The sequence below is a fragment of the Siniperca chuatsi genome, linkage group LG20 (assembly GCF_020085105.1).
Source record: "Siniperca chuatsi isolate FFG_IHB_CAS linkage group LG20, ASM2008510v1, whole genome shotgun sequence".
Classification (NCBI taxonomy): Eukaryota; Metazoa; Chordata; class Actinopteri; order Centrarchiformes; family Sinipercidae; genus Siniperca; species Siniperca chuatsi.
In genome coordinates, this window is record NC_058061.1 from 20,623,572 (window position 1) to 20,896,708 (window position 273,137).

General features: G+C 41.9%; 10 protein-coding genes and 2 long non-coding RNA genes across 28 annotated transcripts; 8 read left to right on the forward strand and 4 right to left on the reverse strand.

Annotated features, from left to right (window-relative positions):
* Positions 1 to 3,493: 3,493 nt before the first annotated feature.
* Positions 3,494 to 4,859, forward strand: LOC122867629 (golgin subfamily A member 6-like protein 22; the record flags this gene model as incomplete). Its single annotated transcript, XM_044178649.1, has 1 exon — positions 3,494 to 4,859. A coding segment is annotated over exon 1 (873 nt), but the record flags the coding sequence as incomplete, so codon positions are not given.
* A 1,534-nt stretch (positions 4,860 to 6,393) lies between these two features.
* Positions 6,394 to 9,901, reverse strand: LOC122868023. The gene is made up of 2 exons (XR_006376034.1): positions 7,852 to 9,901; positions 6,394 to 6,664 (listed from the first exon to the last, which is right to left on the reverse strand). It is a non-coding gene; the product is annotated as an uncharacterized LOC122868023 (long non-coding RNA).
* A 2,205-nt stretch (positions 9,902 to 12,106) lies between these two features.
* On the forward strand, positions 12,107 to 17,116 carry LOC122868022. 2 transcript variants are annotated; one of them, XM_044179549.1, is made up of 8 exons: positions 12,107 to 12,175; positions 12,339 to 12,659; positions 12,814 to 13,113; positions 13,924 to 14,038; positions 14,277 to 14,374; positions 14,509 to 14,552; positions 15,825 to 15,881; positions 16,110 to 17,116. In XM_044179549.1, the coding sequence occupies exons 1-8, from the start codon at positions 12,130 to 12,132 to the stop codon at positions 16,158 to 16,160; spliced, it is 1,032 nt and encodes a 343-aa protein (XP_044035484.1). In that variant the 5' UTR covers positions 12,107 to 12,129; the 3' UTR covers positions 16,161 to 17,116. The 2 variants fall into 2 exon arrangements, with proteins under 2 accessions (XP_044035484.1, XP_044035482.1); XM_044179547.1 differs by lacking the exon at positions 16,110 to 17,116 and having other exon boundaries at positions 15,825 to 16,056.
* Positions 17,117 to 57,536: 40,420 nt separating this feature from the next.
* wu:fj29h11 (protein NO VEIN) lies at positions 57,537 to 103,137 on the forward strand. 3 transcript variants are annotated; one of them, XM_044178491.1, is made up of 48 exons: positions 57,537 to 57,853; positions 58,716 to 58,807; positions 62,436 to 64,015; positions 65,482 to 65,680; positions 65,781 to 66,148; positions 67,281 to 67,406; positions 67,491 to 67,688; positions 68,707 to 68,847; positions 70,215 to 70,475; positions 71,847 to 72,027; positions 72,144 to 72,310; positions 72,490 to 72,633; positions 72,797 to 72,975; positions 73,405 to 73,577; positions 73,832 to 74,056; positions 74,221 to 74,330; positions 75,086 to 75,301; positions 76,150 to 76,270; positions 76,383 to 76,605; positions 76,698 to 76,845; positions 77,331 to 77,508; positions 77,641 to 77,818; positions 78,778 to 78,904; positions 79,038 to 79,157; positions 79,626 to 79,776; positions 79,877 to 79,989; positions 81,010 to 81,160; positions 81,342 to 81,590; positions 82,041 to 82,253; positions 85,149 to 85,330; positions 85,486 to 85,669; positions 87,597 to 87,739; positions 89,285 to 89,466; positions 91,163 to 91,422; positions 91,562 to 91,799; positions 91,889 to 92,069; positions 93,588 to 93,714; positions 93,928 to 94,014; positions 94,682 to 94,867; positions 95,038 to 95,321; positions 96,562 to 96,710; positions 97,677 to 97,761; positions 98,799 to 98,913; positions 100,882 to 101,013; positions 101,105 to 101,365; positions 101,860 to 102,001; positions 102,156 to 102,303; positions 102,379 to 103,137. In XM_044178491.1, the coding sequence occupies exons 2-48, from the start codon at positions 58,801 to 58,803 to the stop codon at positions 102,790 to 102,792; spliced, it is 9,747 nt and encodes a 3,248-aa protein (XP_044034426.1). In that variant the 5' UTR covers positions 57,537 to 57,853; positions 58,716 to 58,800; the 3' UTR covers positions 102,793 to 103,137. The 3 variants fall into 3 exon arrangements, with proteins under 3 accessions (XP_044034426.1, XP_044034428.1, XP_044034429.1); XM_044178493.1 differs by lacking the exon at positions 57,537 to 57,853 and having other exon boundaries at positions 58,624 to 58,807; XM_044178494.1 differs by lacking the exons at positions 57,537 to 57,853; positions 58,716 to 58,807 and adding an exon at positions 60,913 to 61,047.
* A 2,650-nt stretch (positions 103,138 to 105,787) lies between these two features.
* On the forward strand, positions 105,788 to 122,286 carry bsk146 (brain specific kinase 146). Of its 2 annotated transcripts, none has more exons than XM_044179884.1 (5): positions 105,788 to 106,061; positions 115,186 to 115,451; positions 115,562 to 115,764; positions 116,953 to 117,144; positions 117,224 to 122,286. In XM_044179884.1, the coding sequence occupies exons 2-5, from the start codon at positions 115,280 to 115,282 to the stop codon at positions 117,974 to 117,976; spliced, it is 1,320 nt and encodes a 439-aa protein (XP_044035819.1). In that variant the 5' UTR covers positions 105,788 to 106,061; positions 115,186 to 115,279; the 3' UTR covers positions 117,977 to 122,286. The 2 variants fall into 2 exon arrangements, with proteins under 2 accessions (XP_044035819.1, XP_044035820.1); XM_044179885.1 differs by lacking the exon at positions 105,788 to 106,061 and adding an exon at positions 112,384 to 113,544.
* Positions 122,287 to 123,473: 1,187 nt separating this feature from the next.
* On the reverse strand, positions 123,474 to 133,884 carry si:dkey-94l16.4 (transcription factor 20). Of its 7 annotated transcripts, none has more exons than XM_044179878.1 (7): positions 133,273 to 133,381; positions 132,957 to 133,058; positions 129,254 to 131,847; positions 127,344 to 127,437; positions 126,871 to 126,923; positions 126,608 to 126,679; positions 123,474 to 126,109 (listed from the first exon to the last, which is right to left on the reverse strand). In XM_044179878.1, exons 3-6 carry the CDS (start codon positions 131,840 to 131,842, stop codon positions 126,632 to 126,634), a joined length of 2,784 nt encoding a protein of 927 aa, XP_044035813.1. In that variant the 5' UTR covers positions 131,843 to 131,847; positions 132,957 to 133,058; positions 133,273 to 133,381; the 3' UTR covers positions 123,474 to 126,109; positions 126,608 to 126,631. The 7 variants fall into 7 exon arrangements, with proteins under 7 accessions (XP_044035813.1, XP_044035814.1, XP_044035815.1 ...); XM_044179879.1 differs by having other exon boundaries at positions 133,278 to 133,369; XM_044179880.1 differs by lacking the exons at positions 132,957 to 133,058; positions 133,273 to 133,381 and adding an exon at positions 133,747 to 133,884.
* Positions 133,444 to 135,349, forward strand: LOC122868165. Its single transcript, XR_006376049.1, has 2 exons — positions 133,444 to 133,545; positions 133,759 to 135,349. It is a non-coding gene; the product is annotated as an uncharacterized LOC122868165 (long non-coding RNA).
* LOC122868161 (myosin phosphatase Rho interacting protein) lies at positions 135,054 to 181,454 on the reverse strand. 4 transcript variants are annotated; one of them, XM_044179874.1, is made up of 25 exons: positions 181,326 to 181,454; positions 175,749 to 175,826; positions 175,391 to 175,456; positions 166,094 to 166,245; positions 165,922 to 166,006; positions 165,644 to 165,815; positions 164,988 to 165,432; positions 158,511 to 158,637; positions 157,453 to 157,557; positions 155,378 to 155,434; positions 154,313 to 154,381; positions 154,113 to 154,202; positions 153,195 to 153,304; positions 151,943 to 152,510; positions 150,366 to 150,503; positions 145,365 to 147,956; positions 141,741 to 141,888; positions 141,372 to 141,489; positions 139,672 to 139,831; positions 139,307 to 139,420; positions 139,005 to 139,091; positions 138,724 to 138,886; positions 137,455 to 137,540; positions 136,993 to 137,067; positions 135,907 to 136,043 (listed from the first exon to the last, which is right to left on the reverse strand). In XM_044179874.1, exons 1-24 carry the CDS (start codon positions 181,446 to 181,448, stop codon positions 137,035 to 137,037), a joined length of 5,886 nt encoding a protein of 1,961 aa, XP_044035809.1. In that variant the 5' UTR covers positions 181,449 to 181,454; the 3' UTR covers positions 135,907 to 136,043; positions 136,993 to 137,034. The 4 variants fall into 4 exon arrangements, with proteins under 4 accessions (XP_044035810.1, XP_044035808.1, XP_044035811.1 ...); XM_044179875.1 differs by lacking the exon at positions 136,993 to 137,067 and having other exon boundaries at positions 135,054 to 136,043; positions 147,897 to 147,956; XM_044179873.1 differs by lacking the exon at positions 136,993 to 137,067 and having other exon boundaries at positions 135,054 to 136,043.
* A 1,046-nt stretch (positions 181,455 to 182,500) lies between these two features.
* Positions 182,501 to 191,734, forward strand: dhrs7cb (dehydrogenase/reductase (SDR family) member 7Cb). Its single transcript, XM_044179886.1, has 7 exons — positions 182,501 to 183,505; positions 185,352 to 185,508; positions 186,222 to 186,334; positions 188,256 to 188,466; positions 188,603 to 188,695; positions 190,208 to 190,369; positions 190,586 to 191,734. The coding sequence occupies exons 2-7, from the start codon at positions 185,355 to 185,357 to the stop codon at positions 190,792 to 190,794; spliced, it is 942 nt and encodes a 313-aa protein (XP_044035821.1). The 5' UTR covers positions 182,501 to 183,505; positions 185,352 to 185,354; the 3' UTR covers positions 190,795 to 191,734.
* A 26,316-nt stretch (positions 191,735 to 218,050) lies between these two features.
* On the forward strand, positions 218,051 to 221,546 carry LOC122867790 (uncharacterized protein DDB_G0290685-like). Of its 4 annotated transcripts, XM_044179009.1 has the most exons (9): positions 218,051 to 218,138; positions 218,354 to 218,419; positions 218,491 to 218,577; positions 219,039 to 219,315; positions 219,408 to 220,331; positions 220,438 to 220,582; positions 220,674 to 220,724; positions 220,849 to 221,067; positions 221,109 to 221,546. In XM_044179009.1, exons 1-9 carry the CDS (start codon positions 218,084 to 218,086, stop codon positions 221,403 to 221,405), a joined length of 2,121 nt encoding a protein of 706 aa, XP_044034944.1. In that variant the 5' UTR covers positions 218,051 to 218,083; the 3' UTR covers positions 221,406 to 221,546. The 4 variants fall into 4 exon arrangements, with proteins under 4 accessions (XP_044034944.1, XP_044034947.1, XP_044034945.1 ...); XM_044179012.1 differs by lacking the exon at positions 220,674 to 220,724 and having other exon boundaries at positions 219,039 to 219,413; positions 219,836 to 220,331; positions 220,438 to 220,572; positions 220,788 to 221,067; XM_044179010.1 differs by lacking the exon at positions 220,674 to 220,724 and having other exon boundaries at positions 219,039 to 219,261; positions 219,489 to 220,331; positions 220,438 to 220,572; positions 220,788 to 221,067.
* Positions 221,547 to 228,580: 7,034 nt separating this feature from the next.
* Positions 228,581 to 243,364, forward strand: hs3st3l (heparan sulfate (glucosamine) 3-O-sulfotransferase 3-like). Its single transcript, XM_044179013.1, has 3 exons — positions 228,581 to 229,420; positions 240,948 to 241,177; positions 241,888 to 243,364. The coding sequence occupies exons 1-3, from the start codon at positions 228,936 to 228,938 to the stop codon at positions 242,274 to 242,276; spliced, it is 1,104 nt and encodes a 367-aa protein (XP_044034948.1). The 5' UTR covers positions 228,581 to 228,935; the 3' UTR covers positions 242,277 to 243,364.
* A 3,865-nt stretch (positions 243,365 to 247,229) lies between these two features.
* On the reverse strand, positions 247,230 to 265,230 carry gsg1l2b (gsg1-like 2b). The gene is made up of 5 exons (XM_044179529.1): positions 264,748 to 265,230; positions 263,667 to 263,714; positions 260,183 to 260,335; positions 249,354 to 249,465; positions 247,230 to 248,157 (listed from the first exon to the last, which is right to left on the reverse strand). The coding sequence occupies exons 1-5, from the start codon at positions 265,046 to 265,048 to the stop codon at positions 247,857 to 247,859; spliced, it is 915 nt and encodes a 304-aa protein (XP_044035464.1). The 5' UTR covers positions 265,049 to 265,230; the 3' UTR covers positions 247,230 to 247,856.
* Between the last annotated feature and the right edge of the window lie 7,907 nt (positions 265,231 to 273,137).

The window sequence follows — 273,137 nt, forward strand, 5'->3', positions numbered from 1 at the left end:
GCTCCAGATGACATTTTAGACCTTGTAATCCCTTATGAACCTTCATGTAGTTTGAGATCTTCGGACAGGGGTCTTCTGTCTGTTCCTGAGTCCAGGATGAAAATTAAGGGGGACTTTGCCATCAGGCCCCCGAGGCTCTGGAACAACTTGCCTGAAGAAATGAGGTTGTTTGTCAGTGTCTTCTTTTAAGTCTCTTCTCCAAACACATTTTTATCAGAAAGCTTATCCTGATTTTACCTGAACTGGCTGTTTATTTGATTGTTATTTATGTATTTTATGTATTTCCTTGCCACTGTCGCCAAGTGCTTGCTCATGGTGGGGTTTGTTGGGTCTCTGTAAATAATATTATAAAGAGTATGGTCTAGACCTGCTCTATAGGAAAAGTGCAATGAGATAACTTTTGTTATGAACTGGCGCTTTATAAATAAAATTTAATCGAAATGAATTTTATATTATTTTATATTTTATTTTTTTCAGTGTGGAAGAGGTTGATTTGAACCTTGAAGCTACTTAAGGGGACACAAACGGGGAGAACTTATACATCTTACACGTTTGGTGACAGTTGCAGCAAAATAATATCTGTGTAATGGTCTCACAAGCAAGACTGCAACATTTCCTACTTGTTACATTTCTGTGGTCATCATTAACAATAAGTCCTGTATGGACAGACACTCTATAGTAAAATAGAACTGAAAGTATCACCTTTTTTTCTTTTAGTCATACACTGAAAAGCACTGAGCTGCGGTTCTTTTGCATCAAGCTAAAGCCACACAAAACTAGCCAGGGTCCAGACTGCCCACAGCCATCTACAATCATCTTTCCACCCTCTACTCTCCTTCACACCCTCTTTCCATCCTCCCTCCATTTCCCCCCTCCACCATCTCCCTCCTTTGGTGACAGTTTGGTGACAATTGCAGCAAAATAATATCTGTGTAATGGTCTCACAAGCAAGACCGCAATATTTCCTACTTGTTACATTTCAGTCGTCAGTAACAATATGTCCTTTTTGGACACTCTATAGTAAAATAGAACTGAAAGTATCACTTTTTTTTTTTTAGTCACACACTGAAAAGCACTGAGCTGTGGTTCTTTTGCATCAAGCTAAAGCCACACAAAACTAACCAGGGTCCAGACTCTGAATCGCTGCCCACATCTGATTGGTTAGTGATTCAAATATAATCAGTAACCAGTGTATCAAATGATCACGAAATGGCAATTCAGTGTATCAGACTAACACAAAACTGTTTCTGAACTAGAAGAGACCAGGACATGGTCTGTGTGCACTGGATCTGTTTGGTTTTTCATTCTTTCAAAATCATTGTAAAAGTCCTGCATGCATAAAAAAGTCCTGAGGAGTCAGCTCCCTCAACTTCAGGCCTCAGCTCCTTCACAAACAGGAGCAGGGAAGAGAACTACAGAGAGTCAGCGCCTTCACAAGCTGGAGATACTGAGTCAAACATGTCCAGGGTGGTCTGACGACAGCGGCTTTGATTTGCCCCGTATGCTGCAGGAAACAGCAGGATTGGAAAACCTGGAAAACGTCTGCGTTTGGTAGGCGATGCCCCAAGCAGCCTTCGCATTTGTTGGAAAACTCACCTGTATTAACATCATAAGTCATTTACCAAGTGAAAATATCAAACATTCTCTGGTTGCAGCTGCTCTAGTGTCAGGCTGTCCTGCTCTTCTCTTCAGCACTTCACTGTAAATGAAACACTGTTGGGTTTTTGGAGTGTTTTGGACCCTGCTTGATTTTTGTGCCACTCTTTACACTGCTGTTCATTCACCTGCAAACCTCTGCAATTACACCACTGCAGCTGGCGCGCGCCTCTCGAGATGTGAAATATCCGTAGTCGCGCAGACTCCCGAGTGGATACTTATCAGTGATTGGCTTCTCGTCACCAGCTGATTACAACTGTTGTTCACACAGAGCTGCATTCTTTGGTCCAGTCAGTCTTAAACGTTGATGTTTCTTTATTTGACTGTTTGAAGGTCTACTGCGGGAAACATCAAGATGTCTGCTGGTTAAACTGTGGCATCAGAGTCTCAGTTCTGTCACAGAAACTACTCATAGTGAAAAACAAAAAAGCTAATATTAAAGGATTGTGTCTCTGCTGTTGTTTTTCTTTTTCTTACTTCTACGTGGGATAAACATGTCCTGAGTTTTGGCACTGATGTTCCCATCATGCATTGAGTGAAGCAAGCAGGAAGTATGTTGCCATGGAGCAGGTGGGTTTTTAGGCCCTATATTTATTTACATTGTGTTTAATCAGCACCATGAGAAGTCATGATGCATTAGCTACTGCAGTTAAGTTTGCTCCGTAACCATGAAAACAGACAACTACCAGTTGGATTAGTGTTAATACTGAAGAAAACATGTGAACATGATGATTACGAGGCGAGACGTTAGAGTCACAGTTAGAGCGACTTTAGCTTCAGTCATGTGACATATGGCCGAGTGAAACAGAACATGTGGACGGGGTTTAGTCACGAGACGGATTTAAATCAGAGCCTTCACCTGTGATTGGACATGTGGACTGTTTCAGATATGAGATAATGTCTTGAAAAGTAGGAACACACGATGCATATAAAGAATTTATGATTTACGATCATTTGACTGTTAACTAAACAGACATTTCTGCAATGAGGTTTGTTACCATTCAGACTTAAAGAAAATGAAGATGAGCAAATGTTCACACTGTGTATCTGTAAAGTATTTAAAGCACATTTATTTTGCTTCAAGAGTAGCAGAGAGGTTTTCCCCGTTCTGTATTCCCATTTCAGTTTTTTCTGTCAATGATCTCCTCAATGTTACTGAACACAGAAACACGGGACTCTCCTGGATAATGTAACGATCATACAGGTTTATGTTCTGACAACCGGTTTGAATTATTTCAGCTTTGTTTCTTGGAGGTTTTTTCCGTCAGTTTGGCGGACGGGTCAAAATACCCATGAGCCTCGGCCACCGTTGCTCTGGAGAGGAAGGTGTGAATCAGAGCTGTAGTGAATTCAAAACGCTTCGTTGTTGAATTCGTAAACAAACACATCGCTCAGCTGCTGAATTCATCCAAAACTGATCCAGAATCCAAAAGTGAATTCATTTAAGCTGTAGATAATAAATCAGTTTCCTTTTTAGCTTTAACCCACAATTAGCAGAATGTTTCTTGCCAATGAGCACTTTGGGAGTTGTAGTTGACTTCTCTCCTTCAGTTTTTATGTCCACAGGCTTCTTGTAGCTTTGACTTTTTATCAAAGAACCATTTTTTCCACCATATTTTCTAACACAGTTGTTCGTACGTCACCTGACATTGTCTATGGGGAAAATTAATTAATTTCTGGAACTAGGGGCACTGGCTAGCTACAGAAATTTTTTAAAAAAAGCTGTCAGAATGCTTCTGTTCTATGTGGGCATGGCCTCTTTTCGACCTCAGAGGCAACAGAACGGAACCAACTGTGATGCTGATTCTTGGATGCAGTATTAGAACTCTGCTGTCTGCCTGAACACCAGTAAGTTTAGCTCAGAACCCCAACAGAGTAACATTTCCTCACATCAACTACACTCAAGTGTCGTTTGCCAGTCTACAGAGACAATCTTCCACAGATTACTACAGTCTGCTAAAGACAACTACAGTCTGCTAAAGACATCTACAGTCTGCTAAAGACATCTACAGTCTGCTAAAGATAACTACAGTCTACTAAAGACATCTACAGTCTGCTAAAGACAACTACAATCTACTAAAGACATCTACAGTCTGCTAAAGACAACTACAGTCTGCTAAAGACAACTACAGTCTACTAAAGACATCTACAGTCTGCTAAAGACAACTACAATCTACTAAAGACATCTACAGTCTGCTAAAGACAACTACAGTCTACTAAAGACAACTACAGTCTGCTAAAGACAACTACAGTCTGCTAAAGACAACTACAGTCTACTAAAGACATCTACAGTCTGCTAAAGACAACTACAGTCTGCTACGGACAGAGCCATGGATAGAAGAAACGAGAACATCTCTATGCATGAGTCACAGATCTCTTCCCTCAAGCAAAGTCTCCAACTCCGGGAGGAGCAGGTGGATGTCACCCAGCACCAGAGCAAGTACGACAAGATAGCTGCAAGACTGGAGGATTTTAGAAACAAAAGAAAAAAACTCTCAGAGCAAAACGATCAGACGTTCAAGGCGACGTCAGAGAGCCAGAATAGCGTCCAGCAGCAGCTCCACCAGAGGGACAATGAAATCCTGGATCTGAGGAAGGAGAAGGAGGGTCTCTCTCAGAAGCTCACGGAGGCCAGAAAAAAGCTGTGGACTCAAAGAGCTGCACTTGTCCTGAGCGAGAGAGCTTGGCAGACAAAGTACGAGGAGAAGTTCAGGATGGAGCTGGCCGAGAAACAACAGACCTGGGAAGCCAGAGTACAACAGGTGGAGGAAGAGAATAAAGAACTGACCGAGAGAGAACAGATCTGGAAGACCATAGTAAAACAGATGGAGGAAGAGAATAAAGAACTGGCTGAGAAACAACAGAACTGGGAAGCCAGAGTAAAACAGGTGGAGGAAGAGAATAAAGAAATGACCGAGAGAGAACAAATCTGGAAGACCATAGTAAAACAGATGGAGGAAGAGAATAAAGAACTGGCTGAGAAACAACAGAGCTGGGAAGCCAGAGTACAACAGGTGGAGGAAGAGCATAAAGAACTGGAGGAGGAGGAGGACATCAAACAGAAAGAAAAGGCAGAGATGAAAAAGAAAGCAAAGGAGGAGGAGAAGCAGAAGAAGGAGATGAAAAAGAAAGCAAAGGAAGAAAAGGTGGAGATGAAAAGGAAAGAAAAGGAGGAGAAGAAGCAGAAAAAGGAGATGAAAAAGAAAGAAAAGGTGGAGATGAAAAAGAAAGAAAAGGAGGAGGAGAAGCAGAAGAAGGAGATGAAAAAGAAAGAAAAGGAAGAAAAGGTGGAGATGAAAAAGAAAGAAAAGGAGGAGAAGAAGCAGAAGGAGATGAAAAAGAAAGCAAAGGAAGAGAAGACGGAAAAGAAAAAGAAGAAGGGGTTTTTGAGCTGGATGCACAAGAAGAAGTGTGACAGCGACAATGAGGTGGAGGAGGCTGCTGGATGTTCGGCTCAGACTGGACAACAGTAGCTCCCTCTTCCTCCCCCCTTCACCTCCCCACCCTCTCTCCTCTGTCTCCCTCATGCCGACCCTCCCTCCATCTCCCTCACCCCCTCCCTCTTTCCACCCTCTACTCTCCTTCACACCCTCTTTCCATCCTCCCTCCATTTCCCCCCTCCACCATCTCCCTCACTCCCTCTGCCTTTACCCCCTCCACCCTCCTCTGTCTCCCTCACCCTCACCCCCATCTCCCACTACCCTCCACCCTCCCATCTTCTAAAGTTGAGGACAGCACAGTGGCTCAGTGATTAGCACTGCAGCCTCACAGATCATATTCAATCATATTCTGCATGTGTCTGCCTCTTTGAATAAAGATATACACTATAAATACAACATTATGACATTGTGGTTGGTATACAGTATAAGTACTGGTGTCTGTCATCAAATATTGCTTTTTTAAGTTATGATTTAAACAACACTATTTGTACAGGATCAACGTTACGTAATAAAAGATGTCGTTCCAAATGGTATTTTAGCCACTGGTAAATTACAGTTTAGGAGCATTTCTTACATTTTATATACGTAATGGCCAATATAATAAAAGTTAATAAACTTTAAGTAGGTCAGTTGTGTATAGCAGCACATCTTGCACATAGCCTGCATAAATTACCTGAATGACAATAACCAATACTTTGAGATGAATTACAGGGTCAGAAACTTGACTTCATGTGACCCCCTCGCGGCCCGGCCCCGTCGCGGTGTTGACGTGATGACGGTGAACTTGTTACGGTACAAATGAAAAGAGTCAGTAATTAAAAAGTTGCATGTTAATTGCTTAATCTATACACAAACATGGCTGTGTCAGTCATGTTGACATCATTCAAATTATTTTGCTCAGACATTCCTCCAGCAGGGGTTTGTCAAGTGTCAAAGGTCAAACTCTGGATTTGTTCTGTTCACTGTAGTTTTTATCAAACATACAAGAGGAAATAGTGCATTTGTTGGGAACTATTTTCAGTTGCGGATTAATCCACAATTTTGGTGCTCTAGTGAGTATTTGGGACAGCAGGACGGTGTATGTGGGAATAAGTCAAAATAAACTACAGTGTGTGTGTTCATTGTAATGAAGGAACATGTCACCCAGTGCGGTGTGGCTCATTGATATGTTTTAATAGTTTCTGGACAACAATGGAGCTGTATGGCACAGAGGAAGAAGATATACTGTATCTGTTGTGGGTAGTCAAGCCCAGGAACCAGGAGTAGGACCCAAATGCAGATGCACAGGCAGAGCTAGTGTAGTTTTAACCATTTAATGATAAACAAAAGGCTTACATGGAAATCAGGCAGGCAGTGGTCAAAATCGGGAAGGCAGTCCAAGAAAGGCAAACAAGTCCGACAAGGTGCAGGCAAAGTCCACCCAGGGTGGGTGGAGGGAGTCCGCAGGAGGGATTCAGGGGCCAAGCGGAAGACCTCAGGTGGATGGCCTGAGGGCTGGACAGAAGAGCAGAGCAGGTCTGGAGGGCGTCCAGGAGGCAGGGCCGAAGGGCAGAGCAGGTCCAGAAGTTCTTAAAAGATTCCAAATTGTTACCCCCTTATTCCATAACTTCACATCTTGTTCCCGAGTACCTACATATATGTAATGGTACTACAGCTGGAACACCGTTAGTACAAAAGATTACATCGTAACTCCAGAGTAATTTTATTTGTAACACTTCAACACTGCACAAGTCTGAAAAGGCAGCAGCACAAGGTCAAATTCACAGAGAAAAATATAAAATGCACGGCTTCTTTGCTAACAGTGCCTGAATAAAATGTATCACTGAATTGTTCATCTTTTGTACAGATGATTCAACCAGGAACGTTTCATGTCTGTCCAAGTCGTACAAGAGCTCCAACTGTCAGTCATCCCACATTGTCTATGGGAAAAATAAATTGGACTTTCACTTCCAGAACCACGGCCACCTAAAATAGCTCCTCCCACTTTGCAACTCTATGAGGTCACAATTTTTGTTTGTTAATATTTGCATCTTTACAAACTGTCCTTTACTACATTATCTTTGTTTGATGCTCAGTTCTAGTGTATTTCTTTACAGAATATTACAATTTACATTTTTCACTCTCTCTTGCTGCATTGTCTGTCTGTAAGAAGCTCTGTCGAAAATTGACATTTTATCCAGTTTTAAGCCAAATTTTTTACACTTCACGTTTAGACGTTTTATCCATATGTTGTAACTGAGCAAAGGATCTTAGACATCAGACGCTCGTATCCTCAGTTTTAAGTTTCTCAGTCGGGCTAACTTGGGATAACCTGCTGCAAGTGGATCTGCTGCTAGCATAAAGCTAACATGGGTTGTTTTTAGCTTGGGAGCTAGCTAGCAAATGGGGTCAGTAGATATTATCACTGCTGTTTCTCGCCATCACCACTAACACCACCAACCGGGAGCAAACCATGGCTATAGTACCTGTTTGCCGGAGGCTGATTCAACGCAGCAGGACCAGTCTTTTGGGCCTGTGCCGGTAAGTTTCATCCCAGTAGGACCTCCAGTGTGTTAATGCTTCAAGTCTACTTTCCGCTGTGGGCTCCCGTTGTGGAGCCCTCGCGGGTAAGTCTTGTCCTGTGTCGCTGCCTGCTTTAGTTTACTACACCAAAGACAGTAGCTTTTACCCCTGTCACGACTCCTTTTACTGGCCATAGCTGTTTCTCTTTCCCCAGTGACCACCACGAGAGCCCATAAATCATGCCACCACTCACCTCACCATCTGGATGCGACAGCTGTCTCCGCCTGACCCAGAAAATCTCTGAGCTGGAAGGGAGAATATCCATCCTGTACCAGATGCAAGATGGATCCTCGACTCCTTGATTACCATGGGCTGCGCTGTCACCTTCACCACAACCGCCGGAGAACTGGACTCGACTGTGCCATGTCTGGATGTCGCCATTGTCCAGGCTGCAGACCACTGGACCTAGCTGGGATCTAAGCCCAAAGCCCTGGTTAGCTCCACTCGTAGCCAGAAGGAGCTAACCAACAAATTTTCCATCCTTGACAAGCAGGACTTTACCCCACTTTTACACCCTGACACACACCCTGTCATGGTACAGTTGTAACCCTCCTAGTGTCTCTGCCTGTTTGTCCCTTGTTGGTTCCCCTCCTGTGTTTGTCTGTGTGTGTATGTGTGCTAGGGGGGTGCAGCCTCCGGTGAACCTCCAATCAGAACCTGACACACCTGCTACTCATCTGCTGCTACCCACCTGTTTCCCATCCACCAATCAAGACCATGCAGTATATCTACCCAGCTCTTCGCCAGACTTCGCCAGATCGTCCGTTAACTCAAGTGGTACTACTACCTTGGCCACATACCACCAGGCTACATTATTTAAGCTGTGCCTTTTAAATATGAGATCACTTACCAACAAAACTTTTATCCTAAATGATTTTATCACTTCCAGAGATCTTGATTTTATGTTTTTAACTGAGACATGGTTGAAGCCAAATGATTATTGCCAGCTTGCTGAACTATGTCCTCCAGATATGGAAGTTTTAGCGTGCCTAGACCCAGTGGCCGCTATAAATGTATTCAGCTATCTATCAATAATTTTATACTTCTTGACACGTGAATTCAAAACTTTACTTGAGAACCTAGACTTCACCCAGCATGTCACAGAGTCATGTGTCAGAGTCTAGTGATGTCAGAAGCATTACACATTGCTAATGTTTCTGTTATCGACTTCACATTCTCTGATCTATCTACTGAGATTGTAGCCTGAGTTGAGCGTGTATTTCGGAAAATACTGCACATAGTAGATAATGCCTTGTAAAATGTACATGTAAACCCATTAAGGCCAGGGGCTCTTCCACTTTGTAGAGAACTAATTGCCTGTTCAGTATCGCATTCTGAATAAGGGCTTTCCAGGGTAGCACGATAATCCTGGTTAAAAGTTGGAATATTCAAATTTTCCATAAAGGAGTCTATGTCAGAGGGAAAGTAGCATAAAATAGAAGTAAGTGAAATATATGTACCTCAAAATTGTACTTAAGTAAAGTACTTAGGTGAATGTACTTTGTTACTTTCCACCACTGGGTACAAAACAGCAGTGTGTGGGTGTTTATTTGTCTTGTTGTAAACTACAGTGATACCAAGAAAATTGAGCTTTTCCATTTTTACAAAACTCTGTAACTGTGCCTTTTCAGTTGCAGGACTATACTGTACCACTCCAGATAGATATCTGTTATTTGCATTAGATAAAATGCATCGTGATTTGTAATGTCATCCTTGCGTATTTTTATTTTCAGAATAGAGTAACAGATAGAAAACATAACTGAGCATGCCTGTGATCACAAATATATTGTTTGGTTTAGTGAATTATCCAAGTGTGATTCTGCTGATCTTTTTTTTTTTATCAATTATTTATAGAAAAAATGTTTCATGTTGACCATTTCAACGAACATGGTAATAATGTTAATAACTTATATTGTTCTGTTGTAAATTATGTATGTTACTTTCCACCACTGGGTACAAAACAGCAGTGTGTTTATTTGTCTTGTTGTAAACTACAGTGATACCAAGAAAATTGAGCTTTTCCATTTTTACAAAACTCTGTAACTGTGCCTTTTCAGTTGCAGGACTATACTGTACCACTCCAGATGGATGTCTGTTCTTTACATTAGATAAAATGCATCGTGATTTGTAATGTCATCCTTGCGTATTTTTATTTTGAGAATAGAGTAACAGATAGAAAACATAACTGAGCATGCCTGTGATCACAAATATATTGTTTGGTTTAGTGAATTTTCCAACTGTGATTCTGCTGATCATTATTTTTTTAATCAATTATTTATAGAAAAATGTTTCATGTTGACCGTTTCAACAAAAGTGGTAATAATGTTAATAACTTATATTGTTCTGTTGTAAATTATGTATGCATGAAAATGCATGACGCAAAAATGGAAATGGTGAGAAAATGAATAGCTTTCATTCTGAAACCATACATTTTTACTTGTCTGACACTTGGTTTGCTCCTTCATCACAGGCTGAACGGGAAGTAACATACAGTGCTGTAAAGCACGTGAGAAAACTCTTGACAAGGTAACCATTGTGTCCCTTTGCAGAGCAGTGTTGTCTGCAGAACAACGCTGTGCCATTACAGATGGCTACCTAATATTTCTGTTAGATCAAAATCACCCTCATATGCAATATTATCTTAACCATTATGTAGGATTTGATTTAGCATGACTGTGATCAAAATGTATTATAATAGTAGGTTTCAGGTTAAATTTGAATCTTTGTTCTTTCTTTCTTTAATTTTTGCTTCTGTTTTCTTATTGAAACTAAAGAGGAAGATGTTACATACAGTCTTTTGGCTTAAATAAATGTCTTTCTCCTGCATGTCTTCTTTTGTTTCCTTGTCTGTTGTTGGTTTCCATTTTTGAACAGATAGTGTCACGATGTGCAGTCTGCTGTTACACCGTCACCCCACAGTAGCTCTCTGACTAGCTATACAACATCTGAAAGAAACGGTGACCTGTTTGTGTGACAAGTACAACAAGCTGACAAGCTAGCAGTGTATAGTGCAGTTCTACGAGCAACATCAAGATAAAAGTAAAAAGGGCGAGACAATACTTGTTGGGATTTGCATCCTCATCTCCTCAAGCTGATGTATGTCTCCTCTGTGGGTTACTGAACACAGTTTTCCATTAAAGAATCGCTCATACTGGGAGGCTGTTTCAGATTATTTTATTTCACTTTGTGACAACACAAGCCCACAACATTTACACACCAGAAAAACATGTAACATGTCCAAGTGAAGAGAAAATAACCTCTACACACATCAGACAGTCTGTTATAACTCTGGATTCTGCCTGTTTATGAGAGATTAATACTAATCAACATGTATGCTGCTGTGTGTTCATGTCGTGCCGCTCTGCACCATCCAGACAATAACATGATTTCCTGAAGAAGCTGTTGTTGAGCTGTTGATGTCGTACTTCACTGTGATTGGCTCTGAGCAATGAGACCAGTGATGTGATTGGCTGAGAGTGTATTTATTAATCCCCACACCCACTAATCTATATGCCACGTCACCCATCTTTTTTTGCCCACATGTTTTGCACTTGTTGCACGTTGGCCTTGCACTATCAAAATAGGGCCCATTATGTGACTCCTGGAGGGGGCCCGACCTCCAGCCTGGGAACCACTGGACTAAATCACCTAACTGTATCATCTTTTTTTGCACTTTGACATGCCCACACGTTTTGCACTTGTTGCACGTTGCCCTTGCACTATTAAAATAGGGCCCATTATTTACACATTGTTGCATCTGTATTTATAAAGATTTAAGTAACATATAATGACATATTAGTCACAAGAGCCATTTTTCTGCAGAATAGGTACTGTTACTTTTGATGCTTTGGTGCTGAGCAGTAGGAACAGTAGATATTTAGAGCTATTTCAATGAAAACTGCTGCCTGCTGTGGCTGAAAATGACGCTGTGAGAGTGAACCAAAACAATGAAGTTGTGGGCCGGACAGCTAAACAGTGAGCTGAAACTCACTATAAAGCTCCATAAAGCCGAGGGGAGCAGCTGATTCTCTGATAATTCTCAGTAGGTTCATCACTTTGAGCGATAACTTTCGCATTGTCACATTGTTTTCACATTGTCATTTGAGACATTGTTATTATAAAAATATCGATTATAGTGCCTTTAAGAAAAATAGAAATTGTTTCTGGCTAATCCAATGGCCGCTGTCATGTTGAACAAATCACACTATGTACTGGGACTGCTGTCTTTTGTTTTATTATTTAATTTAGTTTCCACTGGACCTTGCACACAGTTTAAAATGAACTACATCCTGAAAGTATGCTCTAGTTGTATTCGCTCTGTCATCCAACTAGTGTAATGCAACTGCCGTACAGCTGGAGGAAGAGATGTGATGACCACTGCAATTGCGTATTTAGTAAAATGAGGAAGTAGAAAATCATTCTCACAGTGAGTTGTTCTGGTTGTTTTGTCTTACTCTGCTCACTCATCAACATGGATGTTCATCTCTGCGTTCTTCTCATCTTCACTGGACTCACAGGTCAGTCACAGGGGTCATTTTATAATTGTGTCTCCTTATGTGTGTGCTGCTTATGTCAGAAGATGATGTGACTATAAATAATTCTTTAAATATTAATTGGTGGAGTAATAACCTAATATCAGCTAATGTTTGCAGTAAAATGGTTTAATGGTTCTTGTTGCAGGAATTCACAGCATAACTACAGTCAGTGAAGTGTCAGTGAAGGCTGGGCGCTCCATCTCTATCCCATGTCTCTATCAGTCATATTACACACCCCATGTGAAATACTTGTGTGAAGGATATAATTGGTTGAGCTGCTCCTACGCAGTTAAAACAAATCAACCAAGCCGTCCAGGAAAGTTTTCAATCTCCGATGACAAACAGCAAAGAATCTTCACTGTGACAATTAATGATCTGACGGTTTCTAACAAACATTTCTGGTGTGCTGTGGAGATAAAGGACGGGCCAGATGACAGGAAGTTTTTTCAGCTGTCAGTCACCAGAGGTAAGAACCGTTAAAGCACCGTAAGTACATTTCAAATCCTTTGTGTCCTTTGTGAAGTTTTAACAATGTGAAGGAAAAACACTGAGGGGGGTCTTAAGTTTTCAGAATCCTCAGAATGTACCAATGTAATAAATGCTATTTGTTCTCCCTCAAGATGGCTTTGGACTCTTTGTGGATCATCAGGAGGTTACAGGATTTAATGGGGATGATGCAACCATCCATTGTCACTATACTATCTCTGGAGAAATGCAGTGGTGCAGGCTGGGAGGGCCGTGTGTGAAGAGGCCGTCTGGATCAATAGATGGAACAAGAGTGACCATCAACAAAAATGTCTCCAATGTTTTTACTGTGACTATGAGTGGACTGAGGGCAGAGAGCGGAGGCTGGTATTTATGTGCCAAAGGAAACCTACAGATGCCAGTGCATGTAACTGTTAAAGAGAGACCCAGCACTAGTAAGTACCATACTACTAACCACTAGTAAGTAAGTACAAATAAAATATTATAAAATTTTAAGTTATAATAATCTGCCACGTGCAGCCATTATAAAGGTTTGTATTTAATATAGAAGTGATATTAGTACCGTAAAACTTCAATTAAAAGCAGAGCCCCAATTAGATCCATTTTACTGGTCGGGTGTGGCTACACGTTTTGACAAATAAACGCAGGTCTCAGTTAGACGCCGGGACTGGTTTTTATAGAAGTTCTTTGGATCTATTAAACCTCTTAAAGCCCACCAGGTCGCCGCTTAAGCTAGTTCTAAGGTGCTTATATCGCGCATGCAAATATAAATGTTTAAATTTTTGTCAATATGGACATGCCAGACATCGTTAAATCAGTTACATTATTCAAATTTCAATCGTTCAGTTCATTTTACGGAAACCATGAGCACCAAAGTCATTCATTCAGATTTACCAGCATGGTAAACAAGAGAGACGAAAAAAAGTGGCGACTCCCTACCTTTGAATCAGTCATAAAGACTGACTATGTGTCCATTCCTCAATCATTTATATTCCTTTAGTCTAGTAAGTAGGGGTCCACCGATCAAAAGAATCAACGCGTTTTTTCCTAAAAATGTATTGTTTAATTGTTAACTTTGTTAAAATAGTTATATGAAGTCCATTGCTTTTGGAATTAAAGGCCTGTCCCAAAACAAGGCAGGTTGAGTTCAGTGACTGAAGCAAATGAAAGACCGGGCTATTAATTGAAGTTTTACGGTAATTACTGTGATATGTTTCTTATAATCATTGTGTTGTTTCCCATAGCAACACGTACAACAACAAGATGTTTAACCACCTTTTCATCCACTCCTGAACCTGTGGATCCCACTTCTGTCTTTGCATCTGAGGCATCTACCACAGTTCAGGCTGGCTACCACAGGTCAGTAGGCTTTGCATTCACATACAGTATTTAGAGTACGATGGCTAATTTATGGGCAAATGAAACAGTCCTTGAAAGGGAATCTCTATACATGTTTTCTTTACTGACATTATGTGACTTATGACTTATATGATAACTAAGGTTAATTGGCAATCACATTGTAGGATTTAGGATTAAACAAGAGCATTCGGTTTATCTTCGTACATTTGCATTGGTGTGCTTACAACTGTTGTTGCAGTGCTTCCATTTACCAGCTGAGTTTCATGATGCCTTTGAGTTTGTTGATCTTCATTGTGATGGTGGCCTCATTCATCTGGTTTATGTTGAAAAGACACAGTAAGTCTATTCTGAGCTTTCATGAATCCATTTCATCAATATGTTGAATATTTTAAATTGAAATGTAGACCCATGCAGCATTGTCATTGCACAATGAGAGTCAGTAACAGGAGTTTTTACTGTTTCACTTTTAGAGCAGACCAAAGCACAATCATCAGCTGCAACAGAGGTAACAGAGGTAAGACATGCTGATTCATACACAGAAGGCGATAATGATCCTCAGTGTAGAGGCAGAGCTGCTATCATGGTCATTTGTGTTTACACTGCAGTACTGGGCAATCATCAGGAGACACACGCACATCCATAAATTATTTGCAGGAGCTAGGTAACAATTATCTGCACAGAATGATGAAAAAATATCAGCACACTGCTGACTTATTCCCAATTCTTTTTTCTTACATGTAAATGACAACGTTTTGACCTGAGGAAGAACACGGAGTATTCAGTTCCTTTACTTAGTACAGTAAAAGTAACAATACCACCAAGTAAAAAATGTTTAGGTAAGGGTACAAAAGTATTATCATCAAAATGAACTTTAAGCATTCACAGTTATATTATTATGCATGATATTAGTTAATTATTATTACAGATGCATGCATATCTGCTGTGTAAGCAGCATCTTAATGTTGTAGCTGGTCGAGGTGGCGCTTACTTTAACTACTTGTCTTTTACTGTTGGGGAGGTTACTGCTATAACAATACATCATTTCATAAGATGTTTTGTATGCAAAATCTTGATCTGCAAAGTAACTACTAACTGAAGCTGTCAAATAAATGCAGTAAAAAGCACAATATTTGCCTGTGGAATATAGTGAAGTAGAGGAAGAAAGTAGCATAAAATAGAAGTAAGTGAAATATATGTACCTCAAAATTGTACTTAAGTAAAGTACTTAAATGTAAATGTAAATGTACTTTGTTACTTTCCACCACTGGGTACAAAACAGCAGTGTGTTTATTTGTCTTGTTGTAAACTACAGTGATACCAAGAAAATTGAGCTTTTCCATTTTTACAAAACTCTGTAACTGTGCCTTTTCAGCTGCAGGACTATACTGTACCACTCCAGATGGATGTCTGTTCTTTACATTAGATAAAATGCATCGTGATTTGTATTGTCATCCTTGCGTATTTTTATTTTGAGAATAGAGTAACAGATAGAAAACATAACTGAGCATGCCTGTGATCACAAATATATTGTTTGGTTTAGTGAATTTTCCAACTGTGATTCTGCTGATCATTATTTTTTTTAATCAATTATTTATAGAAAAAATGTTTCATGTTGACCGTTTCAACAAAAGTGGTAATAATGTTAATAACTTATATTGTTCTGTTGTAAATTATGTATGCATGAAAATGCATGACGCAAAATGGAAATGGTGAGAAAATGAATAGCTTTCATTCTGAAACCATACATTTTTACTCGTCTGACACTTGGTTTGCTCCTTCATCACAGGCTGAACGGGAAGTAACATACAGTGCTGTAAAGCACGTGAGAAAAACTCTTGACAAGGTAACCATTGTGTCCCTTTGCAGAGCAGTGTTGTCTGCAGAACAACGCTGTGCCATTACAGATGGCTACCTAATATTTCTGTTAGATCAAAATCACCCTCATATGCAATATTATCTTAACCATTATGTAGGATTTGATTTAGCATGACTGTGATCAAAAATGTGTATTATAATAGTAGGTTTCAGGTTCGAATTTGAATCTTTGTTTTTTGCTTCTGTTTTCTTACAGGTTGAGACTAAAGAGGAAGATGTTACATACAGCACATTGGCTCACCAATAAATTTATGTAAATGTTTTGTCTTTCTCCTGCATGTCTATCTTTTGTTTCCTTGTCTGTTGTTGGTTTCCATTTTTGAACAGATAGTGTCACGATGTGCAGTCTGCTGTTACACCGTCACCCCACAGTAGCTCTCTGACTAGCTATACAACATCTGAAAGAAACGGTGACCTGTTTGTGTGACAAGTACAAGCTAGCAGTGTATAGTGCAGTTCTACGAGCAACATCAAGATAAAAGTAAAAAGGGCGAGACAATACTTGTTGGGATTTGCATCCTCATCTCCTCAAGCTGATGTATGTCTCCTCTGTGGGTTACTGAACACAGTTTTCAATGGGACCAGTGATGTGATTGGCTGAGAGTGTATTTATGAATCCCCACACCCTCTAATCTATATGCCACGTCACCCATCTTTTTTTGCCCACACGTTTTGCACTTGTTGCACGTTGCCCTTGCACTATCAAAATAGGGCCCATTATGTGACTCCTGGAGGGGGCCCGACCTCCAGCCTGGGAACCACTGGACTAACTGTATATAAAGTGGGCAAAACTAGCTCCACCTCAACCCGCTACAACAGTAAAATGCTATTTACACATTGTTGCATCTGTATTTATAAAGATTTAAGTAACGTATAATTTTTCTGCAGAATAGGTACTGTTACTTTTGATGCTTTGATGCTGAGCAGTAGATATTTAGAGCTATTTCAATGAAAACTGCTGCCTGCTGTGGTGGGATGTTGATAGATGTAACGTTCTGTGGTTTCCATAAAGCAACACACTGTAGAAAATAAATTTGGTAAATTTAGAGACCAAGCCCAGTCTGACAATGTTAATACACTGTTATATTGCTAATTCTGTCTCTTTGTTCTTCCATTGTCATTGCCATGTTCCTTCTGTTCACCCGTGTGCCATTGTACTTTCTGCTGTTCTCGTTTGGTTGTGCAATAAATGTTTTAATGGCACAGAGTGTTCATTTTGAAATATTGCACCTTCCCTCTCCGTTTTGATCCCCCTCTGCATATTGCAAAAGAAACACTGACCAGTCTGTTTGTGTTTGACAAGGGCATTTTAAACTCTTTATCTGTTTTCATTAAAACAGCAATCTCTTCATTACACAGTCTTTTCATTCATAGCTACTATGAAAAATATTGATTAGTGGAGTTTTCACCTCCAAATAAAATCTGTAAGTACAAACATTTTTTATGAATGACGCCTATTATCCAGGGCATCTGCAATGCAAGTATCATGAGCTAATATTTAACACTTTTAAAATGTAGTGCAGACAAATCTCCTTTAGCAGTGATGAGGACTGCAGTGGATAGAGAATTGTCGTATGTTAGTGTAGTATGTGGACCCAAATGCAGACAACCAGGAAGCGGTATGAGGATGGCTACAGTGTTTATTGAGGTGAAGTGGCTTACAGACAGGTACAGGCTGACAGACCGGTAGGCAGACAGGCAACAAACAGGTAATAGGCAACAAACAGGTAATAGGCAAATAGGCAGATAAAGGTCCAGGTACAGGAAAAATGGGTTACCAGCTGCAGTGGTGGAAACAAGGAAGTGAGTCCAATGAGGCTAAACAAATCCAACAGGGAACTTGCAAAGTTCAAAGTCCAGAATCCAGACATGGTCCAAGGGAGACAAAGAATCCATACCAACAACTCACAAGAACAAAATGCCGGGAACTGGGCACAGGAACAAGGTACAAAGAAAAATGCACCTAACAGTGACACGGTGACACGGTGACACGGTCTCTCACACTCTCACTCTCACTCTCACTCTCTCACACACACTCTCACACACACTCTCACACACGCACACACACACACACACACAAAAGGAACAACAATGATCTGACAATGAACAAAGGAAAATACCTGGACTAAATACCCTAGGGGAGGTGAGACAACGAGACACAGGTACAAACAATCAAGGAGGGACCAACAATCAAAACTGGAGGGAAAGCAAACAAAAACAGGAAGCAAAACCCCAAGACACACAAAAAGAGGAACACACTACAACAGGAAATGACAAAACCTCAAACTATAACAAGAATTTGAGAGTTGAGAGAAATTACTGGAAATAAGAGAGAAACATAAAACAGAATATAACCTAGCATGTTGTTAGCTGGTTCTTGTAATGTAGTATATTGTTAGCTGATGTTAGCTGGTGATGTTATACACTGAAGTGCATGCTTTGTTGCTTGCTAGGGTGAGGAAGCTGAAAAGACTTGTTTGGTTTGTTTGGGTGGTTAGGGGCCGATCAGACAGAGATGCGTCGCAAGAAATGCGTCGCCAGCAAAACCATTGTTTTTCTATGGTACGACGCATCTGGCTCGCTGCGTTTTTCTTGCGGTTTTTTAGACACACATAAAACTTTAAATATTCTCAACTTTTCAGCACAAGGCGCGGAGTCGCACCGCTTGTCAATGTCACCCTTGGCCCAGGCAGCCAGTCAAATCAAGCAAGAGGCGAGCTTTAGTACTTTCTTCCTTTTTTGATGCCAGTAGATGTGATAGGAACGGTGGGACAACGGCTAATGATGAGAGGTTGATATTAGCAGTATTTAATTACAATGAACTATATAATTCAAGTCACCCCATTATTCAAATACAAATGGTGAACATATGCATGGAGTTTCTTAAGTAGCAAATCTCTCTGAGTATAATCTAGTTAGCTGGTGGACTGTGAGAAAGCTACGGAGCGATGCGTCTCTGTCTGATCGGCTACCTGGCTAAATTTGTGCATTTGTTGAGCTTGCTAGCTTAAGAGAGGCAAGAGGCATCAATAAAGTATTTCTGATTGGCTGAAAGATGAGCGGGGACATCACCACTGTTGAAATTATTAAATAAAAAGTGACGTGAAATAAAAGTATGGGAGCAAATAAGAGACACAAGAGAAGTATTTGAATTTGAACAGCCACATAATATTGAAATTAAAACACAACTGAATTTTGAACTTTAAATCTTTTAATCTGATATTATTTGTTCTGAATTCACCTCTGAAATTTAAATGTGAAATTTCTTGATTTGCAATTCCAAAAGCTGATCCAAAATTCAAGTTTCAGAATTTCTAAAAAATAGATTTAGGTTGCTCAGATTTGATTGGTCAAATTCAGATCCAAAAATTCAAGTCGAAAACAGCAACATCCGGGCTGCCCAGGACAGGATAGGCAATCGAGCCTGAATGCAATCGAACCAACTTCCAGCCTATCAGAGCACGGTCTGTCAGTCATGTGATCCAAGAAAGCGGCGCAAAAGTTGTAGCAAAGATGACTACCAGGGAGAATGACGGGGCTCTGGTACATCTTCCGGTTTGTGCTGTTTATTTACTATCAAACTCAGGGTTTGACAGAAGCACTGGCCCGGGGGTGGCTTAGGAGTAGGTTTGGAACACTGAGCTCTGGTTTTGGAACCCCAGGGTGTCATATACTATGATATATAGAGGAAAACGCGTCTAGCATTGACTTTGGCTATATGCTGGAGTGGTGGTCCCGGGTAATTAAGGTTCAGACATAACTTTACTTTTCGTGTCCATGGACAGTTGCGGACTTGTACCGGTTTTGACAAAACAAAACTATGCAGGTTCATGGTAGGGTAGCCAACGAGTGACACTGAATTAATATATAGCGTTAGCTAGTCAGATTGACTGTGATGTTATTGTGGTAAGGAAAACTGAGTGATGTAGCCTTTGCCTTGTTGCCAGTAGGCTCCAAAGTTAGCATTAACATAACGTTACTGTAGGCTGGTGAACAATCCCACCTAATGCTTTTCAGAGTAGGAAACATCACGCCAGAATAAGAAGTGATTCACCTTAGCAAATTGGGTGTCATAGTAATGAATGAGCAAAAAGTTGGGGATTTAAAAAAAATCATTATTTGTGGGTAGTAATATCGTTATGAATTTTCAGTGGTTCAAACCATCACTTAAAGGTGGGGTATGCGATTCTAATCCAATACATGTCTTTTTGTCAAATTCAATGAATATCTCCTGACGGTCCGCTAGCTGTCTGTATACACAGCCGGGCTCTGTAAATGGGAAATAAACAAAGTGACACAACACTATTCCAGCCATTCCAGCCATGATTTGTGTGTCAGGTAACGTTAAATGACTTGCCCGTGGACATTCAGTTTACTTTCTAGTTTGCCAAGATATGCTGTTGTTGTGATGTTAGCTATAGTAGCAGGAGAGTTGTGAGTATCGCTGTCTGGAGCTGCTGTGCTGGCTCTGGGAAACAACTCGTCCTCTCTGGCTGTTAGCTTCGCAGCAGCAACTGTAGGGACAGTTTGCTAACCCACAACCTAGCTAACGTTAGTTACATTACTTGCTGTGTCATTGTTCACTCTATATCATGGTATTTGTCATGGCATTGGATTTCTCCAGAATCGCATACCTCACCTTTAACAGAAAAATAACTATAAGATAAAACTTTAACATTATTTATTCTGAGGGAAATTGCTGTGCAGCAGTTGCAATACAAAGTTGGAAGAGTGCAAATATACAAAAGACTAAGATAATATAACAGTCGGTGCAAAATATAAAAAAACTAGATAACAGTAAGGTCCAATCTAAATATATACAATATGTACAATGCTAAAAGCAGCTTACCAGTATGGATCATAGATTGTATATAAAGATGGACGACGCTTCTCTATTTCCTCCCACTGTACAAAATATCCCCGATATGGGCGCTGTCATCTTGCGCTCGTGACGTCAGTTGGAGCTAGAGTCTGCGCAGTACACATGGGGGTTGGGGCCGCGGTATCGAGGTCCCGCCCATACACCTGGCCGACTCAATCGCGAGCAGAGCTCAGCTGTCAATCATGACATGAAACCTCCTTTTCATAGCATCAAATAACTAATTAAAACCAAACTTATCAGAAAAACCAACACTTGAAAATACATCAGCGTGATGAGAACTAGCTAAAATGACAAAAACCATTTTTCGGAAAAATCTATTTGACGTGTACTTTGACTTTTTAGTTTGGCCCATGTCCCATCCGCTAACATGGAGGGGGCAGGGTTTATGACCTATACTGCAGCCAGCCACCGGGGGGCGATCAAGATGTTTTGGCTTCCCTATTGGGGAGCTGTCATGTCGTCCATCTTTACATACAGCCAGTGGTATGGATGATAAATATGGTAGGGTTGCATAAAAATATGTTTGTACAGTGTCCAATCTGAGGTAGTTAGTTTAAGAGTTTTAACCGTGCGTGGTTAATACAGAATATTCATGATTATGTCCATGATATTTCCTTTACCCATTGTTGACCCGTTTTGTCCCGTGACTCAGTTGTGAGGAGCTGAGTTGTAATGATAAAACTCCAATGTGATACTCCAATATGATAATAGCCCTTGCATTAGGGAAAAAAATTATTCATTCAGTTTTAGGTCCAGGGGCTTTAATGCTTGGGCCAGTGAATTTGATAGGTTGATAGAAAATCTTGCTGAATGTCAAGCCCTGAAACCGCATTTAAATTCTTGGGGGAATAATAGGAGTTGATGTGCAATTATGTTGCAGCTGATTTGCTCTTGTCACGCTGGGGGCCCATGTAGAGACGTTAGAAAGGGCTAGTCAAAATAATGCAACTATTGTGTTGTATAAACTAGCTAGCTACAAATTAATGTTAACAGCAAGGAAAGTCTGGTTGTTCAGATGAACAGGTTGTTTAGGTCAGTGGTTCTCAACCTTTTTAGTCTCGTGACCCCTTAAAATGAAGTGATGCCCACGTGCGACCACCGTTACAGGTATGCATATGCAGTTCAACCAGATAATGCTTTTCAGGAAATGTTTTATTTGATTCATTTTCAAAGAGCTTCCCCTCGGGGATCAATAAAGTATTTCTGATTCTGATTAATCAGAGGAGGCCTAGAGGCTGAAAAATATTCAGTATTTCATACTGCAAAAACAGCAACAATTAGAGGAGGTTTGTTTTTTAAGTAAAATTAACCAAATGAATGTATTCATCTAGCCATTAATATTATAATTTAAGGTTAACTGGTTAACTATAAACGTATATATGTATATATATGTAACTCCTTTCCAACTAACCAATGAAGTATTCAGTGGCATGCCTAAAGCAATGTGCCAGAAGTGTGGAGGAACATTCCACTGCAGCTCCCGATGGAACACATCAAGTCCTGCAACATCATTGATGTTGACAATGATGATAACCTGGCTAATGTGGAGGATGACAGTGAGCATGGTTAGAGACAATGTAAGAATGAAATGAAATTCCTGATTAGGGCAAATGGTTTGTTGGAAAACACAAAGTAATAATTAACGCAGTGGTTCTTGCTAAATTCACCACCAGTTCAGGTACATGCTGCTTTGTGTGGGGAAAGGTACAGTATATACTGTAATTAATTTTTATTGTATGTACTTACCGGCAGATGTAAAACATTAAAGCAGTTATACAAATAGGATAGAGGCATATAAAATTGTGAATGTGGGCAGTGAAGGAAATGAGGTGTTGCATAGGAGTACGGACATTGAAGAGCAAGCGGCAACGCCTGCCAGGGTTAGCAGGGCAAGAATGTTATGGAGGGTAAACCGTGGTGGTGCAATGCAGTAAAGATTCGCATGCCACATGGCATAGCCTACATTTTATCCGATCATGCAAAACATTATTACACAGTGCTACTTTGGTAAATAGCATAGCAGTTATCTATTACAACAGATTTTAACATACTTTACTTTTATAAATGTGTATCCTTGCTAAGGGATACAGTCAACTACTCTTTCCAAAAGTTGCAGATTAAAAGTCAGTCAGTGCTCAGCAGTCTTGTTCCTCTTGCATAATTTAGAGCTATGCAATGCCATTGATATTTAACACTGAAGACAAATTTGATTGATCGTAATGGATTTTCACTCAGCACTGAGGTACCAGAGTGGTTCTCTCATTGACTCACATTCTTAATTTAATGCATGAATTGTTAATGTTAGTTTGTGTATGCCTTAGCAAGGCTCATTTGAATCTACATGCAAAATGTATTTTTCAGAGCTTGCTGTCTTTACAGGCAAGCCTTACATGAAAGCGTGGTCTTAGAAATTGGTTACATTTTCATTTGATCTCTTACTAGAGTGGCTCACCATACAAGAACCTACCAAGGCCATGTCTCAGTTTCATGGATTCTATTCTCAGCATTCAGGAAAAGAAAGATCCCTTACTTCTCAGCATGGATATTAGAATAAGCCCTGCTGAACAGGATGCTGCACTCTTCTGTTTTTATAAGAAACAGAATGTGGACTGGGTATGACCCCTGAATTGCAAACTTAAAGGTAACTTCAATTACATGTCACACGAATCAAGGACTACTTGAAGTATTGCTTTTACTATATCAAACCCTGCATTGTGTTACAGGTGATGCAGCCATTGGAGAGGGTATAAGTCGCTTTTTCTTGCACTGACAAGCTGAAGTCTGGGTTTTGCATCAACTTTGGTATGTAGACTGCAGCTATGTGTAAGATGACTTGTCAGTAGCAAGTGTTATTTTATTAAATTCTTGTGGTTAAAAGAATAATCTTTTAACCACAAGAATTTAATAAAATAAATACTGTAATTTTGTTATGTTTTTTATGTTTGTTTGCTTGACCCTGAAAGGTTATAGCAAATACTGTATATATAAAAAAAAATTAAATCCCATTTATAATCCACTGTGTTTGCACTGAATGGTTGTGTTTAATTTAGTATTTTACATTTTGTTTGTCTAAAATTATACATTTCTTATACAGCAAACGCTGATTTTACACTGATCTTTGATGGAGAGCCAGGCCATTTAGTGCCCTCAGCCTCTCACTTTCTTGTGGAAAGTGAAATGTTCATGTTCATCATGGCAGGAAGAATGGTGGGGCACTCCTTCATTCATGAAGGACAATGCCTGTCAGGGCTTAGCCCTGCTGTTGTTCATGTCCTGCTTGGAGGAAGTCCTGAAACTGCAATTGTAACACTAGAGGACTGTCCAGACCTGGACATCCAGGAAACAATCAGGCTTCTACACCCGTTCTGTAATGTCCGTCTTCACACATCTTTTCTTTCTATTTCCTCTTTTACTTCCCTCTGTGTCTTTAAGCTGGAAGGGGACTCCGACTCTCTGATAAAAGAATAAAAGAAGTGTGGAGGAATTGGCCTACACCTGGGACTTCCCTTGCCTAGCTGGAAATAACCGAAGATGGCTTTTTGAGAAGATGTTGGTCCATGCTGTGCGCGAAATTTAAGGAAATGGTGACATGTTTGCAGAACTTAATCTCTTCCTCAGAACTTGCTTTGGGATAAAGAATGACATAATGTGTTCCACCTTCTGTCCATTATTGTCATTAAGACAAATGAAGCAGTTCAGACGTGGTCTTAAAGAGACACTAATGTGGGCATAGCTGACCCAACGACCTGACACAGCGGCCCTGCTTCTTCCTGAAGTGCGAGCAGTGGATGTTGTTGTGAGCAGTTTCATGTAGGGACCATGGTAGAAAGAAAATAGTTCCTACATGAAACTGCTCACAACAACCGCTTTGAGCACCACAAGCGCCAATCTAGTGCCACATAGTCATTATATTCGAGAGAAGGCAGACATCTCTACGGCCGATATCTCCAACGCTCAGAAACTCACACCAAAACAATCGAGATTGATAAACAGCACTACAGGTAAGAGGGAAAATATGCATTTTTCATTTTCAGGTGAACTGTCCCTTTAAGACATATTCTTTCACACCAGAGTCCGGTTACCATATCCCCTAGTACAATGTCATTATTTTGATGTTATAGGTAATTGTAAACATTTTTCATATTAGAAAATGATGATTTAGTTAATGTGCCAGTAGAAGACTGCTAAGTATTTGTGAAGGGAAACTTTGATACTTTTCAACGTTATTTGTACGCTTTTCACATACTGTACCTCATAATGACCCTGAATTTGTCTTAGTGCTCTGGGGGTTTGTAACCAGTTTTCCAAAGTGACATTTGGTGACTTTGATGTATCCGGTGGTCAATGAATAACCACAATAGAGCACAAAAGTCAGACCAAATGTATGATGTAAGAAGCCATGATAAAGTGGCAAAATGATTAGTCTTTCCCATGATGTTTTATTGCTGTCAATGTAGGTCATTCTTCAATGCATCACCTGACCTCCTGATGATGACGATGATTGTTCAGTTGACACGAAATGCTGCGTATCAGATTATCTTCGTCACTTCATTGAAAACGATATGTTTACAGAGTTAGAAATCATGCCAGCATACTATTAAAGTAAATTAGTCACCTGAAGTTTGTATTTGTAAGTGGCAAGTTACTTTTTAAACAGGTAGTTATAGAAATTGTTCAATTTATTATTATTATTATTTATTATTTAAAAGAGCATCTTTGCCCACCTGTATGTGTAGGACAGGTGCATCAGACTGGAGTATATAGCAAATCCAAAGAGTAGAGTCACTTACAAACTTTATTCAAATAACCTTTCCGGTCATAGGTCAGATATGACCTGGCATCTTACATTTCTGATCTTACCAACCTGTGAGCCGGACTCTGCTCTTTGATTTTGCTTTCTACTCCACTCCAACACACCTGTCCAACACATAGATGTGCAAAGATACTTTTTTTTTAATATGCAAAACAAAAAAAAGCTATATACAATTATTTGTTACATTACAGATAACAAATATGATGCATTAGTTTACTACTATAAATGCTAAAAATATTCTGAGTTGCTTTTATTAATTGTAGCAACCCTTCATTTAATAATTTTTTGCTTAATCCCCAGCATCACCTGGTGAATTGACCAATCTGGTCAAATTCTGGACCAGGTGGGAGATTCTGCCAACAAATAATCTGTCCAATGAAGTGGTCAAGGGCAGCTTCTCCACTGCCTCCACCTGTTAAGAGACCCTGCGAATCCCTGGGTAATACAAGGACTATGCATCTTTTGAAAATTACAGCCTGGCTTGTATTGGCACTTTCCAAACAGGATTTGTTCTTGTGTAATGTGTTGGTAGAAAGCAGAGGTTCTCACTGATTCCACTGTTAAAACTTATTCTGCTTTGAAAATACTAAATCACAGTTCATATTTTGTGGTCTGGCCTTGACTAGTCTTAGCACTTTGTATCATCTGTTCATTTAGATTTTTCACCTGCTGTTTTGTCACTTTTATCTCCTGTTTAATATAAAAGGTAATATATGACTTGAGAGGTGTGAAGAATCTTTCTTTTAAACACAAGCTGAAAAAATACAATGTGCCATTATATTCACACCGGGGAGTACTATTATTTTATTATGTGTAGCCTAATACAGCAAATGCTAAACGTTAATTAAAGCTCCTTAATTGGATTTACTAAACATTGCTGATTCAGCTTTCAACCACTATTGTTCTTCTCGCTCTTTATTATTCTGACTTCTAATTCTTCTTCCGTACGTTTTTCTGGTCAACTTCTACTTCTGCCTACTACAGAAACCATTCAAATATCAAAATGTTCAGCTCTTTGACATTGGTGCCTTTATTCAGCTTTTCAAAGTGTGAATGGAAGTGAAACAAATGACATTAGTTATTACATTTGTTATCTAAAAGAGATCACATAGAATAGCCTAAATGTGTGTGATTTGGATAAAGAGATAGTTCAGCGATACAGTACGTTAGTTTTGGGTAATGTTACTGTTTTTCCCACTACCCAGAGTCAGAAACTAATACATGCCTTAGGACAGACATTTTTATGTATTTGGTGTAGTCTGAAGTTATGAAATTGTTGAATGTCTATGGTATCATATAACATAATCATGATCCAAGAATTGTGCAAAATTAAGCAATAAAAATAAAATAAGTGGGGGTGAGGGGACGCCTTTTTCTTTTTCTGAGGGGTGGCCCATAGTGTCAGACTTTGAAAACCTCTGATCTCTACTATTTGTAAGTGATGCTCACTTTTACAGAAAGAAATAACTTTTATTCAGTCAATTTTGTCAAAGTTTGCGACTAATTTTACGTAACTTTTTTTTAGCCAAGATGGTCACATTTAGCTTAGCACGAAGTGCACTATTACTGTGATATAGTAAACAAGGGTTTTGTAAAATAAATACACTTACCCGTCTTCAAACTGATGCCTATTATTTTAGGTATTCCTCTTCATTGTCAGAATCAAACCCTTCAGGCTCTGAAACTCCTCCTTCATCCTCGTCGCTGCTCTCCAAACTCGCTGCTACTTCACTAACTATGTACTTCTTCGCCATTTTCTCCCCTCGTCTTCTGCTTCTTCTTCTTTAATATGTGTTCTTTCACAGACTTTCTCTTTCCTCTCCATGTCAACTCATTGAAAACTGTAGTGTTTTTCTGCAGTGTAAGATGAAGGGCAGGTCCACAGTGATTTCCTGAGTGTCCATTGGTTTGTTTCAGCCAATGCAGATGGACACACGAACCCACCAGCCACCAGAAATTCAGCCCAGGACTTATCAACTGAGACCGGCCCGGGGGGCAGCAGTTGGTGGGGCGATAACGGTTGATTAAATATGTACAGTATAGTTCCAATTTTGGGGGTAATATAATTACGTATGTTATGTTTTTATTTTAGGACATCGTATATATTTTAGGATATCTTTTCATTTGTTGTCAGTAGGTGAAAATTAGAGAAAGATAATAAAATAAGTGTTATTTACCTTAAAACATCACACAAAATGTGATAAACAATTTAACGTGCATCTTACCGCTCCAGTCTACTCCTCAAAAATGCTGTTGGCCACTTGAGGATGCTGATGCCCAAACAGTATGTCAATTTCCTGCTACCTTTTTTGTCTAATTTTTTCGGCCCTTCCTTTACTTTTTCACATTTTCTTGTCCATCCTTCTTGCTGGCCATCTCACTGCTGCTAGCTACTTTTGCAGAATGTGCACCAGAGACTTAACTTCCAGTTTAGCCCGCCACTAACTTGAATGGGGATAAAACATGGATGTATAATAAGAACTGGATACAGCACCGCTGCTTAGCTTTGCTTCCAATTTTTTCCAGTGGCAGCATTTTCCCCATAGGCCACCATTATAAAAGAGATGTCTGTAAAACTGTTGACAGGACACCTCAAACAAGGTCAGTTATGACTCTTTCTGTTATGAATTTTTGATCGATTTTGGTCGATATTCAGTGGGCTGCATACCCTGGAAGTAAACCCGGAAGATAGAAAATGATTTTGGTGTATGCGTCAGGCGAGCAATTCTCATTGGAATGAATAGGTGCCATTTTGGGGTCTGGTATCCAGTTATAAATAGCACATCCATGGGATAAAATAATTCAATCATGCGGCTCTTCTGAAATTTCCAAATGCTATAAGACCGAATGGATCATATTCTGATTCTTATTTTGCGGGAGTTGTGATGCTCAAAACTATTTATCCACCGTTTTACAGCTCCAACAGTAGCAATGGAGCAGGCTTTGGCAGAGCCTATGACGTAAGCACAAGTTGAACTAACTCGGTTGTGATTGGCCAGTGAGCCCAGTCCGGAAACAAGCACGCAGCACGCTCGGCTCTCACGAATGACAGGAACAAAGTGGGCCGATGATATATTCTTAAGAGACAGACGGAGCCTGGACAGCAGGTAAAAAGGGGATTTTTTGGAAGGCCCACCGATGCGGCGGCCGACCGGGATTTGTCCCGATATGCCAGATGGCCAGCACATCACTGATAATGCCACTGTTGTTTTTTATGAAAAAAACACAACATTAATTATTTTCTATATACTAAATGCCAGGGGGGAAATTTTGTTTTGAATTATGACAGTCTTGGATATGGCAATGATTAGCCTCTCTGAACCGCTAATGTTAGCTCAGCTACAACACAGAAACTTTTACAAAGGGCCATGACTGTGCTTCTGACTGTCAAAGCTCCAGTGTGTTTCCAGCACGGACACGGAGAGTCTGACAGCAGCTGCTCATGGCTGGTTAGCTGTCTTTCAAAAAATTCAGAACAAAAATACTAGTATGTGTGAGTCTCTGTGTGTGAGAGAGAGAGAGAGTGAGGAGGGGGGGTGTGCATGTACAGAATAATGGATTTACTAAGCGTAAAGAGGAGGCATCTTTAGAAAACAGGAATATGTGTGGGTTAATAAGTGTCAAACTACAGTCCTCTCCATGTGAATGACTGTTTACACTCTAGACACACACCCTGGAATCTCCCTCTACCTCTCCAGTTTCTTCCCAGGCCAATGTTTCCAGTGCCAGCCCGTTTCTTGGCGAGGAGCATGGAATATGGCCCCCTAATCGAACTGTGTGATGATACTTTTATTAGCACTCCCAGGACCTCGGGCCAGGGTGGAGTTCTAGCTGTGGTTTTCAGGAACTGCCTTTCAAGTTGGATGGTGAGCGTGGGGTTTTCTCCCTGTTTGAACTACAGATGACCAAAGTTGATTGTTCAAATTTTACTTCATTTTAATTTACTGACCCCCTGGTTCTAATAGCGCTTTCATGTCTGAATTTATCCTCGGACTGAGTTTTTACGGTTGGTGATTTTAATATTCACGTCGATGTTTTTTGCAGCTTTGCTGCTGATTTTCTTAATGTCACTGAATCCTTTAATTTTATTCAACATGTGTCTGGTCCCACACATATTAGGGGTCATACCTTGAATAACGGTGTTGTATTTTGATCAGGCTATGTACTTTGACAAACGCATCAATTCATTGACCCGTACATGTTTCATATGAAATATTGCAAAACTCAGGGCTGTTGTATCACAACCTGACCTAGAGATGATCACTCAAGCTATTATATCATTCCAGCTACACTAGTGTAATTCCCTTTTTACCTGCCTCAGCAAGTCATCCCTGGACCATCTACAAATGGTCCAGAACGCTGCTGCAAGGCTGTTGACCAGGTCCAGCCGATCGACTCACATCACACCCAACATGCTACTAATATACATGCTAATAAGCAACTAGTTAATGGTGAATATGTGTACCCTAAAATACCCATGTACTTTTTTTTAGTTACTGTACACAGAATCTAGGATCTCTTCTGGACACTCAAAATTTAAGAAAAAAAAAAATTGCTACAATTCACACCTTTGTCTGTAAAGTAACATAGTGTCTCAGTAAGAGTGGGAGACCAGACAATTTGCCCATTCTTGGATTTCCATTCATCAGGATCGTTTCTCCATGGATGAATCAGACTCCAGTGCAATTGGCAAACTCAACTTCATCATCCCTGTCCTCAGATTCAATGGCTTTATCAGAATCCTGCTCGCTAACACAGGACTACAGAAGTTATAGATTGGAATATAATAATTACATTTATACATTTCTAATAACTTAAAGCAGGAATACGCTGCAACAATACAATTGTGTAGGATACTGAAAATGAGCAAATCAGGTCTATATATTAATGCTGCAGACATAAGTACATTTTGACAAGACTCCTGTGCCAGGTACTCTAGTCACTGTCAATATCCTGGCAGCAGCAACAGTTTAAGTGAATTGATGCAACTGGTATCTGGTTTAAACTACAGCACGTTAAAAGTCATGAATATGAAACAATATAGGGATTTGAAAGAAACTAAGCATAGCTGTCATTTAACCTATACACTAATATCTGGAAAAATAAGGAAACCAAAAAGATCAGTTTGAGATTTATTTAAAAATCAGAGACAGAAAAATGGGTACATGCAGAAACATCTTAAATGCAAAATTAACTCTCGCATGGTTCCTCAAACCTAGTCCCATATTTCAGTTGCCTCTTGATGTGACCGCGTGAGACAATCATGTGATCACAGTGGAGTTTGTGATAGGTTCTGGGGTTCTTGCTGCTCCGGCGGCCGTCACGTTGTCGTCTCTTGTTATCACTACTGCTCTTAGTGCTCTTGCATTTCTTGCTGCAGCAGTCAGTCACGTTGTCGCTGGCCGTCACGTTGTCGCTGGCCGCTGCAGTCACGTTGTCGGCTGCTGCTGCAGTCACGTTGTCGCTGGCCGCTGCAGTCACGTTGTCGGCTGCACGCTGCTGTCGTCACGCTGTCGGCGCTGGTCACGCTCAGGCCGTCCGCGCTGTCGGCTGCTGCTGCAGTCACGTTGTCGCTGCTGCAGTCACGCGTTGTCGCTGGCGCTGTGTCGGCTGCTGCTGCAGTCACGCTGTCGCTGGCCGTCACGCTGTCGGGCCGCTGCTGCAGTCACGCGTTGTCGCTGGCCGTCACGCTGTCGGGCTGCTGCTGCAGTCACGCTGTCGCTGGCCGTCCACGCTTGTCGGCTGCTGCTGCAGTCACGCTTGTCGCTGGCCGTCACGTTGTCGGCTGCTGCTGCAGTCACGCTTGTCGCTGGCCGTCACGCTGGGCTGCTGCTGCAGTCACGCGTCGCTGGCGTCACGCTGTCGGCTGCTGCTGCAGTCACGCTTGTCGCGTGAAGCTTATGACAGATCAGGCTGTAGCTCCAAGTCATTGTCGTTAATGCACGAAAAGTTAGAGCTCAAAGGTCAGCATTACGGCATTGCTCACATCTGACCTTCAAGCTTCATTTGTCGCGACACTTAGTATGCTCGTATGCGTCGGACCACTGAAAGCTTGCTCTGCAGTGTAGACAATGCTGCATCGATAGCAATTATGCAGCACTATTGCTCTTCATCAGCTGCAGTTGCTCGAGCTGTCATGAGCTGCAGCATCTCTGATTCGGCTCAGCATTATGCTGCTACTTACAGTTCGCCATGTGCTGAGCTCTGTCATCGCAGTGTGAATGTGCTTGACGTCACAGTCGCTTAGCTAGTCATGTAACTTCGCTGCGCACCAAGGTCAGCCATCTGTCGTCAGGTCAATAAGCCTCTGCTAGCACTGGTGATCACTGCTGCAGTCTCACTTGCTGATACTAGCTGATCTCAAGCACACTGTAATAGCAATGTAGTCAGTACAATTCGTCAAGCTAGCTAGTCGAATGTTATAGTACTGAATTCACGCTCATTCTAGTACTACATCAAGTGTTGCATGCGTTAGTACTCTGCCTTGTGTTCATATGTGACGTTGTGGCCTCAATCCTGCAGTCAGTATTTGCATGATTAGCTCTGCTTGAATTGCAGTCTGTGCACAGTATAGCTACTGCAAACTAGCTGAATGTGCTGCAGTTCTGATAGCCAGTGGTTCGACAGTGTAGCAGACTGATAACTGGCAGTCGTGCATCATGAGTGACTGGAAGCTTCGTACTAGTCGTGCTAGACTGTCACTGAGTCAGCGCAGTTCAGTCCTGCGCAGTACGTTACTGTAAGTTGCATGCACATGACATGTTAGAATGTCAGCTAGTAACTGTCAAAGGATCCACGACGACTGCAGTAGATGTAACAGACTCAGTATACATGAAGATCAGGGTCAGATGCTAAGTGGAATGACGGCAGTCACATAGACTGACGTAGCATAGTACCAAAGTGGATTTAGAGGTAGATAGGTTGATAAGTATGTACGGTATAATAATACAATGTAATAATATAAGTAACATGTACTGTCAAGTTAAGTGTAGCTTATTAAGATGATTATGGGACGGTGGATATTGCACAGCAGTAATAGAAGTATGAATAAATATCAATAAATAGGGAATTTTAAACTGAAAAGAGTATATTGCATAGGAGTATTAAACAGAGAATACTGCACAATATTTCAAGTATTGCAGTGATGTTAATGGTCCAATGTCCAGTTTAGTGACTTAGGGTCATACAGACTGACACTCAGAGGGAGGAGTTAAAGAGTTTGAGGAGTTTGATGGCCACAGGCAGGAATGACTTCCTGTGGCGCTCTGTGGTGCTTTTTGGGGGGATGAGTCTTTCACTGAAGGTACTCCTTTGTTTGACCAGCGCGTCATGGAGTGGGTGGGAGACACTGTCCAAGATGGCATGTAGTTTGGCCAGCATCCTCCTCTCTGACACCACCGCCAGAGAGTCCAGCTCCACCCCCACAATGTCACTGGCCTTACGGATCAGTTTGTTGAGTCTGTTAGCGTCCGCTACCCTCAGCCTGCTGCCCCAGCATGCAACAGCATACAGGATAGCACTGGCCACCACAGACTCATAAAACATCCTCGGCATTGTCCGGCAGATGTTGAAGGACGTCAGCCTCCTCAGGAAATAGAGGCCGCTCTGGCCCTTCCTGTAAAGTGCTTGAGTGTTCTTAGTCCAGTCCAATTTATTGTCCATGTGTACTCCCAGGTACTTGTCATCCATTACAATGTCCACACTGACCCCTGGATGGAAACCGAGTCAATGGTGCCATGGCCCTTCAGAGATCTACCACCAGCTCCTTAGACTTTGTCGCATTGAGCTGCAGATGGTTCTGCTCACAACATGAGACAAAGTTCCCCACCACAGCTCTGTACTCAGTCTCATCACCACCGCTGATACATCCCACCACAGCAGAGTCATCAGAAAACTTCTGAAGGTGGCAGGACTCTGTGTGGTAGCTGAAGTCTGTGGTGTAGATGGTGAAGAGGAAGGGAGAGAGGACAGTCCCCTGAGGGGCCCAAGTGTTGCTGACCGTGCAGTCCGACACACAGTGCTGCAGATGCACGTGCTGTGGTCTGCCAGTCAGGTAGTCAACAATCCAGGACACAAGGGGGGCCTCCACCTGCTTCGCTGCCAGCTTCTCACCCAGCAGGGCTGGCCGGATGGTGTTGAAAGCACCGGAGAAGTAAAGAAATATGATCGTCACCGTGCTTGGGCCGTTAGCCTGAGAGCCAGTTGAGGGGGGAGTAGGACTCTCCCGGGAAGATGGACGAGGGAGGAGCAGAGGATTCAGAGGAGTCTGAGGGCCGACGGTAGCTGAGTTAGAGGGGGGATGAGCAGGAGCCGGTGTGTCGAATCTGTTAAAGAACAGATTAAGTTTGTTGGCCCTGTCCAGGCTGCCTTCAACTCCTCTGCTGCCAGTCGGTCTGAAGTCTCCCTGATCTTCACCTTCAGGTCAGCCTGGATTGCCCTCACCTCCTCCCTATTACCATCAGTAAAGGCCCTCCTCTTGGCATTCATTAAATACAAGCTCCTGAGAAAGCTCCATTAAAAAATGTCACTACTCCTCTTCAGACAGCTATGGAAGCAATAAAGGCTGTAACTGGGAAGATGGCAACAACTAAAAATGGAAAAAAAGGAAAGGAACAGTCAGGGGGTCACTAAAGTCGTCAGAATGTATCCTCAGGGAACATTGAAAATATGTGTAGCAAATGCAATAGCAATCCATGTAATAGTTGTTGGTATATTTCAGTGTGGACCAAAGTGGTGAACAGACAGAACAACATGGCCTATGATAGATAAATAGAATGTATTATAGATATTATTGCCCTGCAGACCCACACAGGTGTTTGCTGTTATTGTGGTTGATTAGATCTGCTCAGGTTGAAGGAGGACCAAGTTATATGCTGGGATTTATGTGAACAGTACTACTCGCCCCTGTGCCCTGCAGACTTCACTAGCCTTAAAGAGAATAAAAGTTGTGCCTTGATGCATCAATAGTGCTTACCTGATGGCAGCAGGAAGAATAAATAGCGGCCTGGATGAGTGCTTTTCTTCTGTACCATGTATCATTTTTATAGCTCATCCAGGTAGGGCTGATTGCTCCCTATTATTTTTGGAGGCCTGCTTAAAGGAATAGTTCACCATTTTGGTGAACTACACCTTTGCTTTCTGGCAGTTAGATGATTGATTTTCACATCTCCTTTATGTGAAAGGACTGTGTCACGCAATTACGGCATTGTCTCTTTCCATTTGTAATTTATGCTTATTTCCCGTGTCACTTTAGGACCCCCATAGTTAGGCAGTGTTGCAATAAAGTGAGGGGTCACGACGTTTCTGACAAAGCAGGAATACGCTGCAACAATACAATTGTGTAGGATACTGAAAATGAGCAAATCAGGTCTACATATTAATGCTGTAGACATAAGTACATTTTGACAAGACTCCTGTGCCAGGTACTCTAGTCACTGTCAATATCCTGGCAGCAGCAACAGTTTAAGTGAATTGATGCAACTGGTATCTGGTTTAAACTACAGCACGTTAAAAGTCATGAATATGAAACAATATAGGGATTTGAAAGAAACTAAGCATAGCTGTCATTTAACCTATACACTAATATCTGGAAAAATAAGGAAACCAAAAAGATCAGTTTGAGTTTTATTTAAAATCAGAGACAGATAAAAATGGGTACATGCAGAAACATCTTAAATGCAAAATTAACTCTCGCATGGTTCCTCAAACCTAGTCCCATATTTTAGTTGCCTCATGATGTGACCGCGTGAGACAATCATGTGATCACAGTGGAGTTTGTGATCGGTTCTGGGGTTCTTGCTGCTCCGGCGGCCGTCACGTTGTCGTCTCTTGTTATCACTACTGCTCTTAGTGCTCTTGCATTTCTTGCTGCAGCAGTCAAGTTGTCGGCGGCTGCTGCAGCTGCAGTCACGTTGTCGCTGGCCGTCACGTTGTCGGCTGCGGCAGTCACGTTGTCGGCTGCGGCTGCAGCAGTCACGTTGTCGCTGGCCGTCACGTTGTCGGCGGCTGCGGCTGCAGCAGTCACGCGTTGTCGCTGGCCGTCCACGCGTTGTCGGCGGCTGCTGCTGCAGCAGTCACGCGTTGTCGCTGGCCGTCACGCTGTCGGGCGGCTGCTGCTGCAGCAGTCACGTTGTCGCTGGCCGTCACGCTTGTCGGCGGCTGCTGCTGCTGCAGTCACGTTGTCGCTGGCCGTCCACGTTGTCGGCGGCTGCTGCTGCTGCAGTCACGCGTTGTCGCTGGCCGTCACGTTGTCGGCGGCTGCTGCTGCTGCTGCAGTCACGCGTTGTCGCTGGCCGTCACGTTGTCGGCGGCTGCTGCTGCTGCAGTCACGTTGTCGCTGGCCAGTCCGCGTTGTCGGCGGCTGCTGCTGCTGCAGTCACGTCACGTGTCGCTGGCCGTCCGTTGTCGGCGGCTGCTGCTGCTGCTGCAGTCACGCGTTGTCGCTGGCCGTCCACGTTGTCGGGCGGCTGCTGCTGCTGCAGTCACGTTGTCGCTGGCCGTCCACGTTGTCGGGCGGCTGCTGCTGCTGCTGCAGTCACGTTGTCGCTGGCCGTCCACGTTGTCGGCGGCTGCTGCTGCTGCTGCAGTCACGTTGTCGCTGGCCGTCACGTTGTCGGCGGCTGCTGCTGCTGCTGCTGCAGTCGCGTTGTCGCTGGCCGTCACGCTTGTCGGCGGCTGCTGCTGCTGCTGCAGTCACGTTGTCGCTGGCCGTCACGTTGTCGGCGGCTGCTGCTGCTGCTGCAGTCACGCGTTGTCGCTGGCCGTCCACGCTTGTCGGCGGCTGCTGCTGCTGCTGCAGTCACGTTGTCGCTGGCCGTCACGCGTTGTCGGCGGCTGCTGCTGCTGCTGCAGTCACGTTGTCGCTGGCCGTCACGCGTTGTCGGCGGCTGCTGCTGCTGCTGCAGTCACGTTGTCGCTGGCCGTCCACGTTGTCGGCGGCTGCTGCTGCTGCTGCAGTCACGTTGTCGCTGGCGTCACGCTTGTCGGCGGCTGCTGCTGCTGCTGCAGTCACGTTGTCGCTGGCCGTCACGCTTGTCGGCGGCTGCTGCTGCTGCTGCAGTCACGTTGTCGCTGGCCGTCACGTTGTCGGGCGCTGCTGCTGCTGCTGCAGTCACGTTGTCGCTGGCCGTCACGTTGTCGGCGGCTGCTGCTGCTGCTGCAGTCACGTTGTCGCTGGCCGTCACGTTGTCGGCGGCTGCTGCTGCTGCTGCAGTCACGTTGTCGCTGGCCGTCACGTTGTCGGCGGCTGCTGCTGCTGCTGCAGTCACGTTGTCGCTGGCCGTCACGTTGTCGGCGGCTGCTGCTGCTGCTGCAGTCACGTTGTCGCTGGCCGTCACGTTGTCGGCGGCTGCTGCTGCTGCTGCAGTCACGTTGTCGCTGGCCAGTCCACGTTGTCGGCGGCTGCTGCTGCTGCTGCAGTCACGTTGTCGCTGGCCGTCACGTTGTCGGCGGCTGCTGCTGCTGCTGCAGTCACGCGTTGTCGCTGGCCGTCACGCGTTGTCGGCGGCTGCTGCTGCTGCTGCAGTCACGTTGTCGCTGGCCGTCCACGTTGTCGGCGGCTGCTGCTGCTGCTGCAGTCACGTTGTCGCTGGCCGTCCACGCTGTCGGCGGCTGCTGCTGCTGCTGCAGTCACGCTTGTCGCTGGCCGTCACGCTGTCGGCGGCTGCTGCTGCTGCTGCAGTCACGTTGTCGCTGGCCGTCCACGCGTTGTCGGCGGCTGCTGCTGCTGCTGCAGTCACGTTGTCGCTGGCCGTCACGCGTTGTCGGCGGCTGCTGCTGCTGCTGCAGTCACGTTGTCGCTGGCCGTCACGTTGTCGGCGGCTGCTGCTGCTGCTGCAGTCACGTTGTCGCTGGCCGTCCACGTTGTCGGCGGCTGCTGCTGCTGCTGCAGTCACGTTGTCGCTGGCCGTCCACGTTGTCGGCGGCTGCTGCTGCTGCTGCAGTCACGCGTTGTCGCTGGCCGTCACGCGTTGTCGGCGGCTGCTGCTGCTGCTGCAGTCACGTTGTCGCTGGCCGTCCACGTTGTCGGGCGGCTGCTGCTGCTGCTGCAGTCACGTTGTCGCTGGCGTCCACGCTGTCGGGCGGCTGCTGCTGCTGCTGCAGTCACGTTGTCGCTGGCCGTCCACGTTGTCGGCGGCTGCTGCTGCTGCTGCAGTCACGCTTGTCGCTGGCCGTCCACGCTTGTCGGGCGGCTGCTGCTGCTGCTGCAGTCACGCGTTGTCGCTGGCCGTCCACGTTGTCGGCGGCTGCTGCTGCTGCTGCAGTCACGTTGTCGCTGGCCGTCACGTTGTCGGCGGCTGCTGCTGCTGCTGCAGTCACGTTGTCGCTGGCCGTCCACGTTGTCGGCGGCTGCTGCTGCTGCTGCAGTCACGTTGTCGCTGGCCGTCCGCGTTGTCGGCGGCTGCTGCTGCTGCTGCAGTCACGTTGTCGCTGGCCGTCCACGTTGTCGGCGGCTGCTGCTGCTGCTGCAGTCACGCGTTGTCGCTGGCCGTCACGTTGTCGGCGGCTGCTGCTGCTGCTGCAGTCACGTTGTCGCTGGCCGTCACGTTGTCGGGCGGCTGCTGCTGCTGCTGCAGTCACGCGTTGTCGCTGGCCGTCCACGTTGTCGGCGGCTGCTGCTGCTGCTGCAGTCACGTTGTCGCTGGCCGTCCACGTTGTCGGCGGCTGCTGCTGCTGCTGCAGTCACGTTGTCGCTGGCCGTCCACGCTGTCGGGCGGCTGCTGCTGCTGCTGCTGCAGTCACGTTGTCGCTGGCCGTCACGCTGTCGGGCGGCTGCTGCTGCTGCTGCAGTCACGTTGTCGCTGGCCGTCCGCGTTGTCGGCGGCTGCTGCTGCTGCTGCTCAGTCACGTTGTCGCTGGCCGTCCACGCTGTCGGCGGCTGCTGCTGCTGCTGCAGTCACGCTTGTCGCTGGCCGTCCACGCTGTCGGCGGCTGCTGCTGCTGCTGCAGTCACGTTGTCGCTGGCCGTCACGTTGTCGGCGGCTGCTGCTGCTGCTGCAGTCACGCGTTGTCGCTGGCCGTCCACGTTGTCGGCGGCTGCTGCTGCTGCTGCAGTCACGCTTGTCGCTGGCCGTCACGTTGTCGGCGGCTGCTGCTGCTGCTGCAGTCACGTTGTCGCTGGCCGTCCACGCTGTCGGCGGCTGCTGCTGCTGCTGCAGTCACGTTGTCGCTGGCCGTCACGTTGTCGGCGGCTGCTGCTGCTGCTGCAGTCACGTTGTCGCTGGCCGTCACGTTGTCGGGCGGCTGCTGCTGCTGCTGCAGTCACGTTGTCGCTGGCCGTCACGTTGTCGGCTGCTGCTGCTGCTGCTGCTGCAGTCACGTTGTCGCTGGCTGCTGCTGCTGCAGTCGCGTTGTCGCTGGCGTCGGCGGCTGCTGCTGCTGCTGCAGTCACGTTGTCGCTGGCCGTCACGCTGTCGTCGGCGGCTGCTGCTGCTGCTGCAGTCACGTTGTCGCTGGCCGTCACGCGTTGTCGGCGGCTGCTGCTGCTGCTGCAGTCACGTTGTCGCTGGCCGTCCACGCTTGTCGGCGGCTGCTGCTGCTGCTGCAGTCACGTTGTCGCTGGCCGTCCACGTTGTCGGCGGCTGCTGCTGCTGCTGCAGTCACGTTGTCGCTGGCGTCCACGCGTGTGTCGGCGGCTGCTGCTGCTGCTGCAGTCACGTTGTCGCTGGCCGTCACGCTTGTCGGCGGCTGCTGCTGCTGCTGCAGTCACGTTGTCGCTGGCCGTCACGTTGTCGGCGGCTGCTGCTGCTGCTGCAGTCACGTTGTCGCTGGCCGTCACGCGTTGTCGGCGGCTGCTGCTGCTGCTGCAGTCACGTTGTCGCTGGCCGTCCACGTTGTCGGCGGCTGCTGCTGCTGCTGCAGTCACGTTGTCGCTGGCCGTCCACGCTTGTCGGCGGCTGCTGCTGCTGCTGCAGTCACGTTGTCGCTGGCCGTCCACGCTGTCGGCGGCTGCTGCTGCTGCTGCAGTCACGTTCGCGGTCGCTGGCACCGCGTTGTCGGCGGCTGCTGCTGCTGCTGCAGTCACGCGTCGCTGGCGGCGTCACGTTGTCGGCGGCTGCTGCTGCTGCTGCAGTCACGTTGTCGCTGGCCGTCACGTTGTCGGCGGCTGCTGCTGCTGCTGCAGTCACGTTGTCGCTGGCCGTCACGTTGTCGGCGGCTGCTGCTGCTGCAGTCACGTTGTCGCTGGCCGTCACGTTGTCGGCGGCTGCTGCTGCTGCTGCTGCAGTCACGCGTTGTCGCTGGCCGCCACGCGTTGTCGGCGGCTGCTGCTGCTGCAGTCACGTTGTCGCTGGCCGTCACGCTTGTCGGCGGCTGCTGCTGCTGCAGTCACGTTGTCGCTGGCCGTCACGTTGTCGGCGGCTGCTGCTGCTGCAGTCACGTTGTCGCTGGCCGTCACGCGTTGTCGCTGCTGCTGCTGCTGCAGTCACGTTGTCGCTGGCCGTCACGTTGTCGGCGGCTGCTGCAGTCACGCGTTGTCGCTGGCTGCTCACGTTGTCGGCGCTGCTGCAGTCGCTTGTCGCGCTGCTGCTGCGTCACGTCACGCGCTGCTGCGTCACGCTGTCGGCGGCTGCTGCAGTCACGTTGTCGCTGGCCGTCACGTTGTCGGCGGCTGCTGCAGTCACGTTGTCGCTGGCCGTCACGTTGTCGGCGGCTGCTGCAGTCACGTTGTCGCTGGCCGTCACGTTGTCGGCGGCTGCTGCAGTCACGTTGTCGCTGGCCGTCACGTTGTCGGCTGCTGCTGCAGTCACGTTGTCGCTGGCCGTCACGTTGTCGGCTGCTGCTGCAGTCACGTTGTCGCTGGCCGTCACGTTGTCGGCTGCTGCTGCAGTCACGTTGTCGCTGGCCGTCACGTTGTCGGCTGCTGCTGCAGTCACGCGTTGTCGCTGGCCGTCCACGTTGTCGGCTGCTGCTGCAGTCACGTTGTCGCTGGCCGTCACGTTGTCGGCTGCTGCTGCAGTCACGTTGTCGCTGGCCGTCACGTTGTCGGCTGCTGCTGCAGTCACGTTGTCGCTGTGTAGATTGTCATCCTCAGTTTTGATGTCTGTTGGTCTGTTCAGGGGTCGTTGTACAAGTTTCTGGTGGCCAATTGATGCCTTAGCTTCCACTTCATTGCTTTCCAGTTGTACTGAAACGCAAGACATTTCATTAACAATTTAGAACCAAAAGAAATTTAGTCGTTCTCAATTTCGCTAGACTCGACACACTGCTGGGAGAGTTGACTGTCGAGAGACTTTGTTTCTAAAGCTTAAACATTTAACAGACTACAGAATTGCGCTAAAACACCAGTCCAGTGTAGTTTTATATGACCAGACAGAACAAATATTGAGGTCTTTCTGCATCCACAATGTCATGGTATGTTGGTATACTATTTTGTAATTGTTTGCATGATTTTTAAGTAGACAAAGTTGTATACTTGACATTGTACGGTCAAGGTCGTTTTAATTAGACTTGTTTGGATTCCCAGTATCAGGTGATTAAAAGCCAGATAAAGCCATTAAACTGAACACTTAATTAACCACATTGTGAGGTTAAGAACAAAAGGTTCACACAAACTTGCATTTTGCCAGTAGGGTTTCACAGAACTTGCTCACCTTCTTTAGCATCTTGCTGCAACATGGACTCCATTGACTGGAAAAGGACAAGGGCCTTCTTTATGGAGATCTCATTGGGAGACAAATCTGCCGTACAGAAGAAATTAAGTTAGTGTCAGAAAGGAGCTCTGAAAAGATTCTATCACAAATGTTGTTACCTCTTATTCTCCTCTGCAGCCCATTATCACGTCTTTCATTTGTGCCACCAACTGGCAAACAAGAGCCTATGGACATTACACTTGCTGTTAATGAAATGTTTGTGCGGTTTGATGGTACAACACAACACCAAGTTGTTACAGTTAAATGACATTTCAGGAATTAAGGAACTTTCAAAAGTTATGGCAAGTAAATATACTCTAGTAGCCAAAAGACCTTACTCTTACATTTGTTATACTACACTACCATTTTCTTAAACATATGCTTCAAACAGAAGGAATATTAAAAACCTTTGGCGAGCCAAACAGTCAGCACATAAATAAGCACGACCCAAACAGCTCCCATTGCTTCAGTCACCAAGTGAAAATAGAGTCTGTGCCACATGGGAGGTTTTAAAAAGCCCATCATGCAGCATACAGCTGTTGCTGATCAGCTCTAATTGTCTCTCACTTCAGAGGAATCAGTGCTAGTTGAGATTCAGCCCTTCATATGACAAGCATGTAAAACAATTTCTCAGCATCTAAAACTCTGAGAATGTTGTATGTATTTATTTCATATAAAATATAATACTCTATAATACAGCTAATATAAATTAAGTACAAGTGGATATAAGTATAAAAGCTAAAATAAGTGCAAGTACCAAAGTGGATTTAGAGGTAGATAGGTTGATAAGTATGTACGGTATAATAATACAATGTAATAATATAAGTAACATGTACTGTCAAGTTAAGTGTAGCTTATTAAGATGATTATGGGACGGTGGATATTGCACAGCAGTAATAGAAGTATGAATAAATATCAATAAATAGGGAATTTTAAACTGAAAAGAGTATATTGCATAGGAGTATTAAACAGAGAATACTGCACAATATTTCAAGTATTGCAGTGATGTTAATGGTCCAATGTCCAGTTTAGTGACTTAGGGTCATACAGACTGACACTCAGAGGGAGGAGTTAAAGAGTTTGAGGAGTTTGATGGCCACAGGCAGGAATGACTTCCTGTGGCGCTCTGTGGTGCTTTTTGGGGATGAGTCTTTCACTGAAGGTACTCCTTTGTTTGACCAGCGCGTCATGGAGTGGGTGGGAGACACTGTCCAAGATGGCATGTAGTTTGGCCAGCATCCTCCTCTCTGACACCACCGCCAGAGAGTCCAGCTCCACCCCACAATGTCACTGGCCTTACGGATCAGTTTGTTGAGTCTGTTAGCGTCCGCTACCCTCAGCCTGCTGCCCCAGCATGCAACAGCATACAGGATAGCACTGGCCACCACAGACTCATAAAACATCCTCGGCATTGTCCGGCAGATGTTGAAGGACGTCAGCCTCCTCAGGAAATAGAGGCCGCTCTGGCCCTTCCTGTAAAGTGCTTGAGTGTTCTTAGTCCAGTCCAATTTATTGTCCATGTGTACTCCCAGGTACTTGTCATCCATTACAATGTCCACACTGACCCCCTGGATGGAAACCGGAGTCAATGGTGCCATGGCCCTTCGTAGATCTACCACCAGCTCCTTAGACTTTGTCGCATTGAGCTGCAGATGGTTCTGCTCACAACATGAGACAAAGTTCCCCACCACAGCTCTGTACTCAGTCTCATCACCACCGCTGATACATCCCACCACAGCAGAGTCATCAGAAAACTTCTGAAGGTGGCAGGACTCTGTGTGGTAGCTGAAGTCTGTGGTGTAGATGGTGAAGAGGAAGGGAGAGAGGACAGTCCCCTGAGGGGCCCAAGTGTTGCTGACCGTGCAGTCCGACACACAGTGCTGCAGATGCACGTGCTGTGGTCTGCCAGTCAGGTAGTCAACAATCCAGGACACAAGGGGGGCCTCCACCTGCTTCGCTGCCAGCTTCTCACCCAGCAGGGCTGGCCGGATGGTGTTGAAAGCACCGGAGAAGTAAAGAAATATGATCGTCACCGTGCTTGGGCCGTTAGCCTGAGAGCCAGTTGAGGGGGAGTAGGACTCTCCCGGGAAGATGGACGAGGAGGAGCAGAGGATTCAGAGGAGTCTGAGGGCCGACGGTAGCTGAGTTAGAGGGGGATGAGCAGGAGCCGGTGTGTCGAATCTGTTAAAGAACAGATTAAGTTTGTTGGCCCTGTCCAGGCTGCCTTCAACTCCTCTGCTGCCAGTCGGTCTGAAGTCTCCCTGATCTTCACCTTCAGGTCAGCCTGGATTGCCCTCACCTCCTCCCTATTACCATCAGTAAAGGCCCTCCTCTTGGCATTCATTAAATACAAGCTCCTGAGAAAGCTCCATTAAAAAAATGTCACTACTCCTCTTCAGACAGCTATGGAAGCAATAAAGGCTGTAACTGGGAAGATGGCAACAACTAAAAATGGAAAAAAAAGAAAGGAACAGTCAGAAGGTCACTAAGATCAGAATGTATCCTCTTGGGAACATTGAAAATATGTGTAGCAAATGCAATAGCAATCCATGTAATAGTTGTTGGTATATTTCAGTGTGGACCAAAGTGGTGAACAGACAGAACAACATGGCCTATGATAGATAAATAGAATAAATTATCATAGATATTATAGCCCTGCAGACCCACACAGGTGTTTGCTGTTATTGTGGTTGATTATATCTGCTCGGGTTGAAGGAGGACCAACTTATATGCTGGGATTTATGTGAACAGTACTACTCGCCCCTGTGCCCTGCAGACTTTTCACTAGCCTTAAAGAGAATAAAAGTTGTGCCTTGATGCTTCGATAGTGCTTACCTGATGGCAGCAGCAAGAATAAATAATGGCCTGGATGAGTGCTTTTCTCCTGTACCTTCTATCTCTATGAGAGATATCTCATCCAGGTGGGGCTGATTGCTCCCTATTATTTTTGGAGGCCTGCTTAAAGGAATAGTTCACCATTTTGGTGAACTACACCTTTGCTTTCTGGCAGTTAGATGATTGATTTTCACATCTCCTTTATGTGAAAGGACTGTGTCACGCAATTACGGCATTGTCTCTTTCCATTTGTAATTTATGCTTATTTCCCGTGTCACTTTAGGACCCCCATAGTTAGGCAGTGTTGCAATAAAGTGAGGGGTCACGACGTTTCTGACAAAGCAGGAATACGCTGCAACAATACAATTGTGTAGGATACTGAAAATGAGCAAATCAGGTCTATATATTAATGCTGCAGACATAAGTACATTTTGACAAGACTCCTGTGCCAGGTACTCTAGTCACTGTCAATATCCTGGCAGCAGCAACAGTTTAAGTGAATTGATGCAACTGGTATCTGGTTTAAACTACAGCACGTTAAAAGTCATGAATATGAAACAATATAGGGATTTGAAAGAAACTAAGCATAGCTGTCATTTAACCTATACACTAATATCTGGAAAAATAAGGAAACCAAAAGATCAGTTTGAGTTTTATTTAAAATCAGAGACAGATAAAAATGGGTACATGCAGAAACATCTTAAATGCAAAATTAACTCTCGCATGGTTCCTCAAACCTAGTCCCATATTTTAGTTGCCTCATGATGTGACCGCGTGAGACAATCATGTGATCACAGTGGAGTTTGTGATCGGTTCTGGGGTTCTTGCTGCTCCGGCGGCCGTCACGTTGTCGTCTCTTGTTATCACTACTGCTCTTAGTGCTCTTGCATTTCTTGCTGCAGCAGTCACGTTGTCGGCGGCTGCTGCAGCTGCAGTCACGTTGTCGGCTGCGGCCGTCACGTTGTCGGCTGCGGCCGTCACGCGTTGTCGGCTGCGCGTCCGTCCGCGTTGTCGGCTGCGGCGTCCACGTTGTCGGCTGCGGCCGTCACGTTGTCGGCTGCGGCCGTCCACGTTGTCGGCTGCGGCCGTCACGTTGTCGGCTGCGGCCGTCACGTTGTCGGCTGCGGCCGTCACGTTGTCGGCTGCGGCCGTCACGTTGTCGGCTGCGGCCGTCACGTTGTCGGCTGCGGCCGTCACGTTGTCGGCTGCGGCCGTCACGCGTTGTCGGCTGCGGCGGCGTCCGCGTTGTCGGCTGCGGCCGTCACGCTGTCGGCTGCGGCCGTCCACGTTGTCGGCTGCGGCCGTCCACGTTGTCGGCTGCGCGCGCCGTCCGCGTTGTCGGCTGCGGCGTCCGCGTTGTCGGCTGCGGCGTCGTCACGCTGTCGGCTGCGGCCGTCACGTTGTCGGCTGCGCGGCGTCACGTTGTCGGCTGCGGCCGTCACGTTGTCGGCTGCGGCTGCAGCAGTCACGTTGTCGCTGGCCGTCACGTTGTCGGCTGCTGCTGCAGTCACGTTGTCGCTGGCCGTCACGTTGTCTGCTGCTGCTGCTGCAGTCACGTTGTCGGCTGCTGCTGCTGCAGTCACGTTGTCGCTGGCCGTCACGTTGTCGGCTGCTGCTGCAGTCACGTCGTCGCTGGCCGTCACGCTGCTGCTGCTGCTGCAGTCACGCGTTGTCGCTGGCCGTCCGCGTTGCTGCTGCAGTCACGCGTTGCAGTCTGCTGCTGCTGCAGTCACGTTGTCGGCTGCTGCTGCTGCAGTCACGCGTTGTCGCTGGCCGTCCACGTTGTCGGCTGCTGCTGCAGTCACGCCGTCGTCGCTGGCCGTCCACGTTGTCTGCTGCTGCTGCTGCAGTCACGTTGTCGGCTGCTGCTGCTGCAGTCACGCGTTGTCGCTGGCGTCCGCGTTGTCGGCTGCTGCTGCAGTCACGTCGTCGCTGGCCGTCACGTTGTCTGCTGCTGCTGCTGCAGTCACGTTGTCGGCTGCTGCTGCTGCAGTCACGTTGTCGCTGGCCGTCACGTTGTCGGCTGCTGCTGCAGTCACGTCGTCGGCGGCTGCTGCTGCTGCAGTCACGTTGTCGCTGGCCGTCACGTTGTCGGCTGCGGCAGTCACGTTGTCGGCTGCGGCTGCAGCAGTCACGTTGTCGGCTGCGGCAGTCACGTTGTCGGCTGCTGCTGCTGCTGCAGTCACGTTGTCGGCTGCGGCAGTCACGTTGTCGGCTGCTGCTGCTGCTGCAGTCACGTTGTCGGCTGCGCGCAGTCACGTTGTCGGCTGCTGCTGCTGCTGCAGTCACGCTTGTCGCTGGCAGTCACGTTGTCGGCGGCTGCTGCAGTCACGTTGTCGCTGGCAGTCACGTTGTCGGCTGCTGCTGCAGTCACGTTGTCGCTGGCAGTCACGTTGTCGGCTGCTGCTGCAGTCACGTTGTCGCTGGCAGTCACGTTGTCGGCTGCTGCTGCTGCTGCAGTCACGTTGTCGCTGGCCGTCACGTTGTCGGCGGCTGCTGCTGCTGCAGTCACGTTGTCGCTGGCCGTCACGTTGTCGGCTGCTGCTGCTGCTGCAGTCACGTTGTCGCTGGCAGTCACGTTGTCGCTGGCCGTCACGTTGTCGCTGGCCGTCACGTTGTCGCTGGCCGTCACGTTGTCGCTGGCCGTCACGTTGTCGCTGGCCGTCACGTTGTCGCTGGCCGTCACGTTGTCGCTGGCCGTCACGTTGTCGGCTGCTGCTGCAGTCACGTTGTCGCTGTGTAGATTGTCATCCTCAGTTTTGATGTCTGTTGGTCTGTTCAGGGGTCGTTGTACAAGTTTCTGGTGGCCAATTGATGCCTTAGCTTCCACTTCATTGCTTTCCAGTTGTACTGAAACGCAAGACATTTCATTAACAATTTAGAACCAAAAGAAATTTAGTCGTTCTCAATTTCGCTAGACTCGACACACTGCTGGGAGAGTTGACTGTCGAGAGACTTTGTTTCTAAAGCTTAAACATTTAACAGACTACAGAATTGCGCTAAAACACCAGTCCAGTGTAGTTTTATATGACCAGACAGAACAAATATTGAGGTCTTTCTGCATCCACAATGTCATGGTATGTTGGTATATTATTTTGTAATTGTTTGCATGATTTTTAAGTCGACAAAGTTGTATACTTGACATTGTACGGTCAAGGTCGTTTTAATTAGACTTGTTTGGATTCCCAGTATCAGGTGATTAAAAGCCAGATAAAGCCATTAAACTGAACACTTAATTAACCACATTGTGAGGTTAAGCACAAAAGGTTCACACAAACTTGCATTTTGCCAGTAGGGTTTCACAGAACTTGCTCACCTTCTTTAGCATCTTGCTGCAACATGGACTCCATTGACTGGAAAAGGACAAGGGCCTTCTTTATGGAGATCTCATTGGGAGACAAATCTGCCGTACAGAAGAAATTAAGTTAGTGTCAGAAAGGAGCTCTGAAAAGATTCTATCACAAATGTTGTTACCTCTTATTCTCCTCTGCAGCCCATTATCACGTCTTTCATTTGTGCCACCAACTGGCAAACAAGAGCCTATGGACATTACACTTGCTGTTAATGAAATGTTTGTGCGGTTTGATGGTACAACACAACACCAAGTTGTTACAGTTAAATGACATTTCAGGAATTAAGGAACTTTCAAAAGTTATGGCAAGTAAATATACTCTAGTAGCCAAAAGACCTTACTCTTACATTTGTTATACTACACTACCATTTTCTTAAACATATGCTTCAAACAGAAGGAATATTAAAAACCTTTGGCGAGCCAAACAGTCAGCACATAAATAAGCACGACCCAAACAGCTCCCATTGCTTCAGTCACCAAGTGAAAATAGAGTCTGTGCCACATGGGAGGTTTTAAAAAGCCCATCATGCAGCATACAGCTGTTGCTGATCAGCTCTAATTGTCTCTCACTTCAGAGGAATCAGTGCTAGTTGAGATTCAGCCCTTCATGTGACAAGCATGTAAAACAATTTCTCAGCATCTAAAACTCTGAGAATGTTGTATGTATTTATTTCATATAAAATATAATACTCTATAATACAGCTAATATAAATTAAGTACAAGTGGATGTAAGTATAAAAGCTAAAATAAGTGCAAGTACCAAAGTGGATTTAGAGGTAGATAGGTTGATAAGTATGCACGGTATAATAATACAATGTAATAATATAAGTAACATGTACTGTCAAGTTAAGTGTAGCTTATTCAGATGATTATGGGACGGTGGATATGTCTTATTTTGAAAAATACAACATCTTTAAACATGAACATGGGCATGGGTCCATTCTATGGTCAGATCATACTGTTATGATTAGTCAAGCTGGGAAACAAGGAATGCCAGGGAACAGGACCCAAACGCAGACTAGCAGGTAGAGCTGGTGCCGATCAGTAATTTTACTAAGAAAAAAAGGCTTACACTGAATTGGTGGGCAAAAGCCACTCTCAACAGGTAAACAGTCCAAAATCTACAGACAGGCAAAGTGCAAGGGAAACAAAGACTCCAGAACACACAGATACAAGAAACAAGGGTGCTTGACAAAGATACAATGACGATCTGCCACAGAACACAGACTAAATACACTCAGGTAGGGGAGACAATGAGACAAAGGTGGAACCAACTGGCACAGGTGAAAACAATGACAGCAATCAAGGACAGGAAGCAAAAGTACCAGACACAAGAGGGAGGGAGAATATTACAAAATAAAATAGGAAATAACAGGACAAAAACCCAAAACCTTGACAGGTTCAACTGGAGAAATACTCTGATTTCAGCACTTATCTTTGTCACAATGCAATATTCTTATAATGTCCACATTTTTTAAATAACAGTATGAACCTGAAACCCAAACATCCACAGTTCTACTTTGTCTGGTCACAACACGAAATTATTAAAATGTCCTGAGTACAGTCACACACACATCAGTCATCTCTCATCACTTTATCTCCCCCGCCTTCCTCACTCCTGAATTAAACCAGACCTTCTTCAGTTTAATAGTACCAAAAACAGGCTCCAAACTGCCTCTTTTTTTAAACATGTCTGTGAAGAGCATCCTGTTCACTGGAACATAACTGCAGCAACATTAGAATAAAACGAGAGGCAGACAGCCGGCAGGTTTCATACCTCCACATCTCCTCTTCCTCTCTATCTCCTCCTGCCCACCCAGTCCAACACATCTCAGCATGGCGGACACTATTCTGGATGGCTTGTTACAATTTTGAATATTTGAATTACATAATAAAGTTTGGGGAAAATAAGCAACGATATTGTCAGTCCTGCCAGTGCTGCATGTTGGGAGTAAAGTGGTGGAAAGGACTTTTGAGTTATTTGTATTTAAATTATGTGCTACTTTATACTATACTACTATTTCAATACATTTCAGAAAGAAATTTTGTACTTTTAACTGCACTGTATTTATTTTTCATACAAAACAAACAAGCATCTAAAATATGATACATGGTTCAGAAGTTATTTTAGTGTGTAATTGAGCCCTTAAAGTCATTTAAGAAGAAATCTGTCAGTGCTATAAGAATATTCCAGCTTATTTTCACCTTGTTTCAACAATTTTCTAAAATCAAGTTTAATTTTTCATGATTCTTGTGGAGCAACCTGCCCCTTATTCACATGTCTAGAATTTTTAAACGCATTGATTTAAATAATTTTAATAAGATTATTGTTTCTGCATTTCTGCCCAATGGTTCAAATCCAGAGTTTGACCTTTGACACGTGACAAACCCCTGCCCCTTGTCTGAGCAAAATAATATGAAAAATGTCAACATGACTGACACAGCCATGTTTGTGTACAGATTAAGCAATTAACATGCAACTTTTTAATTACTGACTCCTTTTACATATACTGTGACAAGTTCACCGTCATCACGTCAACTCTGCAACGCTGCCAGGCCGCGAGGGGCGGGGCTAAAATACCATTTAGAACGACATCTTTTATTACGTAACATTGATCCTGTACAAATAGTGTTGTTTAAATCATAAATTAAAAAAGCAATATTTGATGACAGACACCAGTACTTACTGTATACCAACCATAATGTCATACAATTGTATTTATAGTGTATATCTTTATTCAAAGAGGCAGACACATGCAGAATATGATTGAATATGATCTGTGAGGCTGCAGTGCTAATCACTGAGCCACTGTGCTGCCCTCAACTTTAGAAGATGGGAGGGTGGAGGGTAGTGGGAGATGGGGGTGAGGGTGAGGGAGACAGAGGAGGGTGGAGGGGGTAAAGGCAGAGGGAGTGAGGGAGATGGTGGAGGGGGGAAATGGAGGGAGGATGGAAAGAGGGTGTGAAGGAGAGTAGAGGGTGGAAAGAGGGAGGGGGTGAGGGAGATGGAGGGAGGGTCAGCATGAGGGAGACAGAGGAGAGAGGGTGGGGAGGTGAAGGGGGGAGGAAGAGGGAGCTACTGTTGTCCAGTCTGAGCCGAACATCCAGCAGCCTCCTCCACCTCATTGTCGCTGTCACACTTCTTCTTGTGCATCCAGCTCAAAAACCCCTTCTTCTTTTTCTTTTCCGTCTTCTCTTCCTTTGCTTTCTTTTTTATCTCCTTCTGCTTCTTCTCCTCCTTTTCTTTCTTTTTCATCTCCACCTTTTCTTCCTTTTCTTTCTTTTTCATCTCCTTCTTCTGCTTCTTCTCCTCCTTTTCTTTCTTTTCTTTTCTCATTGCAGAAATGTCTGTTTAGTTAACAGTCAAATGATCGTAAATCATAAATTCTTTATATGCATCGTGTGTTCCTACTTTTCAAGACATTATCTCATATCTGAAACAGTCCACATGTCCAATCACAGGTGAAGGATCTGATTTAAATCCGTCTCGTGACTAAACCCCGTCCACATGTTCTGTTTCACTCGGCCATATGTCACATGACTGAAGCTAAAGTCGCTCTAACTGTGACTCTAACGTCTCGCCTCGTAATCATCATGTTCACATGTTTTCTTCAGTATTAACACTAATCCAACTGGTAGTTGTCTGTTTTCATGGTTACGGAGCAAACTTAACTGCAGTAGCTAATGCATCATGACTTCTCATGGTGCTGATTAAACACAATGTAAATAAATATAGGGCCTAAAAACCCACCTGCTCCATGGCAACATACTTCCTGCTTGCTTCACCCAATGCATGATGGGAACATCAGTGACAAAACTCAGGACATGTTTATCCCACGTAGAAGTAAGAAAAAGAAAAACAACAGCAGAGACACAATCCTTTAATATTAGCTTTTTTGTTTTTCACTATGAGTAGTTTTTGTGACAGAACTGAGACTCTGATGCCACAGTTTAACCAGCAGACATCTTGATGTTTCCCGCAGTAGACCTTCAAACAGTCAGATAAAGAAACATCAAGGTTTAAGACTGACTGGACCAAAGAATGCAGCTCTGTGTGAACAACAGTTGTAATCAGCTGGTGACGCGAAGCCAATCACTGATAAGTATCCACTCGGGAGTCTGCGCGACTACGGATGTTTCACATCTCGAGAGGCGCGCGCCAGCTGCAGTGGTGTAATTGCAGAGGTTTGCAGGTGAATGAACAGCAGTGTAAAGAGTGGCACAAAAATCAAGCAGGGTCCAAAACACTCCAAAAACCCAACAGTGTTTCATTTACAGTGAAGTGCTGAAGAGAAGAGCAGGACAGCCTGACACTAGAGCAGCTGCAACCAGAGAATGTTTGATATTTTCACTTGGTAAATGACTTATCGATATCTAGAGCTCAGATGAATCGTCCATTAGTAGATCAACAGAAGATCAGTCAGCAGCTACTATGATTTGATCTCTGGTTGTAGCTTCCCCAGCGTGACGATTTTCTGCTTTTCTATGTTTCATATCTTTATAAACTCAATATCTTTGAGTTTTAAACTGTTGGCCGGACAAAACAAGACATCTGAAGACGTCACTTCGGGCTTCAGGAAACTTTTTTCTGCATTTTCTGAACTTAATTAATAAGTAATTAATTAAGCAAAAGGTATTGAAATCCCAAAATTTACCACAAGCAACACCAGTCCAGAAGTTGTATTTCAAACACTATACTGATTATCTGGTTATCACTTGATATAGAAAGTCTATCTTCTTGATAAGAATGATATCACGTATCTGACACAGTCAACATGTATAATATATCATATTATCAATGATTTGGAGAAATAATAAATAATAATAATAAAACTTTATTTATAGAGCACTTATCAAAACAAAGTACAAAGTGCTTCACAACAAGAGAAATAAAATACCACAGTGAATGACAAAATAACGTACACTCAGTTACCAGTTTATTAGGTACACCTAGCTAAAACTAATGCAGTCTAATACAACAGCCCTGTCACCTTGGGCTCCAGGAAACTCCTTTTTTTACATCATTGAAAATAATCATTAAATATGTAGTTGATTATCATCTCAGCTCTATAGTAGGAAGGCGTTACTCAAACTCTTCCAGGTTTTTGTACAACAGCCTGTCAGCCTCTACAGCCTCTACCTTATTCAGCACAAACAGCTGCATTTTATTAGATTTTATTGCCCTTTTTTATTTCTAGAAATCAGATTTCTTTTCTGCTGCAGTGACTCTGTGTCCTCTCAAGCATCAGTAGATTTAATAGTGTCCTGTGCTGCGTCTCTCACCTGCTCACACTGTCACCTCCCGAGTGACGCAGAGAGTTTAGGTGCAACCTGCGCATCATTTCAACCCGTTTGACACGAGAGGTTGTGCCATAGACCTGCCGTCAACCCCGGGTCGATGAAATGTTTGCAGGGCAGATGTAACATTAGTCAGACTGGCTATGGTGGCTATTTACGGTGCTGTGTTGCACTACGTTATCAATAAAGATAGAAAAAAATAGACATTTCTGGCAGTACTTGTTGTTTTGATTTGATTTGGTGTGATGGTGTGACAGTCTGACAGTGGCCTACCACTTTCAAGCAGCACCTGCTGTTAGGAAACGGTGTGTGCCGGTGGAACACGAGCCTAAAACGATTCGATGCTGCGACAGCTCCGGGAACATTTTAAGTCAAGCTCAGACTTTCATATGGAAGAGCAGGTTTGTTTGCACCTGCACGTGCTGACGTGCATTTTTTTTTGCATTATTCTAATTTTTGCCAAATAATAGTTTTTCCAATAATTTTGATGCAAAATGTGGAAGATACGATGCCCTCAAACCAAAATAATAGTGTTTTCAAATTAAGATACAAGATACAAGATGCAATATTTATTGATCATTTTACAACACAGGGTTGTATAACGAGATTTTGATTGTAGTTCCCTTCATGCTACTCAAAAACAAATGTTACATACAGTAGATTAGTGAACTGTCTGAGGTCTGTTTGTCTCGGGTCTGCAATATCCAATTACAGAGTGTGGTACTCAAGCCCAGAGTGCTAAGTTTTCCAATCAGTTTCATGGGGGAGATTGTGATGAATGCTAAGTGTGTGAAGACTGAGTGGAGGGCAGTGGAGATGGCATCCTCTGTGGATCTGTTGGTTCTGAAAGCAAACTGGTGAGGGTCCAGGCTGACTGGGATGTTGTTCTTTATGTGCTGGAGAACCAGTTTCTCAAAGCACTTCATCAGAATCGGGGTGAGAGCCACAGGGCGGGAATTATTTAGACCAGACACTGCAGACTTTTTAGGTACAGGGACGATGGTGGCTGTCTTGAAGCAGGTGGGAACAATCTCCTGTGACAGCGATATGTTAAAAATTGGGTACGCTCCTGTTAATACACTACTGTTAATGGGTCAAAGACGAGACGCGTCCATTTTTGTGTCCACAACAAATTAATTTGACAGAAAATTCTACACATAAATGATATATTAAAAATTGAATAATTCTACTGTAGCTACATTATTGCTTTTCAATAACGTTTGGGAAGATAAAATATCAAAATAGGGGTGAAATAATGCTCAAAACTGCTAAACTGTCATTCAGCGTTAAGGGTCCGCACTTCAATTTCACATTTACATCTAGCTTTGCTTTCATTTACTCAGAATTCAGGAATGTTTATTAACAAAGGTTTTGATACTGCATGATCATCTCTGTCTTTAATGAAACAGGCTAATACTAATAATAATGCAATAATGACAATTATAATATACACTTTATAGGCCAATTTGACAAAAAGTCATTCAGAATAACAACATGGATCATTCCGTGAAACAGAAATATGAAAAATATACTTGACACAAACCTATTGAAATGATGTGAATCAGTAAGTGATCAAACTAATTTTAATGCCATTTAAAATAAGATTCACTTCCTTACAAAACCTTTTTGCTGACAGATGGGTAAAACCTAGTGTTTGGAATGATATTGGCAAAGTACAGTATAAAGAATTACAATTACAATTAATTATTTTTGGGGGGTCAAAATGTGACTTTTAGTATGTTATCTAACTGATGTAGCTGTTAATATGTCTCGCGTTATTGCTTTAGATATGAACTGTTTGTCTAATAGCCATTATTTTAGATTTGGTTTCCTTTCATTAGCAGGCTATAGCTACAATAATGTGAAACCACTTAGCCTATTGTCTGTTATTATTATGTATTTCACTCACATTGTAAACCTTGTGCAAACCGCTCTGGCAAAACGTGGCCATGAATCATGTCAATACAACAAATTTGAATTTGAAAACAAAATTGAGACAGAGATGCGCTCAAGGAGGGATTTTAGTAATAAATATCACGACTTTTGTGTCTACATGTTGATGTGAAACTATGATCTTCCCTCTATAACACGACACTGTCCTTCAGCTATAATGATAAAACACACAAGACCAAAGTTGAACCAACACAGATTTGTTGCATCACATGTTCAATATTGTTTACATTTGGTGTTTTTATTGTTATCATTAATAATTCTAATAATGATAATAATTCACTTAGATGGATAGTTGTCAGCTCTGATTTAAATGCACATCAAAACACAACTTTTAATGCCTTAGGGCAGAACCTGTAGAAATGGATTGTTACCATTAGCTCATTCACAACTGTTATTAGAACAGATAGCCGAAGTGCTTTATTATCCGTCAGTGCATATCCGTCATACTGCAACATGTTTGTGCATTTCATTTGCAGCCTCTAATTTTCCAGATACAGTGCACATGTAAATGACTCATATACAGCCTATTTTATAAAATATGGAAATTGTCCAACTATCAATGATCTCGGGACATTTTTACTTACTGCACATCTCCCAATCCCACTCTCTCTGTGTGCTTCCCGTGTGCTGAATATTGTCCTGAATTGTTTTCTGAATTTTTCTGTATGTTTTCCATTAGATTCTTGAAAGAGTGTTTAGTCAGTGTTAAATTTTAGGGGACGGTGTTATTTATATTTCTATGCCAGTCTCAGTCATGGGTGTATTACGGTCTGCTGTATCAGCAAGTCGCCAGCAGGTGTCAGTGTGGCTGTGTGGACAGCATGAGTGCATGGAGAGAGTCAGGGAAGTGTTGCATGATCTGAGAATCCGTTTAGGAAAGGACACAGGGATGCCACTGTCAGCCGAAAACATGATTGTTACATTTTGCAGGTGAACTGGTGGTTTTAGTTATATCTACTCTGTTGGTTACTTACTTTTGTGCTAACATTTGCTAATTAGCACTAAACACAAAGTACAGCTGAGGCTGAAAGGAATGGCATTAGTTTTTCAGTCATGAACCAAAGTGATGGACAAATGGAAGATTAGACCAGATGATGGCGCTAGAGGAAAAGTCAGGGGAACCCCAAAGTCAGTAGGATTGTTTCTCTGGGATCTATGAATGTGTGCACTGAATTTTATGGCAATCCATCCAATAGTTTTTTGAGATATTTCACTAAAAACCAAAACTGACAAACTCAAGAGGAAATGTCAGAGGGATTCATCCTCTGGGAACCATGAATGTCTGTACCAAATTTAGCCATCCATTAGATGTTAAGAGATTTCAGTGGATTAGTGAAACCTTTGGCCTATTGGTGGCACTAGATGAAAAGTCAGAGGATCAGCACAAATCATTAGGATGTATTTTCTGGTCACGGTGGATACCAGTACCAAATTCATGGCAATCCATCCATTTGCTATTGATATATTTTACTACTATGACTGACTTTAAAAACCAGGGAACAGCAGCAGAAGTGGAGTACTTTGATGATGTTTACAAAGACAAAATGAAAGATGACAAATGTAAATTTGCATGGGATAAACATATTTTTCCATGTGTGATGTTTGTGGAAGCTGGAGAAATGGAAATATACTAAAAGACACCAGGCTCTGCCAGTTAACTTACAATAAAAATCTTTTCCTGAAGAGCTGCAACGGTGCGATCGTTTGTGTGAAGGCCATACTGATCTTATGACCTATATTACTAAGTTTTATCCAATCATTATATCATCACATCCTTGATTAGTGAATTACCACTTTCCTGAACACTGATCAATCAATAAATCTTTCTCTTAAGAGTTTCTGATTCCCAAGCTGCGGTTTGCCTAGCATTCTTTCCTTCTGAGTTGACTTTGACACTTTAATTGGTCTACTTTGTAACACACCAAGGTGGACTGTGTCCAGCTGAGACTTTTGAAATTCACTTCAACAGTTGAAATTTCAATTAGACGACATTATATGTAAAATCATTAAGAAAGCCGAATTTTAAATAATTTTTATTCATATTTGAAATACTGTATATATATTAATGTATCATGGTAATTTGATTAACAGGATGAATCTCAGATTTTTCTATTTTGTTTTGCTTTTTGATTGTTCTTTTTTGTGTGCTACACTTTTTTTTCACTCTAACTTTAAAAGTCTCACAACTTGAACATCCAGGCTTCAAAATTAAAACAATATTCCGTTGCACTTTACTTGGATAGTCCGCCTACATATTTATAGAGTATTTGTAACATTTCAAAAGCTTATTAGTTGAGATTCAAAGATTCAACTGTTACAACAAATAAAGGTTTGGTTAGATTTAGGCAAAGAAAACATCGGTCAGGGTATGTACCTACAGAAAGTAACCTGTAACTGTTATTCACGAGGCAGTTACAATCGTGGTAAATATTGATGTCACTTTTTAACACAACGCTGCATTCATTCTACCGGTGAGAAAACCCGTCTGACATTCATCTTCAGTTAAATCTCTCTGAAAACTGTAAACTCGATAGTTTAGTTGTCTATTTGTGTGCAATTAATCTGCTGTTTCACACTGAAAATAAAAAATTGTTAAGGAGTGATGCGGATTGACTGAAATACACCCCTTATTAAGTAGATGACATATTTCTACATTACACTATTGGTGATAAACATTCACGAAAAAATAGGGGACAAATCTCAAGAAGCGAATACCAACAGCTGGGATGAACAAGCCTTTGAGGCCGAAGTGGGTGATATTTACAATTTTTGTACATGAACATTTTTATTGAGTAGAACGTTCGTATGTACTATCTTTGTCGTATAACCTGAATGCAGCATAACGTTAGCTAGGTAGCCGTCTAGCAGTGCCACACAATATGACCATCTAATGAGTTTCGCTTAATTTCGTACCATATGACACTTAATTGCAACAATGTTAAGTATCCGAAATACCAATACTGTGACACTGGGCATTTTAACGCTCGTTATTGATTGATTAATTTGATTAATTATACTTTGGTATTGTTTGCTAACGTTAGCCAGCGTAGCAGGTCCGCTAGCTAAAGTAAACGGCCCCATTGGTTCTATATTGCCATGGTTATTTCCTTCAGCATAGAGACTGAACATGTTGAATGAAAGCAAAGGCACACGCCCGAATTGTCTGGCACAGTAACAGGTATCTGGAGAGTCAGTCAGCCATACTTGCTATTGAGTTTAAGTATCGCTAGCACGTAACTTAGGTCAGTTGGTGTAACCTTTACAGTAACGTTACTTTGTCGGGAGCAGGTATCTCTGGTTGCACCTGCCTTCCTGCCAGACAAGTTAACGTTAGCGACATTACAGTAACTTAGCGTCTGACTGGAGTCTTGAAGCTGTTAACTAACGTTAGGTGTTTTGAAAATGTATCAGGCTTGTTGAAATGCTCCTTTGGCTGCCAAAATTCTTTGTGCCACCTTTTTTGTACCAAAAGGCACATTGTTCTAACTTTTCCCTTCGTTTTACACTATTTTAGCATCATGTTATAAGCGGGGAATTCCAATTACGCTTTAATTTTAGTTATTAATAGAAAAGACGTAGTGAAATTGAGATATGTTTTCTACATTTATATTAGAGTAAACAATCTTGAATGGCTGTCTGTACATGCTGTATTCTGTCCGCTACGTACAGTTTGTTTTACATGTAGTATAGTTAAAAGCAGAGCCACATACAGTCTGTGACAATTCAACAGTATGCAAGGGAGACAGCAGGCATACAGTACATGCCGAGCAAAATCATCACCAAACGCTCACACTGTAGGTGGGAGCCTCTGTGTGTGTCAGCTATGCTGGGTCAGTAGTCAGATGTCATGAGCCTGAGTTGTAGGACAAAACTCACTTAGGTTCAGCAGGTTAGGGAACCCTGTGACCTAATGTTTTGACTGTATTAGTAGTTTTGACTCTGCACAGATGAATTACCTATGTGGCCTGTCACTCTTCTGCTGTTAGCTATGTCTTCATCACTGTTCTCTCTTGCATTTTTGTCTTCATCTTCATTCGCAGTGCTTTCCCCATGCTGTACGCTACAGCCCTAACTGTGAGGAGAGAGAAGATATGATGTACTGACCACATAGTCACAAACTGACCAATGCAAGGTATGTTGTCGGTGGCGTGCTTTTACCAGTAGTCCTTTTTAAGGTGGATTTTTCCTTACAGTAAATGCACACAGCTGTTTTCATTACATTCACTGACTTCTTGCAAACCTTGCCTAGACTGTGGGCCAGAGTTACATGTAGTACAAGAAAGCACTGTGCCTTTAATTTATTTAAAATTTGCATTTAACATTTGATTTACTATGACAGCAGCTAAACAATGCAATCAGCAACACCACTGCCATCTAGTTGAATTTTTCGAGTGAAGAGGTGCAATTCTGTTGTCTAAGATTGATGCTATGCTATGCTAATGTAGAGATAATAACTGAGAACTAGTCATTAAAGGTGCGTTATGCGATTCTAATCCAATACACGTCTTTTTGTCAAATTCAGCTGTGTTGCTGACTTTTGTGTGTGCGCTGAGAAAAACTCTTGAGTTTGTACACAGCCCTGGCTCTGTAAATGGGAAATAAACAAAGTGGCTCGGACCGAGCCACACACCACTATTCCAGCAATTCCAGCCATGATTTGTGTGTCAGGTAACGTTAAATGACTTGCCCGTGGACATTCAGCTTACTTTCTAGTTTGCCAAGATATGCTGTTGTTGTGATGTTAGCTATAGTAGCAGGAGAGTTGTGAGTATCGCTGTCTGGAGCTGCTGTGCTGGCTCTGGGAAACAACTCGTCCTCTCTGGCTGTTAGCTTCGCAGCAGCAACTGTAGGGACAGTTTGCTAACCCACAACCTAGCTAACGTTAGTTACATTACTTGCTGTGTCGTTGTTTGCTCTATATCATGGTATTTGTCATGGCATTGGATTTCTCCAGAATCTCATACCTCACCTTTAAAGAGGAACTCCACTAATTTTACACATCAAAGTCTATTTGGTCTTGCAGAGTACTACTGCAGATGTGAAAAAAGTTGTATGAAGCTCCAGAGGGAGCTGTGCAAAATCTGATAAATTATCTGTTTTTCATGTGAGACTGAATATAATAGCACTGATTTTGCCATCTACCATGTTTTACTGTCACTGGTAGACAGAAGGAAATTAAACAGAATAGAATGTGCAAAGATATAGCGCTTAAATTCCTCAGTGGCAGCCAGTCATTCTGGTTAGGTGGGAAACAGGAACAATACCATTACCAAAAGAGGTGGGGTGGTAGATGTGCTAACAAGTGACTTTGTGTTGACATAAATATCCACACAGTTATCCAGGAATTCACAGTGCCAATGTTTCATTCTTATCCTGTGTTTCGTTTCCTTAGGTACACATTTATTTTCACAACTGACACACTGATGGTAACAGTGTATTTGGTCACATGGTTTATTACACAGCAGTTGAGGTGAATCAGCTGGGGCAAGGCAGGAATGTGAAACTCAAAGCCATGATTTCTTTCCCCTCCCTTCCTCAGTCACATCACCCCACATGCAACTCCAGTTTTATTTTCCCTCCTGTTTTGTCATTGACGTGCTCTTACAGAGCAGTTTTGCTTACTTTCGTTACCATATCATCTGGTAAATACTGTATCATTGACTTTGTGTCTCAGCAGATATTCTTTGAATATAAAAGCAGACCTTTAAAGGTCCAGCATGTAGGAGAAGCTACGGTGGGCATGAAACTCGCGAAAAACGCAAAAGGCCCAATCTAGAGCCAGTGATTGGTTTGTCCTTTCTGGGTTACTGTAGAAACATAGTGGTGCAACATGGCAGCCTCTGTGGAAGGGGACCTGCTCCCTCTGTAATTAAAAACGGCTTATTCTAAGGTAATGAAAACAAAACTATTCTTATTTTCAGGTGATTATACACTAATGAAAATAGAATTATAAATATTATACAGTATATATGCCAATAGCTCCTCCTAAATGTTACATACTGGACCTTTAAATTAATTAATGCCTCAGACAAATTGGTTTACTGTAGGTCATAAAAGTATGCTGCTCTACTGCTATACTAGCTGCTTTTGTTTGCTCCTCCTCTTTGTGTTGCTTTTCTTGTGTGGTGGAGCATAACCATTTCCAGGAATATGCGAGTATGGCTGTTGGTCACAATCAGCCATAGATTTGACTAAGCTTGCAAGTTACTTTCAGTTTCATTTCTCTCTGACTTTGCCCAGAATGAAACCCAGTAAGAAAGGAGGAGGGAGGGAGGGCAGTTTATAAGCTGAAGCAGGAAGGTTGCTGGTTTATACACAGTTGTTCTACTTCTGAGAGAGATGAACCACAGATCTTGTCATTTGAAAGAATAGGTAAGATAGACCCAATCTCGGCTCTCTGCTTATTCATCAACAACTTTGTATTGTTGACTCTAGTTTATCCACGTGCCTCTATGCACAGTATGTTGGGAATGTTATGTGCAGGCTAATTAGCAGCTTGCTGTTTTGATGTTTTGGTACAGCAACTACAGTTAGGATTATTTCTGTAATGTTCATGTCATGGTTTTAACAAAATGAAGAAATACGGATTTTTTGACAAGCTGGGGTAGCATCATAGATGGGTTGATAAGTGTAAACCATTTCAACTTTGTGTTGTGTCGTGCTGTCAGCTGTGTATAGTCATAAACAAACAATAATGGTACATTGGGTGTGCCTCTGTTGGAAGAGAAAATAATCCACGTTGTTTATTATTGTGCTTGACTTATCACTATACTGTGTTGGCTAGTTGGTTTTAAAGAGTGACAGTTTAATCTGGTAAAGGTGAAGGATTTGGTAATTTGAGCCTTCTGATGCAAAATTGCAATTTTAGTATTTGACAATATTGACAAGAATATTTACTAGGGCTGGGTATTGAATTATAATACTTCCTGACCAAAGTGTGTTTGTAACATTGAGTATGACAAAGTATAGAAATGTTCAAATCAAGTCACATGCTTGGACAGGTTGTCTTATTCTTTCACCACATATTGCAACCAAATCCAAATCAGGAAATAAGGAGACTTTGCTAGTTATAGACAATATTTTATTTAGACAAAGTTATTGTTCAACTGCTTTTTTTAGGACAACATTCTTGAATTCTTTGTTCTTTTTAAACATTGATGCATTGAGACGTTTGGCATATTTTTGTTAATAATGATAAATTAATTATTATTATTTTTGTTTAAGAAAAAAAACAGGTTTATATTCCTTAAACCTGAAATTACAGATTGTTTGGCCAGCGCAGTAACCTGTAAACACAACACTATGCAAACAGTGCCTTATTTACACATCTAGCAGACATGACGCAACATTAGGATTCATTTAGAGTTGTGTTTTCAGCCACCTTATGAATGTAAGTCCAATATTCACTCTCCTTTTAGCTCTGTTTTGGTCTCCACCAACTTAACAAGCAACCCCTTTCATATAGTCATTTGATCCATTGTTAATACAAATATATTGATTATAGAAGCTTTCAACTAAGGTTTCACCATTTCAAACAATACTTAGCCCTAATATTGACAATTGTATATACATATCTGCCTCTTTTTCTTCCCTCTATAATGTTAAGGATCATTCTCTGTTGGATATCTGTTTGTGTGTGTTTTAAAGCACATTACATAAACAACTTGCATTGTATGTAGCTTATTAGTGAGAGCCCAGACTACTGGTAAACTACTTTGCAGTGTTTATCTGTTAATGGTGGTCTCTTTTTCCCCTGATAGCATTACTCAAGATGGAGGAGGCTCTGGAGAATATAGTGGCCATGGTGAGGCAGCACCCAGCTGGGATCCCCCTTAAAAAGCTGGCTATATTCTACAGCCAGACATACCACAAGAACCTGACTTTATCCTCCATTGGCTTCGACTCAATGGCTAGCCTGGTAGCCTTTCTGGATGGGGATCTGGTTGTGGAGGGGGAAATGGTATTTCACAAAGCCCACCGCCGTCAAGCGAGGCGGGCTGGAGCTGGGGTATCTACAAAAGCTACAGAGGACAGCGGGAATATGGAGGAGGTTCTGGAGAATATAGTGGCCATGGTGAGGCAGCACCCAGCTGGGATCCCCCTAAAAAAGCTGGCTGTATTCTACAGCCAGACATACCACAAGAACCTGACTTTATCCTCCATTGGCTTCGACTCAATGGCTAGCCTGGTAGCCTTTCTGGATGGGGATCTGGTTGTGGAGGGGGAAATAGTATTTCACAAAACCCACCGCCATCAAGCTAGGCGGGCTGGAGCTGGGGTATCTACAAAAGCTACAGAGGACAGCGGGAATATGGAGGAGGTTCTGGAGAATATAGTGGCCATGGTGAGGCAGCACCCAGCTGGGATCCCCCTTAAAAAGCTGGCTATATTCTACAGCCAGACATACCACAAGAACCTGACTTTATCCTCCATTGGCTTCGACTCAATGGCTAGCCTGGTAGCCTCTCTGGATGGGGATCTGGTTGTGGAGGGGGAAATAGTATTTCACAAAACCCACCGCCATCAAGTGAGGCGGGCTGGAGCTGGGGTATCTACAAAAGCTACAGAGGACAGCGGGACTATGGAGGAGGTTCTGGAGAATATAGTGGCCATGGTGAGGCAGCACCCAGCTGGGATCCCCCTTAAAAAGCTGGCTATATTCTACAGCCAGACATACCACAAGAACCTGACTTTATCCTCCATTGGCTTCGACTCAATGGCTAGCCTGGTAGCCTCTCTGGATGGGGATCTGGTTGTGGAGGGGGAAATTGTGTTTTACAAGGACCATGGATGTGAAAGTAGAGCTGGAGCTGCAGCTGGGGCATCAGCAGAAGTTACAGAAGACAAGAGGATTGAGAAAGTTCTGGAGAATATTGTGGCCATGATGAAAGAATATCCAGATGGGATTCCACTGAAGATGGTGGCTACAGTCTACAGCCAGAAATACTGCCACAACCTGACCTTGGCCTCTTTGGGCTTCAAAACTATTTCCTGCCTGGTGTCATCTCTGAAAAGAGATCTAGTTGTGAGAGGGGAAGTGGTGTTTCATAAGATCCACCAGCCTGTGGCTGGGACATCAGAGGACAGCAGGCCTGCAACACCACAGAGAACCGAATCACTTGTTGGGAAGAGTAGCACTACTAGTGTTACCATGCCACAGGTTGATATTAGCTCTCGTTTTGAGCCTCCCACTCAGGCAGGAATTAACCTTTTAGGTCCTCCTTTGATTTCCACTGACTCTTTATTCTCCACCTACGGTCTTCCTGTTAACCCACTCTTTACTGCGTCCAAGCCAGCTGAGAAATTGACCCAACAGCAGCTGTACCAGAGGGTCGTAGAGGTCAGTTACATAGACAGATTTTGTATTTTTCAGTTAGGCTGTGTTTACTCTGTTAGCATTTGTTTCTAATGTACACCTGAGTACATTTTACAGTGAAGCAACAATTCTAATTTAACTTATTGCTAGTTGTGACCCAGACAGTGCATCTTATATCCAAACATGATGCTAATTACCTTGACACAAACCTAGAAATTATCCAATGCACCATGATAGAAGGAAAGTAGACTTAACAAGTAAACATTTCACATAGGTTAGACATGGGGTTTTGAGTCTGCAATGCTAATGTGGCTGGCACTAGCATGTTTGCATGGCACCACACAACCCACAACCAAAATTCAAAACAGGATTTTTAGCTTGCTGTTGCTCTCAAATTTATTGAAAGGTCTTTTAATACATAGACAAACATCAGAAAGCACCTAAATATAAAAATATTTCTTAAACCTTATTTGTTTGTCATTGAAGCTGGCGTTTACACAACTGTGTGTATTGAGCCTAAACTTCCCTAGCCTTTCTGTCGTACTCAGCCCCAAGCCCATTGGTTTCTATAGACGTACATCTTTAAAAACAGATCCCAAATATATAGTTTCATTTATTTAAAAAAAAAAGGCTCAGTAATTGTGTATTTGTTGGGCAGCAGGACAGACTATATGGGATGGAATCAAAATAAACTCATGGGATTTGTTGGCAGTGATAAAAATTCAAAATAACACCAGCTTTATCCTTTAACTAATGCTTCACTATAAGCCCAGTACATGCAAAGAGGGCATGTAATCTAATTGGTCTGTCAGATACCAACCCAGCAATGCAGGCAACTGCCCTGAAAGAGTGGGAGGAATGGGGGTTAATAGGTGCCCAGCAGCACATTTTTTGCCCTCAGCCCCTCCTGGCAGGTTAATTTGGCTATGGTGTAATGTAAGCAGGGGAGTGAATAGTTCAGTCACCTAAGGCCTTAATTAAGACACCTAAGAACAGATTATTCACTGGTTTTCTGATGCAGAGAGAAGTACTGTTGGTGCTCAGCTCACTACTCTGAAATATTGTGAAACCTTTTGAAACAAAAGCTTTATATGTCTCAAGTCAGAACAGTTCAGTGTTTCAAAATTGCCATCCATGTCAGACACGGGGCATGGTGTTGATACTTAAAAAAGCGTGGTCAGTTTGCATTTGTAATCCATTTTGACTGATAGAAAATCAAGGTACAAGGTATTTTGCGTCTTAGTCAACTGATCTCAATAAAAAAGCTTATAGTCATTACTGATGTAAACAAACCTTCAAAAGCATAAAACAATATTAAGCTAATAACTTGGTTACGGTTGTAGTTTGCATTTGGATGTTGGATTGTGCCTTTAATCTACTAATCTAATCTAAAAACCTTTGGCCTTTACAGCACACAAAGTTATACCACTGTCTGCCTTTGTACTGTATGTAAGCCACCTGGTCAGTAAAAGTTTATTGATGTGTTCCAGGTGATGAAGAATTACAAGCTCAGTGCTCCATCAATGGACCAACTCCAAACCTGCTATTTTCAGCAGTTTGGTGAACAGCTGCCTCTGACACAGTACATGTCTCTGTATGACAGCTGGGAAGCATCTGGACCTAAAAAGATGCCCACTCAATCTGAACCAACAGCAGATCCCAAGACGGTTGTATTGCAGACAACTGCAGGTACACAAACATGACAGCATTCAGTTTCATGCATAAACAACAAATATAGTCACTTATCCATACTTATAAAACAAATATGTGTTGCCATATCCTTCCACAGCCGTGCAGGATCTTACAAGAGAGCCTGAAAAAGAGCAGCAGCAACAGGCCATTGTGTCCAACTTCCTCTCTAGCTCTGACTTTCCAGTGCTGGGGGCAGATGTACTTGTGACCAAAGAGAAGAAGAGCAAAATTAGAGATGCAACCAATAGAGAGGACAGCACCCCCGTGTTTAGAGAAGCTTATCATGCCCAGCTGAGAGTGGTCCATGGAGCTAATATGCGGGCAGTAGAGGCTATGGAGGAGGACGTGGAGGAGCTCAAAGGGAGGAGGAGGAACAGAGTCCTGGATCCTGATTTAGTCAACAGTCTGATGGAAGATGTGATACGAGACATCGCTGCAGAGGGAGAACTGGTCACCGAAGAGCAGGTGAGGAGGAAGAGGACACATTTTGAATCTTAAAGGAGTAGTTCAACTTTATTGATTGATATCACTCTGTATGGTAAATATGAAGCTAGAGCCAGCATACAGTTGCTTAGCTTAGCATAAAGTCTAGAAGCAAGGGTAAACAACTAGCCTTGCTCTGTCCAAATGTAAAAATGTAACAAATTCACATTTTATATCTCGTTTGTTTAATCCATACAATAACTTGAGTGTAAAAACAACAAGCTTTGGTTTAACAGGGAGTTATGTGCTGGAACTATTTCTTGGCCGGGTGCAGTGGATCCTGGTGTCTCTGCTGGTTGCCTGGCAACTTCACGGTGATGACAAGAAAGGAAGTCACTCCACGTGGTCAAGGAATAGTTCCACCATGTAACTCCCCATTAAACTACAACTGTACCATCACCAACTGTCAGTTTGTGGAATTGCGTGAAACTGTCAGCAGGAATATACATTGTGTGCTCGTGTGCACATGTTTGTCCTTTTGCCCAGGAACATGATATAAACACTACAGGGACCCGGTCATAAAAATGTTGCTCCATAGTGCTGCAAGTGATAAAAAAACTCATGGTACGCACATGGTACCTTTTAAGTCCATTTTAACAATTATATATGCTTGGAGCTGTTCTGGGGATCTAACATATGCCCTTTCAGCTACTGAAAGGTCTTACACTAGGCATCCTATTTACCTATTTGCTGCTGAAGTTGCTTAAACAAAAGAAATCATCCTAAAACACTACAATCCCCATTCGAGACCCAACTGTCATAAAGGCTATCCATCCCACGGGAGGCATAGATATCAATGTACTGACCAACACTAGCCTCAGTAGACCATGATGCAGTGTAGCAACAGGACATGTTGAACTTTCAGCAAGTGACCTGGTCATTATGAGAAATGTTGGAAATCAATAACTACAAAGTAGTGGTGGAAGGTAAACAAAATAAGTAAATTACAATAACGAAAAAACAACTCCTTTCACAAATGTATGGTTCCTTTTAGCCCAAGAGCATCCAAGGGTAGATTTTACCCAAAATGTGTTACATTTGTGAATCCGTTCAACTAACTAATGTACTGTATTTAATTTCCTCATTGACCCCCTCAATGCCTTCCCCCACCCAGGTGATATCCAGGGTGTGCGGGCTGTTGCAGATTCCCTCTTTGGAAGCAGGAAGGATAAAGCCCTGGATGATTCCGGCTCTCAAAGACCTTCGGTACATCATGAGAGAGATCAACATGTTCATAGAGGTTGGCAAACATACATTTGCTAATACTTGATTTAATCTGGATGTTTGGTTGCTATTGAAGTATTTTTTTTTCTCTTTCTGTCAGTCTACTGAAGCAGTGACAACCATCTGTACCCTGTATGAGCTGGGCCAGTCACTGGCTGGCCTGAAGAGCAAGAAGCACTATGAAGAGCTGAACCTGGGGCCCCTCTGCAAACTTCCCCTCATCCACCGCATGTTCAAGATTGACAATAATACTAAGGATGATGATATCTACCAGATCGGGACAGTAGACATCTTAAAGGTATGACTCACAAATAACTGGGATTTGGTTGATGAAACTAAACATTCACCAACAAACTAATTGTGCATTAATATTTTGTTAATTTTTGTAGATTGAGCTTTGCATTTAAGCTTTATAGCTTTATATCACATAATTGGAGTCAGTTTTTTTGTTTGGACTGTTAACTGTAAACCAGAAATGTTTATTTTGATTACACGTTCTGTGTTGAACAATGTGTTTCTTCTAAAAGGCATTGAGCCTCACGGTTCACGGGTATGTTTACAGGTGATGGAATATTTAGGGATCTTTATATTCTTTAATGATTTTTTTTTTAACATGTCATTAAAGCCACTAGAAACCAGATGTACTGCACTGCACCTGTAATGTCCAGTGGAAAGCATCTGAAGTTAAACAAAATGCACCACATATTTCTCAGTTTCTGGAGAAAGTCCAGGTGCCAGCTTAGTAGGGGTGTTTCTATTAGATGCAAATTAAATCAGGAAGGCCATATAAAATAATGAAAAAGACCTCAAGGCGCCACACAACAATAAATCCATGTAACTGAGGTTGCTATGGCAATATGTGAACCATGGCATGCAGCTTGAAAATATTAGAGGAATCCCACAGCCACAGACATTCAGACAGTTTGTGCTGAATGCTGATCATTATCAATACACCTAAGAAAATGTCTTATATGTTCATGCACCAAATCAGTTAGACTTAACAACGCAGACAATAGCAAAACAAAGTCCAGGAAAGAGCAGTGTTCCATATTTTGAGCTTCCCCTCTCTGTCATGAGACAATTCACGTCTGTTCAAAACAGAGATCAAATTTAAGTTAAGAAACAACAGGGATACAACATCAGGGTTACTGATGATGTTTCTGTTACCTGATGACAAGACCATCCGCACAGTTTGTACCTGTTTACCTACCAAGTCATGTTTGAGTTTCCTGTAGCTTTAGGTTTGCTGGTTCTGTCTAACTTTTCCACTTTTAATTCTTTTGCCTGAATGTGTCTACTCTGTTTCCATTGTTTAGCAACTCCGCGTTTTTAGGAGGAAGCAGAGCAAGCCAAAAGTAGACCTGGCTGAGTTTATGAAGTATCTGGCTGACCACTACAACTGTGACTCTCCTTACGAGCTGGGTATCAGGATACACAGCATTGGGCTGCCCATAGCGGTAAGAGACATGACCTACTGCAACATTCCAAGGTTGTTTACTGATGAGCTATCATCAGCAGAGGGCATGCATTGTTTTCTACACTTATTTTTATTTTCACTCTGTCTGATGGAGTAAATCCCTGCAACAGCACTACTTTTATTTACAAAAAAATTCAACAGTAAGGGATGCAGAATTTTTTTGTTTGGGTTGTGGTCTCCAACAGGGGCGACTAGGTCATAGATGGTTGACAGCGGTCCGAATCTGTTTGCCTGCATAACTGGCCAGTAATGCCAAGTCTTGCAAATGAGCCCATTGCTGATAATATTTACATCCTATATCAATATCTACATTTTAAAGTGTTACCTAGTCAGATCTCAGTGTCCTTTTATGGTCCAAAGTGTGATGCTTTATGGGCAAAACAGATTAATAAAAAGATTATTACACAATTTGACATCAAGATTTATGCACAGCTTTGTTTCACTATTCTAAATCCACAGTTTCAACTTAGTATTGGCTTATCTTGTCTGTCAATTATTAGAAACTATATAGAGACAAAAGTCTGAAATACTTTTTACAGCTTATAGAGTATGCAATGTTTTTTACACCACATTAGAGTTTTATTGAATGAACAAAATAACTGATGATTTTGCTATTCATAGAGCCTTAATATTAGTTAGACTGAAAATAGACAGCTTATCCTGAGGATGGCAATAGAAGAAATTCATTGGGTCTTTCAAATCAATCAACAGCATGAATGTGCACAGTAAATTTCATGACATTGTTTCCATTAGGTTTTTTTATGTGAGGCTTTTATATACATTTTACTATTCAATGATCTTGAAAACTTATGAAAACTTAAATTTTAGAATTGGCGACCTTCAAATCCATCCCACATTTTCGAATACTTTTACTGCACCACATCTTCCCAACCTTCAAAATAGCAACTCGACTCCAAAAGCCACATTCACTCACCCTGCCACCATGGTGTGCACCCGTAAGGAACCTTCTCTCAGCTGATCCATGTGTGGGCAGAGGTAACAGTTATACTCCTTCTAGTTCTAGTATAAATAGCTAGTGCATACTGCTAGTTCACCACCATGTACATCATGGTTGAACACATCATAGGTAGTCATCACATCCATGAGTACTGGCACACAGTTTGTTGTTGGATGTACTTTGGTAGAAAATAATGTTGAATGTAACTATTAACTGAAAAGGGCTGCGAATCAAATGCCATTGATTTCCTTTGCAGTGGGCCGATGAGAGAGGTGTTGAAACCTCAGCAAATCGCAGTAACCTATCTGGTGGACATATAGTGGTACAGTTAAGATGAAAAATAAGTTAACTTCTATATAATTCTCAACTTGTTTAATACTCCTTCTCAGACCTTAATGAAGGTGAGTCGTTGTGAGTACGCCCTCCTGGAGGTAGCCAGGGAGGTCATCCAGAAAGAGCTGGAGGAGGAGACCTACGAGCGTCTGAGGAAGATAAAGAAGAGCGTGTTGGATCCAGTGCAAGGAGCAGGTTCCTTCTCCTCCACAGGCAGCATGGACCTCAGGAAAAAGTACGCTTCCATGCTGGGAGCCGAGGTAGTGCTGGCAGTCTTCTCAAACGCAGAGGGGGTGTTCAGTCCCAAGATGGCTAAGGTGGGTGCTAGACACTGACAAATGTATTCTATTAATGAATCCGATGCTTCCTCAGATGCATCGAAGAGCTTGCTCAGTCGCAGTGTGGGAATTTTGTGTCCTCTTTTTTGGGAGCTCAATGGTTATGACACCCTGGTCTTGTGTCTTTGCTGCTTTAGACTGCTGGGTGATAGTTCCACTAAGCCTCCCACCATGAGCCATTGGGGGGATAACAAGGAGTTACAGAGCTGGTCTCCAATTCTGAACTCATTAACAAAATGTCACCCTTCATAATCTCCTAATCCCCAATGAAGGCATAAGAAAAAAGTTACTTTTAGCTGTTGAATACTGGCTAGACATTAGATTTGTGGCTTAGCTCATCTTGACAGCCGCCTACTTGTACATGTTCTGGGATTATCTTTATCCTGGAGAATTTCTCCTACTTATCTGCAGTCTGTCGCATAGTAGGCATTTTTCATCATCATTAAAATAATATTCATTATAAAACATCCAGGTCAACATGCCATCATGAACACCTCCATTCATTTATCCCCCCATCTGTCTTCCAACATCATCATATCCTGAGATGGAAAGCTGGAAGCACACCATTGTCTCTGCATCATTGTATGCTGTAGCATTACGATTTCCTTTAATTAGCCAAAAGGGATTTGCCAAAACCATAAAGAACAGCCCCAGACCAAAAGTACACACAAATATGGGAGAAGGGTGTTAAGTTTTGTGTAAAAGTTTGCATTTTATTTTGAAAAAAATGCAGAGGCCACCACGCCCGCCACCACGCCCACCACCACAGCGACAAGATCAGTTCCCAGCTCCTCCTTCCTAGACCAACAGAAGGAGTTAGTAGCAACAAAGACAGCACTGTGCGACAGAAAAAGGGCAAATACTTAACAGGTTTCAGGTTTCATACTTGCCAAATTTATCAGAACAGTTAAGCTTTTAGTAAAGTCTTTAGTTTGTTTTCTAGGGTTGATTTGTGTCAGTAAGCAAGGCAGAAACAAACTGGCATATTTGTTTTACACATTTTCTCCACACCTTTTGTCGCAGTGTCAGCTGAATCAGCGGTTAGTATTTATCAGAATGAATTGTTTTGTTAATGTAACAACATGATAAACAGTTGATAGTGGGTGGCATGCCATGCATGCATGAATGCTGGCCAATAGACTTGAATTTGAATTGCGTAGATTAAACTGTGCTGTAAAGTAGTAGATTATTTCATTAAGTCTGTGTTTGCTGTTTACACATTACCAGCAGCTGATGTGCCAGAGAAACACCTTGTGCTCATTTTATGTCAGTAGTCAGTAGTCATTGGTGATGTCATGTTCATGATTACCATGACTCTAATACTTACCAGTGTTTTAATTTCCAATCCAGCACGTCCAGACCTTCCTGCTGCAGGTGTCAGGTAATCGGCTGGCAACAGCTCTGTTTCAGCTGGCCATCTGTGGAGGCTCCCTGGCTGTCCCACAGGACCTGGTGCCCAAAGACAAGGCATCCAAAACCACTGAACAAAATACAAAAGAGGACAAACCCACCACATCCCTCCCCAGTGAAGGTAGTGTTTCTGCCACATAATAGTAATAGTAATAATAGTCTGATAATGTCTACTAATGATGTATCTGGTCCTTGTTAGTTTATGATTCACAGACATTTCTGCTCTGTGTCTCTCAGCCAAAGTGAAGCAGTACCTTAAAGACAGCCTGTCCTCTCAGAACTCAAGCATCACTTTGGCCCACATGGCCTCTTTGGAGAAGAAGTTGACCAAACACTTCCAGGTCAAAGATTTCCTGTCTTTAGAGCAAGGCAACTTTCTGGAGTTCCTGGTTAAACACACTCAGGTACAAGTTGTTTTTTCATCCGTAAACCTTTTATTTTACTGTAAACTCTGAGTGTGTATGAGTGTGAAATATAGATCTATGGTGATTTACCACTCTTGAAAACTTCTCCTCATCTTGCCACAGTGATAAGATAAAAGTAGAATACTGTTTTGAAGCTATTTGTCTCTGGTTGTGTGCAGCTGCTGCAGGACACACTGGGGTCAACTTTGATTCTGGGCAGTGGCAGCATGGAACTTGCCAGCAGTGGTTTTAGACCCACCAGACAAGACGTGTTTGAGTTCATCAACCAGTGTGGCGACATAACCTCCACTGATCCAGATGAAGTGAGTCATTTAAAGGCACACACAAATTTGTCACACAAACATATACACTTTTAAGCACTAAAACAAAACTCTTCTTCTCTCAGTATTAAGATTCTTTCTCTGTCAAATAAATGTTCTACAAGGTGACAGGAACATTAACACCCACCTTCCTGTTTTTTTCCAGCTCTCCCACATTGAGTTGGCACTGAGGTCCCACTACAGGGTCCGGGACAGTCGTGATCTGGGCTACGGCACTCTGCACATGCTGGCTGGTCTGGTCCAACGCCAGAGAGGGCTGGCTGGAGGAGGACAGAGCCAGGTCTACTACGAGTCAGCCCTGTATGCCAAACACAGCAAATCAAGGTATTATCTGTTACATATTGTAAGCCCAAACTAAGATAACACTGATGATGTCATAGTGATGTCATCAGGGTATTTTTTTCAAACTTTGGAAAGCTCCCTCCAGAGCCACAGAAGACATTATACAGCTGTTTTCACATGCTGTACAGTACATGTCTTACATTCATGTGTGAAATCGATGGAATGCTGCTTTAACGGAGCCAACCGGAGCCAAACATAACTTGAAACGTGATGTCATTTTGGGCATCATGTGTAAGTAGTTATTGAAGAGACATAAACATTTTCTAGCATGTAACTGAACACGTGCAAAGTTTTGATTCATATTGGGGAAACAAGAACGAGCTAAAACTAACCCGCCATCATTTTCCGGTCTCTATTTCATCTCTGTCTTCATCTCTGTCCTCTTGTCTCCCACATCCCTCCCATGAACAGTGCTGACAGTGGGTGTGAGGCAGTGGGGTGCCTAGGTGAGATGTCCAAGGCCCAGGCCCTGGCCAGCTTGCTCTCCTGCCCACTGCTGGAGGATTTAAGTGAGTGGAGTCAATGGGAGCTGATCTTTAAACCCGTTCATGGCTCCCTCAAAGATTTCATCGAAAGAAATGCAGGTAGGAGTCAGCCACAGAGAGTTTGTGTATGGCTAGATCATTTGTAGATAGATATACTACACTTCTTCCTGTGCAGTGAAATTCAGTGTTTCATGCCCATTTGATGAACTTTTTCTTTTTTATGTCTTTGTGGGGAAATGCGGTCGTTTCAGCAACAAATGGTCGGGTAGAGCTTTGGGATATGTACTTAATATTGCCATATAATGATATGTAAAACTAATATTACAAACTCTTTTTATTTACTTACAACACAGCTAATACAGGCCTGGCAGCGTTGGAGGTGATGCCAGGTTTGCTGCTCAGGATCACCACACACACAGGAGACAAGCATTTCTCTAGTGCTGCCATGACCCTCGACCCCGTCGGCACAGCTGGCCACCTTGTGTCCATGGTGGTAGCTGATGGGGTCGTTAATGCTCCCACAGCCCTCCTGGCCAATCACATGCAGAGCTCCCTGGCAGAAGCTGTGGCTAAAGAAGGTAGTGATGCATCAAGGCTGGGACATTTAAGTTCACTTTTAATTCCTTAATGCCTTTCTAATTCGCTTCATAGCAAGGAAATATTAACAACTGGAATAAAGCGTTGTATTTCAAATGCAGCATGATTGTGTCAACATTTCTAAAATAAGGTTTATGTTCTTTAGATTTGTCCCAGGCTGAAGAGGATGTGTCATGTTACAGCAGAGTGGCCAAATTCCTCTTGGCGTGTTTGACACGAATCCCCACCAGAACCTGCCAGGCTCTTTTGCAGCAGGTCAGTCTCACTCCATTGCCCATGTAGATCACAGGATAAAATCAGAGAAGTTATGTTGAAGCTTTGTTTGGATTTTAGAGTAAAGATGGTGAAAGCAAATAGTCCAAGTGGATATTGTTTATTTCATTCCATGGCTCCTTAAGAAGACTCAACAGGAAATAGAAAGTCAAGCTCTGATATTCCAGAACCACCCTCGTCTACTTGACATCTAATCAGTGCATTTAATAATCTGTGCAGTTAGGCTTAACACAAGACCAGTAGGCGTATAGCATCATTAGTTGTCATGCACAGTGATTCAAAAAACAGACATTGTAAGTATGGAGAGTACAGATGTTGATGCTGCAGCAATCCCCAGCAGACAGACGGAGCACAGCTTTTAACAAACAAACACAAAAACTGTAACAACATTTCATTGTCTCCTTGACCAAAGGAGTGGGCAGCTTTAGCCTGTGATTTAATCTGCTCACCTAAATTGCTGAGGAGGTGTTTGTTATCAGTCTTACAGTTGTCATGCCAACCACAGGCTTTTCCAGCAAACCAATCTGATCAGACAGATACAGCAGCTTCCTGGCTTAAAAACTCTCTTCTTTACATTAGACACCGGATTAAAGCTATCATTGTTACTCCTTTTCACTTGTTTGTTTTTGCAGCAATTATTACAACATTTGCATAACAAAATGTCAAATGGCGTGATTACCAAATAAAGTGCACTTCTGGTGTAACTGATGGTGTTCTTGCGTGAATGTGACCTCCAGGTGTTTTTGGAGCCTTTCTCCCGTGTCTTGGGCCAGGCCAAGTCTAAACAGGTCCTGATCGCTGTGGCCCAGTCTGACCCGAGGGACATGAACTGCCTGCATCGGCTGGGCATCCTCCTGGGCATCATAGACTGGGTCAAAGACTACCAGAAAAAGCTGAACCCACCACAGAGCCAAATCTGCAACATGCACACAGCACCTGTCGAACAGGTCAAGGTCAGAACACAAGTCAGGAAAAATAGAAAAACAGCACTCAGATCAGAACATAAAGTGTTGACTATATCTTTCTTGGGATCTGCAATCTTTTTTTACATTTTGAGCAGCAGCATCTGTGAAATAAACAGAGAAAGAACTGGTCCCAGTGTAAGTGACATGTGAACTCTGGGTAGTGTAATGCCAAAACACTACTGCCATGACCATACAGCACTTACCACCACCAAAAGCCATTAGGTCACATTTTCAAGTTGTAGCTACAGGTTGTGAACATCAATTAGGCTGCCTCTCAAAACTGTTTCTGTCCTCTCAGCCCACAGATTTCAACTGAATCTTATGAGTTATTGTTATTTATAACTTTAGTTTCCTAACCTAAATAGATTCAATAAGAGATTTGAATGGATTTAGATTTGATAAGCAGATACTGAAATCTGATCCAGTAAGCAGATTTCATACTGGATTCAGATTGGACAAAATGCTATCAAATCCCAACCCGAATTGCAGCGCCTCAAAGAATTAGCAGCAGATGCATTAATGAAGCACTATGCATTCCTGTCCTTTGTTAGGTGCCAATGCAATCAGCTTGCTCCTGCATCTTGCGCACACTGTATGTTTAATGTTAAAAAAGAGATGCATTAATGTTTTTTTTGTTTTGTTTTTTTATTACTGTGCCCCTAGATTTTTTAACTTAGGGGCTAAAAAATAAATGTAAGCTTTGAGCCCTGAAACATACAGTACATATATGGGTAGCCATGTTATATAACTGTAAATTCACTGTCATGTTCCTCTGTCTTGTCTATATTCTGGTGAAGGCAAGCTTCTAATTGTCTTCTTTTTTTTCTTGACTTCAGTCTAATTTGATAGGTTCTGCAAGCAGCAGTCTGTCAGCTCTAAATATGAGTGAAGATGAGTATCTTGAGGATAACAGCATTGACAACACCTCCTCAAATCTGAACCAGAGCCTACAACAAGGTGATTGAAAGTAGTACTCCACGACAGGAATGTGAATTTTCATTTCATACTGAATAAAGGACTGTACCAGTTTCCCTTTCTTATTTTTTAATTGCTAAATGTTTTCTTTTAGTCAATGGCGAGCAAGACGTAGAGGTTGAGGAGGGAGAGGATGAAGAAGAGCTGTATGAGTTGGCCTCGCTGCCTAATGGAGAGACATCAGAAGTCAGCAGTGAAGCTGAGGGAGGCCAGGACGAGGAACGGACAGAAATGTCTGATTCTAATGAAAAGGATGCTGCTAGCCGCCAATCAGAGACCACAGTAGATCTCCAGAGAGTCATAATTGAGGACATCAGGTTTGTTCTCATTTACAATTACCTACACTATGTCCTAACAAAGTACAGCTGATATAAACTTTCTTTTTCTGTCTCTTCTTTTTTTCTGACAGGAAGAGTGAGTTTGGGATTGGTGTGGAATTGACCACTGAAGGCCAGAAGCTGATGCAGGTCCATCAGGACAGACTGGGCCGCAGCTTGGACCGCCTCTCCACCGAACTCTACAGCAAAGACACGCACTTTGTCCTGGAACTCATTCAGGTGGTTTTTAGAATGTTTACACCCTTAAAGATGCAGCTAAATCTTGATTATTTTCAGTTATAAAAGAATAAATAAAACCATGCAGGTTTATCACAAATACTCAGCTATTATGAAACGTAGTTCAAATGGAATCATGGTTTTACAATGCGTGAAAAGGGTTGGGCTGAAAGTTTCCTTGTGACATTATGACTTTGGACATCTACCTCACTGCTTTTCTTTTTTGTTCATTTATTGTAAGTACATAAATATTGCACTACTCCAAACAAAAAAATGTCTAGCAAGAATGTTTTTGAGCTAAAAAGAGCTGAAGAACTATATATTATACTTACTACTGATTAAAGAATAAAGTTTTCTGAATGTTTTGGTTATGATCAGGCATGATTATTAATCTGTAAAAGTAGAAAGCCCCTAAGGATTTTGACTTGAAGATGGCTCGTTTTGAATTACTATGACTTATTTTTTTCCTCTTTGCTTCCATGTTTCAGAATGCCGATGACAATAGTTACCCATCAGAGGCTGGTGTCGTTCCAGCGCTGGCCTTTTGGGTGGAGAAAGACTGCATCACCGTTCTCAACAATGAGTCCGGCTTCCAGGAGAGCAACATCAGGGCTATCTGTGATGTGGGTCGCAGCACCAAGGGCAAACACAAATATGGATACATAGGTAAGTTCTATGTACATGATACCTTGAAGAAATTCTAAGTCACCTGAGGATATACTGATTGTGTGATGTTAGTAAATGTGACCTTGTCTTAACGTGGTCTGTTAATGATTCTGATTGCTTCACTCATCACAGGACAAAAGGGCATCGGCTTCAAGTCAGTGTTTAAAGTCACAGACTGTCCTGAGATTCACTCCAATGGCTTCCACTTGCGCTTTGACAAGACCTGCGGCCCCATGGGATACATCCTCCCCCACTGGGCTGAAGATGAGAGGCTTCTGGACACACAGCTGAAGGACATAAATCAGCACAGGTTGGATGATTGAGAAACAGTAGGCCTTTCTCACAGCAGACATTTTGATTTGTCAGAGTAGGAAAAGCAGAGTTGTTATTAATAACATTAACAATGGCTCTGTTCTGTTCAAGTGTCCCAGTAAGCCATGACAGTGAGACAGTGAGCCAACATGACATGTCAAAATATCTTCTGTAAAACAGGCCTATTTATAACACATTTACATCATATTTTAACATTCATATACTTAAAGATGCAATCCATAATCCAAACCTATGTGTAATCTGTAACTTAAACTGTTTAATTATGTTAGTAAATATACCTCCAATAAACAGTACATGGCCAAAGTTGATGTGTAAATGGGTAAACTGTTGCCTGTTTGCACATCCAGCGGAGAAGAAGCAACATTAGCAGCAAGTTTTAGCTCTGTTTTGGTCTCCACCTACTTCTGTGATCCCTGCTAAATGCTCCACTATGTTCACCAGCTAGTCGCTAACTTTGTCTGTCTGTCACTTGGTGCTGAGCCGGTAGTGTATAGTTGGTTTGTCAGAGCTATTTGGCTGGAAACTGATTGTTGAGAGCAGTGAGACTGAACCAAAGAAGTAAAGTTGTAGGACATAAAACCAAAACAATGAGCTGAAAGATGCTAAAACACTTCATAGAGCTGCAGAGTTGGTTGATAATTCTCTGAGGGTTTGTAACTAAGAGGGACCCCTTTCACATAACAAGTAGTTGACATTATGATAAGTGCAGCTGTAAAATGATTTTTATAAGTATATTACTACCTGAGGTGCATGCTGCCAATATTTAGACTACTAACTTTGTTAATAATTTGTGGCCTAGTAAATTTTTAACCACCTCTGGAGATGGTCTGGGTGAGCAGAAGAAAAACTGAGGAATTTATTTATTTTTAAAGTTGCATGTTTGATATTCGAACCAGCAGTTTCCTAACTATATAACTGCATTTCTTCTCTTATCAGCTGGACCACTAAGATCTGCCTTCCTCTGCGCTCCGAGAGCCATCAGACCAGAAACCTGTTTCATGACGTGCACCCGTCCCTGCTGCTCTTTCTGCACCGCCTGCGCTCCATCATCATCTACAATCAGGTAGCTCTCGCATTTATGCTTTCGCTCACTTTCATGTATGCAAACACACATAGTTGACGACATTCTTTCAGGCCTAAAACAAGTCATGAAGAATCACCTGTTTTCTATACTTCACTACTTTCTCTCCCTGCAGAGTGAGAAGCGTCTTGTGACAATGACTCGTAAAGACCTGAGTCACAATGTGTTAGAGGTGGAGCACACAGGGGGCATTGAGCGCTGGCTAGTGGTCAAAACTACGGTGCAGCTCAAGAAGGTAATGCCCCACTAACATTCAAATCTCATTCTTGCTTCCTTGTCAGACACACATATCATATCTAGATCTGTGGTTGCACTATATAACTTTTCCTCGTTCTGCTCTGTAAAAGTTGCCGTCTTGCCAGAGAACTCACTCATTACGCAGGCTTTTGGTTCCCACATCAAGCAGGAATATATGCCAAAAAAAAATCCAGACACACATACAAGCAAACACCCCCAAACAGATTTTAATGATCTGTCAGTCTGAAACAAAGCTATAATCCCTGCTACTCTTCTACTTCAGTTTCTTCCATTTCCCAGAGGCAGCTACCGGTTACCTGCAGTTAGGTTATGTAAGAGAAGAAATGAGTGAGAGAAAATATGTTCAGACATTCTGTGCTCCAGTTTCTGAACAGTCAGGCACTAAGATCCATTTCTGCAAGAAGTCAGCTTGTTTGTGAGCTATTTTGATCTGTTTCTCCTTCAGATCAAAGAGGATATTGAGTCCACCGAGCTTGCCCTGGCTTTCCAGCTTGACAGCAACATCACAGAAAGTAACATTGTATGCCAGCCACAGAAACAACCAGTGTTTGCTTACCTGCCCCTGCGCAGTTTCGGCTTCCGTTTCATCATCCAAGGTGAGAATGGAGTTTAAAATTATAGAGAGCTGTCCATTCATGGACACACAGTTCGTCTAATGAAGAAGAAATCCGACACTCACTTGATACTCTTCTCCAGGTGACTTTGACATCCCTTCCTCTCGTGAAGATGTTGACAGAGACAGCTCATGGAACCAGTGGCTTCGATCTGAGATACCACAACTCTTCCTCGAGGCCATGGATGTCTTCACTGTAAGACATTACTGTATCTGCAGGGCCATCGGAAAAATGAGATGATATGTTACTTTAATGATCCCTGCAAGGAAACCTGATCATTTACAAATACAAATAGAATTGCAACTGACTAGGACAAGATGAGGGGACATTGAAATAGAGTATATTAATGAAAGTATAAACAAAACATTGTAAACATTGTAGAGGAGTGAAACTACCTCTACTGAAACAGGTCACATGGTAAATTTAACATAATGTACAACTGTTTTTATTTACATAGTAATTCCAGTGGCTTCCACTTTTTTCGAGCCATGTTAAGTTACCATTAATGGAACTCAACACATCTTTAGATATTATTAGTCTTCAAGGCCTTTAATGTGAAGCATCTGGACAGGAAGTGCTGGGTTTCATTGACAGTAGCTTAACAGCAATAGAAAAGCCACAAAATGGAAACAACTGGAAATAATTAGTGAATGAAAACAGTATTTCTGTTAGAAGACTCAGAACAGCATATTGGTAAGCATGACATGACTCTGTTGTACTGATGGACTTAATGTTGTCAAATGTACAAAACTGAATTATCAAGGCTTCAGGTAAACATGGTGAAAGTGTTTTCATCAGCAGAAAATTAAATGGGATTGATTAATCAATTAATCGTTGGATCTCTAAAATATGAAAAAAATTGTGAAAAGATGCCAATCCCAACTTTGTAGAGCCCAAAGTGACATCTTCAAATAACCCCAAGTTATTCCGTTTATTATTATACATGACAAAGAGAAGCAGCAACTCCTGCCATTTTAGAATCTGGAACCTGAGAATGTGTAACATTTTGTCCACAAGTTTTGCTTGAAAAAACTGTCAATCAACTAATTGTTTCAGTTTAACCTGATTATCTTTGCAGCTGAGGTAAATAAAGGCTTTGGCCACTATTTGAGAATGTTTGGTATATGAAGAAAAAGAAATAACAACTAATAGCACTCATTAGTCCTTGGCTATTGGCTTCCCACAAACCAGTGTCCTGTTTTCTCCTTATTCCAGGATCACCCAGAGTTCCGAGGGCTGAAGGGCCTCTGCCAGTTCCTGCAGTTTATCCCCCTGCCTGACGAGGTGTTGGACTTCTTCAAGCCTGTTGCCGGGCAGATTATTCAGCTGCTCAAGGGCAAGGCCTTCCTTCCTACACTCAGCTCAGGTATTACTCACACATGCAGGCTGTGCAATTTAACAATTTAAAACCTTCAAATCAGACAAAAAACAACATAAACAAAAATATTTCTTGTATGCCAATGATGTGAGCTCAGCAGTGGAATACTAGAAATTGAAAACATTTTATCTAACCCTGTAAATGTTCCTCTCCATGCCTTCTCTCCCAGATGGTAAGGTTGTGTACAAGCTGCCGTCCCAAGTGGCCGTCTGTCAGGACACTGTGATCCGCAACGTGATTGGTGGAGACGAGCTAGAAAGGCATCTGTCTCTGTCATATCTTCATCCGGGTTTGAGCCATGCCCCACCCACCTCCCTGCTTACTCACCTAGGAGTCCGATACCTGCGGGGATCTGATGTTACCACGGTAACCACAGCCATGGCCAAAGAGCTGATGAGAGTGGAAGGCATCCATTCAGGTGTGTGTGGAAGGGAGAAAGAGGGAGAAATTTGATGGAAAGTCAGTCCATATCACTTCAAATTATGGCAGAGCACAATGGATTACTGCTGATAGAATGCAACATGTACAATATGCAATGTATCATCATTACATGTATACTGATACCACAAGAGGCTGTGAATTACAGTGATTTTAAAGCAGGTCAGATGCATTAGTAGATAGCAGTGTTCATTGCAAATGCACACCAGCTTTTATGTAGTAAAAGCTTTTAAATGTCTATAGACATTTTCCTGTGGGCACAATAACTCAGAGACAATTAATGATAGAAGCTTTGAATATTCATTCCTATATATTTATGATAGCGTCACATGCTCTAAGATATGGTGAGATTTTGGAGCCCTTTGCTGCGAAACATCACTTCTAAAAACCTATGTTATTACACCCATGTAATATGTGAATACATGTACAGATGGCGGCCTGCATCAGCTGGCCAGGCTGCTGGTTTGCAACTTCCGAGCTCTGGAGTATGGCTACGGAGAGGCAGACTCCATCTTGCAAACCCTCAGAGATCTACCCATAATCCCCCTGGCTGACGGACGTGTGGTGGCACTAAGCAGGGAGAGAGTGTTCTTTCCAATGGAGGAACCCAAGACCAAAAAAAAGAAAGCTCAACCTCAGACAGGTAATTTCACTTAAGTGTATACTCTACTACAATTATAGCATACTATAGTTATTTATTGCATTTATTAAATGTTATTATAGTTAGTGGTAGCAGTAATATCTTGGATATCATACATGTCAGATGCTAATTTGGCATGCACCCCTTTCCATTGCTAAGACAATGGAAGTCTGGATCTGTGACATGTGCTTGGTGATTAATTTGCGAACAGAGTTCTTGTTTGAGTGTGTCCATCTGAAAAGTCCAAAAGATTTTTCCTCACAAAAATATACAGATATTTTCTGCATTTTATTAAGATGCTGTATGATTTAAAATGGACATAATGCAAAATCCAGAAGACGAACAAATACGCGCACGCTGCTGTCTTGTTCCCAATTCTTCTTTTATTCTACATGACAGCATTTCAGCTACATGGTCTACCTCAGATAAAGGTGAGGGTGTGAGTACACTTGTATAGATTTTTTGTGTGTCTGTAAGTGAGTACATATTTAGAGTAAAACTACGGTGTATTATCACTTTGGGTTTATGTTTGTAGGTTCTCTCATCAAATGAATTGCTGAGATCTCAGAACACTGGGACATTGCTAAAAATAGGTCCAATATACAGAATACAGGGGCATGTAGAGTTAAAGAAGAATTTGGAACAAGACAGCAGTGTGTGTGAGTGTGTGTGTGTATTTTTGTCTTTTTGTGCAGATAATTATTACCTAGCACTTGCAAAGAATTTATGGATGTGCATGTGCCTCTTGATTGCACAGTGCTAAATCAATAGTGACAACCACAATAAAAAAAAGGATAGAGGAAGAAAAGCAGTCAGAATATAGGGCAGTACAGTTTCACAGGTTTACCGTCTCCAAAAATGTGATAAGCTGATGGGGAAAAACAAAAATAGATAAATAGGTATCGCATTGGTGATGGTGAGAGGAGCACATGTAACACTTTCCATCTGCGCTCAGAAAGCTCAGCAGTGAAATACAGAAACTGAAAATGATGGTGTGAATTCATGAGATTAATAAAAATAGAACATTGAGTTATTTGGTACATTTGGACCAAGATACTCAGATAAACATGGTAATTCAGACTGTAAAACAGATAAAAACTTTCTTTTCGATGTCTGTAAAGTTATAGAAACAGCCTGTGTTGTTTGTCAAAGACTCTGAACCCTCTAAAAGAACCTGCGTCAACAGCTGTGTCGGCTCTCTTAGAAGTCAGCACTTTCACAGACATTGAGGCCAGCAGTAGATGTATGACACAACTTCACCTCTCTCTAAGAATAAGCAGACATACGGCCACTCGCATCAGAACATGCACACACAAAAGCGGAGGCACGCCACCCGTGTTGTGCGTCATCACATTCAAAAACAGTACCCAAAGCAGAGGTTTAGAATGGCAAGCATGAATAATTGATTTTCACACTCTGATGTAAGCATCCTGCCACTGCAGTTAGCTGGCTTCAAAAATCATGTAGTCTAAGTGGTTTGGTGTCTTTGTAAGCAACTCAGAGTGCTTATGGTCTTAAAATTGATTCTGCTTTACCTTCTTCTGTGTCACTGGGTTTCTTATTGGCTTTTTCCATGTGTGCATGTGCATGATAAAGACTTCAGACAGAGAAAGTATTGCTATGACAGCAGAGCAGTGGGATGAAAGGGCAGATGATTGTATGTAGGGATGTGTCCTCATCTTCAAAAAGATCAAATAAACAAATCAAAAGTCTAGTAAAACTGAAACTAAAACCACAAAGCAGCAGTAGTAATAGTACTTGTACAGTTAAAATAAATAAGTAATACTTCTAAAATAAGGTGGGGGTTTCTCATGTGCATGTAAATGTTTGAGTGGATCTCAACTCATTTTACAAATAAAGTTAAGCTCACTCGCAATGGGAGTCCTACTCAGCCTGTGAAAATTGAATAATGTCTTCTGTGGATGTGGAGGAATTCTGTACAGTATAAGACAGTACCCCTGCTGATGTCATCAGGGTCATTTTGGCTAGGGCTTGGAGACTGCAATTCTAGCAGAAAGCTTTCGTTACAAACTGTGGGCATGGAGTTTGAAAGGCATGGGCGTTTACCAGGCAGGGAGGATATAACAAAAAGATTATTATTTGTTGCATCATGGGAAATGTAGGATTCAGCTGTTGACCTATACTGGGGACCAGAAGTCAGGATATCTTGGCTTCTGCTGGCAGCTATGCGTGATTGAGAACAGTAGGGTAGCATGTAAAATTAAGCCCTTAATATGAAAAAATGACACTCATTAGTATATAGTGACAATGGAAACAGAAGAAAAACAAAGAATGATGTGAAAGTTGACAGGAAATAATATTAGTGGGATTGAAGTCTTGACTCAAGCTAGTTTTCAGGTCAGTGAGTGTAGTTTGAGCAAGCCTTGTGCAGCACAAACCTCAGGCTCTGCTTAAAGGTGAAGTCAAGTGGCCAGCGATGTGTGTGATAGCTTCAGAGAGACAGCTGAGTTAAACACAGTGTTCTTCTGAAATATTGAGCAGTACAGAGGTCAGTGGGGAAACGTTCAGATGCCAGTCTCAGAGAGCAGAGAAGTAGGTCACTGGAGGTTTTCAGTTACCCATATTTAGGTATATTTTATAAGTTAAAATTCCCAAGAAATAGCTAAGAGGATATTCTGACTCATGACAAATTGTATATTTCCCAAATCCAGGTCAAAATGAGACTAGACATCAGTACTAAAAAATGTCTTCCACAGAACAGTTTGCTACAACAGCAGTCTTGTGCTTCTCTTAACATCTGTTGGAAAATAATCTCTTAAAAGGATTATGAAATGAACTGGAAAAACTGAAACACTATTTAAGTGTGAAGTGTTGATTCATTTCCATGTAGTTTGTGGTGTTAATCCAGCTTTTCTCTGATTAACTGTCTTTTCATAGGACCTCTGTCTGCATTGTACAAGGATGTAAACTTAGTTCACCCCTCTCTGTTGAGCTGTGTGGAGCCTCTGGAAAGTCAGCAGGTTCGGGAGCTGCTGAGAAGACTCGGAGTTCATGAACTGGAGCCTCAAGAGCTACTGGAGCAGCACATCTACCCTACAATACAGAACAACAAATGGAAGGTGGAACCATACTGTATATACTGGATCAACTGTCACAAAAATGATTTGATGCTAATTTTACCTAGCTTTCATGCTTAAAAGAGTATTTCCCATCCTATTTGGCTTAAATGTCTCTCTCTTTTTCCTTCTGTGACCCCATCCTTCATCACCACCAGTCGAAGTCTGAGGCAGTGGTGGTGAGCTATTTGGTTTTCATCAAGCTACATTCCTCCTCGAGCCAGGAGTACTCAGACACTGCAGTACCCGTCCTCACCAGCAGGGGTCTGCTGTGCCCGGCCAATGAAAGGGTGCACTTCTCTGAAGAGTACGGGAACATTAACCTGCCAAAGAAACTACCTGGTACGGAGAAACCCGCAGTTCTTAATACCGACACACACACATACTGTGTCTGTAAAAATGTTGATGCAACTGAACACGAATCTTATACTTCTCCAGGTATTGTTCAGTGTCCATGTTGGCCCTAGAAAGCCAGCTAAAATATTCAAAACTATCAAGACTTGTTTCTTACTGTCTCCAGCTGCCCTTTTCTTCTGGAGACATTTTGGACATCAGCTGTGTTCCATGTATGGGTTTTAGTGTGTGTGTGTGTGTGTGTGTGTGTGTGTGTATTTTCTTTTGTGAGGAAAGCAGTTTGTGATTATGTGAAGGTTTGCTTCCATTGTTAAGGTTAAAGAGTAGTGTGTGTGTTATGTAAGTGGTAGTGGAGTGGACAACGTGTCATGGGAAATGGATCAGAACACTTGACCTGCACTTTGAAAAAGAGAGGGAGCTTGAATTCACAAACTAATGTTCTCTTTACTATATTTCTGCTCTTCTGCCTATGTAAACACATCAGTTGGAGCATTTTTAAACATAAATATTTTACATCATTGAGGATACCTTGCCATTGTGCTCTAATAGTATATTTGGCAACTAGGGACTCCCTGATAATGTTCATGTTCCCATTTGACGTTAACTATCTTCCAATAAATCTCATTCAATACTTAACTTTTTCAGCATAATACAATGTATTGCACAGTTCAAGAACATTAAGAAAATAAGACCAATCCTATTTTGGAAAGTTGTGTTTTAAGTTGTTTTATAACCCTAAAATAAACAAACATGTCATGAATAGCCCTTACAAAAACTCCACCTTTACTACTGATTAGGCTTCATACAACATTATAATACGCGCTTTATGCTCCACTTTAAAGTTGCTGCCTTTATCATATTTAGTGTGTTAAAAGTAGCTGCTGCAAAGCTCTGGCATTGTAGACATGGTTTACTTTCATTTTCCATCTTGTGTAAACTAACAGCAGCCATTTTAGGTGCTTATTGATGCTGTTGTTTATGACATACAGTATATGACAGCTGATCAGGGGTAACATTGATTGATCGTTTAGTTTATAAATGGTCTGCAAACACAGAAAAATGTCCATCTGCATCTCCAAAAGCCAAAAGTGACGTCTTCAAATGTCAATCCAACAATCCAAATCCCAACTATATTCAGTTTATTGTAAAAAAAAAAAAAAAAAAAAAAAAAAAAAAAAAAAAAAGAATTTTTGACATTTTTGCTTAAAATATATAAATCAATTATCAAAATAGTTGCAGAAAATTCCATCGGCTAATCAATTATTCGACTAATCTTTTCAGCTCAAAGTCAGTTACTGTGCAATACGCCTTGATCAGCTCTGTTACCAATCTTTTAGATAGCCTTGGGAGATCCCTTACATAAACAAATGAGGCCATGGTGAAAACAAGTGGCAGCCTATCACACATCAGGGTATTGTTATACCATATTTCCCATAAAGCTAGCTGATTCCCACATCCAAGAAGATTATGCTACAATGCTTTTTTCCCTTGTTTTGTATTCTATTGGGCTTTACTCAGGAAGATGTTTTGCTAGTGATTTTTCCCCCTCAGGTCTTGGCTGTTTTCCCCATCCACCATTGCCAGAAATTCTGAAAGCTTTAGTTCTGTTTGTATTGGATAAACAGTGTAGCAGTATACCTTTTGGGCATAAAGCAGTGCAGCAGATTCCCTGTGAGATTTTACTAATTACACTGATGTTTCACCTGATTGAATGATTAACTGATATCAAAAGGTAAACATATCACTTCAGTCCTTTCTATCTTTGATTTTCTCATCTCCTTTACCTGTTTACTGTTCCACTGTTCACCAGATTCATGTGTTATACTGTGTGTAATACTTATACAGTATTTCTTTATTATTCTTCCTCCTGTAATCGCTTATTCTGCTGCCTGTCTATTTTTTTTTTCTCCACTAGGCTGTGATTGGGTCTTGGTGAGTCCTTGCTATGTGCAGACAGACGGCGATGTAGCAGGATGGAGAGAGTTGTTCAGCAGACTGGGAGTCAGAGACGGTCTCATCATCCGCAAAGAGAGACAGACACTCACTGCTAAAGAACTGGTGAGGAGGCCATCCCTGAACTGTTGCCTCAGCTATTTAGGAATCACACTCCACTCATGCTGCAAAAATGTATATTGGCACAAAAAGACCAGACAGCCCCACCTGTGAGCCCAGATGATAAAGGGCTATAGATGTGTTGTGTAAGGACACAATATTTACTGGTTGCATGGACACCAGAGGCAGAACAGAATCTTCCTGAAACACGCTGCATTACAAACCAACTGTGACTCATCATGATGAATAAGGTAGAGATTAAAGGATGAAGATATTAACCATTATGAGTCACACTAGGACTAGGGGAATCAGTAGCTGCTTTGAGGATGATCAGAAAAAGCAGGTGACTGATGGGATGTGTCATTGATAGAGCTGAGGCGTGCAGGTCAGACATTCCTGATGCCTGTTTTAGCCAGGGCTACAGCGAGCTAGGATAGTATGTGGATTTGTTATGATACCATCAGTCATTGTGTGACTTATGCTGCCGTCATGTAATATGGGAAAGATGGTACTAAATTATTCCTGCCTAAAAATACTGTACACATCACAGTTAATTCCCATCTGTACTTGGGAATCAACAGTAAAACTTCATATTCATTGTAAATGAGCATAAGATAATAGACTTTTTTCACATTAGTCACTTTGTCATCAAATCTTTTAATACAATGGCAGGACTTAGCTTCCAGTTGGCTTTCTTATTTACAACATTGCAGTGTTTTGTTTGATGTTTAAACATGAATATTAATGTGTGAAGAAGCTGATCAGGAGGGAGAAAACTCAAGGCAAGATTTATTTATAGTGCATTATGAAACACACAAAAGACAATGAAAACAGTAAAAGGGGGCGTCTTCGGTTTATTAATTTGTCGTGTGCTGATGATTCGTGGTACTCCGATAACAGCCTTTGTTTATCATCTGTGATGTGAAAATATCAGATTTCCACAGTCAGAGAAATAAAAAGTGTGAGTCCTGGTCATAGTTCAGTTATATAATCCTAGTGCCCCACGGCAGAGTCACTACACTGGACACTGGCAGTAGAGGAGATTGTACCAGCATCTGGTTCAGGAGTAGTTTAGCTGACTTCTCTAACATTCATCACCGCAGCCGAGAGATTCAAAGCAGCAAACAGAAACGAGACGCGCTGCCCTGCATCGCGCTGACCTGCATCGCGCTGACCTGCATCGTGCTCACCTGCATCGCTTTGACAAATCTTTTGGTTCTGGGTAGGACTGTAGCAGCAATGTTCTGGACAATTTGATAGATGGCGTACATATGCCAGAGAGGGGAAACCAGTCCGGTTTGGGAAAAGTCTGCAAGAAAGCAAGAAATGTGTGTAAAAAACTTCAATTGTGGCATCTTGGTGGCTTCAGATGAATTTGAACACTTGAATAAAGTTGTCTCTATTAACTGTCAAGTCGTTCACACAGTTATCCCCCTATAATGTTACTGCAGCTTAAAGGCTTAATGACATGTCCTACCCAGTTCAGTAACAGCATTAGTTTTGTTTAATCCTTACTCTTTTCTATCTTTCTCCCCCCTACTCCTCCTCCAGGCCTCCAGTCCCTGGTCAGTGGAAAGTTCAATGTGGCACCAAAATCCAGGGGTGGACTGTGTGATTGATGACTACCCCTGTGAGGAGTTTCATGCCCTGGCCACAGCCCAGCTGCCTGGCTCCCACCTCCTGCAGCAGAGAATGGCCTTGCTGGAACTGCTGGCGACCAACTGGGATACTGGGTAACACACGCACATGGACACACACTTGCTTACATATTTTTCCTCCTATGTCATGTTCTGTTAGTGAAGATTGTCCCATTTGAGAAGCAGGTGCATTCACTGGGTGTCTGTTGAGTTGAGGAAACCTAATGGCCAGAGATAATGGCTTCAGGGTTAGTCAGGGTCAAGTAGTAATTCCCATTATTTCTACTGTGTCCATTAAGTGATTACTGGGGTGAAGTGGGGACATTGTTTCACAGTAAAATGTTATTTTCTCCCTGAGAGAAAAGCGGTGACACATCAGCCTTTTGTGTGGGTTTGAGGTCACCATCAATCTGGGGATAGATTCATCTGGATTAAGTTGCTCTTAGCTCTGCCCCATCTCATGAGTTACTGTTATAGATGTGTGTGAGTAGAGGACAGCACTTCAGGTAAGGAGGTCACCCGAGCTCACAAATTCATATTGGTGAACAGTGCACACTGCCAGTGCAAGTGCAGTAAAGGAGATAAAGGTTGAATTAGGTCGTGTGTGACCCTTCCTACCAGCCACTCTTTTATATCACAGTTAAATAAATGATTAACACATCACACCGTCGTTTTTGCATCCTTTAATTTTTATACTTCACATGACTGCCGGCCATTTCGCAAAGCATGCCATCAAGTTTTATATTGCAGCTATTCACATTATGCTTTCCACAGTGTTCACCTTTGCTTTTTATTTGACTTCTTGGTCTGAATTTTGGACTGCGTAATTTATGAATGCAATCTGATCAGCTGCAGACTTTCAAGTGTTCTACAGTATGGGGTTGCCCCCCCACCAGCTCTCTAATGCACCACACCAGTGCATTAGAGAGCTCAACATGCCGTGATAACATAAGAGAAAAATAGAAAAATATCCATAATTTTCATGTGATGGATTGCCTATCTCAAGCAGAATTTTCATACTATACTAAAAGGAATGGAAACTGCTTGGAAGTAATCAATGTAGTATGATCTGAAATTTAGTTGGCAGTAATGATATGACTTAACCTGTGTTGCGCATGTCTGGAAAGCAATGTAGCGCAAAAAAATGTGTTTTCTGCTGCTGAACTTATATAATATTTTTGAAGCCACTGAGGGAAACAGAAAGGTGAAATCGTGTTAAAAGAGACTGCTCTATTGCCTTTCAGTGCTTTACAGAGAGCTTCTGTATAGTAACTTTATAAAGCATCTTTACATCTGCAAAATGTTGCAATATTCTTTACTGTTGTCACTAAAGTGTTTTCCTGTCTCAAGCATTATCACCGTTCCTGTCACTCTTTCTCTCACAGAGACATAGCTCTGTAGGTACATGTAGAGCCTGACTGTCATCTATTACACTGATCAATGTGACACGAGTTGATTTTTCTTCAGCGCGTAGATAACAATTTTTCAGTGCATTTAACTCTGATTATTAAGCACGTGCAGTGCTACTGAGTGCTGTATATTCGAAAGAGGAATTAGGTCACACAAGTCTGCCAAGTGGTATCAGGATCACTGAGCTACAACTGAAGAGGCTGTCATCCATGCATTGTAATCATAGGATCTTTATATGATCATATATTAAATGTATCTTTTCAAAGAAACATTGTCATTGTTTGCTGGCATCTATTCTGTTACTTCCACTGTCGAGAGGGTTTTCAAGTTTGTTTTAATCTGTTCCAAACATTGTTTATAATCAACTTTCCCATTCTTCCAGACACCGCTACTGTCAGTACCTCACAGCTCGGGTGATTGACAGTGATGGACGAGAAATCAAAAGCACCAAGTCCTCCTTCTATCTCTTCTTGTGCCGTCTTGAATGGGTGCCAGCGTATCGTCCACTGGAAGGAGAACAGCGAGAGAGAAAGTACCTCCCTCCAAACTCAGTCTACCTGACCTCACCTGAGGTCACCAGCCTGCTGGGGACTCATGTGTGTTATGTGGACATCGACCCCAGCGAGTTTAGCAGAGCTCTAGGTAAGAATGTGTCTACTATGGTGTAGATCTCTGTTGTACATAGCTGTAGTTATTGGTTATCCTATAATTGCTACCAGATTATTTTGAGCCAGTTGCATATAAGACAATCTGTCTGTCACTGTCTTTTCTCCTCTTTTAGGAATGAGACAAAGTGTCTCAGTGGAGGCTCTGATTAACTACCTGAAGGAGTGGTGTGTCAAACCAGAAGCAGATAACCAGGAGCAAAGACTACCTGAGGATGAGTTGGAGGGGGCGAATTTCACTTCCACAGTTCAGCACATCCACAACGTCTACACCTACCTGCATATGAACTGTCCCCAGAGCAGCCTGAAGGAGCTGTTCGAACATAACCCTGCTGTATTCATAGAGTATAACAGGTACGTCGTTAGCTGTATCGGCACACTTTTTCAGGTTAATGTCTAAATTTAGTCACCTGAGGCCACAATTCAAACTTTCCCCCCCCCAGGCGAAATGATTGGTGTTCAGGGCGTTTCTACCACCTGAAGGAGGTGTGCTGGAGCGACCCAACGGCGATGTTCCAGCGCTACAAACAGCTGACTCACGGACCAGACAGCCCTGTCCAGGACCCCAAAGTCCTGGTTCCCTTCTACAACCCGCTGGAGGGCATGAAAGTCTTCTTCACCAGAGTACGCTGCTCTGTTACTGTTTTCCTGAAAAGATCCCATGTCTCAGTTTTGGTCACTTTTAGTGACAGCTCACTTAGTTTCCCTACATGTATAAAATGTTTCTTCAGGCATGAGTTTCTTAGACTCATTAAGCTGTTTGATTGACTGTTCATTAACGTCCCCCTTAGTTACTGTTGCTATGCCTGTCAAACTTTTTATTCTCGCACGGCACATATGCAGTTTATGATAATGGCGGCAGATTTACCATTGAATGAGTAATTTACTATGGGTCCTTGATTTCAGACAGAGGTAGACACAAGCAGCTTTTCATCTCTTTTTCATCTGTTGCTGCTAGTTAGCTAATTAAGCTAGCGTTAGTGTCATGAGTTGGTTGAAAACGCTATCTCTGCCTGACTTTTTATTTCCAGCTGACTCATATTAAAATCAGAAAGTCATAAAAGGGGTCTTAAACATACATACATTCATAGCTACATAGATGATATGATGCTAAAAGACTGTGGCTAAAGCTACATGTCCCAGGCAAAAAGTCAGCATCCTCACCAGTGATGATCCATGTAGAAGACATGGAAATAACGGAGCAGCATTGTTCTTGTATCACAGTGTAAAGCTAGTTAGCCCTAGCATTATAAGTGTGATAATGGAAAATGTAAGATCAGACTATTATATTCTTTATTATATATTTCGTTCAAACAACCATAAGCTTAGCTTATAATTGTTCATAATTTCAAACAGCTTGTTTTCACTTTTACAGTTACAAGAGAAAAGGCTTTTGAAATAAGGACTTACTGATATGTTTGGTGAATGTAACTAACTCTACAAGTTTTGCTGGGTTGCTGGAGTGTAGACTTCCCCAAATCCAAGAAAGAGCAGGACAGAGCCATGGACGTTAAACTCTGATATAGTAGCATCCCGTACCAGCTTCTACATAGTGGATGTGCTAGTCATGGACAAGGCTTTTTTCTAACATAACCTATAAACCCACAAACTAGTGTAGTTAGTTATTAATGTGCTCCTTGGCCTTGGATGTAACGCCCTGTTACTACTGTAGGTAGTGAGCTAGTTAGCTGGACATTTGCAGCTTATGTTAGATAGATAAACACATTGTTTAACCCATTTATTACACTTTTACTCTTGTGTTTTTGTTTTTTGAACAAAAAATACACCACCCTCCAAACTCTTTAAATATGGACTATCTCTCCAACTAGAGCCCCTTGCACAACAACAAATCAAAAGCTTGACAGGCCTGCTGTGTCTAATTACAGTTGCAAAGCTACGATTGGACAAACGATGTTCGGGGGAGGGGTTTAGTGAATGGTCACTTACATCTTTGAATGTATTGTTGAGGACATAGTATCTTGCGATACGATATGAGGATCGCAGGTTTTAGGTGTTAAATTATTGCTATGAAGGCGCTTTGCTGTGTCTATTGTTTTGATAAACTGACCAATTTTTCGACCAAACTCCACCATTATTAATGTACACTATGCATGCGTCTATGAATATATATCTTATGTACAGCTGCTGAATGTCGAGCGCAGTCCCAGTATGAAGCAGTATGTCGGTTTGCTGGAACTGATCTGTTCATCGTCTTCCATACCAACTGCTGAAGTGCTACAGGATGTGTCAGTGCTCTATGCCAGACTTGGTAAGGACAATTAGAGGCAAGTCTTTTGTTTCATAGAGTTTCTAGCATTGAGTTACTCACACATTTCCTTACTCTTTATGTGCCATCTGTCTGCAGCTCATTATCTCTCAGCTCAACAACTGTTATGTTTCCCTCTCGACTAGCTTGACTTGTTGCATCCTCCTTCTGTTCCCTGACTGTAGATATAATATAATATCTTTCTATCTTCAACAGCTCAGAAGTGTACAATTCCAGTATCTGGTGACCAGGAAAACATCACTCAGCCCAAACTCAATCTCAGTTACTGCTCCACCTTGAAGGGTGAGTAATGCATACACATTCATGTTGCAAACACAACCCACCCTTCATTACCTCTTCAATCTGTGTGTCTGTTAGACTTCCTATTGGCCTGACTATTTACTGCAAAGTATTTGCCACAAACGAGCATCATCCACCACCTGTTAGTGTGGCACAGGTTTTGAAAGGAGCTGGGAGGAATTTGTTGCTACAGTCTGGAATGACTTTACACTGGAGACTGAAATCAGTCCGATATCTTAACTGTACTGTCTGCAGTGCAGGTGGAGGTGTGGCAGCAGCAGAGTGAACCACAGTACTAATCAGGGAAACACCATCTGAAGGTGTGGTGTGTGAGTTGTCACAGATAGTAGTCCTCAACTTTAGTTTTTTTTAGTGATTTCTAATGGATGTCCAGCCTCTTCCAGTGGGGAAAAAAGGAAAAGGACCCTTTTTTAATGTAGGTTTAACAACAAGATCCTCCTCTCAGAAAATTAGTGAGATGTACATCATTGTAATAGTGCTAGGTAATGCCCTCTGCCTTAAAAGTGGCATAAAATGTGCCTGGGAATATGAATTCCACATCAAACATAGATTGTTTAATCCAGAGGTTTTCAAACTGACGCACCTCCCCAGGGGGGCGCGGAAGAGTTAAAGGAACTGACCCTGGCTGTGCTTTTTACCTTGTGTTCAGGTATGGTGTCTGATAAGAGGGTCTTCCCTACCAAGGATAACACCTGGGTGAGTCTGGCACACAAACCCATGATTGCTGACCACAAAGAGCTGGAAAAGGTCTTTAAACCTCACAAGCAGATCTGTCTGCTCAACCTGCCACCAGCAGAGAAGAAGACTGCTGCCAGGAGCAAGACTGGGAACTCTGGTATGCTGCTGCTACATTTTATTTTCTACATATAGTTGACAACTTCTACATATAGTTGTCAATGTTAGATTAGTACTTGATTTCTTTTGACCATACTATGCCCAAACCTACACAAATATAACCCAGGTTAAAATGGAGAATCTGACTATTGTTGTATATTTGCCTGCCAGGTCAGACAGTGCCGGGAGAACGAGCTAACAGCGTACCTACCTTCAACGAGAAGGACCGATCTTTGTTTCTGGAGATCTGCGGGATCCGTCAGCTGTCCATGTGTGTCAAGACTGAGCCTCAGACTGAGAACCTGAGACCCTGTCCGCCCATGCAGGCCATGGTGCGCTCTGTGATACCCTACATCCAGAGGTTCCTCTACCACCACGACGAGCTGGCTGAAGTCTATTCAGAGCTGATTGACAACAACATTGGAGAGAAAATCAAGCGACTTTACTTCGGACAGGTCAGAAGATCACACCTAGTTGGTTTAGAGCAGTTTAAAACCTGGAGGTAGTTCCTTATTTGGTTGTTTTACTAAACACATGCCAGTGAAGACGAGCTCAGTTGGTGCAGCTCAGTGGTGGAGTTGTCTGAGATCACCAAGCTCAGGAAAGAAATGATAATGTGGCCGTCCTGATTTCCACTCAATGTTCTTATCACTGCTGTAACTGTCTCTCCACAAGAAGTCAGGATTGGTTTGTTTGACTCTGGTTCACAGAAAAGTCTTACACATACACACTCTTGGCCTCTTGGCACCGAAAGTGAGGAGCAAAGCACAAACATAATTAGGGCTGCCACGAGTAGTTGGCGTAACCGATGACGTCGATGCTGAAAATGTATGTTAAATATTTAATATATTATATTATATATATATATATAATATTATATTTTTAACCGACACATGATTTTTCACTTTCTTTCAGCACGGCGGTGTGGGCGTGTTTGTTTGTGCTTTAGAGCATAACCGCTGTCCAACAGTCAGAAAATAACGTTTTATTTCTCTGATTCACCGGCTGTCTCCTACTGGCGCTCCCTCTCCTTATTCATTCGCTATGTCGCTCAACCACAGCTGTCTATCTCTCAAACAAATGAAGACAAACCAAAGGAAGCTTCATGGTATCGCTATTTTTCAGCATAGACTTCAAGCCAAACACGGACGTCGAAGCTGGGTACCCAAAATATACTAAGCGAGGACACAACTGGGAGAGTTTCATAGTTTGGTTTACTGACTGTGGAGGCGTTTGACCGGTCTGATAGCCGAATTGGCCACTGCAGCGTGACATCGGGTTGCGTTTCTGAAACCATAGTGTTGTCTATTGAGCTTTTTAATATCTTTTGTCCTTGTAGCTGTTTAATATAAAGCCATAATGTTGTCTGCCTGCTACCTTAGAAATTTCATTGAATAAGTGTTTGAGAAAATGTTTAGGTAAGAATCTGTGCTTATGTTACATTGACTGACGGTGTCGGTGTGTGTGTTTATGTTTATCATGTTGGAGTTGCCAGTTTAAACCTACAGTTTTGCACTAATATGTAAACCTTTGTTTACATGTACAATGACATACATTTTTTCAAAATAAAATGAACTCAAGTTAGATTAAGTTTGATTAATCAATAGAAAAATAGTCTTTAGTGGCAGCCCTAAACATAATGTCATCTGGAACCTACTATATGTACAATTTAAGTTGCTGTCTGATTGTTTACAGGTGGGTAAGCTGTACATTCGCTACCAGCTGGATGTTGCTGACAGTGACGATGTTGTGGTGGAGGTGCAGGACGTTATCTGTCTGCTGAAGGACGAGAAGGAGCTTTACATCCAGAAAGATCACCTCTCAGCTAAGCTGGACATCTGCAGGTTTGTGTGTGATGGATAGAGTCCCAACATGCAGAACACATGCCTTTTTCCCACAATGCTTTAACACATTCACACTGGAGAACTCCATTGGAGCAGTTGGGTGTTAACAGCAGTGCTCAAAAGCACTATTTATTTTTCCACTTGGGATTCAAACTGGCAACTGCATGGACCCAAGTCCTTTTCTCTGAACTCAGCAGCTCCAGTTAACTTGTTGTAATTCCAAAGTAAGTCATTTGTGTTAAGACCAACAGCAGGTTGTGAAACCACTTATTTTTTACCAAATTTTCAGTTCTTATCTGTTACATTGGTTACATTTTTAGTACTAGAATCAAAATATTACAGTTAATGAGGATCATGCACAGCAGGAATTATAACAACTATACACTAATACCAAGGCTTATTATGGTTTGCTATCTGGGTGCTTTTTTGGTTGAGACAGAAGCGTGTTTGTATAGTGGCTAGTATAGTATTCTGTACTGAAAGTTGTCATTGAATGTCTGGTCTGATTCATAATCTTGTTTTCTATTCTTTAATTAGATAGTTCCTAATTTAAATCAAAGTTTCGAAACATTTATTCTTTTTAGTATCCGTAGCAAAACTCTGGTATCCCGATTGCAAATTTTAATAGGGATGCAATAGGGATGTCGATACTGATTAGATTTTTTTTCATCAATGTCATTATAAAAGTCAGTTTTTTTGCAAGTTATGTTCATTTAGTCATGGCGGGCCGCCGACTTAGTTTCAAACTGGCTAAAATTTGAAACTGGCTAGTTTCACATTTTAAATGATACCCAATCCTATAACTGATATGGTCCTATCAATAAGAAATCAAACATTATAAAGCATGAACAAAGGAATTGTGATCAAATGCATTTAATACTCAATCCTATATATATAATGTGTGCCTTTGTTTGAATCTGCATGCACACAAGCAATACCTTGTAATCCTGTGTGTGTGTGTTTCAGGGAGCTGGTGAAACTGTTCTGCGCAGAGAGCAGCCACAGGAAAGAGCTGATGGCTTTTGTGAGTGGCCTGATAACCTCACTCAATGTAAGTGATATATGATCCCTTCGAACACTGATCACTAATCCACGTCCAGTGAAAAGGGTCTTTGCTCGCTCACGGTCTTTCACCCTGTCATTCTCTGTCTTTCCTATCTCACATACACACTTACCGCCACCGCCACAGAGCTGACCATAGCGAGAACTAATAGGCTATTTCCCTGGAGGGAGTCATGTTTACATTACATGGCAACTTGCTCTCATCTCTGTAGAGCAGTGCAGCAGTAGGGACTCTGTAAAGTCAGAGTTAAAAGGTAAACGAGGCTCACATCAGGCCTCAGCTTTGATCCCTCTCTGAATATCCTATCTTGTGTGGTTTTCTTTGTGCAGCAGAACTGGGCTGCATTATAAAATCGATATTGAAATCTGGATAAGACACAGCTGACTGTTTGATTTAAGTTCTATGTCTGGATTTGCCAAAGTACATAAAATGGAATTTTTGAGTGTTTGATTGAAGGTTTTAATGATGTGATTCTGAAGCGAAACACCCATTTAATACCGTGAAGTCAGACAGATGCAGATATGAGAGGCTTAGGGGAAAATGCGTACAGATCTGCCTCTTGACTTATTATATCCACTTATTACTTTAGCTTTTATATTATTCCAGGGAAGTGATCAAACAGTCACTGGCAGTGTTAATTAGGTCATCAACATTTTAACGAGATGAGACGTCTCTGAAGCAACAAGGTTGGGAACGTCTGCCCCTTCCTCTGTTGGCAAGAGAATCTGAAAGGAGAAACCCAAAATCTACTCAGCTCTGATCATCAGGCATTCAGTAGTTCTTTATGGAAATCCTGAATGGATCAGTGCTGCATGTTAATCCTCAGTTTCTTTATGTAGTACTTAAATTCACCATGAAAGAGCAAGCTGTGTTTTATATACTGAATAATGAAATTCCTCTATTCTTGGGGAGTATTATCACAATGTTTAATATAAAATAAATGTAATATCCTGCATCAAGATTAGATCTCGACTTTGCTGCATGTTGTCACCACAGTCATTGATTGAGTCTGTCTGTGTCTGCAGGACCCAGGATCTCTGAAGAGATTCTTGCTCAAGGAGGACATCAGAGAGCTGCCCAGCGAGGAGGAGCTGTGGGAGGTCCCAGAGCCTCCCAAACCAGACATTAACCTGGAGAGAAGTACGGAGGGCACGTACACAGTCACAGTTAAAGCAAGACGAGGCAACTTTTGACAAAAAATAGAATAATCTTTGCTATTACAAATAACAACATATTGTTAGCATTAAAACACGCCTTTGCTTAATCCAACACACTCAAGGGTTTTGCTGCTGCAGCCAGTAGCTAATGGTGGATGATGTTAGCTAATGCTAGCAAACTTTGGATAGATATTGTTGTGTAACTGACATTACTGAATCAGTACACTGACTTTGTGACTCTTCTCTACTTGTGCCACTGTTGCACTGTATTTTAGCATGTCACAATTGCAGTGGTTTTAAGACAAAAGTAAAAGCAGAAGCGAACAGTGTGCCTCACAAGGAAAAGTGTTTGTTTTCTTCTTGTGGTCTCATTCTGCTCGCTCTCTGTCAGCTCGTCTAATGATGATGTCTTTAAAGGAACTGACTCAAGAGAATCTAGGAAAATTAAGGAAAATGTGCCTGTAATTTACTGATTATCCTGTAATTTCCACTTGTGGCCACAGTAGCCGCTGTTTTGCAATAATTATATAGTGTTATTATATAGACTTCCCTGTCCGTTTGTTCTTCCTGAAGACATACATTTTTAATAGCCAGTCTCAAATATTTAATTTTATTTCTAAAAAAAGGCTCAATGATTTCCTAAAACACCCGGGCACTCTAGTTTTTGCCCAACGTTACTCAAATAAGAAGAAATAGTGCATCTGTTGGGAACTATTTTTAGTCGTGGATTAATACATGGGTGCGCAATAAAATATTTCCATCTGCAGGATGGCGTATGGGTCACTGAGTCAAAATAAACTGCAGTGTGTGTTCATGGTAATGTTCATGTCACCCAGTACAACAGTGTTACAGGCTCACTGATCTGTTTTTAATAGTTTCTGCACAACAAGGCAGCTCTATGGCACAGAGGAAGAAGATACATCAGACTTTGGATACACAATAATTGTACAAGACATTTGCAAATTACTACAGTGCCCAGCTGTTTTAGGAAAGTATTTAGCATTTTAAAACAAATGAAACTATTTATTTGTGAGTTTTTAAAGATTAATATCTTCATTAGGAACCAATGGTCTTGGGGCGGAGTGCCACAGACAGGGTAGGGAAGTCAGAAACTGCCGAGAGATGGACGAAGGCGTTATTGGTTTGGTCTTTTCATGCAATTTGTTGACAATAAGAAAAACATAGAATGCCGCCAGCCTTTTAACGCACTAGTTTTAGTCTCAAAGTGAAATCGCTTTGTGGAAAAAACGGGAGAGCAAAAATATCCATCAATGTTCTTAGTTAACTATCAGGCGACTATTGTTTTGGTGGAGTCGCATCATCCTCATTAAGATTAAGATGTCCACACCGTTGTTAAAGTGTACAGAATATTAGGAAAATACACTGGGAAATACGTCTGCAGCCCAGGGTTAATGTGTGAGAGAATCACAGTTGGATGCAGAACATCAGCATGTAGCTCAGCGCTAACTGCAGCATGAGAGGAATTCTAACACTGCTGCTTTTTCTCAGTCTGAGTTAGTGACATCTTACATCTGCAGTTTCTCCAACTCTCTCTGTGGCACTTGCCCCGTTTTCCATTATCATTTCATAATATTCGAAGTCACACCCACACACACGCGCACACACACAGATAGATGACTGGTGTGTTTCTCACATATGCTAATTCGGGTTTGTTCACTGTTGTGTGTGGCGACATAAAAGAGCAGCTGTTGCCAGGGCTCAAAGAGCAAGAGGAGCAGATCCCTCACTGCAGAAAAGAGCACGCACACACACACATACACACGCATACATCTACAGGGATTAATATGATCAAAAGAATTTTTCATCACAAATCTGTTTTTACGGCATAACAGCACTGAAACAGGCTTATATATGAGTGGTGTTTTACAGCTTTTATCCAACCTTTTCTTCTTCTCCTTTGGTTTTAACTCTTGAAAATGTTGTGCTTCAGTGCTATCAAGGAATTACTCCTCCATCAGCTCCCCAGAGGAGCCATCTCGGCCTGCACAAGAGGATGGGGAACAGACGCTGGTCTGCTGGCCTCCCCGAGCATCTATACTGAATACCGGAGCCAGTCGCACAGGTACATTGAGAAGGAGATGGTTTCAGCATGGTAATTTCTTCGCAATAGGAAACTACATTTCTCAATTCCCACAATTTCTATGTGCCAACAGGTCATGCAGATGGCAGTGTGGTCGAAGCCATCATGAAGATGTGGCCGCCTCCTGCTGGGCCTAAAGACAGAGAACCAGAGAAGGACCTCGCCCCCAGAGGAGGCAGCCATGTCATCCCCCAGAGTCCCAGCAGCAGCTACGAGGGAAACCAGCCACTCCGGAGCAGCAGATCTACAGACCAGCCTGGCCTTCAGAGAGTCCCCACACATCCAAGCCAACCTAACCCTGCTGCTCTGTCCTCCAACACACCACAACCTCCAGGTTACACATTGAAGAAACTTCTGTCTCCTACTGCAGTTCATACTGGTTTAGAGTTTAAAGCAACCCAAAGAGAATTGTTACCTAACTCTGCAGTTCTCCTCAGCCATACGGAGCTTTTTAGCCTCTTTTAGCTCATTGTTTTTGAAAACACAAATGCATTGTAACCACCAGTCCCACACTATGTTGAACATTCAGGAGCTATGAAATTAATGTTAACAACAGTAATAATTTTGGTGGATATTATTAGCTTAATTTTATCTTTATCTAGTCTAGTCTGAGCATGTTGTTTTCATAATAGGTTTTTTTTTGCTTATTTAAAGCCACTACATGTAGAATTTGGATATTTGGACTGTGAGTAAGAGACAGTGGCACAAACAAAAATGTTGAACGATGCCATAATCACACTAAAATTGTGCACACAATGGCTTCCTTCCTCATATACAGAACATCCTGTGTTAAAAATCCCTCCATTTGGTCTTGTCTGTCACTGACAGAGCGCAGCCAACAGAGTGAGACCACTGAGTCTGACAGAGCTGAGAATGGAGAAGAAAGCCTCGCAGCTCCCAGACCAACACAGAGTCGACCATCTGCACAGCCTGCTGAGACAGCCAGCGACCAACCCGCCCCAAACAGCCTGTAGGATTCTTCTCCTCATGCCCAAAAATCTGAACAATTAATGTAGAAAACTAATGTTGATTTTTACTGTGACTCAATACACAGTGCCTATTCCCCCTACCTTCTTTTTCTCCATTTCCTCTCTAAACTGATCCTTCCTTTGTCTCTCTATCAGTGTCGTCCCTGAGGCCGTGGTACTTTCCAGTATGTTTCAGGGGACTGCAGAGACTCAGCGTCCTCCTCTCAACCTGGACTTCCCTCTCTGGAGGCCTCCTCAGGCCACACTGGAGGACATGGAGCTCACCTGCCAGAGACCCACCACCGTCAGTACATTCACTACATGTGATGGTTTCTCAGAGTGTTAGCAAGATTATCTAAATTGTGCTATGCTTGCCTAGGTGGTGTTATCCGACGACACGATGGACGTGGCAGTGATCGGCGAGTGGGGGGAGCAGCTGGTCAACTCTTTCCTGTGCCACTGGAGAGACAGCGGCGACCCCGGGCGACCCGCACACGTCCTGTGGTGCAATCAGAGCGGAGAGAGCGGCCAGCCCTACGACTTTAAGCTCACTTTTGGACGTGCAGGAGGGCCGGGGGTGGTGTACGTGGAAGTGAAGTCAACTATTAAGAAAGAGAAGTCATTCATCCACCTTTCTGCCAATGAGCTGGACTTTGCACTGAAAGAGAAGGAGCGCTATCACATATTCAGAGTGTACAGTGCAGGAGATGCCCAGAACGTTCGCCTGTGTCGCATTCAGAACCTGGCGCAGCATCTCCACACCAAAGACTTGGCACTTTATCTGTTTGTATAAGTACTTTGTAAGTTTGTGGAGAAATTTGCACTATATCAACTCACACCCCAATGACATATGCCTTTGTAAGTTTATCCTAACTGCACTGATTTTAGTTCTTTTAATTGTTCTTATGATACCTAGTGAGTTGTTTTGCCTGCTAATGAGAAAAACTGCACATTCCTTTTTCATTTGTCTGTCTAAAATATTTGTATTACCAACAAACTACACATAGCTGTGTGTTTTCTAGTATATGTATAATTTTAAAATGGTCAGTGGACATATTGAATGTTTTTAACCTTTTTTTATTCCCCCTACCTCACCTTTACTCTAGCATTCCTTTGGAATAAAATCCTTTTTCTCTCAGCTGAATGACTAAATGAGTCTGACTCATGGTACTGTATGCGAACACACACCCAGCCTGTTTTTATTCCTTAAATAAGCTTACAGATGGTTCTAGTACATCATTGGTAATAAGTTATTCTGTCAACTTAACCTCACTGACTGATGAAGTGACTATAGCTGAGGGTTAAGTTAAATCAAGTGGAAGCGGAGCTGACTGGACAGGTCCCTCACAGGCTCCCATCATTCCTGGTAATTACACTGTCACAGTGAACAGGCTGTACTTTGATAGTGCAGGCACACAGAACATCTATATGATGCTCACAGGGCTCTTGTTGATATAATTATTACTCTTCAAAGAAGAGGCCAGCTGAAATTCTGCCTAGTTCAAGCCTGAACCACAGACACACACACACACACGCACCCCTTAGTTTGTAACAGGAGAAAAAGGCAGATTCTGTGGAGGGGTATCAATGCAGAGAAAGCAACCAAGCATCATCATTTTCTTTTCATCACATTGCGTTACAAAAACTACTCCTATGTTTGTGGAACACCACCCAAAGGGACCCCTGGTGGTCCCTGAATCTCACTTATTTGAGCTTCAGTCTGTGTACTTGCTGTAGGATGGTAATCCTTACAAAACAGGACACTTATTACCCATGTGTTGGTGGAAAGATCAGAAACAGCCTCCGGGGACATCACCTCCCTATTTTCATCCTGTGATGCAACCTCAAAAAAGAATCAATCATGGATAATCACTCTGAGAAAAAAACACTAAATGAGCCAATTGCAGCGTAATGATGATCAGAACTAAAGTTATTTAGAGTAAAGCTCATGAAAACCAACTATAGGGGCCTCCCTGGTAGCTCACCTGGTAGGCTGAGACCTTACTGCAGCGGCTTGGGTTTGAATCCAGCCCACGGCCCTTTGCTGCATGTCACCCCACACACACACACACACACACACACACATTTCCTGTCTGTCGCTGTCTAATGAAGAAATAACCTTTAAGAAAAACAACTATAGGCTATTTGTTTAAAATGCAGTACAGTAAGGCATTCCATAGGATTAGTAAAATACATGTCCTAATAGAGAAAATGAACAAACATCAAAGTAAGATAAGGTTACTGTTAACTTACTGCAGTGTTGTGGACCACAGAGTTGAATATTGTACCAATGTTTTGTTAAAGATACAGATCCTGATATTGAGCCACAATCATGAGACACGACAGAGATGACTACCAGGTGATGTTCGTTTTTCCACAAAAACCACATTTATATTAGAAGTGGGACTCTTTCACTGCCTAAGATGCCTCATGAGGCCATCATGTGTGGCTTGTAAACTCCAACTTCAAAGCTCTTAAGTCATAAATAAGAGCTCAGAAGTGATTTTAGATTTTAAAAGAACAACAAAATCAAACCTGTGACACAATAGTTCTTTGGTGACAGTTGTTTGCACATTGAAAGGTATGCACCTGATTTATTTGCATTATTAACAAAGTTGTATGAATTTTTATCTAAACTTTATTTCACCAGGTAAGTCCCATTGAGGTTGAAAACCTCTTTTGCAAGGGAGACGTGGCCAAGACAGCAGCATAAAAGGTTTCAGACAAAACATTACAAAATCAGATAACACAAAAATAGATAGCAATAAAAGTAGGCTTGACAGACACAATTAAGAACAGAGTCATTTACCATAGAGTTTGCAACCGTCTTCAGTTGTGCTAGAGAAATCAGATTCACCTATTTAAATTCCTTTTGCAGACTATACAAAGTCACTGGAGGAGAACACATGAAGGCTTTCTTCATATCTGTCTGCACATCAGGGACAGCAGACACACTGCACATCTTGTGATCAGAGATAATTGTGAGATGAGATTTGCAGAGATATGATGGTATTTTGCCCAGAAGTACTTTGAGTTGAGTCAGCTGAGATTCCAAAATATTAACCGTGGACTGTAGATTTTAAAGTGCATCTGTTGGAGAGGATCTACAGCTATACAAAACTGTATCATCTGCATATCAGTGACTATTAGTTTCATTCGCATTAACACCTACCTAACTTAATTATTTTCAGAGAGAGTAAAAGTGGGCCAAGCAGCGACCAAGGCATGACAATTCAACAGGTTTTGTAATTGTTTTGAAATTAAGGCCACAGAGCATTTCATGTTATAATAATAAATCATCTTTTCTACGGTTTTCCCGATGGTATTCAATTATTTACTGTCAGGATGAATTTCCCACTTTTCCATTGGTGTCAAATGGGTACAAGGAGAGGGAGTTGCCATTCTTTAGCTTAAAGTTAGTCTTAATATGATTTTGTAGTTTTGAGCATCATGAAACAAAAATCAAAATATCAAAGTTCGCTTTTAAATGATCTGGTGATCTTCAGTCATTGTTGTCACTTAAATCTAGTCACAGTAACTGAATGATGCGCAGTTGTGGTTGAAAATGGCAGGAAAGGAAGACCTATATAGCCTACCAGTTTAGCATTTAATGAACTGACAGCCCTGCACCTGTAAGAAATGTGTCCGACTGCCCCTGAAGGCAGCATAGTCTGTACGGAGACAGCGAGCAGCGGCGGCTCCCGGCGGAGCAGCGCTGCGATTGGCCAGAGTGGAGAGGAGGGGGAGGGCTTTTCTTCCCCCTCCTCGCCTCACTACTGGCGCTCCTTCCTCTGCTGCCTCCCCTCCCCTCCCCTCTCCTCCGATCCTGGAGGACAGAGCGATGCGGAGACAATAGGACGCAGAGCCGGAGGAGGCTACAGGATGCTCGGCGCCACATCTACCGTCACACGGTTGCACGGAGGCTTCTCAGCGGACACCGAGATCAGGCATTTCTCCCGGCTCACCTGGCCTTAGTATGCGCTCGGATCATCCCGTGTGTTTACCAGCAGCCAGGGCTGACAGGGCGGACTCCACAGCCCCCACAGGGGAACCTATTGAAGGGTGAGTAGCGGAGTAACCCGGATTGACGTTTCATCTATCCTCACCTGCACCCTGACCAACCCGCACCCACCTGACTCAATAGATTATACAGCAATTACTATAATATCAGGGATGCATTAGGCTACACTGTGTTTTATTGTATTCATGATCGATTAGGCCTGTTCTGAGGAGCAGCATACACAGAAATGAATGCTGTGATTGGTCATTAATGGTGTGTGTGTGTGTGTGTGTGTGTGTGTTGTTGTTGTGTTATCCCATTTATCTCCAACAAACAACAAACAAGCTACTTGTTAGAATTTTAGACCTAATGTTTACAATATTTCGGTATAGTGGAATTGGGGTTAGTGCACGGTGGCAGAGCGGCTACAGCTCCTGCCTCCCAATAAGGAGATCGTGGGTTCGATTCCCGGACCGGACCAACATCACACAATCTCTCTGGGTGGAGTCTGCATGTCCTCCCCGTGGGTTCTCTCCGGGTTCTCCGGCTTCCTCCCACCGTCCAAAGACATGCATGTGTAGGTTAATTGATAACTCTAAATTGCCCGTATTGAATGAATGTGTGAGTGAATGGTTGTCTGTCCTTGTCTGTGTCTGTGTTCGCCCTGCGACGAGTTGGCCACTGTCCAGGGTGTGCCCTGCCTAAGGCCCGAAGTCACTGGGATAGGCTCCAGTCACCCGCGACCCCCTAACGGGGACCAAGCGGTAGAAAATGGATGGATGGATGGAATTGGGGTTATTGATAACAACACAACCTCCTCTGCACCCCTCCTCACCCACCACCCCCATTATGCATCCTGTTTATTGGGGGCAGCCAGGTATCTGCAGCAGCTTGTGTGTGTGTGTGTGTGTGTGTGTGTGTGCGCGCGTTTGCCTGTCACTCAGCTCTGAGCCCTGTTACACTAAGTGACGGTGCTTTTCTTCAGAGTCAGTGCAGTCTGAAGACACACTGCAGGTGGGATCCAACATGACGTAGCCCCACAGAATGCTTGAAGCTGAGGATTTCTGGAGAATAATAAGAGACCATAATGTTTACATCCTGACTGCCTCTGTCCACATGCTGGTTTCAGTGCTTGCTGGGTCACAGTGCAGTGATTTTTATGCCTTCCTCATAAGAATTAAGGGTTGTAACAAACTGTTTGCACCCATTATGTTGCACTATTGTCAGCCAGAAAACTTACTACTAATTAAAGTCTCTATTATTTTGCAGAAGTAATGTAGGAGTGGACCACCTTGTAATTAATTCCTCTTTTAGAGTAATCTGCTATTGCTAAATGTATTCTGAGCCACTGTGGGAGGTTGTGTGGTTGCATGCATGTGTGTGTGTGTGTGTGTGTGTGTGTGTGTGTGTGTGTGTGTGTGTGTGTGTGTGTGTGTGTGTGTGTGTGTTAAGCCGTAGACACCGCTGATCAAAGTGGGTTTAAGCTTCTTGATGGTACATAAAAGCAGACACATCATACACACACACACACACACACACACACACATGCAAGATACACTCCAGCATGATGAGCCACAGATCACAATGTAGGTCACATAGACGCTCCGGTGCTCAACACTCCTCGCCAACGGGCGTCTCGCTGGCAGCGGGGGTAACTTTGGCTGGGCTTGTCCTCGTCATATCAAAATACAGCTTCGGACAGAAAATGTGAGATGTGCTGTTGTCGCTTATATACAGGGAAACCATAATGTTTGTTGTAAGTGCAGCCTCATTGGTTAAAATCTGCTGTCTGAGTACCATCCTTGCTGTTGAGCAGGGCTGGGTGATATGGAAGGATGTTTTACAGTATACATGACAATATGGCAGATGTATGCAAAATCACATATAAATAGTCAAACTGATGTTTAAAGAAATGCACTATGTTTCACTTTTATGCAGTACATGACACCAAACTCTTAATACGTGTTAAAAAAAAAAACTTCAATAAATCATTCATTATGTTTTTAATTATTAGGCCTTCAGCTTGCTCTGCGTCATTAATTCAGACAACTGATATTTGTAGAATGCCAACATGATATGGTTATATTATCATGATACAAAATAAATAATAGATCATATTGAATTATCGACCAGCTCTACTGTTAAAGAGTTTGACATTTTGAGAAATACCTTTGTTCGCTTTCTTGCTGAGGGCTAGATGAGAAGATCAATACCACTCTCGTATCTGTATGCTCAATATGAAGCTAGAGCCAGGAGGCGATTAGCTTAGCTTAGCGTAAAGACTGGAAACAGGGGGAAACAGTTAGCCTGGCTCTGTCCAAAGTGAAAAAGTCCACCTACAAACACGTCTAAAGCTCACTAATTAACACAATGCATCTTGTTTATCTGTATACCAACTGAAATGTAAAAACGACAGTCTGCAGCTTTGTGGCGAGATATGTGGAACTATTTCATGGCCGCACTCAATGACTTCTTGGAGTCTCTGCAGCTGGTTGCCTGGCAACCTCGTGGTAGACAAGACAAGACTTCAAGAAGTAAAATTTAAAGGTGCTGCTAGGTGGATTTTGTTACCTTCGAACAGAGCCAGGCTAGCTGTTTCCCCCTGCTTCCAGTCTTTCTGCTATGCTAAGCTAACCGTCTGCTCTCTACCTTTACCTTCATATTTACTGTACAGACATGAGTGGTAGCAACCTTCTCATCTAACTCTCGGCATGAATGTGGATAAACTCATTTCCCAAAATGTTGAACTATTCCTTTAAGGTGCTTATTGTTACTCTGGTGAAAATCATCATGTTGTAGATATAGACAGGCTGTAACACTAGCTTTCTTCATTCATCTGCAGATTTTATAAGTACTGTTTAATCTGTAATTCTACTGTAAATAATATTATAGTTTACAGGGGCTCCAGTGATTTAGTACCACACTTCCGTAAAGTTGTGGGACTGAAAATTGTTGACCACACTGCGAGTCTTGTAGTCACATATTCAGATTAGTTTTACGGTGTTTGGAGAGGTTCATTTACAAATGAAACCAGATACAAACAAACCAGATACCTTTTGAATTAGCTAGATTGATTCTGTCAGTGTTAATATTGGATATTATTTACATGTAACTGCCAGCAATGGAGGCTTTGCAGCCATTTTGCCATTGGTTTATTGACACTTCTGTAGTTCTTCTCACCAAGTATTGGCGCTGTTAGAAATTCCCAATGTCTCCAACTTGGAATTACAACTAGGAGACTGATGTGAACGTTTCCTTCCAACTTGGTTGCTAAAACGATATGACGTCACCCATACTAATCAAAGTAGACATTACATAACTGTTTTCATGTATAAACACCAGTGGAGTGCCCCTTTAAAGCCAGAACGTGGGATTGTTGACTTTCGTCTTGTTAATGAGAAGGGTTTGAATGTGGTTTTAGGCTGTAAAGGATTTCTCATTACAAAAAGGTCAGAGGTCAGTCACAGAAGGAGGAGGACTGAATAATTATTTTTCTGACTTTTAGACTAAGCTGTAAATGTGGTCAAAAATGTGCGACACTGGGGATTTGAGCTACTATTATGTAGGTGCTGTTGGCTAGTGGAGCAGGGATATTGGCCACCGCACTCTTTATCTTCCTCCACACACACACACACACACACACACACACACACACACACACACACACACACACACACACACACACACACACACACACACTTGCTGGTACTTTGCTACTCAACGGCCCTTGTCATTGTGTGCCACTCTCCCTCTCTTTCCTCTCTCATTATTTTCTCTCCCATACACCAGCAGTCAGTCACTTCTGATCATGCCAGCAGAAGACAAATCCTATGTGGCCACAAAACTGAATGGCTTAATGTTTGTGTTGCTGATGCTCCTCGCATGGAAAAAGGGAATGTGTATGTTTGCGGCTCGCGTATCAGCAAAACTGAAAGGTCATTGGAATGGAAAAAGGATGAAGGTGGCGTTGCTCTAATTGTTGGAGGGCAGTATGGCTGCATCAGCGGGGGTGGACGTGACTGTGATCGTCGCCTTGGCTGGCTGAATGTGCTCGGCTGGTATGCTCTGCCCGCTGGTTGCATAAGCAGTCTGGGATTTAGTCAGCTGCGGCCCCTGGTTGCTGCTCTGTTTCCACAGAGTGTTGAACCTGGTGGCACAGAGTGTCAGTGTTGGGAGAGGAGGCAGGATGAGGAGGGGAGGGCTGGATTTGTGGTCACTTGAAAGGAACATGGTGTTTTTTGTGTCTGTTTCCAGTGTGCTGCATTTGAAAGCCTGTGGAGGAGGAGAGTTGGCTTAAAGTCACAAGCAAATCATTGCTACATACATTTTTAGACAGTATAATTACTAGGGGTTGCAACTAACAATCATTATTTAATCTACAGTATCGATTTGTTTAGCCTATAAAATGTCTAAAACTAGTGGAAAATGGCCATCACAATTTACCATAGCACAAGTTAACATCTTCAAATCTGCTTGTGTCTAAAACAAAAAAATATTCCGTTTACAGTCATATAAACCAGACTAAAGCAGCAAATCTTCACATTTAAGAGGCTGGAACCAGCATGTGCTTGGTGTTTTGTTTGATGAATAATTTGAACAATTAATTGATTAAATTCAATCAAAACTGTTGGTGATTAATTTTTCTGTCCATCAACTGATTGATTAATCAACTAATCGCTTCAGCATTAATGATTACAAATGAGGCTGTCACAAAGGCCTCTACAGTGCTCTTTAGCTTTTGATATGGAGGGTAATCTGCTGCATTGCTTTAAAGCTTCATTGTTGAATTTTGTTGGCCACCTGGGGGCAGAGGAACTCCAAACCAAGCTGAAAGTACAACACTGACATATTATCACCTTTTGAAGTTGCTATGGCGAACGTGTAAGCAGAATTGCCTATTACACAATGGAACAATATTAGCGTTCATTTGGAGTTGTGTTTCTGGCCACCTGATACTGTAAATGTAAGTCCAACATTCTCTCTCCTTTTGGCTCTGTTTTGGTCTCCACCAACTCCTGAAGCAAATGTGTGGCCCTTTAGCTACTAGCTGTTCAACTTAGCTAGTTGCTAACTTTGGCTGTCTGCTGTTTGGTGCGAGTCATGTAGTGTACAGTGGGTTTATCACAGCTTTTAGGCTGAAAACAGCTGCCTGCTACATCTGGAAACGTGGTTAATGAGAGTGGAATTTGGAGGCCGGAAAACCAAAACAGTGAGCTAAAAGACACTAAAATGCTCCGTAGAGCTTCATACTGAGTGATAAATCTCTGTGGGTCGGTTTCTACAAATGGCACCTTTCGTAATACACATAGTCATTTGACTAAATGCATTGTTTTCGGATAATGTGTATCTCATTTTTTCAATCCAATCAGATTTTAGCCCTGCCAGGTTGCTGTCTAATCATTGGCTCTGCAGTTGTTTCTACCAAGGATGTGAAATGCTTGTGCATTGAGTTACATCTGTTGTTAACACTGAGCCTATGTGACGCAGCACACGCAGGCACGCACACACACACACACACACACACACACACACACACACACACACACACACACACAGTGGGATAGCAGACTCCCCAAGAAGAGCCGACCTGATGACTCATTCAGCTATGAGTCTAATGCTGCTTCTATATAAATACAGATGCAGCTCTCTTGGTGGTAAACACAAACACACACACACACACACACACACAGGCTGATACACACATAGATGTTCACCTGAGCTGCCAACACAGAGCTGAGATCAGAAAGATAAGGAGGGAGGGTGTGTGACGTCTGCTGAGAGTGTCTGTTCTAGACACACACACACACACACACACAGCGTCAGGTCTGAATGCTCAGAAGTTAATGACACAGAATCTCCTTTACAGAACTCATCACAGACAAAAATTTGTTAGTGTCTTTCCTTTGTGCATCTGGTCCAAATATGAAGCTAACATTGTTTGTCACACTGATGAAACAGAGCGCCTCAGAGAGAGTCCTGTTTGTTGTGGTGTTACTGCAGCTGAATGCAGACGGTTGTATCACACTTTGCATTCAGTGCACTCTTTGCTATCTCTGGCACGTGTGTACATTTAAAACACCAAATGAAATCAGGCAATGTAGAGGGCTGAGCAGCGTGTAGGTGGGCTAATCTGGTTATGCTTACGCCGGTTATGAGCTTAATATAGTTTAGATCATCAGACTTAAGGTGGAATTCAATTCAGTGTACTTTAATTCACCAGTGTAATCCACTCAGTATCGATACTGCTTCCCAGGGAATCCTGGGTACATATATTAAAAACGACAGTTGCAGCACATCAAACAGTAGTATAGTCTGAGTGACTGCATCTGGCCTTTTTTTTTTAAATAAAAAAACCCAAAACCTTCTGCTTGAGTGTGTGTGGGGTCCTGCTGTATTTCTGGTGATTTATATTTTAGCATTTTGATTTCACCTAATGTTAGCACTACTACAACTTCATTTGGATATGTATGATATATATTATCACCCCATATCGTGCTTTAATTATACAGTATAATCCCAAGTAGACATTTTTACTTCACTACGTGATATTTAGTGACCACGGGAAGGTACAGCGGCTACGTGTGAAGGCTCCGTCGCTATAGCGGTCACTACCGCTGTAACCCCTTAAGTATAAGTTTGGTTTTGCAATGACAGTCCACAGATGTAGTATGACCTTGTGTGTGTGTGTGTGTGTGCACCTAAACATGCCAACTGAAGACATGAGACTGCTTTACAGCACAAAACAGAAAGAGAGCGCTGTTCTGTGTTTTTTTGTCATGTGCACACAGTAACATTGGGTCCAACTAAACACAACAGTGAGGACTCATTATACAACTAAAAAAATGTAAAAAATAAATGAGCACGTAAATAATAAAATATTGTAAACACTGTAAAATACTGCACGTAAACGTAAATGCATATGACATTGCAATGCTCACAGAGAAATTTTAAGCAAATATTTGCTTAGCAACAGTAAAAATGCACTTTGTTGGCTTGTGGTCCAAAAGACAAAAGCAGCAATAACAGCAGCACTGACTGATCACAGTTCCCTCAACAAAAAATGCCCCATGTCGCACCTTTAAGTGAATTATTTCGAAACATGAAGTCAAACAAAATATTCAGGATTATTATTTTAACTGTATTCCTCTGCAGAACACACACACACACACACACACACACACACACAGACACACATGGTGCTGCATGTGTCCTGCAGTGCTACAGTAAGCACTTCTGACCCTGGACAGAAACAAATGGCCTTCTCTGCTTACAGCTCCCTGCCCTCCCGCCTGTGCATGTGCATGTGCATGTGTGTGTGTGTGTGGTGTGTGTGTGTGTGTGTTTATCGCATGTGTCTGAGAGCTTTTATTTAAGGGAGAGAGAGTGAGAGCGCTACAGTACATCCTCTCTGCGCTGCCATTTATCACCCAAACTGACTCATCCCTCCTCACCTGTTGAGTGTCAACTGCTCGTCCTGTCCCGCTTCACACAAGAAGGATTACACTCCCACAGAGGAACACAGAGGCCTGCGGAGGGGATGACAAGGTACTTTAGTGTGCATTTTGTCACATAGCTGGTGACTTAACATGTGATGAAGCAGGTTATGACTCATATCAGAATGTTATTTTCTGCATCCCAAAACTAGACGGCGGAAAGAGATTGAACTCTAAGGGATTTGGGGAGAATATGAGATAAATGTCATTTGTGTATAGACTGACAGGGATATGTGCTGAGGATAAAGAAGGCGCTGTAAATATGACAGAAGCGTTGCTGGTTTGCCTGTGAGCGACGACAGGAAGGCAGATTCACGAGTGTCTGCTCAGGGATGGAGGGAGGATGCTTTCCAGCACTTCAGGTTATGTAATAAGTGTGTGAGTCTGTGTGTATTTGTGTGTGTGTGTGTGTGTGTGTGTGGGTGTGTGTGTGTGTACACGTGCAAACTCCTATATTTCTTCCTCATGTGTCTGGAGCTATAGAGTGAGGCTCAAGACTTGGCAGGTCTCGCTGCTCAGGAAGAAAAACAGAAATAAAGCAATCACTAAGAATAATCACACTGCAGCAGGGAATGGATTTGCTCAAAAGGACTGTTGTTGGCTCTGTGTGTGTGTGTGTGTGTGTGTGTGTGTGTGTGTGTGTGTGTGTGTGTGTGTGTGTGTGTGTGTGTGTGACTCAGCTAACAGCTCAGCTCTGGCATCCCCCTTGGCGAGTTGCATTTAGAATTACTTAAGCCTTCACTGCAGATAATTAGCATTTTCAGTAGCTATCACACTGCAGATCAGAGCAGCAGACTGTGAGCTGCAACTTCGACAGCTTGTTGTCCATGGCTGACCTTGAAAACCAACAGAATTATCACAAACACACTCTCCTGTTAACATCCCATAACAGTACGCGTGTAAGTTCGGCGTCCATGTGTCCATACCTTCACAGACGACTCGTTTTATTATAAAATGAAAAAAGGGGGATACTAATGGAGCTGCCTGCCCTCCACACTCTGGACAATGTGACCAACAAGGACAAATGAGGCATTGTCATCTTGTCAAACACACCTCATATCTGTTTTTCCCCCATTATTCATTATTTATTATGTATTTATTATCATATTTCACACGTGAAATGTCGGAAAACCACATGTGCCTCAATGTGAATTTGTCACGGTAAATATGTGTCATATGTGATATTACATGTGACATTGTTTTCACGTGGGAGTCTTACCTTTTACGTGTGAAATGTTGGAAAACCACAAGGAAGTTTCACATGTAAAACGGTTTTCCACATAATAGATGTACCTTTTCTTTTTATGTATTTATTTATTAGCATTTCACATTTTATTGCCCAGGTCGCCGTTTGTAACCTTTGTGATGAATAATGCAACAACTGCTAATAATAATGATAATAATGATGATCATTTATATTTATATTGTGTAATTATAATGTGATTTTTATTAAACATTTATTGTTTCTATGGTATTTATTATTGTAGGTGTATTACATACAAATTACATGAAGGTATACATAAATCTGTAATAATAATAATTATAAAATAAATAATTTTCGGGAGAAAACTGCAGTGTCGCCGGTGCTAGATTGTACCACAATTTCAATATTTTATAATAATAATAAAAGAAGAATAAAAATTATTATTATACACCAATTTAAAAATGTGTGTCCTCTCTTGTTTCTGTACAGTGACACCAGGTTTTAGCTGCTGCTGCACTTGTCCTGCCTGAGCGTCCGTTCCCCAGTTTGTTCCCCGAGTCCGCCCCCTGAAGCGGTCCCCAGCATGAGTTCCTCTCCGCTGGTGTCTCGAGCCAACATGGACATCCTGGACGAGCTGCAGCTGATCGCAGCCCAGAATCTGGAGAGGCTGGAGGTCAACAAGTACTACGAGGTGATCAGGGAGCTGGGCAAGGGCACCTACGGCAAGGTGGACCTGGTCATCCACAAGATCAGAGGTGAGGGGGACACGTACACACACATACACGAACATACATACAAAAGGCAATAACCTGCTGCAAAAACACCGATGTCTATGGTTTATTTTTCTTCCAATTCACCCCAAAAGGTACAAAAATGGCACTGAAGTTCCTGAAGAAGAAGACAACCAAGCTGAAGTCGTTCCTGCGGGAGTACAGCATCTCGCTCTACCTGTCCCCCTGCCCTTTTATCATCAACATGTTCGGCATCGCCTTCGAGACAGACGAGTACTACGTGTTCGCACAGGAGTACGCTCTGGCAGGGGACCTCTTCGATATCATTCCTCCACAGGTGCGCCATCTCTTCATTGTTCTGGTTATTGCTTCTTTGCATCATTGCTTTTGGGTCACGGACTTAATCATCTCGACAAGTTCTCGAGAAGTCACAACACAGTTTGTGTAAGTTAGATCAGTGAGGAAGTCAGCCAGTGGATCAGCCAGTTTCCAGGATTCTCTTAAACCAGTTGATATTGTGTTGACACTCCTGGAGTGATCTGACTCATATCTGGAACGATTTGGACTCCAAACACAAGGAATGATGTCACTTCATTGACTTCATTGAGTGCATCACTTAATTGAAAGCCACTAATGTGGAATTTCCCACTTTGGTGCCCCAAGTGGTTCAAACAAGGACAGATTTCCACCAGGATTGGATTTTCTACAAACAAAACTTTTCCATTAGAACATTTGATGCTCCAATCACAGTCGACACATAGGGGCTTTAACAAAAGATTTGATTTTAAAGAAATGAATGCAGTTTTTTTAGAATACTGCCATGATCTCTTTTTTCAAGAGACCCTTGTATAAGGAAACATATACAGTACAAAAGCACAAGAAGATCAAGCACAATTCAGCATAATCCTGCATCTTGAAATCTTGAAATGGAATGAGAGATATTTAACGGGAGATATTTAATTTAGTGTATTTTTTTGGACGTTATTACGTTTGTAAGTAGCATATTATTAAATGCTATGCTAAATTAAATGCTAAAGTTAGAGACACTTGCATCGAGGAATTGACCATTTAAAGCTTATGGTTATACAGTTAGGCTTGGCAGAAAAGCCCCTGCTCTTTGAGGGCGTTTGATTGGACATTACGAGTCAGCTGGTGGCCAAGCAGCCGATGAATGAGCCGCTGATGGTGTTGACTTGCATGAATGAATCAGCTACTGCAAGTGCCTGAACCAACACTGTGCTCCTCGGATTGAACACGTGGAGCATCTGAGGTTAAAAAGTCCTGTGAGCTTTTAGAGTTTTCTTCTTTCCAAACATTTGCTGGTGCAAGTTTCGTGGAGTGTTACTGCCAACTGTGTATTGTGTTGGACATTTGCATAAATATGCGTCCTGTAGCATTAGATACAAACATGTAACACATTTAACACACAACATTTGTTACTTTGCAACAAAAACAGCGATGCGTGTTTTATTGGTGCATATGTCTTGTGTGTTGCACTCTGATCTCCCTCTGTCCGTTCCTTAAGGTTGGTCTTCCTGAGGCAGTGGCAAAGCGCTGTGTGCACCAAGTAGCCATCGCTCTGGACTACCTGCATTGTAAGAAGCTGGTCCACAGGGACATCAAGCCTGAAAACATCCTCATTTTTGACCGAGAGTGCCGCAAGGTGAAGCTGTCTGACTTTGGCATGACCCGCCGAGCTGGCTCACCTGTGAAAAGAGTGAGTAACATTTCTGTCTATGACCTCCAATTCTCTCTTGTTTCGACCATGGTGCTGACCTGTTGGGTTACCCCTCCAGGTGAGTGGCACCATCCCCTACACGGCCCCCGAGCTCTGCGACGTGTCCCGCCACGAGGGTTTCTGCGTGGACTACAGCACTGACGTCTGGGCCTTCGGTGTGCTGCTCTTCTGCATGCTGACCGGCAACTTCCCGTGGGAGAAGGCGCTACCCTCCGACTCCTTCTACCAGGAGTTCATCCGCTGGCAGAGGAGGAGGACGAACACGGTGCCGTCCCAGTGGAGGCGCTTCACTGAGCAGGCCCTGCGCATGTTCCGCCGGTTGCTCTCCGTGGAACAAGACCGCCGCTGCTCCGTCAAAGAGGTCTTCGGGTACTTCAGCCACTCCTGGATGCTGGACGGCGAGAACAACAACAACAATGGCAACGGCAACGGCAACGGCGGAGGTGGCGGAGAAAGGGTTGGCGGCGGAGGAGGTGGAGGAGGGGTGCGGGGAGAGGTGGAAGGCACTATCTCGTCATCTTCGTCCGGGGAGGAAGACGAGGAGCTCCTTGTGGAGAGGATGAAGCAGCAGACTTTATCTCCTCTCTCCCCGCTGTCACCCCTCTCTCCCATGTCTCCGGTGGCGGTGGAGAGGGGGAGCGGCGGTGGGGCTAAGGGCGGGATGATGGAACCAGGCGGCGGCCACCATTTCGTGTCCGTCTCCACCAACAGCTCCGTGTCGTCCACCAACAGTTACGATCGAATGCCGCGAGAAAACAGTTCGCCGGGTGGCCGCATGCTGGTGGCTACACCCATTGAAATCTGCGTCTGAGCGCGTCAGGACGCTAATGTTGTCACAAACTCACCGGCACACACTTTTATACCTCTCATCCAACCACATGGATGTGCATGCATGGAAAAAGAAACAAACGGACAGTGAGGACCAACACGTATCCTGTTTTAAACATCTTGGGAAAGGAAGAGCACACACATGGAAGACTTAGAAAGTATTTGTAGAATGCATACATTCCTCATGAGGTAGGGTTTTTGGTCAAATTGGAGTCAAAAGACTCCAAGAGAAGCCCCATTTACAATTTGATTTCAATGATGTGTGCAACCCAGAGGAAAAATAAAAAAATTGCATTAGAGATTCTGTCACTAAAACCATCCAAAAAGAAGACCAAAATGTATTTCTTAAAGCAATACTTCCAGCAAAAAAAAAAAAAGCAAATAGAGACACAAAAGTGGCAGAGTGCTGTGTGATCTCTTCAGGATGTGACATCTCTGAATGAAGCCAAGGGACAAAGGATTTGTATTTTTGAAGAAGACTAAAACAGAGTTCCAAGGAAATACCTTGTAAGATAAAAACGAGCGAGCGGTGGTTTTAAATGTTTCATGTGTAACAAAAAAGTGAACATGTGAGTGTGTTTGTTGTGTGTATCACTGTGCGTTTCCGTATGTATGAATCCAAAAGAAGTGGATTTATTTTGCTTTGAGAATTGTATTATTTATTTGAATCTAAAAAGACTCCACACTCTATTTTTTCTATTGGTTTTTTTTTTTTGTAAAGCAGCTTTCTTTGTTTTTCGTTTCGACTTCACATTGTAATCTGGTGTTTTCTGGCATAGCTGTGCCAAATCCACATCTCTGTGCAACACATTTGGTTGGCTGCTGCACATGTTATGTATGAGGTTTGACCACCACGGAATATTTTACCGTCCATGACGTCAGACTAGACTGAGAAGAAGGCTTATGATGTCTCTGTTCTTCACAAACATATCTACTTCACTGTTGAAAGACTATTTTCTACTCACTCTCAAAATTCAGTTTCTATAGATTCTGTTTTCTTTGAAACTTTTTCCGAAAATTCCGTTTGTATTGCTGATGTTTTCTTCAAAACGTTTTAGCGAAATGTCTTGTCTGAAAAGAAGAGAAAAGTGATCGCTTAGCATTTTCAATTCAAACTGAAGAAGAAAAAAAAATCACACGTTGAAGAGTCACCTTTTATAAATTGCATGACGAGTAAAACTCAAACTTACCTTTACGAAAAATTTGAACCGGCTTTACAAAAAAAAAAGCAGAAAAAAAAGGATAAAAAGACGTAAAATGTTGTGATGTGGAATTTTTGCCGTAGCACAATTTCTTGCATTATGTCCCAGAGTGAATATTGCCGTCATGATCTCCTGAGACATCCTAGGGCTAAAAAATCCGAACAATAATTAGTTTCTATTCAGTGTGTTGTATTTGTATTGCTATTAATGACATGTACATCTTACCACCTTCAGGAACACACACACAAAAAAAAAGCAAAGCATGAGGACAGAGAGCGAGAGGCTTGACTCACAGGTAGGGAATTCAATTATGTAATTTTAGAAGAGATTTTTGCTTCTAAATCGCCAATTTTAGTGCAGTAGTGTGGCGTAGATGTGTTTCCTCTACCAAGTTAAAATTAACAGCAAAAAAAGTAATCTGTTCCTTTTCTTTGACTCATCATAAATATTACCTAAATAATTTGAAGAAGAAAAAAAAGTATTGGATCACGCACAGGAATGGGCGTTTTGTGTGTTGCTTTCCAGACATAAACCTGCATGAACTTGTATGTGCTAAAGCTCTGTTGTGAAAACCTGCTCCGTGTTTCTCCTGTCACAAGCTGTAGTACTCTGTAGATTTAGTATAGCTGCAAACAACACGTTTCTTTATCTTGTGAGGGCCAGTAGCCTCAGCTTGGATCTGCCTGAGGATCGGCTCAACTCGGTTCAGCCCTTACTGTAAACCGTTTGGATCATGTTCATCAAAAGCTGCTCCCGGATCAGCGAGCGAGTATGCAAATTACTACATCTTGTGACAATCTCTGACCTCATCGGCAGCCTTCTGACTCAGAACAAAGGACGGTCCTGATACAGACACTGTGGCCGTGCTGTTTGCTGTAGCTGCTTGCTCTCCAAGCAGCACTGGCTCTGCAGCGTTTACTGTGTAAGCTCCAGCACATGAGATTCAACTGGTGAGGCCTCTCACATGGCCGTATGAAGAAGAGATAACACAGACCTGTTCATTACCTCCTCGTGTCATTCTTTCTCTGCAGTATACCACCCTTCTGCTTCTCCTTAGCACTTCCCAGATGTATCTACAGTGTATCAAACGTCCATCCTAACAAACCATTTAGTCTCATTACAAGTCAAGTTAGAAATGTTGTAAATCTGGCAGTGGCGGAGCAAAGGGGTGGCCAGCGATGGGCTCTAGGGCTGTCACTTTTTGAAAAAAAAAATAAATAAATAAATAAAGGAATGTGAACTAAAGTAATTTATTCAAATTATCTGGAACACAACCCACATTGCCTTAATTAAAAAATCCGCTGCAGAATTGACCTTTTGTTCATTTGCCGTGCCTCCACTGCTTTAGTGAGCATCAAGTTTGGCTTCAGATTTGTTGTTGTGGTAATGCTAACGCAGGCATTTGAGTTTTGAAAAGGCGGCAAACAGCTTTACCTTATCTACCATTTTTCCATCTGTGGTGTCAAATCCACAATGCTTCCACACATTACCTCTCACATGATCTGGTATCATGATTATCTGTTGAGCACAGCTTGCTAGTTTTCCTCCATTTTGCATTAGCGATGACAACAACAACAATTGGGTTGTTTACTGCTGGAGCAACATTGAATATTTAATTTTTTACTGTATTCAAATGGTTGTAAAAAGTAAAAAGTGACAGGCCTAGTGGCCAGAATAGAGACTAAAACCTGGCCACCACACACAGCATCACTTTTACGCTCTTTCTTTTCTTTTGCTGAACCTTTCCTGTAAATAGCTAAGTTAGACAGCAAACGTTTTCATACATTGTGCAGGAGTGATATTAAAGGTGCCCTGCGGAATTTTCATGTAAACAAACATGATGTTATGTTGGCGCACTGCTACATTTCTTGCCGTGTTACTGCCACCAATTGTCAGCAGAATAGCATAAAACCGACATATGCGTACGCATGTGCGTCCTTGTACGCACTAATGGTGACCCACTTGTAAAAACATTGCTCATAGCGCTAGTGGTCAAAAACTCCACAGGGTCCCTTTAACTTTACAGAGTGTTGTCTTTCAGAGTTTAAGTGGAGACGTAAGAATTTTGCACCTGCACTGTATCAATGTAGTGTACGTACGTGTGTTCTGAAATTCTCTCTTACTTTTACACTTCCAGTTTTTGGCTCGTTTCTTTGAAACATCATCATTATTTCAGCCCACAAGACCATTAGGAGCTAATTTTAGACAACATAGCCAAATGTTGGTCGTGAGCAAACACCCTCTAACATCCACTAAACTGTTTATAACAGCCCATTTGTCTGTGATCTCTAATGGCGTACTGTAAGCTTGGTGCTCATTTAGCAGTGTCGCCTCAATGACTGAATCAAAAAGAGAGTGATCCAAAATAGGGACTACTTGACCCGTGGTACTGTGCCATGCAGAAGAAACTGACAAAGGCACAGCTTTCTGTGCCAAAGTGAATAGTTGTTTCAGCCACCTATATGAAAACTTGTTTGGCTCTGCCACTAAAATCTGGGTGAGATAATTCCACTTGTTGCAATGCAGATTCATTCGTTTCAGAGATTTCTGAGACACAAGACGTTAAAAACAAGGCAAGAAATTGATAATTGAAACGAAAGAAACAAGTTGATTTTCAGTTTAATCTTGGCATAATTTCATCCTAGTGAATTTTTGCATTGTGATGCAACAATAAGACAACAGAATGTTAGAATGGATATTTTGGTATAGTGGGAGTGTTAGGATGAAACACACGTTACTCCTGTTACTTTCAGGTCCAGTATCCGCTGCAGCTGAGGACACCTGACCTGGGAGGAAGGATGAGTCACACCAAACTTAGACATTAAGGGATACGTAACCTTCCCTTTTCTTCCTCGCCACGCCTGAATCAGTCGCTGCTGCCTCCTCACCTCATCCATAACGTAATGTGTTGTAATGGAGTTCCAGTGTCTTTCTGTCCAGTGACATATTTCAAAGCATCATGATTTTGGTGGAGTTTTAGTGAGTAGATGACCACAGCACTACGACTCGTATCCGGTTCTGTCTTTGCAATACAACTGTCTTCCTGTAAGCTGAGATTTAGTCAATAAAATGAGAATTCTTGTTGGAGTGATCTTTGGTATCGGGACTTTTTTTGTTTTCTTTCTCCGCAGGAGTCCCCCACGCTGCATTAGGACAAAGCAGGACATACAGGTGAAGTTGCTTAATAGTGTAGTTTGTATGTACAGTACAGTGTGTAGGCTTCGGAAGATCATTCATTTGTAGTGGAATGTTTACACCAGAGCCTTATAGAATTTGGATAGTTCATTTTATTTTAAAAAACATGAAAGATCTTAATCTTAATTCATCAAACTTTGAAATTGTGAATATTAAATAAATAAGACATTAAATATCAATACTTTGTGCAAAACATATTAATGAATCAAAACATTATGAAATATAAATATATGTAACATTGTTATTAAGTCAACTCATTATCATGAAATGCTGTTTTTTCATTTCATGCCGTTATAGAATTTTGTCTTTTTATTTCATAACAATTTTTAATTTGTTGTCACCAAGCCCTGCCCTTTCACTCCTCAGCCAATCACATGGCCCCAGCCCATCTTAGCAAGTCCAACACCTGCTACCAAATGTTGTTCATCAGCTAGTCGCTAACTTTGCCGTTTGGTGCTGGGCAAGTAGAGGACGGTGAGTTTATTAGTCCTTTTTTTAGCTGCTGCTGCTGGAAACGAGGTTGATGACATTGGTGAGACTGAACCAGAAAGAAAGTGCTCTGTAGAGCTGAGAGGGACTGCAATGCTGGCTGATAATAGGGCAGAAGGTGTAAATAATAAATTGAAGCTAAATTCCATTTAGCTGCTTCAGTTTTAGGGTCCTGTCACAATGTCATGAGACACCTGAATAGAATGGAGCCATCATTAATGTTATTAGTAGCCTAACACATGAGCTTTTCCTACTATGACAAGTCAAAATGTCTGCTGTGAAACAGGACTTTTCTCTTTGAGGAGTGCCATTTGATCCAATGTTAATTCAAAAATATTAACTAGTGCAGTGTTAAATTAAATTACAATAGAATTATTACAAAAATAACAATGAAATATTTCACAATTAATTGGTTCATGTATTTAAACATTACTATATATATTTAATTTTTTTCACAATGTCTTATTTAATATTGGTTGTTTGAGCTTTATATTATAAGCCACTATAAAATCTAAATATTTTCATCGTATGAAAATTTTTGCCACCAGTCACTCTGTTCTCAAACACACAAATCTCATATAGAAAACCACAACGTTGAACAAAATATTTATTTTTGACAATTACATGACCTCTGATGCTCCAAGAGGCGACCAAGACGGCACAAAAGGTTGCCAAAAAATAAAGACCATTAAGAAAGTGACACGAGTTGGCAGTCCTAGTCCCATGTTAAACCTAAAAACACCACAGCACTGAGACACGTGGAGGAGGCGTTGGAATGTGATGAGTAGTGTGTACCAGGACAGGCTTTGCATCTGAGGACATAACCACATCCTGCTACATGTATCATTGCTCCAGTCACTGTGGGGTCAAAACGATGAGCCCCAAAAAAAAAAAAAAGGAAAAATCCCAAAATAAAATTCAAATCATTAGAATATCTGAGATTCAGCCCTGAGATTAACACACGGACAAAATATATTTTTTCCAAACATTTTAAAAAGAATAAAAACATATTCCAAAAGCTGTATTTGGTACAATGCAAACAACTGCCTGTAATTGAAAATAAATTGCAATGATAATTTCAGGCTTGCTGACACACACTCTTTAAAAATCAATTCCACTGCAACAAAATATAAAATACACAAAACATGAGGATGGCACAAATGAAATCGACGTGGTGTTCCAGGATAAGGAGATTTGGGTGTGTGTGAGAGTGTGTGTCGTGTCCTGCTGCTGGTGAGACAAGCAGACGAAGCCTTCGGCTGCCTCTGTGTGGACATCCGTAAACATCGAGCCGTGGCTTAATGGACCTCACACACACACACACACAGGTCTCAGACGGCACAACGCTGCCCCTAAAGGTGCTATGCAAAAGTACATAGACGTTACACCAACACTGATCACATATAGACTTTTCTCTAAAACAAACAGGCAGGCTGACAGGCCAAAGCCCTGACCTCATCACCTGATTCAACAAGTACTAATACACTGGGAACTAATCTCAGTACATGGTTTACACAAGTCCCAGACAGTCAGTGCGTACCTGCGTGGTCAGAGGGTTCATTAGGAAATTGGCCTTGCCCCTGCTATTGATAACAAAGTCTGCAGCAGAAAAGTGCACGCAAGCTGCCTTCAGTCATCAGGATGTCCAAAGGAAGGTGATGTACATCCACTGATTTGTCGTTGCACCACAAGCTAGTGAAAAACTGTATACAGCTCTTGTATGTCAGATAAGGCTTTTTCAGAAGGGTTCTGGTGGGAATTCACCATTTAGGCCCAAGTCAAGAAATACAATCGCAGTAGACTATCAGGAATCTTAATACTAGCATTGCCATTCCTATTCAAATTAAGATTGATGTAAACCAAAGATTCTCAATGTCAGCATAGAAATCTGCAATCATACGTCCTTCTTAAACTTTAGTGACACTGGTGAAGCCGGCTAGTCCTTTAAGTCCCAAAGAGGGTTTGTTGAGGTACACTCAAAGCAATGTGAATTTTGTGCTGCAAAATTCAGAAAATGAAACTGAACAGAAAGAAATGATTTCAGCTCCGACAGCAGAAACCCCAGTAAACAGCAGATGACTTGCATTGAAAGGAATCCCTTTACTTCTAGGGGGAAAACTACGCCTGGTTTAATTCATTGTCCCCAAACAGGGCTTTCAACAAATTGTATTGCAATTCCGTTAAGATACTAACTGATTTAAGGGCCGCGCAGACGAACACAACATGGGAACATTTAAATTCTGCCAGCCTGAAGTGGGAGGCCAAAGTGCTTTAAGCCAAATAAAAATCACATGGTCTCATCCTGATGGTTGGATGTCTCTTTTTAAATTCACAGGATGGCCTGTGAACCTCAAAGAGTCACGAGGGAGCCTGAAGCAAACGATAGTGGGGGCAGGAACAGAGGACCAGACATGTTCAGTGCCCCTCCAAAAGTGCTTCCTGCAAAACCCCTCACATGGGGAGAATACATTCAAACACACTGTTCAGTCCCCTCAATAACAACAACCGGGTCCGACATTCAGTGCAAGTGTCGTTTGGCTGTATTTGAGACTTTTTGCACCGCTCTTTGTAAAACAAAATGTAATGCCATGTGTCATGATCCAAAAAAAGTTTAATATGGAACCCTGCTGTCAGCGTCCAATCGGGTACCTTGTTCTGAGAGGGTCATATCTCGACCGTCCAAGCCTTTTCTGTCCCATCTTTTAATAAAACCAGTATCTCCTTGACTGGCTTGATAATTCAACATTGAACTGCTTCAGCAATAACTTAAAAAACACACAATCAAACCTCTTTGACAACCGCTGAAGAAGCCAATAAGAAAACTCCAGGAATAAATAAACCAAATATAATCAAATACTTTACAAAATCTTTAAAAAATTAAATATCTTTGATTGTTATTCGTATTTAATCCAGGAAAAAAAAATCCATATAAATAACTACAAAGTGATAACACAAATGACAAATTCAGCATGTTACTTTATGTGAAGTTGAGAGTTTCCTCAGTCTGCAGGCGTTGGTGTCTGATGAGCGCCGTCAGACTGGACTGACGGAGGCGTCGGTGACCGGGCTCCTCCAGTCACAGTGTCAGGGGTTAACAGTGCAGTTGAAGAGCAGAGGGTGAAGTTAAGGTTTACGGGTGCTAGCTGTCAGTCAGAAGAACCCTGGTCCAGTCTCCATGGTTACCAGCAGAAGGGGAACAAGAGCCCCTGCGGGATGTTGCAGGTGAACGTCTGGATGGAATAAACCAAAAAAAAAAAAAAAAAAAAAAAAAAAAATATTTCAAAGTGATGAATTCATCAGAGCACGTTTCTGGAGAAAAAGCGCTGCCTCACCTGCAATACCTGCTGATTTAAAAAATAAACAGACTATGCCTCATATACAAATATATATCTTTAATTTCATTCTGGGTGCTGTCAGAAACGATTCACTTTTAGCTACATGTGAAACACTGCCCCCATCTTCTTATGTTTGGTTTGCTCCTAAAGTTTCCATCCACGTACCCCTAAACGCCAGCAACCTGCTCAAGTTCAACGCAGCTTAATTTGGACGACATGTTGGAGTCGCCCCATTAGTCCAAATATGGGCTGAGTATCCAAAAACCTCCCATACTTCCCATAAGGCAACTCATTAGCATCTGTCATTAGACCCCCACACCCCCCAAAGACAAACTTGACACAACTTCCTCCACAGCCGCAGAGGACATGAAAGCAGAGCAGGTATTTACTAACCTCATGAGGTTTCTGCTAACTCTGTCACCTGTCATCCCATCGGTTCCCTGGAGGGGCTTTGAATGTCTTGTTCTGGGGAGGGAGGAGGAATCACAAACGTTAATATTTAGATAATAATACAGTCACACAGTTTCCCATGACATTGTTTAAACAGCTAGGTCTTTGAAAACAGCAGAAACACACCTAATCCTCTAGATTGCCTAAGACAACTTGAACATTTTCACTAGTCGGGGACATTTTAAAGTGCAGTTATTTCTGCTCACCTTGTGCTTTTTACACTTCATGGAGAAATTTTCTTCAATGAGTACACAGTCTGCTAGAGCGAGAAGAGAAGAGGAGTTCAAGATGCCACACTGATTCATTCAAAAAGGTTCAACCGCCCACACGGGCGAGTTCAGGCTAAGCGGAAGTGATGACAGCCAACTGCACTTCACAAATAAGCTGTTTACAGACCAATACACACTCACACACAGCACCAGCCCTGAGTGTATTCAACATAATATTTCAACAGGTACAATGTTAAGCAAAGACGTCAGAATCTAAACCTGGATAAACACAACTAACGGCATGGCTGGATACCACTAGAAATAAATTGGGTGAACAGACCCTTTAAGATTAAAGAGTTCAAAATAGCAACGCACATTGTATCTGTAACACACACACACACACAAGGATAAGGAGGTGTACTTTGTCCCCTTGTGATGTGTGGAGATGGAGGGGAGAGAGCGGCCCTTACCTGACTCTAGAGCACACCTGTAGTGGTACTTGTTGGGACAGCCTTTGAAAAAGCAGCCCAGTGTAGCACCTGGCTCACGGCACGCCGAACACATCTAAACACACAGCAGGTAAGGTCTTATGAAGACATATCGTGTACAAGTCTGAACTTCATGCTTAGATGCGAGATACAGTATCTACAATATGAAATACACTAGAGCACAGCACACTAGAGAAGCTCCTTCAGGATCTTTCTGTGAATTTAAAACCTAAAAGGCTGTATTTACTAGCAATCAGGCGCTTCTAAATTAAATTCATGATGTTTAAAGAATCCGAGGACCCGTACACAGCTTGTTAACATATTATCAGTTCAAAAAGGTTGCATAGAAATGCCCTGAGTTCATCCTTATGAAGAAAACTGAGCATGGTACAAACATGTTAGTATATAATCAACTGGGCTCAGAGCATTCTGCCTTAAAATGCCTTTTTCACTGCAGATATTTTGACTTGTCATAGCAGGTAAAGCCCAGGTGTTACTAATAACATTAACGACGGCTCTGTTCTAGTCAGGCGTCCCAGTAAGCTTTGACAGTGTGGCAGTGAGCCACGACACCTCACAAATTATTAATCATACGTTTGTGCAAAGAAACACCCACAGATCTTCCCTTCAGAAGCTGCAGAAAATATTTCTGATTATCAACAGTGGAGGAGTCTACGATGTCAAATGGGAAAAGAACTGAACTTTGGTCACATGTGTGTGGGCAAACTCAGGGTATTGTGGCATCTAAGCGGTGACCAAAGTAAAGGAAAACATGACTAAGTGTACTGCAGCCCTGCTAGCAGCGCCTACAGCCTGACGTATTCGTTATTAATCACACATATTATCCCCTTGGGAGCATGAATATGACAAATGTCCTGGCCTGATCTGCTCGATAATGAGATATTTTGTGTGGACAGCTGACATTTTAGTTTGACGGTGTTGCAAAATAGAAAGGATTTGCCATGGATTGCACTATACCCTTGCGTAGACTTGAGGGGTGAAGTAATCAGTCGATTAAATGATTAGCTGACGGGCAGAAAGTTCATCTGGAACTATTCTAATTATCAATTGTCAATAACTGAGTGATTCCAGCCTCTCAAATGTGAATATTGACTGATCTTCTATGATTGTAAACTGAATTTCTTTGGGTTTGTCTCCAACAGAACAATCTCTAAAAAAGAAATGGGCTTTTTTTTTTGACAAAAAAAAGAAAAGAAAAAAGAATTAGAATAAGATTGCTCAGCTGGCATCAAATGAGCTCAGAATGGAACTTTGATCACATGATAGAAGGTGGTTGTATATACACATTCAAAACCCACAAGTTCCATATTTAGGTCACAAGATTAGGACATTCGCTGAGGAAGACCGAGATGTTGCTATAGGAAAAGAAGCTAGTAGTGGACATTGAGCTAAGATTTGTTGAGATGTTAAACTACTGTTTCCAAAGTGAATGATGAAGTTCACCCTCCAAAAACAAGGACTTCGATCTGAAAATGTCTGCAGAAATTGCTGAATTGGTGGAACAGGCAGAGACCTCAGCTTTTAAAGAGCAGCTCTCTTTGAAATGCACCAGCCAAACCTTCAAGCGATGCTAAATCTTTTTCATTTTGTACAAATCACAATGTGTCAGTGTTGCTTGCCTGTGCCAATAATTTCTAATATTTTCTATCTGACATAATTGTCAATTACTCATGCTTACTCATGCTTTGATATCACATCCGAAATCTATTAGTATCCTAGAGGCCTAGAAAACAAGTAAGTAAACAGGCAGGCGTTTAATGCATTATCGTCCTTAATGTTTTGTTCATCTCCAGCTCCATCATATCAGCCACATCTCATGTGGCATTGTGCAAACAACATATTCACATTACAGGCTTAAAGTGCAGCTTTACCGTCTCCTGGGCCACCTTGACAGCCTCCTCCAGTCCGTAGACTTTGCCCTTCACAAGGAACATGCCCGCAGACCAGATGCCACAGTCTTCATGGAGCCAGTATTCACAGGGCTCCAGGGGCAGCACAGGGGGGCTGTACCAGTCCTCCACAGCAGCAGAGCCGGCGTCTGACCGAGGCCGCTTAGCTGCAGGGCTGCCAGTACTGTCAGCGGTCCACCGGTGGCTCTCCGGGAGGACCTTCTCCTTCAGCTGAGCTCCTGGCCTGGGGGGCCGTGTTGTGGCTGGAATGGCACACTTCCTCCCCCTGCCCCTGATGCTGCAGGACGAAGAGTCTGAATCGCTGTAGTCGTCCTCGTCCTCTTTGAGGCCCGACATGCTGGCTGGTGTTTTGGTGCTTGGCTGGTACCCTTCGGGGTAATAAGGGCCGTGGAGGTCCCCCAAGTCCATGGCGTTGGCCGACTGCCCACACAGGCAGCAGACGAGAGAGCGCTGGTGCTGGCTGTGCGTGGATGCACGGCCCAGCTGCAGACAGGAAGTGCTGGGTACAACTGCAGAAATAAAGCCGCCGGGGTGAGCCTGCTGCTGCTGGCCCTTCTTGTGTTGGGTCCTTACCTCCTCGGGGTAGTTGATTACAGTACACAGTGACGGCGATGACTGCTGCCGCTCCACGCGGATGAACGGAGAGAAACTGTCTAACCTCAAGTCCCTTTTCTCCTCCTTGTAGTTGATGTACCTCAACTTGAGCTCCGGCTCCTTGGGCGAGAACATGGAGGAAGACTGGCTCTGCGTGTGTTTCTTTCGCCTACTCTTCGGAGTGCGAGCCCCCTTCGTCTTGGCAGTGGGAGATGTTTTGCTAGCTGTAGCCTTGCCTTTGGCTTTGCCTTGGCTTTTCTTTGGAGATTTTGATGGTGGTGGTGGTGGGGGTGGGGAAAATCTTGCCACATGAATTTCCACAGAGGGGTCAGTGTGAGAAAGATGCTCTGGCTCTTTCTTTGAGTTTTTGTGCGCAACAAACAGAGGGCTTTTTGGAGGTGTGCTGCTCTGTGACTTTTTAGAATTATTGATTTCAGAATCAGAGGTAGAGTCTTTGCAACTGTCAGTGTTAACGTTATTAGTTTTACCCCTTTTCATTGAAATTACTGCTTTTTGTTTCATTGTTTTCACTGAGAGAGAGAGAGACGCTTTCGCCCTGCTTTTCCGTTTTCCCGCTGACAGGCTGGCACTCCTCTTAGGACCGGCTAACTTAGAGTCACTATCTGTCGTCGACCGGGAAGCATTTGCTTTCTTATTGGTGCGTATGCATCCTGACACTTTATACCTGCTTGAATTTATGTTCATAACTATAGCCTCTAACCGAGTCCCTCTGCCGGAACGCACTGGCAGTTTCTTTTCTTTTAAAGTTCTCTGTAGTGCCTTTGCATTCCCGTTCATGTGAGGAATGACAGTCTTGGGTTTGTTTTCCGAAGCATCCGACACACAAACATCGTCTGTCAAGTCAATGAAAGGCTGCAACACTGCCTTCCGTATATGGACAGGCTGCTTATTTTCATCGCTTGAATTTAACCTCGTGGTACTATCGCTGATGCCAGAGCCTGGCTGAATGGCCCCTTCTGTACTCAAGCCATCCCACGCAACCTCGTCAGTTGTCTCTAGATAAGAGTTGTCGCCGCTGGGTGAGCTGGAGGCCTGAGGCAGGATGAACACATCCTCTACATCCTGTGAGGTAGCTGATGGGGAGACGGGGTCCTCCAGAGGACTGATGTACTCCCTGCTCAGTAAACACAGGTCTCTAGCACCCACGCTGTCCGGGTCCTGTTTCTTAGACATGAGAAAGGGCACCTCAGAGCCGCCCCTCTCCTCATCCTCCCCTGTGGCAGGGATGAGAGTTTCCGGTGAGGATTCAGCACATACTCCCGAACTCGACCAGCTATCACCCTGACCATTCTCCAAACCCCTACTGTTTTCCTCTTCGCCTTGTACACGCATATCCACGTCGCCATCGCTGGAAACGACTCCACCATTGAACTCACGAGGCTCCTGTGTTAGACATACTCCCCCATCGTTCTCTGGTCCCACCTGAGCCTGAGATAATGACGGAAAAAGTTGGGTCTGCGTGGCGAGGTCCACGGGCTCCTCAACCTGCTCCAAGCAATGCTGGTTGAGAGCACAGCCAGTCTCCCCAAGCACTTTATCCGAGTCACGAGGAGGGTGGAGGGACAACTTGCTAATAGGCGGCACACCGTACAGAGGCGAACGCTGAGACAGGGAGTCGTGAGTGGAGAAGACGTGAGACCTGCTCACGTAGGAGAGGGTGACCGTAGTGTGGGAGAAGGCATTGTCTGGTTGAATTTGATCCCCTGATTGGAGTGTGATGTCCGAGGAGCCGGCCTCAGAGAAGGGTAATCCTGGGTTGCTGGTCCCGGAGTTTGGGTACCAGCCGGGGCTCTTGACCATCCGCAGGGCGTCGAGGGACGTGGTGTTGAGGACACATTCCTCGCCTTTCCTGGTCAGGTCAGTCACAGTGGGGATGCTGGAGGTGGAAAGATCTTGAGGCTGTAGATCATCTAAGCTCCCAGGTGGCTGCTCCATAACAACTGCAATGGATGGAGAGGAGAAAAGAAAGAGGTGAGTTCTGTATAGGAGGAAGCATAGAATTTATTTAATTATCATTACTCTTTTTTCTTTCTTTTTTTACAATGGTCTAGAACTCTTTATCTAACCACAGTAGACACAATGAGCACAATAGCTCTTTTTCAGGAACTCGAGATCATAGTTGAACTACTTTTGACCACTAAGCTACGTCACTTTGACGTACAATTTTTTTTAATTTCATTTTATTTTAAGACGTCAAGCAGAAAGTTAAACCACAAGCCTTTACAGCTAGTCATAACGTTGACATTAGCAAGGAAATTGACATGTGCTTGAATTTCATTAACGTTAGAGAACATAGCAGTGGTTAACTGACAATTTATGTTTTGGCTTATTTCCAATATATCATAATATTATTTCATGTTTGCAATATCAAGTTGTTGGGTAAAGTGGATAACGTCTTTCCAGACAGCCGGCTGACTTTCTACCACCAACGTTGACAGGTAAGGGTTGCTAGCCTAGCCTAGCCACAGTTAGCGTTAGCTAGCTAGGCCAGCTTAGCTCTGGTAACGTTCCCCTACGCCGAACTACATTAAATATCTAGCAGCTTAAAGTGATTTTCATTAAAGACCGAAAGTCATACGCCACAGAACTTGACTTTGCAACCTCTACTGATCGATAGCGAACACTTCTCATTTCGGCGAGGTCTACTCCCCCAAGAAGCTCATTATTTCGATAAAATGCCAACTTTTATAGCCTGGTGGTCCACATTGTTCATTATTGGCCAATACGCCTCTTAATAACTTTGTTGCAAGAAGGGCCAAACCAGTTTTCAAATGTTAAACCTTGTTTCATAGGGTGTTGTTTGGTGTATTATACATGAATTCCGAATTGAAGAGTGGATCTTAACGGTTCAAAGAAGTATACTTTGCTTTCTACTAGATTCTAATATCCAACGATAAGCAAGGTATTATTAAATTGCGGATTACTTTTCATGGAGTTTGGCGACACATTCTCTCCATTTAAGAGAACGGTACGCACCGGGGCAAGGCCCGGCTGGATGAAACAAAGACAGATCGGAGGTAACGTTAATGCGCTGCAGATCAAAACTTACCCGGACGGGAGAGATTGTTGCGTTTTTAAACGTCCAGTTAAGAATTCGTCCCACCCGGCATCTCTTTCAACAACCCATCTACTCTAACGAATCCTAAGAACACTACAGAGAGAGAAAGCCAAATTAAATAAAGATCCTCACACTTTCCAGGAACACACTACTCTGAGAGCAGCAGTGTCAAGTTGTTTAGCGTATAATCTCAAACTTCCGGATGCCCCTTTCAAAATAAAACAACTGCCTTTCAGTGTTTTCTTTTATTTTATATAATACGAATAAAAAGTACAATTAAACCATTCATCAAAAGTGTGGAAATTACTAAACGCATAATTCCTCTGCAGGAGGACAGCCCATTGTTCAGTTCAGTCAGAATAATTTGCTCTTGATCCAACTGTTGCATGTAGGCTGTCAAAGCTTCAGAAACCTTAAACCAGCCTGCTGTGATTACTCTCTTTATTCTTTTTTTTTTTTTTTTTTCTTGGAGTGACATCATTATTGGGCATTACTCTCAGCTGTGTGCTGTCTAATTCTCGGTGGCTTGACAAGTAAAACCCTCAACAGTGGAACAGAGAGGCAGAATAGGAGCAAACTGGTAGGACCTGTTCCACTCCAAATAATATTTGGTGTTATTTTCTTATAAAGTTTCTAAAAAAAATAAATTAAAAAAACCTGTAAAATCATACATTTCTGAATGATTTGTAAACATTTGTTGTCGCTAATAAATGTTTCACGTGCTCCTTTTAAGCCAAGTACTTTAATTTATTTTTTTCACACGGACTTTTCTTTGATATACCGGTTGGTGGAGATGAATGAATTTCCAAGGTCGAGAATGAACCTTCATGATGAACCTCTAGGCCAACACAGACAGCTTCCTATGGGTGAGACCGAACAGCTGCTGCGAGACGACACGTCCTCCTACAGTACGCGACCTCCTTCATTTAAATCTTACAGACACTAACAATGGTTTTGAAGTCTTTTTTTTGTAAAAAAAACCAAAGCTATTAGCTGTAAAGTCACGTACATTTTGAGAGACACTCACAGTTGTGTACAGGACGATGATTAATTTTCATCACGTGTTCCTTTTTTTAAACAGTCATTTGCATATTTGCTGCGCCTCATTAGTGTTACTAACACACCTGGGGTTGATTGCAGCAGTTATCGCTTCGCAGGCAGAGGCAGGAAGTGTGCCAGGAACATTAACGCATTAATCATTAAATCTGAGTGCTGTCCTACTGGTCAGTTTTGTACATTGTAAATTTAAAGCCTTCAGCAACCACGTAAGCACAATGGAGTGTGTTTCCTCATTGTTATTAGGCCTTTAACAGCAGACATTTTGACTTGTCATAGCAGGAAATGTGTTACTTTCCCATGTTATAGAATGGGGGGGGGGGAAATGCCCCCAGTCAATCCCCTCTAGTGTTTTCACACCATGGAGCTAGCTTTGGGAGAGAGCTGTTCGGGGCCAGGACAGGTGACAAGGTCACCAAATGAGAGACTGTCTTTTGGAAGAATGCTCTTCATCCACACACTTGTGGTGACCTTACTAAGACACTTAATGTTTTTCCCCTTAATTTGTCATTCATCATTGTATCTGTAAATGCAGGTTTTCCAGCTAAACTAATGGTAACACTACTTTCAATAGCAATTACCTGGTGTGCTGTTGTATTATTTAAAAAAAAAAAAAAAAAAAAAGTTTGATTAGACCAAACTGACTGCTCTCTTCTGACGCGTTCTCAAGATTGTTTTTGCAGCCTCCTCGTCCATCTCTCTGCCAACTTGCTTTAACTTAGGAGCAAAATTAAGCTTCACAACACGATCAGTCTTCGTTTTGTAAGCACCGTGGCTTCAGAAGACCTCTGTAAAGGCACCTTTTGTTGCAGTGAATGCACAGCATGTGAAGCATTTTATGTGACTGTTCACTTCAGAGAGGCAGCAGTATGTCTAGCATTTAGGCAGAGCTCCATGTCGGCGTATGGTCCTGATATTTGTACTATACAGCAACTGAATGAAAAACTGAATTCTCATTTTTTAACTTGTATTGTGTGTATTTGATCAATGTGTTTTAAACCCCCCCCCATTTCACATCAGTCACGCAACAAAAAGGGTGCAAAAATATTTATTGCTAATAAACCTGTAGTCAGTTGGTGTATATTTGCTTTATATTTACAATAATAGAGTACAGAGGAATGGGAATGTGAAAGAAAAATCCCAACCATTTAAATAAATACAAAGGGACTGCCACTGAACAAGACTACAAACATAACCAACTCCAACAGCTCCTATACAGCTGGACCAATGATTGCAGTGAGGAAAAAAAAAACTATATAAATTTTCTTATACATATATTTAAATTATAATCAGTGAATCCCATCCATATGCATTCAGCTGTCGCCTTCCAGGGGCATCTCAGATTGATCCAAGGATTGCAGAGAACATCGATGATATTAATTTAAAAAGTGAGGCGATGAAGCAACACGGTAGGTATTTTGTTTTCTAATGCAGACGAGCATTTAGTTCCATAGCTTGTTTACTGAGTAACACTTCCATCTGTGCTGGAATGATAATGGAGTGGTGGAGCGGTTAACGTGCAGACCTGAACTCCAGACTCATTCCTATGGGGTTTTTTTTTTTTTTTAATGCAAGTATTACTCATCAATATGTAGTTGTGTTCAGCCATTAAACATCACATTTATGCCTTTGGCTAGCAACAGTCTAAGGAGTTAAAACAGTAGCTTACACAGTCATAGTTTTAGTGTATGCATGACAGATGCTCAATTAAAAACAGTATTTACAATAAGACATGGCAGCAAAAAATAAACAATACAAAAAATGTCACAGTTAACTGAAGTGCATGGAATGCAAAATCTAGACATGAAATTCAAACTTCATACCATGTTTTTTTTTTTTAATATATGATCTGTGTTTGTGACCAGTGTGTAATGTTACTAAATAAGTCATTACAGAGCTAAAATATAGTGGGCTTCTAAACATGCAGCAAGGTAGGTAGATATGACACTGTCAGAACTCCTTAGTGTCCTTATTTTCAAACAGGTGGAGTCTCTGCTCAGCTGTCAGCCCTTCCTTTAGACTCTGGAGGGATGAAGAGAGAAAAAGCAGATGTTAATAATGACTACGATAAACAGAACCTTTTCTGGACAGATGTGCTGTTCCTGAGCAGGCAGTGTTTCCATTGTCAGTGTAAATCTCTTGTCACCCAGTGATTAAATCTCTAAAATGGAATCATGAGAGCCCACGCACCACATTACAATTGACCGTAAACCCTTCTACACCCTGTGTGCTATGGCGCCCCGAAGCCGACAAAAGGCAGTAAAAGGTTATTAGATGAGTCAAAAATAAATAATACTGTTAAATCATTAAAATTGTGTGTAAAAAGAAATATAAATGACTTTGGGTTTTTTTTTAATAAAATCATTTTAAACAGTTTATTTTACTCTATTTATCTTTAACACAGGGAAGAAACTTCGATTGGGAGTAATAAATGTCTTTAAGTGCATGTCTTTGACCTCATTGTGTCATCATTGATATTTTGGAGATGTGTGTGGTTTAATGTTTCCTTTCTCATAATGTCAAACTAAACTAAAGGCAGATAGCTTTGTTAGTGTTAGCTTGCTAACAACTGTTCCAACAGTTTATACAGCGATGCTACAGCAGTACAGAGTAGATGAATGATTAACATCACCTGCATGGTAGTTTTATGACAGGTTAGCTGTAGCTGGGTGCTAGCTAAAATGGCTGGTGCTATGTGTTAGCTGCCAGTGTTTTTAAGTAAGTTAGCCACATTGCAACAGTCTGTATTCACAAACACGCACTCCCACCCTGGACCAATCCCTGCGCTGGACATTATCACATAAGCATAAGGAAAACTGGAAATATGGTAAGGAAAACAGGAGATATTGCATGGAGTGGGATATTTGTGGATATTAATGTGAAGTAGTGACTCAGATCTATTGAGTGCTTTAGAGGTGGAGGACAAGAGGATGTGCTTAAACCACCCTTGGGTGCGTCTGGTTTGGTTTACCTAAAGGAGAAGGGGAAGGAGGCCTACACGTCCTCAGCCGCCCTAACTGTCCCAGGGCATGTCACGACTCACAGACTGAGGACAGAAGGGGGAAAACACACCAGCAAGCGTGTGTTAGACTACTCTGCTGTTTAATTTGCATCACAATCCCAAGACTGCAGTTTTGTTGGAGTCAAATAAAATAAAATGCAGTCCAGCAGGAACACTGTCAATAATGATGCAACAGTGGGCATGCAATGCTGCATGCAACTTTGCAGGTGACCAGTAGATGGCAGTAAGTCACTTGAAACGGATTCTCAGCCTTTGTTTGGTGAGAGACCTCTTATGTCAAAACAGGACTGCTCTGTCAGTTCTAAATCTGTTGCTGCTTAAGCAATATGACACAAGATACAGTTCCATGAAAAATCCTGAATTAACGCACCAAGGTTTTACTCTTAATTGGCCCCTTAGCAGGAAACCCACCTTTGACCTCATGGTGCGCTCTGAGCGTTTGGCGGCAGCAGCTGCCATCTTGAGGATGTCAGGGTTGCTTTTGGACTTCATGATATCTAGGAGGGGAAATGCGTCAAAGATTAAATAAAGGGAAAAAGTAAGAGAAAGGATCTAGTCCTCGGGTGTACTAAATGCTTATTAGCTGACACGCAATGGGCCTCATGCAAGAACCACTCGAACGAGCAGATTCATTCTTAATTGGCACATATCAGTGATTTTAGAGAGCTTGTCAAATTCACCAATTTTCTCTTACCCACAAACCACCACCGGGGGAAAAACACTTGTTTGACTTAAATGTTCTAATGTCCATGAACTGCAACATCCCCAGTTTGAATCCTGCCGAGGACCATTGTTGCATGCCCCGAGCAGCGAGTCCCTGGTTCGATTCCCAGCTGGCCGGACCATTGCAGCCTGTCACTCCCCTGCTCTCTTTCCCACACTTCCTGTCTCTCTCCACTATCACTATCAAATAAAGGCATAAAATGCCCCGAAAAAATAATGCCTTAATCTGAATGAATTTGGAGTTTAAATATATTGCAGACCGAAATCAATGAAAATAAACAGAAATAAATAAAATACATTTAATGCAAAGTTAATATTCTGGTAACTATTTCCGTCATGGTGACTTTTACAGTTCAGTGGTTGCTATGAAAATTCTCTCTCTCCAACAGCTGCCTCAGGATCTTTACAAAGGTCTCTGTCCAGGGGAACATCCTTCTAACATCACCTACTGTATCATATTCTCCAGTCCACCTCCTTGACTGTCATGCTCCCTTGACAGCCTCCCATCTAAGTCATGGACCACTTTGCTTTTTAAAGGAGTTTTTTTTAGCAAGTAACTTCATGTCAAACCATTCGCTCTTTATTTACACTACACCGCCGCTCTGATATTTTCTGTTTGTTTAGGGCCCCCTACTAGAGCAACTGACTGCTCTGCAGTGTGAAATTCTTCTACTTTACTCTTGGGCAATATTTTTGGGAATAAAACTTGCAAACAAATAGAGTTCAAATAGGTAGCCCTTATGCAACAATTTGCTAACTATGCTAATTATCAAATCTCCTCTTGAACATAAGTTGAAACAGGCAATTTACAACAAGTTCGTGCAGTTAAGAGAGTTGGATGAATCTGATTTGGAACTCTCGTACAAGCAAGCATAACAGAAAAAGGTCAGACAGGTTTAGGATAAGAATACAAAATTGTTCTTGCATGAGGTCCACTGTGTTTCTATCTTATCATACCATATCCTCCTCGCTCCACCTCCTCCAGCGACGGCTCCCCGAGTGCCTCGTGAGCCAGCTGCAGCTGGTCTCTGAGCCGGCCCAGATCCCGCTCTGCTTTGGCCCTGACGATGCTCAGCTCTGTGTAAATGTCCTTGTACTTATCTGTTGCATATTTCTTGTCCTGTAAAGACATTGTTTGGCAGTTCAGATAAAAGTTATTCATGTTGTCTCTCAGCTAGGAATTCTTGGATGTCCCCAGTTAAAAGGGCCTTCAAGTGCTATCTTAACAGGAAACTTACTCTTTGGGCAGCTTGGAGTTCGTCTTTCAGGGAGTTGATTTCCTGCTTCAGGTACTGGACCTCTGACTCCTTCACCCTCAGCATCACCTAGGAAATAAGATTGAAATGACAAATGAAGATAAAAAAGATGATGCTGAAAACAAGAGTGAAGTAGGCCTTTGTAAGAACCTGCCTTAGGAGCACCAGCTGCTATTTAAAAGCTCATTAGTACAGACTTGATTTTATGATATGTTCTATATATGGGATTTTATGCACATTTTCATATTTTATTGCTTTGATTAGATTTTTTGCTTGAACCTTACTTCTAACTCGTAGAGCTCTTTTCCCTGTATCGTGGTGTTTGTGTCTCCTACGCCATCCTCGGATGCCATGGAGCGCATCTTGGTGATCTCTGCTGCGAGACGGTTGTTCAGCTCCTAAAAACAAAATCGGAAGCAGCTTTATTGGCAAAGTATGCGCACACATACAAGGGATTTGACTCCGATTTTTCTCTCAATGTACTTGCATAGAAATAGACATACAGCTAAAAACAAGGACAGCAAAGCCGGACATGCCTCAAAGAAGAAGCTCAGAACAGTCTAGCAGAAAAGCAGGTATGCTTTCATGTCTCGAAACATTTGTGAAAAGGTGTGTCCCAGTGATTGTGTATTACAGTGTGTGTCTGCACCTGGTTGTGTGCGTTGAGCTCCTGGTTCTCTCTCTGACACTGCCTGAGGGCCTGCCTCTCGGCCTCCAGCGCCTGGGCCAGGTGGGCGTTTTCCAGGCACTTCTGGGAATACTGCTCCGACAACACCTCGATCTCCCGCTGGAATGAACACAGTTCCTCCCTGAAACATAACACAGTACCACGCTGAGAGAAAATCTAACACCACCAGTTTGGGATTAGGAGTAAAAAGGGTGAAAATACAGCTAGATGTTCAGGCTCTGGTTTAGTTAACCAGTCAGTCTTTACCTGTCCTGACAGATCTGTGGCCAGAACAAAGTTTGTCAAGGTGTAATGAGGATCAGATGTCCAGTGACAGCCATAAAAACACATGTTCAGCAGTGTCTCATTTAGCTGCTTCACCGTGGTCACATCACCGTGGTTAAGGTAGACAAGCTGTGGGGCAGGAGTTTTTTGTCCTCCCTTCTCAAAAGTGACACAGCTTCGGGATCAGTGAATGAGCCAGTAACACAGCCCAACAAAAACTCTTAATGGCTTAATGAAATGCAGGCTGATTTACAGTCAACACACGTCACCAAGTTCAGTGTTCCAGCACGCTGAAGACAGGCAGGTGAGCCTGAACACAGAGGACAACAACACATGTCCCAGCAAGTCATGAGTGACAGCTGCAACATCTGATACTCCAGCACTTTATCCGTACTCAGATCAAATGAAACCTTTAATGAAGCACAGTCAGAATAGTCTTAAAAACATAAAGAACAGCAGCTTGAGAGTGTGGAACGATAGATACTGGATTATTGAGGCCAACACCAATATTGATATTTGAGAGTTTAAAGAAATATTGGCAGATTTTTTTTTTTACCGATTATTTTTTTTTAAATCTGTGTTTATTTCTCCGGGTTCGGTAAAGTGGTTTTATAGCAACTTATTAACATTTTTCTCAGCCCTCATTTTGTTAGTTTGCTTTGTACTCCTGATCTATTCCATGCTCAGCTGTCCTATTAGTAAACTGGGCTGCGGTTACTTTCTTGGATGACATAAAAAGGTCATGCTGAACAGATAATCATGACACCAAAGCGAGCATGCAGCATGGGCACCGAAAATGAGCAGAATGACGTCAATTCTACAATGTAGTTTAAGATTATGTTACGTTCATGTCATATGGGAGCGGTCACGTCAACATCCAAGTCGTAATTACAACTGGGAAACTGAAAGAAACAATATATCCGACTTGGCACCTAATAAGTTTTCAGGCACTGAAAACCAAACAAACATGGACGTCTCACATCAGCCAAGTCCACTGTTCAATGTAATTAAACCAACATTTATTGGATATAGAGTTATATTGTCAATGCACAGTTATATATTAACCCTCACACTACCAACTCGGTAATCATACAGCTGTCTTGAGTTTTCCGGTGACATGAACGCTAGCAAGTCGTAAATATGGGAATCTTTACCGTCTCTACAATCCATGCCATATGACTTGAACGTGGCATCTGGCTCTGTGGGCGGCGTTTGGATAAAATCGAACAAATTGCATGCTGGAATGCTTTTTGACAAAATGTCAGCCATGCTCCATCCTCTGACACTACTGTTCATGTAATTTTAGTCAACAGACAAATTAAAATGTATGATCAGAGGTCCTTGGTCAACTTCCCGGTTCTAAAGACCATACCGCAGCTATACTATGAAAAACTTACTCATGCTGTCTGCGAATCTCCTCTATGTCTGCATTTTCTGTGTTGTTGTTGGCCTTGCGAGCCTTGTCCAGCTCCTTCTCCAACTCTGACCGGTGGGCGTTTTTCATTGCTTCAATTGCTAAAGTAAGAGACAAAAAAGCTTTAATAAGTACAGTGCAACTTTTATACTTTGTTCTAAAATTATATTATTACTAAGGTAGGGTAAGCTAAAAGCAGGAGGTTCTTGTGAAAATTTAAATCACATTAGTGATAAATTACCACAATAGCAGCTCTGTGCTTTCTCTGGTTTCTGGATAAATCCAACATGTTTAGTAGAGAGAGACTTTATTCTGTCAGGTCAAAGGCTATTTGATCTAGGATGTAATTTACCAGCGATAGTGGCTGCTGTCTCCTCCTCCAGCAGTCGCTCTTTCTCCTCCTGCAGGTTCTCCAGCTCTCTCTGGTGTTTCCTCTGCAGCTCATCTATCACCTTCTGATGGGACTCCTCCATGGCAGCAAAGCCCCTCTCACAGGTGGCCTACGAGACAGGAAAACATTGTCCAACTGTGAGTTCATAGGTCATCTGGACATGGGCCAAAGGGGTCTCCTGAGCATATAAACTGAGCAGGAAAAAAACCCTTGGCCCTACAATATGAGCCAGTGCAGATCATCATCAGCACTTATTTCCAGCATATAACTTGCAAGCTACAGCCTGTTAACCACGTGCAAGTTGAGCCTGTGTGAGTACAAAAAGGGTTAAGAGGAATGACAGGATACACAATACACTGAAGGAATGCATAGACAACGAGAGAGGAGGGTGTAAGAAAGTATATGCTGCCATTTCCTGTCCTCAGAAAAACATCCACTGATCATGCTTAGAAAATCCTTATTCCAAACTGAGCTTGTGTTGTTGAATAGTGGCTGTAGTCTGCAGCTAATGTGCAAATCCTAATCTGCCTATGGGCCAAATCTTTGATGGAATGTAGGGTTAAGCTGATAGCCTAATACAATCATGAATATCTGGGCGTCTGAGACACTGCAGTCAAATGTATCTTCAGCTTACGGCATTTTTGAGGTCAGTTTGCCAAATTAGCACCTTTGGGTGGGATGGAGAAAGGGAGAGAGGAGAATAATCCTCATCAACACACTTTCAGAAAGAGCCATTACACTGCTATTATAACTACAGTGCAAGTTTCCACAAGAGGGGATTTCAATGGCCTTTCCACTAGCCCAACTAAAAACCTTGTCCTGCTTCCGTCCTCTATTCACTGCCACTAATCTGAGGACTCAGTCGACGGCTGTGCCATGGCCCGCGTCCCCCTCTCTGCCTTAGTCTAACTCCGGCCAAACAGAGGAAATGGAGGTCCAGTGTGTTTTCACAGGGATAAAACCCCCTGAGAGCTCAGACCAGGAACCTACTGTGAGAGGCTGAAAAGTCTCCCCCACAAAGCAAATGTAAACTTCCTGCTCGGACATCAGACCAAGCACAAGCTTTATCCAGAAGCACGTCAGGCTATGTATCTTGTGTGTAAATATATCTTAGGTCATGGCGGGGGCACAGACTCACTACTCAGACACGGCAGAGTATTTAGTGAGCTAAGACATAAGCTGACTATCTGAGCGTCCAACACACTGTTTAACACTCCACAAGTACAACTCATTTTCAAAAGTAAGTCAAACATTGGATTGAATTCTTGAATTCCTTCCAGCCTCTAATATTCTATATTTTTCTTATTGTCAACAAATCCCATGAAAAGACCAAAACCAACAACCAATTAATCCTTCTAACAAGTATCACGTGTGTATCCAAAGCCTGATATATCTTATTCCTGTGTGCCATGAAGTTCCATTCCAAAAAATCACATCAATGAGCCACACTGTTGCACTGAGTGATATGTTCCTTCATTACCATGAACACACACACACACACACACACACACACACACACACACACACACACACACTAGTTTATTTCGAGTCAATCCAACATACAATGTCTCAGCCTGAAATACTCACTAACTTGCTGCCGTGGGCTGAAAACACTATTTCTATTTCCTCCTGATGGAGTAGTGTTTGCTAAAAACGACAGTGCCTAGCTGTTATAGTTTCATTTCTGAAAAAGGCTGAGTAATTCTCTATATTTCAAACTGGTCACATAATCTTTTTTACAGATTCACATCTTTGGTAGGAACCTGTGGGCTTCGGGCAGAGCCACAGACAGGGTGAGGAAGTGAGAAAGTACTGAGATTAATACACAGGACTAACACATTGTTGCTTTTGGTCTTTTCATGGGATTTGTTGACAGTAAGAAAAATATAGAATAACCAGCCTTAAAGGGACAGTTCACCCCAAAATCAAAAATACATATATTTCCTCTTACCTATAGTGCTATTTATCCATCTAGATTGTTTTGGTGTGAGTTGCCAAGTCTTGGAGATGTTGGCCGTAGAGATGTCTGCCTTTTTCTATTTTTTTTTTCTATAATGGGACTATATGGCACTCGACGTGTGGTGCTCAAAAGTTAAGGTCAAGTTACTCAAGATAATCCACAGACCTTGTTGTGAACAGTTTCATGTAGGAACTATTTTATTTCTACCGATAGTTCCTACATGAAACTGCTCACAACAAGGTCTGTGGATTATTTTACTTTTGAATTTGGGGTGAACTGTCCCTTTAAGGGCTTTTCACACCAGGGCTGAAACGAAAATACAGGATATCTGTTGACGAATTTTCGCATTCAAACCATTCACACTAATATATACTAATATTCACACGAATATTCGCGTTTCGTGCATTCTATGGACTCTTCAAACAGCAGTAGGACGATGAGTTTCTAATGTATCTTTTGGCTCAAAAAGTTATGAATTGTAGTGGTATGTAAAAAAACGTTTTCACTATAATAAACCCACACTCAACTCTACACACTGGAGATGGGTATATTTTGGGGGCTTTGAGCACCACAAACAAAATTCCTTTCGCCTCCATTGTGTTGGGGAAACTTCCACAAATAAAACCAAAACTATCTGCTTGGCAAAATACCATTAGGGGTAAGTGAGAAAATATGTATTTTAGTTAGTTGGGTAAACTGACTCTTTATCATAACAAGAAATACAAAGCCTACACTTGAAAGTTTATTCTTGACCTTGTGACTTGTAGTTTTACAAAATAATCAGTCAAGGTCCGCTTACGAGCTTTCAACCACATTTCACTGCCTCCACCAGCAAATGAAGTTGTTGGCCTATATATGACCACTTCTTATCACCAAAGTTCCATACTTGGGTCATGTCATCACAACTGAGCCAACAACTCCATTTGCTTGCTGACGACCGTGAGATGGAGTTGAGCGCTCTACAAAAAGCTAGTAATTAGACCTTGAGTTAAAATTACTTAGTCAAAGAAGTGAAATGTTATGTTAACTGTTATTCAGAGAAAGTAGGAATTTAAATGAAACTGTTAGTAGAAACAGCTAAAGGAAAAGAGATCAGACCCATACAAATTAAGCTCATAGCAGAAATCATTTTAAATGATAATTGACTATTTTAATTCTAAATATTCAAAAGTTCAAAAGTGTTAAAAAGGGTCAACTCTTTGCCCTTAACAATTTAAAATGTGGCAGAGCTGAGTCAAAGGGTTAGATTAATAAGCACACTGAACTACGACCAGAGGAACTCATTTCAGAGAACAACATATGATGTGGTAGTGTGAAAGAATCTGTTTTGTCATTGCTAATCTAATGTTCCAGTTACTCAAAGTTACAATTGATGGTGATGAAACTTCAACAAAATGGGTTCCTCAGTACACAACTACTGCAGCATCAATGATCACATAAACCTACAGGAGGTTAGTTTTCATGCAACACAGAAGAAAAGTGGTTTACAGAACAAAGAGCAAGAGTTGGGTGAGCGAGGTTAGGAAGGGGAGTAGGGGTTGGGGAAGGAAGTAGGATCTGGGAATGCCACAAAGGAACACAAGGCATCACAGATGGACGACGGCAAGGACAAGGAGCGCTTCCACCTTCAGGTTTTCCAGGTCTCTCTCGTATTTCAGCCGAAGAGTCGTAATGTCTCCCTGCTCTTCGCGTCGTCTCATCTCTTGGGTCATGACTGAGACTTGGGTCACCAGCTCTTGAATGCGCTCCTTCAGGGTGGATGTTGGGGCCGAGGCATGATGCAGCAGTCTGTCCTCGTCTGTTGAGTTCTTGTCAGGGTTTGCCGGACTCATCACGCTTCTCAGCTCTTCCATTTCCCGGTCAAACCTCTCCATTAGGTTAGTCCTCTCCATCTCGTGCTTCTTCTTCAGGTTTTCCATGCAGTTCGTCAGCGAGTCGATCTCTTTCACATTTTCTTCTGAACGCAGACGCAGTGTCTCACTGGCCTTAGTGATTTCCTGCCTCAACTTTTCAGCTTCCTGCTCGTAGCTGTCTTTGACCTCTCGTAGTTCCTTCCTATGCCTGGCTATCATGTCATGAAGCTCAATGTATTTATCCAATGAGTCTATGGGCTCTCCTTCGATCTGGATCAAAGTTTGTGGCCCTGTGGCAGTTTTCAAAGAAGTCTCAGATAGTTGACTCTGAAGATCTGCCAGTTTGGACTTGAGATCTCTGGTAGCTTCTCTCAATTTAGGACAATTTGGACAATCCAAGCTACCAATCTGACCTTCTGTCTGCTTTTCTTTCTCATGTTGGACTTCCAGCCTAGTGATCACATAAGATATGTAGGCTTCTTTAAGGGCATCAAACAGATATTCTGAGGACTGTTTCTGTTCTCGACCAAAGCTTGCTAGAGCCAAAGACAGTAGCTTGTCATCTTTGGCCAACTTCACACTTGATGCAATCTGCTTCAAAACATTTGACTTTGCCTCCAAGGTCTCTGTTAACTCTTTAAGAATTAGAGCATTTGTTTCATTATCAAGCCATCTGTACATGGCTGCAAAATCTGGCTCTGTCACTACCTCACTCTCAACTTTTGCTGGTGGACAAATCCTCCTAATCAAGAGCATCAAGCGCTTCTGTGCCATCATCTGTTCTACCACACCTCTTTCACAGCTGGGTCTGTCTTCCTCTGGTTTTATTTCGGATGTACTCAACAGTTGGCTCCAGAACTCTCCCTCTATTACCAAACTCATGTCTTTCTGACTCAAACAGAGTGGCTCTTCTTTCGAAGAACCGAATAAAGTGCCTTTTAAATCACTGAGCATTTTCTCTACATTAACATCTACCTTTGCTAACATCTCTAAAACCTGATTAATCGCCTCAGACTTCATCTCAATCTCTCCTACTACTTGCTTTATAAGTCCTTTATCATCAACCTGCTTCTCTCCTGCCTCAACACACTCGCTAACTGTCTTTTCAACTCTACCTGTCGTCATTTCTAACTTCTCTCGTAGCATTCTTATTTCGTTTTCTGCTTCTCTTAGCTTTTCTCTACTGACTTTCTCAGATTCCTGGTTTAGTGTGATTAGCTCACTGTTCCTGGCTTCAAGTTCCAAACAGCGCTGCTCTGTAGACTGAAGGTTTGCCTCCGTATCAAATAACTTTGCTTGTGAGGCTTCGAGTAGCTCTTTGAGTTGCTCTTTCTCCATGTCTAACTCCTCATCCTCATAATCTGCTCGAAAGCCCAGACCCTTCAGTGTGGCCTCTTTCAACTGCAGCTTCTTCTCAGTGTCTTTTAGGGTGTTACCAAGCTCCTCCAACGTAACCAGAGCTTCATGAAGCCTCATAGATTTCTCATTCAGCTCCCTCTCGTAATATTCCCTGTCTATAGCATTCGCCTGGTTTTCAGCCAGTTCAGCCTTCAGTCTTTTCAGCTCTTCCATCACCAGATGATGCTGTTTGCCGCCCTGCTGGCTGATCAGCTCGGCTTTCAGTCTGTCTATTTCTCTGTCGGCCTCAGTCAGCTGGTTCACTATCTCCTGACATCGTTGTTTCAATGCCCCGTTTTCACTAGTTAAAAGTTCAACCCTCTGAGAGAGCATCCCAATCGTCATCTCATTTGTCTCAGAATGGTTTTCAATTTCTGAGAGGGGGCCGTAGGGGCTTTTCAGGCTTTCAAAACTTTGCTTCTGAACCTTCCCTACCAAATCCTCCATGGTTAGAAGACGGGCTTCGTATTCACGGATGCTTTTTCCTGCCCTGGCTAAACTCTTTTTTAATGTTTCATTTTCTACCTCCTGCTGGTACTTCCAGGTCTCCAAGAGCTTCTGAAGTTGCTGTTTCTCTGCTGTCTCTTGATTATAACTATGGGATCTCAATAATTGTGCAAGCTCCTTTAGGGTCAGAGGGTTACCAGGTATCAAGTCTTCTAGTTCTTGAATTGCCTCTGTGCTGTCCTGGAGCAAGAAGCTAACTGTTTTTTGGACAGGTTCAGGGGGAGGGCCTTCCAGAATGGATGGTTTTAGGGGATCAGAAAAGTAAGGTTCCTTGTTGGGGAGGTGAGAAAGAGAGAGGCCAAGCTGTGCCTGCATATTACGCTTTTTCAGCTCTTGCTGCTTCAGGAGCTCTTTGGTCTCCTGGTACTTCTTTGTTAAACTCTGTGCTTGAGAACTAACCAGTTCGGGCCTCTTCGTCTGGGGCATCACATCAGCCTCCAGACCCAAAGGGTGCTCCAGCTTGGAAAAGGGGACCAGACATTTGGTTAACACACAGCAGGGGAGACACAAAGCTTGCTAATAATTTTCAGCGTTAACTACGAATCATTTTCCTCTAATTTCTAAGTGACATTACAATTTGCTTTCCCCCATGATAATCCCAAATTATGTAAATTAACAATGATTCAAAACAAATTCAAAATTCCCTTAGGTTTTAATGGTGTAAATTCAAAGCAAAGGAAAGAGATTAAATGGCCAGGGTTAGTTAATCACAACAGAGCATGCACATTAAATGGTTAAAAGTTACTTCATGTGGTAAGTAATGCAATATTAGTTTCAGCTAGATGGTTTACTCAAGGATGAAGGCATACCAGGTCCTACAAACACATTTCTGAGGTTCTCTGGTCCAAGCTCATGTCTTGCACCAAAGCAATTCTTTGCCATTGAGTGGAGATAGTGAATAGTATTATCCAACTAAAAACTAATGTTCAAATATATATTCAAACTTTCTCCATAATTCATTGCAAGTGTTCTCTTTTAAAAACAAAAAGTAACACAAAATTGCATACACTATAATCTAAAAATCACAGCAGTGCCTAACTTAAATTCAACCATAACCAAACTAAATCATCTAGAAGAGTAATCATTCAGCCTCAGTTTGGCAAATCCATCCATACATCGACATACAAGCACAGAAATTCATTCAACATCACACATTTATGCCATTACATAGCTATATACAATATTTGTTAACAGAATAACAAATGGATGGTCTATATAGCAGTTAATAGAGGATGAGAATCTGACGTCCATGCAAACAATTAGAAAACAAGCCAAGAGGTTATTATTCATACAGTTGAGCCAAACATTTCAGCAAGTAGGGCTATTGTGCCAGTGACCATGGAGGATAATATCACTCTAAATTTAGATTAAAAAAAAACCCCAAAGTGATCAACTATGTTTAGTCAAGTACTAGAAAGGATCCGGCTATAATTAAAGATTATCAAGAATATCTGAATTTAAAAATTAATAAATGTAAGAATCTGAAATAGAAAAACATTAAAATCTGAAAATTTCAATGGAAATTAAAAAAACTATTAAAATTTAAATGGAAATTGGCCTGTAATATAAAATATTTTAAATACTTTTTCTTTATTATTCCCCCCTCCATACTCTATTTGTACTTTTCCATTTTAATTTTCATATTTTGAACTGTAACTGAGGGGGCATGGTTGTCACATGACTTAGGACAGGGCTATTCAAATACAAATTCAATTGGGCCAGATTTTAAAACCAGGAAATGTAGATGGGCCAGACATTTTCGGCAGCCTATTCAAAACCTTTTTTTCCTTGTTTTTGGTAATGACAAATTTTAAACAAATGCAAATAAATGTAATAAAAAATAGCAGGCGTTTGGAGATGGTGGTAAAATAAACAGATACTTGCCAGTCCAGGCAGGGTTAAACTGACAGTTTTCATTGTTAAATTTACGTTTCAGGGTTGACAGAGACATATTTTCAGTAGAGCACTTCCCTACTTGTGACTGTCAAAAGCCAGATGTTCTGAAAAGCTACTAAGCGTGGTCGGAACTCACATGAGAAAACGTTGATGTGTGAAAGATATGATTGGCGGTGTCGCTACATCCGTAAACATCCTGCCCGTTCGGTACTGCGCGTGTGGAACTCTCAACAGTGATGAGAAGGAAGTGAGACGGCTCACTCGTTAGCTACTTCCATACACTATATATGTAGTGCTTATTTTGTCATATATCAGATTTATGTATGCTGGGCCACTTGGAGTTTGCTTCTGGGCCGGATATGGCCAGCGGGCCACCAATTGAATAGGCCTGACTTAGGAGATGAGCAATAAGTGCCTTTCCATCCACATCCACAGCAGAAATGAATTAAAAAAAAGTTGAAATATTGCAAAAAAAATATTGCTTGGCTGAAGTGGAAAAATTCTAGCAGTTGAGTTAAAAAATAATGAGTTTATTTTTTGTCTTTTTCATTTAGAGTGAAATAATCCTCAGAAAGTCACATCAGCATCCACAAAACTTGAGTTCCTTGGTCCAAAATCAACGCAACACTAAAGTAACTGCTAGCATGAGTTCAGATACAATACAGACCTATAACACAGAGACAGGAGATTAACTAGTAGAAGCCAATGTAGTAATAAGATTTCAATGTTTTTTACATGCAATGAACTCATGCAAAGGCACATATCAGTAGCCATTTTGTTGCTTCAATGTCAATTTGTTTGATGTGTTCTTATAATAAAATACAACATGCAAAGAATGTTATAAAATGGAGGATAAAGTACTGCACAATTGAGAATATATGCATGAAATCTATAACAGGTTCCCCCACCATAGCAGAACAACATTCAGTGCAATGCAGCTGCATACCGAATACACAGAGACTAATAACTCACCGGAGAGATGTAACCTGTCCGGATGTCCTGCTCTCTTTCCAGCGCTGTTCTCAGCTGGAGTTCCAGCTCCTGCTTGTGCTTGTTTGAGTCAAGGAGCTGCTGGTGACAGCTCTCCAACTGTGCCTTCAGGTCCTCTATCTGCAGGAGCACCAGGTAGAATGTTTATAACAGTTTACAATTTAAAAGGTGTGTTCTGAAAAATGTGAAATGGCCACTGGTGGGTTTTAGGCCTGAACAATTAATAGTTTTGCTTTCTAAATCACAATATGAAAGAGTGCATTTTTCAAATCAGAGGAGCTGAGATTTTAATTAGGCTATGACGCACATAATTAACAGTGTCTTAACAACCTGTAGCAAGTGGAAGTTTAAGATGACAACTTTTGCCGGGACATTTATTCAGCTGTTGTTAGTGTGTTCATTCAGTGAGTTGGTGAAACTACAAAAGTGAAACGCTGTTTCCAGGTTAATATGCTCTCTGCATGCCTGTGTTTGTGTATTTTGCCAAAGATGTTTTTTATGGAAGAAGAAACACCATTATCTATCAGTCTTGATGTTTAAATTAATACGGAATGGGCTGTGTCTTTTTGCTGTTCATGAAACACCAAAAGAGTGGTATTAAACAATCTAGGTGATTGCCTCATGTTTATTTCATAGAAGCTAGCAGGTAGCTTAGCAGTTGCTGATGGACAGACTTGTCAGAAACTGCTAGTTCAAATTTTAAGCATCATTATTGTTTTAAGCACTGGAAGGTCAGACATAACTTACCATCACTTTCTAATTATTACCTCTGACAAATTGAATGCCTTATTATATTTCTGATTACTTACTGCATAACTCAATATTAGTGAGTAATGTAAGTTATACCACAAATGTAATATCTCAGTAAATCTGAAATATGTATCGAAAACCAGGCAAGTTTACATAGAAGTTGACTGACTGATTTTGAAAAAATAAAATAAAAACAAAAAGATAAATATGGTATTATGCTTGGTACAATCATATTTTGTATTTTGTAATACAATGTAGACACAAAATACAAACCGGTAGTTTAATTTATAGAGAATAATCGCAAATTAAATCGCAATTACATATCTTCCTCAAATAGGTCAGCACTAGATGGGTTTATGAAATTGAATTCAATATATTCTTTTTGTTTTAATACTTCATAGTAGGAAATCACATGACCAGTTACCCAATTTAAGAAGACTGGAAGCAACCTAATGTGCTGCCCCGATGAAGGAATGTAGCCAAAATGAAATGTTATTTCAAAACACGGTATGTGTCCAGCACACGCAAATATCTAAACTCACTCACACACACGCGTCCTGAAGAGGAATGAGGATAAAGGACTTTGGAGACCCTGGCTGGCTGTATTACTTGTAAAAGTTAAACGTACTTGCACTTGAAATAAAAATGTTACATGGGAGAATGGTGGGATTTCATTTTATTTCGTGTACTGCTTATTCTTCCTCTGGTTTGCAACATGCTGTGTGTGTACTCACTAAATTTGATATTGACTGAATAGACTGGGAGAAAGACACTTTTTTTATTCTTCACTACACACACAGTAAACATACCCCTTGCTTGTAATTCTCCAGTAGCTGCTCCAGCTCTGCAGTCTCTCTGGATTGCACTGTGGTGGGCAAAGGTACCCTCCTCTCCTCCCGTATGGGCGTCTTCTCCACCTGTTGCCAGTGTTGTTCAATCACCTCCTCCACCCTCTGCTGCCTCTCCAAAGACGCGGGACCTGTTGAATCTGTTTGTCCGACTCCCTCTCCACTCTCACAGTCTGTCCTCCCTCCTTCTTTAACGGATGTATGCTCCGCTGATGAGCTGGTCACAGACTCATACCTCTTCCGCCTCTCCTCTCTTCTCCGACTGCGCTCGAGCTCTCCCAGGTCCGCCTGGAGGCTCTCAGCCTCCTGCGCCCGCTGCTGAGCCAGAGCCTGAGCGATGGGCCTGAACTCAGCCCAGTCAAAGGTCTTAGAGCGGCCTTCTCTTCTGCGTTCCCGTGCCCGGCTCTTTATGACACCAGGAGCCGATTCTCTCTCCACGGACGAGGCCTCAGAGGAGGGAGAGTCCTGGGTGACGTCTGGCCTAACCAGACCCTCCAAAGGAGAGAAGGAGCCATGATCCTCAGTTGAGCTGAAAGGCAGTGAAAAACTAAGCTTTAGCTTCAAAATGCTTATTGTCCATGTCCCGAAAGATGCTATCAAGAATCCTAAGCCCCGATGTCCACTGGATGGTGTTGCAGTTGCCGGAGACAATCTGCTGCCTTTCTGGCTTTGTGCTATTGTCCACTGTCTTTTTTTCCACTCCACCATCTTCACCATGTCTATTTTTGTTGGGGCAACTTGTGTCTCTGAAGCGTGACATTTACTTTTGAATGTATATAAATGCTTATATCTATTGACAATTGAAATCTTTAATATTCAATGATGCCTTCATTAGTTATTGACTTTATCTTTATGTACACACAGTAAAAATAGTTTTTCTTGTTTGTTTATGTCACTTCTCCTCCAAAGTCTATGAAGAGATGATGAGATGGAATGCTACCAGTTTATTTCTGTACACTAATTAAAATAAGTAGAGTAACAGCATCTGTCACCATATCAATCATAAATGAGCTGTAAATGTTTCAATATGCTTCTAAAACACTAAAGATGTTTATATGATAATGAAGTACAGACTGCTTGAAGACATGACGGAACTGTGATGCATCCAGTGCACATCCAGGGTTAATCATCTTTCCAGTTTAAATCAGAGGCTGAATTATTTATCATTATGGTTGAAAAATGTGTGCAGTAGTGCTGACATGATTGTACTGACCTTGCCACGTCAGGGGCAGTGGAGGGTCTGACGTTCTTCATGACTGCCTGGATCCAGTTCCTGCGTATACCTGCTGTCATGGCCGACAGAGTGTGCACTCCCTCCTGGGTCTAAACATTTAAAAGCACCATGAAATATACACAGTGACCCCAAAAAACAAAAAACAAATAGAAACCCCATATGTGTAATGTGATACAACACCCTTGCAATAAATAATAATTCACTTTAAAAGTTCTGTTTTTGTTTAGACTAAGGGTTGGGTGATATGAGATTATAATTAACTTGATCTACCATCAGAGATTTTGCCATACCTTTTATATTGTGGTAGCTATCTGTTTAATATTTGTAAGTGAGTGTAGTTTCTTCACAGATCTTCCAGAACTTTTAGTATATTACAAAATATATCAATATCACAATATAAAATGACATATACAGATAAGGGATAATTCCACCCCTTATTTAGACTACTACTTGAGTTGTTTGTGTGTTGACAACTATATGGTACATTTTGAGGCTGTAGTTTGTGGTTATGGTGTATTGGACTGCATTATACTGAAAGGGGTTTCTAATACTTTGTTTACCCCATTTCCATATAAGGGGAAGCAAAAACATTAGAGACACCTCACACTGTAATGCAAAACTAAACCCAAACTCCTGCTAAACAAAATTACCATACTATTGCCTTTGAGTGTCAACAGCAATTAAGATTTATACTGTAATTTTCACTGTATACGTATTTATTACAGGGCCATTGTATTGAATCACAGTACAATGTATAAAAGGCTTTTACTTTATTAAAAAGGTCAGAGCTATGTGGGAGGAAGACAAAACACTTCTCCTATGCTAAAATAAATGCCTGAATAAATGATAATTCATAGTAAAAACATGTGTCCTTTATGAGAAGGCAAAGCCTCTTACATGTATTTGGAAACCATAGTTGCGTTGTGCCTGGTATTCAGTTACATTGCAGCAAGTAGACAGGTCAATCTCACCATCCAGGTCAGAGGCCTGAGGTAACACAAAGACGAGACACAGGGAAAACATGAAATAAAACAAAGAACTGTTCAACATAAAAAATATGCAATAAGTATTAAAGATACTAGAAAGAATAAGCTTACCTCCTCTGCAATTGAATCCTTGTAGTATCTGAGGCTGTGATCCGTTAAAACAAACCAGTATTTCTTCCACTGCAACATGGACAGAGAAAAACATACAAAGTTGGGCTACATGAAGTTCAAAGACAGAGTTCTGTACAGCAGCCACTCACATCCGCAGAGCATGTTAAGGTAATAAGATATAAAGACGAAGTCACATATTGAACGTCCAAGTCAGTCAATAAAACCTGCTTTGCCTCTCTGTATAACATATAAAGATGTATCGTAAAGCCTTCAGGCTCCACCCTCGTCTTTTAAGTCCATTGAAGATACAACATCAAAGTCTGACCACACCTCTGTAAAGGCCGTAGAATGCTACAGGCATTCAAGAGTGCTTTAGGTGGACAGTTCAGATGCTGTTTGAACTGGCTTTTGACTCCCTTTTTGATGATTCCATCACTCTTTTTCATAAAGAAGCCCTCAGTGTGAAACCATATAAATGCCAACATCATATCTTTATTTACTGCACTGTGTCTCTGGATGATGTGAAGTTAGATGTGATCTTTTAATTTAGGTTTATTCAGTTTTACTCAAACTGATTTTACTTAAAGGTCCAGTATGTAGGATTTAGTGGCATCTAGCGTTGAAATTTGTTTTGCAACCATTTGAGTACCGCTCGGATCATCCTCCTGTTCCAAACATGTAGGAGAAACTACGGTGGCCCGCGAAGTTTGTGAAAAACGCGAAAGGCCTTATCTAGAGCCAGTGTTTAGTTTGTCCGTTCTGGGCTACTATAGAAATATGACTGTGGAAGGGGACCGGCTCCCTATGTAGATAAAAATAGCTTATTCTAAGGTAATGAACATAACAATTCTTATTTTCAGGCAACTGTACACTAATGAAAACATACTTATAAATATTATATTCCATTTCTGCCAATAGCTCCTGCTAAATGTTTGTTTCATGTTTCCTTTAAACATCAGAAATAATCAAAAATAATGATATATTTTACTCCATTTGGCACTTTTATTTTCCTTTTTTTATGACCACTTCACTACAGACAAAGGCAGATTAACAGTTCATAAGTACCTGGCCTTGCTCATCCAGTTTCACCATCCAACCTTTCTTGAAGTTCAGTAAATCCGGCTGCAAAAAAGAAAAAAAAAAAAGACAAAAGATATTGAGAAAACATCTGTCTGAAATAGTACTGAAAAAAACTTGGTGTCAAAATGTTCAACATGCAAGTTGACCTCAGAAGCAGTCAAATACAAACCATTTCTTTTTTGAAAGTGCTGCAGTAAATTACCACCACTTACCTTAAGATATAACAAAATAAAGCAGACTACAAAGAGACAATTCCTAAATGACAGTGGTAATATGTTAATTCAAGTACTAAATCATATTGTCATTGTTCAAAAACACATGCTCCCTCAGTCAGCTGAGCGTAGAAGTTGACCCTACCAATGGATCAGACAAATTAAAAATCAGTCTAAAATCAAAATGTGGGCCACTGGCCAGGGGCAACTTCTGCCAGATTTCTTGCCAGTCTGTGCTACTCCAGCTGAGGATGCAGAACCCAGTGCGCAATACTTTTATAATGTGTGATTCCACACAGGAAGAAAGAAACACACACACATGTGCATGGTGACCTCAGGAAGCAGTGGTAAATTGTGATATACACTCTCTCTCACACACACACACACACACACACACACACACACACGCCTGTCTCACAGAAATACAGTATAATAACACACATGGCACAGAATGGGTGCAATGAATACACGCAGCGGGCAGAATCTGCACACAGAGGGAGCAGAAAGAGGAGTATAACCTGGAGAGGAGAGGGAGAGGAGGGGGCTGCACTGCCCCCTGCAGCATGGAGGTTAGGCCTACACCATCCACACCCTTGCACCACCACACCAAGGCCAAAAAAAAAAAAAAAAAAACCATTAGGAAAAAGGCAATTTTAACTACAATAGCAATCACACACTGGTATCAGTTTCTCACGCAATTTGAAATGGGATTATCGACAGTCCTTCCAACTAAGAGAGTGGAGGAACGCTCTTTTCTTTTACTCAACTTAATGGAGAGGTCAAAGGTCAGAGCTGAGACATTTAAAAGAAACATGGATGAATGGATTAAACAGGGCAATTTGTGTATTCTGCTTTAACTCGCAATACTGCAGTATATGGCTGCATGTATCATAAATACTCCACTTTCCCCTTCATTTAGCAATTTTCCCAGTAGACCAAGGAAAAAAATTGTTTTCTGAGCAAAGCTGTTGGGGTCGACCACAGAGATCTTTCTCAATTTTTAATTCTCATAACTCTGTTACCTAACTGAATCTAGCCTCTCAGCCCCAGCAACAACCCAGCGACCTCTCTCCACACAGCTGAAGACCTGGCACTGATGCTGACCCTGGATCCTACAGCTTAGCAGAACAGGAGAGGCTTTGTCTGGGAGACCAGAGACACACTGAAACACACTGGCTTCAGAAGGAACTTCAACATTCAAGTGTTGGTTAATGTCAAAACAATGAGAACAAATGTAATCTTCAGCTGCATCATGCTATCTAACTTTCTAGTAGCACTGTGGGACAAAACAAGCAGCCTGATGTGTAGACTGAAACTCTGGTTTCAGGTGTAGAGCTGAAACAATTAGTCAATAAATTGTGACAGAAAATCTTCATAACTGATTTTAAAAAGTACTTTTTCAATCCAAAACTTTGACTTTGTCAAGTGACCAGGAACATGACTAGGTAGGCAAATGTGTATTAACACTTTAGCCAAACAAATGTATGAGTCAGTGAAATGGTGATGGCTGTGTAACTTTTAGCTTGTTTTGATGATTTGATTTGATGATCTGGCCCCTAGCAGCCCAAAAAATGTTTAATGGAGCTTTTACATGTGAGGTAGGAGAGTAGTGTAACTTGCCCAAAGCAGCTTCCATGAGTCTTGCCATTTATAAAGAAGATGAATAACATAATCTACTGGTTAAAACAAGTGTGGTCAGGGTGAGAAGTCATTTCCTTCATAAGAACATTTGGATGCTTCGTGTTTATATGCATCATAACCGTTGACAGTCACAGAAGACGCTGTAGAGATGACCCCTGGACCTTGATGAGGCAGTTTTACAAAAGCGAGAGAAGAGTAAACACTCACCGTCATGACCGACTCAGTGGTCCTTCTGTCCAGGGACTTGGCTCTCCTCAGAGGCGGCAGGGTGGAGGGAAAATCCAGACCCTGACCCACGTCATGCCTCTGCTCCTAAACAACCCACATATAAACACATGCAAGATCGTCTACATTGTTTTTATACCTTTGCAAGGTAAATTAACTCTCATAGTCAAAAATATACAAAATAAAAAGAAATACAAAGGAATGACACTTTCTGACTATGCGAGAGTCAACATATGAAAAACAAAAATCACAGATCATTTATTGGACATCATCTAATTTGGTCTGTTTGGATGGGCATTAATGTGCTGTGGAGAAATGTCATGACAACCACTCATTATTTGTCAAACCCCACGTATTTGGTGAGGATCAAACACACTGATAGCATGAAGCTAAACTTGCCAACTCTAAATCTGGGCGTGTATTGATTGAAAGCAACGGTAAGGATAACAGATAGCTTATGCGTGCGTGAAGTACAAAGCACACAAGCACTCATGGCATCTTTATCTGTATATGTACGTGATATTTTTATCTGTGCATGACTGACAAAGATCTACGGCCAGGACAAAAAACCCGAGTGGTTCACAGTGTCTGACTGTGACTCTGTGCATCAGTGTGTTTGGTCGCTGTATTCCTCAAGTTCGTTTCGAGCCGAGCACAGACGGCCAGGGTGGGAAAGGGAAGCGCAATCACCAGGGGAATCCCACCACAGAATGGAAACTGGAAATGAATACAGCACACACTGCTGACCTCTGACCTACAACCAAAACAAAGACAGGACAGAGAGAGGGAAAGATGGAGGGAAGAGGGCGAGGGTGAAGGGAAAAGATAGAAGAGTGGGGGGAGGTGCTGAGACAGGAAAAGAAAGAAAACCCCACGCTGGTGGTCCAATGCCGAGCTCGCATCTGTACTGCCATGTGATGTTGTTTAAAAACACTGTTTACAAGTCTTACGTATCTATTGTAAACGGCTGCACAATGTTGGCACTGTTGGATCAAATATGCAAGCACACACACACACCCCCACACACACAGCGGTGTTACCTCTTTGTGGAAGCGTCTGTGCTCACTTCGGCCCTGTCTGGCTCCACTCTTCCCCGACTCTTCCACCTCCATTTTCTCTGGATTCTCCAGCTCCAAGGCCTCCAACTTCTCAATAACACCAGAGCGACTGCAAATCAACCCACAGACACAGTTAAGTTAAAGGAAACACAATCTATTTAGTAATTCTTATTATTCTTCACTTTTATTTCCTTGTAGTGACACTGAATGGCACTAAGGCCTATTGGACATGGCGTCAGATAAAATATCTTAAGCCCCTTTTTAACCAAATAGTTCCAGGAACTAAACTAGGAACTAGAAGTCCCCATCTTTACGCTTTCCTGTTTGTGCTTTCACAGCATCTAAAAAACTGTGAAGATCAGGCAAATCAGACTGATAACGGATTTAAAAACGAGGGAGCAACAATACAGTCCTCTTGGTTTTTTTTTTGTTTGTTTTTTTTTTACTGTGACTGAGGTTTGAATGGCTTTAATGTCTGGAAATGAGACATGCAGAGGTGAAAAAAATGTAGCCAATCTGCTGAGTGTTTCATGATTAATTGCTTTTGTTTTAGAACGTAACCGCAATTAAACTATTAGCAAATTTATTTTATTAATTTATTTATTTCTCTCAATCGCCGTTCCCTCTCTAGCTCTCACGACCGAATCCCCCTTTCCTGCTCACAGCTCATTTGCACACACACACACACACACACACACACACACACACACTCCATCTGTTCCTTTTTAAACTAGTTGGAAAGCAGACAACAAAGCCAAACTTTGTCTTTAACTTTAATAAACATTACAAGAAATGTCCACCCCATATTCTAATATTACTAGTGGTGCCCAGTACTTATTTTGTGAATGAAGCAGTACACGAGTTGTTGTTGCTGTGAGTTTTGTGTTTGACCAATCATTGACGTTCCCTGCAAACTCCATCTGGATAGAAAGCACTACCCATGAGCAGGGACTTTTTAGTCACCTGGAACTGTCGTAGAGGAACTAATTTAAGTCCCTGTTCCTGTGGTCAAAACGCAGGTAAAGTTCCTGAGCTCTTTAAAAGGTTCTTGGTCCCCTGGGAAAGTTCCTACAAATTTCCACCCCTCATTCTAGTATTGACACTAGTAGCACCCCTGGCTTGTTTACTGTGTGACTGAAGCTGTACACAAGTTGTAACAGCTGCAAGATTTATGTTTGCCCAATCAGTGAAGCTAAATCATAGACATCAGAGCTAAGTTGAAAGGCGCCCTGTATGAAAAAGTGCGTGCTAGAAAGATCTATATGGAGGGTTCAATGAGCACTAGACCACAGATCCAAAAACCAGCCTATGCTCACTGGTGTCCATCTGTAACCTTCCTCAAACTGTGACACAGTACACTGCCAACTCTGACACGTTCCCACACAGGCCTTTTGTTAAATGACAGTGGAATCTGCATTACAGAGAGGAAGAGGGTGAGAGGCAGTGGAAATATTATATTACTCGTTTGCCTAAATATTGCCCTTATTGGGGACTCTTCGGCCAAAGCTGCAGTCCTTAAAAGGGAATGAAGGAGAGGGGAGGAGGACAAGGACAGTGTGAGGCCAAACGCCCACCATATGATTTTTTTTGTCTAAAGCCATGTCCCAGACAGGCTCAAGTGAAATTGTCAGAATATAGATTTGACAGGTCCACTTCACAAACCTGCTATGAGAAGGTCGGAGCAAGCTGTCCCCGAGCAATGCAAGTCTTGGTTGTATCAAACATGTTTGCCAGTCAAGTCTCCGTTTCTGTTTAGTTTTTCTCTTTCCTTCTCTCGCTGCAAAGGCTTTAGAGACAAATCACGCCTGCATCAAATCATACATGAATTTCTAACAAGCATCTGTATGGGCAAACAAACTCCAGCCATCCATCCATTTTGCTCATTGTCCTTAACTCATCTTCCAGTGTGTGTACGATTCAGGGGTCAAGATATTAATTAAGTTTGGCAAATAGGCCATGGCCTCAGATGAAAATCTTATGACGAGGGTTTGTCCTAAGGACATTTAATCCCTTTTCAGACATGGAACATGTAACATTGCTGGCATCATCTATCTGCTAAAGTGATGGCTTTTTGTCATTCCGACATAGGCGCTCATTACAGAAACCTTCCTCACAGCTTTATTCAGACATGACAGGACATTTATGGAAAGAGCCACAATGTCTGCATAATAGTTTGCACCTGGTGTCCAAGAAGGAGTGGCGTCACTGCTGGAAAACAGTGGGGAATTAAAAAGCTGATGGGTTTTAAAACTTATTTTGCCACTGAAGTGTTAAAGAGTAACTTAAAACTAAATCCACTTTTTTGAGTTAGCAAATTACATGTACTGTCACTTTATTCCACTAGCAATTGATCCTGGTCCCCAGTAGTGTTAATAACAGAAGTTATTTGCCTTTTGTCCAAAGAAAATCCAGTAATTCTGTCCTCCAGATCTAAAAACTCTGTGAAAAATCTATGACATTTCCTGGGACAACCTGCCCCCAAACTATGGGCAGAACTACATTCACCTCCCACCTCCACCCATACACAGAGTGTGAAAGCATTTCTTCAATTTCTAAAGGGGGGGCATGTTCAAGCTAAAACAGGGTGTGAAGTTGCTCTTAAATTAATAACCACTGTGAGCGTGGGGAATAAATAAATAAATAATAAATTCTCAGTTTCATCATTTATTATATAGCAAATTTTCAAACATGCAACAGTGCACAAGGACGGAATGCTGTATGTAAAGCATTTTGCAAGATATTCATATTGCCTCCGCGCAACTGGTCATGACTGAAAGTCAAAAATAAATGGAGGAAGACATGGTTGTACGAGGTTTTTTTTTTAATAATTCATTTTTGGCTATTTCTGTCTTAATTAGATAGCTGATAGTAGAGAGATGACAGGAAACGAGGAAAGAGAGCGATGGGGAATGAGATGTAACTAAGGACCCTGGCCAGATGCAAACCAGGGACATTGCGGTGCATGGTTAGGCACTTCACCCCTAGGGCACCAGGACGCCCCAGGTTGTTTTCTTTTTAACTTGTTAGTCTGCAAGGCGAAAAAAATCATTTTGACAGACTCCTCAGAATCTCCCTAAAAATGTCAAATTGGCTGCTGGCGTGACTTTTACGTAAACGTCACTCAGGTGCTTATTCAGACATGACCAACATGTTAAATTGCCATCGCATATAGAGTAATATGGGCTAGAGTCACAGCCTCCCTGGTTATTGTATGGGCATGTCTGTACAGAAGGAGCGTCTGCTTCTCTTAAAACACATTACTTGTCCACCTGAGCTCGTTTGGGGTTTAAGTAAAATTGTATTCATCTAGCACCTTTCAAAACCTAGGTTACAAAGTGCTTTACAGGTGCTTAACAGGATAAAAGGTTAAAAGAAAAGAACACACAAAACAGAATAGTGTACATGACTCGAGCACAAAAACACTTAGAAAGGTGTCTTCAGCTGTGACTTCAAACACCCAAGGGAGTTTGCTGACCTGACTCCCAGCCTGGGACCCAGGACAGCGAACGCACGTGTTTTCAGTCTAGAACGAGGCACAACTAGCAGGCCTCGATCGCAGCACCCGAGAGGCCTAGCAGAGGTATAAGGCATTAGCAGTTCACTAATATACTCTGTATAAGGCTGGGACAATTCATCGATGTAATCAATGTCAATGATTACGGAACTACACCGATTTGCATATCGTGCGTCGCAAAGAAGTATGGCTGCACCCGGCCAAAGCATGGATTCCCCCAGAGGACAAGCTGCAGCAGAAAAACCTCGCCCACAATCTCCCCTCGCTCTGCCCCTCCCATACAGCCTACAGACGCACATGCCCTGCAGAGAAACACACACTAGAGAGTCTCCTGTTTATGTAGGCCTGCTTATGCCGTTGTTTGCCGGGGCAAGCGTGTGTGTGTGCAGAGACCAGAGGTGTAGGTGTGTGCGTGGGGAAAAGAGAACTGAAGGGAAAACCAAAGTGAGCAGATTAAAGTAGTTTGTGAGTAAACAGGTGGTGAATTAAGTAGAATTAAAATGGTAACATAAATATTATAATATTTTTGATAGACAAATATATTTTTTTGTTGCAGAATAATGCCCTGCAGTGCACATTTTGTTTCTTGTTACATTTGTTTGTTTTTAAGAGGAAATGATTGAATAAAATATTGAAATATTAATGAGGCAAGTTTTTGATATTTATTTTAGGTAAATGAATTGTTATATTAATCAAGTAATAAAAACATCTTTAGAATAATCGATAAATTAGTCGTTAGATTAATCAACGAAGACATAATCAATAAATAAAAAAAATCGTTAGGTGCAGCCCTAACTCTGGAGCACGATTATTCAAAGCCTTAGAAATAAGGAGGAGGATCTTGAACTGAATCCTAAATTTTAATTCAAAATTTACATTAAAATTTAATCTTGACTTAGGCAGGAATATAGAGAATTACAGTAGTTAAAGCGAGAGGACACAAAAGCATGATAACCATTTCCAACTGCTGGATAGATAACAGAGGGCGTAGTTTTGCAAACTTCCTCAGGTGAAAGTAACAGGACTGAATAACTGTCTCGAAGTGTTTATCAAATTTCAGCTGGTAGTCAAAAATGATACCTAGGTTTTTGGAGGAAGGTTTTCTATTGGTAGCCAATGTGAGGTGTTGGAGGATGCTTGAAGAGATCTGATCTGGGGCGAAAACCAGAACTTCAGTTTTCCTGTGATTTAGTTGAAGAAAATTATGAGACATCCAGTTACTAATCTCGGCCAGACACTCGCGCAGAGTAGTTTAATTTGAGAGATCACCAGGCCTACTGGTAAGTTTATGGGGCAATATGTGGACACTCCTGTTTTCCTCTCCTCCTTTTCCTCTCACGCCTGGCATGGATGGAGGGACTGAATGAAGCAGGAAGCTGGCTGCGGAAGGAAAAAGATGACCCCCACTTCACTCACTCGGTTTGTTTGAAATGTTGCCGTCTCTGGTGTGTGTATGTGTGTTAGATCTGTGACCTCTTTTTCAACAGCATCAGATTACTGAATGGAAAGTATAGAAGCTGTGTACGGTCTATGATTACAGTTACTTTTTTTCTTTTTATATCAGCAGTCTTACTGACAGGGAGGGGTGATTATTAAGTAACAGATTTTCTCAGAAACACACACACACACATAAGAATGTGCATCACAAAATCCCAGTCGTCATTTCACCAAATACAGCCTTTTCTCCTCCCTTCCATTAAAACCACACTAGTTGTGAGTGTATGTGTGCACATCAAAAGCTTTGAAAGTATCTGCGTCACTGGACTGTGTGTGTGTGTGTGTGTGTGTGTGTGTGTGTGTATACATGCCTTTAAAAGGATAAGCGAGAGACTCAAGTATTTCCAGAACACAGTGTAGCATGGAGCTGAGATTCCAAGAAAGCAGTCCACTAACCTCGTCCATCAGGTTAAATCAGAGGCTGATTTAATACCTCACATATCAGCAAGGTGTTATCAGGCTAAGTATATCACTTCCTCTTCAGACTGGCCTGTGTGTTAATGTGTCATTCTTCTTTTAGTCAAGCCTCTTTCAGCAAAATAAATTACATCCTGGATCAGTGAAAATGAGTCTCTTCTCATATTTAGTCTGACATATTGGACTGCCACAGCACCTGGACAAAGAACTGTTTAATGTGCAACATTTACACATAATGGCTTTGCCCAAACATTTTCATCTGACAATGAGTGTGGCTGACAGCGTGGGTGGGTCCATCACACAAGTACTTTTCAACACCAGCATTTACACTTGAGATGTTCCCAGTTATTTACTGTAGTTTTAGTAAGTCAGGCATCAGCTGGAATGACACAACAGACAAAAAAGACTGCAGTCGTGCTATATATTTAGACCATTCTGTTTTTAATCCATCTCTTCTGAGACCCCCAACTTCATGGAAGTGCACACTAAATTGCTGGGGTACCCTTTTAAGAGGGGAGATTAAATATATAAGAAATGTTCAAATTGTTTTCACACATGAAAAGATGAACACACAAATGAAAACGATGTGCTGCACAGAAGCAAGGCAGTTCTAAAATAAATAAATAAAAAGACCACATCAACCAGTATTAAATGCACTGCAGCTCCACAAGCTGGTCCTCAGCCAGCCACTGATATATCTAAGCAGTACATGATGGGCTATAACCTGTACTTGTTTTGTTTTTTTGGGATGAAAACTGTCAAATTTAAAATACAGAAAGTGATCACACAGTGTCAGTCGTCAGCAGATTCAGTCTGAAAATACTCGTTTCTGCCTTCGAAAAGTGATGTTTGCCAATTGCAGCATGTCTTTCTCCAAAGGTTCCCAACTTCTTTTAACCCAAAAGGTTGGGAACCACAGAGATATAGAAAGGCGAGGTAAGATAAGACTTTAAAAGGGATATTTAAGGGGACTGTTATGGATGGACATTGTTATTAAACAGCAGCAGGAGACAAAAGGAGCAGACACTGACCTCCTCTCGGGGCTGAGGACGGCCTCCCTCTCCTGTCTGTCAGGACTTCTAAAGCGGCTCCTCTTCTCAGCCTTTCTGGCCTCGGCCTCCAACCGTCGGGATCGCAACGTGTCGTGGTGGCTGTAGGAGTGGCTGCCCCTCTGGTTGGCCGGGTGGCTGTCGGTGCTGGTCACCGTGCTGCCGCTGGCGTCCGAGTCCAGAGAGCTTACCGAGCCGCTGATGTGGGAACCGTTAGAGAGCAGGGAGCTGCCGGAGGGGAAGGGGTCGCTGGGGGCTGGGGAGAGGCAGCGTGGGACACCCCCCAGGCTGGAGCATGAGCCTGTCGGGGAGAGCAGGTCACTGGGGGGCTGGGGAGCAGAGCCATGCAGCGCCAGGCTGCCCCGGTCCACCTCGTCACCATTCACTGAGCCTGTGTCCGAACCCTGTGCCACAGGCGCACAGTCACCTAAACAAGAGGATGAGAGGAACAGAGGATGCCACAGAACATCTTAAAACTTTTAGAACAACTTAAGCTACTTTTACCACTACTACTTCTAGAACATTCACAACATTTGTTTCACTTTTTTATTCATGTCATGTGTATAATATTTGCTTTAATTTATTTTTAAAGCATTTGAACAAAAATCCCTCTATACAAAGGTGTTATTCCTCCTTACCCGCGGGGGGCAGCGGGGATCCTGGAGGCAGGTCAGCAGCAGTCCAGACAGCAGCCCCCTCAGCCTCTCTCTGGTTCAGCTCCTCCTGCCAGATGATGGAGCTTGAGTCTGGAACCTTCTCCGCCTCGGGGATACCAGAGCCCGTCACTGCTACCTTGGCTGGACCCGGCTCCTGGACGTGAACACATGAAAACAGTCGAAAACAATGAAAAAAGAAAAGTGGAATATAATATCAAGCTGTGAGATGTACCCTTTGCATACGGTGTAAGGAGGATTACCTGGGAGGTCGTAGGCTCCACCTTGCGTTTCTTCTTCTGGTTCTGTTTGTTGGTTCGGGGGTACACCACCAGCTGTTCACTCCAGCTAGAGGCAGAAAACAGTGTTTTCGACATTTGTGTGTGCACATCCTATCCTACCCATCTCATCAGCAGACACATCAAGACAACTTACCCATTGATGATCTCTTTATTCTCTCCTCTGATGAAGTACTCCTGGTCCGGGGTGATGATGCACAGGGAGTTCTTCTGGCCGGTCTTGGGCTCGGCGTCTATGACGTCCATACACAGGTTCATGTTCACCGTGCCCTGAGGCAGCGTGCTTGGCTAGAGGAGACACAACAGGACATATTAGCCTGTGTATTAGCCTATATGATTGGATTAAATGAAAATTGGAATGCTGGCGCAGACGACTGAATATAGTGAAGGAAATAACAGCGCTATTGTAGATTAGTTTACACATAATTCAACAAAGCATTACATCACTAAATGTGACACAGTGTGCAAAATATTAGCAATGGAACATAAAATGTCAAAAAAATGACAAATGTGGAAAACATTTACATGGGATACTTGAGTCACTGGTTTGTTACTAAATCGGATGGGTGACTGCACGACTAAACACTGATATCATTGGTATCACATTTCAAAAATGGTTCAAAACTCAAAGAGAGAAGACCTGAGGGAGAACATGCCTCATGCACAGTGCTTCACAGACTTGGCTCAGCAGGTTTCACACTTAGTGTTTTCCAATCCCTCATTCCTCACCGGCCTCTCTTTTTAAGAGGCAGATTTCAGGGCACATCGGGTCTGTACTGTATGGACACTCCACTGTTATCACCAGCTCACCGTGGTAACTAGGCAAACCCTTTCACTTGTAGCACACACTGAGCAAAAAAGGGGAGATGACAGCAATGGGATGCCAGACTAAAGCTGCTTTGTGTGAAGAACGTCGAGCTGTGTCTGCTTTGTAAACCAGATGCAACACAGAAGACCTTTGCTTAGAACACTGAAAAAAATAAGAAATATATTCAACAAGCCACAAACAATACACTGATGTAAGTTTCCTGTATGGTTTTGTATGACAGGATAATGAAATGCATTGTCATTTGAACCTGATAACTTATTGTCTCGTTAACATCAGAGAGAAGAAATCCCCGAAACTTCCTCTCCAACCTTCTCTGTCTACTCTGAATCCTGCGGCTCTGTTATCAGGCTTTGCTGGGCTATGCCTGCTACAGATGTAAAACAGGTGCTGGGTCTCATTCCAGCTCCTTTTAAGGCCACTGAACACAGATCCAGCTTTATTAAGATCTGCCTGTGAACCCCCAGGGGCTGCCAAATATGGCAACTACACTGCGTCGCACTTTAGAACTCAGACGCTGTGGAAGAATTTAGAAACCATCATGTTTGAGAATAAGTAGCAGTGTGGAACTGTGTGGAACCCAGCGATGTGGTAAAACTTGTGGCCACATCTGTATGGTAGTGATATTTGCTAAGATGAGAATGGTAACTTACATGCAGAAAAACTGAGAGTATATATAAAATGTGTTCTACAAATCTATTACCACTATATAGCCCCTTTTTGAGCAAACAGTAGGAAACAACAGCACAAAGTAACCCTGAACATCTGTCTCCAAAGTAGATAATCTGCTGATTGTTTGATGTTTTTTATGCCTGATTTTATATATAAAGTATATACTAGTATACTATATACTTAATCGTTTAAGTGATTTTTTAAACTGTTGGTCGAATAAAACAAGATATCTGAATACATCTCCTCAGGGAGTGGAAAATTATGAACGGCATTTTCCACAACTTTCTGATGGTTTATAGACCAAATGATTAATTGATGAATTGATTTCAATGATCAATGATTGATTTAAAAAAAAAATCTCTAGTTCGCTTGCTTTGTTTTGTGCGTTAGCTCTCTTAATTGCCGCTCTCCCCCTCTCCGACACAACATAACTTTGTTTTTAAAGTAACTGCAAGAAATGTTTGTCCCTCATTCTATTATTACTACTAGTGTAATCCAGTGCTTTCTTATTTTGTAAATGAAGCTGTACACAATTTGCAAACTCCACCCCGATAGTTCATGGGCCGTCACAAAGTAGTACCCCCAGAGCAGGGGCTTTTTTGGCACCTGGAACTATGGCAAAGGAACTAAATTTAGGGTTAGGGTTGGTTCCTCCAGTTGAAACACAGGTATGGTGTTTCCTGAAAATCCTGAAATGATTACTGTTCCCTCTGAAAAGTTCCTGTGGTGGAACGGGGGTATAACACTGAAACCATTAGTCTAGCAACAGAAAAATAATCTGCAACTATTTTGATAAAATGCCAAACTTTCCCTTATTCCACCTTCTAAATTGTGACGAGCTGCTGCTTTTCATTGTCTTATGTGATAATCAACTCAATGTCTTTGGGCTTTAGACTGTTGGTCGGACAAAACTTTAATGACACTTGACATTTAATAGATCAAACGGTTAATTGCTTAAATTGAGAAAATAACCGGCAGATGAATTGACTGCCTTCAGCTAGGGGACCGTTAAGAAATGAAAACATATTAAAACTGTATTAGCTAAAATAAACTGAATCTAGTTTGATCCAACAGCTATTAAGCATGGGAAACTTCACACATAGTCAGTGTATCAGATCAGGCAGAGATGAAGGGACTCTCACAGTGCCTAAAGGGGAGTTTTCTGTGTTTTTTTGTTGCTGTTAGGTGGAGCCTGGATTTCTAAAGTCACGCTGATCCTGAAAGTATAAAGGCAACTTGTTGCTTAGAAACTGCCCTCTGCCACGGGCGCCAAAACAAAGGAGATGTATCTGCCAAAGCTACCATTCAAACACAAATGAATTGTTGTGGGTTTGATTTCTACACAACTGGGCCAATTCCATATCCTCCAATTGTCTCTGCCTTCCATGGGGCTGACTATTTTTAGCTTTGCAATGGAATATTATTAAAACTTACAACTTTCTCACAGACTCCTCTCGAGATGTCTGTCACTCTGGCTGATATGACACGAGAGGCTATAAAACATGCCAAGGCAACTAAACAGAAACAATACAACCCACAGGACACTGGCAAGTAAGATGCTTTATACTAAAAAAAGGGATATGTGTCTACGAGGTAATTACCCCATGCTAAAATCTTTATTTTTATTGGAGTCCATACCCAATGGTAAGGTTTTCACAAAAAACCCTGTAAAAACGGCACGAAAAAAAAAATAAAAACAGAACCAGCTTTAGAATTAAGTGGAGTACACCCACTCCATAAATAATAATAAATCCTCCAGGAGTCTGCCACAGCAGGCTCTGAAGAGGAGACTGCTGTTTTATATGGTACATGTGCCACAGCACCCTCCATCAAAACTCTTAACCGATAGGAACTGCCAGTTTAGCTTCTCCTAACACAGTCAAAGCATCACCTGCCATGATGGAAATACTTTCAGAAAATCAACAACAGTCGGTTCAAAACAGAGAATACAGTCGGTTATTCTGACTAAAACATGACTGACAGAACTGCTTTTAATTTTCTAAAATATGATGTAGGACAGAAGCAGCTCTGGAGCAAAGTGGTCCCCTCCTGACCCCTCCTTCAGCATGTTCTCATGGTCACTGACTTTTTAACCTCAAACCTTTCAGGGTGGTCTCATTACATTTCCATCCTTCTGGAAAAATCTGTTTCTCCATGACAGTCTATCTCACTATCTATCCATTCACAGTCTTCATCTCAATTTGATTAGTTTTATATGTAACAGTGACATACTAAACTATTCCTCTAACTGTTCAGCTATCTGATGCATTACCAGCGCCAGCATCAGCACAGCTTGGTGCTTGCTGTGGCAGGCCGTGTGAGGAATGTCTGGGTCTGAGGCATATCTGACGTTTCCTCTGTGGTTTTTAGGGGCTACAGCTCCCTTTCTCTTGCTCTCTATGGTCCCGGGCTGTGAGCTCACTGTAGTTCACCAAATAAGGGCATTTGGAGGAGGAATGCTGCTTTAGTTGGGAGAGCATCTTTCCCTCTGCTCGTGGTGAAAATAGTTCAGCTTTAAAGAGGCCACTGCTTCAGATAGCACCCTGCTGTCCACTGGGCGAAAAATAGCAGACGATGTCATCACTCCGTGGACCTTGTTCTTCAACAGGATTCAGATGTTTGGAGCATCAATATGGGAAAGACTGATCGATTCAAACACTTTTTTGTGTCATTATCATAGTCATATACAGTGTGTCTAACATACACACCCTGATCCTAGACTAAACACACAGAAAAAGCAAAAAGAGATCAATATCATCCTGCTAAAATAAGAATGACACAAAGATTGTAACCTTACTACTCTTCTTGTTTGATCCAAATAAGTAAGGAGCTGACAACAGCCATACTGTAAGTGAAGATGAGGTTATCGACAATCTTGGATCAACCATATTGAAATTTAAAGTGCAGACCTTAAAGAACAAAAAACAGACATATTCCCAGTTAAAAACTATAAGACAGACTAGATTATTTCCCATAATTGGTGTATTCCTGTGTCAATGCATAGACACGAGTGAATCGGAATTCACCATTTGTGGTGCAAATTGAGGCGAAGACGGATTTGTGAGAGTTAAGATTTTTTTCACTTCCCGAGGCTTTATGTTTTCACCTCATGAATATATGGAGACAGGAAGAAATGGAGTCTGGAAGAAAATACCATAAATAACTCGAGTTCCTGATAAGTTTTTTTCAGCAGTCGAACTGTCAACACAACACAAGACACAGTCCACACGCACACAACAGTAGCTAGCCTAGCTTACAGCTATTGTCTGTACAGTTGGTACACTTTGGCTTTTTGGGGCGAATAAACATGGGACTCCAAAAACAAACCAGCAAGTCGCACTCATGCAACCAACACAAGAAAAAACTATCACGCAGAAAAAAGTTAACGAAAGGCTGGAATATAGCCTTGCAATGATTGGCCAGACTATTTATACAAAAAGTCACTGCTCCGTGCCAAGCAATACTCCTCCACCAGGGCTCAACACTAACTTTTAAAAGTGGATGCCAGACTGGCAACCCGGCATCAGCTTTTCGTTGCTTAAACTGAAAATAGGCTTGCCATTCTTGGCTGTATTATAGCATATTATATTTTGATTTGCTTAGCACTTCTATTCCTGTGTCCATTGATGTGATAGTAAGCAGCTGCAATGAAAGAGTTTCCCCTCTGGGATCAATAAAGTATTTCTGATTCAGATTTTTAGTCACCTTATATTTCGAGTAATAAAGATACTATGCAGTTATATGTCAGCTTAAAAATGAAGATGTGACATAAAAGAATCTTTAAAAGCTTTATTACAGTAACCGAACAAAATTATTTGTAGTTTGTGTTTTATCTGAGACTTTACAGAATTTGCATCTTAAGTGTTATCAGTTAACGTGTCCACCCTCAATTCCTGGTATACAAAATACCAGCAATCGTTTGTGATGTTGACGGGTTAGTCGACCTTTTCACCCCACAGTCAAACACCTTTATTTGCTTCAACATTGTCTCTAAAAACAGATGCCTGTGTGCACAAAAGTAAACTCACCAAAGCACGTGTAGCATTGTCTGGTTTCCGGTTCCGACAGTAACAGCAATATTTCACTAATAATGCAACAAATATTAAAAATGTATTTATTTTGGGGTGCGTGTTTTGCTGTTTGCTGTCCCTATTTTTTATATGTTAAAAGGTGGTTGCCACTATGGGAATTGATAAGATTTTATTGATACCAATGCCATTATCACTTCTGCTTATTGGTCCGAAAAACCACGGTTGAATTTCAGTGTTACGTAATGAGTTGCTGTCACCTTGAGTAACATTAACTTGTCTCCGCACCGTTTAGTCTGTGTGCTCAGCCCCACACTCGGTGAAACACAGGGAGCATACAGAGCAGAGGAGAGAAACGAGCGCGACCGGAACTGATCAGCTCCAAGGCATACGATTCAGATGGATTGGACAATTTAGAACTGATTCTGAACAGGAACCATTTATTGATTCCCATCCCTAGTTGTCACTGACTGGCAGCCAAATTGGTTGCCAATTTCTCAAAATGGTTGCCAGTGGCAACCTGGCGACCGTTACTGTCGAGTCCTATCCACATAACTCCACATAAAACCACAAACACAGACATTTTTACACAGATTTTTGTACAGATTAAAACACACAAGATATGATTTCTTAATTAACAAGCTTTAGAGGTGCTGGCAGGCTGATTTTGTTACCCTTTGGTCAGAGCCAGGATAGCTGATTCGCCATGTCCAGTCTTAGCTTAGTACACTAGCTTAGTATGCTAAGCTAAACTAAGCTAATCGGTTACTAGCTTTAGGTGTGAGAGTTGTATTGATCTTCTCACCTAACTCTTGGCAAGAAAGCAAAGCAGAACTATTCCTTTAAAGCCACAGGGAACAACTGGTTCAAGTTCGAGTTTACTGTGTCGAGTTGACCTATGTTGAGGATGGGGATATAATGTTTGTAAGCCAGAGAAACACAGATCTTTCCCTCCTCCATCACAAAACATGAAAAGAGGGAAAAGAATAAAAAAAAAATGTCTGGGTATTGTATTTATCATGCAAGTAGTTTGTAAAATCAACTACAGCTGAAATATGGCCACCTCGCCTCAGAGTGGGAGCTCTCTGTTACAACTAGCCATGTCAACGATTATTAAACTATGCTAAAGTGATTCAATTCCATTAATAAAGTAAGATCTTGAAATCACAAGTATTCATCTTGAAGGGAAAAAAACATTTCAATCCACTTTTGGCATTTTTCTTCTAACATCTTGAATATGTTAAGACGGTTGTGGACAGCCTGGGCCAGTCATATTCAAAAGAATTGATTTATTTTTAGTCAGCACAAACCATGAACATGAAGGACGAGACTTCAGGCTCTCGTGACTGTTAGCTTGACCCCTGCTGAAGTGTCTTGATATGGCCACTATTAAATATGGAGCCAAAAATAACAATACGTTTTTATGCATGTACTGCATGGCATGAACCTCCTTGGTATGAGAAGTTTGTTGTTGAACAGCAATAGAGATAATGTGATCAAAAGAGTCATAAGACAAAGAATGGGTGGGTGTGGTCCATGTAAATCTCTCCACTATATAAAAGCCACATGAGAGGAATGGGGTATATGAATGTAAACCTCAACCCTGACCTCAAACAAATCATATCTGCCCTCCACTGGTGGCTTGAGCCATTGGGTAAATGATGATGAGCTTGATGAGATCAAGACCATTAATGTGTTGTTATCAGCTCCAACATTTTGGAGAGTTCCTATCCTCAGGGTACAGAGCACAAAGCAGCCATTTCCATGACCCAGTTTTCCTGCCTTGTGGAGCACATGAAAAGACCAAAGGACAATGAGGCAGACAGTTTTGGAATCACTGTTACAATGAGAGGAAAACACAACTGCACACCAGCATGGGTGTCACTGGAAACACATTACAGAGTGGAAACAGGCACACACACTCACACAAACGCAACAAAGTTTCCTCCCATTGTCACCACTGGCAACACAAAGAGATTCACCAAATGAGACATCAAATGCCTGGCTTATACACAGAGGCACAGTCAAGCTATTAACAAAGTCAGCTCATCTCCTTTCCCCTCACCGTCTCTTTCATATAAAAAGGTCAAGTTAATTCACTAATTGAAAAACTGCTGCTACGCTGGATTTTAGTTCATTTGGAAGAACCTGAGCCACAAGAACCAGAAATTTAAACAACCTGCGTTGTGTCTTCAGAACACATGTAAAAGTAAATGTCTGTGTGTTCCTGGCAGGATGGCTGATAGTGTGTGGCCCTCAGTGTTTACACACAAGCAGTCTAATCTCCAGCCTGATCAGCCAGTATGGGTTTGGTCACCCGTGTCACATTCCCCTGGCGACACACTACCACCACACTCCGGCTTACAGTGGGCACCAAGAGGCGACTGCCCAGCCTCTCTTTAGTTCTCAGACCTTTTTCACTGCACAATGCTTATCCAGGAATCTCTCAAACATATGGCTATGACAGTGCTATCAGTTTCAAAATGTGTGTTCACCAGCATAGTTCGCATATTATATGTGAAATGATGGTGCTACAGAATAGTCTGATTCTGCAGCACCATTGTTTCACTCTTGTAGAAACACCCTGCTTATCTCTATTGGTCCATTTAACCCTATATGAACTAATAGGGAAGGTTTCAGGTGACAGCAGATTTTTAAACCTGCTGACTCATGCTGTAGCCTTATGTTTTTGTCAATCCCCCTCCAGATAAGACTGCAGTATTCTCATCATATTCCTTGGCAGACCTGAGAACACTCTATACACCGAAAAACTGATTTTTCATCCTGCATCTCAGACACAAACACACTTGTCAGATTTCATTTAATGATCACACACACAACATAAAGGTTAAAGCTGGAAACACACTATGAGAGACTGTCTAAATTGGAAATGTGAGGGACATAACAAGTGTCACAAACAAACCATAAAGAGCTCCGACCAGTTGCTTATGTTGTCCACACTAAGCACCAAAGAAAGACAAAGATGCGGGTGAAGCCGTGGCTGAGAGTGGTGACTACTGAGGCATACACTAACAACACATGGCAATGATATCAACCATAGCTGCTCCATATGACAGGTCTCCAGGAACTTCCAATCAGACCAGAGATGTCAAGACACGCACAAGGACGCATATGTAAGTGCAAGAGCACATGTTGACACAATACACTTTCCTGCCATCCAGTTTCAGGCTATACCACGGATCGACAGTTGGTGGCTGTGATGTGTCGAGAAATATAGCAATGTGCCAGCAAAAGCCAGGGAAGAAGAAGACTTTAAACTAGTAAACATGGATGTAAACAATGCAGGTTTCAAAATAAATCGTTGTTGCACATGTATTCAACGTGTTTGTTAAGCCTCAAGAATACAAACAATGTGTTTTAATAGAAGAAACACTGGATGTAAAGCATAAATTTGTTTGTCTGCAACTCCACAGGGCATCTTTAACTACTGATGTTCTAATACTACAAGACCAAAAATATGACGTCTCACACTACAGCAACACACAACCAAAACAAGCATATAACGCTTGTTTGTGTTGTTTGTCTCTCTCAGTTCATATTGGAGTTGCTCTCGCTAGAGGTCTAGTGTCATGACAAATTTTTTTAATATTATTTTTTAAATCAAAGACTTTTGATTTTGTCAGAATGATCATGACTGACTGCTTCAGGAAACAAAATATTTAAGCGTGAAACCCTCACAATATATCAAGGCATAGAAGCAACCATCCACTCTGACAGCCCAAAACTAGTGCCAACTGGATCCACTTGTAAAATTGAACATTAAATGGTGGCTCTAACTGTTCTACAAATCATGTAGCATTTCCCAGGCTTTAGGTTCAGTTTCATAATGCGGCTACTATGGAAGGAGAGGAGGAAGTCTGAACAGTGGACGAGATGTATTACTTACCGATTCGTCCAGGGCAAAGCGCAGGCAGCCATGTTCGTACAGCACAAAAAATCTCCGTTGCCATTTCTGTCAGAGGAAATACATGCTATCAGAATAGTCTGATTTTGAACCACAGTATGTGGTTTTATAAGTCACAAAAGCACAGACATGTTGCTTTTACAATTAAGCATTAGAGTTTAGCCTCACTTTTCATTATTTCAGAAGGGGCTGTATGGGCAGTGAATGGAGCTTGTTCAGTATTCCTACTACAGTAAATTTCAGTTAATTAAGGGGAGGTATCAGCATATATACGTGTATACATCGTGTGTGTACACAAATTTAGTGAGCAAACATGCAGACCAATAACGCATGCTCTTACCCGGGATCTCTGCATAGGATTGTCAAAGTCAGTTCCCTCAGGGGCCAAGCACAGCCATCCACCATAAATAGGTTTAGCCTGTAAAAGAGAGAGGGGGAAAGAAAAAGAGCAATTTAGCTAGTCATTAAAACTGGAAGTGAGTGTGAGCTGAGGGGGTTGGGAGGGAGAGAGATGGTGTAAATATGAGAGAGCGAGAGAGAGAGAAGCCTTTTGGGGTCCAGATGTTGCCTCTGTTCTCACAGCGCATTTTGCAGCCACACACAACCAGTTAGTGAGCCTTTTGCGGTTTGATGACATGCCTGAGTGCCTCTCTTTCCTGTTTCCCCACAGCAGATAAGACCAGTATGACAAACACTGACTGACTGACTAGTGGCATACTCAAAACAAACAAAAATACATCTACACACATGATTCACCTTGACCACGAACTACCTCCGTCCAACGGAGGCAGAAAAGTTCAAAAGACGCGGAGACATATAAACATAGAGCCTTCTCCCATTGGGCAGCAGGTAAGCTCTTTTAAAACTGCTGCTCTTCTCTTTCCATTAACACTGAGAGTCTCTCTGCTTTAAGTGTTAACCATTAGCAAGCAGCTCTCATACCAGCATTAATTCCCCCACCTCTACCACAAACCTAAACTGTCTCTGCTGGAAGGTAGAACAATCAGATTATTTGTCTGCTATTCTAATACTGGCCCTGTTACTCCTCCATGTCACTGCATGCCTGCCATAAATCTATACATGCCTTGTTTGGTGAGGTGAAACCATCAAAAAGATTATTTTGGAGGACAGCATCTTGTGACCCAGATAAATCAAATCAGCCTGGCAATTTGGCAGAAGATGACAAATGATTTCACTCATGTTCTGATATCCTGCACAGAGACAGGCAGCCTGAAAAAGGTACAGAGTCTAGAGAGACAACCACTATGAGAGAGTGAGAAAACGTGGAACAGCTGTTTCAGAAAGAACACATCCCTGCATATGCTCACACACTTCGGGTCCAAACTAATGTGGATAAATGATAAAACTTATCTCAACTCATTTCTCCTCTGTCTTGACAATTGCAAAGTAACCAGTACATTTAGCACACTACACAGTACATTGGCTACAGGGTACTGTATGACAAATGTGCACTTGCATGTACTGTATCTGATTTGCTAACAAAGTGTATTCCTGGATGATGTTGTATTGCGCTGTGGCAAACGCTGAGCCAGAATCAGCATTTTTTGCAGGAGCCCTCTATGCTGGCACACGTGCTATGGTCTCCTTGAATGAATGAGGAGGGTGTATTTTTGATGCAGTACTACTGTCGGCCTGATCACAGACTGACTGTCGGGTTACGCTCGAAAAGAACTAGTTCATACAACGTGTTGTCTGACCTCGTCGGGAAGGCAAAAGTGTTTATAGCTGGTGTGAACGGCCACGCTCGAAGGTGGTGTGAAGAGCCGGCCGCCAAAGAGAGGAGAGAGACGCGATAATCGTCATGGGGATAACACTTGCTTTGGCAATGTTAACGTCTGCTTCCCATGCCAATAAAGCCCCACTGAATTGAATTGATAACGGTGCACATATTCAGACAGTCTCTCTTGGAAGGCATTCAAAGTGTTACACTTGGTTTTTCACATGAAAAACGACAGAACTAGTTGCGTAAAGAATGAAAAGAGAGCTAAATAAACTGGAGTGTAAACCCAGATGGACGCGTTCAGAAATATTTGCCGCATGTACAGTCAACACGTACATGGGCAGACCCTCAGGGCCACACGGACGTGGAAAGTATAAAGGTTGATTTATAGTTCAATGTTAAGAGGTTACAGAGCCTATACATGCGGCCTACGCGTGGAGCTGACGTACTCCTCAAAAATATAACTACAATATCGGGACTAAAGAAGCTACGGAGATACCACGTGGGGACCGCAAGAACTGTGACCCCGCCTGTATTCATAAAGCACCACATCATATTACCAAGTGAGCCTGATGTAGCCACGGCTATTAAAACTATTTCTTACTTCACCTGTCGCAAGTGCCCTTCTCGAAACTGAAACTAATTAAAACATATCTGAGAAGCACCATGGCACAGGAGAGACTGACGGGGCTGGCCACCCTGAGTCCTGAAAATAAACGCATTGCAATCTGGATTTAAAGAGGGTGGTATGAGATTTTGCTCATTGATATGCCAAAAGATTTGCGCATGTATACTCGCCTGCAAGCCTGTAAGAAAAAAAGATAGATAAGATAAACGTGTATTCACAATTGATGTAATCTTTGTTGCTCTGTTTGAGAAACCGATTTAAAATAAAATAATTTAATGAAAAGCTTGTTCTAGCGTCACACTACAGTTGTGTAACAATCTGAGTTGAGTGGGTAGGTGGGCTTTTTACAGTAACTTTGATAATGAAATCATGGCCGTCGCAGGATCAGCACCTTGAAAGCGGTTCTGACATTTAATAGTTTGTAATGATTAAAAAGCTCCAACAGTTTAAAATCTACGAAAGATGTTAAAATTTGCCTGCTCTGGAAAGAGGCCCACTCACACGAGACTACGTAAATACAACGCCCACACTGAATAGTCCCATATTAAGTAATGAAACAAGGTGAACCTTCCCATCCTTGCTTGTATCACAAAGTGAATGAAAGAATGTAAACACTGTGAGGAATATAATTATAGTATGATGATCATTTATTTTTTACAGGTGTTCTCATTGAGAACGGCAAAACTATTAATTGTGATCACAGCTCATAACTAAGGTTACAGGTACTTCCTGGGCAGACCTTCAAACAGCTCTATAATTGAGCTGGCACTTGACAACAAACATAATTACATCAGTGACTACACAGTATTGAGTGATTGGCATTAAGTGACATACAAAAGGAGCGATCATGGATACAGATGACAGAAAGCTGGCCTCTTAACATGCTGCTACACAGAAGCACTAAGAACCATTGGCAATAATGTGTCAATGTGCTCAAAAAGCTGTTTCCCCAGTCTAAACTACAATATGAGAGCAGTGTTTACAGATCTATCAATTCTGAAAAGCTTTTTTCAAAGCTCTGTTTTCAGAATAGAAAAGACCAGCTTAGTGTGGAGCACTACACAGACAATATGTTTTCAATTTTTTCTTCATTGGTGTGGACACGGTCATAGCTGTAACTGCAACTCAGAAGATTACGTTCATTCGAGCAGGGGTGCCGCTATCACGGACCAGGATGTGGGTGACAAAAACAAACGCAGCTGAGCTGGGTGTGACACCAGGGGACCCATGTGAAAGTCATTCCATTATCACAGCAGTGATTCTAACTACAAAAGCCCTTAAAGAAACACTGTATTAGGCTGGGACAGAGCCACAGATATGCGCTAGAGTCTAATTGGCATGAAGTGATGGCGTCTATCTTTGAGTGATGAAAACAACTCTGAGAACAGCCTGCAGTCAGTAACTGCGCTGGAACATTTGGTATGCGTTACAGCTATAGGCACTGTAAAGTCTGACTCCACTGTGGATCCTTATAACCTCACATGGTGGGATGTTGAGCAGCAGCCGCTGGGAAACTCTACTCTTCCCAACCCCACACTTCCTTTCTCTCCCTGTGACTCCTGCTCCCACTCCTTACGGCCCATCACATCCCTGCCTGTCTTTCTCCGTCTCTCCCACGTACATGTAAACCTTATCCTGCCTGCATCCTCCATCACTGCCCTGCCTCCCACCACCTCTCCCAGATAGCGTGATCACTTTTCTCCAACAGGGAGGGCCAAGCCTGATGAACATCTAGGCTCTCTGGGGACAAACAATTCATGTGACCGAGTGAAAACCGTGACAACAGACTTGGAACTCGAGGGGAAATAAAAACTCCTTTTGGAGCACACTGACTGAAATAAAAGAATGCTCTGGGGCTCCAGCAGCAGCCCCTCCCCCAGCCCACCTTTTATTCTAGCAGTGTTGAACAAAGAGATTGTTTATATTGGATACTGTCCTTCCGACATTCAGCTCTCTTCCCTTTGCATAACTTTTCCATGTGGGCTATCTGTTTCAGGGCTGCATTCTCAAACTCCAGCTCCCTTTAAGTTCTAAATAACTTGCATTTAATTTAGGGCTCAAATTCACTTAGCTAAATCACCTATTCATGGTGTTTTAACAACATTACATAGTTTTACAGGAGCTTTTTTTCCCCCTGTGTTATTGAGTTTATCTCCTCCAAATCAGCCCGTATCAGTTTCTGAACACTGGGAGCATTTTACAAAACCTAACCCTCACCTTGAGTCTGTTGAACAAGGCTCAGAAGTTTAACACTGTTTATGTGGAGTTACATAATACAGCTTTGCGCCAGTAATGGCCTGGTGCGTAGCAGTAACTGGTTTGAGGACTGTCCAGATAGAAACCTTACAAAACCTGCTGTGCAACTGAGCTCCCTGCTAACTATCTGCATAGCTGACAGACTGGAGACATTTTCAACAGCCTGTGGGAGACTGGGGCAACAGTGATGAACAAGAACTGATGGCGTATCATTCTTGAAGGCCAGGGCAGTAAGTCTCTCTGGTTCCGGGTGCCGTCATACGGGCTGAGGGAGAGAGTATGGGCCAGGTCACAGATTAGGGAAGTGATGTAACCATAAGCTGTCTATCCTGACTCAGGAGTCTTGCATCTGAAGGGTTAACCTGCAATACACTCAGTGCAACAAGCAATACATACTTTTGAAAAAGAAAACAAGTGTGTGCCCCCACACACTCACAGAGGAGAAGAGGATGCTGACGTTGCTGTTTGGCTCTTAAGCAGTGTTCAAGGGCCCATCTGGGCCTCATATCTGGGATCAATTACAGGATACAACAGAGACTAAACTAATGATCTGAGAGAGAGAAACAGGGACTCAGAAAACATGCTTATAATATGATCTCCACAGCTGAATGGAGCCTCACTTTATCTTTGCTCCACTCATCTTTGTTGTTCTACTTTCAGGTCCCCACTAGCTTCCACATAGTGGCCGCTAGTCTGCCTGGGGTACACACTAAAAACAAACAACTGCTGATAAACAACAGCGGAAGGTTACACAATCAATCACAGAGACCAAACTGGCAGGCAAATGTAGCCATTGTAGTTAGAAGAAATCCACAGGAATTCACTTTCACCACTCTGGTTCAGTCACATGGAAAGAGAGAGTCGAACGAAAGAAGTGACAAAACCATGGATATGTGTTTCAGACAAAATAAACACACTAACTTTCTCTACACCATAGCAGTAATTGCACTATTGCTTATCAAGTACTTTAAGACTGACTGTACCACATACAGACATGTCTCTTTAAAAGGACATCCTGTTGGTCATTACAACTCAACTTTTGATATCTAACTTGAAGGGCTGTCGTTAACCTTTTGAAAGTAAAACATAATACATAGTAAGCAAACAAGGCATATTAAAAGGATGTAGCTGTCAGCCTACATTCTCATGAGCTTGACAAGCCAATAATCATTTTTCACTTCAAAGATTGTCTTAGTTGTCATATCAATTAAGGGGATGTAAACTGTTAAAAGCACTGGGTAATCTAAATGTTACTAATAGTATTATTATTGTTCGTAACATGCATTGCTTACCTGGGTCAAGTCCTGGTCCGTCAATAGATGCAACTCTCGTGGTTTGAAGCAGTTCTGACATTTACTTTTGTTGAAGAAGTTCGCCTGGAATTTCCTACAAGGGTTTTCTTTTGCGGTAGACATTATATCTTTTTAAACTCTCTAGAGTAATTTCTCTGGAGGACTACAGTGGCGTTGTAATCCCACTGTTTTCTTGTGCGTATCTACTAACGTTATCCCAACTTTGAAAAAGATCCAGCACTCCGATGCATTTTCAAGTAAAAAAGACCAAACAGGAGTTGAAGTGTTCGGGGACAACGTTCAAATCAAACGCTTCCTTTGTCTGTTTAGTTGTATCCAATTGCTGCTTCCCAATAAATAATTAGCTGCCATCAAGCCAGCCTTCTCATCACTCAGTCAGTGATGAATGCTTTTCAGTCCATGGCCTGCAACCACAAAGCAGAGGCGAGAAAGGTGGCTAATATCCTGTTAGCTTGCCAGTAACGTTAGATTTCCAAATCAATAACGTGATGGACGCCACAAAAACAGCATTTGCACACAGTTATCGCCTTCAAGCTCCGAGGCGATAGTGTCCATCAAGTAACAAAAGACTCCCATGTGAATGACCCAACCCAGAAAACAGCTTGCAGTCAGACACCAGGCTACTATCCCAGTCGAAGCAGTCAGTCCATGCTAAGTTCATCCAGTGCTCCTTTGCTAGGCTACGGTTAGCTAGCTCTAAGATAGGCTAGCTCTAAGATGAGCTAGCTAATGAAATTCTCTCCTGGCTGGCGTCTTTAACTTGACTTTTTAAAAAGAGACGGTCCGAAAATCGAAACGGTCCCCGTGCTTTTCTCCCAGAAATATACGCTGCATGCAGGGAAAGAAACTCTTGACCAGTCACAGAGGGCAAAAGATGTATTTAGGGTTTGGTTCCATAACTAGCTTGGTTAGCAGCAATAGGTTTATTTTCTTCTTTCCCAACGGAGCGAGGGGGAGCGGAGAGAGCACACACAAGCTCCCGGAATTCTATGGAGTCTCGCGATAACTGCTCACTTTCGCCGCGCACAGAGAGGACGCTGGGCTTTTCAATGGATTATCATTATGACCCTTATAAAAGTAGGCATAGATAGCCTTATAATAATTACATGCTCTTTAAGCATATTTAATTCGACATTATGTCAGATACCTAAAAAGTGTCACACCAAAAAGCTCAAAACCAGTTCACGTTTTTCTCCTTAACTTAAGCAAAAGTCCTACAATAGCTAAAAATACTAGTAAAAGTACCTACAGAGGTACAGGGGTGAAAGAAGTAAAATTAAACAAGCTAAACACATTTTAACTTTATTGTGTTATCCTCGACATTTTCAATGAATATGTATTTGTCGGTGTATGACCTGTTATATTTACCCTATATTGATATAGGAAATAAATCAAATCAAATCACAGTTAAATGTGCTTAAAGTCATTTTCAAGTACAAGTTCTCATTATGCATAACTGCATGCATTTCATACTGTTACATTATTATGTATATTGCGTCATTGTTTAGTATTACTGGTGTCCTTTTATAACTATTTTATATACAGTTTGTTATTTTAATCTACAACAATGCATCGTTTACATATTATATTACTGAATTACTATTCACGTGTAATCAGGTTTTTATTGTTGTAGTCTAGTTGGTCGAGGTGGAGCTAATTTTGACAACTTTCTATACTGCTGGGCCAAATGAAAGTCTAAGTAATGCAGTCTTTAAAGCCGAATCCTCACAGAAGGGAAATCTGTCTCTCTTAGTCAAGGTATTTTTGCATTCAATTTTTATTAATAAGCAAGTCATTTATTAGTTGGAAAACATTACTGACTAACTGACTTTAAAACCGCAGTACAAAGCAAACATTTGCCCCTTAACACAAAGTGGAACTGAGATTCTCACTTGTCGTCCATCCCTTCATGCTGGCAACAAGGGAACATGCCTCAGATACTATGCACCGCATATGTGTGTATTAATGGCTGACTCAAGCAGAGGCTATTATAAGCAGCAGGTTCCAGTGGATAGCAGCCGGACAGACAGCCGGACAGAGGAACGGAGCTGTGTGAATTGACGAGGGACAAAGAGGGAGGAGAAGGGCCTCTGTTACCTAACTAAACCCGGAAAAAACAACAGCCAGTCCTGCTGAAGGATTAGCAACCTGTTTGTGCTGTAAGTGAACCAAGAATAACACAGATTACAGGTGTGTGTGTGTCTGTTGTGTGGTTACTATGGATGTGCACTCACAAGCTGACTAACCCACTGGGATCCAATCATGTGTCAGCCCAAGTATGGGGCTGAGCTGGGAATTAGGTCTCTGGGGTCATCATAAATACTAGTTTTAATGTGGATTAAGGGTTATCTTAATGTGTTTCCCAAGTATTGCAGGACAAGTAAGGTCAGCCATTGCTTATAAATGTGAGTCTCCCCGGTTGCCCCCCCCTTGGGGTATCCTATGACAATATCCTGGAGGTGACGGCAGCATGGCTAGAATATATTTAGCTGTTCTCCTCAAACTCACTTTACATGGTAAGTTTTATATCAAGGCCACGAAATGCAAATTCTTCCCTCAGGGGGCTTAACACATTTAGAGCAGAAAACTGTAGTTTGTCACAGTCAAAGCAAATACAGGTTCACTTACAGAAAATTCTGAAATATTGGTCTGCAAGTATTTTTAGATGTATGGGCAGTACGAATGACTCTGGGCTAAAAATGAGTTTACACTTATCTGGCTTTAGCATGTTACCTGTTGCCCACTTTAAATTAATAGTTTAACATTTTGGGAAATACGCTTATTATCATAGATGAGAGGATCAATACCACTTTCACATCTGTACAGTAAATATGAAGCTGGAGTCAACACTCAGTTAGCTTAGCACAAAGACTGAAAGCAGGGGGAAAGAGCTAATCAAGCTAGGTCACTAATTAACACGTTATATATCATATGCTTAATCTGTAATCTGTATGGGGGGTGAGGGTGGGGGGGTGAGTTACTGGTCCCAGCCAAGAAGTAGTCCGGCACACATAACACATGACACCCCTGTAAAACAGCAAATTGTTATTTTTACACTTGGCCCACTTTTGCATGGATTAAACAAGTCAGATGTAACGTGTTAATTAGTGAGCTTTAGAGGTGCTGGTAGGTGGATTTTGTCACCTTTGGACAGAGCCAGGCTAGCATTTTCCCTCTGTTGTTAGTCTTTGTGCTAAGCTATGCTAACTGGCTGCTGGCTTGACCTCTATATTCACCAGACACATATGTGAGTGGTACCAACCTTCTCATCTAAGTCTTGGCAAGAAAGAATAAAAGCTTATTTCCCAAATGGTCGAACTACTGCTTTAAAATACAAATTTTGTAGTTCCATAGGTTGAAAATAGACTTTACTATATACTATACTATATATTTCACTTCTCCAGTGTAGACAGGAAGAGTCACATGATACAGAGAATTCCATTGTTTCATAGCCTGAGGTTCACTCCTTTGCTATTGCGGAAACACATTTAGGAATGTTACTGTCTCTCACCCTCTGTTCCTGACAGATCATGCTGATATACACTGAATGTATAAAACGGTAGGTTTTCGCTATTCCTGTGCGCACTGACGTAAAGGCGAGCTGCTGTAACAAAAGAGTTTCCCCTCGGGGATCAATAAAGTATTTCTGATTCTGATTTCTGATTCTGAACACTGTTTTCCTGAAGTACACTGATAAGGTGAATCCTGATTAAATCTCATCATCCTTTATTGGTTTCCATGATTGAATCAATACCAAACACAAAAGAGGAGTAAAGAAAGTAATTTAGAGAATGGAGTTTTAGCTTTCAGATAACTGAGATGTGTTCTGCACTTACTTTCAGTTTGATGTACTATTTGTTATTGACACTGCATTATGAGCCACACCTTGAGAGACCTAAAACCTGATCTGAGCTGTCCTGTCAGCACAGACTGCTGGCTCGTCCAATGCAGGTCAGTATGTCTGTAGCTGCTCCCTGCGCTGATCCTGTGCTCTCTCCTCTACAGAACATGGCCCTGCCCTCTGTGATGGTGTTGCCCCTGCTGATTGTTGTGGCGGCAGGGGTGTACTACATCTACAATGCGGTCATGCAGTTCATGTCCAAGTCCTTAGTGCGAAACAAAGTGGTGGTGATCACTGATGCTGTGTCCGGGGTGGGAACTGGTAAATGATCCTGTTTTTAATATTTAACCTTACTTTCATTGGAATGAAGGTTTTGCTTTCACCCTTCTTTGTTAGTTTCTCTGCCTGTCTGTCTGTCTGTCTGTCTGCATGATGTCTCAAAAGCAGAGTCCATGAAATTTCACTACACTTGTAAGGGCCACTTGATTTGGGTGGTGATTCAGATCTTGGATGTGTGCCATTTGATGGTTATTGTATTGTAGACAGACTAAATTCAAAGTGTGTTGCTTTGAACTACATGTTCCTAGCAATAGTTTTACATTTTAGGAAACAGACTTCGCTTTCTTGCCACGAGTTAGAAGAGAAGATTGATATCACTCCAATATTTGTACACTAAATATGAAGCTACAGCAAAATATCCCCCTACCGGCCCCTCCAAAGCTCACTGTATTTGATCTCGTTATGTGGAATTATGTGCTAGACTACTTCTGGGCGGCTGGGAGCAGTGACTTCCTGGAGTCTGCCCTTTGGACAGAGCAAGGCTAGCTGTTTCCCCCTGTTTTCAGTCTTTATGTTAAGCTAAGCTAACCGGCCGCTGTCTGTAGGTTCATATTTAGCATACAGACATGAGAGTGGTATCAATCTTCTTATCTAACTCTCAGCAAGAAAGTGAATAAGTGTATATCACAAAATGTCAAACTATTCCTTTAAATGAAGCGGCAACGTTATTCAACATGTGTTTTCTTTCTGTTCAGAGTGCGCCCATCTTTTCCATAAGGGTGGTGCCAGACTGATCCTGTGTGGGACTAGCTGGGATAAGATGGAGTCTCTGTATGACTCTCTGACTAATGACGCTGACCCCAGAGAGGTGAGGAAATTAAATCAATAAAAATGGCACCGTGTTAGTTCCGAAACATCATAAACATGCCAGACTCTGAGTAAACCCTTCCAAACTAAAACCATTATGGCTTACTCTTTTTTTTTTTTGTGGCGCTGAGTCATCTTTTTGGCAAACTACGCAGCTGAGAAACAAATCTTTCACTATGGCTGCTCCTGTAAACATTACTATCTCATGTCTATTTATATACACTGGAGACTTTGGTACAGTGCAGTGACAAGTCTTATCAGGGAGAAAAGCCGTTACCAAATCGCAAAAATCCCTCAAATAGCCAATAAAAATGAACTCACAACACTGACATGACATGGTGCGTTTAAAGTTTTAAGTAAGAGAATAGCAGGTGCTGTCCTTGTTTTGATCATAATCCTCTACTCTGTCGCCACCACCCAGATCACCACTTCCTCCTTTTGTCAACACAATAGCAGGATATCCTCTCTGACAGCACACTGTCCTCCATGTATCTTCTATATACAGGCCAGAGCAGATACATGGGAAAAGAAAATAAATATATAACAATATTCAATCATCTAATTAGCAAACATACGAACTCATGGGCATTGATGTTTTAGCTGTCAGTGACACAGATCTGATTGATTTCTGGTTTCTGTTGTTTTCCTCTGGATTATCATTGACTGGAGGTCATAGCTCATTCACCTTTGTTGTTCCCACTGCAGCATCTATAGTAAATGTGCTTGATGTTTTCAATTTCATATTGCTGCCACCATGATAAAATATATCTGCTCAGTGTCTATCATAATGGCACAGTTTTCAAGTTATTGTTATGAGGCATTTTAAGCCTTTATTAGAAAGTCGACAGTGGAAAGATGGACAGGAAATGAGGGTAGAGAGATAGAAATGATATGTGACAAAGTTCCCAGCTGTGAACCGGGAACGTTGTGGTTCACGGTCAGCGCCTAGGCCACCAGGCGCCCCGGAATCAAGAAACATGAATCATTAGAACACATTAAGTCGCTATGTTATATAACAAGAAAGTTCCATATGTTGCGAGAAAAAGACTGTGTCCTTTATTGGCTGGACAAATTGACAATGACTGGTTTACATGGATTGATAAAGCTTCATATTATGCTTAGGATGAGACATGGTGAAAGTATCATTAAAGTCACAACTTGAAGGTTGTGTCAAAATGTAAACAAATGCATAAAATATGCTGACAATATGTACATTCATTTCCTTCATATTTAGTTTTATATGTAGTTATTAATTTGGACAAAGCATAGTTATGATAACCACCACCTCACTTTGCTACTGATTAATCAAGTTAAACGTGCTGTTATTGAAAACATTAAGAAGTGGTTGGGATCTGATTTTCCCCCCGCTATGCAATAATATTGTATAGCTACACAATATGCCAAGACCTTCCGCACAAATTCAAGGCAATTAAAATAATATGAGATAATTTGGTATGTTGTTGTAACGAGCAACGTTTTTTGTTAAAGGGGTAGTTTGACATTTTGGGGAAAAAATACTTGATGAGAAGATCAATACCACTCTCATGTCTGTATGCTAAATATGAAGCTATAGCCAGCAGCGATGCTTAATAGCTTAGCATAAACACTCAACTAGAGGGAAACCGCTAGCCTGGATCTTCTCATCTGATCATCAGCCAAAATGTTAAACTATTCCTTTAAAGTGGAATAATTTGTATTAATAATGAGAAAGATATGGCATTACAACATGGAAATATCTTGATATAACCTGAAAACAGTTCTGTTGTAATGAGAGAATACTCTCATTCTAACAAGAAACTGAGCATGTCGTGTCAGTTTGTCATGGAGGCAGTAACACACCAGTCAGATTGATGCTTGATGAACAGAACATTGCCCACACATACAGTAAAGTAGAGAAGCAATTCAATCCTGTGTCTCCCTAGACGTTTGCCCCAAAGCTGGTGATCCTGGACTTCAGCGATATGGACAGCATAGAGGACGTGGTGGCTGAGGTGGTGGAGTGTTACGGCTGTGTGGATGTGTTGATCTGTAACAGCAGCGTGAAGCTGAAGGCCCCGGTGCAGAGTGTCTCCCTGGAACTGGACAGAAACATCATGGACATTAACTACTTCGGCCCCAGCACTCTGGCCAAAGGTGGGCTGGACATTCCTGAGAAAATCATCACCAAAAAGGCTACCAATACTGTTTGTATGATGTTGGTTCATAGTGATCTTTAAAAAAACAAAAAAAAAAACAATCTAAATGCTAATATGTCCAAATAATGTGGCAGGTGTTCTTCCAACAATGATCTCAAGAAGATCGGGGCACATTGTGCTGGTCAGCAGCATCCAGGGAAGACTGGCTGTCCCATTCAGAAGTTCATGTGAGTTGCCAACAGAAGTCTCTATGAGCTTTTCTCAACCAAATTCAAAGAGGTAGGGTAGCCCAAAACTGTACTCAAGTAAAGGTACCATTGCTTTGTGTAGTAAAGTAGAAGTAAATGTAGTGATCATATGAATGACTGGAGTAAGAATGCGAAAGAGTACAGAAGTATCTGCTGAAAAAAACCTGAGTAGTGAGTAACTGCACGTGGAATGCGTTTGATTTTAGTTTTGTTTTAATGTGGACATGACTGGCATTGACATTCTTTGTGATGAAATGTCACATCATCATCGCCTGATTAGATAATTAGTTAAATGCACACCATTAATGTTCAGTTTTTGTTGGAACTGTTTTAGCGAGGTGTTGATTCAACTGCATGGTCGTGGTTTTGGAGGATGTAGTGGTGCTGTTGAATTGTGTTGCATTATGCTCACAGGTGTTTCTATTATTTTGTCCACCACATGTATATCAATGAGGGTATGCTAAATAACACAAACACCTCTCTGAACTGAACATTATAACCTTCATGAAGGTAGGAGTTATCGCACTAGTTTGAGCTAGGTGTACTAAATAAACTGGCAACTGAGGTTATATCAGGACAATATTCCAAGTGAGATCACAAAATTCCCTTGCAAATATTATGTCAATATTATAGTACATCAGTAACTGTGTTCAGACAGAACGCGATTTTTAGAGATTTTTACATGCAAAGCCAATGTAAAGACGCGATTAGATGCAAATTAGACTGGGGTGGCGCGAACCCTCTTATTTGATCAAATCAAATAAGCATGGGCCGTGTAACTATTATGTCGAAAAAAGTAAATATATAGAGTATCAGCATGTTACAGTGTCCTTAGACGTTTAGTTCATTCTTGGAACAATAATACACCTACTGTAATAAATCAAGTCTTAAATTTCTACCGAAGAAATAGTCCCCATGAAATTTGTTGACAGCATATTCTACGGATTGTCCAGAGTAACAGAGACAATAATTCTGGAGAGAGATGTTGCTGTAGAAATGTTTTAATGCCACTTTTCAAAGCTGTGAGCGCCACAAACACAATTCCATTCACCTCCATTGGAATGGGGGCGGAGGCAGCAATCTCACTGATGGATATCTTAAAACCTGGACAAATAAAACCGAAACCATTTACATGGCTGGATACTGCTAGGTTAGTGAGAAAACATGTATTTCCACAATGTGGGTGAAGTGACCCTTTAAAGTGTGTTCTGTGAAAAATTACTCATTTGTTCACCGTTCCCTTTAGCACTTATACATACATAGAAATGAAATACTACCAACCTACTGAGGTTTCGAACATATAGTTTTGTTCTCACAGTATGGTGTAACAGACAGGAATGCTTCCTGTGACAAGACAGAAAGCAGCCTGACAAAATATGTCCTCTGCAATGTATGGAATGAGACTCTTTACGGCTGAGTCACACCTCTTTTGTGTTTGTGCACAACAATTACTGTGTGTGTGTGTGTGTGTGTGTATGTCGGCATCATCAGATGCTGCATCTAAGCATGCGGCGCAGGCCTTCTTCGACTGCCTGCGGGCTGAGGTGGAGGAGTATGGGGTAGTCGTCAGCACCATCAGTCATACCTTCATCAACGCGTCCGACCCGCCGCCTGTCGAGGAGCCCGCCCCGAAACCAAACACCCTGGCTGCATGTGAGTAAAAGAACCAGTATGGAAGTGACTGAAAGCTTAGTGATAAATGGAAAACCATTACAAAGGTATTTCAGTTAACGGGAAATAGATAGGAGGGTTAATGTTTCCTAGTTGATGTTGTGTTGTTTGCAAAATAGTTGTTCATAACTTAACAAATGTTTGGAATATTCATTTTTTGGTACATAGATAAATCGAAATGTATCTGTTCTTCCACAGTTATCGCCAAGCAGATGACCCACGGCGTGCGCCCGTCAGTCCTGGCCAATGAGATTATGAACACGGTGAACAGGAAGTGGAAGGAGGTTGTGCTGGCCCACCCGATCCCCAGGGTGGCCCTCTACCTCCGCTCCCTCATCCCCTCCTTCTTCTTTGCTGTGCTGGCCGCTGGAGTGAAGGACTCAGTCCTGGCTGAGCAGATGCAGTAGGAGAAAGGCTGAAACACAGGATGGAATCACGCAGAGATGGGAACACAAGCATGGACTGTTTGGAAATGGTAGATGTGTAATAGTATGTTCTTGACACAAGGCTGGGGTCCCAGACCCTCAGGGGGCCTGAAGGCTTCAGGTTCATCATGTGGCAATTTAATTAAGGTTATAATTTAGTTTGTTAATATTGGTTAATAATTGTTTAATATTAGCTAAAGCACATTATGAACTGAAATAATTAGGGCAGCACCTGCATTATTACCTGATCCATCTTGGAGAGGGGCCCCGAGTTAAAATTTAGTTTGAATTTTTATATATATTTTGCGTACATGGTGTATTTTACTTGCTTAACCAATTACCACACACTAAATTGCTAATTAGTAACTAATACAAACACAATGCACAGAAAGAAAGACAAGAGGGAGGTGGGGGGGTCATTAGTAGGGGCCCACAATGATTTTTGCCCAGGGCCCCCTAGTGGGTATGTTCGGTCCTGGCTTGATGTATGAGCCCTCACAGACTCAGACTCACTCAGAAAACATGTTCAAGCAGCAAAATAATGAACAAAACAAAATCAGAAGGCTGATCTGGGCTGACCTGAAATACTGTGCAAAAACACAGAATTACTACTTTAATTTTTTAACAACTGCATTTTACCAGTATTGATCAGATCAGGAGAATCCTAAATAGAGAAACAATTTATCATAATTGTTTGGCTCTGCTGTTTCACTGTTTGATGTAAAAAGAGAAAAATCTATTATATCTGTTGTTCTTTGCCTCTTTGTTGCTCTTAGATGAGTTGATCTTGTGTATTATAATGGATTCGATTAGAAGAAACTGTAACGCCGGATTAAGAACAGGGCGATCAGAAAGTGCTAGAGATAATAACAGAACAAACAGCAAATCAAAGAAATGTAATAAACATTCATCTTGCATCCTGCCATGTGTGCACTGTGGGTTTTTCACTCGATCAGATTTACAGATTGATGTAGTGCACTGTATGTACAGAAATACAGTATGTGCAGAGCGTTCCGATGTGTGCTGATAGTATTTGTCGGTGGAAAAGGCAGCTGATATGCAGAGATTTGAAGCAGAGAAATAAACCAGCTCAAACCCAGTGATCGGCTGTTTGCAGGGATCTGCAGTGGTGGAATGTAAGTAAGTTCATTTATTGAAGCACTATGCTTAAGTACACTTTTGAGGTACTTGTACTTTACTTCAGTATTTCCATTTTATGCTACTTTATGGAAGTACAAAAGGCCATAAAGACTTGGATCTTATACGCAACTGAATCTTTATACAGTTCAGAGGGTAATTTGGCTGATCCAGGCTGATAGACAATCAAGCCTGACTGGAATCGATCAGAGCTTTGTGTTGTTAAGTTCGGTTTTGTCAATCACATGATCCAAGGGAGATAAGTTCAGGTGAATGACAGAACACTTACATTTTCCATCTGAAACTGCACTGTGAAATTACCCTCTGGAAATTTCAAAGAGGGGAGTTCAAACCTCATAAATTCCGATAGATGGTTTTCAAAGTAAAATAGTTTAATTCACTGATATTTATATTTCAACATTGTAGTCGAATTTCACAGTAAGGTATTCAGTTGATTATAAAATTCAAATTATTATGGCCTTTATTTACTTTATACTTCTGCTCCACAACATTTCAGAGAAAAATATTGTACTTTTTACTGCACTACATTTATCTGACAGCTATAGTATTTTACATATAACACAAACATCAGCCTATAACATATAATACATTATTACAAATTAAACTGCCCAACAATATGTAAAAATGTTAAATTAGCTCCACCTGGACCAGCTGCAACATTAAAATGCAGGTTACATTACACATACAGCAGTATATATAATATTAATAATAATATATATAATAATAAATTATGCACATTTTGCCAATAATACTTTACATATAAAATAGTTTGAATGCTGGACTTTTCATTGTGGTTTTATTACTTTTACTTACACTTACTTACTTTTACTTAAGTAAAGAATCTCAATACCTCTTCAGAACAAAATTAAGGTAGCTTTATGTCATTCATATCCATTATTTTCCATATCATCAAAAGGCAAGGGTTTGACTAAATGAATGAAGCCAGATATCAGTTGTGAATGTCTTTCACTGTATGTCCTCTAGGTGGCGGCAACATATAGTTATTAATGATAGTGAATGACTGTGATGCTGAAGAGATCAGCCTTTGCAGACCTCCTTTCGCAATCACTTGTTCATGTAGGGCAAAGTGTTCCAGTATTTGCTCTTTGGAAATATTAATGAACTCTCCTAACTTGTCAACTGATGAATAGACTTCAAATGATGAACTTTGACCCATTTTGTTTTGGGAATTGTGAATTGGTGGTTCTCGGTGGCACTTTTCCTCTGACGTTGCAATAACTGCTTGTGCATTGCAATGAAAAATTAAAAACAATTTAAAAAATATACAACAAATTATTTATCTACAACAAATGCTGTATCGAAGACCTTCTCCAGGCAACTATGACGTTTACACAGATGCAATACGTCCAATTACACGTCCCCCATAGATTTATCGCACTCATCACTTTAGGGCTGGAGGACAGGAGCGGCTGCCTGCCTGCTATTATCCTGCAAGGATTACATTGGTGGGATCAATGGTGCTCTGAACATGATGTATATTCTATTAGGTGATTACTTGACGTATAAAATAACACAAATAACATTTGGTAGATGCATGTTACGTTATATCAGAAACAAAATGTGAATGCTGAATTCAACTCAACCCATTTTTTTTTTCTGACAACTGTGATGTAAATGAGGAGTAAATTCAGAGGGGCTGGTCCAAGCAGTGTGTGTGCACTATAGGCGTCAAGTCCAGCTGGTATGCGTGAGTCTGTCCTCCAGGTCACTCTCCTCTGGGGAGTTCAACATCTTTTGTCTCCAGAGCCGGCGGACAGGAATGTGACTCTAATGTTCACATGAATAAATGCAGCTCTATGACATTTCCACATGTCAAACAGGAAGGAGTTCTTTAGAGCACTCAGCTGGACTCTCCAAATTGGCATTTTGATCAAACACATTTACATGTGTGACACACACTGCCAGATCATGTATGTTTCATTGCATGCAATAGAGGTCAGCCCCACATATGAATAATTGTTTAACAAGAGTTTCCAGAGAGATCATAAGCATGCTGTATTATATCAGCCATGAAATTGTCAGATTCGTTTCTGCTTAAAGGTAAATCAAACAGAAATGCAGTGGAGTGTGCAGTTATATCTGAGAATGATCTGAGCCTAATAGTTTCTCTCAATCATCTGTCTGGGCTCTCTGGTGAGCAATATGTTGATAAGGCCCAAACACGGCGAAGATGATTGTCCTGAAGCAATATTCAGAGTGATGCATCCTGAATGTGAGGCAAGACTTACATATGAGAATCACCTCTCAGGGACGTCTGCTGCTAAGAAATGGTCTTTCCATGAGCGAGGTGATCACCCTTATCAATTTTTAAAGCTCAGGTTATTGACACTAACCTGACTTATGGAGGTTATGCAGAGGCCATGGTAATGATTCTCTAAGCTTTCACATACAACACCAGAGGGGCCGGCTCTTCCTTTAAAATATTGGTTAATAGCGGACGTTATTGCTCCAATGAGTATTAAGGCAATGTCTGCACAGTGGGGATCTCTTTGTCCATCTGTTGTTGCTCTGGGCATTTGTATTCTGCCCTGCGGTGTAACTATAAAGAGAGACATATAGACAGATATAGACTGGAAAGTCAGACTGTCCACTTCCGACATGATGGAGGTTAATTCCATACCATAAATTAAAAAAAATAAATAAATAAAATGACAATAAAATTCTATTTCTATTTAATTGTTCAAATAAATTGTTCTTGTAATAATTGAGGCAAAGTGAAATAAATGGTGGGCTTAGCTCCTGCAGCATCAGGGCTCACTCAAACAAGAATGAAAAAGAATAAAAAAGGAATTACTTTTGCATGGCTATGTATATTTCTCAATGTATGATTCATTTCAATATAATTCAGCTTTGTATTTCACCCCTCTGTGCTGATCACAAATGTGAATTGTTTTCTTATTGCTGTTCCATTTTTTCCGTCATAAGTATTTACTAAAGTAACATTATGTTTTGAAAATTGCACTTTCTATAAAAAGCAAAGCTGTACTAATTATATGTTTCTGATTTGCAAGGTTAATTTATTTCCAGTCAGAAGTTGATTATTGTTCAACACATTTCCATACCTCAAAAATAATTTTAACTTTGTTAACCAACTGATTTAGAGAAAAAAAAAAAGACACTGGTTTGTTATCATCTTTACTATTTCATTCCTGGTTGATTTGGCGATACTTGTGGTTGGGAATGGCAAGCGTGTTTTAACAATGTAGGTCACAGTTTTGCATCTTGCTTGAAATGATAATGTTTCCTGTGTTCCCTGTATGGGCATGCAATTTGGAATCCTGTGCGAGAAAAAGGCGGACTCCGCCAGTAATAGAGAGGCAATTACAAGATGCATATACCCTGAATAGGTTTTGCTGAAAAAAATAGCAGCCATAAATAGTATCAGAAATAAGGTGTTGATGTATAATAAATAAGTTAGATTATAACTTTAAAGAACACTGTGCAACATTTTACAGTGCCCCCTTAATTTCTTTGAGTAACCTTAACTAACCATTATGTGAATACTATGGGATGAGACACGCTGCCTTTAAGAGAACCTCAAACAAATATCATTTCAGCAATACAGTCCTTCAGACCAATACTGGAATTGATCAAATGGATTCAAGCATATGTAAGATACTATTTTCAGTAGATTGGTAAATACAATTTATAATGACACCAAAATACACAGTCATTGTGGCAAGGTGTTACTTTTTTCATGACTGTTCAGTTCTACCATTGATCAATTTATGGAATAATTTTACAATATCTGCCGATTCAAATGCTGAATTAACATTCAAACACTTTTAGGGTGAAAGAGACATATTCACTCACTATGTTATTCTCAAATATTGCACCCTGAAAAAGCCTTTTAAAATTGCTTGTACTGCACACTGAAGTAGAAGAATTTAGACAGACCTAACCTGTCAGCCCGAGCGCCCTATACAGGATTAAACTATTCCTTCAAGGTATAATCTCAGCATCACACGTCATCTTGAGAAGGGAATTTTTTTAGTCATAGAAGTCTTCCTAATCCCTCACTCTTGTTTGGTTTAAAGATTACACATATTTAATCTTAAAGGGAAAGTTTGCCTTAATCTCTTGTAAATCCCAGCGTGCACTGCTTCTCATATCCCTTCACTTCAGAACACTTTCTCACAGACACACAACACAAGAATAAGACTGCATTGCCAGTTACAGATTAGAGACTTTTAATGTTGGTTACCATAATCCTTCAATTTTCTTGCTTTTGAACAGAAAAGCATTATAATGTTTCTCATGACCCTCAAATCAAGAGGGACCACAGATATAATTATGTTACCAGCGGATGTCGGGAGAGAGATTTAAATCAGTGCAAACTTCAGGGAATAAGCATTACAGTTGGCCAGACGAAATCCTTTATGTGCAAATGCAACAAAAGCCAAATTGAAGCACGAATCCGTGTACTGAAAATAGATCTGGATTAATTTGATGAGTGCAGAGTTTATCGTTTCTTTTTGGAGTTTGATTTTGACCTTTAGGGACAGCTCTGTTAGAATGTCTGCATGTCAGAGCCCTTATTGATCTGCCTGGGTCTAACTGGAGGTGTTAATAAAATTTGAGTCTCTCTATTGATTGTCTGCCTATTATAAGTCAATGTATTGGGTGGTAACTCATTGTTCAATGTCAGGCGCTCAGCTGATGTGTTGGCTTTATTGCTGCCCTTGAAAAAAAACCAATTCTTACTTTCGATTAAACACACAAAGAACTTTGTTATTTTTATATCCACTGACAAAGAAGTCTGTAATTTGGGTCTGTTACTATGAAACATTGAGAAACCTGTGTTTTTTCATTGAGGATCGATTGTTACAGTTATGTGAACATGCATGTGCAATGTGTGAACTCAACGAGTGGATGTGGATTAGTCTCAAGGTAATAACAGCTTCTAGTTTAATATTTTTATTTTACGTACTAGCACTTATTGGAGCTTTTTCCTCATCTTGGAGTTTGCTCAGTTGTCATCACATGACCTAAGTAGTTTAATTAAATCTTTTAGGATTATTGTTTCCCCTCTTTTCCCTCCCTTCTTAAAAAATATTTTATTCTTTTTATTGTTTTTAGTGTTTTACTCCAGAAAGCTTTGCATAACATTTCTCCATGTAAAGATGGATTGATGAAGTATGTTGTGTATTGATTACTATTTTTATTGTTTGCTTGAAGTTAAACCTGTTTTATACACGTGGGGGCGAATATTAAAAGATAAGGCTGGTGATAGTTTTCTTACTGTCAACAAATCCCATGAAAAGCCCCAAACCAACAACAAATGTATTATACTAACAAATATTCAACTCAACTCAACTCAGCTTTATTTATATAGCACCTTTCATACAAACATGTAGCTCAAAGTGCTTTACATAGTAAAATTAATCAACACAAACAAAAAAAGAACATTTTGCAAGACTAAAATTTACAACAATAAAACAATGAAGTGTTAAAAGCCAATACGTAATACTCAATAGAATAAAAATAAAATGAAATAAACAAACAATAAAGATAAAAATAATGTAAAGACCAACTTTACTCCAAATTATAAGCATTCTGAACTAGCTGTAGTTTTCTTATAGACTTCTTGGGTAATCCAGTAAAAAGTGAATTGCAGTAGTCTAAATGGCTAGTAATAAAAGCACGAGTGAGTATTTCAGCATCTTTCTGAGTTAAAAAAAAAGGGTCTGACTTTGGCAATATTTTTGAGATGAAAAAAGGATGTTTTAATGACCTTGTTAAAATGAGAAATAAAATTTAAATCAGAATCTAAAATCACTCAGATTTGTGATGTTAGATTTAACCTGTATGCTAAGACCACCAAGCATTGAGTGCAGTTTCTCTCTATCATCAGCATAAAAATGGTAGTTGACATGGTGATGGTTAATAATGTTTCCAAGTGGGAGCATATATAATGAAAACAAAACTGGGCCAAGAATGCTTCCTTGAGGAATGCCATATTCAGTGCTATGAGTCTCTGATACATGAGCAAAAAAACTGTGAGTTATATGACTGAAACCAAGCTAAAACACTGTCAGAGAGACCCACCCATTTCAGTCTGTCTCCAGACAAGAAGGACAGCCACATTGTTTGCACTTGTTGTTTCTTGGGAGAGGCTATGGAAGCAGGATTTGAACAGTTTGGTTGGGATGAGGTCGAAGACACCTGCTACATTATGATACTGATGGCGTCTTCTGACATTATATCAAAGGATGACATCATAGATGGGGGACCACAGGCAGGGAGATCCCCAGATAGTTTGAGTGTCTGCATTTACATTGCTGGCTCTAATAGAGACTATTTTTTCTTTAAAAAATTAAGTAAATTCTTCGCATGAGTTTTTATAAAGAGAGAGAGCTTGCGATGGATTTAGAAGGGAAAAATACACCATGTGATTATTTTGGTTTTCTGAGATATTCATTGAGAAATGGGCTTGTCTTTCTTTCCTGACTGCATTATTGTAAATTATAACTTGATCTTTAAAAATATCTAAGTGAACATGTAGTTTGCTTTTCCTCCACTGTCTCTCAGCTCTTCGACAATTTCTCTTCAGCCGACGAATTGTGGCAGTCATGGTGATGTGCGAATGAATTGCCTTGTTTTTCTTTGTGCAGGAGCAACTGTATCGTCAACAAGGTCATCAGCTGAGCCAGGTGTTAAAAAAGACCGAAATGATCAGAAACAGGGACCTTGGCAATGGACGAACTGTCAACATCAGTATTACATGTAACTAAATCCAGTGTATTTCCATGAATGTGGGCGGCACTCTGTACATGCTGAACAAGATTGAGACTAGCAACATGATCTAAAAGATCCAAAGCCCTCGAATCAGTGTAGTTGTTGACATGAAAATTAAAATCACTGAGTAAAATGATTTTATTGTGACTGAACAATAGACATAAAATCATAAAACTCACATAAGATGTTGCTATTGTGTCTGGGGGGGCGATAGGCAGTCACAGTGAGTACAGGCTGTTGTGCTTTGAAAATTCCCAAAAGAGCATTGCGTGCAGGTAAAATTATTGGAGAAAATAGGGGCAATCCCACCCCCTCTTTTATTTCGTCTAATGGAGTATAAAAAGGTGAAATTAGGAGGAGAAGACTCTAACAACATAACTGAAGCAGCTGAAGTCAGCCAGGCTTCAGTTAAAAATAAAAAAACTAAGGCCATGTTTAGAAATAAAATCATTAATATAAAACGTCTTGCTTGAGAAGGATCTAATATTCAAAAGTGCTAACTTAATTGGTCCTGGCCTGGGCCTCACAGGGTCTGACTGACCAACCTTCACTAGGTTGCTCACGTTTCTGCTATAATGAGTGATCGGTGCGACAATAGTGTTCGAGACTGAGCCGTTGTGAGGAGTACCCCGATATTTCTTTGTGTTATTGCGACAGCTAACTTGAGCTTGTATCCAAAGCTTGATAGATCTTATTCCTCTGTGGAGGAATTGTTCAATCCAAAAACTATTAAAACACATTAGTGAGCATTGGGTGACATATTCCTTCATTTTGTCCTTCATCACTGCAGTTTATTTTCAGTCAATCCCACACACACCGTCCTGCTGCTGGAAATACTCACTAGAGCACCACATCTGCAGCTGAAAGTAATCCCTAACAAATGCACTATTTCCTCTTGTTTGAAACTACAGTGCCCATCTGTATTAGGAAACTATTCAGTCTTTTTTTTTTTTATGAAACAGGGTAGGGAAGTCAGAAAGTGCTGAGAGAGGGACTAATGGTTGTGGACTTTATACGGGATGTGATGACAATAAGAAAAGATATAGAGATATCCTGACTTTTAGCCCTAGCATGGTTCAATCCCCAAAAACACGGGATCCTCCATTTCCCATAATGCAACCAACAGAGTATTTTTATTAGCTCGGAATTGTTTGCTAAATGCCCAGGTCTTTCAAACTCCATACCCCCAGTTTGCAACACAGGCTTGCTGTTATTTCCAAGCCCAAACTGAGATAACCCTGATGACATAATCAGGAGTCATTTTCTCAGACTTGACAAAGCTCCTCCAGAACCACGGAAGACATTATACAATTGTTTTCCCAGGCTGAGTAGTAGTAGTATGCAGTTACTATCACAAATATTTGTTTTTGTTTTGACAAATCTGTTATCTTTCTCTGTGATCACCAACGAATCAAAGTGAAATAGAGAAAAAGAAAAAGTCTACATCGCTGGATGTATTGCTGAAATGACTGCATAATAACAGAAATAATGGACAATTACCAAAGTAGAAACTTCAAAAGCAGAGATGCCCCAAGAAAGAAATTTTATTTGACACACACAGATTTCAACAAAATTGCAGAATAATACAGACAGTGACAGTCTGCAACATGATATCAGTGTTTTGCACCCCAGCTAAGCATACTGAGTTCTGATGAGCCATCCCTCTTTGTGCATATTAAATGAGAGCTATGGGAATCCAAATGCAACAATATTGACACCGTGCAATTAGAGTGGGGTCATTAGGTCTGCTGCTATTTTAGAGGAAGAAAGGTAAAGCAAAGAGTTGCATCACTGGAATCCTGCCCGGCTGGGAGATGGAGAGCGCACACACAAACAAATAAACTTGAACACACACACACACACAACTCAACCCTACCCACCCCCACCCTCACACACGCTCACACCCTCTCCCTGCTCCTCAGCTAAATTAGAGGGGGGTGATAATGGGAGGAGGGGGTGGCTAATGAAACAGAAGGGGCACCGAGCGAGCAGGGATTTCTAAAGCCTGTCCTCGCTGGATGCCTTGACCCCAGCTGAGATCCTAACCTTCTTGGTCTCCTCAGGCCACCAAATTCTGACCCAGCGAGGCTCGAGGAGAGGCAGAAGCTTTTCAAAGGACTTGATTGGATTTTTCTGTGAAAGGAAAAAAAAACCATCAACGTGGGGAGATCCGTGCCTCTCGGCACCTTGCCTCACAATGACGAAGAAGCTTGCTTGTGTGCTTCAGCATAGCGATCAACTTCTACAGGATCATATCTGAGTGACCCCTGGATGGCCTAGAATAACTCTACATAAGCTGTGGTCGAAGATAAAACACACTTGTGCACACACATGCTCACATAAATTTTAATATGTAGTGTTCAGTCACACATTATAGATCTGATTTAATCCCCTCGAGTCATTGTTTTTATCTGTGAAAAATGTTTCCATGACAACACTGAAAAAAAAAAGGAAAAATGCTCTCTTGGTTGACAACCAGGTGTTTGTACCTGTTGCCTAGAACCATCAGTGGCCTGAGCATGCTTACGCTTCTCTGTGATTCCGTACATCACATGTTTTGACAGTCTGGTCATTGGCCATCAACAAATCTGGACCCACAAAAGAGAGACCGCTAACAAACCCTCTTTTCTGTAATGCGAGTCAAAGACAACTCTGAGTGTTCATGAGCTTGCTAACGGCACTCAGAAGATGTGGAAATACACACGCGTTCCAAATGTTTAATGTTGTGAAGGGACAGATCGCTTAAATAATGAAGGCAGATAGCTTACGCTAATGGGGAACAAAAGCCTTGTCAGTATTCGTCAGCTAAAATTTGCCCAAATTACATATATTGACATGTCTTTGGATAATCTGGATGCTAGCTTGCTGAATCTTATTAATATTATTAATTTTACTGGGTAAAGATCACATTCACATAAGCAAGTGGTCTAACAGATGTCCCTCTTTCAGTTTATTTCTAGTCGATTTAGTTAGTAAGTTATTTTAAATTTATATCAAAGATGAACAGAAAAACGGTCAAAATAAGTCAAAATATCTTTTATTTTAATTGTTTCTTGTATATTTATATTAAATATATTTAATTTGCTCTTGATAATCCAATTTATTTTTTGCCCTTTTTTCTGTTTTTTCCCCTACAGTATATGCTCATATCGTGTGCCTGGTTTCTTTACTTCACTTATTGTTCCCTTCTGTAAATTGATTTTGTATTTTTGCATTGCTAAACAATAGCTGGGGAAAAAAGAACCCCATGGAAGTTAACTGTGCATCTCGTAGCAACGCCGGCTGTCAGTTGTCACTCCAGCGATGCCATGGGAAAAGCCCACTCAGAGGCTGAGGGTGACAAGTATGCTTCACAACTATGTCTGCAAAAATATGCATAGTAACTGTACTGCCATTGTAGTTTAGATTTTTTTTCCACAAAAAGTGAGAAGAATAAAAAATTCCTGTCTACTTCAAGTGTATACCAAAATCACAAAAAGAGACTGTTTGCAAGCCTAAAATACACATAACTGGTAGGGCCTGTCAATACCAATAGGCGGTGTGGAGTGAAACACATAAAATCAGTATTACCAGGGGAAGCATTAAAACTGCATCCACAAAGCAAGTCTTCACCAGTACACCTCATCAAAACAGTTCTGTTCACGTTCTACATACAGATTACCTGTCATACAGAATTTACACACTATAGGCTGCTTAACCTACAGATCTTCGGCAGAGTTTTCGCCTTAGCAAAGCCTTACAGTCAGTGTTGCTTTCAGTCACATCACTTTACATTTCCCCACTGGCCCTTGTGTAAACTGTTTTGGTGTCCTGTCTCTTTCGGACTCTTTTGCTCTGGTCCTAGCTGGAGCTGACAGCGTAAACAGGCCTGAAGGAGGTTCAGTTCAGGGGGTGCAGAGGGGGACATGGATGGAAGAGGGGGATGAGAGTGGGAATAGGGAGAGTATGGAAGAAAGAGGGAAGGCATGCATGGATGTAGACGAGGACAGAGGCAGGAATTCTAATTGTCTGTTAAGAAGACTTTTGTTCTCTTGCACAGGGCTGACAGCATGTTTCTTTATGCAACCACTAAAAGGTTCAGTGTGTGTGTGTGTGTGTGTGTGTGTGTGTGTGCCTTTTACATGGCCACTAACAGGTCTCGGATCACTGGTTATGAAAAGAGCGGCTGGTAACCGTTGTGTTTCTGCGGTGGAACTCTGCCCTTTGATTGGCTGGCTGGAGTTGTGCTGCTGCTGCAGGCAGGGAGGGTTATTTTGGATTTGTGAATGGAGGCCATGTGGGCTGTTGGGTAATCTTTGTGATGAGTTACAGGGACCCAACTGTATAATGGACCACAAAACGTGGCTTCTGTTGTGTGCATGTGCTTCCATTCACCAAGCTGTAATTCAGCAGGTTTCTTTGTGTCATGAGAGGATGTTTAAGGAAGTTTAAAGGGACGTTTCAACATGTTTTCCACACTTTCGAGCAATGCATATACTAGGGGGGAACGATTGATCAGTTGGTGATATATTGACATAATAATGGCTTTTTAATAAAAATTGACCAACTGCTACTTTTAACCTACAGTGTGATAAGTGTTTATGATTACAAAAAAGGAATTTAACATTTTTAGGCTGGTTGGAAAATGGTTGAAATGCCTTCATGTTCTGCCTTTTTAGGCTGATTATCCTATTATATATCATTGAACCTACATAAAAGAGTACTCCACCAATTTAGCATTATACACTCCTATGACATTGGTGTAGGCACGATGGACAGTTTTTACTTATCAAAAGTGATGCAGCAGTAGTAGGAGATATCGTTTTTTTTATTCCATTCGTTCTTCTTCCATGTCAAAACCTGACCTGACAATGCCTACATTACCCACAATGCAACTCGAGCACCGCCAGTTCGGTCGGAGATTCAGGTGTGGCTAATGTAGCAAGTGACATCACTTGAGGCAATTTATCATTTCACAGAGCCCCCCTCTGGAGCCACAAAAGGCTTTATAGAACTTTTTCACATAAGGTGTAGTATGCCCCCAAAACCTGAAAACATTTTTGATGTGTAAGAATCAGTGAATCAGTTCCCCTTTAATACCTAAAACAGGAAGATACTGCACCTTTGAATAATCTTCAGCCTTTGCATAATATCCATGGAATGCAAGGGGAAAATGCAGTATCTCCAAACAAAATTTGTTCTTTCAGCTTTCTTGTTAATGATGTGTCGGTCGCAAACGAGCTGCCATCTCAGAGCCGATTTCGGCCCCGCACTAAATTACCAAGATGTTGGTTCATCAAAATGGGTATTTTTCAGTTCCAGATAACAGCTTAGAACTTCACAGAAATTAAACATTTCTATGGCATAATATTTTTTCGCATGGTAAAAGAGACGTCAAACAAAATTATGGTTTTAATTCATTTTTTTGACCAAATACGTAATTACTGTGTTTTGGCTTTGTAAGACAGCACACTTGATGTTACTGTATCAGTCTATTACCATTTGATAAATTTGAGATTGTTATCAGTCCTGATGGAGGCCCGGTTATAGTGGTGACTACAGGGACCTTGGTAGAAGCTGTGTTGGACTCAGGGGACTCAGGGATCGATGGAGGGTCTGCTGTCTGGGTGTCTCCTCTGCTCAGCTGAAATAATGGCAAACCGCTCTGGTCTCTGTGGGAGTATTAGAGTATGTAGATAACGGCAAGGGTGGCTTTGAGCAGCTTAGCTGCGCCTTAACACTAGAACTGCGAAGGGGTAATTTTTACCTGGCATTTTCCAATGCATGTAACTTCGTTAAAATAACACCCGTACTTCTCTCAGTTCATGACTTTTTCTAAAATCGGTTTATTAATCATCTGGTGAATTATGGGGGGTGTGGGATAAAAAGAAAAAAAAAGATGATTTTACCTCTCATAGAAACCTCTGTATAATGCTGCACTCAACATTGCTGGCTAGATAGATTGATAGTTAGTTAGATTTGGATTTTGGATTTGGAAACATAAACCGGAGCAGAAGAAGGATAAATGTCCAAGAAGTTTGGACAATGCTCCAGGACACGAGTGAGGGCGATAACGGCAGACATGAGTATGGGACAATTGGATGGGGGAGAGATCAATGACCCTTCATTTTTACCTGATGAGGAATCTTCATCTGAGGATGAGTAACCGACCACCCAAAAAAGGTCACCTTGCCCATATCATCGCAGCAGCCCTCAGACGCTGTAAAAAGTAAGTCTACAGTCTCGCGAAACACATTCTTCTAGTTAGACCTATCCCATTTAGCAGTTTCTAGCTATCTAACTGCATTAGATAAACTAATAATACATTTATATTCTTTAGTGTCGGCTCAACCGGATCCATGCGAGCTGCATGAGACTGGCAAGGACGGAACTGTCTGGAGACCTATACAGCCGGGACCGTGCACTGGGAGAGCGCAGTCACCAAACATTTTGACAGAAGGAGCTGGCCAACTGCACACGCACGCTGCAACACTGACGACCCTTTGAGCGCATGCATGTGTTTGATGGATTGTGTGATGCACATCTGTAACTGTACGATGGCAGAGACGCACCTGTGTGGACCGGAAGGCTGGGAGTTGAGCCTGGCTGAGCTGAAGCACTCTTAGCAAGGGGAGTGCATAAGGGGAGCAACGCGGACGTGGAGGACTTGTGGTCTTCTTCAGCACCACCATATCAAGGAACTGGTACAGGGAAATCATGCGCTACCTACGGTTCAACCACCAAGACACCGAGCACATCCGACTGTCAAGTGACAAGTTTGCCCTGCTCAGTGAGGTGTGGGACAGGCTAATCCAAAACAGCATCGCCTCCTATAAACCAGAGGCAGAAATTGCCGTTGATGAACAGTTGTTCCCCACGATGTCGTGCTGCCCCTTTACCCAGTACATGTCCAAGAAATCCGACAAATTCGTCATAAAGTTCTGGCTCACTGCTGATGTGGAGACGAAGTACCAGCTCAATGCATATTCCTGTCTGGGGAAGGATCCGTGTCGCCCCGCAACACAGAGCCTAGGGGAGAGCTTGGTCCTGAAACTGATGGAGGGCAGAAATGTAACAACCGACAACTTTTTTGACATCACTCCCCCTTTCCCACAAACTCCTGGCGCTATCTATCAGAGAAAAGAGAAGAAGAATGTCTGCACCCTCACCACCATGCACAAATTATAAGCGAGATAAGTGATGACACAAAGCTGACGTTCTGGACAAGATGTTAAGGCAATACTCTGCCCGAGCCGCTACCAGAAGATGACCAGTTGCCGTCTCTACAACATCCTGGACATGGCCGCAATGAACGCATGCGTCCTGTACCGGAGCTGCATGGATACAAATACGACCCGGCAAGTGTTCATCCTGGAGCTCTGCAAGCAGTTACACAATGAGCACACCAATAGGCCGACACAAACACCGAATAGGCCTATCTTGCTCACCATACCCGGAAAGAAGAGGAAGAACTGTGGTGTAAAACGCAAGTGTGCAAAAAACAAAACAAGGAAAATGTGCATGAAGTGCCTACGTCCAGTGTGTGGACAGTGCACCATGAAAGTCTACAGCGTGTGTGCCAGTTGTGAGCTGTGTGTGCGCGCGTGTGTGTTCTGTATCTTTCCTGTTGAAAGGGTGGGCAAGGCACAATTATTTGACTTGGTAAGAAAACGCCTGTAAGTCTGTTGCTGCATATACCAAGAGCGTATTTTCCACATGTATTCCGTCATCTCCTTGCAGTTTTCATGCATGACCTCAGTGTTCTTGACTGTGTAGTTGCTGTGGCAACTTTGACTTACATATCGGTGTTCAAGTTTGCTGTCTGTTGTTGTTGCAATAGGAAGTGAGAACAGAAATTGAAAACCATGTTCTGTTCAGGTTCATTTCGTCTCAGTGTATATATTTTCATATCTCCCAACCTTACTTATCAGCAGTAATTTTTATGCACACAGATAATTTAGCGCTAACTGCAAACTATATGATCCATGGGTGAACAGATGAAGAGTGCTGCCAAAGCTGTGTGTGTGTGTGTGTGTTTGTGTGTGAGCGAGAGCGCTCCGTTTCTTTATTCCCAGTATAAAACACGTTACTATCCAAAATTAGTTTTCTTCTTCTAAAATAATTAAATTACTTAAATGTGTTAATTATTTTGTTGTTGTTGTTTGTTTGTTTGTTGTAGCAGTTTATTGATGAATTTTAAAATGTATTTGACCTTTTTGATCTGTAATGAAATAACCATTTGCAATTTGAAAATTAATAAACCCCATAAACTGAATTTTAAATAGTTATTTAAGTTTTACATATTGTTTTTGAAAACTGATGAAAATGAACAACTTAACTGCTTCAGGAAATGACATCTTTGCGATCGCTGGCGCTGTTGCGGCAGGGGGTAAGGGGGGTGTTGGAATGTTGGCGGTTCAAGTGTTAAACAGCAAAATGAAAAGCATGGAGACCTTTTTTTTGTAGAAAATTATGCAAACTTTATATCATAGATTTTTCTACAAAGATATTTGTATATTTAAAAAAACGTATATTTGATGTCTATAAAAATCTAATTATTTAAAAAAAAAAAAACAAGCTTTTATGTATAAGACAATGCTTTGATGACAATCCCATGCTGTTATTTACTCATTTACTCAACAAGGATGAGGGCAAATATTGGCAGATTGGGATTTTAGCTCTACAAACATTTCTCAGGGGCAAAGCTGGAGACAGGAATAATCTTGGTTGAGTTGAGTTGTGTGTTCACATAGTGTTTGTTTTCCATAGCGTTCCACAAAATCGGAAGGAAGTGACAGAGAGGTGCTCAGAATGTAGACAGCCTTCAGCAGTGATGCTCTCCTTGCTGGAGGCAGGGCAGAGGAGAAGGGATGTGAGGTATCCTCGGACAGACCAGGGGATATCAAAAACTGAATTCTCTCTGTCATGCAGCTGCGGGTTTTGTTGAGGCCACCCAGGAACTTTAGGGGCTGTGGACCCCCTCATAAAAACCCTAATCAGAAAGAGCAAGGGTCATTTTAAACCTGAAAAAACAAGATAAAAATGCTGCACTATAAAATCTTCTTTCAGTTCAGCTTCAGTACTAAATAATGCTGGGAAATTGAAAAAACAAATGGCCAGAAGTTGGGCTACTGAGCAGTTTCTGTCTGGTAGCACCACTGCAGCAGCACATACACCCGCAGGTGGCACCTACTGATGCTACTGTACTCCTCAAACTCTCTTGCCTCCCCACACAGACTGCTCACAACATCCCTGGTGCACTGTAGTCTACCAGCCCACAGTGGGCAGGTGACTGCTGCCATTTATACCTACATCTTATTTCATAAGTAACTGCGCTACAGATTTTGTTTATTGCTGAATACCAATAGATAGTTTATCTTGACTTGTCAAACACACATAATAACATTAATAATGGCTGAATTTCATTCAGGCGTGCCAGTTCTAGTCCACCTATAGACCTTTTTCACAGCAGACATTTTGACTTGTCATAGGAGAAAAAGCACTAATAACATCAACGATGACTGAGTTCCATTAAATGTGCCAGTAAGCCAAGCCAGTGAGCCAGCATGCATAATACCATGCTTCGGAAACCTAATTAATGTTATTAGTAACTCATGTGCTTTTCCTGCTATGACGTGTCAAACTGTCTGCTGCGAAAAAGGTCTATTGCGATTGCTGGCTTACTGACATGGCTTACTGGAAGCGAGACATCATTAATGTTGTTGCTAATGACTACACCTGACAAGCCAAAATGTTGTCAAGGCTAATCATGTGCATGTATACATTTTTAGAGCATGAATTTTTTACGTTAAAACAACCGACCAACCACTATACTGTTGGTGTTTACCAGAGCGGTTTTTACATCTTTTGGGGCAAAATCTCAAGTCCTTAAAGCTGCTATCCATCCATCCATGATCTAAAACCGCTTATCTCTTATCTCTATCTTAATCTCAAATCTGACTAATAGTACAAGTTGCGTTTCATGATATTAATTACAGATCCTCTCTTCCATCCTATCTTTTTCAGTCTTTGTCTCTAATTCTGCAGTGCAGCTTCACACACTGAAGTCAGCAGTGGTAAACATGCTAACAGTAACAATAACTCAATAACCATCTGTCATTGACTGTAAATGGTTTTTCATAAAGACAAGAGAAAGTACAAATAGTCCCAAGACCAATTAGGCTGTGTTTGTTTGTGTGTCTGCTTCTTCTGTAGATAGAAGTGAGCAGTGTCTGTGTGTGCGTGTGTGTGTGTGTGTCCATTAGGTGAGAACAGCATATGTCACAGCTCAGTCAGATGGGCTTCTGTCTCAGTGGGAATACCCTCCCTACAGCTGGCATTCACCGGGAACACACACACACACACACACACACACACACACACACACACACAGACACCACAACGAAAAGATGTGTAAAGCCGTCCTTCATTATTAACCTCTTTATAAAATGGGATTATTTTCATTGTATAATTAGGACTCACGGGGTGTCGGGTGGAATTGGGGCCGTTTAGCAACAACAAAAATAGTTCAAGGGACAATCAAGTGTTGTTTTGTGCTTCTCAGATATAGTAGTACCAACTCAAAAACAAAGCAGAATAAGCACCTTAACGATCAGTGCTTGTAAAAAATGTTGTCTATTCGTTGGCTTAATTTGCTGTTCAATAAGATACGTGAAAGAGACGCTCAAAACTCTTAGAAAGTCGTGTTACATTGAGTCTACTCAATATGCAGACAGGATATAAACAATTACAAAAAAATGTCAAGTGTAAAGGCCTGTTCATGCCAACATTTAAAACATCAACATTTTGTGGAAAAATCCTTTCATTCCAATGAAATCACGGCATTAATGGATTTGCATGCGGGGTAAAGTGAATTTACACCAATTTCTTGGTGTTGAGTTCAACTTTGGGGAACTTTGACCAACAAATTTTTGCTGCTGACCAATAGCCAGCCGTTTTGATAGTGCTGACCTTTACGGTAACAGAGAGCTGGAGAGTCCAAAATGGATTAAGCTATCGTAGCTTTTTAGCTGCGTTGCACCATGCACTTCTATTTAACCCTCCTCTGTCGAATTATAAACTGCTTTACAAATAAGGAATGTTTTGCAACGAGGAGTCAATGGTACAATTATGTCTTTTGAATAAACTATTGTCACGTTTGCAACCAAGCTAACAAGCTTGTTCGCTTGGATAACTTTTCCCCCATTCAACAAAATTCTTTATTTAATGAAATAATGTATGTGATGTTGTGCTTTAAACATTAGCTACAAACCACTGAAAGAGAGACACCTCCATTGGGTCCAAATGTGTCACTGTGTGTGTGTTTACTCTTGTGTACTTTTGTCTCCATACGAGTGTGTCCTATTTAGAGCCAATGAGATGAAGGCCCCAGGGACCGGCTAAATGAACATGGTCATCAGTCTCTGGCTACTTGCTGCCGTCAGCACCAGAGTCAGGGGGAAAAGGCAGTGAGAGGGATTTGATTTGGGGGATGTGGGCAATATCTGGGTTGAAATGTGGTTGTGGGGATGACATTGAATGAGCTATATTGAGTATTGAATAACACCTAGAACTGTTATAACATTACAGCTCCAGAACAATAAGCTCAAGAAGCTGATTTAAGAATACAGAAGTAGTTTAGAGAAAATGATCTGATCTGGATTTGAGCCAAATTTTGGGGAACAATCAAAAATCCTGCTTTGCTCTGAAAAGAAATGAATCATCCAATATTCTGACATGAGTGGATTTCAAAGTGGTGAGGAGAATCAAATATTTCCCTCATCACCACTTGTAGGAGGGTTCCTGGTGCCCAAATTTGATGAATGGTAAATACATTAGAGGTGTAATCCTGCTTGAGATTAGGGGTTAAAGGGGGCGCTAATCTAGTGGTAGGAGATGCAGGAGGGAAACTTTAATCCCTAGTTCAACCATGCATGATACATTTTGATTAAACATACCCCACTTCCGTGATCTGACACATGAATATGGGCTGATATACAGCATGTGTATTTGCATTGCGTTCTATGCTCTTGTTAGAAAAACACTGTCAGATGGAAAGCTAATGGGTCACTTGAAGCAAATAAGTGAATGATAATGAGTGTGAACAAAAGTCCTATTGTTTGACTTTGAGAAAATCCAAAATGTTAAATCGCTTCATATTCAAAACAAAGTCCTTTTTATTGTAATCAAATGAAAGCCAGACAGAGACAGACAGAGCACATAATTATTCCAACAAATCCATATGAGCGTTTTTTAGGATTAATTTTTCTTTACTGTAAACCGTGGAATGAGAAAATTAAACAGGACTTGCACCAATGATACATCCATTAGCTGTGGAGAATGAACCTTAAAATTAGCTTGTAAATTTCACAAACGCACCCTTGTAGATATACTCTCATGAGGAGAAGTCCTGCTTTCCATGACAGCAGGTTTTTATAAAAGGTGAAACAGGAAACTGGATGGGATTACTCCCATATTGCTATACTCTCTGTCTTTAATCCCCTTGCAGAGAGTATCCCTGTACAAACCCTGGATAACAGATTTATCTGGGATAACGTCCATGTCGTTACATAGTCTCCTTCCTCTCAGAGGCCATGGGGAGCAATAATCCGTCTCTCTTTACAACGGGGACGTTAAACAATGCTAGCAGATGTGTCTGGAAGCCTGCGGAAATGAGGACAGGCTTTCCAGCAGGTAGTCTTAATCTCTTGTTTTCCTGATCTGCATCTCTCTCTCTACTACTACTCTCTCTCTCTCACACACACACACACACACACACACACACACGTTGTCTTTCTCTGCACTCTCTGCACTCTGAGTGCCAGGACATTAACCTGTTGTCTCTAGCGGTTAGAGTCCGGTGGTGCGACACGGTCAGGTTGGGTGCTATCAGCTGTGTGTGTGTGTGTGTGTTGGTGAGCATTCATGCATGTGCGTACAATTGCTCTGGCCTGAATGTAATAATACATTTTAATGGCAGAAAACTGTGCGGAAAAATACATCACGCCGCTGGTTCTCCTTGTAAAAGCCGAATCAATATGGAATGTGAGGTGTTCATGCTTCAGTTGACTGCAGACGGGTCAATACCAAAAATGCATGGAGACGCGGAGAGAGGCTCTTTGCAATTACAATTCATTATTATTCCATTAGGTTCCATAGAGAAACACTTCTGTCGATAAAGAGCATCATGCAGCACCTGCAGGCCTTTTCCAGCTTCTGAACAAACTGTAAATGTTGTCCATCCTTCCATGCAAAAAGCCTTCATCCTTTTAACTGTGTTAATCTTGTAACTTAAAGGACTTAGAGGCTGTGGCTCAGCTGATTAGCCCGACTCTGCTGCACTGTGGAGATGTAACCACGCTGATAGTGGTGTTGGCACCAAGGGGCAGATTAGGGTCGGCCTAGCAAGCCCATTAAACCCCCTTGCCTGTTCTTGAGCTCTGGTGGACGCTTGACAAACCACAACCCCAGAGCAAAGCATCGGAAAGTCAAGATATAGTGAGTATCGTAGAAAAGGTTTCAGTCGTAGTCATCTGGACACTGTTTTCAGAATCAAGACGTTTCGGCTCCCATCCGGGAGTCATTCTCAATTGTGAAAAATGGTCAGAGAACTCAGAAATTTAAGATACTCTGTGTTACTTAAGCCCTGCCCTCAGGAAGGAGTCTTCCTGAGTATCTGCTGATTACCCTGCCTAGTTTCACCTGAAACTGACCTAATTGTTTCCATGATGGCCCAGTAATCAGTAATCAGGCCTATTGTTTTCTGGCTGCAGAAAACAATTGAGAATGACTTCCGGATGGGAGCCGAAACGTCTTGATTCTGAAAACAGTGTCCAGATGACTATGACTGAAACCTTTTCTACGATAGAACACTCCTGGACGAATGAGGGACTGCTCCGTCCCAAGATATAGTGAGGTAAACATGTCGGTGTAAAGGTCACAATATGCTTCAAATGAACGAGGTTGTACAGTGTGTTGTGCAGCCACATCTAAAAGCAAAAGTGTTTATGGTGTATAATGGTCACACAAAGATGAGGCAAAAAGCCTACTGTCATACCTTTCTCCTGGCTGCATCCCACTGCCTTCCTGTTATTTCTCTAAGAACTATGTATCCTTTGCATGTCTTTGTAGCCTCGAAGTGATTCATTGTACCAATGGGGATAATGGTGCACACTTTCGGACAGTGTCTATGTGAAGGCATTCATGGTGTTGCACTCAATTTTACCCATAAAGTTGGTTTTACCCTTGAGAAAGAAGTTCAAGTCCTGCCTTACTTTCACACCTCTGCACACCTGGGCAATTGCTGTGTAAAGTTGGCGTGATTGTTGCATTGTCTGTTTTGGTCTGACACAGCATCCCCTGATTCCGCTATCAGAAAGGGGATTTCAGACACAGTTAGATGACCTATCAAGGCGTTCATTTAAAGCATACAGAATTTGAATGGAAAGACAGTAATAAAATAATAGGTCTTAGGTAATCCAATCCAATCCAAAACCTGTCATCTGCAGAGCACTTTGAGCTTCATTCAAAGTCAGGCTACAAATCAGGGAGCCTGAATCCAGTCTCTATGAATCATGACTTCCACCACCTACTGGTATTATGTGGCAATTCATGTGGACTGGACAAGCCCCTTCCTCGTGGCAGAAGGTTCAGACGTGATAAACCGGAGGTGGCTGAAAGCTGGTCAACAAACCTACTCTCAGTCTTGACCTTATGTGTTTCAGCAACAAGGAAGTGTTCTGACGCCGTATTTTAGTCTTTTAACTTCTTGGAATATGATCACCTTGTGCCTACATTTTAGCAAATGCCTGTTAAAGTGATACCGATATCAATAGAGTACTTCATGAAATACCTTTTTTTCACTACTTCATGCTATACCCATCATGTGAATGGAAGCATTCCATTGGCTCGACTTCTCCACCACAGACTGTATGTAGCTGCTAGCTGTAGCTGTGGTAGTGGGCCAATCACACATCTCATTAAATTGAAGAACACTTACCGTGATTGGCTGTGAGCAAAACCATACAAATAGAGATCTGGGTACAAAAAGGATCGAATGCAGGTATCGTTTGACTGGAGACGTTTCGAAACTATTTGGTACTGGGTTATTTTGGTCGATGCCTTAAAGGTATTGAGTACTGATACCAAGCCCTATTATTATGTGTTTCTAACATGATGATATCATAACAGAAGTTGTCTGATTGTGGTGTGTTATTACAACATTTCTTTATCCAAAACAGAGTCACAGTAGAGACTAATTTGGTTAGTTTCACTGTTACATTATCCAGTTTTCCATGACATAGGCTTTATATTGTGTAGCAAGCTGATTATTAATAATTGTGTTATTAATAAATTATATATTATATATTACATAGTTGGGTTAAAAATTGTCTTTTAATTCATATTTATAAATCAGGTTCCAGGACAACAAAGCAAATGTCAGCTGGTTTTGTTTGTGCCAACTGCAAATCATGTTAAAAATAACCTGCATCATCGTACACACTGTAAACACTGCTGCAACACAGTAAGCTAGTTAACGCTGAGCGTAACTTTGTACCGTAGATCGTCTTTAATCTGATATCTGTGGTGTATATGGTGTTTTCACACTAAACTAGAATTAGAGGTGGTGCAACTGCATATAAAGTTAATGGAAAGATACAGCCAATGTGGATGCCAATTCTCCTTGGGTGGTACAAATTGAGGCCAAGGCCAAGGCGTAACTGCACAAGTTGAAAATGTTAAAACTTGAGAAAAAATATTCGTAATTGACCATGAGGTTTTTGTTGACTTCACTTCAAGGATGAATGGAGACTATAAAAAATGAAGAGAAACTGGCGGAAAACTGAATTGGAGTTCCTGGAAAGATTACTCAGAGGCTTTGCTGTCAACACATACACACTCTGCACACACGTGCTCGGTTTGCTTGGTTGATTGCTAGCTGGCTGTTTGAGGCGAATAACTGTGGACTGCAAAAACAGTCCAGTAGCCAAATTTGCATGAGGTTAATATGTGTTCCACCTTCAGTTGGAATACACCTTAACAATTAAAAAAATATTTAAACTGCTTCATTTTTAAAATCAGGTTTCTACAAAGCATCGTAGCTTCAGTTCACCGTTAACATCATACACAACAGAACTGTAAGCTTGGTGTGTCATGTTTCTTACCAAAAAGCTCTTGGGAGTCAGTGTTTTGACTTCTCCACCTAAGTTTTTAGGTACACAGGCTTGTATCTTTAGAGTTTCGTGCTGCCAGTCACCAATATTGCCTATGCAGAAAATGAACACAACTTGTACTTTAGTAAACCAGATGCTGACAAAAAAATGGTGAAGTTTTCATCAGGTCTTTAGAAATTCTGACAAGTGCTTAGACTGTCATACACTTTGATTACAGGATGTCTTTATGCTCATTTCTGATTTGACTTTAAGCCTGTTTCTTTTTTGCTGTGATTGGCTTATTACGGCCCAGTTCTTTGGGTTTGGGAATTAATAATGAATAAGAGCAGACGAAGCTGTGGTCACAGAGGAACCTTCATCTCTGCAGAGAGGGACAACACGAAGCAGATGTCAGATATTTAATAGAAGGGTGAAATCGGAGTAACTACTCTGCTTGCGGCACTTACCTCCTATATCTGTGAAATTAATGTAATAATTCACTGTGGGATTGAAAACCTCACAAATAAAACCTGGCCACAGCCTACAGACTTACTTAATTGAAACAGCTCAGTGGATCAGTGGACCATGACCTGTATTTTACAACTACACAATAACGTCATTGCAGCTATGACATGGAGGGGTCACAGAAGCACCTTGCTCATTAAAATCAAACCATATCCACATGAAAAGGCCTGAGGGCTCACACAAAGGAATTGCTCAAACACACACACACACACCAAAAGCTCTCCCCAAAGCAGCATAAGTAGAGCTTATCCCTTCTTGGATCTGATCTGGCACCTCTCATCCCTGTTCACCCTATGGGTCAAACGCACACTCACACACACACTCACTCTTCATCAGGGCACTGTGTGGTTTCCTTGCCAGCATGCGGATCAATGACAGGTGGACAAGGTGCTGGGGGAGCAGGAGGTGCAGGTCTCTGATCTGGGTGTGGCCCTGGCAAGACTCAGTGACCCTACAGGCCTCCTATTCAGGGACACAAGCAGGACATCAAGGCTCTTCAAGGGAACTAGACAGTAATTATGCCACCACTACATTACATATTCATTCCAGATCGAGTTGAACAGAAACTTAAGTGAAGTTACACATAAAAAATAACTCACTACCTCTTTAACACCCTGCAGAAAAACCATGTTAAAACCCTACATTTTCAAATGATACTGGACAACACATTCAGAATATGTTACTATGATTCAAGAAAGACATAATATTGCAGGCTTATTTTAAGCATGAAAAGAACAGACAAAGGAAAGTTAAATGATCTTTTATATAGATTCCCATTTACAAATAATCAAGATTGTGCTTGTAGCATGGGGGGGGGGACGACGACGACGACGACGACTCATTTTCATGATAGCTTATACATTTTCAGTATAGACCAGACTGGTGTAAGTATGTCGGCCTGGCAGATCTGCTCAGGGTCCTGCATTTACAGATGATGTAACACATTAACACATTATGATTGGCTGTACCGTCTGACATTTTGCAAAGTGTCCGTATGTTCCGGTCTGGTCTATTCATAAATAAAGGAACTTATTGGAGACCAGTAAAATTACTGGTTTAGAGGTAAATTTTTATGTGGCACTCATCTTTGCATTACCAAAACTTTGTTTTCTACACGTCACAGTTTCATCTCTTGGCTCTAGCTAGCTAACATGATGCACATTCCAGTGAGAAATGATAAGATACTGTAGTAATAATGCTAACTGAGACAACACAAAGTTAGCTCCTGTAGGTAGTCAGGAATGGGTGTGTGTGTGTGTGTGTGTGTGCGTGTGTGTGCATGTGTCCTGAAATAGTGTATCAGCGGTGGTGATGAGACTGAGTACGGGGCTGTGGTGGGGAACTTTATCTCATGGTGTGAGCAGAACCATTTGCAGCTCAAAGAGCTGGTTGTAGATCTACGAAGGGCCAAGGCACCAGTGACCCTGGTTTCCATCCAGGGGGTCAGTGTGGACATTGTACAGGATGACAAGTACCTGGGAGTACACATGGACAATAAACTGGACCGGGCTAAGAACACTCAAGCTCTTTACAGGAAGGGCCAGAGCCGCCTCTATTTCCTGAGGAGGCTGAGGTCCTTCAACATCTGCCGGACAATGCTGAAGATGTTCTATGAGTCTGTGGTGGCCAGTGCTATCCTGTATGCTGTTGCATGCTGGGGCAGCAGGCTGAGGGTAGCGGACGCTAACAGACTCATCAAACTGATCCGTAAGGCCAGTGACAATGTGGGGGTGGAGCTGGACTCTCTGTCAGTGGTGTCAGAGAGGAGGATGCTGGCCAAACTACACACCATCTTGGACAGTGTCTCCCACCCGCTCCATGACGTGCTGGTCAAACAAAGGAGTACCTTCAGTGAAAGACTCATCCTCCCAAAAAGCACCACAGAGCGCCACAGGAAGTCATTCCTACCTGTGGGCATCAAACTCTTCAAACTCTTTAACTCCTCCCTCTGAGTGTCAGTCTGTATGACCCTAAGTCACTGTACTGGACATTGGACCATTAACATCACTGCAATACTTGAAATATTGTGCAGTATTCTCTGTTTAATACTGCTGTGCAATATACTCTTTTCAGTTTAAAATTCCCTATTTACTGATATTTATTCATACTTCTATTACTGCTGTGCAATATCCACCGTCTCATAATCATCTTAATAAGCTACACTTAACTTGACAGTACATGTTACTTATATTATTACATTGTATTATTATACCATACATATTTATCATCAACCAGTAAATCCACTTTGTACTTTACACTTATTTTAATTTTATACTTATATCCACTTTGTACTTAATTTATCTTACCTGTATTATAGTGTATTATATTTTGATTGCTCAGTACTTCTATTCCTGTGTGCACTGACGTGATAGTGAGCTGCTGTAACAAAAGAGTTTCCCCTCGGGGATCATTTAAGTATTTCTGATTCTGATTAATATTGGAATTGCTCCTTAGCATATATCCAAAACAAGTAATATGAACTAAATACATACAACATTCTTTAGAACTCTCTTCAGAGTTTTAGATGCTGAGAAACTGTTTTACATGCTTGTCACATGAAGGGCTGAATCTCAACTAGCACTGATTCCTCTGAAGTGAGAGACAATTAGAGCTGATCAGCAACAGCTGTATGCTGCATGATGGGCTTTTTAAAACCTCCCATGTGGCACAGACTCTATTTTCACTTGGTGACTGAAGCAATGGGAGCTGTTTGGGTCGTGCTTATTTATGTGCTGACTGTTTGGCTCGCCAAAGGTTTATATATTCCTTCTGTTTGAAGCATATGTTTAAAAAAAAAAATGGTAGTGTAGTATAACAAATGTAAGAGTAAGGTCTTTTGGCTACTAGAGTATATTTACTTTTGAAAGTTCCTTAATTCCTGAAATGTCATTTAACTGTAACAACTTGGTGTTGTGTTGTACCATCAAACCGCACAAACATTTGATTAACAGCAAGTGTAATGTCCATAGGCTCTTGTTTGCCAGTTGGTGGCACAAATGAAAGATGTGATAATGGGCTGCAGAGGAGAATAAGAGGTAACAACATTTGTGATAGAATCTTTTCAGAGCTCCTTTCTGACACTAACTTAATTTCTTCTGTACGGCAGATTTGTCTCCCAATGAGATCTCCATAAAGAAGGCCCTTGTCCTTTTCCAGTCAAAGGAGTCCATGTTGCAGCAAGATGCTAAAGAAGGTGAGCAAGTTCTGTGAAACCCTACTGGCAAAATGCAAGTTTGTGTGAACCTTTTGTTCTTAACCTCACAATGTGGTTAATTAAGTGTTCAGTTTAATGGCTTTATCTGGCTTTTAATCACCTGATACTGGGAATCCAAACAAGTCTAATTAAAACGACATTGACATACAATGTCAAGTATACAACTTTGTCTACTTAAAATCATGCAAACAACTATAAAGTTGTATACCTACATACCATGACATCATGGATGCAGAAAGAATTCAATATTTGTTCTGTCCAGTCATAAAACTACACTGGACTGGTGTTTTAGCGCAATTCTCTAGTCTGTTAAATGTTTAAGCTTTAGAAACTCAGACTCTCGGCAGTCAACTCTCCCAGCAGTGTGTCGAGTCTAGCGAAATTGAAAATGACTCTTTTCTTTTAGTTCTAAATTGTTAATGAAATGTCTTGCGTTTCAGTAAAACTGGAAAGCAATGAAGTGGAAGCTAAGGCATCAATTGGCCACCAGAAACTTGTACAACGACCCCTGAACAGACCAACAGACATCAAAACTGAGGATGACAATGTACGCAGCAACGTGACGGCCAGCGACAACGCGACTGCAGCCAACAACGTGACGGCCGCCGACAACGCAGCAAGAAGAGTTGCAGCAGTAACAGCCGACAACGCGACGGTGGCCAGCGACAACGCAGCAAGAGCAGCAAGAAAAGTAGCAGCAGCCGCCGACAACGCGACGGCCGCCAGCGCCGACAACGCGCGACTGCAGCGACCGCCGACAACGCGACGGCCGCCGACAACGCGACGGCCGCGGCCGCCGACAACGCGACTGCAGCAGCCGCCGACAACGCGACGGCCGCCGACAACGCAGCAAGAAGAGCAAGAGCAGCAAGAAGAGTAGCAGCAGTGCACGACAACGCGACGGTGGCCAGCGACAACGCAGCAAGAAGAGTAGCAGCAGTGCACGACAACGCGACGGCCGCCGACAACGCGACGGCCGCCGACAACGCAGCAAGAAGAGGAGTAGCAGCAGTAGCAGCCGACAACGCGACGGTGGCCAGCGACAACGCGACGGTGGCCAGCGACAACGCGACGGTGGCCAGCGACAACGCGACGGTGGCCAGCGACAACGCGGCAAGAGCAGCAAGAAGAGTAGCAGCAGTGCACGACAACGCGACGGCCAGCGACAACGCAGCAAGAAGAGCAAGAGCAGCAAGAAGAGTAGCAGCAAGAAGAGTAGCAGCAGTGCACGACAACGCGCCGCCGACAACGCGACTGCAGCGGCGCCGACAACGCGACTGCAGCGGCCGCCGACAACGCGACGGCAGCCGACAACGTGACGGCCGCCGACAACGCAGCAAGAAGAGTAGCAGCCGACAACGCGACGGTGGCCAGCGACAACGCGACGGTGGCCAGCGACAACGCGACGGTGGCCAGCGACAACGCAACAAGAGCAGCAAGAAGAGTAGCAGCAGTAGCAGCCGACAACGCGACGGTGGCCAGCGACAACGCGACGGTGGCCAGCGACAACGCAACAAGAGCAGCAAGAAGAGTAGCAGCAGTGCGCGACAACGCGACGGCCAGCGACAACGTGACTGCAGCCGACAACGTGACGGCCGCCGACAACGCAGCAAGAAGAGTAGCAGCAGTGCGCGACAACGCGACGGTGGCCAGCGACAACGCGACGGTGGCCAGCGACAACGCAGCAAGAAGAGCAAGAGCAGCAAGAAGAGTAGCAGCAGTGCGCGACAACGCGACGGCCAGCGACAACGCAGCAAGAAGAGCAAGAGCAGCAAGAAGAGTAGCAGCAAGAAGAGTAGCAGCAGTGCGCGACGACAACGTGACGGCCAGCGACAACGTGGACGGCCAGCGACAACGTGACGGCCAGCGACAACGTGACGGCCAGCGACAACGCGACGGCAGCCGACAACGTGACGGCCGCCGACAACGCAGCAAGAAGAGTAGCAGCAGTGCGCGACAACGCGACGGTGGCCAGCGACAACGCTGACGGGTGGCCAGCGACAACGCGCAGCAAGAAGAGTAGCAGCAGTCGCGCGACAACGCGACGCCAGCGACAACGCAGCAAGAAGAGTAGCAGCAAGAAGAGTAGCAGCAGTGCGCGACAACGCGACGGCCAGCGACAACGCTGACGGCAGCCGATAACGCGACGGCCGCCGACAACGCAGCAAGAAGAGTAGCAGCAGTAGCAGCCGACAACGCGACGGTGGCCAGCGACAACGCGACGGTGGCCAGCGACAACGCGGCAAGAGCAGCAAGAAGAGCAAGAGCAGCAAGAAGAGCAGCAGCAAGAAGAGTAGCAGCAGTGCGCGACAACGCGACGGCCAGCGACAACGCGACGGCCAGCGACAACGCGACGCCGCCGACAACGCAGCAAGAAGAGTAGCAGCAGTAGCAGCCGACAACGCGACGGTGGCCAGCGACAACGCGACGGTGGCCAGCGACAACGCGACGGTGGCCAGCGACAACGCGACGGTGGCCAGCGACAACGCGACGGTGGCCAGCGACAACGCGCAAGAGCAGCAAGAAGAGTAGCAGCAGTGCACGACAACGCGACGGCCAGCGACAACGCGACGGCCGCCGACAACGTGACTGCAGCAGCCGCCGACAACGTGACTGCAGCAGCCGCCGACAACGTGACTGCAGCAGCCGCCGACAACGTGACTGCAGCAGCCGCCGACAACGTGACTGCTGCAGCAAGAAATGCAAGAGCACTAAGAGCAGTAGTGATAACAAGAGACGACAACGTGACGGCCGCCGGAGCAGCAAGAACCCCAGAACCGATCACAAACTCCACTGTGATCACATGATTGTCTCACGCGGTCACATCAAGAGGCAACTGAAATATGGGACTAGGTTTGAGGAACCATGCGAGAGTTAATTTTGCATTTAAGATGTTTCTGCATGTACCATTTTTCTGTCTCTGATTTTTAAATAAATCTCAAACTGATCTTTTTGGTTTCCTTATTTTTCCAGATATTAGTGTATAGGTTAAATGACAGCTATGCTTAGTTTCTTTCAAATCCCTATATTGTTTCATATTCATGACTGTAGTTTAAACCAGATACCAGTTGCATCAATTCACTTAAACTGTTGCTGCTGCCAGGATATTGACAGTGACTAGAGTACCTGGCACAGGAGTCTTGTCAAAATGTACTTATGTCTGCAGCATTAATATATAGACCTGATTTGCTCATTTTCAGTATCCTACACAGTTGTATTGTTGCAGCGTATTCCTGCTTTGTCAGAAACGTCGTGACCCCTCACTTTATTGCAACACTGCCTAACTATGGGTGGGGCCATGAAGTGACATGAGAAATAAGCATAATAAATTACAAATGGAAAGAAAATACTGTAATTGCATGACACCGACCTTTATCATAGATGATTGATTTTCACATCTCTGCCAGAAAGCAAAGATGTATTTCCCAAAATGGTGAACTACTGCTTTAAGCAGGCCTCCAGAATAATAGGGAGCAATTGGCCCCACCTGGATAAGATATGCATGGTACAAGGTGCAGGAGAAAAGCACTCATCCAGGCCACTATTTATTCTTGCTGCTGCCATCAGGTAAGCACTATTGAAGCGTCAAGGCACAACACTGGTTTTAAAGACAAATTTTATTCTCTTTAAGGCTAGTGGAAAAGACTGCAGGGCACAGGGGCAAGTAGTACTGTGCTTTCTCTTTTCAGTGTATTTAAGTTTTTAACTTATTTATACTGTATGTAACACCATGTGTGATAGTATGACCGCATATTGAGTACAGCGTTGACAGGAGAGCAGCCAGTTGTTCCTTGTATGGAAATGCACTAGTGGCAGTTTAATGCATACGACAAATTCTTTGAGGGTGCTTTTCACATCACTTTTCAGGAGTGTCATTCTATATTTTTGTAACCTGAGATAAGGCCAAATATAGGTGGCAAACCTACTGTGGGGAAGTCCCCAAGTATACTCAAAGTCAAAATCTTTACAAATAAAACACTTTAGATATTTTAAATGTATAAAAAAAGTAATCTGAGGGCACCTTGGGAGCTCACCTGGTAGTGCGAACCATGTATCAAGGCAGAGTCCTCACTGCTTCTTGGACTTCTATTGCACACATGTGAGACTGAAACTGGAATCAGTGAGGTGCTTTAGCCCCAGTCATGAATGGCTGCTATATGTTTTGCAAACCACCACGTCACTGAGCTTGCAGATCTAAGCATCAAATCTTTTTTTCGCCACAAACATATAGCCCCAAAACTTCATTAGGCTTTATCTTCTCATCACTACTAATTAATACATGCAGGTTGGTGACTGCACATAAATCCCAGCATATAGCTTGGTCCTCCTTCAACCTGAGCAGATCTAATCAACCACAATAACAGCAAACACCTGTGTGGGTCTGCAGTGCTAAAATATCTATGATAATACATTCTATGTATTTATTCTATTTATCTATCATAGGCCATGTTGTTCTGTTCACCACTTTGGTCCAGACTGAAATATATCAACTATTACATGGATTGCTATTGCATTTGTTACACATATTTTCAACATTCCCAGAGGATACATTCTGATGACTTTAGTGACCCCCTGACTGTTCCTTTCCTTTTTTCCATTTTTAGTTGTTGCCATCTTCCCAGTTACAGCCTTTATTGCTTCCAATCCAGGCTGACCTGAAAACCGGAAACTCCAGAAGAACAGCATGAGAGAGGTCTGGAGCGGCATGAAGAGCATCACTGGCTTCAGACCGACTGGCAGCAGAGGAGTTGAAGGCAGCCTGGACAGGGCCAACAAACTTAATCTGTTCTTTAACAGATTCGACACACCGGCTCCTGCTCATCCCCCCTCTAACTCAGCTACCGTCGGCCCTCAGACTCCTCTGAGTCCACTGCTCCCCCTCGTCCATCTTCCTGGGAGAATCCTACTTCCCCCTCAACTGGCTCTCAGGCTATCGGCCCAAGCACGGTGAGGATCATGTTTTTTGACTTCTCCAGTGCTTTCAACACCATCCGGCCAGCCCTGCTGGGTGAGAAGCTGGCAGCGATGCAGGTGGAGGCCCCCCTCATATCCTGGATTGTGGACTACCTGACTGGCAGACCACAGCACGTGCATCTGCAGCACTGTGTGTCAGACAGCGGGGTCAGCAACACTGTGGCCCCTCAGGGGACTGTCCTCTCTCCCTTCCTCTTCACCATCTACACCACAGACTTCAGCTACCACACAGAGTCCTGCCACCTTCAGAAGTTTTCTGATGACTCTGCTGTGGTGGGATGTATCAGCGGTGGTGATGAGACTGAGTACAGAGCTGTGGTGGGTAACTTTATCTCATGGTGTGAGCAGAACCATTTGCAGCTCAAAGAGCTGGTTGTAGATCTACGAAGGGCCAAGGCACCAGTGACCCTGGTTTCCATCCAGGGGGACAGTGTGGACATTGTACAGGATGACAAGTACCTGGGAGTACACATGGACAATAAACTGGACTGGGCTAAGAACACTCAAGCTCTTTACAGGAAGGGCCAGAGCCGCCTCTATTTCCTGAGGAGGCTGAGGTCCTTCAACATCTGCCGGACAATGCTGAGGATGTTTTATGAGTCTGTGGTGGCCAGTGCTATCCTGTATGCTGTTGCATGCTGGGGCAGCAGGCTGAGGGCAGCGGACGCTAACAGACTCATCAAACTGATCCGTAAGGCCAGTGACAATGTGGGGGTGGAGCTGGACTCTCTGGCGGTGGTGTCAGAGAGGAGGATGCTGGCCAAACTACATGCCATCTTGGACAGTGTCTCCCACCCGCTCCATGATGTGCTGGTCAAACAAAGGAGTACCTTCAGTGAAAGACTCATCCCCCCAAAAAGCACCACAGAGCGCCACAGGAAGTCATTCCTGCCTGTGGCCATCAAACTCTTTAACTCCTCCCTCTGAGTGTCAGTCTGTATGACCCTAAGTCATTAAACTGGACATTGGACCATTAACATCACTGCAATACTTGAAATATTGTGCAATATTTTCTGTTTAATACTGCTGTGCAATATACTCTTTTCAGTTTAAAATTCCCTATTTACTGATATTTATTCATACTTCTATTACTGCTGAGCAATATCCACCGTCTCATAATCATCTTAATAAGCTACACTTAACTTGACAGTACATGTTACTTATATTATTACATTGTATTATTATACCATACATACTTATCATCAAATCCACTTTGTACTTAATTTATCTTGCCTGTATTATAGTGTATTATATTTTGATTGCTTAGCACTTTTCCTGTGTGCACTGACGTGATAGTGAGCTGCTGTAACAAAAGAATTTCCCCTCTGGGATCAATGAAGTATTTCTGATTCTGATTCTGAAACATCAATAGACAATACGAGTTAAAAGCACAGACGCCCTCCTCACACAAGTAACGTTAGCATGAAAGAGTTACGTTAGCATATATGAAATTCCTGCTGTTTACCATCAAAGTATACCAGACACCATATGCCAGATGCATTACATTAGTGAAAAAAAATCATTTTGGATGTGCAGTGAAGGCCTACAGTATACAGGCAAAACTTCACTCACACAAAACTGTGTCATAGCAATGAATTAAATAGTATTATTTATCAGCCACACAGAATTATGAAAAGAGACTGCACATGTTTGTGATTATTTTCTATGGAAAGAAAATTGCATTGCATTTTCCATCCTCATCACTCAACACTCATTTGCAATACTAATTTAAAAGCCATAAATACACAGTAACAGTGTGAGCTGATCTTACCTTAAAACAGGCAGCCCACCAGTTTCTGTGCAAAACCATCCACCACCTTATTAAAACCCAGGGCTCAGGCCAGATTCTTAGATGCACATAGCTAATTCTGCACTCTTAGCCAACAGGGAGATTTCCTCTTTGAATATTGAACATTTTCCATCCATTACTTTTGCTGTTTTTTTTTTTTTTTGAAGTTTATGGCACAAAAACAGGTCCTAATATTGATCTCCTCAGTAGCGCTCAGTCATTCAAGATTACGAGCTTTTGACAGTAGGTCATTTCAAACTGGATTGATATAATAAAAAATACCATGACAAGTGCCACTAGTGGCAGATCAATTTTAAAGGGCCAGTTCACCCAAATCACAAAATTTCCTCTCAATTTACTGTATCTGCATGGCTTAATGCCACAAGAGATAAGAAGGAAAATATGCTTTTTGGGTCATTTGAGTGAACAGACCTTTAAGAGCACCACAAAAAACACTTCAGGAATGGCCTGTGGTGCTGAGAGAAGTAAGAATACCAGGTCCTTTTGTTTGAAATGGTGAAGGCAGTGGTCAGTGAATCCGGTTCATTAGTTTGCGACTGTGATTGGCTTGCAGGTATACAGCTCTCCACTGAGTGACTTATGGCTGTAATTTAGCCTTGATTACATACACCATTACTTTAACTCTAATTAGACTGTCACTCAGAGGAGGGATGAAGGGTGCAGACAAAGTTAGATGCAGGGTTGATGACAAATATGTTGATTTTAAAGAAGTTTTAGTGCATTAAAACAGAGAAGCATTAGAAAAATGATGACATAGCCACATTATTAGCATCATGTTAGAATGTTAGAATTACCATTATCAGAATTGACATCAAGCGAATTACACCGTGGCTCATGTTTAAAAATATACACATTTGTAAAACCTCTTCATTTCATGCATTGTGATGCAGGAGTGTGTTAATCAGCTTGCTCTGGCCCTGTGTCGGATAATGAATTACTGCCTGGGCTCCGGCCCTGACCCTGGGGTCACGCTTTTATAGACGACCACTTCATCACGGAACAATCTGCTGGGCGAGTGCAGACAAAAGACACACTACCTCACCTGATGACCTTGTCTCATGATCCATGGAGGGAGGTTGGAGAATAAAATAAACAGGGCATAATAAGAAAGATATAGATTTATACGCAGACACTTTATTATGTCTGTGTATAAATTTGGCTCTAACGCGCTTCATAAAGGTTTGCCATGTCATGGTGGAATAAAGGGATACTTTAAGGTGACTTTGGTGGTAAATGGTATGGAATAATTGGGGCACATAATGATTTTCTTATTTCAGGGTCAGTTGAGCACTGCATGTAGAGTTTTTACTCTAAGGATACTTTAGAGTGTTAGTTTTGGACATTAAAAAAATCATCAGACTTTTTTGGGGGTATGTATTTACATCAGTTTAGTTTAGTAGAGGGTTCAGGAAGCCCTCTGAAACTAAACTAAATCAAAAAATATATAATTAGTTATGAAAACTCCAGGCCACATGCCTAGAGAAATGTTTCTTTTGGTACTTCCTGGAAGGAAGCCACCTGAAAAAGCCACAGAGCAACCTGGGAACATTTTTGGGCCTAACGTACCTCAGCTGAGTGTAAAGAGGTCTCAGTCAGGTTAAGAACTAATTTTCAAACAAGTTATCATAACTTAAAATGTGCTCTACCAAACGGTTGAGAAGACCATTATAATTATAGTTTTAAGTGGCGCCGTCAACTGCACTTTTTTCGACATTCATGGGATTTGAACTCTCTTGGTTTGCTAAGGAAATGTGTCCAGTCTGATGGCAACTGGTCAATAAAGTGTTAATGAAACACTGTACTGATAGAGGGGCTTATAGTACTCTACATTTTATCAGACTACATTAGATTATATCTCCCTTATTATTTAGCCCCGATGAAAACTTCAAAGTAATGGCATGCAAATTCATTTCCATTGACATAAAATATACAGTATATCATGATATACCTCACACATTATATATACAGTTATACAGTATCTCCTAACTTATCTGGCGATTGGTAGTTTTCTGTCTCTATAACAAGTAGACAGGACATTCGAATTACACAAAGTTTTATCTTGTTGAAAATGGATGGCTGATCTGTGTAGTCTCTCATTGCAGGACAATGCAGTGGTTTTATGGCACGGGTCACATCTGCTATGGGATAATGACAAGGGGTAAGCCAAATGGAACATGAAGTATGTGCGTATTTGTGTGTGTGTGAGTGAATGTGTGTGCCCGAGTACGTGCGTGTGCTCGTGCACGTGTGGTTGGAAGGGGGAACTAATGAGTCTCCTATGAGCTATTATCCGTACCTTAGCTCCGCACTCTGCAATAATAAAAGCCAACATTGCTGCGTTTCCTAACAGGAAACTGCAACACAACACGTGCCTCTGTTAATGCAAGTGACAAAGCATCTACTTATGAAGTGCAAACCTCTTCTTGGATCAAAAACAGTAAATCAGTTGATTGTTTCTTTCATAACATGTGTCATTATATCACTTTGAAGTTGTTTTTCGTTTAAGGGGTGAAAATGTGATAGGGAATGAAGTGGATTCACTGCATCTCACATTGCTGATATGATTCGAAGATTTTGAGACATTTCTGCCTGATGCCTAATTTGGGTTCACACAGACTGTCCATTGGGGTCAGGATCAGCCGACTATTGGCAGCTGCATGTGGTCTCATACTATCTGACCACTAAGCCAATTATGTGATCAGTCTTAGAGTGCAGAGTGTCAGCTAAGTGTGATAAACCCAGTTCCAAAAGGCACCAGTGACCCATACTTGTTTACCTACTGATAGATCCATTCCTGGATCCACTGATCAGAGCATTTCTATGGGTACATAAGACTTTGTATGACTGTTCATTGTAGAAGCAATGTTATTAGATGTACTATTACATGGCACAAAGCTGCAGAGGATAGAACACAATTTGTGACAGAATCTAAATAAATCAATCATAAGAGTGATAATGGCACATATGAGGTATGGGACATGACCATCGTCTGCGCACTGGATCTATTCCATTCCAGGTCCCCCCAATAAATAATACTGGAATTATACGCGCCTCAGGCCATGATTTCCAATCTAAGGTATCTCAGGAGAGAGAGAGAGAGAGAGAGAGAGAGAGAGAGAGAGAGAGAGAGAGAGAGAGAGAGAGAGAGAGAGATCCCTAGACGCGAATCCCCGTGAGATGAGCCGTGGTGGAGAGGCGCAGAGTAATCCCGTGGAGTGGAAAGAGAGAAAGATCCCCAGAGCAGCCCGGCCCGCACATTAGGGCTTAATTCTTCTCTCCACGTTGCCAGGGTGAGTGAGTAAGTGGGCGCACATTCTGGATGTCACGCAAAAACTAGTTCCTCTGATTTACTAAAGCGGGCTGGTTGGCTGTTTTTTTTTGGGGGGGGGCTCAATGCGCTCCAAACGCGCAACATGAAGGAGGAGGAGGGCAGCGGAGCGCACTGAGAGAGACTCTTCGAGAGTTAGCGGTGTATTAACGGCGTCAGAGTATGAAGGGATGTGAGCTGAACTTGAGGTAGAATGGCACCTTATCTCACATGGATCTCTGAGGGATGGCAGCTTTTCACCACCACCACCACCACCATCACCACCATCTGAGCGCGGACCTGCGGCGGCTCTTCCACCGCCTCACCATCGCCTCCTCTCTGAGCATCCTTTGCTTCTCCTTGGTCTATCTCCTCACCGGATGCTGCGAGTCGGAGCTGACTGAAAACTCTGAGATCAAGCCACCCACGCGCGAGTTCCTCGTGTCAGGGTCAGGATGGCCGTACGAGAGAAACGGAACCAGCGTCGCCAAGGAGGTTACCCCCGCGGTTGGCGAAGGCGCGTTCAGCGGTCATCCCGGGCTGGAGACGAACAGCTCGGGGAAAGAATGGACAGCCACTCGGAGGTTACCCCAGGCTCTGATCATAGGGGTTAAAAAGGGAGGAACCAGGGCTCTGCTGGAGTTTCTGCGGCTCCACCCGGACATCCGCGCCCTCGGGTCAGAGCCGCACTTCTTCGACCGGCATTACGCACGGGGACTAGACTGGTACAGGTACGCACATGTTACGCAGGGAATCCATCTCAGCAAAGTCATTAAATCTACCACCGAGTGTCTAAATTGTATTATTTTATTTTTTCTTTCCTTCTGTAAACTTTATACACTGCATTTAAAGGAGAATCTGCACTTGCAGTAAGATTTTCTCGCTCAATTTGCAATTTTTCTTGACGTTCACAAAATGCAACTCAATGCTCGACTAAAACTCATTGACTACTCTCCTTGTCATTGAAATAATGGACTTTCACTTGAGTCCTGCTTCTTGTGTTTGTGCAAGTAGGAAGTTTTTTATATCATTGCTATCTGGAGCCTCCAGCTTCCTCTCGAAGAAATGAATCTCTTTGTGTTGTTTGCATACCCAGACATATCCACAGCTATTCCGCGGAGGTTTAGGTGACAGTCAGAGACTCTGCCATCTGGCTATGCCAATCTGTGCATGTGTGCCTGCAGTGCTTGCTGTGTGTGTTTGTGCATGTGTGTGTAGGGAGAGAGAGAGAGAGAGAGAGAGAGAGAGAGAGAGAGAGAGAGAGAGAGAGAGAGAGAGAGAGAGAGAGAGAGAGAGAGAGAGAGAGAGAGAGAGAGAGAGAGAGAGAGAGAGAGAGAGAGAGAGAAGAGAGAGAGAGAGAGAGAGAGGCCTTGCAGGATAAGTTCTCACAGAGCAGCAGAGTAATCATCTCTGGAGCCTGAGCCAGATGTTACTGTTGTCATGTGGCTTTGTTCTCAGCCTGTTCCATGAAAACTTGGAAATACTCAGAACACACGCACACATGAACGAGATTCAGGAGAACCAGATTCAAGTCACCAAAACTGCTTGAGGATAATTTGGGAAGATAAAGGAAAGGTTTTCAACACACCCAGGATTTCAGAATTCTGGGCTTCATCTAGGCCTAATTGTACTGTAAGGGCATGCACCTATAGACCTACTAACTGCTCCAAATATGCCAGATTAAAAATGCATCCAAATCTGGACTGTGTGCCGTGCTGTTAACCAGCTTACAATATATTAGTGGGGCTCAATAGTGGCACTGGCTCAGCTCTGGGAGCCTCTTTGGCATGTCAGCAACAATTTAACCTATGACAGAGATAAAGAGAAAGGATGAATCTCTGCTTCCTGAATGGTGTTTTTACATTGATGTGACCACACACACACACACACACACACACAGAAAAACACATAGCACAAAGCTGTGGGCTGTAAACAGAGACAGAAAATTCAGAAAATCTGGAGGTACTGGAAAAAACATTGTAGCCCGTCTCCTGTCTGCTCGCATGTGCAGGATGTCTGCTGTGTGTGTGTCACACACCAGGTGATGGGAATGTGACACCAGATTGTCATGTCTTCCCCACGTGCCAGATGGGGCTTGCTGCATGTCGAGACACTTGACATCACTGTCAGCACTGTCAATTGACCTCTGACTCCAGGTCACTTTACACCGGGAGTTAATGATGTGTTCACACCACTTCATAACAAACAGCGCACACCCAGAGTACACAGACTGACAAAAGAAATGTGTCTTTGTTTTGGTTGCTTAAACAGAAAAGTTGCCAATTACTTAATCATTTAAATGTATATACCTAATCAATTCTCAGCATATTTTCTTGGATCTTTGAGGATAATACTGGTTTATTACAACTTGGGTGTTATTTTGGTAGTTTGGTCTATCATTTCTATCACTTATGAGCGGTCAGACAGCTTGTTAACAAGACAACAGTTGAGCCAGATTACTAAACTACTCTATACAGAGGGAAAACTAAAAGTGTACAGGAAAAGTGTGTGCACACACCTACCGAAAAAAAAAGGGCAAAGTTGCACCAAATAGTCAGTAAACTGTGATGGGAGACTCTTGACGAACTGCTACAATCTGCTAGCTGAGCTAGGCCGAATGCTAGTGAGCTAATCTGCTAGCTGAGCTAGGCCGAATGCTAGTGAGCTAATCTGCTAGCATGTGTACTGCTGACTGACCACTGTTTACTGTGCGAGCTGTAATTAAAATGTCCTCTTATAGACACTGTGTTTCTCTTAAACCCACAGTGAGTGTGGGTTTGACAATGCTGTTTTAGGAGTTTTTACTAAAAATGTTACACTGGATACATTTCAGTGGGAGTTTATTTAAACGGACATTGGTTTTCTTTTTTGCTACAGTAGCATTGAGCGGTGGCTTTTTCTTTATCTGGTATTTCTCCAGAAAAGAAATTCTGAACAGAGTTGGTGGAAGTCTTTTTCTGGATGACAGCGATTAAGGGACAATTCTGTAATAAAGAAATTGGAAAGAAACTCATACTGAAGAGATCCTTAAATGTGGTTTTTAAATTTGATTAACAATAAGTCATGTTTGCGTGAATATTCATGAAGGGTATAATATATTTTCAAGGGAGGTTCGAGGTTAGCTTGCCACACTTTATTTAGTTAATTTTTCATTATTATAACTTTTAACGTAGAAAGTTTTTGCATTGATTCCATTTGAATTGCAATGGCACAGCACTGTGCTCCTTTGTCAAAACCAAATATGTGAAATAATAAAGAGAACGCAAAAACAAACTTATGCAAAACTTTTCTGCGTTTTCCCCTTTGCTGTAAAGACTTTGACACATTTTTCAAGTAGCCTATAGCGGTGTTATGCGCTTCTTCACTGATTATCTTCTTAAAGTACAAGTAGACAAGCTAGCAAGGTAACTGAAAAGAAGCCCAGTCTCGTGACTCTCACCAGTTTGGGTTTTAATTGTACTGTTTGCCTGCGTCTTCTCTTCCAAATAAGTTTAGCTAACCTGAGGTGTTGTGTAAAACCTGTGATTGCTTGTATTTCTTGCCTGTGGACTTCTTTTTTTTTTTAGCAATGTTAATTATGGCCAAAAAAATTAAGATACAATGCAAGTTGTAATAAACCAGAAATATCCTTCAATGCAATAGTACACTTTGATATCACACAGCAAATGGAGGGTCAGCTGAAGTGCTTACTGAGTCAGCATTACATTTATGTGCAGATGCTTTTTTCTCTCAGATCATATCATGGACAATCAAACAGGATGAGATATAATGTATCTTCCTCAGAATCACTCCTCTTCTATCTGAGAGTAAAATAACATTTAGCTCCACCAGGGCAATTGAGATCAGTGCCCCTGACAAAGATCCACTAATGGTTTTTGCAGCGGAGATTGGATCTGGAACAACGCTGCGATGAGCTCCGAGATGGACTGGAAGTTTCCTCCTTACTGTGTTGTCTGGGATCGATAGCTTTATCTCCTCGCTCTGACCTTGGGTTGACTCCAGCATTAGAGCGGTTAGCATTGGTCAGCTCGGCTTCTGTTACAATTAGCAGGAAGCTTTATCCTACATTGGCATAATCCCCCGGCATAGGCACACAGGGGTCATGTTACACACCGCTTTCTCTCTCTCTGTAGCTCTGGAGGAACCCGTTAAAATTGCTCAGCTGGAAATTCACGATGGTGATGATGGTTTCTTGCTGAAAGATGGCATGACAGGTGGATGGTGAAAAAAAGGGGAGATAAGATAGAGGGTGAAGAGATAAGGCTCGAGTGAGCTGGAGGTTAAAGGGGGAAGTCAGTGTTACAGCAACCTCACACATCTTCGGTGACCTTTGCTTCAACCCGGGGTGCTGTCATCAGAGCTGGGCTTGCGTGTGTGTATTTGTGACCTCTTCACAGTGTGGAGACCGTTCTGTCCTGCAGAAAGTGGGGCAGGTTGGATTTTATTCTTGAGGTAAAGAAAGATTTATCGATATATTATTGAATCTGAGTTGCTGGCACGGCCATAACCATTGTCAGTGTTTGCTGCTCCTGTTCGTTTCCAAGAAGTCACAAAAAATCATAGAGAACATGACAATTTTCAGGCAAAGCTGCCAAGAGCTTAATTTGTGTTTTGTAAATGTTCTTTCAATTCAAGTTCTCAGCAAAGTTTACCATTCGACACAATTGAATGAATTAAATGAAACAAATTTTCTTAGTAGCCTAATTTTGTTTTTTACACAAAAGTAAACAAAAGCAGCTTTTCACTTTAAGCCCATCGATTTGTTCGGCTGAAATGATGACTGTTGAGCAGATTTATCAGCTGTAGCTAGCTGGCATAAGATAATGCTAACGTTAAATCCCTGTGAGTTTGTTGAACATATATACATGATTATATGCTACAAGACTGAAGCAAAAGCTACAAGAGAAACAGATTTGAGGAATAACCAATGATTTTAGCAAACGTAACACTATTTAAAATAAGTTTGGCTGGAGCTGCTGGAGTGTAAACTTACAAAAACCAAATATAGAGCAGGACAGAGCTGTTGTTACTCTTAACTCTGATATAAAAGCATCTTGGTGCCCACACAGTGGATGTTTTTTTTCCAAAGTAACCTGTAACCTCACAAAATAATGCTAGCTTACTACTGTAGGCAGCTAGCTAGCTAACGGCTAGCGGCTTACATTAGCACAGATCCATTCATAGCCTACACATTTGCACTTGTTTTTTGGTTTAGTAAAAGCTAAAAAAAAACGACACCCCTCTCTCTTTGGTTTCGTCCAGTTTCACTTATTATTTATCATTTCTTGGAGTTGTTGTTTGTTGTCCTGTATAAAATCTTTTAATTCCATGAATAGGATCTTCAGTTCGACAGTTGTTTGACATTCCGCTTCGTTACAAAGGTCAGCGTTAGCCAAGTGGCAGACATCAACTTGGGAATTGTTGCGACTAAAAGAAGAGTTTTGTTCAGGTTTTCTGTGGGTTTATTTTGTTTTCAGTTCGTCTTGCCTGTGTTTTGTTATGGCCCAACTCTTTCTTTTCCTTTTAGAACCAATTTCTGTTGAGTTTTATAGATTTCGAGGGCCTTTTAATCTGGTTGCAGGGAGAGGATTTTCCCAAGCTACCATAGATGTGGAAGTCCCTGAGCTTTATATATGTTTGGATGTTTTTGGATGTTATCAGATAGTAACTTTTTCAAAGGAATCAAAAGTATTTTCTGTATTCTATCTCTGAGGCTTCAGTTTCCTTTATTAAATTTTGAGACACGATGCTTCTCCGGACATGCAATGACAAGAAGGGAGGGCCGAAATTACTCCGTCTTTTCAGAATCAGCTGCTCTGATGGCACAGATTCATTTGCAATTCATATTGAACTCGTTAAGGGAGGCTTTTAAATTCATACCCATGCATTGGTGGCTTTGTCCTGCTATGACACAGCACATGGTGCTACTTGTGTTTTTGTGTCTGTACAATGGAATATAATTGCCATGCAAATCACAGAAGAATAGCTGCCAAAACATTTGATGTTCAGCAGGATTCAGTGGGCGGGAATTAGCAGCAAACACGGATAGGCAGATTTTCTGATGAATCAGATTTGTTGATCCATTATTTTATATTTTAGGCATGTTTTTGCACTGCAAAAAACATCATGCTGAAGTGTGAAGTAATTAAAGCTATAAGAACATTTGATTTTGGCTGCCATACTGAGTTTTGTTTGTTGTGTGTGTAACTGGGGTTCAGGTGTGGTCTGTCCTGTCCCCGTACTGTACTGGAGGTGATCACCATAAGGCCCAGACGGGTGGGGCGATCAGGCTCTCATTAAGGCCCTCCCCTGGGGCTTGGGAAGCAGAGGCGGGGGGGCCGGGGGCCCCTCTATGATGGATGTCTCCTGGAAGTGGACAGGGCACAACCACAATGGACCGACCCCTTAATGGTCCCCCCATACAGAGGAAATGGATGAGCGGTCCCCCAATAACACACACAATAACACACTCTTGCATGCATACGGACATATAAATACACACTCAAATCTTATATCTGACTCATAAATAAGCAGTCAGGTGTGTATAATGAACACAGTCAATACTCTGCTCTTTGACTGGTTATTGTTTCCTCCTCAAATCAAACATCAAAGATAAACAGACCAGATTTTACTTCTTTGATCCAACAAACCCCCTCAAATCCCCCTATCCTTTGCTGCATATTTCCTGCTGTACATGTGATGAACATTGCAATTGCTTCACATTTAACACACAAACACACACACACATCACATGACACAGCATGCTACTGATGGGACTCCAGAGGGTCCTGGCTCCCCCAGTCTCCACCTGCCACTCTTGGACCCAGCTGAGGCCCAGTGCTGCATTACCATTCTCAGTCCATCCCCTTACATTTACACCAACACCTTCTCGCTTCATACACCCCAAATACAGCACTCATCTCAATACCCAAAATCCCTACTGTTCCTGGTTGTACACCATCCACACCCGCCTACGCGTAGTTACCCTAAGCCCCCATAGGATCAATAGCCAGTGGCCTTGGCTGGCCCGAGGTAATTCACCAGGGAGGCTTGCTGAAATATTGGGAAATGGACGACAAAAGAGAGGTTCCTCAAAGGCAAACAGAGGCTTATTATAAGATGCGGGATAATCCCCGTGTTCATCATACTGGATGTTTGATCTCACTCTCAGTAGTAAATGAGCAGTGTAAGGATGTTGGTAAAACAGGGTTTTTAAACTGCCAATTAATTGAGCCATCTTTTTTTGGGGGGGGGATTTCCTCTGTAACACATGGCGTCACCAGCCGGTTCTTTTCACCTGCCAGTGATGGGCTTGAATGCTTGGGAGTTTAATACCCCATCCCCCTTCCACTCCCCCACTGTGCAGGCACTCAGGCCAACCAGTAGGAGTCACTAGTGCGGTAACAAGGAGAAGATCCCTCACTGGCTTCCCACCTGTGAACACGACCAATAAGTAACGCTGCCGGGAATCAGCCCCACCCGGTGAAAGCGGGCAAGCATTTTACTCCTACTACCCTGAGACTATCCTCATAAACATCAGCACTGATATTTTGTTTAAACATGTAAAATGAGAGTAATTTACTGCCCTGTCAAAGCAGCAAAGGTGGGAGTAGTGCAACTTTTTTTGTACCGTTGCAAAACATATTTGGGAAGCAATTGGGGTGCATGGTTGGGTTAACAAGTGACTTTGATTTGGGAAACTGGTTAAAGTCACATCTACCAACAATCAACACTGGTTACTTAACTATGACGGTGATGTATTCTTACTCTTGACCGTGACCATAAACTCACCCTGACCTCGATCAAATGGTTTCAGTTGGTTAAACTTTACCAAAGCTTAACCATAGACTGATCAGACTTATCATGACTTGTTTTTGGAACAGTCAAATGGGTCGTAGTAGGTTCCCCAGTCTCAGTCGACCCATAGCGTGGTTAGAAATGAAAGCTACTCAGGTACTCTGGTCAATTATTCAGTTGTCCATTTTTAATCCATTAATCTAGAGTTACAAAATGTATATTTGGAAACTGGATTCCTTTTTATATTTTTCTTTACGTTTCAATTCATTCATTCATTCATTCATGACCTTGGCAATCCTGAGCAGGCTAAACCACACACAAAGCAATTGTACCTTAGAGATTTATTTATTTATTTGATTTAAATAAAAATTATTTTCACACTTGAAACCAGGAGTAATGAGGAGTATACAGTAGAGTAATGTTAACAACATGCACAAAACCATCAAGGAAGCCGATGAGCTCAACACTTGACTAAATGTGGAGCTACCATTAACTTTAGCAACATTACAAGTTTGTCAAAATAAAATAATATACATATACTGTAACACCGACATAAAATCGCTTGCCGTATAAACTATAGTAAAAATATAGTAATCGGTCCTCAGCACCCTGTGAATAAACACCAAAATATTACACTGTCAACCCTTTCACACTATTTTAACTCCAGATTCTTTGCTTTTGAGGGTTTGTGCATTTCCTAATAAATGTATCGTGTGTTCTTTCTGCTAACATTATTTTATGAATTTAAATAGCAACATGACTATTCTTTGGCTCTGCCCAGTAAGGTTTAACTCAACCAATGACATTGTTTCTGATTCAGAGAAAACGTTGCATAACTAATATGCCAGTCTGCATTTATTCAGGGATGAAATGGAATTGAAGTTACAGACATAGCCCCGGGATCACAAAGTTTTCTATGCCAAAAGTAGGATAAGGGCATGTTAAGTTATTAGAAAAACTAACAACTATTTTGTCTGTCAATTAGTGTGCCTGTGCTAATCTTATAGCAGAAGCATATTTATAATAGATCTTTTCTTTTGATGGTGCTCTTAGGGGCAGTAATTAGCTCTTTGTGCTTAGGTAATGGTATGGGGCTCTTGGCTCTGAGGCTATTCACAGACAGATTGCTAATGGAGGTGCGTTTGTATCCACTCCCATCATCCTTCATCAGTCACCCACTCCTTTCATTTAAAACACTCTAGCAAATGCTCTGAGACACACACACAGTTGGATAAGCACACACACACACACACAGTCTTTAAAGGGTCTGGTAAAAATCCACCACACCCACCTTTTATGTCTTCACAGTGTTTGCGTGTATGTGTGTGTCATTTTTTGTGTCTTTTTTAAACATGTGTGTGCGTTAGAGCATGAGAAATGGGTCCATTGGGAGGCCAGAAGCATGATAGCAAATGTTTGACTGAGTGAATAATGTGTATGTTTGTGTTTTTTGTTTTGCAGTGTGTGTGTGAATGTGCCCATGTGCATGTGACTCCTCCGTGTGTGTGTGTGTGTGTGTGTGTGTGTGTGTGTGTGTGTGTGTGTGTGTGTGTAACAGACAGACTGTGCGGCTCCTCCTGCTCAGGGTATTGGAGTTAAAAGGGAAGTCTTCAGGCTAAGTGGTGGTAAGCGCTGCCTCACACCGATCAGATCAAATGAAATCACTGTGTGTGTGTGTGTGTTTGTCAGATTCGTAAAAGTGGGGCCAGTTTGGGGAGGCGGATGTATTGACAGGAGGTCGTGTTGCAGGCGCATCTGAAACTCGAGCCGATACCAGAGGACAGTCAGAGCATCCTGTCCTCACTGTATCAGCCTTGTGTCCCCTCTGGTCTTTTTTTGTTCATCCTTCTTTTATTAACGTCTCATTTATTACTCCTTGGGAACATTTTTTATTGACTTTCGTAGTTTTGTGATACATCCCTAAAATAGGAGACCACATAAAAAAACAAGGGCACCTCAGTACTCACTCATGAGTTTTCTCATTATGACAGAGGGACAAAACAAATTCAAAAAGCAAAAACAAAAAACGCATTTTGCACTATGAAACCTCATGTAATTCGGTGATAGAACAGTGAACAGCTTAAAGCTGCAATAATAAATAATTTTATATTAACACTATATCAGATGATTATGTGTAATGTGAAACGTATTGCTCATAGTGACAAACCACATTTTAGCATCTTTCAGGTCATTGTTTTGGTGTTACAGCCATCAATTTTACTGTTTTGGTTCACTCTCACGGCTCTCATAAACCTCGTTTCCAGCTGCAGCAGCTGTTTTCAGTGAAAAATCTCTGAAAACCCACTACCTGCCCAGCACCAAACAACAGTAAGAAAAAGTCAGTGACTAGCTGGTGAACATAGTGGAACATTTAGCAGCTAAAGAACCAAATATTTTTCTCAGGAGTTGGTAGATACCAAAACAGAGCCAAAAGAAGAGTTAATAATGAACTTGAGTTCTTTAGGTGGATACAAACAAAATTAATTCTAAAGTTGCTCTGTGTCGACTGGATGTTTAAATAGGCAACAGTTTGCTAACATCAGCCGTAACAACTTGTCTATGTCAATGTAGTGTGTTTCCAGCTTGTTCCACTGCCCTCAAGTGGGAAAAAAAAAAATGAATGCAGCAATGTTTTGTTTGGCAACTACAATATTACAGAAATTTAAATAGTAATTTGTGACACTACCTTTATTGGGGGAAAGTGTTAGAGAATGGTCTATTAATGGTCCTATGCCTTAATGAGTGCACTAGTAGTCAGCATCATGGTCAGTTAAAGATTTCATTAATTAAAGAGTGAAATTCTGGACAAATCTTTGTCATTGTTTGGAGGTCTAGGGCATTAAAATCTGATATCAGTTGAAAGCTTAAAGGACCATACCAGTAGTTTTGCCTGTTTTATTATCACAGTAACAATTTTGGAAACCATGCTGCTGTGTTTTACAAATATGAATGTTTTTTCAGCCATTTTATACAATCATTGATTACCATTCATACCTTAAGAAAATGAATAGAAATCAATGGCTGAACAATAGCCGTTAGTTTATATTATCAAACTCTTGAAACTTATATTATGTAATCCATCACAGTAAACACCATGCACTTAAACTGCATTATTATAGACATTTAACGTAATACCGATAAACATGAATGCAGACTTGATGTTCACTGTTACACTGACACTGTCAACACATTTTAAAAGCCTAATTGATTTTTTACTGTATGGAAATTAATGGAATGCCTGGAAGGATAAGGAAAATATATAATTCAGTCAACATTCATTCGAAAATGGTCAGCAAAAACTGAACGGACACATGATTTGTAGAGATAAAATTTGTAAACACACTGGTATGGGCCTTTAAGCTCCATTTAAACAAGCCGAAATGCTGATTCAGAGCTGTGTATGACCATGCCGCTGAGGCTGTGTGTGTTTGGTCAGACAGTCAGGTGCGTGGCAGGTGTGTTAGCAGATGTCCCCGATTCCCTGAGTCCCCAGCCGGTCCTGTGGGCCCTCTGGAGTCATTTATCTCTAAATGAGTCCCATCTGCTGTGCTTCTGGTGTGGAGGTAGAGGTGAGCAGAGTGAGACACATTCAAGGAAAGACTCCTGTGTTTATGTAGCACGGCTGTCGTCTGCCTGTGTGTCTGGATTACTGGAGATCTACTCTATGGACACTCTGTCACACAGTCTGTGAGAGTATGATGTCTGTCAAAGTGACTAAATGTCTTAGGGAGTGTGTGTGTTTCTGATCGCTGAACGCACTGAAGTAGTTTGACATTTTGTGAAATACACTTACTCGCTTTCTTGTCCGTTAGCCTAAATATGGATGAGAGCCAGGAAACGGTTAGCTTAGCATAAAGACTGGAAGCTGCGGGAACCTGCTAGCCTGGCTCTGTCCAAAGTTAAAAACATTTGCTTAACCGCACTTCTAAAGTTCACTAATTATCCAATTATATTTAGCTGTTCCCCCCTGCTTCCAGTCTTATGTTAAGCTAAGCTAAACATCTCCTAACTCCTTCTAAGAAAGAGAAGTAATACGCGTATTTCCCAAAATGTTGAACTATTCCTTTAAAATCCGTTTTTCTATACTGCATTAGCATGTTATACACCAGTCAATAATCCCATTTGAAATGGTGAATTATGAAGAAATTGGTATAAAATGAAACACAGTATATCTAGAATATTGCCATTCCATGGAGTAGTGCACCAGTGAAAACAAATCTGAAACAATATTGAAAACAGTCAACCAATTTCATCATTATTTAATGCTGCCTGCGTGTCAGCCTCATACGCATGAAAATGTAAGACTGCTCTGAGGTCTGTCTATAGCAGCATTCAGTAACCCTGGTACATACTGCAAGTGCTATCTGATGCTAATGACAGAGAGACAATACAGACTTTTGCTGATCTGTTGGTATTTTGATAGGAATTTGTCTTTACAACATATTTTTCCTGTACTTCCAGAAGTATGATGCCCAAAGCCCTGGACGGCCAGATTGTTATGGAGAAGACGCCTCGTTACTTTGTCACTGTGGAAACGCCGGCACGAGTCCATTCTATGTCGCAGGACGTGAAGCTGATTGTGGTCGTCCGTGACCCCGCGACCAGAGCCATATCTGACTACACACAGATCATCTCCAAGACCCCCGACATCCCTCCCTTTGAAAGCCTCGCCTTCAAGAACCGCACCACAGGTACTGATCCTGCTGTCTGAGTTCAGCTGTTTTGAGCACGCACTCAGTATGACACTACATTAAAAAAAGACAAACCTGGTGTCCTCCAGGTTTCTCGCACATGACATTGGTTTGATATCAGTCTCTTCTTTCCCTCTCAATCTTTGAGTTTTCTTTACTGTGCACGAGCAGGTAAAGGCAAAAACAGAAAAGGCTCTAACGCAGCTTACTCCTCCTTAGAGCAAAGTGTAAGAGGAATATTTAGGAGCAACTCTCAAGTGATCACATGATTAATCAAATGGATGTTCGATACAGGAATAGCCAATCAGAGAAGGTTTACCTTACACCTGCTCCATTATTCATTCTTTTAAGAAAGTGATATTTCAGATATCATCAGTTCCACTGATAGATTTTCCGCAAAAAACATATCTAATTTAGATTTTTGAACAAGTTAATTTTATTTGTGCGAAATCCTTAATATCTTTAGTATCAATTAAAATTGAAATTAACATTTGAAATGAAAAACAATCTAATACATTTATAATATACACATATTTCATAGGAAAAGAAAACCAGGAGCAGGAAAGAAATTCTGCTGCTGGTTTATGAGGTACATCAGAGAAATCATACGGAGAATTCAGTGCCACTTGGATGAGGATTTGAGACGATGGTGACAGAAGCAATGATGACTTTGAATAAAGAGCTTTGGTATATCTCTGTTTCGTCTCTAGGTCAGATCGACTCTCTGTGGAGCCCGCTGTGGATCGGCCTGTATGCCCAGCACCTGGAGCGCTGGCTGGCCTGGTTCCCCAGGACTCAGATCCATCTGGTCAGCGGGGAGAGGCTCATCTCGGACCCGGCCGGAGAACTGGGCAAAGTCCAGGACTTTCTGGGTCTCCAGAGGATCGTCACGGACAAGCATTTCTACTTCAACAAAACGAAAGGCTTCCCCTGCCTGAAGAAACCGGAGGGCAGCAGTAAACCTCACTGCCTGGGGAAGACGAAAGGGAGGACGCATGCCTCCATCGACCCGGAGGTGATGCAGAGATTGAGGGATTTCTACAAACCGCATAACCAGCGCTTCTATCAGATGGCAGGGCAGGACTTCGGATGGCAGTGACCCTTTGAATGCGTGGAACCAGAGGCTTTTGTTAGCATTACACTGCCTTGGGTAGAAGCCCGCGCAACTCTTCCATCTGACTGAAACAGATGCAAAGATTCAGAGAACAGAACATTATCCGCTTCTGACCAGCAGAGGGACATTTCAGAGACTTAATAATGAAAACCCGGTGTCAATACATTCACCCCTATCAATAGATCATCTTGTTCTAGTGTTTGAAAGACAGCAGCGTCATTTTATCTATTATCGATGTTCAGTAAAAGAGGTGCTTTTGTGGTATTAAACAAGGGTGTCCCCTCACACCTTTCTTGTTTGGTAGGCTATTTATTCCTACCCCAGGTGGTTATATAAAGCATTTGTGTGCAAAGTTGGTCACTGTGGTTGCTATAGGTTACGGCTGTAAAAAGTTGAATGGTGAAATACACAGTGTAGCTTTTAGTGTCTCTGGTCTGCAGTTTAATCCTGATGCTCTAGTTGGTAGGCTGTAATGGCACAATGAACCCAGAACAGATGCATTTTCACATTCCTGAATTTCCATAACTTTCTTTTTCTACCTGTTTGTTCTTCAGTCTCACTGGTTAAGAATTTAAGGGCAATCCGTGCATACATATTGAGTATCGTCCTCCAAGCATTGTTCCCGAAAAAGGGGGGATGAATCTTTTATGGGGCGAGCAGCAGAGGGGTGAGCGAGAGAATCTTTATATGAGCTCAGATTTGACTGAGTGGTTTTGTATTCTTGAATAATGAATGTGGATAAATGGATGTAGGGGAACTGGTGTGGATCACTTGCCTCTTCGCCTATTGGCACATTTATGTGCTAGTCTTAGGTTAGCATCCGACTGCAAAACCACCCTACTGTACCTTGAGAGAAGTAAAGGGACCACTTGAGGACAACCAAAAGAAGACCAGGTTAAATCAATGAGAGAAGGTCGACCTATCAATGGCCATTTCTCTGAACGTGATGTATGACGCTTTCAGGCTTTACTGTGTCACTGTGAGAAGGCCTGCTAACAGGGTTGTCTGTTTTCAGTTTGCATGTATTTGCACTAGTTTGAAAGCATAAAAAAAAATAAAACTATTTTTAAGCAGCAAAGGACTTGCAATTGATTTTTGTGCCGATCTTTCTCACATTTCTTCTCTTCTGTTTGCCACAAATGCTGTTGTTAAAAGGTCTTATTGAGCCTTGGTGAATAAGGTTTGGATTTATGTTGAATGTGAGTGCAGACAACATTAGTGCAATTGCTTTGCAAATGTAAATCTGTCCACGTCAGAGATGTAGGACCTACAAATGGCCTTGTTGAGAAGATGTAAAAAGTCTTCTGGTCCTTCTTATAATGCGAATAAATTCATTTAATGATGAATTTATGAGATTGGTTATACTGTTGGTTTGTATGGATTCTAATTTTAAAGGGATAAATCACAATTAAAAATTTGTTGTTAAACAGAACCCCATCCACTGTCCAGTCCTGTATGTGTGTATACATATGGCTGACTTAAAGATGAAAAAAAGAGCCAATTTTATCAAAAGAATGTAAAGTTTTTGATGAAGTGGGTTTTAAGAGAAAAGACATGACATCTGACATGTCAACATTAGACAACACCGCCATCTTGTGGATAAAGGACACATTTGAGAGTGGTGGGAAAAAGTCCAGCAGAAAACATGGTTAAAAACAAGCTGCTTTTTTATTATGATGTTCCCTCCTCGTTTACCTTTAAATAATAACTTTTCATAGAAATGTATTCATATCAGTATCTTAGGTTGCAAATCATTATCCACAAAAAATTTAACTAATGAACACTACACAAAAAGTGCCACTGTAAATAAGTCTGACATACACAAAAAGACACAACAATCCATGCTTCAGCATATAATGCAACCCAGGGTGATGAAATAGAATTTAAACTGAACCAGAATAAATCTTTAAGTTGTCTACAGTACATTTCACTTTGAACTGAACAAACAAATAAAATACACAAATATATAATATACATTTTCAAATGCACTTAAAATGACTGTAAATAACAACAATCCTGGTCTGTGTTTCTCCATCAATACAGTTTGTGTGAATACATAAGAAAAGTACCCGATTATCAAGAAAATATTACACAGAGAGCTTCAAAAGACGTGCGCTCCGCTCGCTGATGAGTTTTGGCAGTTTGCACAGACAGCTACATGTTTCCTCTAAAGCAGTTATTAGTTGGAGAAACAACATCGCCCTCGTTAAAACGCTGTGAGCACAGAGCATGCTGTTTGATCAGAGGCATGCTGCTGTAAGTAAAGGCACTCAGCATGACCTATAGGCAACCTCCACCCATGTAACACTCATTCTTTACACTTTCTTTGTATTCCTGTGTGGGTAAAGCAACAGTCCTCAGGTCCACCTTCTGTTACTTCCTGTCTTCCATGGTGAGACAAATACTCTGTAAATACTGTAGTACAGGGATTAACACCTGACGAGGTGTGTTTTAAGCTACTTAATGCTATTTGGTTCGCGTGTTGGGTGGAGGCAGTGTATCATCACGCCAATATACAGTATGTGTGCCATATTAGATTCAATATGTGGGGCTCCTTATCACTGGGCTGTCCAGCGATGTGTATGTATAGCTGAGTGAGTCACAGAGAGTTATGGACACGCAGCTTTAGCAACTTTGTACATTTTCCTCAATAATTAAAATCCAACGGTCAGCGAGCCAGGAGGCTTGAGAGTCATTAGTGTGTGCTAGTTTTGGTTGGAAGAGTGTTGGCTGAGGGAGACCATTGATCAGGCCACTGTCCTCTCCACAGAGCTTTATCTTTGTGCTGAGTTGGCTCTAGGTTTGTTACTCCTGTCCTCAGCTTTACTTCCTTCCTTTAATTCACAGGGTTTAAGCAATGACCCTCATAGCACTATTGCTATGGTATACAGCTATGGTGTACTGCAGAGGTATACTGTAAGTTTACACCTACTTACACAATTGTAGGGTCGATGTGATGAGCTCCAGTGGTTTAATAGATACGGTGTGTGGTTGAGCGCTGGTCATTAAAGGTGTTACATGTAACATTTTAGCATCAGTACCTCATCACCACATCACATACAATTCTGAGACATTAGTATAGTTTATGTAAACAACTGAGACCACTGCTTGAAAAGACTGCAAACCCGTATCTTGCTATTTACGCTTAATGTGATTGGCTTTGGTGGGGAATTTGTTGGAGTGCTTTGCAACAGCAGGAACAGAAGAGTTTATGGTAACTGTAAATGATGGAGCAAGGTAAAGGCTGCTGGAAAACTCCATTAACTCCATCAACTCCATTATAAATGTCTTCTTTGGAAAGTTAGACGTTTACCAGGGCCGTAAGCAGTAGGCCTACTTTAGAAAAACTGCAGCCCAGTCGCCAGAAAAATATATATCAATTGTACGTTTCTGCAAACCACAAATACGTGCAAACTGTATGTTTTAATATGTCCAATACGTATCATAGGGGCATTTCTACTATACACCAGAGGCCACAGTTAGAGACCATGGTGGCGAGTTCAGTAGTCACATGGCTGGAGTTGCAAAAGCACCAGAGACCACTGTTCAAGACCACATTTTTCTGGCGACAAAACCTAATGTGTCGGGACATTGGCAGCCATTTTTATGGCGACAACACCGGTTATTTTAACCCAAATCATGATCAATCTTTTTCTAATCCTAATCAAGTGGTTTTTATGCCTAAACCTAACCAGACCAACCACAGTGTAGAACGTAGAGATTAAACATTTGAAACGTACAGATTGCACGTATCCATGGTTTCCAGAAACGTACAATTGATACATTTTATTCTGGCGATTGGGTTAAACACTGAGGTCAAGAACCTTTTTTGTCTGGTTTGGTTTCAATAATGCCTAAGCAGTAGGCTTACGATTATACTATCACAATAAAAAGGTCTAATTTAATGTAAATTCAGTCAATTTGGATTTTGAACTATGGTAGGTTATCAATATGTTATCAACTACTTAGCAACTCTATCTGTGCATTACTGTTGTAACCTAGCTAGCTAACATGTTGCTAGTTAGCTAACTGCTGTTGTAAAATGAGTAAAAACATGGCGAAGTAATTTGATTCTATTAATTAAATATGACATCTGTGACCACTTTCTTTCAACCACACCAAGAGCTAAAAAAACAGGCAGGTTATTGCCCTGTTCTATTTCTTCCTGTGTCCACTACAGGACATGTGTGTCCACTACAGGACATGACATATTGTCTACGTTTCAAAATGTAAGTTGGTGTCATTGATCATTATCCTGGAGGACATTTTCTACACCTGATTTCCACCAAAATTTAAAGTTACACGTAGTAACAAGTTGCTAAAATGCCTGCATCCCCAAAATATATAGGACACAACCTCAGTGTCCTTAATGATGTCCTTAGCTATGTCCCTGATTTTCACTAAAGAAGAAACGTCCTTTTAGGCAGGGTCGTTATGCAAGCCAAAATTCTGGTGTGGCACAATTAGAGAAGGGGGCACGGGGGTCCTTCCCCAGATCTATGACATAATTAGAAGAATACATTTGGCTCATAATATAAAATGATCATAACTACATATTATAAAAAATAATAGTAATAAAACAAAATAAAAAAATCCAAATATCAAAAAGCTTGAATTGGCATGATGTGTCTGTTTTTAGGCATAGGCAAGAAAGCCAAAATGGGAAATGTATTTTCAACTTTCAACTGCACTAATCAATATTTATATATTAGCAAAAGCTTAAAGGTCCAGTGTGTGACTTTTAGGAGGAGCTATTGGCAGAAATGGAATATGATATTTTATAAGTATGTTTTCATTAGTGTATAATCACCTGAAAATAAGATTTTTTTTCATTACCTTAGAATAAGCCGTTTATATCTACAGAGGTCCCCTTCCACGGAGGTTGCCATGTTACACTGCCATGTTTCTACAGTAGCCCAGAACGGACAAACCAAACACTGGCTCTAGACAGGGCTGTTCGTGTTTTTCGTGAGTTTCGTGGCCACCTTAATTTCTCCTACACGCTTGGAAGGGGAGGGTGAGGCGAGCGGTATTAAAATGGTTGCAAACTGCAATTTCACCTCTATATGCCACTGAATCGTACACACCGGACCTTTAATTGACTATGTGTAATGTGAAAAGTGTTGCTGGTAGTACCAAACCCACAGAGAATTACAACCCGACTCAGTAGTTCGGTTTTAGGGTCAGTAACTTTATGGTTTGGTTCAGTCTCACTCCTCTCATCGACCCTGTTTCCAGCAGCAGGTTTCCACCAGCTGTTTCCAGAAAGACCAAAAGAATGAATGAATGAATATTGGACTTAGATTTATCAGGTGGCCAGAAACACGACTCCAAATTACTGGTAATGTTGCTCCGTATCTGCTAGATGTTGAAACTGCTTGCTAACCTGTTAGCCACTTTACCTTTATAGTATGTCATATATGTGTGCTATTCAGCTTGTAGCGGAGTAACAAATCACCACAGCTCTCAACCATGGTCTCATTTTGTTTACAGTAATTATATTATTGTATCACAGTGAACATGACGATGACCTGCTGATGTTTGAAAATGCTACACGCTACTCCTCTAGCAGTACTCCTCTCCCTGTGGGTCGGGCAGGTCGTTGAGGTCCAGGAAGATGGAGGTGTTGGAGAGTTTGCGACCATTGGACGACAGATCCAGCAGCTCCTCCGCAGTGCTCGGCACTGAGCTGATGTACATGTCCCACACCTGCTCTGGAGAGTCCAGCTCCAGCAGCTTCTGCTTGATCTTCAGGTTCTTCTCAATGTTCCTGCGCTTGTGCTTGAACTCCAGAATGGTTTTGGTGTAGCGGTTGATGGTGGTGACTGAGGACGCCATGCAGGCTGTGAAGGAGCTCCACGCCAAACTAAAGGAAGAGACACGAACAGTTCTTCATTCAAACTAGGACATTATTCATTCAGATGTATCAGCTGATAATGTAAAAAATATATCCTGGATAATGTTTTAATTCCTAAAGAGGAAATAAATCTCCCTCCAAATGGGCTGAAAATATGGACAAGATGATATTAAAAACTGGACTAGAGGCCAGAGAGGATTAAAAACAAGAAAAAAGGATGATTTTTTAAAACTTTAAATTGTCGTGGAAGTTATTTTATGACCTTGACACCAACACCCTTGTTTTCTTGAAATCACTTAATAATTACTTAATGAAAACAGGTTGTCTTATTATTTCATTATCTTGACAAAACAATCACTCCATTTCAGCTTAACAAGCTATCAAGACCATTTTTGACGTGTGACAGGGAAACAAAGCTTGTTATGATCAAAAGACAAACAAACCTAAAAAAAAAAAAATTATTACATGCCTGTTTTTGACGACCTTCCATATTAAACTTGTTAAAGTTGTTCATTAAAATACAGCATATAAGATGTGTGCACTGGCCGTTTTTCATTGTTTTTTCATTAATGCTCCAGGATACAATGATATTTTAGATAAAGTGTGCTTCCAACTTTGTGTCAACACTTTGTGTTTGGTCCTTTCCTGTTTCAACATAACAATGCCCCTGTGCACAAAGCCTGACCTGATTGACCTGCACAGAACACTGACCTCAACCCCAACATCTTTGGGATGAGCTGGAGCTAAATAGGATCCCTGCAGCCTGGTTCCAAAGTCTGGTGGAAAGCCTTCCCAGAGGAGTGGAGGGTGTTAAAGCAGCGGATTAATGCCCATGGTGTTGGAATAAGATTCAACAACCACATATGATTAGAATGTTTAGGTGTCCACATACTTTTGGCCATGTAGTGTATGTGTAGGTTGATATACTGTAGCTTAATATTATTATTTGAACTATTGTTTTCTTAGTCTTCTACGATGTTAAACTGATCATACTTGGGTTTTGGAATGTTGGTTGGACAGTTGAAGATGTCAGCTGGGGTTTGTGATTGTGATGGCATTTTCTGCTACAACAATATTTTTTTCTGATCTGATCTGTTCGGAAAAGCAAAGTTTAGGGGGGGAAAAAAAGTATTCTTTCATCCACTGGTACCACAGAGTCTTCCTGTCCGTATTTGCAGGTTGTCAAATGCTGTATGTGAACTCACATGTACGACCAGCTGTAGTCCCATGTCTGAGGTTTCCAGTCCTCTGGGCCCAGACTGACAGTCAGCTGGAAGGCTGTGGTGAACATCATGTGGGCCACCATACCCAACAGACCTGCCAGACAAGAGATGAGAGAGAAAATCACATGCTACCGAGACCACCCACTGCACTTCTCTTCAGTCACCACTTGGAGGCAGTGTTATACAGCACAGCAAACCCACCTTCTGTAAGTGTCCTGTAAGAAATGAACAAACTAATCAACAGAATTTAATCAGACACTTTTCCTCCCATATACGAGAGCCAAGCCCCTATTTTATTTTCTGTCAGGTGTTCAAATAAGTTTCTCTCTTTTGTGTGACCTTTGTTCGAAAAGCAACTAAGTACTGTACTTTTTTTTGAGGTACTTGTACAGATTTACATTTCTACTCCACTACATTTCAGAGGAAGGTTTTTTCTCCTACATTCCTTTCACAGCTTTAGTTGCTTCACAGATTAAGATTTTACATAAAAAAAATAAAATATGACAAGCTTATAAACCTTTTTTCCAACCTTCTGTAGCTTGTGACGCCTTACAGAAATGCAGTAGGGGCTCCTGGGCACATTCGAGATGTCTACGAGTTGTTAGCAGGGTAATTTCCCCTCTAAGCTCCTCAGATGGTTTCATTTAAATAACTGTTCAAGGTTATTTATGTTGATATGTTTTCTTAAGTAAAGAATCTGAGTGCTTGTTCCACCAGTGCTTATTGCAAGCTAATGTGAGTCACGTTCAATATGCAGCTGATTCTGAAGCTTGTAAGTGAGTCATACTTGGTGCTGGTATTTTTGGGTTATCAATAAAACAGAAAGACCAGTCCACCTTTTATATGGGGGAAAATGGCATAACAGTGAGTCTACATCTTGGAATTAAGACTGCACAAGAAGGTTATTGCAGCAGAAATGATGTCACTGGCTGAGTCAGACTGGGTGCAGCCAAACAACCACAGAGTTTTGTGTTTCTTTGGATGTTGAGGACATTGTTATAAAATCAGGATAAATAAACCTTGCAGTAAATTTCAGTCAGTACACAACAATGTAGATAAATTATTTACTTATGCATGAATCACAGGCCGCTGACTTACAAATAAGATCAACTGGTGCAATAGACGATACTGAGGGATAAATATGGTAATCATCCGATCTCTGAGAGTTTTTGTTTGTGAGATAAAAAGAGAAAAAGCATCAAAGAGAGAGAGACTGTTTCATAAGCCCCATTCCCCATACAGTGTAGTTGCTGTTGCAAGCTTTCTGTTCTCAAATGGTGCATATGCAGTTTATACTGAGAACAGGGGCTAATTTATCACTCATATTCATGTACCAATGCTTGTTATCATGAAGAGGTAGACAAAAGCAGACTTCTCATTTCTAGATTTTATCAGATGTAGTTAGCAAGCGTTGGACAATTAGCTCCAACTCCCTGAGTTGGCTAAAAACTTTTTGATTTTAAAATTTTTTCCAGCTGACTTGTTTTGAAACCAGAACCATGTAAACATCTCTTAAATGTGCACATGATGGCTGCATAATGCTAAGGGGCTAATGCTAAAGCTACATGTCAAACTTCCCCAAATCCATTAAAGAACATGCCGCTAATGTTAGCCTAAACTCCGATATAGTAGCATCTTGGTTTCCACGAAGGTACTTTTTCTTAGGTAACCTGTAATGTATTTAGCTAATGTTGTGGTCATGGGCGTTGGAATTATAGATTCCTACTGTAAATTATATAGTAAGCTAGTTAGCTGAACATGCTAACGTTTGCAGCTTATGTTAGAGCAGATAAAACACAGTTTAATCTGTTTAATCACTCCGTTTTTGGCTTTGGAACGGCTAAAAAAATACACCACCTTTCAAACGCTTTATATACGGAGTACCATTGTTACTACAGCCCTACATACACTGTTTTTGCATGTGGAGAAATCCAAGTTTGACAGAAATGACGGTACAGATTAGGTTCTGTCTGTGCATTTTTATCTTCCACTCCACTTTATCCATTTCTCAAGTACACTTCTCCTTTTCCAGCTCTTCTCTGATTTTCTCTGCTCCCATTCATCTTTTTCCTTTTGTTTTTCTCAGTCATGTGCCAGATTTGGTCAGTTGAAGCACAGGCTCTGTCTCTCCTCACACTGGACTTATAAAAAGCAGGAATAAAAACCAGCATGTGTAGCCTACCAATCCGATTACCACATAAACCCCCCCCAAATCCCTGGACTGAACAAGAGCGCACCAGATTCAGCACCTAACACCTAAATTCCCATCTCATCCCGGTCATGTTTATTCCTAAAGATATCCCTGTCCAACATTATCATAATGTTATGCAGATCAGAGGCAGCTTTGTGTCAGGATGAGTGGAACAAATCTGAGATCTGAGTCTTGGCACGTTCTGTCATGAGGAAATTAGGCATGTTCTGCTCACACAAGGTCAGATTATTCCCTATGCAATCAATAAGTGTCAATGCAGGTTGTTTATTTTTAGTGCCAAAGCAGACACATAGCATCATTACGTTCCGTACACTGTTCAGCTGTATTACAGAGAGAAAGTAGTTTAGTGTCATCTGCAAACATTGTCATGCCTGCCAACGTCCACTAGAGGGCAGAAAGGTTAACAATGAATGAAAGAACGAATAAGATGTTTTTCATGGAATTATGATCTACGCATAAACACCACAAAAGTCCCTGTGCATCTTGTTCCTTGTTCTTTTTTTCTGTTTATGAAGACATGTTGTGCACAAGCCTCAATGAAAGTTTTACAATATATGTTATGTCTTCATTATTGTGATGTTTAGAATCACGTTTTATTTTGTTCCATTGTATTGTATTGATCTGATAAAAAATAGGCCTAAAACAAATCTGATTAACAGGATAATAAAGCTGAAAAAAAAACTAATTTCTGCTACACTAAATAACTTATATTTTCCTGTCAATTACTGGATAATTTTACCTCAACAAAGAAAAAAAATCCCTGAACTGGTCACAACCACAGGCGACTAGTAACAAGGCATCAAAATAGACGTTTTTAAAGGCCCCATACACTGTGACATAACAGCGATCTTGCAGTCATGTCACACTGTGCAACATGGGTTTAATAAAATCTTGATCATAATCAGTGTCAGACTGTACCATATCAATTTTTAGACATGTCAGGTTGTGCGATGAATGCCTGATTAATTGTAACACTACAGTGTAAACAGAAAAAAAAAGCACGTATGCTGGCACTGTTTGTTTTTTACTTTATAGGAGCTGTATGCGACATTCCCTGCCACTAGATGTCACACTAGAGCACCAGCATCTCAGACCAAAACAAATGGGCGCTAGGTCCCACCAGATACCTCGCAGATCATTGTAGAACACACTTCATTCAAACTGGACAGAAACAAAATAAAACTCTTTGTTAGTCTTTCCACTGTTCCAACAATCATCAACTCTGGTTTGGTCAAAATAAATCCTTAATTCACCGCATTAGATGTGAAGAGGCAGCCGCGAGACGGGCTGCAATGGCTGCAAAGGAATCCTTGGGGACAAGTGCACCTGTCAAAGTACGTCCACTAAAAGTGCTTGTTTTTGCCGCTGACAGGCTCAGATTGTTATTCTAAGTGTCTGATGACATTATGGAAAGGAAACCTACAGAGACAGACCTTTTTGTTAAAGAGTAAGATCCTTTTTGTTTAACCAGAAACAGCTGTTATATCTCTCTCTAGCTTGCAACCAGACTCTATTGATAAAAACAATCATTTTACCTTGCTGATCATCTTAAAACACACTTCATTCAAACTGGACAGAAACAAAATAAAACTCACCAAAACCGTCTTTCTTAGTCTTTCCACTGTTCCAACAATCACCAACTCCGGTTTGGTGGAAATAAATCCTTTATTCAGCTCATTAGATGAGAAAAGAACCAGCGTTATATCGCTCACATGCAAAAACTTTGTTTACATCTCCAAAAGAGTTTGGTTATGCTCTAATTTATTCATTTCTCCCTCATACTCCTCCTGATCCAATAATGTGGGTGAGGGAGGTGTGTGTGGAGGCCAACAGTCCTATACAGCTCTATGTTTGTACAGCTCCTTATCGTGCTGTATTTGCTAAGCCATGCCCCCATTTTAAGCAATCCAATCACACTGGGAGGATTTGATTTAAATCCCTCTTGTAATTATGCCCCGCCCACATATTTGTTTCAACTCAGAAATACAACACGTTAAGGTTGAAGAAAAAATGGCGCTTACAGTGTCACTTTTGCCTGTGTATTCTGCATCAATTCATGTTGTACAGGCGGTCTTTGTCACCAAAGTCCAAAATCAGCTGTCGCTGTACGTGTCGCACTGCGATCTAGTATCAGCATTTTGGGTTGATAACCAAAGATTACATCACATTTCTCTCTCGACTGTCACCTTTGGTCAGGGACAGCCAAAAATCGGTCTGTGTATAGGATCTTTAAGGGAACACAATCCAAAACGGTTGGGAACCACTGCTCTATTCCATTTCCATTTGGCATATCATAGTTCACTGTCATTCATTGTTACTAAAGTGCAAAACATGCAAATACAATACATCTTGGGTGGCTTTAAAACAAGCTTTTTTTTGTAAAATGAATCACCCACGCTCGAAGTTAATTCTCAACAACGAAAGAGTGATCTCTCTGTCTTTCTTCCACACTTTCCTTTTTTCTGTCATACACTCACACACTACATCTACACTCTCATCATACCCCAGGTGATTGACAGCTATAATAAAGGTTCATCTGGTTCCTTCTATTGTTCTCCTGGATCTCATTACCACTCTCAATCTCTTCACCCCATTAAAAACAGAAACAACTTTTAAATGCCTTCCTCAAATCAAACATTTTACAAGAACACTAAACCGTTTGAGAAGCTTGGGAAGCAGTTAAAAAGCCAGCCGGCTGGCACAGATACTAAAAAAGTCAAAATGACTTTTTTTTTTTTCTTCACATGGATAAAAACTACACTCTTAACAGGGTTCACCTCCCTGTTTACGCAAGCGGCTCACTTCTCCAGGCAGTGAGTCACGTCTAAATAAAACATAACACATGCAGACGGGGTTGACAGGCTCAGTTACTGTTCGACCGAACGTTCGAACGGGCACAATGCCAGGGCAAGGCCGTGAAAACATAACTCACCCAAGCTTGAGTTGGAGAGGCTTCAGCAGCAGGAGAGCATGCTGGGTTCAACTCCTGTCAGCTAAAAATGAAAAGAGGAGGACGCCACGACGGGATGACCGAAAGATGGTCAACAATTCCTTTCTGTTGTGATATACTGATGCTGAAGATGGAGTCAAACACATGAACCTATCTGCACTGCCCCTGCCACATGTTAAATGCACCTGAACCCAAATATTTGTTGGCACTTTTTCTTGCGTTGGGATGAGGAGTAGATTTTTTTTGATTAAGGGAATTTGTACTAGGTTGCTAAGGACCTTGTAAGATTTCCAGAAATTGTCACCACCATGACACCTTGCTGCCTGTTCCTGTTTTGGATACCAAAAAATATTTGGGCTTCTGTACATTAGCTCAGTCTAGTCTTGGAGATGAATTAGCCTTCTTGAAAAACGTTATATTAAAGCTCCACTAATCAATATTTTCCACACATTGATAATGGATCAAATGACTGTGTATTGTGAAAAAGGTCGCCCATTGTGACAAACCCAAAGAGAATTATCTCCCGACTCTGTAGTTTCAAATCTATGGAGTGTCTTTCAGTTCACTGTTTATTTACTGTGTGGGTTCACTCTCACCGCTCTCATTAAGCAGCAGGAAGCTGCTCATACACTACCTGCCCAGCAAGAAAAAAGAGGACCGACAAAGCAAGCTGCTAGCTGGTGAGTAGTTACCAAGGAATGAGTACAAAACTAATTATGAACACATTTTTAATTAAGGAACATGTAAGTGTTCTGAACAACAAAGGCAATGATAACTTACTTGAAAACAGATGGATATATTCTAATGAGCCATTGTCTAATATGCATACTGAACAATCAGCTCATGAATCGTTCCTGATTAGCTCTGAAGAAGCTGCTGAATGACACACGGTAAATGGACTGCACTTACATGTAACGCGTTTGTGCAACAACACTTTACAGCGTCTCACATTCATCCACGCACACACACACACACACACACACACACACACACACACACACACACACACACACACACACACACACACATACTCACATCTCATCTGCCCTTGCCAAAGGACGCGTCGACATCAGACAACACATTTATATGGTGTTATTGATGGAAAAAAGGCTTTTCATGTTCTTAACTTGTCATAAATTAGAAGATATGTATTACAATAATGTAACAAACTGCGTGTTTACTAATTAGCTGGCAAGCATCTAGTGCAGCAGTGAACTGTACAACAAGAACAGATGAATGTCCCATGACACTAATGAGGCACCAAGCAAGTACATGCACATTCTGAAGGATATTTAACCAGTAAAGCTTGTTCATTGCTTCATATGCCAACAGGATCAAAGGGGACTTAGCTGACTATAGTTCTAAAATCAAAGCATTAGTCAGACTCGGAGAATCCTATATCCTATATGCAGCCTCAGGCTCAGCTCTAGATAGTTCCAGGAATATGAAAGTGACTTAGGTCTTTAAATTTGGACTTCACTCTCTTTACCTAAACCCAATACAGATATAAAGGTAAATTCTATTATTTGTCAACCTTGGTCTTATTCCCATATGTCTGTCCATTGCTACCTTTGGTCACAATAACATGTAATAACAATTCAACAGAAAACATCTGAAACACTTGTCTTTTAGTCTGTCCGAGAGCAAACACAAAGTAGTCCCCTGGAAAGTAACGCAGCTACTGTAGCGAACGGCGTGGCTTTACAGATCCACTTTCTGGTCAACCCGTCGGCTGACTTAGCCACCATATTTGTGCGTGCACGTTGGTTTGTAAGTGTGAGTCTGTGGCTTGCTTTCAAATTGAGCTTTTGTGCAAAGACAAGTGTTTGAGGTGATTTCTGTTAAAGGTTCCCCGTGGCGTTTTAGACCTCTAGTAGCTCTATGGAGCCGAGTGTTTCCCCGTTCTGTTGATCTCGTGCACGCACACAAGAACGCCGATGGTGTCACACTATTCCACTGATCAACAGGTAGCGGTAACACGCCAAGATATGCCGCCATGCGCCAGCAAAGAGAGGGCGGAAGAAGACTGCAAGCTAGTAAACACAGATGTAAACAATGCTGGATTTAAAATACTTTGGTTTATGAAGAAGGAAACGCACTCGACACATTTGTTAGACCTCAAGGATACACACAAGGCATTTTGGTGAGCAACACTAAATGTAAACATAACTTTTGTTTGTTTACAAGAAAACTCCATAGGGCCCCTTTAAATTCTTATTTAAACAAGTTTTTTGGAAAGCTGTAGGAGGCTCGTGCTCCTTGCCCCACTCAAAGTTGTTCTTACCAGAGTCTGTTTTTCTCAAATCTGTACAACAGGGGTTCTGAGTAAAATAGTATCAGTCACAATGGACAAATGGTCCTTTAAAAGTAGTTCTACATTTTGGGAAATGTGCTTATTTGATTTCTTTCCGAGAGTGAGATGAGAAGATCGATACCACTCTCCTGTCTGTGAGTAAAGTAGGCTACAGAGCTAATCGCCTATCTTAGCATAAAGACTGGAAGCAGGGGGAAACAGCGAGTGTGTGTGTGTTCTGTCCAAAGTTCAAAAATACACCTACCAACACAGTGAGGCTGAAAGGTTTTGCACACTCGTACAGAAACATGTGGTCACCGATCGTATCTGGAAACTTTCGCTATAGCCAGACAAGCTGCAGAGAAGTGCAGGGCAGATGGATAAACTGTTCATCCAGAACTCCCCCTGAAGCCACAAATGTCTGTCTGTGAAAGGAATAAACGGACGAGATACAAGGTCCTAATTAGTGAGCGTTAGAGGTGTTGGTAGGCGTATTTTGGAGATGGCCAGCCTAGTTGTTTCTCTCAGCTTTGAGTCTTTATGTGAAGACAACCCAGCCACAGCTCTTTACTTAACACACAGACATGAGAGTGGTATCGATCTGCTCATCTCATTCATGAAAAGAAAGCTAATAAGCACATTTCCTGAAATGTTGAACTATTTTGAGGTTAGCAGTTAACTCATAAAAAAAAACAAGAACCTGGAAGCTTTTACTGAATAGAGGGATGAGGCCTGGTTTTCTTATCCTTATTTTAAGCTAACATAAGGTTAAGTGACTGTCCTGATCCTAAATTAAGCTAACTTATGTCAGGTAAAGATCATCATCAATCTTTGACATGAGATTAGAGCTACATTTGTATTGGTTATCTAAACTATCATTTCCCTGGTGCTTTTATTTTTTTAGTTGTACACAGCTGTAAGATTGGTTTATCAGACTGTAATTGCTACACTGCAACTCTGCACAGACCCCGCTGATACACGACATGTACTGTATATGTTTTATTTTTTATGTGCGACTTAAAATGTAACTTAGCAAAATGTGAATACTTCACCATCAATGTAATTAACAGAATGCCAGAAATGTACTTTATCTTTTAACCGTAGTGTTTGTTGTAATTACATCTTTGTTATTAATTAAGTCTTAAACTAAACTACATCATGGCAACCATTTTACATGTAGTAAGAAAAAAGAATACACTTAGAAACTAATTACATCTTAACTATTATATTATAGATATGAATGTTGTAATTTACCAACATGATAATACAACAGATTAAACTGTTCATCTAACAAACGCATGGTGTGTAAACATTGTTAGGTTGTTCTGTATTACAATACCATAAATATCAGAAATTCATAATAAATCAAAAAATAGTTTCAAAACTACAGACTTTTGACAAAACTGAAATTATTTCACATTGTATGGCTACAGCTCAGTCTCTCAAAATAGCGTTACATTGACCACAAACCACCTGTAATGCAAGTTTAGCTTTTCCTAACACTTTAGACACAAAAAGCAAAAGGCACTGGTGATGGACTCTCAGTTTTCTGAGATGGGGTTCAACTCCCGGCGGTGTCCTGCTTCATTTTTGCGGCTAATCCTACAGTTACATGAAACTCATACACCAATTGCTGCAGAAATAGGGCTTTACTTCCTGTTTGGCAGCAACACCATGTCTTTCAGAACTAAATATCTTGGGAAGCCTCACTACATAGTCAAAATGTCACGCACGCGCCCCGAACGTCCACGTCTCGAACGGGCACTGCACTGGTTCATACTAATTACAGTTATTCTAGTGCAATAAGTGCACCTGTTCTAGGGCAAAATTACATTATATTTATTTATTTGACTTATTATTCACTTCACATTATTCATTATTCATTTGATTATTTTAGAACATGTGTTGTTGGCTGTGGTTGGTTGTGTTGCCTTTCAATGCACTGATCAGGAGTAGCGCTCCTAATTTTGATGGATTCTGTACAATGACTATAAAGGCTTTCTATTCTATTCTCCTCCTCTGCATTTTAATAACACTTGTGCATAAGAATGCACTTTTATTGTTGCACCCGTTAAAACTGGCTCCATACCTGATTGCTCTACTCTGTCTGGTTGTCATGAGATTCCCTCATCACTTTCCAGCCCGACACTGACTCCATGCATCCGAGAATTCAGGCTATTCTAGAGTGTGAGCGTTTCTAATAAAATAGACACTGTGCATATGTTCATCATCAAAGAACATGTTTAAAGTGTGGACCCAGGGTGTACAGGGGGTACAATTCTTCAGCCTATGGCTCTTTTAGACATTTCCTGAACCTGACCTGTCACGTCACTACAATGCTGCGAGTCATTTCTGTTGAGCCGAGTATCTTTCGCTGCTGATTCACTACCCAGAGTGTGGTGGTCGGGATCATTTTCACAGAGTGGATTAGAGAGAAGGTCATTTTTAATTCCTCCGCCGGGAGAGGGAGGCAGACTGCAAACTGGCTGGAAATCTTCTCAGGGGCTGAGGCTGCAAATGGCCTGGATATATGATTGGCCAAATGCCAACATGGAAAAATAAACTAAAGACTCAATTGTTTAGATTAATTTTTTGCTAAGAAATCAGTATATATCCTTACTGTTAGTGTGACTTGTGTCAAAATTGTACATTTCTTTTTTTTTTACTTAGAATAAATGTCAATTTTATATATTTTCCTGGAGTGACAGTACCCCCTACATTTTTGGTCTCTTCAGTGGGAGTGGATTTTTGGTTCCAACTGACAGTTAATGCTAATTTGCTAAATAAATAAACTGTTACATTATCACTTAAATCACATAGCTGCAATTTAGCATAATCTTAATACCTATGGGTCCTCCCAAGTGTTGAATGTTGTAATGACAACTTCAGTCACTAACAGTTGATAGCCAATGTGGGCGGGTTGAAAAAGGTGAACAAACCCTCTTGTATCAGAATTCTTCCTATACGGGGCTATGACATTCGCCAGTTAGTAGCACACCACGGAGGCTGACGAAGAAGAAGTTGGCTCTCAAATGTCCGTCGACTGCTGCCAAAGAAAAGGCCCCCCCGGAGGTCTGAAGCCACTGTTCCCACAAACATCCAAAAACGGTTTTATCCTCTTGAAAAATGGAAAAACATTAAGAATAGCTGCACAATAGGTGGATCATTAAAGTTGATATTTCCTCACACAAAAAGTGAGAAGAATTTAAATTTCAGTTTGACATAAATAAGAACAGAGCAGATATTTAGAGATGAGGCTGATTATCTGCAACCATCCCATGTCGCCATTTTGATTTGATTTATTTAACTGTGCTCCATTTGGTGGCAAAGACAGCAAATATCATGACGCTACTCACCTGAGAGCACAGTGAATATGGCAGCGAAGGCGTTGAGCTTCAGGCCGTCGATGACATTGCCAACGTGACACACCTCTAAGGACATGAGGATGCCTCCGGTGGCCAGCAGGAGGATGTACAGGCACTCCGCAACAATGCACAGCCACAGCACTCCTATGGAGAGGATTGGTTATGACAAAGGAATAGCAAAGAGGCAGAAAAAAGACATCCATGTTGCGGGGGTGGGGGTGAACACGGTTGCGTGAATGATGGAGGGGCTGTAGTGATAGGAAGTGAGAGTATAGAGAGATGGGGGTGGGTGAGGAATTGAGAAAGAATATGGGTAAGCAAGGGCGAAGGGAGGGGATAGGGATGGGTAAAACAAGGAGAATGAGTGGGGAAAGGTGGACCATTGACCCCTCCACCCATACCATTAACCTTCACAGTCTGAAAAAAGATATATGATCTACCAAGAGACGTACAACATCCTGAGCTCAGGTGTGCGTGGTAAGACAAAATATCAACGGATTTAAAAACCTGTAAATGTAAGCTGTGGTGTAATTGTATATCACCCAAGGGCAGGTAGTTATTGTGTGGTTAATTAATCACAAAGTGGAATAAAGTAATATGCCTGTTACCCAAAATATCCCTGTATGAATTATGAATAGAGTTACATCCTTCTTACATCCGTCTTTTTATACCTGCTCTAAATTGAATTCCACACTTCAGCAAAAGATTTCTTTAATTTATTGTGTATTAGGAGGGTGTAGAGGAGCAAGCAAAATGTTATAAGAGGACATTTAAAGTATTAAAAGTGGCTGCAATTAAGTGCATTTCCTCTCATTTTGTTTTTATATTCGTAACATTTTAATCATATGATACCAGCATGCAGATGACATTGCAGCAAAAGAGAGTGATGCTCCCAAGTGAATGTAAAGCGAACGCGGGTCGTGTAATAACTGAACACCGTACTTTCTAAACGCGCCGATCTCTTTATATCAGCATCAATGTCTGGTTTGCTTTGAGGAGAGGCAAACATCCCAGATTATTTCAGCAATTTACATGGGTCTGGTGTTGTGCTCGTTGACGGTTGTTTCCATAGTTGGAAAGAGAACCAAGCCAATCAGAGGTTTGTAGGCGGGGTTAAAGAGTAAAGATGTTATTTAGAGTTATTCTATTTTTTTTTTTGTCAACAAAAAGACCAAAACCAACAATGTGTTAGTCCGTCTCTCAGTACTGTTACAATACGTTACTCAGTCAGGAAGAAATAGTGCATTTGTTGGGGACTACTTTCAGGGGCGGATTCATCCACATCTGGTAATGAGTATTTACGGCAGCAGGATTGTGTATGCGGCATTGACATATAAAAAGAACATATCACCCAGCACAATGGTGTGGCTTATTAGTGTTTTTAGTCTTGCTAGCGGTGTGATTGGATGATAATGTTCTTTGTTTGGTCTGTTGGCAGGTCGCTTGCTCGCTCCACCACTTTGGTCCAGACTGAAATATCTCAACAATTAGATTAGAAATTAGAAATTGGATTGCCGTGAAATTTTGTACAGACATTCATGTCCCCAGAGGAAGAATCCTAAAGTCTTTGGTGAACTCCTGACTTTCCTTTCGCGCCACCATGAGCTTTGACATTTGTGGTTCAGAGTGTGATGTCTCAACAACTATTGGATGGGTTACCAAGCAATTTGGTGCAGACATTTATGGTCTTTATGAACTTTCAAAATGATTTAACTTTTCATCTAGCAACATCATCAGGTCAAGATTGCAGTTTGTCTAATACCTTGTTTTATATCTAAATATCTTCATTTATGACATTCCCATCAGCCTCTACTGTGCTTTGTAATTTCCTGCTATTTTGCATGTTTGCAAATGTCAACATGCTAACACACTAAACTGAAATATAAAATTTACTACAAATACATAAACAACAAGAAACATTCATTTCTCATGGACTGTATTGTGAGGCAAACAAAAAAGTATATATCGTATATATCTTTAAAGACTAATTCTAGAGCAGAAGCACATGACCTGAACAGTTTCTGTAGGCAGCAAAGCATTAGCTTTTTTTGCTAAATGTTGTGTGTGAATTTTTTTTTTATGACACCACCCTCTGGACAATTATTACATTCAGTTTACAGCCACAGCTAAAGATCAAAAACACATTTTGGACCTCACAGACTGTTAGCGTGGCTGTAGACTCTCAGTCTTGTTAATAACAACAATGGAGCTCTATGGCACAGAGGAACACAGGGGATGATTGTTAGTAGGACACATCCATTGCTGTTTTTTTTTCATTGGGTTTATTGTTGACAATAAGAAAAAAATATACAATATAACCTAGCTGTATCCTTTAAGGATGGGGACATCCTCTTCCTGTGCCAGAGCCAGAAATATGCGGACAGAAACGTTGTCCAGAAAATGGCGACAAGTGTGGATGAGCTCGACGCAGCTACTATGTAGCTTGTTGTAGGTTGACTTACAGAAATAACACCTTTTAAGTTATTACAATACTTTGAGCAACAACATTGCAACATTCGGGCAAAATAACAAAGCCTCCCCAAACAGAACACGGCTAACGTGAACAATGTCAGACTGAACAACTGAAACAAAATGACAACTCAGTCTGGTTATCAGGCTAAGCATTGAAACCACAGGTGAAAAGCAGGTTTCAGCACAGGAGGAGGGCTGAGGGAACTGATTGGACGGCATGCGACTGTATGGAAGTGATTGATTTGTTGGAATACCACTTTACTTATTATCTAACTGTGCAACTGAGCAGTTAATTCACAGCTCTGTGGGGTCACCCCACCAACAGCCAGTGATTTTGCCAAAACACTGTAATTAGGATGATTTCCCTTGGTATTATGTTGTTCATTTGATTACATTAGACATGATTCACACTTTCATTACAAGTAACCAGCAGTAAGCCTACTGATGTGGCTTCAAATGTAATGTAAGCTTAACGATTACAAAAAAAAGGGGGGGGGGAAACATGTGGCTCTTGGAGGCCGACAGATGTTCTAACAACTGTCTGATTGGTTCAGGCATTGCCAGCATTTCATCACAGTGAGAGAAGATCTTAAATTCCTTTTCCAAAATGTCCACTTCAGTCAAATTGGTCGCCACAGCGCTAAGCAGCTTACTTAGAGCGATCAGAAAACAGCCCTTCCGTTGAGAGAGCTGAAGCTGTCAGGCCTCAAAAAAAAGGTTAGTGTTTTCCTCCGATGAGCAACTTCTTTGCCTCTCGTGACTCTTAAACCCACGTGAGCAGCACAGTAAACTTTTTTATTAGACTGGATGATTTTACAAACATCTTTACATTTAATATCGGCAAAAATGAGCTATTATTCATTTATGTCCCCTTTGCACCAGTGAGATGGCATTGCATCGCCACAGGCTACTGAATTAGTGATGGACTAGGGTGTATGAATTGTATGCTTGTAAGTGATAATATTATTATATGCAGCAATATTTTTTAAACGTATATGCTTACCTCTTTCATTTGAAGGTGCAACATAAAGGAAACTCCTGCATTTTTCACCTGGAAAAGAGTGTAAATTAGGCATTTCATTGACACTCAGTGACCGTACATTCACCACTGCAACATGTTGATAAGTGAGACAGGAACTTCATCTGTATTCCATCAATTTTACAGACTGAGAGAATCACAGGTAGTCTTTTTCACTTTGTGTGAAGGCAATAAAGCTGTGATGTAAACCACCGTTTGATCCAATCTGTGAAGGGATTTCCTTCCTGTGTTTGTGCCATAACAAGCTCTGCCACTTCCCCCAGCATGTCAAAATCTCCTGCCTCAAATCCAGCTCGTATCAGCGAGCTGGCCAAAAAATTCTGTGGGATTTCACTGCCAACAGAACAAATGCTTGTATGGCGGTCTGGAGACAGACACAGATACTGTAGCCACGTATTCCTAGATCCGCAGTTGGGGGACCATGCTCTCAGCTGGCTTATCTGGAACTGGCCCAGCTGAACAGCTTTCACAGGCAGTGGTGAATGCTGTAGGTAAGAGACTAAAACATCAACTTTGAAGTGGATATAATAAGCCTTTAATCTGGCTTTTTCCACGTTTTTCTGAAACATTAAAAACAGAGCTGCAATGATTAGTAGATTAATCAACTGACAGAAAGTTAATCATCAGCTACTTTGATCCTTTTGAGTCCTTTTTTAAATCAAAATTGCCCAACAATCTCTGGTTTCAGCTTCTGAAATGTGAAAATTTGCATTTTCTCAGTCTTCTGCATTGAACTAAACATCTTTGGGTTTTTGGATTGTTGTTCAGACAAAACAAGCAATTTGACTTGGAAATTGTAATTTTTATTTTACTATTTTCTGGACCTTACATCCTCATCTTGAATGACCACAAAAACCTGCTCCGACCAGGTGTTAAGTTGTGAGATTAACACACATCAGAATGGAAAATTATACTAGAAGCAGGACTTTGCCTTATTTTTATGGGTTACTGGATCGACGCACCTCTCTGTGACGCACCTCTCCGTGCGCACAGCCCGCGCGCCCCGGTCCCAACATCAGCACGGTGCCTTTCTTTAAAAACTTACCGGTCATGTTGATGTTCTGCTCGCAGGAGAACCAGATGCCGGTGTGAAACTTCCTCATCACGTACTTATCCTCCCCGGTCTCCCAGATGTACTGCACCAGCCGCGTGTCGTTGATGTTGGAGCTGTTGAACCTGATGCAGAACGACTGCTTGGTGGTGACCGGGCCGGTGCAGAACGGCTTCACCACTTTCCGCGTCCCCTCGCACCAGTAGCTGGTGGTGAGAGCCGACACGGCCAGAAACAAAGCGAGGAAGTTCAAGGTGAGAGCCAGGGATGCTCTCCGCCGCCGGTCTATCCCCATAACGCCGACCGAAGGAGTGAAGATGTCTAACTTAATCCCTCGCCTTGTATGACACCGGATTCTGGCGATTTCTCCTCCTCAAATCCTCATAATCCGGTTATTCCCGTTAATATATCCGCGGCTAATTATCACGGCGCGTCTGGCCCCTACCGTGTGCCTCTCACATCTGCTCCTCCAGTGCGGCTGACTCTCTCATTTTGTAGGCTGCCCCCATACCCACCTGATACACCCCCTCACACACACACACACACACACACACACACACACACACACACACACACACACACACACGCCTCTTCTCCTCCAGGGATTCTTGATGGAATGAATTTCTTTCCTTAAAAATCATCACATAACACTCCACAAAAAAAAAAAAAAACATTTAACATTATGAAATTGTCTTTAAGTAACTTTTGGCAGTGGTGCTTCTTGGTAAGTCCTGTTGTTTCCAGTGCAGCTGCACTTATTTCGGGCATTTTCTTGCCTCAGTATGTTACCTTAGAATAAAGCAGAATGATGCAGATCACTTGAGTCAAGGCAATTAATGACTCTTATTTTGAAAAGCAGCTGCATTGAAAACAGGTGGCTTCCCACTGGCAGAGTTTTTTCCCCCCAAACAGATTTGTTAATAAAAATGATTTGTTCCACTGGGTATTTTATATATGTAGGTTTAATTTTCCTGACTGTGAGCACTCCACCACACACAAGTGCCTATAAAAAGTATTCAGCCCCCTTTGGACTTTTTAAAGGGCCACTCAAGTATTGCACTTCTATAAAGTTGGTTGACTCAAAAGAGACAGATACATTTTTTACCCTCCAAAAAGTCCCTGCTTGGGCGGATAGTACTTTTCAGAAGTACCAGAACTTTCGGGGTGGGGCTTGCTGCGCTGAAATTTTCTGATTGGTCGAGGGCTGACTGGCGGAGCTGCATGTGTTGCTGGGTCACAGGCCGGCCTTCTCTGGCGCAGCGGCTCAGCTGCCGTGGTGGAAGACAGAAACGGATGACCAGTCGGTTGAAGGTAAATCACATACGGCCCACATGCTGCTTGTTAGATGCTATAACGCTAACTGTTGTCATGCTATTGCTACCCTAGTCAAAAGCTAACACTAGCTACATGCTAATGGCGACCGCTAATGGCGTAGAATCGTGGTGTTCCTTAAGACAAGGGTTGGCTAAATCGATCGTACAAAATGATATCTTGTTAATGTCGTCGCAGAGACCAGAGAGACGGCAGCCCTCGTCCCGTGTCTTCTGCTGAAGCACACAAACCCTGTATTTGGCACATTTATATTTCTGCAGGTAAATAAATAGTTGTAGAACCAAATGCGTGTATAGTGGCTTTTCTTGTATCTGAAAACAAGTATATACTACTACATATGTAAAAAGACACATAACGCTTGTGCTTATGTTACCATAGTCTAATATTTACAATGCTCTGAGGAAATTGTGGTTCTCAATTTCACCATTACACACCGGTAAGCTCAGTATTTAAAACAGGCGACAGTGCATAGGTCAGAATAAGCAAAGGACCTTATGCTGAATTGCAGGTGATGTGTTTAATAAGGTAAAACAATAGAGTTATGCAGCTGTGTGATGGGTGGAACCTAAGGAATGTAATTTGCCTAATCATCACGAGTCTTTAGACTGTGGTGGACACGCACACACCAATGGGCTGAAGGAACTTTTTAGTTTCTTTAAAAGTAGTTCCTGGGGATAAAAGTTCCGGGTACTTTGGGTGGTAATGCGGCTTTAGTCCGCAGTGTGTGTCAGCCTCCAAAAACACTACATTTCCCATAATACAACGTATAACATCTTTTCATTAGAGCCCTCTTGCCTATTCCCTTTGCTTATTCTTTCGACCTGCATGCCCCCAGTTTGTAACACGGGCTTTCTGTAATAAATGTGTAGCCTCCAAGCCCAAACTGAGATGACCCTGATGACATCACTATGACATCATCAGGGTAATCTCTGATCGGACAAAGCTCATCCAGAGCCACGGTGGACATTGTACATATATAAGTCTTTTCACAGACTAAGTAGCACAAACTGACATTTATGTGTGAAATCATTGTTTTCCATCTTTGAATCACAGTAGATTCATAAACTTCCGACTTTAGACTTTATTGTCCCCAAAGGGAAATTCCTTTCCACAGCACTGTACACATCAGACAACAACTTCACACAGTAACAACATACACTGACAGACAACAGTACACACTCTGGCCAGTTCAGCGAGGCCTATTATTTAAGGCAACTATGGCTGCAGAGATTAGGCTTTTGCCAAAGCGAGCCCTTCTGCACCTCAGCGCTCTGTACCTGCGCCCGGAGGGCAGGAGGGTAAGATGGTGATTGAGTGGGTGTGTGATGCCCTGTGCTATTGAGGTTGCAATGCGTGCAATGGCCTCATTAAGCTGTTTTCACACTGATCAACAGAAACAAAATCAACAAATCTCATCAAATGTATCTAAAAAAAATACAAATATAAAGCACAAAATGGTTGATTGCTATTCACACCCTTTATTATGACACACCTGAATCATCACTGGTGCAACCAGTTTTTAGAAACTGCAATTTGAAAGGCACTCCATTATTTCTTTAGGCACTGTTTATTTAACCTGAATCTATTTGAACACGTTAAAATCAAGTAAATTACATAGAAATGACAATGGAAATTAATGTGCAGGAACAGGAAAACATTCCAAAAGGGGCTTATTCATTACCTTTGCCTAAATAATACAAAACAGTATTCACAATGTCAAAGATATAAAGTTTACTTTAGAAAAAACTATAGGAATTATGCAGGAAAGTCTTTTTAAGAATGCTCTGTGGGAATTGAAGGAAGACCCTGTTTTAACCAAATAAAAAGAATTCCGTAAACTATGACCTCCCCATCCTGCCTGTGGTTAGGGTTAGCACCGCCAATGTTTTTCTAACCTTAACCAGGTGTTGGGTGTTGTGAGTGCCTAAACACAACCATACAGATATTAATCATGCTTTAGTTGCTACTATATTGCATTAAAAGAGTGGATATTGTCGGGAAAACAAGTTAAAAATGCATTGTCTTTGAACATTTGGAAAATACATTCATTAAAAACGGTTCCTCGTTATGCTGACAAAAAACGTTATTCCGGCGGCATTATGCTTCCCTCACAACATATTTGCTGTTGCAAATTAGTAGTGTATAAACATAGTTTCTAAGAGACAGAGCTGCTGAAAATGAACCACAGTGAGATGTTTGGAAGATGAAGACCAGATGACTGTCTAGTTGAGCTAAGAGCCAATCTGTGAATTAAATGGAAAATAAAACTTGGAATGAACTGGAAGAGTTCCCTCTCTCAACTGTATTTTGTATACAAAAGCACGTATTTGGACATGTGGACATGAAAACCCAAACAGTGGAGCAGTTCCTGCACAAATACACGCCTTATTTTTTGGGCCATAATGTTTGGAACCTCCAGCAGATCCCCCCATGAAAGGAGAGAAAAAAATACTGCTGACAGCAAAAGTTTATCATTCCACAAAAAGACAGTTACCACCTCCGTGTAATTGCTACCAGGGGAATAGCTCTGCCGGTGTCCAGTCACGGTGAGCAGGACAGCATTCAATCATAGACAGAGGCACGGAGAAATCTATGAGGGCGGTTAAACCTGAGTCACGAATATAGGGGACAGGTTTTATCTTCATGCAAATATTCTGCTTATATGAGTGTGTGTGTCTGTGTGTGTGTGTATGCTCGTCTGAGGATATTCAGCACATTGTGATGTCCATCAGTAATTTCCTCTGACTCCATGCTGTATATATGAATAGAAGTGAGAAAAATGGTGCGTGTGTGTGTGTGTGTGTGTGTGCGTGTGTTGGAGTGACACGAGGGGTTTGTGTGTTAGAAGGAGGCTGTCGAGGAACTGCAAATGTTTGTCCCATGAGATTAAAAGTCATCATTCTTTCCTCCTTGCCCTCCCCCTTCTTCTGACCTACACCACCCCATTGCACACACACACACACACACACACACACACACACACACACACACACACACACACACACACACACACACACACACACACACACTGTATCAGAACAGCAGTTTCATGCTGCTGTACCCCCAGAAGCGATACAATACGATCGTTCAATTTCAACCCCCTTCGCATTCTTCCCAGCATCAAACTAGAACCATAATTAATGTCAGTGATGTATACACTGCCTCTGCTTCCACTAACACGAGGCACCAGAGGTAATCAATAGTGGGCTGCATGGATGTGACACACACACGGTTTGATCCTGCATGCTCAGGCCTGTTATCTTGATTCGAGGCAGGGTGAGAAATCTCCCGCTCTCTGCCACCTTCAGGTTGATCTATAGTGTTAGTGTAGAGGAGGGAGGATTCACTCTGACTGGAATATCTCGCTAAGGGGCCTGCGCTGCTGCTTGACTCATTTTCTGCCACAAGGCCAAAGAAGAAAGACGCCAAGGACGGCCAGATGACCTTGCGGGGGCCCGGACGAGCGATAGAGGCAGAGAGATAAATATTGGAGATGTTTCATCTCCACTGGGGGGCTGGTTTGCATAGTCCGCTCAGGACTGTCGGAGGAAAGGAATGCTCAATGAGAAAGTGATCAGTTTCTCTTTTCTAACATTATCAGCGCTTATTCATGCGTGATTTATTTGTATTCATTTAAATTCTTACCTTTTTCATGGGAAGATGACAGAACGCTGTGCTGTTTTCCAGCAGCACACTGCTTTACAGCTGCACACGTTCAAACATGGGAGACTGTCCTCTTAAGAAATACAACAGCATCAGTAATTATGACGGGAGCAAAGGAGGAAGTCTGGGGGATAGCTGGATGGATGGGTCAACAAAACATCGGACTTTAACACAGGAGACCGCTGTTCATTTCTGGTTTCCAACAGTCAATGTTGTTTTTTGAAAAACATGACCACCACCGTTGCCTAACCTTAACCACGTGTTTATTATTGTAACAATGATGACGAAGGTCCCCTGCACTAAATAGCCTACCTGATGCTGAGTCTGTAGGGGACTGGGGACACTGTACAGGGGACACTGTAGTGGCAGACAATTGCTGTCCAACAGGTCCTCATACCTAAACGACAGAATGGGTCGTTTGCCAATGACTCCCAAAACAACATATATGGAGAGTACCACCGACATGTGTACCGGACCTTTGTCGTCATGGTAACGATAATAAACATGTGGTTAACGTTGTGAAACGGTTGCAGTTTGGTTAGGTTTAGGCACCAAACTACTTGGTTAGGTTCAGGAAAAGATCATGCTTAAAATGGTTAAAATAGCCAGCTAATACAGCAGCATACCAAGGTGCCCCTCTCCCTCCATGGACTGGTGGCATACCTAGCTAGCATAGCGTAACAGTATACACAGATAAGCACAGGACTGTTTTGTCAGTGTACATGTTTGTACAATGATTTGGTTTATTCACTGAGCTTTACTGTTGTGACCTCTTTTCATAGTTAGGTTATTGGGTAGCTGGCTCTGCCACACCGCTAAGTTGTTGCTAGTTATGCTTCACACCGACGCAGGGCCTTGCATGCAAACAGACCATCCTCTTTTCTAACCTGGCACCACTATCCTTCACGGATCACATATATATACTTCCAATTGCTCTTAAACGTAGCCACACATGCGGAGAAGAAACTCAAAGCTCCTGTTTCACATATTCTTTTGTTTCTAACACAAACATACGAAGGCTGAACAAAGAAACACACACACACATTCTTTATGGCGCGCCCCCGACATGCACACACTTCAATAAAATGTCACAGCTGATACTGTAAATACGGTAAACTTGTGGTATCATTACAAATCCTGACAACCTCTGAGCAACTTCCTGGTTATAAACTTTTATTAAATTTTTGTCTTGCCTAAGAGCACCTGGTCAATATTGCTTAAGGATGGAACAGCTTCACTCAAATGCTTTCTCTGCGCATGTTTTCAGCTAGCCGTTATTTTGAACGCGCAATCTCTACTGTCTGACCTCCGTGTGTGGATACAGGGTAATAAAGAAAAAAGGGAAATAATGGAAATGATTACATGATGGGAAAAGTTAAATTTTTATTGATGCTTAATTACAATTTTACAGACCACTTTTATTGCAGTGCCTGTCTGGTTAATTCTAACACGCGTCAGGCAGATAGATTTACATAATGAAGATAATAACATTGAAAGCAGTCATGTTTTACACTCAGGGGTATGGCAGTATTCTGGACACATTTTTCTTCAATTATCTAACAGGCTCATTTGAATAAAGACGCACAGTTTATGTGGCTGCAAAACACCTTTAGGTTCATTTAGCTGATTGAATTTTACATTCATTATTTACTTATCTGCATGCTGGGGTATGATTTGCAAAACAGATTCCCATGATAAATATAAAGAGGTCTGTTGTGCTGTTTTTGTTTGATTAAAAGTGCCTGACAGGCCTCACGGGCAGTGAAATATGAGTACGCAAGAGGAGAAATTTACAGGTGAGTCAGTTCCTTTCCTCTCTCCCTTCCTTCCTCTCTCCTTCTCTTTTCCCTTTCCCCCTCTCTCTCTGCAGTCTCTCGGCCTCTCTCTCTCTTTGTTGATTCATTTCTGTGCTGAATGAGTCTGAGCTGTAACTAACAGACAGAGTGTGACAGATGCTGGCAGCCAACTCATCCCTCTAACTCCTCAAATGCAATCATTTACATAAATTCTCTCTCTCCACCAACAGTGGTCATAAACGCACATGTAAATTACGCTTTCACATACAAACCTCACATATGCATGGTTCACATACAGAAAATAATGTGCCATGCATGCGTAAAGAATGGCAGTTTTTGTATTTCTGCCAGAACATTTATGAATCAGGTGTGAGGGGTTTTTCAGTTGATGAGGTTTATGTTTCGGAAGGTGGTACACTCTGTGCTATACTGGACGGTTTTGCAAATTATGTTCAGTGACAACCAAGGTATGATTAATGTGAGGCACCTAAACACTTGGATAAGTCGTTACAGTTAGAAAATAAAGAAAATATTAATTGTAGGTCTGTGGTGGGATGCAAACTCCACTCTCCTGCATGATAGTGTCGCAGCCCAGGTAGTGCTGGTAAAATTATTTGTTTTTAGGTCTAGTGGATTTAATTACCACTAAGCCTTATGGCTATACCAGCTACTAACAGGCCACAACATACGCTAAATGACTTCGGCTGCTAACGCAATAGGTTGCAGGCCCTGAATCGCAGTGAACTCGACTATCTTTCCGCCGTCGCTTCACTCAATCCCAGCAATGTTGCTCACTCACTGTGTGGTTGGGCCAGCAGGGTCAGGTCCTCTTCTTGTGTTGACAGCTGTGCACTGAGCTTGGCATCGGTTTCGGTTTGTTTAGGTTAAACGCAGACAAAAAACTAAACCAAAATCCTCCAGGGAGGAGGGTTATCATTCATTGTCCGTCACAGTCTCAGAGAAAAGTTGCATTGATCTGCGCCATTCTCAAGCGTCCACATCTCTACTTTGCACTCTGTCCCTGGAGGCTGCCCTCAGGCCGGCTCATATTATGTAAGACCCGCCCCTCTTGAAGCTTTGCAACCAATGAAAATGAAAAATGACAACCTGTAACCGTGACAGTAATCGGACGTCGTACACGCCCATCCTCCACCCCAATCTTCACATCCATACTACTCTACATAAACGACACACTACTTCCTGCATTGTCACTGAACGTTGGTACTGTACATAAATTGTGAAGTGTGTAATCTTCCTATATGATTCCTAGGGATACTGGGCTGGGCAGACCCTAACCATGGCTCAGTAATCTCAAGCATTTGACTTGAGCTTTTAGTGGGCAGTCCACTGCCTAGTAGTCTCAGTTCAGGGAACATGAGCCCCAGTCTCATGGCCAACTACCCCTCATTTATTCTTACCTGATATTTTTGAGAAACAAGACATTTTTAGCCCCTTTTTGTAGGATTTGAAAATGTCTGACTTCAGCGACTCCTAGAGGTAGTATCAAAAAACACAATGTGATATGATGGATGGATGTTTAAGCCATATTTTTGAGTCGTCTGTCTCACGAGCATCTGTCGGAACATAAATGCT

Bases quoted from the DNA above. Each gene is read 5' to 3' on its own strand.
- LOC122868161 (XM_044179873.1), bottom strand. From the start codon at position 181,448: ATGTCTACCGCAAAAGAAAACCCTTGTAGGAAATTCCAGGCGAACTTC. The intron at 175,827-181,325 runs GTAAGCAATGCA...TCTCTTTTACAG, and splicing joins CGGACCAGGACTTGACCCAG to GCTAAACCTATTTATGGTGG. The intron at 154,382-155,377 runs GTACTTATGAAC...TCCATGTTGCAG, and splicing joins AACTGGATGAGCAAGGCCAG to TGGAAGAAATACTGGTTTGT.
- hs3st3l (XM_044179013.1), top strand. From the start codon at position 228,936: ATGGCAGCTTTTCACCACCACCACCACCACCATCACCACCATCTGAGC. The intron at 229,421-240,947 runs GTACGCACATGT...CTGTACTTCCAG, and splicing joins CGGGGACTAGACTGGTACAG to AAGTATGATGCCCAAAGCCC. The intron at 241,178-241,887 runs GTACTGATCCTG...TTTCGTCTCTAG, and splicing joins CTTCAAGAACCGCACCACAG to GTCAGATCGACTCTCTGTGG.
- gsg1l2b (XM_044179529.1), bottom strand. From the start codon at position 265,048: ATGGGGATAGACCGGCGGCGGAGAGCATCCCTGGCTCTCACCTTGAAC. The intron at 263,715-264,747 runs GTAAGTTTTTAA...ACTCTTTTCCAG, and splicing joins GCAGAACATCAACATGACCG to GTGAAAAATGCAGGAGTTTC. The intron at 249,466-260,182 runs GTGAGTAGCGTC...CTTGTCTGGCAG, and splicing joins CATATTCACTGTGCTCTCAG to GTCTGTTGGGTATGGTGGCC.
- LOC122867790 (XM_044179009.1), top strand. From the start codon at position 218,084: ATGGGAGCTGTTTGGGTCGTGCTTATTTATGTGCTGACTGTTTGGCTC. The intron at 220,583-220,673 runs TGACGGGTGGCC...AAGAAGAGTAGC, and splicing joins ACGGTGGCCAGCGACAACGC to AGCAAGAAGAGTAGCAGCAG. The intron at 220,725-220,848 runs TGACGGCAGCCG...CGCGGCAAGAGC, and splicing joins GCGACGGCCAGCGACAACGC to AGCAAGAAGAGCAAGAGCAG.
- si:dkey-94l16.4 (XM_044179880.1), bottom strand. From the start codon at position 131,842: ATGGAGCAGCCACCTGGGAGCTTAGATGATCTACAGCCTCAAGATCTT. The intron at 126,924-127,343 runs GTAAGGGCCGCT...TTCTCGCTCTAG, and splicing joins CAGGTGTGCTCTAGAGTCAG to CAGACTGTGTACTCATTGAA. The intron at 126,680-126,870 runs GTGAGCAGAAAT...CTCCCTCCCCAG, and splicing joins TGAAGTGTAAAAAGCACAAG to AACAAGACATTCAAAGCCCC.
- LOC122868022 (XM_044179547.1), top strand. From the start codon at position 12,130: ATGGATGTTCATCTCTGCGTTCTTCTCATCTTCACTGGACTCACAG. The intron at 12,660-12,813 runs GTAAGAACCGTT...TTCTCCCTCAAG, and splicing joins TCAGCTGTCAGTCACCAGAG to ATGGCTTTGGACTCTTTGTG. The intron at 14,553-15,824 runs GTAAGACATGCT...CCTTCATCACAG, and splicing joins CTGCAACAGAGGTAACAGAG to GCTGAACGGGAAGTAACATA.
- dhrs7cb (XM_044179886.1), top strand. From the start codon at position 185,355: ATGGCCCTGCCCTCTGTGATGGTGTTGCCCCTGCTGATTGTTGTGGCG. The intron at 185,509-186,221 runs GTAAATGATCCT...CTTTCTGTTCAG, and splicing joins TGTGTCCGGGGTGGGAACTG to AGTGCGCCCATCTTTTCCAT. The intron at 188,467-188,602 runs GTGGGCTGGACA...ATAATGTGGCAG, and splicing joins CCCCAGCACTCTGGCCAAAG to GTGTTCTTCCAACAATGATC.
- wu:fj29h11 (XM_044178491.1), top strand. The intron at 66,149-67,280 runs GTGAGGAGGAAG...TCCCCCACCCAG, and splicing joins AACTGGTCACCGAAGAGCAG to GTGATATCCAGGGTGTGCGG. The intron at 94,868-95,037 runs GTATGCTGCTGC...TTTGCCTGCCAG, and splicing joins GAGCAAGACTGGGAACTCTG to GTCAGACAGTGCCGGGAGAA.
- bsk146 (XM_044179884.1), top strand. From the start codon at position 115,280: ATGAGTTCCTCTCCGCTGGTGTCTCGAGCCAACATGGACATCCTGGAC. The intron at 115,765-116,952 runs GTGCGCCATCTC...CCGTTCCTTAAG, and splicing joins TCGATATCATTCCTCCACAG to GTTGGTCTTCCTGAGGCAGT. The intron at 117,145-117,223 runs GTGAGTAACATT...TTACCCCTCCAG, and splicing joins CTGGCTCACCTGTGAAAAGA to GTGAGTGGCACCATCCCCTA.